General features: G+C 39.7%; 7 protein-coding genes, 2 long non-coding RNA genes and 1 other non-coding gene across 26 annotated transcripts; 5 read left to right on the plus strand and 5 right to left on the minus strand.

Moving 5' to 3' along the window:
• The first annotated feature begins 1,285 nt into the window (after positions 1–1,285).
• C11H1orf146 (chromosome 11 C1orf146 homolog) lies at positions 1,286–9,774 on the plus strand. Its single transcript, XM_056356496.1, has 6 exons — positions 1,286–1,418; positions 2,332–2,458; positions 4,400–4,494; positions 5,224–5,406; positions 8,224–8,302; positions 9,655–9,774. The coding sequence occupies exons 1-6, from the start codon at positions 1,297–1,299 to the stop codon at positions 9,772–9,774; spliced, it is 726 nt and encodes a 241-aa protein (XP_056212471.1). The 5' UTR covers positions 1,286–1,296.
• On the minus strand, positions 5,535–32,464 carry GLMN (glomulin, FKBP associated protein). Of its 4 annotated transcripts, none has more exons than XM_056356490.1 (19): positions 32,321–32,464; positions 30,716–30,787; positions 30,104–30,229; positions 28,532–28,651; positions 27,636–27,744; positions 26,152–26,398; positions 25,528–25,627; positions 21,863–22,050; positions 21,329–21,382; positions 20,505–20,535; positions 20,055–20,144; positions 19,466–19,507; positions 19,271–19,344; positions 18,867–18,951; positions 17,168–17,277; positions 16,002–16,065; positions 12,490–12,613; positions 11,069–11,151; positions 5,535–10,930 (listed from the first exon to the last, which is right to left on the minus strand). In XM_056356490.1, exons 2-19 carry the CDS (start codon positions 30,779–30,781, stop codon positions 10,823–10,825), a joined length of 1,821 nt encoding a protein of 606 aa, XP_056212465.1. In that variant the 5' UTR covers positions 30,782–30,787; positions 32,321–32,464; the 3' UTR covers positions 5,535–10,822. The 4 variants fall into 4 exon arrangements, with proteins under 4 accessions (XP_056212465.1, XP_056212463.1, XP_056212466.1 ...); XM_056356488.1 differs by lacking the exon at positions 32,321–32,464 and adding an exon at positions 32,213–32,236; XM_056356491.1 differs by lacking the exon at positions 32,321–32,464 and adding an exon at positions 32,036–32,179.
• Positions 32,465–32,468: 4 nt separating this feature from the next.
• On the plus strand, positions 32,469–83,986 carry RPAP2 (RNA polymerase II associated protein 2). Of its 7 annotated transcripts, XR_008824714.1 has the most exons (15): positions 32,469–32,565; positions 33,444–33,489; positions 34,484–34,598; positions 35,208–35,306; positions 36,334–36,399; positions 37,634–37,722; positions 39,995–40,030; positions 40,897–41,833; positions 42,156–42,250; positions 43,741–43,821; positions 50,877–50,945; positions 72,604–72,753; positions 73,350–73,551; positions 82,764–82,882; positions 83,413–83,986. XR_008824714.1 is itself a non-coding variant. In XM_056356493.1 (13 exons), the coding sequence occupies exons 1-13, from the start codon at positions 32,508–32,510 to the stop codon at positions 73,357–73,359; spliced, it is 1,851 nt and encodes a 616-aa protein (XP_056212468.1). In that variant the 5' UTR covers positions 32,469–32,507; the 3' UTR covers positions 73,360–74,026. The 7 variants fall into 7 exon arrangements, 2 of the variants coding, with proteins under 2 accessions (XP_056212468.1, XP_056212467.1); XR_008824712.1 differs by having other exon boundaries at positions 82,764–83,986; XR_008824713.1 differs by lacking the exons at positions 82,764–82,882; positions 83,413–83,986 and adding an exon at positions 80,481–80,762.
• On the minus strand, positions 56,962–72,591 carry LOC130157178 (uncharacterized). Its single transcript, XR_008824717.1, has 2 exons — positions 71,031–72,591; positions 56,962–57,354 (listed from the first exon to the last, which is right to left on the minus strand). It is a non-coding gene; the product is annotated as an uncharacterized LOC130157178 (long non-coding RNA).
• A 15,235-nt stretch (positions 83,987–99,221) lies between the features above and the next one.
• Positions 99,222–110,469, minus strand: GFI1 (growth factor independent 1 transcriptional repressor). The gene is made up of 6 exons (XM_056356495.1): positions 110,112–110,469; positions 109,672–109,878; positions 104,612–105,027; positions 104,385–104,522; positions 102,662–102,827; positions 99,222–100,581 (listed from the first exon to the last, which is right to left on the minus strand). The coding sequence occupies exons 1-6, from the start codon at positions 110,224–110,226 to the stop codon at positions 100,403–100,405; spliced, it is 1,221 nt and encodes a 406-aa protein (XP_056212470.1). The 5' UTR covers positions 110,227–110,469; the 3' UTR covers positions 99,222–100,402.
• A 775-nt stretch (positions 110,470–111,244) lies between these two features.
• On the plus strand, positions 111,245–114,006 carry LOC130157179 (uncharacterized). The gene is made up of 2 exons (XR_008824718.1): positions 111,245–111,342; positions 112,360–114,006. It is a non-coding gene; the product is annotated as an uncharacterized LOC130157179 (long non-coding RNA).
• A 5,617-nt stretch (positions 114,007–119,623) lies between these two features.
• Positions 119,624–202,568, minus strand: EVI5 (ecotropic viral integration site 5). 7 transcript variants are annotated; one of them, XM_056355214.1, is made up of 20 exons: positions 202,413–202,568; positions 189,918–190,147; positions 185,781–185,970; positions 182,504–182,728; positions 181,391–181,465; positions 180,541–180,666; positions 179,535–179,678; positions 178,434–178,523; positions 178,228–178,325; positions 176,738–176,798; positions 174,749–174,802; positions 172,302–172,334; positions 171,584–171,730; positions 165,662–165,796; positions 163,345–163,485; positions 162,682–162,840; positions 160,845–160,991; positions 155,769–155,864; positions 142,700–142,795; positions 119,624–120,909 (listed from the first exon to the last, which is right to left on the minus strand). In XM_056355214.1, exons 2-20 carry the CDS (start codon positions 190,064–190,066, stop codon positions 120,604–120,606), a joined length of 2,472 nt encoding a protein of 823 aa, XP_056211189.1. In that variant the 5' UTR covers positions 190,067–190,147; positions 202,413–202,568; the 3' UTR covers positions 119,624–120,603. The 7 variants fall into 7 exon arrangements, with proteins under 7 accessions (XP_056211189.1, XP_056211195.1, XP_056211196.1 ...); XM_056355219.1 differs by lacking the exon at positions 202,413–202,568 and adding an exon at positions 151,834–151,904 and having other exon boundaries at positions 120,871–120,909; XM_056355218.1 differs by lacking the exons at positions 119,624–120,909; positions 202,413–202,568 and adding exons at positions 141,861–142,009; positions 151,834–151,904.
• A 2,360-nt stretch (positions 202,569–204,928) lies between these two features.
• On the plus strand, positions 204,929–211,967 carry RPL5 (ribosomal protein L5). Its single transcript, XM_056355230.1, has 8 exons — positions 204,929–205,083; positions 205,781–205,850; positions 205,950–206,065; positions 207,491–207,625; positions 208,196–208,398; positions 209,345–209,522; positions 211,094–211,182; positions 211,804–211,967. The coding sequence occupies exons 1-8, from the start codon at positions 205,081–205,083 to the stop codon at positions 211,901–211,903; spliced, it is 894 nt and encodes a 297-aa protein (XP_056211205.1). The 5' UTR covers positions 204,929–205,080; the 3' UTR covers positions 211,904–211,967.
• Positions 209,076–209,172, plus strand: LOC130157290 (small nucleolar RNA SNORD21). Its single transcript, XR_008824771.1, has one exon. It is a non-coding gene; the product is annotated as a small nucleolar RNA SNORD21 (small nucleolar RNA).
• An 801-nt stretch (positions 211,968–212,768) lies between the features above and the next one.
• On the minus strand, positions 212,769–233,392 carry DIPK1A (divergent protein kinase domain 1A). Of its 2 annotated transcripts, none has more exons than XM_056355225.1 (5): positions 233,068–233,392; positions 218,434–218,568; positions 218,048–218,155; positions 216,956–217,132; positions 212,769–215,540 (listed from the first exon to the last, which is right to left on the minus strand). In XM_056355225.1, the coding sequence occupies exons 1-5, from the start codon at positions 233,119–233,121 to the stop codon at positions 214,728–214,730; spliced, it is 1,287 nt and encodes a 428-aa protein (XP_056211200.1). In that variant the 5' UTR covers positions 233,122–233,392; the 3' UTR covers positions 212,769–214,727. The 2 variants fall into 2 exon arrangements, with proteins under 2 accessions (XP_056211200.1, XP_056211201.1); XM_056355226.1 differs by lacking the exon at positions 233,068–233,392 and adding an exon at positions 219,112–219,908.
• Between the last annotated feature and the right edge of the window lie 13,915 nt (positions 233,393–247,307).

Raw genomic sequence — 247,307 nt, forward strand, 5'->3', positions numbered from 1 at the left:
CCGCTCCCTTGCAGTGAGGCTTAACTGTAACTTGGGTGGGCTTGACACAAGTAGGAAACCAGATGTGAATCCACTTCTTGTCTGAAACAGAGAGTAATATTTTAATCATTAAGATTTCTAATTATTTCTAAGCACACCAGACAATTTGCTATTTAAATGTATTATTTTTAATACAGAAAGGAGATTTTTTTTTCTATTTTAAAATGCTCTAAGAGTTTTAAAAGGAAAAGCTTTTACTACAGTATCAGATTTTCAGTAAAAATACTCGTTTCAGTAGATAGGGTTGAGTCTAGAGTCACATACTGGGTGAAGAGCAGAGCTATAAACCAATGCTCTTTTTCAGTACTTTTAATGATTCTGCACTCCAGCTCTTCTTTACCATGTAAAAGAAGTACTGTTTCCTTGTACGTGACAAAAAAAGAAGCTCCAACATTCTTAGTACTTTGCTTTCAGTAAAACTGGTGCTGTTTCTTGCTTTCACATTTTTGTACTGTGTAGCTTCTCTATTTAGGGTATCACAGAACATAATTTGGAATATTCTTCCCCAGAAATAGCTGCAGAATTAGCTGTCCATTAAAAACATTCCCTCAAGATCTTTTCCTATGCAAAAGCAGACTTATTACCACCATTGTTCATAACACCCACTTGTTCTGGCAGATGTCCTTCCACATGTTTGTCCCTTCAATCATCTAAAAATGTCACACAATCTATACTTCCGCAGCAGCAGCAGTCTCTCAGGCCAACACCAAGCTTCTGGAAGACTTTTATGGGGACGCTGAGGAGATGGCAGGGTTTTCAGCAGCAGAAGCCAGTCCCCACACGCTGCAGGGAAACGCAGAGCGGTGGACAGGAGTCAAGCAGGCCGGCAGAAAGGCAGCGGCCTCGGTGCTTCCTCACCTCCCACCGAAGCCTGAGTTGTTATAGTTTACCTGTCCAATTAAATGACAGAGACTGGCCAATTAGAAAATTTGATTTATTAAAGCAAGCGACAAGTAAGCAAAACAGCGCTGGGTAGCTGGGGAGTCTCCTGCTCCACCAACGGCGTGCAAATTCAAGCAAGCTGAGCAGCTCTTTTTATCTTCACCAAGGTCGCTTCTGACATCTTCAGGACGCCCCTCTGCTGCTTCTGTTACTGTGGTTTCTTGTCAGACAGGACGTTCCCACGTTTGGTGTAGCAAGATAACATTGTGGACGTGTCTCTTCTTGTTAAATAGGAAGGTTTTAAGACCACCACAATGGGTTCGTTCCTCTTGCTTAACTTGGTTGATCAGCAAATTACCTTTAGTTACTTATTACATGACTGACTTTCTTAGCAGTGAGGTATGCGCGCTTCGTTTGGCCGGTGGGAGCTTTTGCCTGCCATCTCTTCATTCTCAGACCTGTGAGGCGAAGCTGGTTTCAGCTGCTGCACGTCCCCGGTAAGGGGCAGCGGCGGCGGCCAGGGGACGGCCCCACCGTACGCGACCCGGTGCCGCCTGAGGGCTCCGCGCCCGGCGGCGGCGCTGAGGTGCCGCGGGGCCCGGAAGGCGGGAAACGCGGGGCGGGGAGTCCCCGCCCGCTGCCCAGCCTTACCAGGCGGCCTCGCAGGGATTTCATTTTCGTGCCTTACCAGGCTTTGAAAACGGGGAGAGGCCAGGTTAAAACTTACACTGGGAACCGACTGGCACAAAGGTTTTGTGGAAACGAGCCCGGCCGGCGTGGCACACAGTGCCACCATTCCACAGGCAGGCGCCTCAGGGCTGGGCTGTGAGGTGAGGGGCTGTGAGGTGAGGTGCGTCTCAGCCCCTAGGCTGCCACAGGCTCTTGCCGCGCAGCTTCAGTGTCCCCAACTGCACCACAAGAGCCCTGCTGAAATAGCAACGCCTGCCAAGGCAGATAGATATCCAAGAGTATTTTCAAAAGAGTAAAATACAAACACACATGGAAAGAGCTAGTGCTCAGGCCCACAGCATGGCAGGCTGCTCCGGGCCTGGCAGAAGGCCCAGAGCAGCCTTCCCAAAATTATCTTAGTGTAAAACATACACGGTGGCAAACATACCCTTTCAAAACAGGGTAGATGCTCTTTACTCGTTTAAAGTGCTTTTAGCAATGTTTTTCTGAAGTAATTTATTCTTCATGCTGCTCTCCCTGTTCTCAGATGCAGATTCTTTAAAGCCGTTTAGGTACCTAACTGCTATCTTAAATTAGTTCAGTGTTAGTGGGCATCTGTGTAAATTCTGGGGAATTGGACAGTGCCCTGGTTTTTAATCAGATCTTTAATGGATCTGCGTGCCTTAAATATTTCACCTCCTTAATTAGCAGGTAATATATTTTTAATCTTTCTTTTTCCAGGCTTTTCAGAAGGTGGCACCTGAGAGTTCACTGCAGAACCACTAAACCCTTGAAAAAAATGGCAGAAAGTGGTGGGCAGGAACAGCCAAGATGGGTAACAACAGTTATTATGAGTACAGCTCTGCAGGTACACCACCACTTACTAAGAGCAGCATCTGACTCGCTAAGAAACACTGAAAGAAGCATTTCTTATATTCTATACATGGAAATTTTTTATTCAATACCAATTAATATAGTTTTTTGAGGATAAAACAGTGATATTACTCTGAAGTTACTTCCACTATAGCACTGGTTCCTTTTTTTTTTTTGTGTGTGTGTGTGTGTGGCTTTTTTCCTAGCTGCTTCCATACCTATTTAGTATTCCTGCCACTTGCTGTTCTGGGTTATGTTGCTTTAGGATTGTCCTCCTGACTCATCATTTTTGTACTGCACTGATGCTGCTTTCTATTAGCACTATAAATAATTCCATCAGATTTTTTTTTTAATTTTCTGGATTTCTCCCTAAGCGCTTGATTTTCTACTATACAGTATCAACACTGGGGTAGACTATTACTAGTAAGTGTGCTGGTCAGTTTAAAATAGTGATTCTTACAGATATGGATTTATATCTCTTAATATCAGCAGCCTAGGCTGTTCCCCAGTAAAGTGAAAGGGTATGTCAAGGAGCTGGTAATTAGTTTCTGCAGCTGAGGCAAATTTCATGCCAGCTGGAGAGAATTTAGAGGCAAGAGGGCTTTGATTCACAAGCAAAAATATCTTACACTAGCTTGGCTGACAAGGTTATCACCCCATCTCTGCTGTATAAATGGGTGAATGGTATTGAAATAATTCCTGCATCACCTCAGTTTAAAGCCTATTTTTATTTGCATGCTTGTCTTGGCATGATGGCCTGTAAGCTGTTCCAGTTTGGGAACTGCTTCAAGAGCAACTTAATCCATAATATGGTGAGAGGTATTGGAGGGCAGTGATCTCATCAGCTCTACCAGCATAATTCATTCTTACTAATATGAGCCCCAGCTCTACTCAAAACTGCTGCTGTTAGTAAGGACTCTCAGTGAGCAACACCATGGAAACAGCTGAATACAAATCTTAAGATGGCTTTTCTTACAAAGGTAGTGCTTTGTATCAGTTTTGGTTATGAGTTTCTCTTCCCTGTACGGCTATTCTTTTCTCATAGCTGTTATTTTATATTTGTGCATTAAATAATTCACTGTCAGTAGTGGCTTTGAAGAAGAGAGTTTTTCCAAAATTGTAATTATACCTCATAAGCAGCTGTCATTGAGTGTTCCCTCTCCAGACCAATAAAACATAACATTTCTGGTTACTGTCTCCTTCAGGATTCACTTGCTAGCCTGACTTTATTTTGTACTCTTCCCTGTATAGGCAGGTTGGCTACATTTTAAATGTCTAGGTTAAAGAACACGTTATTAGCTAAAAAGGATTCCATGATTTAACCTTTAAAATATATTTGAGCAGCTTCTGTAGAACATACTGCAGAAATGCTTTTTGCAGGCTGAGAAATATATCCAAACCCGCTCCATTCTGTAGATGATTATATTGCATAGTGCAATGTTCTAGTTTTCCTGAGTGGATTGCATTCTGTCAAAAAGCTTTAAAGAAAATCATGTCCCATACAGATGTTCTGAACTATCTTCTAAATGAAATGCTGACATCTGTGAAAATAATGCAGTCTAATTAACTGGAATCATAGAAACACACTACCGTATGTTCCTCACTTCTGTAAATCCTCCTTTAGCACATCTTACAAAAATAGACTGTAAAATGTTTGCGCTTCTTTATGTATTATGCAAGAGTTTCCTGAGGCAAACTGAAATGGCTGCATACAAAATTGCCATTGTTTGATAACTTCCAATGCAAGTATTTCAAAATCTCATTAACTGAAAAAGTTTAATTAACATTTCAGTTTTTTATTGCAAGTGGAATAAAAAATATTTTTCTAAACAATGATGCTAAAGTTCTATCTGTAATCATTCAGACAATGCTTTAAATATTTCTAACTTGTTGGCTGAGATCATGTTTTAAAAATAACCCTTTAAAATTTATTTAGAATCATGAAATTTCTACAGTTCTACAGAGGCAACAACACAGAGTTCGGTATTCAGAATCAGTAGAAATCGGATCCGTGATTTTTTCCCTTTCTGGTACAGTACTTTGAAGTTTATGCTTTTAAACTCATAAACTCCCATGGGGTACAAGATTAGGCCCTGTTGTAGGCTACACTGAACTGAATAAAATCTGCCTTGTCAGAATGTCATGCAACAGTGGAAGGAGCTGTGCTGTGATTGTATGTAAATCAGAGGATTCAACAGAGAACTCTGGGGATGAAATGCGTTCATTGGTATTTACTTTATTTGGACATACTGTAGAACAGCTATACTAGATGTGGTGATCATCAGCTGAACTTAGTAAATTCTCATTATAACCGAGCAAACACATTGAGCACCATTAACATGTAAGACAGCCATCAGGATCTTTAGTATTCATGGCTGTAAACACAAGAGTGACCCAAGGCCCTTGGCTTTCATCTTCCAAGTTGAGTTTGCAGACCTGGTGGTAGCAAAGGAGTTAGGGAGAGGGTTCCTTGAGCAGCTTTGATCAGGAAATCACTGAAACTGCAAACATGAAAAATCTATCCTTCCTTTTTAGAGCAGAAAATGACTTAGACAGGTAGACAAGATCCTTTATCTTAAGTTTTCCTGAACTATAAGGACTAGGCCAAAGCTCATGATTGCAATTCATTGTCAAGATATGTAAATTCATTCATGTGTTTTGTTCATTGCCTTTTAAACTAATGGTGGAATAAGAATTCTACTTCCTGGTTTGTGGTGAGAACTTAAATCACATTACTGCCATGATGTGTACATTCACATCAATTTCTTCAATAGGTGTTGCATTTATACTGTCAGACATTCAAGACTTGCTTATGACAGGAGAAGAACAGTTTTCCAAAAGAATTCAGAATTTCATAAACATTCATCGGAACAGCTTTTTGGTTTTGTCAGCTGCTCTTCACGGCCCAGAAGAATGGAATGTCATGTTTAGGATTCAGAGAAGGTATGATTTCAACATCAACCCAAACTTTTTATTGCTAGGAAGAAATGAAGTAGCAGTCCTAGATCCAGGAATATTATTTTAGGAATTATTTTCAGGAATATGAATTTTATTTTACTAATGCACTGGAAAATTATTTAAAGCATATGTTTATTAATGGCAAAGAATACCAAGTGAATCAGTCTGATATGTCATAGGTAACAAAAGACGACTTTCTGCAAAAGAGAGCAAATAACATCCCTTTCAATCACTTTAGGGCTATGTAATGTAATTCTTTTTAAAGTTGTCTCTTGAACTGGAAAACCAGGCAATTTTCTTAGCTCTTGTCAGCACTTTTCAGCCATTTTCAAAACAAAACAAGCAAGTTTCCTTCATGAGAAAAGGCTATATTGTAAAGTACAGATTATTTATCAGCTTTTAAAATGTTTACTTGGAACAGTGTGTATTATACAGAACTACAACAATTGAAATAATATTATTTTATAGCAAAAGTGTAACACCGGACATCAAAGCTGTTTGTTTAAAACATTATCTGTGATTTCCAATGAAGCCTGAAAACTTGCATGTTTTAGTACATACCTGCTGACAACAGTTATCAGATTGTGCTCCAAACATGCAGTCAGAAGCATTTTCTGGTAGATACAGTAGTCCTAACTGCAGTTATTTTCACTCTTGACATCAAAGAAGTGACTATTCTATAGAAGTCTTTGATCTTTACCTCCTTGAAACTAGCACCAGTTCCGTTAAATCCTGGGCACACTGCCAAATGCTGATGACTACCAGAGTGTATGGGATGAAATGTAGGAAATCTATTACCCATTTGTGAAAATTCCATAAATTTTCATGAGAGGTCTTAAAAGCTCTGCCACCATTCAGCAAGAACATGTTATTCAGCTGATGGCAATGCCAATTCTCTATCTCCTTTGTGTTTATGTGCAATGGATGTTGTGCATGTGTTCATCACTAACAAATGTGATGGTTTAAAACTATATTCCATTTGGCAAGTCATCAACTTTATTAAAATAAAAATAATAGTTTTGTCATTGCAGGCCATACCAAATTCATGTTGATGAGGCACAATTATATTTTAGATGCACGTGCTTTTTTACTACCTTGCAGCTTGGAGTTCTGCTGTAGTATGGAAATTACTGACTGAGCTTTTGCATTGGTGGGGTTGAAATCTGTGCCATATGCTTTCAAACTACAAGTCACTTGTTAGATCTGTCAAAAAACCAAAGCCCCTTGGTATTTTCAGGTCTTCCTATATTACTGTTTCTTTCTGCTTATCTATGGTTTTGTTTCAGTTGGGGGAGGATTTTTATTATTATTAACAAGAACATTATCGGATTGTTGTTCAACAACATGAACGCTTTATGTAGGGTTGTATATATCATGGGGGAAGCAGAATAAAAGCAACCTTTATCATCAGTGCTCAAATGAGCATGACACTAATATCCTCAGTAAATCTGTATGTTAATTTTCAAAACACCTTGGAGCAAAGACCAGCCCTGTGTTCTAATGGCCACTATTCTGCCCATTGATCAAATTGATGAAACACAAACTAAATTTAGACCTGCTGTAATTGGAAGCAAAATTATTGATAGAAATGGGGTTTTCATGGATCTAGGTAAGTACATGTAATTATTTCTTTGTTGCACTTCATTCATTCATGCTTTGCTTAGCACATTGCTAGTATTAGCAAAGTCACAGCTATTTATTTCCCTAATCCCTAAATGTAAATCAAACCACAGTTTCTCCATCAGATTTTAGTAAAACTCAACAGTGACCTGAGTACCTACTCTTAGGGAAGGCCACAGCCTATAACACCTATTTTTGCTAATTAGAACGGGCAGCCAAGTTTAGATCAGGTATCTGACCAGCATGGGCCTTAATGCGAATGAGTCCAAGTCATCAAACAGATTGAGGGCAAGAACAGGTGGTAGTCACAAGGGGTGGTCACAGGGGAGTATACAGTTGAGCAGCTGGGCACTTCATTTGGATTAATCTTTTATTATTTAAAATTCCTCATTTGTTGTTGTTAATCCCCATCATGTTTTAGCTCTACAACAGAAAATGGCAGCAATGCTAACTGTTGTCATTGTTACAAACACTTAAGAGAGAAGTCTTAAGGAGAGGCTCTGTACTTGCCTAAGCTTTCATGTCTCTCTCTTCCATGACTGCCTTAAATGACAACTGATACTAATATGTCTTCACATTCCATTCTCGAGAATGAATGCAAATGAGTAACATTATTTATAGAAAAAGAATGAATTTTAGGTTAAATTATTTGAATTAACAAGTCTTTGCATGAAATCTGTAGCAGAATATCCTGCTATCTTAATCGCATCCGACCTACAGATTGCTATATTTAGATAGTACACTAAAAGATTTAGTTCAAATTCCAAAGTATTTTTAGCACAGTGTTTTTAGATACTTTCCTGTGTTCTTCCAAAGCCATTAAAAAAACCCAAACATTTTTTACTGGCACTGAGAACAGACAGTCTTCAACAATATAGCAGAAGAGAGTTTAATTATCCAAATGTACACATGCTTAAGAAGTGTTGATTGATTGGCAAATAGCCCTAGGAAAAGAAATGAGCCCCTTCCAAATCCCAACTAAACAACTGGTACAGAAACGGGACAGATGGCTATACAAACAGCATGAACTCTCCAGTTGCCTTTAAAGATAAAAGCAATCTTCTATGTACTTGTGCTGAGGCACAGTAGGAAGTTGTTTATATCATGTGGGAGTTTTATGGCATAACAAGTTAAATGTTCATTCTAAAAGTACTCTTACCCTTCATTTATTTTGATGTGCAGATTCCTGGGCAGTAATCTACGTATAATACCAGCTCATAATACTGCTGAAACTGTTAAGCTAATGCTAACTATAGCTAAGGTAAGTCTAGTTGCGTATACTTTAAAATATTAGCTCTTCAGAAGCATATTAGCCAGGAAAAGCCAGGAACTATAAAATATTTGGTTTTCCTTAATGGAACTTTTTGGGTCCTATTGACCGCAATCCATGTAATGCATTGAAATAGGGCTGTTACTCTGATTCTTTAGCAGAGACTTCATTGTTAAACTTAACTTCAAAAGATCTTAATAGCATCTATGAAGACAAATTAGATATTTAGGAGCTACTTTGGCTCTAATTTACCACTGTTAAGTCAGGATGGCTTCACTTCATTTACTAGTGCAGAACCAGCACAAGATCTAAATATGAGAGAACTTCAATGTAAATTAAAAATGCCAATCTGAAAGCTCTACTTGTGGATTTTTTAATGATGTGCACACTAGTATATTTCTACAAGTTGAGTGTATTTTATCTGTGTATCTACAACACATCTGGTATGCATCAACAAATTATTAATTAAATCTATTTACTGAACCTCGTTAAAGAACATTTTTCCATTAAAATTCTAACTTAGATACTAGCAGCCTGCCATGTACCAAAAATAAAAAGAGCAAGACGAATGACATGTTAGGAATCAAATACGGATTTACATTTTAGCCATTCCTGAAGTGAGAATCTCAAAATAATAAGCATTAACCTATTCAGAGTATTCATCATTTTAAGAGTGTGTAAGCTATCCCTCACTTATTATATGGCAAAAGTTGTCACTTACTCCAATGTTGAACATTGTACTTGAACTTTTTATGGAATCTACTGATGTCTGGCCCAGTCTCTTAATACCTCATTAACCTAAAAGCTTCTAAGATTATTGCTGATCCTATAAATTTGAATTTGCTTTTCTGCTTCTTCAGAATGACACCAAACATCAACAGGACAGGCCCATAAGAAGTAATAATAGTACATATCACAAATCTGTTGCTTGCCATTGCATTATTTCTTACCCTTTGCAGTGCAAAGCCAGTTTAATGAGCTCACCTTTTGCCAGAGAATTCCTAACTGGTATAGGGCTTACAAAATGAACTTTTTTGCCGCAGGTTAACAGGCATGGCCAAGGGAGAAATACTCTAATCCTGAGCTACCATACCCAAGTCCTGTTGAAATACTATCCAGATAATCAAATGCAGTGCTGATGGGACTGGTTATTTTAAGACTGGTCATGCACCTAAAGGCATACATCAAATGACATCTGTGTACATCATTCCTAAATATCTACTTCAGAAAACATGATTCAAATTTTACTGCTGAATAATCTTACATTTCTACTATTTGAAAAATAGATGTTCTATTACCTAGAGTTGCTGTGTCCTACTCATAATATTTTTCTTTCTTCTAAGGTAACTTCCAAGCCACGAGCAGATGATATTCGTTACAAAATGGCAATGACAAAAGCCCAAATAATAGAAAACAGTCCTGTTTGGAAGATGCTTCAGGAGTACCAGTTGCATTGTAATTAATTTAGTATTTGGGGGTTTTATTCATAAATAGAGTGGCTACATTTTATATAAAATATGGAATGTTCTTAAAAAGACAGTTACATTTCAAAAGATTATACATACAAATTATGCATTTGGAATGAAAATGTATATCAAAAACTATATAGGTAAAATAGAATACATTATACCAAATGTGCATTTGAAGGAAAATAAAAAGTGGTTTAACCGCACTATAGAAAAGGGATCCTTATTTTTAACTTGCTTCTGAATTTATGAGTTCATTTGTTTACAATAATTTCCCAATATCCCAAATATTTAATGTATCTTAAAACTTTATCAATAAAGATAATGAAGATCAAAATGATTCCAAAATACAGGTTTCCCATGCACGAACAGGTATATGTATGAAATCTTATACAGCATGTGGGGCTTTATGTTAATAAGTTTTAACATCTTATTTGGTTCAAAGTTGATTTGTTTTTCTTTAAACCTGGCTTCCTTTGCCATAGTGTTTCTACTATTATCTATCTATACCTTACAGTCCTGTTTGTAAATACAGAAGCTTGTTTGTCAACATTTAAAAGTGCTAACAAAAATACCTTGTGCTTAAACAGTGCTTTTTAGTTAATGGTTCTCCAGTAACTTCATAAAAATCTTTGTAACTCACAACAGCAGTCAGCAACTATTATCTAACAAATTTTGAAAATTAACAGAAAAAATAACACACAGCCATACCTCCTTGCCACAGCATAAGAACGAAAAAAACACCCAAAAAACCAAAACCCCAAACAATCCACCCTTGGTTTTAGTTTATAAACTTAAGGAAAAGCATCAAATTCTGAAGAGGAGTACTTTAGTAAATAGGCCATCTCTGTGAATCCCATACAACAACAGCAAAACAAAATAAAAAAATACCAGCAACAATACTTATAAAGAGCAGCATTTGCAATTCCTCTAGAGGCTACTCTAAATTGCTCTTCTTTAAAGGTTGGCAGCCTCCTTTCCAACTGAAGACTTATAGTCAAAATGATCTCGTAAGAAGTACGTTAATTTAAATACTCCAGCTGACCTAACTATTTTCATCCATTACAGCTTTTATTTTCACTTCAATGAGTTCTTCTACTCGAGCTAGAACACTTTCTATTAAATCAAACGTGAAGAGAGCTGAGTGTAAAACCTGAAATGACAAAAGGAGATTGTTATTTTTATTAGAAGAAATCTTTTTTTGTTTACCCACTATACATATACATTTGTCTCCAGATTAAAAAGAAAATTTCAGTACTTCTGAATAACTCTGAAAGAAATGCAAACTCACCTGAAGCTGCATTTCAGTAGTCATGGCAGGCATCTTTTCCCCACTAACAGTTAGAGAACAAACTGTGTTAGAACTGTGTGTCTCTGTAGAAGAAAATAACCAACAGAGATCAGGCTGCTGTTTCATGTAACTTTTATGTTATATATTCTTTTCATGCTATTAGTATTTCTAGACAGTAATTTTTAAAACCCACAAACCTAGGGATTGACCAAACACAGGACAGAAGGTGCTGAACCTTAAGGGGAAGACAGTGTGAGCTGGATGCTCTCTCTACACTTCCTGTAACACATGACTACATTACTAAACAGGCAATATCAGCAACTCAAAACCATTCTATATAGCTGAAATGCTCCTTAAAAAGAAAAAAAATTACTAAAGCTGGTAATTTTTTGATAAATATTTAACATTTCCACATCCAGGGAGACAGCAGGAGGTCCTTTAGCTTAATGAATCCAGACATTAAGAAAAGGCTGCAGGCTTCTCTGTTTCAAGCAGGTTCTTGCAGCAGGCAAAACTACAAGGGCAAGTCTGAAAAACTTCTCACATTCAGACCGCACATTTGAAATTCGACGTAATGCATACAATGTTTACGTTTGGGAGAAAGACTAAACCATTTAATGTTACAAGTTGGATGTTCTCTCCCAAATCTCTTTAAGCTTTGTCTAAGGCTAGTGAAATGTAAGAGACTTAAAGAAAAAAGCTTCCTGCTTTTAAAGGATTCCCTTTAGAATGATAGGGAATTTTTCTGAAAGCAACCTGTGGCTGTCTCTGCCTCATACTTACACAGTTTACAACAACAGAAGATAAGACTAGAGGCAAAAAGCTGTACTGGCATTTTTGGTACCAGAAGCAAGTTCCTTGGTCTGTCTTAATTATACTGAAGGCCACAAAGGAACAGAGGATCTGACATACACAGAGGTTGCCTAAAGCAGCTACAGCTCTTATACCCTGTGGAATGTGTCTGCTTAACCCAGAGCAGAATTTGATCCTGTGTGTAAGATTAAAAAAATTAAAAAAAAAAATCCAGAAGGTACTCCCCTCAGGCCTTAAGAGAGCACCTATTTGCCATGCAAATTATTTCTTCTCGTGTTAACCTCTCACACCTAGTATCAAACCTAAGGGCTATATATTCAGAGAGATTTAGACGCTGCAATCAACCTTAAAATCCAAAGTATAAATGCAGATCAAGGTTTGAAGGTCTTCATGTGACATTTCTATCAAGTTTCCGTAAGGTTTACAAATGTGTAAGATAAACATGTTCAGATTTTTCTGACCAATTATGAAAATTATTAATGTCAAATACAGCAACTACTGAATTACCATTTGGGACATCCATACAGCACTCACCGATTCCTTGTTTCCAAAGGATTTCTGAAGTTTCTAAATATGAACAAAGCTAAGAAAAAAAGAAAACAACTGACCTCTTCTATTTTCTTTCTTATTCTTTATTTCTGCTTCATAGTGGGCTTTTGACATATTGAGTCCTACATGCAGTGGTTTTAAAAAATTTTGCTCAATCTTCGGAAGTGCGGTCCATACACCAGTCTATTCAAACAGAACAGAGAAGGTCACAGATTAGTTTTAATAAAGCATATTGCAATCCTAAATTTTTGAGCATAAGTTTTTGGACTATCTTTTATAACAAACTTCTGTACTGTGAAGAAAAAAATAATTCAGATTCATGTATTTAAGCATGAGTAGCATCACAATGGATATTCAAGCTCCTCTCTCTCACATTATTTGCTGAAAATTGGAGGATGAAGCAGTCAAAAAAAATAATAAAAGGGGGGGCCAAACTTAGTACATAGACTGATACAGCAACAGAAATGCACATTTTCAACTTGTTCTTGTAAGCAAAGCTGAAATTATCTCAATACGTTGCAGAGGGTATCAGCCACATTCTCAGGCTAGAATCTCTACAGTAAGTAAAAAGCAGTTGTAGATTATTCTAAGATAATTCAGTAGCAAACCGCAACAAATATTTAAATTCACGCTCCTGAATTAACCTGTATCGCAATGCCAAATGAAAGCTCTGATGAACATCATGCTCCCCAAATATATAAGGGTCTTGTCTGTACTGTATTCAGTTTAAAAAGCACTCTGGGAGTGTTGCTGGATATGCTACTACCCCGTCCTTGGGCACAGCAGCTGGAGTGACCATGAACTTCTCCCCAGTCTGGCATGTGTAAGAGAAGGTTTTCAATAACGGCGCTCAGGAAGCAAGAGATACAAGGGAAAGACACTCAAAAAGCAAGACTGTTCGAGGCTACGCAGCACGACGAAAGCCTCTCTGCCTCGGCACCTTGTAAGGCTGTAGCTACAAACTACTGTGGAAGGAAACAAATACAAAGCAGTCTTTGTATCTTTAGATATAGGAGCCATTTATATGATTCCTTTCTTCAGGCAGTATCCTCAAAGAGCAGAGTGAGGATGATAAAAAGAATTCTCAGTGTTAAATAGTATTGTTGATTACAGTGGAAAATTCACCAAATTTTAATGCTAAATGGCACAAAGTTAACTGGTCAAATAAAACTGGTAATTACTTCCACCAGAATGGAGCTAAAAATGAAGAAATAACTTTCCAGAAAAATACTGATTTTAAACTTGATTAATGGAAGTGCTTGTTACACAGCAATCGAAACATCTGAACTGACATGAAAGGAGGCATTTTCTTTTTGCCCCACTTACACTGTATGAAGGGAGACAGGGATGAAGTCAGGAAGAACTGGCAGGGCTTAAATTGAAGGGAAAACTTCAGAAGAGGTGATGCTATTTTCTTCTCAAACTGTAGGTTCTTTAAGTCAGGTACTAGACAGCATTGTCACAGCAATTCTGTGCTACTACATTTAAGCTTTAGAGCTTGTACAGCGAAATTCTCTTTTTTCTTACAAAGCTATGCATTTACGTGAAACTGAGCAGACCCTAATGAGCATTTAAATAGTAATCACTCAAATCTGAGAAATGGATATAGTCTATCAATACTAATTACATAAACAGCAAATCAGAAATGCACCAACTGAAAGCCACTTTTGCTATTACTTTTCATTACAGTTTCAGTAATCAAAGCAAGCTATATTATTATTAGTATTAATCAGGCACTTAGAAAACTTGCATTCACAGATCTCAAAGTGCTCTAGAGGTAGATCAGAATTTTTTTCTGTATTTTAGAAAACAGAAAACGATATGCTGAAATCCATTACTCCAAATAATAAAGTCAAGGAACTGAGGGAGAACAACAAAATACCTTAGGATACTTATCTGCTGGTTAGAATATTCATCTGACCATGACATTGCTTATTCAAGACAAGAAAGATTTTACTGTACTTTAAAACTGAAAAGCAATTTTTCTTTAAACTGTCACTAATTTAAACACTAATTAAATATTTTAATGCAAAAATCAAAGCATTTAGTACTAAGGAGACAGGTGATACTTGTTTGCTACATGATAAAGTGGATAAGAAGCTTTTATTTATATTTTTGTATTTTATTTATATTTATGAATTGCATAAACTAGAGGAATGGTGGAACACAATGATTTGAGAGTCAACAAAGTTGCATTTACTGTTAGAATAAGTAGCCATCTGGTAGTAGAATGTAATCAGACAACTAAACCACAAATAATTCCATTGGCTCTTCAATGCTGTAGCAACATAATCCAAGTCAGAGCACTTATAAATCAGCTGCTAGAATATGGAATCCATACATTGACCCAGTTGTGAAATTCAACCAAGTTTCCCCTTGAGTATCCAGGAACACATTTCCATCAACTGCAGGTGGGCACAGCTGACTGTACACAAAACCAGCACATCCATCATAATATACCACATTGAATAGCCATACAGCAGTTGAATTACAAATACAGTCTGCACTGATCTACCAGTAAAAAATGTTGCTGACTGCTTCAGACAAAGAGCTAAACTAAACAGAGAACAAATAGGTGGGAATTACAACTAAAGGTACAAAATCCTGCTTTAAAATCAGGTAGCATAATATATGGGTAAAATACATAAGAGGAGTTTCAATTTTTTAAATGGACTGCAAAGCTTAAATATGCAGAGTGTTTCTGAAATATCTACATTCAAACATCCTCACACAGGAGACATGAAGGTAAAGAGCTATAACTATAATAAATACATAGGTGAACTGCAGTGGTGCGAGTTTAGGCTGGCATGTTACCTTTGTGCGTAACACATTCTAGGCTGTTTCTGGTAAAGGAATGTAGCAGAAAACTGGATGGGTCTGGGCATTCCCTTTGTTACCTTCAGCAGATGGATCTCACAGAAAAGTTTTTTGATGCTAATACCTAGAGAAGCTTCTAACTGTACCTACCATGTACCTTCTACATGTACCTACTGTGTACCTGCACAGCTGCTGTAAATATAGAATATTGTTTTGCACAGCTAAGAACTATTTAAATAATGATTATTACATACTTTCTGAGAAATCTTAATACTAACAACTTCCAGCATATTGCACAAAAAGTATTTTGTCTAAAGATAAATAAAATGGATCTCTTGGACCGCAAAGGTTTGTATTATTATTACAAAGAAATCCACTCACAGGCTTGAGGAATACCAGCAAATAAATAAAAAAGGGTAATAAATACTTTTTCTCATGGGAATACTTGCTAGAAATGTGATTTTATGGTGTTATACTCCAAAGTTATGGACATGGACCACAGTTCATCAGGCAGAGAAAAAGGATTAGCTTGTTTATAGTAACAGTTAAGTATGAATGCAATCAAATTTCACCAAAGGAACACATCACATATATCCTAATGTAGATTAAAAGCATCACTTCTGGATTACTGATCATTGCAAAGAAAACCGCAAAAACCAAGTTTTTTAATCAAGGATAACAGTATTCACATGAAACCAGCTCTCAGCCGTCAGCTAATCAATCATTTTCAAATAATTTTCAAAGAAGTACTTACTTGATTATCACTTTCACAATCCTTAATGACCAAGTATCTCAGTAGATTTAGTGACGCCATAATCCTGTGAATTAAAAACGTACTATTTATCATTTCGAGTACAGACTTACATTACATGGATAATAGTTTGTTGTCCATTAGCCAGACATCCTAAAAATACCCATTTGTACAAAATGCAGCCACTCATCTGTTGAGCAATATAGCATAGACTAGAGCACCAGTGTGCAGTAATGTCCATGTTGCAACAGCTGATGCTTCGCAAGTACAATTAAAACTGTGAGGACATTGGAGAAGGCTGGTGACTGTGAGGGACAGTTCTCTGAAGAGATAGAACCATATTACAGAATTTGTAATACGCATCACTGGTGATGCATCCATAGTTGATTTGAAACTAGTGTGAGTTTTCTTTATTAGTGTATTGCATTTTTATTTTTGAGTGCTTTTTAAAATATACTTTTTGCTTTTGTTTTACCATACTTTTTAGCGGAAACTGTTTATTGCTTTTTTCAGATAAACAGTAACAATTACAGATCATACATCTGGGTTATTAAGTAGTTATGTGTCCATCTGGACACTACCACCCTCTGATTTAAAAGCCCAACATTTACTCATATAGAGAAAGTCTTGTCCTACACATGAGATTTTCAAAGACATTTCAGTTATTTTTATATTACTTAATGCAAGTATTTGCTGTTCAGGTGGCTCTGTATTTCCACTCATGAGGTACTGGATTCCCAGCAGCAATCTGGGAAACAGCCTCAAAAAGACTGTGTGCTGGAAGCTGTATCTGATAATTGTTATTCCACTGTATCACATACGACGACATACCACACGTCTTCTGTTCCTCCAATAGCTTCTGCAGAAAGCTGACAAACCACACATTCCTGAAGAAACAATGCTTTACCAATTAGTTCTGTAACTTGACACCTGAGGCCTTATATTCTCAGAGAATGGAGGAGGAATTCCTTCCCTATCGTTAAAATCAATGTGATATTGATTGAGCATTATGACAGAGTTAGCTCAAAGGATGGTTGAAATAAGCAATCGTTTCCATTTCTAGTTCCAGAAATTTAAAATATGTTGACGTGGTCACCTCATTAATTAAATGACAGCATACCTCCCATTGTAGCACGGTAGTTTGAAGTCTTTTTAAACGAATAACTCACCTGTCTGAGTTTTGCAGAAGATCTGTCTCGGCACCTTCTGGAAGCAAAAGCACTAAATCTAGAAGGGAGACCAGGTGGTGTCCTGTAAACCAAGTGTTGCCACATGACTTCTGAAAAAACAATATAAAAAGTTCAGCTGAGTGTGAAAGCTAAATCTTAAAAGGTATCTTAAATAATTTAACAATAATTTTGGGAAAACAGAAAAGGGAAATAATAATAATAATAAAAAAAAATCAAACACTGGAAGTAGTATTTTCTAATTACTACATGTGAAGTATAGAAACTAGCTTTTTCATAATCCTCTGTACTCTGTCCATGCCAAGCTGTTCCTTCCGATTTCATCAGAGCAGTCTCCAATTCTCCACCTCTTTAACATACCACCATCAATATAGTTAATACTTGTTTACATGAACTTAGAAAATTGTAGTAGGCACACTTTTTTGTTTTTATATTGAGGTATGGAATAATAAGCTATCTTTATCAGAGACTCTATTCATTTCATAATAATAGTGTCACAATTTTTTTTGTTTTTTAAAGATGATCAGGTGGTTTATGTTTTCTTTGTGCATGTCTAAATGCAGAAATGGAATGGAAGGAAAACTGAGATTAGACAGGATGATGAGAAGGGTAACTGTCTAAAGTCAGATCAGATGAGGGACCTGGAAACATTAAGACTAGCTGGGCACAAAAACTAAGATGAAATAAATGGATAGCAATGTGAAATTGTTATCGTTGTATCTATGGCAGAATTCTTTGCAACAAACCTAGAACATTCAAATCCATATGATGAAATTTTAAAATTATTTATCTTTTTGACAGCCAGGGAACTACACAGAAGAAAAGTTTTTCAGAGAATTCTGAAGCTGCATAGTCAAAAATTAATTAGTAATGAAATTTCAGAATATACTTTTACCTATTCAATTTTAGTGCAAGCCCCTTTTGGAACAGTTTTCATATTATCATCTTCACCCCTGCTGATTCAATATACAGGACAGACTACGATCTCATAAGTAGTAATTCACTGTTTTTTAATATAATTATGCTAGCATAAAACATGCATAGATTTACTATATTGTCCTATTTGACAAAAGACAGTATCTTTGAGAATCAAATGTGGTTTAGAAAAAGCCCTACGCAATTTTTAGGGCGGGGGGGATAATTGAGTAATTAATTTTTAATTAATTTTTCCAACTTCCTGGTAAAAATGATTATAAAATGTGGGATTTAAATGGCTTTGATCTAGCTCAATGCTTTCTGATGAATTTAATGTTTATGAAGCACTTTAATATAATGCTGTCATCATAAAACCCAAGAAAAATCAAGATCTCTCTCTGGATTGTAGCACTTGAATTATACTCAAGAAATGAGGAACTGTGAGGATGAAACAAAATACCGAGTAGTTCCTCTGTAAGAAAGCAGCACATATATTTTCAAGCACAGAAAAGGTAATAGTAACTTCTTAAATAAATACAGTAAGATTGTGCAATTTAAAAATACAATTGTAGAATTATAATGTAAAAATACATATGCAGAAAAAAGCCAAAATAGTATTTTTAATTACATACTTTCCCAATTTTATGTATCTTTTCAAAAAGTATTTTTTTAATGCATCACTGAAAGCTTAAGCTGTACATATTTTCTCAATATAATGCCGACAGAATTTTGAGACAGCAACTTCCCTTTTAGTGGTAAGTCTCACCGTTAACACTAAGTGAATCTGATCTTTTATATTTTTAATAATGTATCCTTCCACACCAGCATGGTTACTTGTCTTCAGTAAACACCTTCAGACAAAAAAAAAATAAAAAATATTATCTCTTCAAAGCTGCCTATACAGTTAGCTTAAAACTTAGTGAATAAGACCATAATGTCATTTAAGTAGGACTTCACCACAGAAAAGTAAGATGACTATGTAACCTTAAACACTAACTTATATAAGGCAGCAGATTTTGTGAGGCAATTAAAATTCATTATTTATTGGAAAATTAACGTAGTAACATTAATGTGGTTTAGCAGATAGAAACTTTCAGAAATCATTGTATCTATGCAATTAAGTTGTAGTAAGGCTGACATTACACAATCTACAGTAATTTGAATGCACACCTGAATAATGTGTATTTTCCTTCTGCGTCAAACTTGTCTATGAACAACTGCAAAATATTTAAACTCTTCTTTCTCTAAATTAAAAAAAAAATGTTATCAGATTAATTCTTTTCTCTATTAATTCTGTGTTCTAATAATTCTCTATTAATTAAATAAATTCAGCACTTCACTGATTCTGTAGGTCAGATTACATACCAGATGCTCTATGGGACAAAGTGTCATAACTTTCACCAAATCCTGCAGTTGGACAAAGAAAACATAATTTCTAATTATATACAGATTATTACATTATACCATCTAACTAAAATCTACCCAAGACATTATAAAAAACAAACAACAAAATCCCAAACAACCAACAAAATCCCAAAACCACACCTATGAGAAGACTCTCATCAGTGAAATTCACGTTAGCTTCAGTGGTTGAAATCCCAGGGCTGCTATGTAAGAATACTGTTCTCATACTTTTGGGTGCAAGTAAGAATGTAGTCAAGTAGCAGATTTGCAAGAGACAAAATCAAGCAAGCACCAGCTTTCAGCTAAGTTCACTGCCCACCTGCCTCAGTGGCCTGTACATGTGCTAAATATATTTTAATTATCACTGAAACTTCATGCTGTAGCAGGTAGAAAAGACAATAAATTCCTTACAAAAAAAAGACACTGAGATTTTCAATTTAATGACAGAAGTGTATGAAGGTTCAGTAGTATGTCCTCTCAAACACCTGTAAGACAGCTAGATATCATTTATATCAAGCTTTACAGACTTCTATACATTGCTTCTTATTACCTGAGGTACGTCAATAAAATCTCTGAATTCTAAATACTTATGGAGAAGGCTATTATCTTCCATTCTCAATAAAGAGTTCTCAAACAGATCCTGTAGGTGGGGAAAAAAACAGCTGCCAACATTTTGCTCATATATAAGACATTAATCTACACGCTTAACATTTCATGGCTAAAACCGCCTTCACTATAAATGCTCATTCTGATATCCAAAGTTCCTAGGAACTACAAATGTAAATGATAATGGTAATTTAAACATTTATGCATGTGTGTAAAGCTCAAAAAATATAAGCATTTGTAAAACTGAAGAATACCTAATTAAGCCTCAAAATATTTCTAAAACTATTATTTGAACTATCGTTTGTACCTTTCTTAGAAGGGGAAACTGAAGTTTTACCATTACTTAGATTAGAAAAAATAAACATTCTAACACTGAAAATTGTATTAAACTTACAAGTCCTTTAGATAACATAGATTCTTCTGTTCTAGGAAAAAAAAAGAAACATTATCAAATTTAAGTTAAATGAAAAGACAGTGTTGATATTTCAGAAGAAATATTAGAACAGAGATCAGAAAAAACTTGTCCCTCAAAAACTTTCATTCTATTTTCTAAATATAGTATCTTCATTATTGTTCTCAAAGATTTTTAAAATAAACTGGCTGATGAAAATTAGACTCCTCTCTTCAGGGTCAAAAATTACTTTTCCCCTCAGTATTTATAAATGCTCAAAAGCAGCAACTCATATCTCACAGGTATCGAGACACTGATTAACAAAGAAAATGAAAATTTTCCCAGATGATTCCATTTGCATAGTTCTACAAGCCTAAGAAAAACGTAGCAGATCCTAAACTGAAGAGACCAGAAAGTTTTGCTTAAACTTTACCAGGAAATGGCAAGCAGTCATAAAGGGAAACTTCCCTTCTACAGCAGTGCTAGAAACTGATTGCATATCACACTAGAATACATTCAAATAAGTACTAAGTGTCACAGAAGTAAATACACGCTCCAATTATTCTGCATGTGTTTAGAAGACCTTAATTTTTAATTTTCAGACTTTCTAAGTTCCTAAAAACGGTATCATAATACAAGCTGAAAACAATAAATAAATGTTTTAGACCTCTTAGTGAAAGAATTCATCTTGTTGTGGAACTTGCCCTTTTAACTCTCAGGTTTAGAAACTTCCTCTGAATTTTTCTGGTACTTGCAAAATATGATTTTATGAAATACTATAAAAGGTCACATCTACTATCTAGAGCTCCAAATACCATAAACCCTACCTTTTCAGTAGCACTTCAACATGCATCATGTTACACTGCAGAAGGTATGATGGACTAAAACAGAAAAATCAGGTTTACATTAAACTACATAAGCCATATACATTTGAACATAATATATTTGACTGGATTAGTCTTTTTTGAAACATTGATTAAAATAAAAATTAATAGTTTTTAAATAGACACAAAATAGTAAGTCAAATTGCTGTTAGTAACTCTTACATGGAAACTGTCTGTAAATACACAATTGAAAATTTAATACATGGTAGATTTTCAGCATGTGACTAATCCTACCAGTTTCTTCAAAAGGACAGCTCACCTAGAATTAAACTGTAATAAAGCAGTCTGCAGGACTGGAGTATATTCTTATGTATATAATATAAGCTACATAAAATATAAATCCATAAAGATTAACACAAAATACATACTAGTGAAATACACAGTTTTCATTCATATCTATTCACAAAAAGTTTTCTTCTGCTCAGAATGAATATTCAACATACAGACTTACAGTAAGTGAGGAAATCTAGTTCTTACCTAAATACCATTGGAAAGCAATCAATACCAAAATGCTGAACAAACATCAGATATGACAGACATGCCAAAGAATCTGCAGAATTCTTTTGCTCTATGTCCGCAAACTCCTGATTCTCCCAGTGTGGACTTTTGCCTTTACGATGTAAAAACAGTAACGGTATCAATTCTCTTACATTCCACAAAATGTCCTAAAAAAGACAGACAGGTTGCTTACAGTTTCCTTTAAAAGAACTGTTTACCAATTAAGTTTCAAAGCTTTAACTGTTTTTACAGTAAATTCTCTTACATACCGTAAGTATAAATTACTATAAATATTTGTTGAGTATTTATGATATATACACATACACAAAAAAGACCCTGCAGGAAAAATAACTACTGTCAGAAGAACGTTACTAAGATAGCAAAGTCAAGCACTCAAAAGTTAGCAAGAGACAAATAAAATCACGCTGCAAACCCCTAATTCAGCTCCCCTTTCCACAATGCCATGAATAATGATGGCTTCATGATGACATTGTACTACAGGACCCCTGTGTTTTTCAGATCACAGAATACTCAGAATTTTGTTTTCTGCTTGCTAATCAATATGCAACGCAGTGTTTATCTGCTAATGGCAAGCCCTGCTTTGAAGTTAGAATCACCCTGTATGGCCTTTCTTTCCAGTGATGCACAGCACAGTGACAGCTGAGTACTCCACTAATACCAGCGTGCTTTCGCATCCACCCCTCCAACCTTCACGTGGATTAGGAGGTAGTGTAACTCCTATTGTATGTATTATGAAGAAGCAGCAAGATCAAGGTTAACTCATTATTCCAGGGTTGTCCAAACTGAATATCCGGGATTTCACATTTTGGAAAATTAGGATTACAGGAGATGTCATATAGTCAAAGCATGACCTTACTGACCTTAGCTGCAGCTCTCATTACCCAATTCCACAAACAGCAGAAGTGGATTTCTTGAGAAAATGAAGAAAAGTTAATTCATAATTAGCATAAAAACCCACAGGTTCAGACTCTTGCCAACAGGAGAGGCAGGATAAAAAGGCATTTTTTCAGAGCACCCTTCAACTATCTTAACCATGAGACCACCTTCTGGTAAACTCTGCCTCCTTCACTGCACACCCTGAAAGTCCTACACTAGATGAAGTAAAGGTCTCAAAGAAAAAATTCTCTTTCATTGCACAGTCCCTGGCTGATCCACACAGCAGTTCCATCCTATGCTGACACATGCTATGGAAAAAAATGGATGTGATCCTGATAGAAAACCTAATTATTGTTGAAAAACAACCAAAAGTTTTGCTAACTGCTTAATGTGCTTCACTTTGCAGTCTTAACATTTGGATACAGAATTTTGTGTGCAAAAATGCTTAGTTTTTAAACACAAATTTGAGAAGAAACAGTTGTATTGCATGGCAACTTCCAGACTTCCTCTGCATCCACGCACATTTGCACATATATTTATGTGTGCTTTCCGCATCCCAGCTGGCTCCCAGTCTTCCTTTTGAAACACCATTTTCATGTGCCATTCCCTACCCCAAAATGACAGCCAGGCCCAGTCTCTCTGTTCTTCTAGGACTAATTCCTCCACTATATCATATAAAAAGCTGTCTTTTAGTTCACAGTTCCCAGCCATTTCAGCCATGTTTCTCTGATAGCTGGATTTCCTTAGTCCCTCAGCCAGCTTCACCCGCTCCTCTACCTTCTCTGTAACCTCCATTTCCCTCTCACATAGCTCCATATATTCTTTGACTTCTGTATTTCTGTATTTGACTTGTGAATTTTTCTCCTCTAACCAGGGATAACAAGGTAGAACAAATTCCAAAGCTCAAACTTGACTCTATTCTTTCATACAGTTGACATTAACAGGAGAAAAAAGTGTATCTGTAGTTAAGAAAACAACTTGCAGAAAAGCATTGTAATAGCCAGTTATCAAAACCAGAACTGTATTTTTGTTAACAGTAAAAATATTAAGAATCATTTAATAATCATTTAATGCTCAGTTCTCCTACACTTCTAAAAAGGTCAGCTTGTTTTGTAAGAGTTGAAGTCAAATAGCTGCAATCTACATACAAATGAACTGTTACTGTGTGTTCAGCGTTACCCAACTAGTGGCGCATTGGCCATCCTGAGGGAAGACTCCATTTAGTACTGAGAATATTTTCCACTCTTACATCTCATTACAAGAACTACCAGCGTGCTTCTGAACAAACTGTTAAGAAATAACCCAAAAAATAATGGTTATCAAGAAGGTTCCTTGACTTTATCAGCCCAACAAAAATAACTGTGTAAGCACGCATTTGAAAATTAGAGATAATCGGTATTTGCAAATATTTTACATTTGGTGTACTGGGTCTGGCTGGCATGGAGTTTCTTCACAGCTGTCTGTATGGCACTGTGTTTTAGATTTGTGATCGAAAATGTTGACAACACCCAAGTGTTTCAGCTATTGCTGAACAGTGCTTGCACAGCATCAAGACCTTCTGCTTCTTACTCCGCCCCTCAGCAAGCAGGCAGAAGGTAGGTGAGAAGCTGGGAGGGGACACAGCTGGGACAGCTGACCCAGACTGAGGAAAGAGATATTCCATACCATATAACATCATGTTCAGCAACAAATGGAGGGGGGACAACACAGGCAGAGCTGGTATTTTTCAGATTAACTGCTGTTCAGAGACTGGCTGGGCATCAATCTGCTGACAGGAGGTGGTGAGTGACTGCTATTGCATCACTTGGGTTTTTTTGTCCTTCACTTTTTCAATTGCCTTTTTCTCAGCCCACGATGTTTTTCTTGTTTTTTCCTTTTCAGATTCTCTTCCTCATTCTGCTGGGAGGGGGCCTAAGTGAGTGACTAGGCTGGGGTTTAACTGCCAGCTGGGGTCATGCCACTACATTTGACTACGTGCAGGAGACGACAGACTCTTTACCACATTCAAAACATGAACAAAGCACAGCTCCACTTGCCCTAACTTTATTAATCACATCTAGTCCTATTACTGAAAACATACACATTCTGTGTTCCAACATATGCTTGGACCGTACCTGACTATCTCCTTGTAAGACTTGATTTTGCTGCAAATTTAAATAAAATTATCTATACCCACAAGAATCTTGCTTTAATAAAACATAGCTGTGATGTAAAACATTCAAAACCAGAGTAACTGCATTGGTAGCAGAGAATGGACATGTTCCCAATGAACTTCCAGCTACAGCAGCAGCAACAGTCAAGCATCAATTTATATTCTTTAATAATCAGCTGGTACTGCACTAAGCATATTAGAGATTTGTCTCTGTGCAACATCTGGATTAAAGGTAACGTGGATTTTACCTTGACATTAACACTGCAGCAAAGCCTATCCTTCAAATATTCTAATAAATTCATATAACATGAAGAAAAAGAAGTAGTTACAGCCAAGTAGCAGCTGCTGGTTCAGAGAACAGTCCCAAGTGGTTTATCAAAGGAGCAACACTGTGTCTGCAAGATTTGTAATATCCAGAGATGGGACCTGAAACTGTTTCAGACCTTTATCTACCTGCATTATCTTACAAGTAAGCCCAGTAAGTCATCCCACTAACCAATAACGGAAGCAAAATGAGCTCTAGAACTAATTATAGGTAATTCTGAACTAGACCACTGGTTTTGCAAACACTGTAATTAATTTTGACCGCGCTTACTATAATTTCAGTTGCAAAATGCCGCAAGGGGTGTTCTTCAATGCCTTCAAGTTGTTCAAGCTGAGCTGTCAATAATGGGTATTTCAGGCTTTTCATACAGCTGAAATAAAGAGGTGAAACTAAATCACCAATACAGTCACAAATACAGACTATAATAGTGTCATTGATAACCAAGAATGAAGTCTATACTCATATTAGGTGCTACCATTCATGATATTCCAAGGATATAAAAAACCCAAAACCAAAACCCCAACATCTGCTGTAAAAGCATTCTTTAGACTTCACTTCCAGAATTTGGTTATCCTCACTGTTGTAAATGCGAGAAGCAGAGGAATACCAAATCAGCTTCACAGCACAGATTAATATTTGTTCAACATTTCCCTGTACTAAAAAAACAAAAAAAAACCCCACAACAACATTATTTTTACCTTTCTTCTCTTACTTCATAAATATGTAAAGCATATTTAGGGTTTTTTTCCTTTTTCAAAATATCACATTAGTTAATATAAGTTGGCAGCATTATAAAACACTAGTAAGATGATTTATTTACTGCCTACGTAATAAATGCCTACTGTTCATTTTGTTAAGTTATAGGAATACATTACACAGACATAAAATGCTCACAATTTTAATAATTCTTCTTTCAGCTCCATGTCATTGTATTCCGATGACTCTTCCATGTTTTTAACAACTTCATTCACGAAAGGTTTTGCAAAGTGCACCACTGCATTACAACATTGACAGAGACCAAGTTTATCTTCTTGTATTTGTTGTTTTGTGTAAGGTACAGGTAAGGGAGTAAGCTGATTCATAATCATGGCCAAAGATAAACCCACTGAGTAGGCCTTCTTGTTCTGAAGTTTCAAAAGCACTGGGGAAAGAAGGAGGAAAAAAAGTCACCAGAAAATAAAAAAAGAGAGAGACTATTGAGATGTTCAGTTATTACTAAGTAGATGAAAAGGTGAAGAAAAACAGTATGAATATGTAAGAAAGCCTTTAGTTTCAGGGAAGGAGAGGGACTGATACCTGAAATCACATGAGCAAATCCAGCAAAACTAAACATCAACTAGTTTAATATGCTGTAGTTAAGATGACCTTATATTTGAGAAAGACAGATATTAAAGCAGTCATGCATTTCAACACATTCTTCCTTTCTCTGTAGCACCATGATGAGCACTGAAAAAAATAAATACATCTTTCTAGAAATAGCCTGAGTGAAATAATACTCGTTTACCTGACCTGGAAAACTCATTTATTGTTTGACTCCTGTGCTTGGCAAAACCAGAGACAACAGCCCAACCTTTCTGCTGATATTTGACTCTGCTTGAAGCAGCTCAGGACTGTTCTATATTCCATGGCAAAATCAACAGAGGGGTTCCCAAACTGAGGAAGCAGCCCAAGTGGCTCTCCACTTAAGCTGCACTCGGTGCAGGCTAACTGCAGATTCACTATCCAAAAAACCCACATGCTTCTAACTACCAAAATGCTTCACTTGTTAAATTAAAACATAATTCAATATCAAATCTCAGTGATTGCTATAATCAGACTTAAACTTGAAACACAACACTTTATTTCATCTCCCATACCAAAACAGAAACTACTACTTGTTACCTACTTAATGGGTGTCCAAACCCAACATTTTTAGTTTTTACATGTAAGCCAGAAGAATGCTTCCCTCTCACCAATCAAATATTTCAACCTGCTTCAATCTGCAATAAAAGCTTTTACACTATGAAAATATGAAAGTATATTTTATAAGTTAAATAATGAATATTTTCACAAATCCATGTAATTCTCTGTTTCTGTTAACAGTGTGAATGGTTTACACCTTTAAATATAAATGTCACAGGACAATATTATTGTAAATGATGAAAAATAGCTGAATATTGCTATTTCAACTGATGCTATGAATCCTATCTAAAATCTTTCTCTAACAGGCCAATATAAGTATGAAAGTTATACCCCATGTTATTTTGCAGAATATAACAGATTGTAAAGCCTGTCAGGACAGACATATCCTGAAACTATCCCAGCAAAGGCTAAACAAAATTGATAAATAAATGAGAAAATAGTTTAATTTAGAGATCACATTAAAAACTATATCTTACCTGTCTGCAAAGGCTGAAGCAGTAACATGACAGTCTGGCACACTTGTTCTCCAGATGTCTGTTCAATCTGCTCAAGTAAACCCAAAAAAAGCTCCTTCGGATTGCATAGCTGCAAAAGAGAAACAATGTATATTTTTTAATAACCACGGTCATAAGCTACAAATTCATCACAAGCAAGCTACAATACAGAAGTTCTTGAATGTCAGGAAAGCAGGTCTGAACATCCTAGATAATCTTTAAGAAAACAAATATGAAACAGTAAGTACTTCCCTACAAGTAATGTCTTCTGTAGTGTATACATTTTCATATAAGCTGAAAATATACAATAACAAATAGTGACACTAAACCGGATTTCTGTGGTCTATAAAAAGCCTCAGAGTACCTTAGCAAACTAATCCTTAGATGTAGAGAGAAAAGAAAAACTTCAGTGTGAAATTAACTCAAGCTATAGAGTTTGCTTTTAAATACATGAATGAAAGGGAACTAGTTTTCTACAGATTAAAACTTTTTTCCCCTACTACTCCATCAGAATTATCAGGTAATCATACTGTATCTGCAGTAGCCAAGAGATGGTATTGCTGTGGCTGCTCTGATTACAGCAGCTGGCTCTCAAAAACATCATCAGTTCTCTCTGCCTTTTTCTTCTGGGTAATGCTATGTCTCTGTTTTGCCCAATTACTATTTTCACAAGATTTGTAATAGGTTAATTACCTCTGAGAACACTAAGCCTACGTCTGCTTCAGATGAAACTGGTCTGTGCATTTAAAAGTTACAGGAAATGGACAGAAAAACCCAGAAGCAGTCATGCCTTGTTTTCTTTGGAAATCAGGGGGAAAATTAGGACCTCTCCCCTCCCTACAATTATTGTATTATAACCATGTATTTAAAAAACATACCTGTGCCAACTGATCTAGTATCTTCAGGCAGTGTTCTCGCTTATCATCTTCCTGTTTATACATGAAAATACATCTAACAAGAGGAGAGATGAGATTCCAACCCATATTCTTGATGATAACCTAAAACCCAGATTTTCAGAGAATAAACCAAAACTGGACATCTTCAAAATCCACAGAGATTGTACATATGAAGGTCAAAAAAGACAACATATCAATGTCCTGCTTGTAACCAACACCATAATAATGTCACTGAAATTTTAACAACTATTACCATGAAGTTCTATATTTGACATACATTGTATTCTCTACCATACCTATAAACAGTAGCATATTTTGTATAGTTTTCATCAGTGTATTAACTCTAACATTTCAATATATATTTCTAAGAATTTATATGACAATACACTTAAAACAGGACCAAGTAGGGGAGTTTTGCTGAAAGAAAGAATGCTTAGACAAATTATTTTTAACTTGAGGGGATCGAGATCTTCAGTTGTTACTCCAAACTCAAAAAATTCAAAACCAGACTGTGAATCCCATGTAACATTGCCAAAACATTCCATCCTTCACTTTCTTTCTGAACTTCCTATTTATCTGTGTATAATTTAGTATATTCTCCCAGCTCCCCTAAATGCCCACAGACATTAGCATCTCTTACATCAGTATCAGCTTAGTTGGCTCCTACACTTCTGGCCAACATTATAATATCCATCTGTGGCAGATATAATAGCAAGTAACTAACATTATTACATCCACTGTGGTGGATAAGACAGCAGCACCCACCAATTACTTGCTTGTTCTCCTCTCCCAGTGGGGTGGGGGAGAGGATCAGAAGAGCAGAACAGAGAATGATTCATGGATTGAGGTAAGGACAATTCAGTAAGTGAAGGACAAAGGAGAGCAGAGGGGTGGAAGAGGAGGGAATAATGCAAATCAACTCCCACCCAGCCATCTCCAAGCAACAGCTACTTTCGAATAGGTCCCCATGCCCATGTGTTTTTATTGCTAAGCATGATGTTTTATGGTATGGAATATCTCTTTCATCAGTTCAGGTCAGCTATTCCAGCTGTGTCCCCTCCCAACTTCCCTGCTTACTGAGGGAGCAGAGCGAGAAACAGAGAAGGCCTTAACACTGTACAAGCACTGATCAGCAATAGCTGAAACACTGGCGTGTCATCAACACTGTTTTGGTCACAAATCTAAACCGCAGCACCATACAGGCAGCCACGAAGAAAATCAGCTCCATGCCAGTCAGACCCAGCACACCATCTGAAATCCCATTCTGTTAAAGAGGGACATTGTCACCTTCTCTTAATTATGCTTTTGTCCTCTCTTTTCCTTTTGCTTAACTCACTGGAAAACAGTTATTAATGATTTTGTTAAGATTACCATGACTTGGTTTCTGTGACCTACCTAAGTTACACAAGAATGTGCACTTAACACAGAGCAACTTCATAACTATCCTTATGTACAGCCTTGCTCCACAGTGAAGTAGCTTTCCCTTGTTAATAAGCAGTTTTATCTATTTAATGGTGTCAGTGAACAACTTGTGTAGTGCAAACTTAAACTCACCTTATTTTTTTCATTTTGAATTATTTCTAATAACTGAGCTGCGTACCCATCTTCTAAACATTTCTGACCTGCTACTTGAAACAGATTAAAATCTTCTCCTTTGAAATCAATTTCTTCCAGAATTTGCTAGAAAGAAAATATGCCTGTTTAACTCCATAGTTACAAAAGGCAAATAAAAAATAAGAAAATCCAAGCTTTCATTTCAAAATTAAATGTAGCATCACTGTAGCTCATCTTTTTTTATATAGCTCTTTCACATATTAAAAAAGCTGCCAAGAGCTAACACAGAAAACAAAGCAGTATTTGAATAGCACCTTCTAACTACAATACGTTGTTTGAAAGAACTATTTTCTAAAATAACCTGCTAAGGTTTTGTTCCTTCAGACAGGCACTTTTAAGTACAAGAACATCTACTTCTCCAAGAAGCAGAAGTTATCAAGCATCTTGAGATACGCACCACAGACAGGTCAGTGAAACAAGCGGTCCAATGAGAAGTTCTGCTAACAACTGTCTGGTGTCTTGGCATCATTTTACTTTTAATTATAATATATGAAGCAAAATGCACACTGTCTACACTCATGACTTCTATGGAAAAAAACCAAAACTACTTACACATCTTTGTATTATGGCTTGAAGTTCATCGACTGCCATTATAGTTTGACTTTGTTCTTCTGGCATTGAAAACTATTATAAATTAAAGAGTGCAGTATTAAGTAAAAACAGAGACTGAAAAGTAATCACATTATCAAAAAAAAAATGTCCGTAAAGGAATGAGAACAACCTAAACAGACAGATATTATGAAGAGTACATGATAAAAAAAAAACAGGAAGAATGCATTCTTAAGGTGTACACTGTATTAGTCTATTTCCCATATTTGTAGAAAATGGTATTACTGGCAGAAAAAAACCCCTGTATTCTATGTACAGGGAAGCAATTTTTCAAGTAGTATCAGGTTGATCTTAAGAAGTCAGGAGGCCTCAGGTTATACATAGGCACATACATTGAAAACCGCAGCTAATACAGAGCAAGTGTGGGCTCACTGCATACCAAGTGCAGATGCCCATGATATAAATTTTCTGCGACTATTCCCAGCGGAGGAGGTCCTGCTCAGCCAAGACCAGAACACTCTTAACCTGACGCCTGGGATGTGCACAGCTGACCCAACCACCACACCAGTTTATACCAACAGTCCAGTCACAACCACACTGGCAGTATTATTTATTTCTTTCTAGTGTCTAGGCTGGGCTACTTCAGTGGCCTTTTACCTCTAGATAATATCATTTTACAACTTTGCTGCTAAACACAATTAAGTTAAACATTTGACTAATGTTAAGTACATAAAAAGTTTTACATAGTCAGGACCACGAATTACAAATGAAATCAAGCTTGGTTATCCCATGTGATATTTCAGAGCAGCAGTCACAATCTTTATAACCATGTACCTAAATCTAGTTATATGGCCACAATGAGCGTCAGTTACCTCTACAAATGGATAATTAGCTAACTGTTCATCACAACACCCAAGTTCCATACTTAGACATCTCAGTGTAATTTCCTCTTACATTAGATCTCAGCTACATCACACACCCAGATAACTAGGCTACCTGGATGTTTACAAAAAACAGGTAACTCGCAAAAGTTTAAAAAAAAAAATCTATGTGAGAATTTTATTATTCAAAGCACAAACAAATCACCTTCTGCTCTCAACGGCCTATTTTAACATTTTCATGTCCCTGCAACCTCTCAGCACATCTGACCTGTCCTTTTAATTTGATTATCACATACCTTATTACCACACGTTGTGCTATTTGAGCTCTTTATTTTACAGGACGTTAGCAATCCTTCCAGAACAATTCTAATATTCTTGCATTTGCAGCAGGCATTGACTTTACGATGTACTTACAGCCCTGCAACAAGCCCTGAGCGCTCACCGTGCTGATCCAGGGATTTACCAGCCAAGCTCACAGACGGTCTCAGGCCTTGATACTTAACCTGGTTTCTAAATAAATCTTTTCAGACGCTTCAGCGGCAAGCAGATAGCACCTGAACCGTAAGAAACTTTCTACTACTAACAGTCACCGAGCTCCCGCCCCTCTCACGAACCGCACCTCAGCCCCTTCGCTCGGCAGGATACGACCAGGCCGGCACACAGGTGCCGCCAACGCGCGCCTCGACCACTCGGCTGCGTTACGACACCCCACGGCCGCCCCCCTCACCTCAGCGGCGGCCGGCGGAGCCGCGCTGCAGCCCCTCCAGCGCCGCTCGGCTGCGCCCCACCGCGCCACAGGGCCGCGCCGCCGCCGCCCCCCCGCTCCTAGCCCGGGCCACGTCCCGCCGGCGGCGGCGGCTCTGGCTCCGCCTCCCGGGTGAGAGGTCAGAGGGCGGGAGCGGGCAGCCGCCGGCATGGCGGGCAGGAAGCCGCCGGGCGGCGCGCAGGGGAGGCTCGGCCGGCGGCACGCAGGTAGGCTTCAGCCTGTGCGTGCCGGCCCTCCCGCCCGGCGCGTTGGGCTCTCCCTGTGCCCGTAGGCCGGCGCGGCGGACTCGCCCAACTCGCGGTACCGGGGGGGGGGGAGCGGCGGGACGGCCGCGGTCGGCGGCGCGGGCACGCAGCCGCGATCTCGGTGGGCCGCGGCCGGGCTGGCTGCGTAGTCGGGGCTGGCGAGCGGCGGCTGCCGGCGGTGGGTCTGCCCAGGCGGGGCCCGGGCAGCGAGTGCCCCCACTGTCCCCTCAAGCCGGCGGCGGCTGCGCCCCTGGTTTCTGCAGCGCCGGCAGCCTCAGGGTCCGTTACTTTCCCTCCCTGTTGCCCTTGTCTGCAGGGGCCAGCTGCCCGGCCCCCCCCGTCGGTGGGCGGTAGGAGCGCTGGGGCAGCCCGCGGGGGCGGCGGCGGCGGTGGCGGCGGCGGGGGTGGCGGCGGCGGGCTGGGCCCTGGCCGGGGCAGGCCCCAGCGGTGGAGCTGAGGGAAGGGGCAGCGTGTGCCCGCGCTGGGTGCGGGGGTGAAGCCGGTGCAAAGCCAGGGTGAGTGCGGCGCGGCGCAGAATTGTTGCCGGAGTTACTTTTCCTTTAGCTTTCTGACCGTACAGAGCATGGTGGAGGAGGACATGGAGGGAGCTGGGCCTGTCTGTCCTCACACTTACAAAACGTGTGTCTGACTAGCTGCTGAATGTTGACTAGCTTACTGAAGTTGCGCTCTGCCACCAAAAGCAAGTTTCTAAGCAGATCTCTTGATTATGCTTACAGTTTAGTGGTTTTCATATTTTTCAGGTTCCAATATTTTGCCCTATTGAAGGAAGAAAGTACACTAATGTCTATATTTCTGCATTTGTATATTTTTATTTTTAGGGAATAAACTTTCAGCTGCTCTGAAGAATGAAGATGCTGCTCAAAGGTACAATTTCTGACGTAACAATATGTGGCATTCCTGTTGTTTGGCCTCACGTTGAAATCACATTCTCTGCCTTGTGTGGTTTTTTGCCTTCTCTAGCAACATCATACAGACTTGTCCGGCGTGATGCTATGTAACTTCTAACAGCGTGCACATATGTGCATTGTTTAGTACGCGGACAGTTTACAAATCTAACCTCCATAGTTGTATTTCCTTAGCTGTAGTGCTTGCTTTTTGCCATCTTAACTTCTTTGCATACCTGCCATTTTTCTTTATTCGCTTGAAAAACCAAACTTGAGAGGAAAAAACACTTTCTGCCATGGATGATTACCTGAATATTCATTTGATTCTGTAGTAGAGCCAGACTTCCAGGTGTATAGCATAGATCTCGGTTGGTTAAGACAGCAGAATGACTGTGCATTGACAACCTGTGGGAAGCACTGCTAAATGGAGATCGGAGACATCTGGATGGTTGCTCTTTGGGTGTTTGCTGACCATAGAATAAGTGGCAAGACTCAGGAAAACTACTGTAGTGGGATGTGTTTGGTTTATTGCTTCCTTTGTACCCTCACACTCATCTTGTCCCAGTCCTTTTCTTCAGGCTCTTCGTGTCTCACCCAGCTCCCATTCTCCTGGCAACAATCCGTAAATTGTTTGTCGCAGGCCCTTTGTCCAGCCGCTTCTGGGTTTCCCGCTCTTGCAAGTGGAGTTGCATAACCTTGTGTAGAAGTATTGCAATGCAATAAAAGTCAATACTTTTCCTGACTGGAGTGGAAATAATGCAAACCAAAGTTGGCAACTAGCTGTAATAAGCAATAGCCAATAATTTGGTTATTACAGAATTACTAGTCCAATTACTTGTTGCCTGATTTGGCCAGCACGGTGCAATGCAGAAAAATGTAAGCTACTACATTTCAGAAAAAGAAATAAAGGTATTATTGGAGAATTGTTTATGGAAATCTGCATTCTGTGTCATTCAGTGTCTATGCTGTTACAGGAAGGCAGCTCTGGCAGCTGCTATGAGAAAGAAGATTGAATCTGAGAAAAAAGCATTGTATATTGTTGAACAACTCCTGGAAGAGAATATTACTGAAGAGTTTCTTCTGAATTCTGTAAGTGTTTCAAGTTTTATACTGTTTTATATGTTAGTGTTCAATTTTTTTTTAAATACTCGGAGCAATTTGCTGCAGTTTAAAGGAGACAAACCATTTATTCCCTCTCTCGTCAGCTCTGATGATGATTGCGTTATTTTCAAGGATTCTGCTGTGAAAACATGCCCTAGTTTTGCAGGACTATACATTTATGAATCCTTACTTTATTACCACAGCCTTTGTTTATGTCTCTGTGGTTCTGGACTGATTGATGAAGTATAAAAATTTAGGTCTATATCATGTCATCTGTGAATTTAGATGAAGTCTCTCTAATGCACCACAGTTTATCTGGCAGCATGGTTTTGCTGGAATGGTATGACAATTAGTCCTGTAAATAGCCTGGTAAATAGGCTTACAAAACATGTAATTAGAGGAAAATTATGAAAATAGGTGCCACACTAGAGGCAAAATTACAAAGCTTTTGTATATGTAAAAAGAAGTGCGTATGTCTGTCTTCTTTCCCGGTTTACCCTTTTATCTTAAACATTTATTTTCTTATGAGATATTTTTAGTACAAAAAATGACAGATTTTCCGGTATTGGTTGTTGAACTATTTTCTTGTAATTTTAGGGAAAATTCATTACTCCATCTCACTATAAAGACATTGTTGATGAACGGTCTATCATCAAGCTATGTGGATATCCTCTATGTCAAAATAAACTGGAAAATGTAAGTAGCTTTTTATTAATGCTCTTATAAGAATCTTTTCACAATGTTTATTGCCTTGCATTTGCTTTATAATTTTACACTTAAAATATTAAACATAGATCAAAATACTGTCAATAATGGGCCAGGCATCATATAATTCCGTTTCAGTGTAATCCTTCTGCAATAAAAGGTAAACTTTGATCAGTTGACAGCATTACTGTATGACAGAATCAGTTAGCATCTACTTTGACAGTAATAAAGATGAACGAAGTATGGCTTCATGGCCTTCCTTTGTGCATACAGAAACTTTCTAATCTTGTTCCTTCTTCAGTGTAATGGCATATCTCTGTAAGAAGGATTGACGTGAAAAAATAATGTAATGCAGGGATATTACTATGTGAATGCATATACATCTGCCCTAAAAATATGTCAAAATCATAGTCACACTTACTTAGGTATGGTATGTCAGAGCGTAAGCAGAACTCACAGTTCAGTTACATAACCTGTGATGTAATACCAGTTGTGATACACCTGATTATGTGGAAAAAAAAGTACTCGAGTACAAAAAGTTTTACTGATTTGGACTTCATATGTCCCCACAGAAGTTCACTTTGAAACTGTATTATATTTTATGTAATTTCCTCTCTAGGTTTGTCTGAGTAGTGGTGGGCTCTCTGACAGTATAGTGTCACGTGCATATAAGTAGATATGGATTAAAGAAGGACCTGTGTGTAACAGCCCAATATTTATACATAAGTAAAATTTCTGCCATGTCAGCTCTGTTGTTTTATGTTTAGCACTGACTTTCTTGTTGATCCAAAGTTGTGTTCTATTGAGTGTGAAACGTAAGTGATTAAAGATTAAATTGCCATTCTTAAATCTGAGAAGGTACAATGTCAAAAGAATTGAGAGAAAAGATGGTTGTGTAGTATGCAATTTGGCTAAAACAGAGCATAGTACACATACTAAAATACATTAATTAAGAATTAATTTTCTCTAAAGTCATGATGGAAGTGACAGCCATGCTGACGAAAGCATATTGTTTTAGGTGCCAAAACAGAAGTACAGAATTTCAACAAAAACGAACAGAGTTTATGATATCACTGAAAGAAAGGTATGGTAACAAGTCTGTTTCTAAAATGTATCTAATACTGACTCAACCAGAAATACATTTTGTAGCAGCATTCATATAGTGGCTTGATTCAGAGCCAATATGTTTGATTCTTAGGAAATTTTTACAAACTGTTAGAATATAAAGGTTTTCATTCATTTCAGTTTCTAGATGCTTTCTTCAGAAAGACAAAACCCTACCTATTTTCTTTTGTGATTTTTAAACATAATATGGAAAGTTTTACTTGGGTAGCATTTGAATGTGGTACAGCTGATCTGTTAAAGACATTTGTGAAGGAGTGTTGTCTGTTTTGTTCCAGTATAGCAGTGAGCTTTAGTAGGGTCAAAGTGCACATCCTTTTCTTTAACTGAAGTTTGCCCTGGTGTAATACAAGTTACATATTATGTATTCCACATATTATGTATTCCTTCGTGTGTCTGCCTCTAGGGTTCTTCTTTGAGGACTTCTCAAATCTCTTCACAAAGTCTTTCTTTCTTGAAGCATATTCATGTGTGTGGCTGCGTAAAAGTCTTGCTTGCCTGCTCACAGGATATGCAATCATCTACAGTTGATGCTAAATTGTAGGATGAATGTTTCTAGTTTTGGAACAAATTTCTTCAGTGTTGCTAGTATACATTCCTTGCCTTTGGTTTCAAGTCTGGGATACACAAAATTCTGAGAACTGCTTTCTCAAGCTACCAGGCAAGACTCCAAGAAGTAGGATGTTTTGTCTTGTTCCCTAATGCAAGTGTGCAAGTTAGTTTTTCAAAGATGCTGTAAAATCTTAGGTTTTGTTCTGTGTACTGCAAAACATGCAAGTTCTTTTGCTATCCAAAATTTTCATTATTAAACACCTGCATTTTATTGCATGTCTTTTAAACTATGTGACCATCTTGTTGGGTTAGGGATTGCTCTTTGAACAGTTTCATGGGGTTTTTTTTTTCAAATTATTATTATGTTATATAGAATCCAACAGTGGCTTGCTTCTCAGTATGTAATAAAAGCCCAAAAAGCATAGAAGTGGGGAAAAAAGAAACTAAAGTGGCTTGTGGGGAGTGGGATGACCTATTTAACAGGTTTGGTTTCTCAGATGAATTAAAAACCTGGTCATGGGCTTAAAAAGAAATGTGAATTAGTACTTAATTTTACAGGCATAAAGAACAATGACTTTTGTACCTTTCTTTGAGTGTTAAAGTTGTCTTTAGTCATATTTTCTTGCTTTCTCTCTTGTTCACAGTGCTTTTGCAGCAACTTCTGCTATAGAGCATCTAAATATTTTGAAGCTCAAATTTCCAAAAGTCCGGTATGGATGAGAGAAGAAGAAAAGTAAGTATAATCTAATACATTTGTTGCTCCTTTTGAGAGTATTATTTTCTCTGTGCGAGCTGCAATGCTAATTAATTAGCTGCAGTGCATCAAAATGATTCAGCTGAAGCAGAGGTAACTCATGTTAACATGTTAGCTTAGCATGGTGTTTGTTTTAAAAGTATTGTTGCCCTATTGATCACAATAATTGACACGACAGTACTACTCATACTTAGTGGGCATGACCATATCAATTTAGAGGGCAGACTGATCATAAATAAGTCAACTTGTATTAACTTTAAAATGTACTTATTAGGATTGGATTTTTACAAACCATATAAAGTACAGGATATATTCCTCTTACTCTGTTACAAGAGATTTTCTAATTTGAGCACAGCAGTTGGCATTGCTCAAGGTTAGGCTGTGAGTGCTTGACCTGAAAGCAGGCTGTAACATGAAGAGGTTCTTTATCCTGTCTAAATTTCAGATTACCCATTTCCTGTTGTTACTGCAATACACATTCTGGAACACTGTGATGCAGCCCATGTTCCTACCTTAGGAAACATGGGCTTGCAAATAATTAATAGAGCCAATGGGTGTCACTGTTTAACAAAAAATACTTGCCTGGAGAACATTCAGCTGAATTTATTCAGCTTTCGTTCTCCAAGATGCTACTTTTCATGGTCTCCTGGTTTTCAGCAAAAGAAACTAGCTGAAATTATATGCGTGAGCTCATTTTCACAGTTCAGATCAGTCGTACAAAATACCTGATGAGTGAGAGAAGAGATTTAGAGCAGCCAGATCTGATCTGAGGGATTCTTAGCTGGTAAAACGTCTCTTCATAAAATGTTTAAGTAAGTTTACCAGTATTTCTGTGCTATTGTTTTGTCATCTTTAAAGTATTTCTAAAATTTCCCTTTATTCTTAACGTCAAAAGTCTGTAGTTCTGATACACTTGACATAGTTTATTATTTATGCTGTGTTGTGGGGAGGAGGCAGTATTTTCAAAAAACAAACAAAACCCCATAGTCCATGGTTAGGTGTATCTGTTTGCACAGTCACGTACATATGCACACACTGATAATCGTATATACATCTGAAATTCTTTCGACAAAAACCACTACAACCTCCAAGTAAAACTGAAGAAGAGTTATATGGTGTTAATAATGTTATTCATTGTATATTATCCCCCTTAGTTTCCAAACTCAGTTCATTCATATGAAAGGTGCAGCTTTCATCTTTTTAAATCTGGGGGGGGGGTTTATGTACTGTCTGAGAGGTGTTAGTGTATTGACTTGCATTCACTGCACGCCTAAAAGGTTTTCTTTCATTCATAGGACAGGTGGGTGAGGATTTCAGCATTTAGTGCTGGATAAAATGAATAGCATTGTGGTGATGCCTCGTAGCTGAATTGAAGCAGATTAACTGAAAATAGAGCTTTGGAAAGACACCTATCAGCACTTACTTAGTAATATTTCTCAGAGTTTCTGGAAACCTTTTGAACTCAGTTTTCTTAAAGCAGTATAACTTGATACCCTAATTTTTAACAAAGTAGTATTTTTAAAAAAGTAAAGATATCCTGAATATTCATATTTTTTGCATTAATACGGAGCATTTTCATATAAATGGTCCAGGTTTGTTACTGCAATAGGAACTTTATGAGCTATGAGGGTCTTGGTATGTTTACTTGGTTGAAGAGGAGACCAAAGACTGATCTGAAAGCAGCCTACAAGTATTTGAAAAAACGTTACAAAGATTACAGAGCCAAACTATTCTTGCTTGACAGCAGAAAACTTAATAAGGTATGGTGGCCATAAAGTATCACATGGATGGTTCCAGTTGGACATTGCGGGGGAAAAATTGCACTGAGGTTATGGCTGAATGAAACAGGATAGTCAGCAATGTTTTGAAATCTCCATTTTTGGAGGTTTTCAAGATTTAAACTTAATGAATTTGTGGCTGACCTAAACTAGTGCTAATGACAATTGCATTACAAGCAGGAAGGTCAGACTAGGGACTTCCAGAGGTCCTTTCTGACTAACATTTGTGTGACTTGCTGATTCTGTTAAATGTTGTTCAGTGTAACAGCATCATTCTGCAGGCAGATGATTCCTGTTCTGTCAACATGTATGTATAAACCTGTTCTTGCTAACCCTGCTTTGAACAGAGGGTGTTGGACTAGAAGATCCCCAGGTGTCCCTTCCAGCATCAACTATGTATTGTATGTATTAACGTGTATTTCAAGAGCATTGATTGAGCAGGAAAATCTTGATTCTGTGTCATCTTTTTGCAGACCACCAGACATAGAGCTGCTGAAGGAGGGACAGAGGTACACCGAACAATAATTTTTTTTGTTATATGCACTTACAGTTAGAAATATTAGTATCATATCAGGTGAAAGGAGAATCTTTGATTTCCTGTGTTACAGAAAAAACCTTATTAGAACCTACTCAAAGGTTTTTTTCCTTTGTGATCCTAAACCAGAATATTTGATCTGCACGATTTAGTGTACAGCTGCTGTTGGCCCATATATCTTAATTTGAGCCTGTTGAAATCTGAAACAAATACACTGTTTGTACATTGCATATTTTATAACAGCTATTCTTTATAAAGAAAATGGTACCAATTATGTGTGATGAAAGCTTCTGTATTTCTTAATCAAAAATCTGTATATCAACTGAAATGAAATCATGCTACTCTGTCATCTCTCTGCACCTTGCTGTGTATTGCAACTTTTTGTTTGTTTTCTTTTGCAACACCTGGCCATTAGGTGGCAAACTTAACATTTGCTGAAAACAGCTCTGCCATCCCCCTGATTTTTAGCATGCTATATTCCTTTTATGTTTTAGGATGACTATTTTCATTTTAAAATGGCACTATTTGTCATGCTAAGTCTTATATTATTCTGTTGTCTTTAATAAATACCTTGCTTACTATTCTTTTCTAATGGCCAATAAGCAACTGAGAACTCACTCCTTGGAATAGTGTCTGTACCTGTTATCTTGATTGCAGAACAGCTCTCTGAGTTCAAGAAGACTTGAAAGAGCAGCTATGATTCTTAAAGCAAAAAAAGTACACTTCTCCTACAAGGGAAAAATGCTTTCTTTATCTTCCTTACATGAGAATGAAAAGCTTATGTAATGTTTCAGGGAACACCCATTTTTTATTTCATAGATGGCTTGTGTTTTGTTATAGTGGACAGTCTGGAGAAGAGGTGACACTACGTGATGAAGTAATTAAAGCATCTGACATTGAAAATCCTAGGATATCTTCAAATCCATGTGAATCTGGTTCTCATGATGCAGCCAGTGACAGTAGTAGTGATACTGAACAAGAATTTGTTTCTTCTGTCGTACGAGGAAGTCAGTCAAGTTCAGCCAGTCTTGCACAGCAATTGCACAGAAACAGCATCCTCAAAAAGAAGCAGGCTCAGAAAGTCTGTTCCAGCCCTAAAACAGAAGAGTCAGATGTGGTAGAAGCCACTGAACTACTGTCTAATTGTAAATTAGATGCTCAAGAAGAAATAGGTGCTTGCTCTGTTCATGATAAAATAACTGCAATGCCTTCAAAAACTACTACTCTGGGGAAATCAAGTGCTTCAGAAAACTGTGAAGATATTTGTGGTTCACAGATAGTTTTTCTAGGTGTGAGCAAAAGAGGGGCAGAACATCTTAAAAGAACACTCGCTAACTCAGAAGACTGTAAAAAACCTGAGGTGAGGCATCCAGTTAATTCCAAAGGAAGTTTATTAGACGTGCTTAAGCAAACACTTAAGGAATGGAGAACTGAGGAAACTTTAAAATTTCTCTATGGCCCAAACTATACTTCTTTGTGTTCATCAGAGAGCATTTCAACTGCCAACCAGGAGAACGAAGAACTTGATGAGGATGACTTAGATACAGCTGATGATCTTAACACTGTTGCTGTAGGGGAGTCTGAAAACAGTTTGAACTGTTCTTTACCTTTCACAGGCCCAGGTGGAATAGTTAAGCCTGTGCCTAGTTACGAGAAGTTAAAAGAAGAAACAGAGTTTCTAGAACTCCGAGTAAAAGAGTTCTATAAAGGAAAGTACATCTTGGCTGAAGAGGCAGTAACACATGCACAGGCAGAGGAGCATCCAAGCAAAGAAAGAGTAAGTGTCCAGTGGAATAGTGTCAAGGCTGTATAAAGCCTGCCTTCAAACAACGATTGCAAGCTCTTTGTTTCTGTCATCCTAAGTAGATAAGTATCTAGCCCGGGGAAGGGGAAAAGTACGTTAGCTGTACACTGTATGTTGGGTCAGATTAAGCAAACTTTTCTGTCCGTTAAGAAATTACTGGTTGGGGTTTTTTTCTATTCAGAGATAAAGAGTTTTCTTATGTTTAAACATTTATTGGTAAGCTGTGACTATTTTGATGCATTGACTTTAATTCAAGACTAGGTTACAGCTGTTAAAAGTTTTTTATCTAATGCAGGATGATCAACAGGAAGATTTCACCTTCCCACTTGTTGATTCAAATGCACAAATGCAGATTAGAAAGCGAATTGTCCTTGACAAACTGAGAAAAGTGTAAGTATCCTTTACTTTGGTATATGTCAGGTTGAGGTTGGTGCACAATCATCATCATTTTAAGTAACAAACACACTATGCAAGGACATTCTGGCTTTTTCTTGGTGGCTTTAGTCATCATTTAAACTCATTACTGCCCTAAAGAACTTATTTATTTCTGAGACAGTCATCTGTGATATAGTTGCAGGTGTCAGTTTGCAGAGCCTGGTGAGGTAGATGTTAGAATCTCACCACTAAGTTGTTGTCTAGAAGAAACCTGTCCCTTCTTAGGTGTCAATCTCACGTAGATTCCAAGGATGACTACTGTATGGTAAAGCAGTTTGCTTATTCAGATGTTTCTACAAGTTTATTAGTCATTTGCAGCTTCTAGCAAAATTTCTGTTGAACTTAAAAATCTGGTATTCCATGAGTAGAGGATAAGAAAGACAGAATGTTTTGGGGTTTTTTTCCTTAGTTTCTTCAAAGGCTTTATTTTTTACTATCCACTTCTTTAGTTGATCATTTCAAATGTCATGAGATGATTCAGTAGTCCTGTCCCACTCAAGTAAGAGAGACAGTTTTCATTTTGGTAAAGCCATGATTTCTTGGTGTGTTCAGATGAAGTGGGAATATGAATATGCCCAGCATCATAGGAGTCCTGTGTTCAGTTCCCTAAAATATGTAGAGATGTAAACGAGAACAAAAGTCTTGATTCTTCCAGCAATATTGATGCACCATGCGCATATGTGCATATAAATGTAAATAACTGGATATTCAAATGCAAGACATTATTAACTATTAAACAAGTAAATAGAGGCAAAATTTTCATCCTAAATGTGAAAAGCAATGCATATTATTTCCAGCATTTGGGGATACTGACTACTAGTTAAGCAGTGTGAGCGGTTTGTTGTGGGCTGTGTCAATTTTTACACACAGTCAAGTAGGGAGGCAGTAGCTCTTTTTCTTTCTTTCGAAATTTTCTCAGTAGCCTGCTATCATCGTGATTCCAACTATCAGGTGTACAGTGGAATGTTATTTCTGTTGCATCTATGTTGAGTCTGAGATTAGCAGATACATTCTCTTTGCAAACCTCATTTAGACATGTAGTTTCCTTTTGTATTGTTACTTTTGAACCAAGTAAATAGAAATATTCAAAACATTGATGGGGCCTGGAATTCTAATCCTCATAATGTTAAACACTTTAATTTTTTTGTAAGAATGTCTTGTCAGAACTGAAATTCTGTGAAGTTAATAAGAGTATGCATGTAAAACCATAATTTCTTCTCCACGTTCATAGTGAACTAGAGCTTATTTATAAGAAGAAGCTGTTTTAAAGTGAAGGTGTTGCCCAAACACCACTCAGAGGAACCTGAATTGTAAACTACTGGCCTGATCTGCTGCATAGAAGTTGATCTCTTTTTATTAATTTTCATGAGCTTTGGTGGAAGTACTACTTGAAGAAATGAGGAAGAGAGGAAAATGTATATTGACCATTGTCTTTTGCCTTCTAGATTACCTACAGTTTTGGGCCCTCTTCAGATTTCCCCAGCTGATGTTTACACAGAGCTAAAAAATCTTGTCAAAACTTTCCGGTGAGTATTGATCTTTATTTAGATAATCTTCTTGATTGATTAATTAAACATGTTGTTGAATGATTTGTGATTTGGGCACAGAGAGGGCCCCATTGCAGATTTGCCCTTTTCTAGCTGTGTGTTAAATGTAGGTAATGTCACATTCCCTGTGGACTAACAAGTCAACCCTTTCCCTGCTCCTGACAGTGGCTAGGTCACCAGGAGTATTTGTAGATTTTTAAAAACTAGGCCAGTGGTCTCTGGAGGATGATGGTGAGTCTTTTAAAGGTTCTGCTACCTCGTCACCTCCTATTAGGCATGAGTTTCTGAGATCTGTCACTTTCTTTTGCTCTGGCTCACTACAGCCAGGCTAAATGGGTTTAATGTGATTAATAATTGTTACCACTAACTTCTAGAGCCAGGAAGAAGGTCCAGCTTGACCTATCGTATTCCTGATTTCAAGGGGAAGTAGACCTACCAGACATGCTGTCACCACAGATGAAGCTTCTGCTTCAGTCAGAAGCCCTAAAGACGGTATTTGGAGACACTAGGATAAAGAAGGGAAAACAGAATGTTGGTAACTTCTCCAAACATTTTTAGGTTTTCTTTGGGACAGAACTCTCATAACTTGGACCTCGATCATGTTCTGCATCTTGAAGTATTGTCAGGAAAGATAGCAACAACAGTTGCTAACTCTGTGGATGTTGTCACTCTTGAAACTTCTCCCCACATCCCCAGCCTGCACGAAGTTACACGGAAATTTTCCAAAACTCATTCATGGGGTGTTTGCCACAGGGCATCTAGGCTTTGGTGAATAGAAACCCAGCTCTGCCTGCCTTATTCCTTATGATTTATCTGATGTCTGGAAGGATGCCACTAAAACACAGGTCTTTATATGCAGGATTTCTTACTATGGAAGATCCTCTTTTCTGTTTTGGTGACTCTGCCTGATCTCTTTTATTAGAAAGAATTGTTAATGTTTGAACTTGATTCTGCAATTGCAGTCTTTTAAGTTGTGAGGAACCTTTTATTTTAACACCACCACTGAAACCAGGGAAGATATTTTTGGTTGTGTTTAGGCAGCATGAATATACTGCATATATACACTTATTATTGGAATAAGATCTTTAAGAGACAAAACTTAAAACAGTTTTGTTGCTCTGCAGTCTAAATGCTTACTAGTAGCTTTGGCTTATGGATGTATAGAACTGGAAAAACTACATTTGGTCTCTTTCAATCTATTTCTATATGGTTGATTATGTAATAAATCCTAGAGGTTTTCAAAAGCAGAACTTCTATTTTAAATAATTTTTGCTATTAAAAACAATGTGGCCTGAATATGAAGTTCTAGAAAAGGAACCTTGAAGCCAAAATGGACTTCTGAAAACACATAGTATGTGTGTATACATATATGTATATAAAATCTGTGGATTTACAGAATGGAACCAAATTGATTAATTTGGAGTTTGATCCCAATACCTGGCTCATGTAGCAGTAATTCATCATATTTTAACAGTCTCCCCTGAACTGTTTCTGATCCCTGAGGTAACACTTCTGAGTTTGTTTTTAAGTCTCTTCTGTTAGGAAGTAAGGTGAAGGTAGTTGTAGCAGGTTCATGGGGCTGTCTTACTGTGAAGACTCTTGATAAATTCCTTAGAAATTCAGCATTTTGGGCAGGAAATGGTTGATTACATTTGTAGGCACTACACAGGAATTTGTAAGTGCCTTTGAGATATATATATATATATGTAGAAATCAACATAAGTGGAGTTTTATTGTCACTGATAGTAAAATAATACAAAAATACAGGAAATAGGGAAGTAATACAAACCTTTAGGCCCTTTCTTCCATATCAGAGATGAAAGAAGGAGGGTCTGTTGATACACAAAAGCTAGCTCATGGATGTTAAGATGAAAGCATAGGTTTGAACTTCCAGTTCTGTATGTAGGTTTAAATTTACTTAATATGAGTGGTCTGTCTGATTTTAGGTTGAATGCTTTGACAGGGGGACCTGGGATAAAGTTTAAACAGTATTTATGTTTGCAGGGTATAGAAATTTAAAAGTTACTTTCTTTTTAGTGTGATTAAAATGCTTAATGATTATGTAGGGAGCACCGACAAATGCTAGTGCTCTTTCCTGCTTTTTGTACTGGAAATATTTCAGGCTGAAGAACTTGCCAAAGAGGGTAGGAGATAAAAAACATGGCTGTAGCAGAGCTTAGCTGAAGAAGGGTAAAAGAGCATGTGGAGAACTAAGCAACAACGATTTTCAGCTCCATTGGTTTTTAAAGGAACACTTGCAGTTCAGCCTCCTTTGGGCAGCATTTTATTCAATCACCACTGCTGGGAAACACACTAGAGGGATCTCAAGAGACATTTTAGAATGGTTAGAGCTCTTCCCAAACAAAGTCCCTCAGTGCCTGTAAGCTTTTGTTACGAAAACTGAGATGTCAAATAATTCTCCAGAGTGTGTAAGAGCACTTTGTTAAAAGATCAAGAGAAAATTAGCTATTTATATATAAATTGAGGCTAAACGATTATGTTTGTGAAAGTCTGGTGGGGTTTTTTTAAGCACAATATTTCATATTGAAAATAGAATTTCATCTCTATCTTACGGTTGCAAGTATTTTAATTCCTTTTATGGAGCTCGTCATTGACATTGAGCTCTCTCAATGAGTATGATACAGTTGTTTCCTAAAGATGTGTTCAAGACTTTTTATTACAGCTTTGTCTTACCTTGTTTCCAAGACAATCTTCTAGCTTTTAAGTATGTATCATGAGTGTATGTGATCTAGTGTATATGCTCACTAATAGGCTTTTACCTATTACCCTTACTAAGTGGAATTTTAAGTTCTGGCTTTCAAGTCAATTAGCAATACTTTGTGATAGACAATGTTCTGTATGGAAATGTGAAAGTACCAGAACATTAATCATCTTTTCTCAAGTAAATGGGCTTCTCTTGAAGAGAGCCTGAAGTTAGAATAGTAGCTTATTTGGGCTGGTTGTCATCAAACTAAATTATACTACAGTATGTAAATATGTTGCTGTCTTTTGGGGCATAGTGGAGCTGTCTTTTATGGTTAAATTGGTCTAGTTGAAGCTTGAAGAAAAACAGTCTGTGCTTTAGTATTTGCCTGTGCTGACCTGGATTAGTTAAACTTCGCTCATCTTGGTGCAAATACTGGAAAAATCGTAGATAGCTGAGGTCCCCTAAAGTCACAACTTTGTCCTAATCACATGAAGTCAGCTTGCTGCCTTACAGAATAGGCAAACAGCCAAACTAACAGGTCAGATTCTTGAAGTCAAATAAGCCTACACCTGAGAATCCGGATGTGTGAACACAGAGGCTGCTTCATTTGCAAACATGCTGATGACTTCACTTTGCAGCAAAGATAAATTGTAAATTGGAAGAAAGACAATCTTGTCCATTTGGGGCACATTTTTTTTCTTTTTCTCCCAGTGTAAGAACATGGACATACTGGGTAAAACAAAGACAGCAAGTATGGACCTGTTCAGCCGAATGTTTTTTCACGAGATGTACATTTGGTACCAATAACTTGATGCTACTAGCTATTAGTCAAATTCATAGCAACATGTTAAAAATTGAGCTCATAGATTCACAGATGACAAGTATTTTCTCATTGTAAGGATAACCAAACTTTAGAAGGAAATAACACTCAAGACTATAATTTATAAATAGGTATAAAGAAAAATATACTTTAAAAAGATGGTTTTATGTTAAGCAGTTACATTTTCTTGCATTTTATTCATAATACGTGATGCTGGGGGCCTGTTAGGGGATAACAATTCACCATAATGAACCTGGTGTCCATCTGCCATGCCCCGTTGGACAGTGTTCCTGTTACCAAATTGTTTCCTAGAAATCCCGGGAAATGCAATCCTGCTGAGGAAAGGGTGGTGAGCTCCTGCATTGCTGAGTTTCTTTCCTATAATTTCAAGTTCATTGTGGCCCCTGTCCCACGTTCTTGTACAGACACTTAGGGTTGTGCTTAGATCTGCTGCCGTTTAAAAATCAGGCCAGCATTTGCTAGTGGCGTTCTGGTAGCAAAACTTGCAGCTGATGGTAGTTAAATGGAAAGACATCTAAAAGAAAAGAAGTAGAATCAACTGTGTATGCTCTTTCTCTGTGGTTTTTGGGTTTACTTTTTTTATTTACTAGTTACCTTAACCTTGGACTCCCCTGTATTTCTACAACTCCTGTATCAGACTTCACTTTCTTTGCAGGCTGGGCACTGCAAATTGGGAGGTCATTTGGGATGGAATTTTTATGCATCTTACTCTTTACTCCTCTATCCTCTCAGCTTCTGCCACTTGGATCCCTTTGCTCAGTCTGAGCTCCTTCACAGAGTATTAAAACTACTGCATGGGTCCTGCTGCCTACTGGATGGTAGAAGCAGTCAAGTCCAGCTGCAGTGTGTCTTGTTGGGGTGAACCACAACACCCACAGACTAGCAGCTAAGCAACCCACACAACTGTTTGGGATCATCCCAACTTTCTTGGCTTACGTATCCTGCCCTGCAGAGGCCAAGAGGGTAGAGATATTCTGTTTTGAAAAGTTGTGTATTATTTGCTTTCTTTGGGTAGGTGAGGGAGCATTTAGCCAAGCTCCTTAACAGAAAAAAATTTAGTGCAAAACTGAACTAATGTACACAAAGTTTTGTACAGTTTTAACATTTCCACATTATGTGTTTCTGACAGAAATCCAGTGACCTCTGTTTCATGGATTTGGCTAGAGGCAAGACAAAGAATTAATGAACCATTTTTACAGAGGACTTGCACTTCCCTGTTTTCTGAAAGCTTGCTCTTCAGAGGCCTTGGTGTTGACACACAGCTTGTTCTGGAAAGTGATTGCCCTTCCACTGCTCCTTATTATTTAAGGCTTCACACCTGTAGGTTGCTAGCTTTAGTCTGATCTGCCTGAAATGTTTGGTTTTTTTCCAGCTGCACAAGTGTTTTAGGACAGGTGTTGTACTGAAAGGTTACTCATTGTGGAAGCCTGACTGTTCATCCAGTCCAGTGACAGTAGTACATCAGCAGATCCATATTGCCATATCCTGCTGGTTATCTGTGTCTTTTGACTACCTCCTTCATAACTAGCATATTGATGGCAATGACTAGTGTTCAGACCTTGCCAATCAATACTAACATTGAATAAGAGTTAATTGACACAAATAACTGCATCTCTCAGTTTGCGTACAAGAATGACACCTTCCTGTGCTCTAATCAATAGTAACTCCTTGTAGAGCATTGAAATAAAGCTGCTTTCTCTATTTGACAGAGTTTTCCCAGGTGGCTTGGAGCTGTCTCTTCCATTGTGTCTCATCATAGCCGATTAACTGGAATGTTACATATGAATTGCCTGTCAAGATGATTCCGTCAGGCATTTCTTGGTAGTGTTTATCACTGTCACCAGTATTGAGTCAGGATGTTCAGCCTTTGTTTTGTCTCTTTTTCTATAGCCAGAAAATGTAAGTTTACCAGGTACAAGCTTTGTTGCCAACTAACGCCATCAGCTATTTCAAATAGTAATTGGTGAACATGATTCTTTTAATAAGAAAAATAATGTGTTTCCGAGAACTATCGGTTCTAGTTTGATGTGACAATTCCTATACACGTAGTACAAAACACCGCACATGTAGTACAAAACATGGCTTTTCCTGTCATTACTTAACAAAACTCGGGCTGTTGAGAGACTACTTGAGTAATCATTGCTTCAAAATCTTACTTTTGTTCAAAGACTTGGAGATTTGAGGAGAAAAATAGGATAATACTGCTTTGATCATTACTATCCTTGATAAAAATTAATTTTATTAATATCTTCCTAAATTAGGGAAACACAGAATGATCCTATAAAACATGTTATTCATAGCTGCATTTTTAATGACCATTTTGAGTATAATTTGGGGGGATTAATTAACAGAATTTGAATTTTAACAATGACAAGTACAAATACTTTTATTTTTCCACCTTTTTAACACATTTATAGGGGGTAACTATATACTTGCCCAAAGAAACAAACAAACAAAAAATCTTACTGGGGAAGAAAACCCTGGGTTTGAATTTGTTGCCAGGTATTTAATTTTATGCAGCCACCCATCTTCACCAATGCTTGTAGAAGTGAGTATGAATGATAGGGTAGCTTCATTCTGGATCTGGATTTAAACAAGGCTGCATAGAAGGGAAGCTGAGAGCAAGGACACAAACATAAGGAGGTGCTTGACCCAGGATGGTGTGCTCTGTCTGAATAAAATTAACGCTGCTAGCCTTTTTGGGTACCCACAGAACCACAGCTTCAGTTGTAGCTGTGACTTTTCCATGAAACTGCTTGTCTTGAACACCATGGGCCATGCCTAAATTCAGCCATAGCAATTAACACATGAATTGTTTTAAGTCAGATTAACATTTAACTTAAAGCAGATCTGTCTTACGACAAATTTAAGCCAAACAGATCAGCAGGTATAAAAATGCAGCAGCACTTTTGTTGAGCACCCATGTGGTTCTTTATTTGCTCCTCATTTTCTTGCTCTTATATGCGCACTGGCTCCCATTGCGTAAGTTAGAATTCTGGGTTTCCCTTTTAAAAACAAGAATCATCAGAAGATTGTGCCTGGTACCTTATAAAATCCAGTCAGTTTCTGCAACATTAGCTTTTACAGCAAATCTGGATCTGAAGCCAACAGGGAGGAAACTAAGTGTAAGAAGGTCTGTCTTTTCAGAAACACATGTGCAATTCCTGAGAATTTCCCAGTGGTATGAGTGAGAGCAGAGCCCTCACAGTAGCCAGGACTATTTGTGACCTAATAATTAGCTTCTTCCCCATCCCACTTTGATGTAGAAAAAAAAGACACATTGGGAATTCTGGGACTCCTCAATTACAGGGTAAGATTAGAGAGAAGTCTGGAAGCTGGTGAATTACTCAGTACAGCTGTCATTGCTACATTGTAATTCAGTGTATTGAGTCTTTTATGGTAGCCTTAAATCAAAATTCAGCAGTTAAAATCTGTTTACTTTCACTCTGAGATGTTCTAATTATTTTTTTTTAAACTATTTTTCAGGTTAACAAACAGAAATATTATTCACAAAATGCCTGAATGGACTCTAATTGCTATTGTCTTGTTATCTGTGTAAGTACCCTTTAATGTCAAATATTCTCATGCACAACTGTCTAAACTAGCCTATCAAGACAATATTTAAATCAGAGAGAAAAGGCGGGAAAGATTGCTTTAACTGGGGAATCAAACAGAAATATTATTTTCATGCAAATAAACTAAATTCTCTTGACAAAACAGGATTGTCCCACTTGCAACAACATGTTAATAATGGACAAACTTAATGTTATGTTAAAAAAAGTTAAGCTTTAGGGAGTTTTAAAGAGGGCTGCTGGGGTGAAGGAGGAGTATACTTCACTTTCTTCCATTTGCAGCTGACAGACACTCTTCCCCTTTCTGACAGCAAGACAAAATTATGTGCATTGTATTATTTGGATTTGGCATAACTGTTACAGTTCTCATTTCTCATTTGACTTCTAATTTCTTAAAAATTTCACTTTCACGATTAAAGTTTAATTATTTCCATAAAGATAGGGTGTGCTTCTAAACATGTTTGCTTGAATAGTCTAGCAAACTTCTTTGAGAGGGGAAAGCCTTTTTAGCAACTCCCAAATTTCTGAAAGGAATACTGCGACAGAGTATTTTATTTTTTACGAGGATTAGCTTTATTGCTTAAGATTATGATACCTACAGTCCTCCTTAGCTTTGTTCTACTTACTGTAGAATTACTTTCTTTCCAAGGGTTTTTCTAAAGGAAAGTCTGATTTTATTATAGTGTCTTGCAGTAAACCTCTACACAGAGGCATGATCTATAAAAGCTGTAGTCATACGCATCAAGTAACTCCCTTAATTTATATTTTCCAAATTCATGTACATTTCTGAAGTTAAAGATGCAAACTTTGCAGTGTGTAAACCAGACAGTTCTCTCACAAATTCATATTAAACATTTAACATTAGTTCACCTTTTAAGAAATCACTGGTGGTTTCACACAGTGTCAGGCCCTGCCTTTCAGCAGGGTTAAACCATCAAGCAATCTTTGTACGTCTTTCAGCTTGAATTACAAGATTGCAAAAATCTTATTCCAGAGACTGTTTATTACCACACTGCTGCTGCTGCTTTTGGGTTTCCTGGGTCACTGGAGCCTGTAGGACAGAGAGGTACTTACAGACATTCACAGGTCAGGAAGTGTTGTGGGCCAGCCTCATAGCATCCCCAGTACTGCACTTACTTTTCTTGATATTACTTCAGTCTGACACATTGTTCTGGCTTTACTGTCCCAAGGAAGACTATACCAGCAGGCATTAGAGTAGGCTTCAGCGAGCCTTACATCTGTGTCACCCAGCCAGATACCGCTCAAATGATTCATTAAATCAGAACACAGAAAGTAACTTTACTTGAATGCCTTGGCATAAATTTTTTATAAACTATAAGAACAAATCTTTTGTCATTTTTACTATATATTCTTATGGTTGAATTGGTAATTTGTGAAACAGATCTTATGAATTTTTCAAGTAGTTTCTGTACATTTAAGGAAATGGTGACTCTTGTTCAGAAATTAAAATATGTTGCTGGTCTCTCTGCATATGATGAGCTCTAAGTGTTTACATAATGATTGATTGTTTTACAGTTGCTTTAAAATGTTATACAAGTAGCAGGCAGACTTGGTAGCAATTAGTATAAGCAGAACATAGTCCCTTTTTACTTTTGCTTTCTAAGGGTCCACCCGTAAACAAATGAATTATATTTGACCCTAAAATACAGTAGATTTTATTTCTAATATTATTCTAGTGAAATCATGAATAAAACTCCTGTTGACCTCAGCTTATTGTAAGGTTCTTGCAAGCTCATGATCTTCAGATTTTGAACAACTTCTCTTAGCTGCCTCTTAAGAGAGGATGTGGAAGAATGTAGATGGAGTAGAATGAGTATTAAGATTGCTCAAAGATGATGAGTGTTGCATCATTTCTGGAAAGATTAAACCAGAACATTTAATTATTTCGGAATTCTAATCAAACTTGAATGTTTAGTGGAAGCCAGAAGTGTGTAGGGAAAGGGTGCTGAGGCCCTGGGCAACCCCTTGCAGGCAGGTTCTCAGATTGTGGCCCTTTCTCATCTCCAGCAGTCTGCTAAGTAACATGTCGTATCTTATTAATATTGCTTATTAAAAAAATTGCACTCTATTAAGTCTTCTCTGGCTTCCCCTTAGATATACTGAGAGATGATGCATGTTGCAGAATGTGTAATGTCATTTAGATTGCAGAGTTGTATGGGACCAGAGTCGGAGTGGCTGGTTCCTAGCTTCTGTCACTGAAGGAGGAGGACATTTCCAGAATACGTATTCACAGGCGTTGACCTGGTCTCAGACACAGGACAGCCATTTTACTCCTAACACTAAACATTGAAGTAGCCTAAAGCAACACTCTGGAAGAGGATAGTAATTCCTTCCTCTTTCCAGGAGGATGAAGGAGTGTATTACAGGTACCCTGGGGTGCAGGCAGTGTGAGAACAGAGAGTACAGAAGACAGGGTGAGCATGGGATTTCAGGGTGTATCTCAAAAGAAACTACTAAGACCACGAGTATATTTTGGTTTTTGCTTTGTTAGGAAGGGGACAGGGTTGTTTTGTTTAAAGTAGCAACTGTTGGACTTCGCTTGCACACCCATTTCATGCATTGATACTGTTGTGCGCTGCTTCCTTCTCATGTATGGCTAGCCTGTACTGAGGACTCAAACAGTGCACTTAACTTCACAGTGCACTTTCAGAGTGCCCCAGCCCTTTTTGTGTATGCTACTGGGCAGAACAACTATTACCATTACTGTTGTATTGAATTCAAGTGTCATCACTGCTTAATGCTTTGTGTTAAGTTACTATAAAGCTATCCTCTCTTCATTGGAGTGTGCATATTAACTCTTTGTGGGATGTAGCATGTTGCATAGTCATTAACATCTAAGTTTGGTGCTTAAATTAGACCTAGGCTCCCTTTATAGTCTAATGGTACTTGAAAAGCTATTAAAAGTACTTATGTGCCCTTAAGTCTACTGACTATTAAAGAAACTGAGCTTCTAATTACTTGCTCTGAAACAAAGCACCTGAAACTAGACAGTGTGACTGTATTTCTTGAAGTATAAAATGCTGGTGATTACAACAGTGGAGCATTTCCTGTTCCTAGTGAACAGCTGGATTTATTCAATCAAATTATCGTATAAAATATGAACAGCCAGTCTCAGCCTTTATTGAAAATCTAGCCTGAGGCACTCCTGTATGACCAGCACATTCAGCAATGGTGTATCAACCTTCTTAGAGTACACTTTGACAGCCAGAGAATTATGTTCAAATAATTGCATTCATGCCTATCATGGGGTGGGTGACTCTTTAAAGTGATCTGTAGATCAAATTTCTTATTTATTTGTCATTTGTAATAATTTTGGCAGTGCTACATTTCTGTCTTCCTGTTCCAATGTTTAGTATGTTAAGCAGACTTTTTTGTTACAGTAATAGCTACTTCATAATGTACTGTAAACTAGAATACAGAAGTTGTATCTTTTTACCCCAAAGAACTTTGCAAGATACCAAATGAAGCAGATAAATAGATACAAATACAGTAGTTCAAGAAAGGATGGAGAAAGCAGTGGGAAGATGGGTTGCTACACAAGCATGGGCACTTGCTGTTTTTAGTGTATACCCCTGGTACAGTCTAATGGAAAGCTTTCAAGATATTTTCAGGAAATGTCTGCTTTCATCTTACTTATCTGAGCTGGCTGGTTCCAGTGAACTGTGGTCAGCTTCATCTACAAAGCCTATGCAAGAGGTTCCCCTGCTAAAAGCTTTGAAGCATTTCAAAATGTTCTGGGATTAGTTTATAAGCATTTGGCTGCAGTATTTAAAAAAACTCAAAATGACCATGATCACTAAACAAAAGCCATCATTATATGTGTGCAGCCACTTTAGATAAATGTGTCATGTGGAGATGGACTCTAGAGGTTTACTCTCTTGGAGATAACGAACTGGAGAATCTTGGGTTCAAGTATGTGTTTTTACCTCTTTGCACACGAGAGCACATCTATTGCTCAACACTGACATCTCTAAAATACTTTTAAGAGGAATTCAGATGTTTGTGATATCACTGCTGTGTTCTTGTCTGAAAGTGTCTGAATGAAATGTACAAATAAAAATTGGACAGTCAGCTGGGTGATCTTTTATTTAGCAAATCTGATGATAGAAGATTGGTTCCAGGTTTCAGCTGGATCATCTATCATTAAGCTAAAAATATAACTATTTCCCATTTTGAAACAGTTTGCAGGACCAAAAATCAAAAAATTCTTTCTTTTATAGAAGTGTTTGAATGTGGTCATAGTGTTGTCTCTAACTCTACAGATAGAGGCCAAGTGTAGATTATTTTGTGAAATAGAGAAAAGGCAAGTTTTTCTTAACACGTTAAAAAATGAAGAAGTATATTCTTCCCTTTTTCTCTCTTAATTTTAGGTTGTCATTTGGTGAGTGTGAGCTCAAATAGGTTTTCTGTTAAGCAGTTCTTACTTATCAGCACTTTCTAAGCAAACTCAAATCTGCTTATTTTGCATATGGTGGCGGAGATCAGTATAACTTTACTTCCTCTTAGCATGTTCCAGTATTACTTAAGAAACATATAGAATGGTGTTTTGAGGGATTTGCAGTGCTCTTAATTGGGACATTAATCAGTGCCAACTTTAAAATTCATTAAATATCTTCATAATTCATAAGGGAGAAAATAAAAGGAGAAACCTTAGCAGTTTCAAAGAAGGCGTTTCTCCTTATACAAAAAAGCCCCACTGTTGCTGTCGTGCTGTTAGGCAGGAAAGTGACACCATGGATTGCATTGCAGCATACACAGCTGCAGCCTTTTTCCATTCTAGTATTTCTCATGGGTAGCCTTCTGAATGGGAGATTTGGATGCGCTGTGTAACTTTCATGCGTGCCCAGCACAAACTCTATGAGGTGAGTCCAGGATAATTAGTTCTCCTTTGCAGTTTTGGTCCTTGACATCATCGGCAGGAGTGGAGCCTTAGCACACATGGTCTCCTGGGCTTCTGTTGTATGGAGTCAGGGGGGTTGGCTCAGAAAGCTGTCTTCTCTGCATCTGCCAGTTTTGCTGTCCAGTGCAAGGGAAGAGCAAGGTCATGGCTTTCTGCCAAGTGTCTTGGAAATCCCTCTAAGAGATAGAAATCTGCATGCTCCCAGCAGCTGTATGTGTGGGCATTCAGACTGAAGTCATGCCCAACTGTGCAGAGCTGATGGGCAAAGCGCATCACCAGTTACAAATTGTCCTTCATGGTGGTGTTCTTCTGACTAATCTTTTGTTAGAATCTAGAAATACTTTAATGCTGAACAACGTTTTGGATCTTCTGCTTTAGCTGCCTTTGGGAACTTTATATTCCAAATGTACTTGTGAGTTAAGAATCTGGTAGTAGGGAAAAGTACTTTGCCACTTCATTTTTGCCTTTTGTGTGAGTAAGCAGGAGATTTTTGTTGCATCTTCTGTTTCAGCCCTCTGAAACATAGCATACTAGATTTTGGAAGACAGTTTTGTCATGTTGACTCTTTGGGGAGCTAACTCAGTCAGTGGAGTTCACGTCCTATTGAACTCTATGCCACAACTACGATCAAGCTGATGGAAAACTGCCCAGCCCTATTAGAGAGAGAACTGTTTAAAATTTATGGCTCTGGAAAAGGTGTATATATTTAGAAGATTTATTTTGTAATGTCATGTTATTCTTCCTTCAGTAATTGCTGCATACAGCTTTGCTTATTGGAAGTCATGTCATAGTTCAGAGTAAGTTACACAGTAATATAGACAGTTCTGAACTAATGCTGCAAGACCTGCTTAGTCCATGCTGTTAACAGCTGCCCTAACTTAGTTTTAAACTAAATGTATTTTAACTTCATCTGCTGAGCAAACGGAACTGTGAATTTTGCAACTGAATCCTGACACTGTGGCCCTATGAAAATATACTTGCTTCCTTATTAATAATTAATCTTAATACATTCAATGCAAACATTTTTTTTTATCGTGAAACGTTGCCCATCTGTTAAAAGAAAAACATGACTTTGACATACATTTGCATCTTTTATTTTCAGAGTTTTAACTTTATCTTAGTAAACTTTCTGAAGAACGGCCTGTGTTCATAGGGACATGACACATAGGCAGTGGGAAACTACACTGTAAGATGAAAATCAGTGTTGATTTGGCTTGTTGTTTCTGAACTAAAAAAAAAAAAGTAGACACACACACCACTGGAAAGGTTACTACAGCTTCCTAGCACGTGATCCCCAGGTATTTTGTACCAGCAGAATTGTTAGCATGGGTTCTGGATTAATTTGTTTGGTTCTATGCAGAGTCGTAACAGTACCTCTGCCAGGGTAAGTGGTGTGTCCTGGTCGTCTTTGGCACTGAAGTAAATGGTGCACAAAGCAGAAGTGTAGTATTCCTCAACTCTTCTGGAACCACTATAACAGAAAAACTTGGATTGTAGAAAATCCCTGAAAGAGCAGTATCTTTTGAAGATGTAGTCATTCCTCTCCTTATGGTGCTTGATGCAGATTACAGAATGTAAAGCCTTGTAATGCTAAACAGTAAGACAGGCAGTCTAGAGAGACAATACTTCATTTTGGAGATTCTATTTCCCTTTGTCATATTGCTGTTGAAAGTTGTCAGACCTAACGCGGCAGATAGTATTTTTGCTGTGAAGTGTATAATTATTTTTTTTAAGGAGGAAGAATCCCAAAAGTGACTAAAAACATGAAGATCTTAAAAATCTTGCTTTATGAATGAATTATGTATTAAAAACCAAAGTCAATTGAATAACTGAGCTAAGTTATAATTTGCTTGGATCGTAACAGTGGTCCACAGACCTGCTGAAAGACCCATGCATCAAAGATCTATGTCGGTTAGGGGGGAAATAGACATGCATTTTAGTAGCTTTCATATTGATAATGTTATGTTGGAGAATGTTGTTTTTTCTGGAATATTCTACAGGGACCAGGGATAAACTACAAATTACTCAGAGGCATGAAAAATTTGGACAGGAGAGGATTACAACTGATTAATTCAGAAAGGAGGTAAATTATCTATTATGTGATAATTGATAGTGGGCAGTACACTGATAAAGTGGAGACTTTTTTGTGTTCTAATACCATAGGAATTGTTGGACTACATCTTAGTTTGTTACTTCTTGAGATATAAAAAAACTTTGACACCCAGTGGTCTCATCCAGTCTGGCAATTAACTTCTGATCGTGATGTAAGGTGTTAACAGTGAAGGCAAAAAATGTACAGTATTTTCTGAATCCTTTTTTATTTATGAAAACAAAAAATACAGGCTCTTTGGGTATTTGGGTATAAGAAAGGAAGGAAGCACATGTCACTGATAAGAAGATGATGTATAAAGTGTGTCGCTAGGCAGTGGGCTACGATGAAGCATCAGAATTTACAGACAATCTGAGCTAGTGGATTTAGCATCAGGGTGCAGGTGGCTGTTCTAACATGAAGTGTATAATTAAAATAAATACTTGGGGTAAGATGGCAAACATCAGTTAACCAGAATGTTGTATAAATAAACATGAAATAACCATGTATTCATAAAGTTTTGCATGGCATAGTACAAAGAAAGTAAAACAATCATGTCCATAAAAGTGCATGTTCTTCTTTTCCCATTCCTTTCCAAAAATTAAAGCGTGCTTTAATTGGCTGGTAGCAAACATAGTTCACCAGTATATGGGAGCTCAGTCCAGAACCTGCGAAGTGTATATGTATAATTACATGCTATTAGGTGTAAAACCAGCATCAGTGCAAAAACTGTACAGATGCTTGATTGTTTAGAGGCTTGGGGTCTCACTAAGTTTAATTTCATTTTGATGTATACCACATTTACACCCTCTATTCCACAGAAGTGTATATATCGCTATCTACTCTACCCTCTCTGTCCATCTCTCTTTACCCGTCTGATCATTTTAAGAAGACACGGAATAGATCTAACACATTTATCATAAAACTCAGTATTTCTGAGATTAGGTATTCAGTTTTTTAAAAGGTTAAAGAAGAGATGAGAATCATATGGCGCTTCATATTTGTTTCAAACCTCATCACACTCTGCTTCTTTTAGGTATACCTTAATGTCAGTGTACTTTCACAAATCAGTGTTAATAGTGTTCTTCTGTTACAGAGATGGTAAAATTGAGATTAAGGGTAGGAAAGTGATTTACTGGAGATCATCAAGTTAGTAATAGATCTGGAAATAAAAGAGTTAAGCAGGAAAAGTGTTTGGGGGTTTGTTTTGTGTTTTGGTTGGTGGTTGTTTTTTTTTTAAACCTACTGTGAGCTGCATGTCTGGGAAAAGGTGCTTAAGAATTCTTAGCTTTTGAGGACTTCTAAGAACCTCATTTTGAGAGGTCCAAAACTGCACTGGCATTTTTTTCAAAACTGGGAAAGGCAAGCAGAAAAATATTGAGGTCCTTATATTTAACCTCAGAAATAAAAAATTTGGACACAGAGGAAGCAAGTCTCTTTACTCAGCTGCATTATTCCAGGTGTTTGATCTGTGTATTGGACTGAAAGGCACATAATCAAGTTACAGTGTTAGAAGGTTGTGAAACTAAACTATGATCAAATTTATGATCATTGTTTCCATAGTGACTGAGTACAGGTGAGTACATTTTGTAAAGTCAAGTATTGACAAATTATTTACCTAAGCATATTGCATTGTAGCTGTTTTAACTGTAAGACAGTATATTTTATTCAATCCTTATTGAAATTGTTGGTTTTGCATATCACTGAGATAATGAATTGATAGGAATAGATTACCAGTATATGGCAGCAAAAAAGTCCAGCAATTGCGAAAATTATGTATATGAAGCAACATTTAATTCATAAAATGTACCAGGTTTGCATATAAAGGCATCTTTTAGATATTAAATTGCCCCACTTTAGGTGCACAATAATTTATACAACAGTGTATATTTTACTAAGTATTTAAAAGGTTCAGGCTTTCAAAAGCTTACATCCTAGCTTTTTTTAACCTTATAGAGACTTACACCTGTGCTTAATTTCATGTAGCTAAGTAGCCCAAAGATTTCAATGGTGTAGATTCCCGAATTTGAGAGGTGTCACAGGAAGACCTTGTGGAACATAAAAAATAATGAGTAGAAGATGAGAAGGATTTAAAGATCAATGTAAAAATAAATTTTAATTTTTTAAAATTTTGACTAAGTTGAGAAAGAGGGGGAAATAGGAACAAATGGTAGGACTGAGCAGTACCTTTGATTTGTCAGCTGGTTAGCAGGAAACAGACTTCAAATAAATTGAGGCTCTTTAAACAAGGCCTGTCCTTTAGATGTGTACCTAAGAAACTTAGATGTTTTAGAGAGAAACAGCTGATAGCAGTTTCTTCTGGGTTTATATTGTGAACTTTTTTTTGCCTTGGCTTTATGCAGATAAGTAAGCTAAATTGAAGCCTTTTGGAGCAAATGTAAGTGCTTTAAATGGCACACACATACAATTTCTGATGCTTCATGTCTGTGAACTAATGTTGTAGTAACAACTTGGAATATGGTAATATAGAGGTGGGTACCATACTCCATTTGTTTCTTAAAAAATCATCCTGCAGCCATATCTATTTATACAAAAAGGTGAAATACAGTCTCTGATCCAGCTAAACTTTGTATGAAGAGTACTCCCGATAAGAAACTGTAGATGTTGAGCTATTCTTGGTGCTTCCTTAGCCTTCTTGTCTGACTAAAGGTTTTTCTAATCTACTGTTAAAGAAATCTGGAAACTGTTTTGCATATGATTGCCCAAGTAATTATTTTTTGCCAGACCTGTATGATATTTGCGTTGATGGCAGTCATGGTAGTAATTTTTAAATAACTAAGCATTTGAAAATAGAGTTCTTAAATATCATTTTAAGAGGGGGCAAATAGGACCATTACGTATCATTACTGTAATGTTAAAGTAGTCACAGGTCCCTGAATTTGTTGCTGCATTGTAACATCAGGGTTTTTCCAGAGTGTTGGCTGACTTCTTTCTCATTAGACAGACCAAGCCTATGTTAAAAACAGTGATCCCCAAGTACTTCATGAAGCCAACTGCTTAGCATTACAGGATCAGCATAACACAAGCAAACGCTTGCAGGGAATGTGCTGTCATTTTCCACCTGCTGAATGTTCTGAAATGTGTAGTTCCTTTCCTGGACAGTTCCCTGAAGGGAACTGACTTTATTTTATAGAATCATTGAACTATTTAGGTTGGAAAAGACCTCTGAGGTCATCAGATCCGACCATTAGAACCTAGCACTGCCAAGTCCTGCTAAACCATGTCCCAAAGTGCCACATCTATGTGTCTTTTAAATACCTCTAGGGGGTGTGTGGGGGTGTGTGTATATATATATATATCAACCACTTCCCTGGGCAGCCTGTTCCAATGCTTGACCAGCCTTTCAGTGAAGAATTTTTCCAATATCCAATCTAAACCTTCCCAGGTGCAACTTGAGGCCATTTCCTCTTATCCTATCACCTGTTACTTAGGAGACAGACACCCACTTCACTGCAGCCTCCTCTCAGGTAGTTGTAGAGAGCAGCAATAAGGTCTCCCCTGAGCCTCCTTTTCTCCAGGCTTAACAACCCCATTTCCCTCAGACGTTCCTTGCAAGACTTGCTCTCTAGACCCTTCACCAGCTTTATTGCCCTTCCTTGGATGTTCTCCAGCACCTCAATATCTGTCTCATAGTCAGGGACCCAAAACTGAACACAGGACTCGAGGTGCAGCCTCACCAGTTCCGAGTACAGGGGGACAATCGCTGCCCTAGTCCCACTGGCCACACTGTATCTAATACAAGCCAGGATGCTGTTGGCCTTCTTGGCCACCTGAACACACTGCTGGCTGTCAACCTGCACACCCACACACATATGTGTGCATATATAAGGTCAGGAAACTTGCTGAGAAGGAGCATTACAGGAGCAATACTGTATGAGAAGAAACAGTGTTACTTGCATTGCAAGGGTTAAAATAATTGCACAAAGCAATAGACTTGTAAATTTTCTCTCAGCTGAATAAAAATTGTTGCTATCATGTTTATGTGCTACTGGTTGCTCACAGGGAACTGAAATATGGGAATAACGAGAAATGCAATTTTCTAGTTACTTGCTGAGAAGAATTGTATTCTGTATCATTTTACCACAACATAATTATGAGTTACAGAAATTGAGTTTCAGATGTTTGTCTAATTTTTGAGGCATTATTAATTTAATTTTTTCAGTTATTTGTATATACAGTGTACATTCTAAGGTATGTTTTCTTCAAGTACAGTGTACAGCACTGACACAGGTAACACTAAATGGCTATACTGAATTGTTACACCATTTGATGAAATGTCTCACGATAGTTTCTTTGAAGACATGTATTTTAACACGTATTTTGGGTGTGCCTTTGCGTTCCACTTTTACTTTGCCTGTAAAATTAATTGCTGACCTAAACAGAATTTTTTATATGTAAGAAAGTGTTTTATTTGTCCTTCATTAAAAGTCAAAGGTCATCTATCTTAAGAGAAGTTAATATTTTGAGGACAGTCTGAATTTACTCAAGTTTTTTCCTTTTCTGTGTCTTGTATCAGTGCAACATAATTATAAAATCTTTTCATTGCAGGGTCTTTGAAGTTATTCACCTGGCTGTTATAAATAACAGCTGGCAGCTGATGGAGTGATCTTTAACTTTCAGGGGGGAGGAAAAAATGGCATAAACAATAGTTTGTTCGTTAGGTTAAAAAAAATAAAAAGACCCAGTATATTTGTATTTTATTAAATCCATTTTAAACAGTTTCAGTACCTGATAAGGCAGCTATAAGCCTGTTGCCTCAATACATCTCCCCTGCATAGTACAGTTAAAACATAGGGAGCACCTTGCAAAAAATTTCCTTCTACAGCCTAACAGAAAAACAGAAACTGAACTCTTTTATATGGTATGTTAGAGTAGAACCAGCAAAGTACTTTGCAAATGTTCACTCAGCGTCCAAAGCCTGTGTGAGGAGAGCATGATATGACACGAGGGAACTCTGCTGTGCAGCCTGGTCCCAAGGGCATGACCCAACTCTCTAACCAGTTGTATAAAGAGTAGTGTTTGGGCTGGTACAGCTTTAGATGCGCCTTGGATTGTTTTCTGAATTGCCAGTTGCCTGTTTGACTACAAATAACTGATTGGTTAATAGTAAGAACTTTTACCAAATGGTTCGATAAACCTTTGTTATTGTAGGTATGCTTTCCTCTTACTGCTAGTTGTATCCACATGGCTGCACCATAAGTGAAATTTTGGCCCTTTTAAAAGGGAGCGGAAGTTCACTTAGGTTTGGACACAAACTATATGAAAAGTGTGTGAGGAAGGTGAACTTTAAAAGAAGAAAAATATGTTTTCTGTAAGTATATATAAACATCTATCAAAGAGAAAAATTGTTTGACCAGATTTGTGGAAGCTGCGTAGGAAAAAATTAAGATAGTAGAAATGAGTAACAGGGTTAACTTTTGAATGAACCTTAAGTTTTGCCCTATACTGGATTATGTAGGAATTCCAGTTGTTGATTTTACATCGGTGTTTGTAGCATTGATTGAAATGTAGTGGACAAAAATTTTAAACTATGAATAATTTAGTTTCTGTTGCCATCAGAGGATTAAAGTGTCTGTGCTGGATTCTGTGGACAAGTCAGTACACAATAATGAAAGGAAGTTAAATAATAAATAAAACATAAGTTGCACTTTAGCTACAAAATTCTTGTCTTTGTGATGAGAATAGGATCTTCAGGCTATATTTAAAACTAGACCAGAAGTAGCTTTTTTTTTTCCTTAGTAAGAAAATTGCCTCTTTATTTCTGTCAGTTGTTATCATTCAACGCTGTGGCCTTTAGGGTGGTTTATCTTGCATTAAGAAAATAGAATATAGGAATATATTTGGGGAGATCAAAGAAAACTGCCCCTGAATACCGACTTCCCTCTTTGACTGATAGGATATGCTAACAAAGGGCCCCAAATTACAGGTTGCTTTAACTTCAGAGTTGCAAATGATACTGATCACAATTACTTTTTTTTCAACACTAGTATTGTTTAATTTAAAAGACTTAATTCCAGAGATATATTTAAATATTTCTGCATCTTGTAAGTTAGATGCTTCTAGTTCAAGATTGTCTGTCAAATATTAATGTGTTCTAATGGAAAATGTTCACTCTAGAGACAGTCTTTCACTTTTAGGGTATTGGTATTTTTTTTAAGTGTTGAGCTTTTTAAATCATGCTCAGACTAAAGTTATAAGAAACAAGTGGGGTATTTTTAACCAAAGCTGTGAGCATAACAGCTAAATTGCATAAGTTGCAGCTGTAATGTTTTCTAATTTCTGAGTGTATGTTAAAACAGCGTGATTTTGTAACCACTTAATTATACCAAAGGTTATAATTTTTTTTTAAGTTCCCTGGTGTTGCATCTTTAACTTACAGCTACTCTCACATTGGGCTTCAGATCAGCTTTCTGTCTGATACTAACTTTTGCCTGATGAATGTGTTATACTTCAAGGTCTGTGGAAATCCCTGATGTGATTTAAGATCCTTTACTAACAAAATTGCTGTCCCTAGTGTACTGTATCCAGTGATACACTGGTAAGTGAGGGACTTTACCTCAAATTATGCAAGCAGTAAATATACTGTGAAGAACGTTCAGAATTACAGAGATGCTTTGACTTGTTCTGTTAAAATGAGCACCTTTCAGCAGGGGTTCATGAAACAGATAAACGCAGCACGTGTTTCAGTTCACCCCATGAACTGAATGAAGCACTATTATTAAGTGATTGATAGGCTGGCAACACTTCAGTTATACGTACAGACAGATGGTCTATGGGCTGTAATGCACACCTATTTCAATGAGTTTTATTGCTGATCTGTAACACTTGTTGAACTGACTCAATCTAGCCATTTGTCTTAAACAAAACAATTACTTCTGTTTAATCAGTTGTGTTGGAGACTTGATAGGAACATAAAATGGAATCTAAGACTGTATTCTATAAAACTGCTATATTAAAAGAATGGTATTTCTGACTAATCAGCATTTTTATTGCATTGCTAAGCCCATCAAATCTGTAACATAAAAGTAGTGCAAATATATTAGAAGTTTAAAAAAAAACAAAAACCAGCAAACAAAACCAACACAGAACCACAACACCCCAGTCCTTGTGTGTTGATGCAGTAGAACACATTATAATGGCATGGTTGTCCCCATCCATTCATTTAACATGACTTTGTGTATTTCTAGAGGATTTCTAACACTAAATGAGATGAACTGTTACTGAGAGTGATCTGCAGTACCATACTGATAATTAGTTTTTATGAATCTGCTCAAAAGTGTCTTTAAATCTCTGGATGAGGTTTTGTGCTCTCCTACTTACAATGCAAGGAGTAGGAAATTTACTGTGGACAGCTGCCAAGGGAGTCTTGGGCAGCTGGTGAAATTGAAGTACCTTGTATTACTGAAACAACTTTAGGGGCTTCTGTCTTAAGTAATGACATCCTCTTTGGTACCGTCCTATAACCTGCCTTTGGTCCAAGAAGTGGTACAACATGCTCAGCTTGGCTGTCAACCGCTCTAGTGCAGAAGGGTTTGTTCTGGGCTTCTCAGGAGAGCACCTTTTCACCAGTCTTCCACAGGGTCAGTTTGAAAAACAATACTTTTCCTACCACTTGCCAGCAGACATTGCTGCATACAGCTTGTTTCGATCCATGCAGTACCATTCCAATCCTTTATACCTTGCAGAAGCAATCAGAGATTATTTCCCTCATGATTCCAACTCAAAATTGTAGGCACAGAGCTGGAAAGAAGAGTATGTTAGTAGTCTTTCTAAATCTCAAAAGCAGTTGATATTTTGTAATACTGTCCCAGATGTTCACCAAAAAACATATGAAGTATGTGGAGGGGGGAAAGCTGGAAATCTTGTGGTTTTATGGCCTTGTAACTTAATTCTTCTAAGTACCAATTCATTATTCATAAAGATGGGCTGTCCTACATTCATGACTTTGTTTTTCCCAGTCTGGAATTGACTTGTTAGTAGTCTTGCAAGTGTGCATTTTGAAGGGAAATTTGACAGACTTCCAAATTAATTTCCATTATCTGTGACCCACGCAATGGTGGTATTCCCTGCTTTTGAATTAACGGCTTAGACTTCAGTAAGCTGCTCTGTTTTCAGAGCCATTTGATCACACACACAGAAAGAGCACTGGATCACTAACCAGTCCTTGCCAAATCCCAGCAACACGCTTCAGTGTAGAGTTTCCTTTAAAATATTTTTCATTTGTGGCTGAATATTGACAATGCCCTGGAAGATTGCTAGTGTAAAGGATTTTTCTATTCAGGTAGGGTTCTGTTTAATACTTTATTGTAGTAGTTGACAGGTAATGATGAAAAACTCCAGAGTGTGTCTCCTGCATGCTTATGTTGCTTTATGTTTTTTAGCATTGTTTCTCCTAAACTAGTCCTTGTTAACAATGTGACATGACTTTATGTCATATCAATGGAGCAAATAAGCTTGAGCATAGTGCTAGCGGCACATTGCTGGAATGGCTGCTTGATCTCGGGGAACCTTTAATAGCTATGTTAAATCACCCCAAACTGGTGTTAGAGGCTTGTAAGCGCTCTTACTCTTTTAAGTGTACCTAGTGCATGTTACCAAGACCTTCAGGTAAAGTGCTTGGTGGGATGAGAGGACTAGATTGCTCATAACCATGGTCCAATTTTTGACTGTCCACAGACAGTAAAAAATGCATTGGAATTCCTTGCAGGTAGAGACCCTTGGCAAGAGTCTATTGATGGCGCCTTGATCAGAGGCTTGTTGGCACGCTCCCTGTAGCACACATGCAGTAGTCTGTGGTTTTGGAGTCATAGAATCATTTAGGTTGGAAAAGACCTTTGAGATCATCACATCCAACTGTTAACCCAGGACTGTGCTTTTTAAACATCTCCAGGGATGGTGATTCCACCACCTCCCTGGGCAACCTGATCCAATGCTTGATCACCCTTTCAGCGAAGAAATCTTTCCTAATATTCAATCTGAACCTCCCCTGGTGTAACTTTGGGGCCATTGCAGAGAGAAATAAGGTCCCCCAAGTCCCTTTTGGGGAAGGAAAAAAAATTAAGAAGTACTGCCAGCTCTTGCTTCATTTCCATGTTCTGAAATTAGTGTTCAAGAAACTTTTGTCATCATTAGTGTAACTTTGTCACTCTGATAGAAAAATAGTTATCAATCGTGTTGGTTATAATGAACTTTGAAAATTAAGTCTTAAATGCCGAAAACAAAAGGTAGAAAGAAACTGAGAGACTTAAAAAGAAAGAAACTTTTATGTTGTAATGATTATGTTAAGAGACTTACTCACAGTGCTCAAATGCCTATAACTGGCAAAAATGTTTATTTCCTATTTTCCAAAGCTTTGTATGGAAGGACAGGTGGTGCTTGCCTGTTTGGTCATTCTGCTTTATAATTCTGTTCTTGCTCAGGTTCCAAATAAGGTAAGGGACTGAAATAATTGTGTTCAGATCCATGGCTTCTGCCACAATCACTTGGTTTTACTTTTTTAAGCTTCTGCCATTAGGAAAAGTTAGGAAGACAGGCTATACTTACCTTTTTCTAGGAGGAGCTTATTATTATTTTTATTGAGAACAAGCATATAGCTTTTCTTCATAAGTATACAAGTGCTTTGCATGATACTTTGTAAATTTATGTGCACTCATTCTCAACACTTTCTGAGTAATTTTAAGTGAGCAATTTTGTGTAACGGAAAGGAACAATCTTTTAAGTGGCTATGCTCTTAACCCTATTTTCAGACATCTGTCTCTGCCTGGCTGATATCACAGTGGTGGCTTTGAAAATTTAACTTTTTTCAAAGGGGATCACCTTAACTAAAAATCCAGAAGGGTATTCCTGAGGTCCAGTGTCTGAGGGGAGGATGGTGCTGTACAATGAGGGCTTTTTTTAGAAGGGATTATTCACACCTTTGGTAGGAAGTGCCAGTCAGTGCTTTAAACTACATAAAGATATCACTCCACCATCATATTTTCTGAATGTATTCAGCTGTCTTGATTAAGGTCTGCATAGATCTAAGAAAGAGTTGTGCGCATTACCATATCAATTAATTAAATTTACTCTATATAATGTGACTGACTTCTAAAAATATTTTAATTTAGATTAAACTCCTAAGTATACTTGTGAAATGTTTTTGTAAGGCAAGTAGCTCATAGAAAGCAAGGGTCTTGAGATGAAGCACTGAAACTATGTAAATGTTTTGCGGTAGCCAGATGTCATTTAATAGCTTAATAATAATAGCTTCGTCTTCACATGAATTTCTTTTTTTTTTTTTTTCTTGAACATGTAACATATGTGGAATAGCCAGCAAATACAAATTTTATCAATCAGATATGGTTTGACATTTTTAACACTTTTTAAACTTTACAAAGACCTGTTTACCATATGGTATAAGTGGGTGTGCAGGAAACGACACTGCTTCATGAAGTCTGATACATACTGTACTACTTTTCCATGAACTGAGCGTGAATGTTTCCTTTTAACGGGTGTGCTGAAGGCAAGCCTTTGAAGCATGGGTGTGTAACTTAGGCAGTAACATTTATGTTTGTGTACTTCTGGAGGTGATTGTTTTAAAATCACTTAATCCTTTAGCTTGTTTTATTTTTATTTGGCGTCATTCACAAAAAGTTCATTCCACATCCATGTGGCAGCATGTGAAAGAAGTAACAGAAAAGCATTATATTTTTCTTTCTTTTTCTTTTCTATTGCATTGTTGCAGTAGCCAGTTATTGTGGTCCCAAGTATCCTATTTCCTGTTTATATTCTACATCTTTTGAAGATGCTGCAGTTTCGAGGCAGTTCCATCATCCTTAAACTGAAATCCTGTATATTGTTAAATTGAATTAGTCATGATAGTTTCCTCAGAGAGAGGGTCATGGCAGCTTTCAGTGTCTTGAAATTGATTTCAAATACTGCTCTGGCTTATTTGCATACAATTATGGTTTTATTCATGCAAGGATGAGAGCACTGCCCTTAATGCTCTGTTGGGCAGTATGTTGACTATACATTGGACCAGTACATAGAGCATGGAACTTAGCACTCGGTGCAAACTAGCAGCTTGTGCTTGCTCCTTTTGTAGACAGAAGCTTCTGCTTCTGTTCCAACAGCCACTTAAAAGTAGAAAAGTATTTGACGATAACTGCTTTTCAAATGACAAGTTAAAGCATTATTTAAATGCCAAAACGACAGAGTTTTCCAAGATCAAAATGTTTGCACATACATTCGTGTTTAACATGTTGTTTCATCTAGATGCGATTTTTAACTAATTACTAGAAACTTACATATGCCTCTCTGAAGTTACTTTTTTATTTAGTCTCCGTCTTATCAGATAATTAGTAGCTTAATCAGCTTTTAAACAGTGGTCAGGTAAGGGAAAAAAAATTATCCACAGTTAAAATGTCTGGTTTTTTTAACTTTGTTTCTCGGTATTTAATGCCTGGCAGTTTCTCTGGCAGTAGCAATACCTTTTTCTTTCTGAGTGTGGGCTATAACAGCCACTCTTTAAACAGAGTGTGTTAAACAGGGTCTGATAGTTAGGACATGCTTGTAATTCATGGAACTTTCTAATATCACAGACTGCAGTTCAAAAAAAATCTATATAAATAAATATATTATTATATATATACACAAATATATAAAATATGCATATATTAAAAAAATAGACTGCTTAGTATGTGAGCCTCATGGTATAAAGGTTTCCGTTTTAGAATATTACTTAAAACTGCACAGGTTTTCTGCTCTTTTTGAAAAATAACATCCTTATTAACATCCTCTTAAGCCCAAGGCAGGGTGAAGAAAATTCAGCTAAAAATGCATGTAAATCTACAAAATTGCCAAGAATGTTTTGCAATGTTACAGCCACCTCGCAGCAGAGAAAGTCATGGCTGTTTATGCCACCAGTCTTTCTTCATACATAACCTACTTAATCCTGAGAAGGGCGAATGGAAGACTAGTAATACGACATCTCCAGGTCTTTCTCCCGCTGTCCTTGTCACCAGACTAACATTCTGAAATGGTCACTCAGGCACTTCCTCTGCTCCCCTGCTGATAAAGCATCATAAGACAAAAACCAACCTGCAGATTGCCAACCCTTGGCAGGGGCACTCTTTTACTAGTTTAAACAGTAACTGCTGTACTTCTCCCCAGGAAAGAAATAACTCAGTCCTGTCTGTCATGAAGGACATTACAAACCTAACGGCTTCAGTCCAGAAATCACAAATCCAACTGTGAATACTTTTCTTTTGTGGGAGAGTTTATGTAGCAGAGTTTGTGTATACATCTGTTTCTTTCCACACTGTGGCCTTACTTTGAGCATCTCTTAAAAGTCCTTCTTGCCAGGTGTTAGTGTTTGGTTGTTGAAATACTTAGTTAAATGTGTATGTACTGAAATGGAATCCAAAAAGAAATGGGAAATCATTCAACACATTAAAAGTCTATTTATTAATCAAAATCAAAAAAATTTATTTACTCTATTTACTATGTCTTGTAAGTTCCTTTGCGTTGTCACTGTTTTTGCTTAATTAAAAACAATCCTCTTTTATATGCAGCTTTCTTCAAGCAGAGATGGTTTTAATGCCAATGACTGCAGGGATATCGATCTCAGTTGTTACTCACATAAAGGCTTTCTGAGCTGGAAAGTTTTTAAGAAGCTGTAGACTACCTTAAGTTCCTTATTAAAGAACATAATTTCACAAATACACTCTAAAATAACTCTTTCCTATATAGTGTCAATGGCATTATTTTATCTAAATACAGTATTCAAGATGAATTAGCTATTGCTGGGATATGAGCTCTTGTTAAATGATCTTGTCAGTAACATTTGGTGTTGAAGTTACTTAACATTCGGCATAAGCTTTAATACTTGTTTTTGTTCTTTTTTTGTTGTTCTTTTTTTTTTTCTCCTTAATATTTGTCCTTAGGAAGTAGATCCAGCTATTACTACCTTTGCCATACTTTGCAGAGAACAGGAAAGGACTTTAGGATAAAGATAGATTTGGATAAAATTAAAGCACAAATGAAAATGGACAGCTCACCTTTTCACCTCATCTCCATACAGATATATGTATGTAGATGATCTGCTTGGTGATGGCTCCTTCCAAACTGATGAATAAGTTTTAGCAGCAGCAATATGCATGTTTGGTTGTGGATCCTTTGAAGATTATGCCTTCCCTTGCTGTTCTTGTTGATTCTGGAACTAAATGTGTGCTTTACGGTTTCCGTGATCTGAGATGACGAATAACACTCTCTTTAGGGATGCGCACCAATGCCGTCTTAATTTCCATTGTCTGTTCTTATGTATGTACTTTACTCTCCTAGCTGGCAACTACTTTCAACTTCCATTCATTGTAACTTTTAAATCAGTGGAAACTTGATGAACTCCATCTGCTTAGCAGTTCAGAAAATCAGGCCCAAATGGAAGATTTTCTTTAAAGTGTTTTTGCTGAATAGCAAATTTTGAAAGGCCAAATATTGTTTGAATTTTAAAGCTAAACTTCATGAGCTGAATTCAGAAATAGTTTCCTCCATCTCACACCTCCTGCTTGGATTCTGTTACTTTTCTTAAGGACTGTAAGACTGCAGGCACTTTAAGACTTTAAGCACTTAATTTTGTTACCAAAACAGAAGGTAGTTTCACTATAGCAAATCTTTGCTGTAGTATTAGCTTTAAAACTGAAGTTTAGCATCCCATATGAAAACTTCTCAAGATTAAGTTAGCTTTGTTTTAGTTTTGTCCAGCTTTCTTAAAGCTTATTTTTTAAATGGTTCAGGATGTAAGAAGTGTAATTTAAACTGCTTTAAGGTAGACTGTCAAAACTAAGAAATGAAACTGCTCCGATTACTCACACAATTCCTCCTCAGATTCAGAATTTAATTGAGGTCACGTGCATCAAGTAAAATTAATAATAATCCATAATGCCTCTATAAGAGCCTTCTAAGCGTTTAGAGAAGTCTTGGCTTAAAGCAAAATGCATTTGCTATTTTGACATACTCTGTGTTTTGTGGCGTATGGAGCAGGGAGACAACTGCCCGAGTAAGTGACCTTCTTGAATGTCTTTATGAAGTTTGACAGTGTGTGACTTACCAGTTCAGTACAACTTCTGTCAAAGAGCCCTGTTAATAATTTGTAGTTAAAACATTCTTGGTTACTTTAGGGTAAAAAGCTCTTTTATATTTTACTTATACAAAGAACTATACAGCTTTTACAGTATGAATGTTTAGGAAGTTTTTGGTAAAGAAGAAAATAATGACTGATATATTTCCCTTTTTTATGTGTAATTATATAACACTTTGCACTTTGTTTTGAATTTTGTTTGTCTACATTATATAGCATCAATATACAACTGATTGGAGGCATACAAACTACTAGCTCATTTTTTTCTAATTAGATTTTTTTGTTTGTTTCACTACATATTAATAAAAATTTGTATTTTGGTACAGTTATTTGGTATTATATATAGTACATACAGTCTTACATACTGTAATGATACAAATGTGATGTTATAAACTGCCTTTCTTCAATCTCACAAGCTTTGCTTTTTTACATCTGACACTGCAAAGTCACTTTTCTGTATTAAATGTTTGTTTTTGGGGTGTTTTTTTTGCCAGATTGTCACAAATTACTCCACTTTTCAAGAATACTAAGACAAGCCCGATGTACACACAGTTCCTAACTACATTGCTGGAAGAACTGCATTTCACAAATGAAGATCTGGAAAGTTTAACAAGAATATTTAGGAAGGACTGCCTACTTGAACAGTCAGTCAATTTTAAGCTATTTTGCGTGTCATAAAACTAATCCAGTTAGCAACGGTTTTAATTTTCAACATTTTGTAAGTAGGCATAGTAACTACAGATCATATCAGCCAGAGTAGAAAATGTGTAAAGTACATCTTAAAGAAATACATATATTATGGAAATGAGTGTCATCATTTTGTCACTTACAGTAAATGCCAGCTGCTTACTTATCACTTTAATCTTTTGAGATTATATAGTTGGTTTATGTATAGTAGGTTTACTGCAATTTTGGGAGGAATTTTTACTCAAGTTCTACTATGATTTATATTAAAAAAAAAAATCCCGTGTGGGTACAATGGCTAATTCTCAATGGGGTTTTTTTATTATTAAAATGAAATCGTTATGTCCAGTTTTTCTGACACAAAATTGAGCTAAAAGTCATGTATTTTTTGCATAATACTAAGATTGCATTTTGCATTCCTGGGTAGGCTGAAAAATTTAAGAGCAAATACCTTATTTATGCTGATCATATTCAACCAATTTGATTAATATAGTATTATGGTAGTTAAGTAATTGGTGTATTAATATTACTGATCTCAATCCTTTGTTCCCTACAGAATAAGGTGATCATCTTAACACCTGCTATCTGCAATAGTGGCACATAGAACAAAAGAACACCTTCAATCACTGGAACCTTTTTTAAATGAAAAATGAAATTTAGTATTAGTTGTACTCGCACTTCTGCTTTTTCCTTTTCTTCCTACGAATAAGAATTTTGAAGTCTTGTGGAGAAGATAATTATAACAGCAGTTGTTCAAGGTATGCATGAAGATGAGTTAAAATATGAATAATCTGAAAACCATCTAAAAGCTGTAGAAATGAATTTGGATTGGTTTGTTTTTTTCTTGCTTTGGAAATGTTCAGCCAAAATTTGTCTACAGGAACTGGGTGAAGAATGGGGGGGCAAAAAGCATATTAGCCTGTAGTGTTAAGAACACTGCTGCTGACATTTTTCTAGTTGACCCTATGCATGGAGCGATAGTCTTTTAAGAATGATGGTGACAGTAGACAAAAATTTCTGATATATAGCCTGTTTATCTTGTGGGGTGGTCTTTGAATTTGTGTAAAAGTTATTTGTAGACAGCCTCTAACTGTTAGTAATTTGGACTTTAAAATATATTTTGATAACTAAAACCAATTTTTGACTCTCAGTAGTCATTTAAGAGTTGTGTGTGTTAGACTGTTTAGACTTGCTTCTGTCACTAATTGACTATAAAATGCAATTTAAAACTAATTTACTAGTAATTCTTAATGATTCCATAAAATGGTTTATTGCATAGTTCTCAGTTCATAGGACACTGTCCTTGAGAAGAAAGTTGTAACTGACAGTGCTTAGTCTGCAGCAAATGTCAGCCCTAGTTAAGGCTGAAGCAAGAGTTTATGCCTCTGTTTTATTTCTATAATTGGACAGCAAAAGGAAACTCTGCACTTAATTAGTTCATTGCTGTGTAGTTCCTTCATGATAATCAGGATAAGCATGTTGATTGCCCCTGACACACAGAGGCCCATGCAGCTTTTCCCTGGAAAACTCATTGTGCAGTCGGGTTTCTTTAGGTGAAGCTTGACTTTTCCTAACTTACCTTGTAATAGGAAGTTATGTTCAGTATAACTTGTAAAAGCAACAATTTAGAATGAGGAAAACCTTTAATGCAGAGTTAAAGCTATGCATTTTTCTAAGTATGCAATAGGAAAAAAATACTGGTTGTGATCAGAGCATGTCTGATGTCAAATTCTTAAGAATGTGTGATGTAATCTGGATAGAAGGTAGATTGGTTTTGTACCATGATGGAAAACTTTATACTTGATACATATGCAAAGAAGGTCAAGACCTCGCCAAAAGATAAGCTTATAGAAGACTGAGTAATAGGTATGATACTCTAAGCAAAACTTAAACCTTGAATTTATATCTATCTGCTTCTGATTTTGGAAGTTACATATATTTCTATTTTTAGTTAGTACTTTACTGTAGATTCTGAGCAAGTCATCGTTCTGTTCCATGTGCGCTTACCTTGGGACATAAAGATTACAACTACCCCATGACAATGCTGCTGTGCTGAGTACACCTAGAAGGCATTAAAATGTACATCATACCAGGAATATGACTGTTTAATCAGGTTTGATGGCTCTCATTTGGAAACTTTTTACACTTCCTGTCAGTTTAGTGGTGTGATTTTTTTTGTTATTTATTTTTAGGCTTGGTCTTCAGAACTTACTGTGTAGGAAATGTGTGATCTGGTAATAAGAGTGAATAGATCACAGGCCGAAGGGCCTCTTTATCAGGGTTCACTGTGGCAGTTTTGACTGTCTGCCATAGCAGCTAAAAAAAGTAAGCTTCCAGGATTTTTGCATCTCCTCCTTGGCTGCTGTGTAGTGAGCTCACTCATTCTTTTTCTTGCCCTAAAATAACAGAATAACCTTTCTCCTTCCATGTCCTTCTGCACCGCTCCAGAAGAAAGACTTCTGTAGCATGCTGGAAATGCCCTGAAAGGATGTTTTTCACTTGCCTTTAATGATTTCATCACCCTTAGACTTGAGTAAAACATGTGTAAATAAATGCAGAAAGTATACATATACTTGTTATTTTCAAGTAGGATAAAGGCTGTAGACTCATCTGAAGAGGATCCATGAGCCTTGATTAGCTGTACAAAGAGCACAACTCAAGCACCAAAAATTTAGTTCATTTATGTAGTTTCTTTACAAGCATGTTTTGTCACAGCTTAACTGCTTAGAAGTGTTCAAATCTAGACCTCCTTTATGAGCTTAACGCTCATTTCTGCCACAGCTATCTGTCCTTTAACAGACTACTCTTTTTCAGCTCAGTTCCACCCCCACTTCTCATTTTGGTTGTGTTTGCAGGCAGATTGTTTCCTTGTGGCCGCCTGCTGTGCTTACTGTTTTTCCTCCCTGTGTTAGCTGAGCAGATGAGAACAGCTGACACTTCAGTGTCGGGTTTGAGCCTTATCTTGGATGTGCTAAATTTTAGTGACTGACTTGTGAGCTGCAGGCGTGTAGGGACATGGCGGATCTGAGGCTTAGGGTAGATGGGATGTTAGCCTCTGTTTCTAAACAACTCTAGGAACGGGGCGTGAGTTTGGTAAAGCCGTCAGCTGCTTATATCATAAGGACCATAAAGTCATAGAAGTCCATTGCTGTTACATTGTAAAGCATCCAAGCCTGTCTGGCAGTGGACCTCTAGCAGGGCAAGTATGGTATGATGTGTTTCTTACAATAGCAGGGGGGCAGCCAGGCTTCTGTGGTGATTATTTTTTTTTCTCCTGATTTGTATAATGGACATAGTAAAGAATAGAAGAACAGTTCAGTTTAAAGCTTAAAGCAAAGTTTGCTTCATGCTGTTGCAGCTTCTTAGCCTCAAAGGAGGAATGTGTGACATACCTGCATAGTGCAGATAGGGATTTCTTACAGAGTTTTCTATAGATGTAATGAGGTAATCTCAGGAAGAGAACAGTGTTAGTAAGACCACATAGAGAACGTCAGATTGTTCAGTTATTCAGGGCAGCCTTTGTGCTGACCAAAGAGCATGGATAAAAAGCTTTTGTGCCTTATTTTAACATCAAAGTTCAATTCACGGTCCTGTAAATACTGTCAGTGTAAGTACTGCACTCTGTAATCCTGAATTTCCTAACGCAGAGTCCTTCACTGTTGCTGCTCGATTCCTTGTGACCATTGACAAAGGTTGCTGATTTTTCTTTTGGAGGACAGAACAGTATTCAGAGTGGTTCACTTTATAGTCAGTCACTATTTCAGGAGAGTAGGCAAGTCACAATGTAACCTGTAAATTATCAGGTATTCAAAGAGATTATCGTGCATCTTAGTAAAGTTTGCAAATCATGTTATGCTTACAAATAGTAATGCAAAATTCTATGTTAAAAGAAACAGAAAATGGCTGATCTACTTCATTGAAGACCATCAAAACAAAAAGTGCCTTAATACATCTAGAGCAGCATAACTGATATGGCTGTGCTGCTGTCTAATGCAGGACTGGAAAGTTACATCTGCCCCATCTTTCAAGACCGATGCAGGGAGCAACTAAGAGCATGGTACATACATGAGATACATCTGGGGCCTCAGAGGCAGTATTCACACAACACATAGAAGATTCACCTGTATTTTCACTCTTCAGTCTCAGTGAGTAGTTGAAAAGTGAGGCATCTGTTGTGGTTTTATGGTGCAGACTAACAGTTCTGTGAATCTTTTTGTTGAATCTGCATGTCCTACCCTTCTCTCCATAGTCTGAGAGAGTCTGGACTGTACAAAATGCAAGAGGGGATGAGCAGCTCAGCTGGATGTTAAGTCTCAGCTAACCTTTAACTGGTGGAGAGAAAAGGGCTAACGCATCAGAGAGAAGAAAAAGGAAGAAAGAAGGGGAAAGCGGTATTCACACCTTCTAAATTTAGGCATCCAACCTTAGGTACTAGCCTGTCTCCATTTGCTTCACAGAGAAATGATGCTATTAAATTTTGGTTCCCCATATCATACCTTTGTGCAGTGTATGAAGTGGGGGGTGTTAATGCCTCTGCCCCTATTCCCTGGTGGCAGAAAGAAAGCAGAAAAAGTCAGCTGAGAACTTTGACCATAGTAGACTGGCTCTCCCTGGAGTAATTTAGTAATAGTGTGGCACAAATCTGAATGGGGACTAGCTCCTGCAAGCAATCTGATCGTATTGTTCAGTTATTTTCATGGCTACTACTTCCCACAGATTTTTTTTCTTAACCTGTAAGAGTTAAACCCGAAAGATTTAAAGTGAGTGGCAGTCTTTAGGAAAAAAAAATGCTAGTGTGTTGAAAGTATGTCCAGGAGGTTACGCTCTAGTTGTACAATTTGCCTCTCAGCTTTTCATACTTACTGTTTATTTCTGCAAACACTTACAAACACCCAGTACTGGGGGTGGGGTTTAGCTTGATCTCAGTGGAGTAGCAGGTAATGCTGAACTGTCATTTCCAATGAGCATTAAATATTGAAAACACGGAATCAGCCTCTCTTTGGCAAGTCTTAAGTTTCCATAAGCAGCAGGTGGTATACAAGGCAGGGCTAGGCACCTATAAAGACCTCTGTTTCTCAGCTGCGTATCTGTACCACCTGACAGCTAGTTGTCCTCTAGAGTCAGAGGAAGTAGGCGTGCCTTCCATTAGCAAAGACAGAAAGTAATATTGCTTAGAGACTTTTCCTCTTGTGAGCTTTCCTTTTTGTGACTCTTCATCTTAGAACGTTTTCTCTGCAGACAGTGCTTTGAGAGGTGGGCTGCCTGAAAGACACAGTAGAACATGAACTGTGGCATTTGTGGTGCTAAACAGGATTTGGTGAGGTGGGGGGAGAGAGCTGGAAACTTACGTCTTCAAGTAGCTCTCATTTGAGCACTCTCATTTCAAAAAGCAAGTGAAAGCATATGTTGCCTCAGTGGCTGATCTGGACAGGTATGAGAAACGTTAGTCAGTCCCCCTTGGTTTCTTGCAGCTCTAGAGCAAGGAGCAAGGCAACCTGGAGTTTTAAAAAAAACAGCCAGGACTAGCCAAAAAGAGTAATAATTAGCAAGAAGAAAGATGAGAAACAAGCACAACCCTTTTATTAAACTGTTCATGCCCTGGGAAATGGGCGATTCTGTGAGATACGTTTGGGCATCCTCCTCAAAATAGTCTTGTCAGTACAGCATCACATTTGAGGCAGCATTAAAAGTAGTGGCAGGGCTGGAAAGACCAGGAACAAAGGCCACCAACTTTCTGACCAGTGTTTTGGGGATCTGTGAGCCAGGTTTATCTTCCCAGTGACTTTGCTACCATAGTTGAATGTGCAGACTGAAGTCCTAGACTTAAGAAGGTGTGTCAATCAGAATAACGCAGTAAGTGTGGCCCAGATGTCTACCTGTTTGTTGGTTTTACTGTGCTAGCCTGCAGTTACCCCAAGACAACAGCTCCCTACAGAGTCCCTTCTCCCAGAACAGACTAGAGCTGACACATCGGTGATCATAAGGCAGTCACATCTCGCCACTATGAAAGCTTCCCCCTTAGAAGTCAGTCCCCAGAATGCTTTGGTAGCCTACACATAAAGGCAGTCTTTAGTACATTTTTGCGTGCTATGGTTGCCTGCAGGAGCTGCATGCAAAGATCAGAGAACAAAGCCAGTGGGGTTATTGACTGGTACATCATTGCAAGCCACATTGAATCAATGCCATTTCTGGCACTTTTTTAGCCTCTTAAATTTCATGGGATATGTAACTGAATGGAACACATTGTGGGGCAGCAGCAGCTTCCTGGACAGCCCTACAATTTGGTTAGAAGTAGTCATCACTACAGGGAGTTTGAAGGACTTTGGGTACAGCTTTATTAAGCTGTAAACACTCAGATCAGGATTTACATCATAAATCTTGCCTTTTGGTTCTACTAAAATGGGAGTGTCTACAAATCAGGTTAATATAATTTAACAGTGCAGTAAACTAACAAAAAAGATCATAATTGGTAGTGTTATCTAAGAAGCCAGAACAACCCTGCATACAGCTGCCAGCTAAGATCTGACTCATCTAAGGTATTTTATAGCAACCATATGTTAGGCATGTCTATCTTGCCTATTATGCAAAAAAAAAAAAACAAAAAAAAACAACCAAAAACATTTCAAAAACACTTCCTAATCAGGATTTGTCACTGAGCAGGATTTTCCCTAAACATCCCAGTAGTGCAAGTGCTACCTACAGTCAGGAGGAAGCTTTTTGTAGACAATTCCAACTTTTTAATGTAACAAATAGAAGAAATGGCTATAAATCTGGCTAGTACCAATTCAGCAAGGCTGGCTGTAGTTCAAAGTATAGGTATGTTACTTTAGCATTTGATGGGCATCACTCTGGATTCCTAACATCACTTAGAAGTTCTGTGTTAGACGGTAACTTCAGAATACCTGTGTTTGTTGTGATAAAAAACTTGGGTGTTTCAAATTAGGTAGAATAATCATTACATTTTAATAAAGGCAGGCACTGTTGTAAACCCCACTGGCTATTGATTTTTTGAGCAAGTTTTACATCCAGTTCACTTTCACACAGAAGCCTGCCAAAGCCTACAGCCCTCTGCAGTCTGACTTTAGTCCTTCTTGCACAAAGACTGGTTAAATGTTCATCAGCCTTAACTGTCCCTAGGCTTTTGCTGCAGTATCCCAGTAAGAAGTAAGAAAGATGGGGGATGAAGCCGCAGCCCTGACACTGCCTTCTGTTCCCCAAAGGGCAGTATTTTTACTGCTTAAAGCTCTGATGACAAAGCTCCTGTTGATGCAAATGAGAGCAAATGGTTGTTCTGGTAATTACATACCTTGTTTAGGAGTCACAATCTCATTTTTTTGAAGAGAAGCCCTTCACTTAAAAGCTTTTTTGAATACATTCTTTTTTTCTGAACAGTGGGCTCTCAAAAAAAAAAAAGGAGATTTTTTGCTGCTTAAGATCCTTGGCTTACTGTAAAATTTCACAACTAGAAATGTAGTTAAAAGTATTTCTTCCTTATTAAGATAATTTCTTTGGAAGGCCTTTGAAAACTTGGAAAATGAGTGATTTTAGAGATACTACATTAGCCCTCAACAGCTCTGGGTCAAACACGTGTCATCTCTGCTAACTATTCATTTCTAAGATCCTCCCAAGCTCTACCTTTTTGTACACTGAACATCTGATGCTTCTTGTTTTTCTTCTATAACCACAGATGTGCCCTCTTCAAAAAACTCACGATCTCAAAATACTAAACTGACAAGCTGAGTGTCAAACCACACACCCCAAGCAGCAAGCAGTGCTGAAGAAAAACAGAATCACACTTGAAAAAAACCCAGAAGAAATCACACAAATTGTTTCCTATGAATTAATCTGAAATGTTTTCAACTCATTGCAGGCATTGTTTCTTAAGAACGCAAATGCCATTTGATGCTTTTAGGTTTTACGTTTACTGTATAAATGGAGTCTGCTCTTGGAAAGATTACTTTGAACAACACTTTACGTTTTCTTGTTGAGTTTTATCTCTCTTTGAGCTAAACTGGAGCCTTGCTGTGGGACCAAGATGGGTCTCCTTGTTTGCCACAAAGCAGCACGGGTGCTCCTGTGCTAGTTGAGTTACACGCTAAGGTAAGTGAGTGAGGCCTCTTCACTAGGAACGTGTGGTTCTGAGCCTCCCTGGTTCAGAGCCCCCATGTGTTGCTCACCGAGAGTGCACCGGAGAGCTGGCCAGGAGCAGAGCAAAGCTCCCATCAGCAGCAGGCAGATCCACAGCTACCGGTTTGCTGTAGCAGGTCCCCATGTCACAGAGGGCTGTTTGGGCATAGGGGAGTCAAGTGATTTGTCCAGGTCTTCGTGGACGGGCTACAGCAGAACCCATGGCTCTTTCCGCTGTAGTGCCTATGTGCAAGCCATCGCTCCTCCCATCGCAGGGACTGATGTGGGACAAGATCTGGTTGACAACACTCTCTCTAGTACTAAGGTGCCAAATATTTATAACTTGCCTTAGCAGTAATGCCATGACTTACCTAAAAGGCTTCATGATACTGTCCCGCAAAGAATGGCACGTAGAAGTAGTAGAAGGGTCATTTTCATGCTGAAAAAATATGTAAGACCAGCTAGCTTGTTTCATAATCAAACTGTCAAGCACAGAATCATCAGGGTTGGAAGGCACTTCTGGAGATCGTCTAGTCCAGCCTGCTTCTAAAGCAGGTTCTTCTAGAGCAGGTTGCATAGAATTGCATCCAGGCAGGTTTTAAATGTCACCTTATCTCTGCAGTTCAAAATTTGTCATAGCATTAAAAGAAAAAAAAAAAAAAGGTTAAAATTTAAAAGCATAGCTACAAATATGTATTTAGCTGCCTTGAAGGCTCTCTGGCAATATGCATCTGTAAGATAACACTGTTGTACAGGTTTCACTGAAGAAACATCCTTTTTTTAATCTGGTGATTCAAAGGCAAAACATTGACCTCTGGTTTTGGTACTAGACTGCTGGCTGATCTTCTGTAAAGATCTGTGTAAGAGTAATGCTGGGTTCTGGGTTATGTTGTTTATATTTTAAGGGTTTGAGTCAAAAACTGGATTTATTTTTCCCTAGTTCATCTCTACCTCGCAACCTTGAATACAAGGGAGATGATACCTGAAGCAAAGCTGATAAAGTTACCAGTACTAAGAAGCATGTGTGCTGAGGGTGGGGAGAGGGAGGCACAGCAGCGTAGATATGTATCTTCACATCCTTATTTCCTTTACAAACGGAGGAAGGAAGTTCCCTGCAGGTTAGCCTAAGAGTATCCGCTCTTACAGTCTGAGAGCTAGCTAAGTACAATTTCCAAGAGCCACAGGCTTTTAAAAATAATGAACTTAATATTTCACATGTTTTCCTATACCTAGTGGTACTGAAAACCTTTTACTAAAAATTCGTAACTGGGTATTACAGCCATAAGAATTATAGACACCTCAGCTTGTTTCATATCTCTGCTCTGTTCCTGTCTCTTCCCTCTTCCAAATCTTTCCTATACTTCCTGTCCTAGGGCCTGGCCATTCCTTTCTACTTTACCTCTTCACTAATTCCACCAGCTGGCACTCATCATCCTGCCTGCTCTGTGTCTACCCCTGTAAAGATCCTACCGAACAGTCAGTTTCCATAGCAGGAGACCCCTGGGCTTCTCGCCCCTCATGCCAGCTCCCTGCACCCTGCATGGAGAAGAGGAAGGGATGGCACTGCCTGGCGAGGGCCACCTCACGCCTCCCATCCACACACCAAGCTCCTGCAGGGCTTATTTTTTCAGCACAGGATGGGAAATGGGCCATCTCTCCCCTCCCTCCTTGAAAGGGGCTCGCTCACACATGTTGGTTTGGTGCCCATTTACACAGGCGGCCTCTCCAAGGCTGGAGGGACACTAGCCCGAGGCCATACAACTGTTACCAGACAGACAGATACTCATATAATGATTCTTACAACAGCATCTATAGATTATTATGAAACTTGTCTCTAAAACAGATATGAATCACCCAACAGCTACAGCAGTGCTCCTGTGCAGAGACGATTAAGAATTTTTATGCAACTTCTTTAATCAGAAGAGGCCTACTTGGTTGAAAATGAAACCTCTGCAGGAAAAGGTTGGTTTTGATTAATTTCTCAACTTGAAAAAGTGTCTAAATTGTCAGTGTGTTTCACTTCAACATTTCTAAACACACAGAAAAGGGAGAGGGGGGGGAAAGGCAAGTTTAAAAGTCACTTTTTATTTTAAGAAATTTAAAATTTTTCATTGTAAGAAATCTAAATTATATCGAATGGTATCCAGCCATTTTAACACATTTTACAACATTATTTTTTTGTTTGCAAAAATTTACATTTTCATGTCTTCCCAAATTGTTTGTTGTAGATTGGACTGTGTGAACACTTTAATGTATTTTTCTTTAGTAGAAGTACAGTATTTTTAAAACTAATTGGATGAGGAGCTGTAACAGCTTTGTTCAAAATTTCTTGCTATACAGGAATCCCTGAATCTCTATACAGGAAGCCCTTGTATCTCTATAGGCTGTTACCTATCAAAAGCCATTATCTTTCATAATGCAACCTCAGGGAAGATTTTATTGCTGAAAGAGATATTCCTACTTTTAACTAATTGTTGTAAGAAATTGTCTAGTTTCAGAGCCTTCACCAAGATCACAAATTCAGCACTGAAGATGGATCAAACTGATCAGTCACAGATCACAGAAGCAGAACACAGGTTCATGCTTATTTTTAGTTGCTGATTTTTTGGACTGAGCTAATGATCTTCTCAACACACATTTATATGTATTGAGGTGGGATCTTTACCATTTGAGGACTCTTTCAAGAGGATTATTAATTAGCAGTTTCATCATCAATTTCAAAGTGTTTTCCAAAGATAGGTAATTCCTTTTCAGAGAAAAGGAAAGTGAAAGGGGAGTGAGAGTGACTCAACTAGGCACGTGGACCATGTCAGATGCAGAGCCAGAAATACACTCTGAGCTCCTGGTACCCACACTCATAGCCTGGGGACTAACATGGCTTTCACCAAAAGTGATAGCAGGCACCTTCACCATTTTGCAAAGGAACATCATTTTTTTGGTAGAAGATGTGTTTGAAATTAAAAACGTATTTGCTTTCTTCTTTGTGATACATGCTATAATACCTTCCTTACTCTTTTGCCTAACTCTACCCAAAGCTGAAAGAAAAATAAAAGTTCATTGGGCATATTTTTCTCCATCAGTTGCTTTGCCTTGATGCTGATACTATAACTTGGCTCCACACCAAACAAACATTACAGCTGAATTGGGTCAGATTTTCTTAAGTATTTACCACTAGATTTGGGTCATATCTGTGGATATACCCACTGCAACCTTTAGACTCAATTTTGAACATGGTTAAGTATGTTAAGGCCTGGCACTTTAAAAAGAGACTAAAAGCAGGCCATTTGCTCTGGCCTCAGTTGTGAATGCTGAGGTCTTTGAGGAATCTGGGCCACTTTGTCTGTCTTCTTGTCTATTTATAACCTTCCTGCCCATTGAAGAAGACAAGATGAGGCTACAGATGTAAGGGAGAGCCAAGGGTTGGGACAGAGCTACACAGGAGATGTTTGGAGAGTACAGGACAGGAGCACTGTGGGGACAGAGAGTTTGAGATCCTGTGGCTCTCCACTGCTTATTGCATCCACCTGACTAAACTCACTGGCTTAGCCCAGGGGCTTTAAACGGACCTCAGGAAGAAGATAACATGGCCACTTTGGTACAGTGGACTATTCTAGTCTATGTGAGAAAGAAACGAGGAGGATGTTGTCCTTTCCTACAACACTGTGGATGAACTAGACCAACTAACATTATTTTTTAGGAATCTTGCAAAACTGGAGTACATTTGAAAGCAGCAATGACCTTCAGTACGTTTCCAGTAGGTAAAAGATGAAAAAGGGTATGAGAGACAGTCCAAGGAAGCCTAAGCCCAGTGGTCCAACAGTTGTTCTGGGTTAATTTGGGGCCAAGAAGGAAGAAATAGATGCATGGGAGTTAGCCGTGGGTGGAAACTGTGCTTACAAACCAGTAAGATTGCAAGTCTTGAGTTTCTTCTACCAGGCGTACTTATTAAAAATAAACCTTTCTATTAGAAAAAAACCAGGAGGGACACACATTAAGTATATTGAAAACCAGCTTGCTAATGGATCTCAGAGCAGAATCCGGTAGTAAATGGGGCTGACTATAAGCAAAGATTGTAAGTATTGGTTCTTGGTGAAAATGCTTCTCGGGGGGGGTTGTCTTGGGGGGGGGTCATTGGGGTTTTATTTTTTTTAAATCCAGACCATCGGTGTGGAGGCATTTTTCATTTGGTGCGTTGCATCAGCACAACAGGCAAGGTACATGTAGTGTGTGACAGCAGACCAATAGCTTTTGCTGAACTTGTCAGCTTAGAGCCCCTGACTAGCACTTGTCTACTCGAGAGAGGGATAAGGAAGTGCCAGCACCAGGTGCTGTATGGAAACTTCAGCAGCATGAGCACAAGAGGAGAGAAACAGCAGCAGAGGTTTAGGGAAGAGGAGGAAGATGACAGAGGTTTGGTAGATAAGGAGGAAGCTGCAAAGTGAGGAGAAACGGGTGCAGGGAAGAAGCCATGATGTTAGGAATCTGTAACACTAGAATTGTCAGACAACGTTAGAGCATGTGGAGCTGCAGGGTCATAGGGAGGGTAGGTCTGTGCTACAGCATGATCTGAATCGCGCAGTCACAAAATGTGCTTTAACACAACCAGATGCAAGAAGACCCACCTGGGAGAAAAGAAGGCAAGCTGCTGTGGTAGGATGAGAATCTGCCTCTGAAAGCAACAACAGATACTAGGGTATGAAACCAGCCTGCAAAACTAAATGCTCAGCACAAAAGCATAATTGCATTTTTAGCATCTGCATCTATGTATCAATGTTACGTACTACTTAGTACAGATGTTTCTTTAAGTACAGTTGTAATTATAAATAGGAGAACCACCACAAAATCAGCACAAGCGTCACAGATCTGTGAAACCATTGCAGAGCCAAATCATGTTGCAGATGGTGAAACACGGTGTTGTGTGGGAGTTAACTATTTCCACATTAACGTTATTCAATCACAGTGGCCCATTTTCACATAGCTTGCTGAACTTCAGAAACTTTGCACAAAGGTTAAGGTTTGACATTTTGAGACAGAATAGCTTAGTCCTCGATCCTCTGTGAGAGCTACAATAAATAATCAATAATAGAAGAGAAACACAGATCCTTACTTCATCCCTTTCCAGGATGGAAGCACTGAAAACATGCTTTTTTGACACAAATGCTTATTCTGAGGCCTTCATTACCAGGATTTCCAGTAAAATAGCCATAGGCAAGAAAGCACTTAATCTGACTGTTAGATTAGGCTTCCTGAAACCACATGTAGGTGCAATTGTGAGCACAGGCATAAGAAAATGATCTCGTACTTGTAATGGACTAACAGAATGATATTTCTGTCAATATGTGAGGTTGTGATGAGGTCCTACATAAACAGCAGTCATTTAGTGTGTTAGGATTTATTTTTTAAATGGTATGACTTCTGTGTTAGTTTATGCAAAACATGCCTCTAAGAATGAAACGGATGAAGACAGAGCATAAAGCTTTGTTCACCAAAGCATAATTCATGACTGCACTCAGAAATCACGTCTCTCTTTAGATTTAGGTACTAGTTCAGAGATGCTTGCCTTAGAAAGCAGTATTCTTTCTGAAATACTCAGTTCTACAGATCTCTTATTATGTGTTTAGCTAATGTATTGATACTGCACATCTCTTCTTTCTGCAGTACATGGCAGATAACAGCACATCTTCAGTGTTACTGCCATCACAGTAATACCGTATCTGTAGGTGTTTGCACCAATTCTTTATTACAACTTTCCAGTTCTAACAGGACCGGTGCAGTAATTCGCTCCTAACACCTAAAATAGACATGCTTCAACTGGACAATTTTCCCACCAACAGATAGGCATCATCCATCATAATATCCTTAGGGGTGAGCTGTTGTCTTCTGAAATGGCTTACACCCCATTTCACTGTAAGTTTTTTTGTCCTTGCTTAATGCTCACAAATGGGTGTCATGTGTTTGGCTGTTAGAAACATTCTCAGTTTCACAGCTGGGGTCACAGAGCACACGTTGCCCGTGGTGGTGACACAGTCACTCTGACAGAGCAGAAGTCCAACCTAAGCATAACAAACCATGCAGCCCCTCCGACCCCAGAGTCAGACCAGGCTCTGCATCACACCAGCCGCTACGAAGCCTCTATGGTTTGGTGCTGCTCATTTGCAGCAGGACTGCTAGTGAAGCTTTCCACTGCATGCATGAAGGAAGCGGTACCCTGCAGTTTCCTGCCTTTCCTATTTACATACCTGTCAACTTTTGCAGCCAACAAGACAGGGATCATACAGAAACCCACCTTCTTCATTACCCAATCTTGAGTCCTCCAAAGCAGGGCAGCCCAGACTGTATCCTCTGGACAAAGAGCAGCCTGTTGGTCCTGTAGTCAGAGTTCATACAGTGACGGGTCTGTGCAAGCTGCACTGAGAATGCTGACATTGCCACAGCACCTGCCTTTGCGTTTATTAAAGTGTTGGCTAATTTTTGATGGGGGGGAAAAACCCCAAAAGCCATTAGTAGAAAAACTGTTGTGAGGCAGCAAGGCTCCTTTTACAGCCTTGATCCTGATGTCCCGGAGCAACGAACGAGCAGCAGAGGTACTCTTACCCATCACCAATATTGCAGCAGTCAAAAGACCTCTGGTCTGTGTGCCGGTGTCAAGTCAGTAGCTGTAACGAGTGGCACAGTGACTCCTGGGTACATAGCTGAGAGCGTTGCATTAGGAGAGGACTGCAGCAAACCCAGCAGTGTCATCCAGACACCACTCACAGGCATGCAGGCACAAGCTTGAACTAGAGGCAGTTGGCAGGGTCATTAAGAAAAGTCCATACTTCCTAGTCTCCCCAGGTATAGGTCCCATTTCCCTGTCACACATCTTGGGGTAAAGGAACAAAGTGCCCATCACAGAACAGCGGCTTCAGACGGATGAACTCTTTCAGGTGCATTTCCCCACCTCAGGACAAAGCAGTTCTGCAGGGACCCTCCAAACAGGAGTATGGAGAGAAGGGAAGACATCCCACCCAACATGCCACGAGAGGGAACTGCAGCTTCATAAAGAGAAGGGCACAGAGCCAGAGTGACATTTCCCCAAGACCTCGTTCTCAGAGATTGCTGAACCACAGTGACTGCCTGTAACCCAAGCAAACAGCAAGATAAAAGTTCAAGCACTGACCTAAGAGAGTTCAACCTATTTTGTAAGTCTCACAGTTACAGGCAAATGAGAACAGAGACCATAACACCATTAGGCAACTTTTAAAACACACAATGTTTCCTATAGTCCTAACGCACAGCAATCACCAGGAATAACTTTTCTTAGCATGTGATGACTGCTAAGTCACTCGCAAGAAAAAGAACCACAGCACTGAACAAATGAATGCAACAAAGAGATCAAAAAAAGGCATCTGAAATAAATACCTGCTACAAAAGAGGAGAGGACTTGTCAAACCCTGCTGTGTACGTTCTGCTAATTGGACTGACCTGCACCCCAAACCACAGAGCATTTAGGCGGTGTAGTCCCACTGCAGGGGGGCTTCTGTCAAACAGTAACGGTCAGTTACTGGCCAGGAATGGGTTCATCCTTCACCCTGGTTTCAGAGGATTAAGCTGTTCTGTGATAGCATTGGATATACCACTTCCAGTTTAATGCAGTGGATTTCAGGCTGACCACAATCTGGCGTGCAGCAACTGAGCGTCAGTTCTTTCTCCAGGAAGGTTTAAGAGTAGCCTTTAGTGTTATGTTAGTTCCCAGCCCTGAGGAAGAGTAGAGTGAAAAACAGATGCCACAATAAGCACAAACCCAAAATGTGCTGAGCCATGCAGAATTGCAGCAGAAGTACTGGAGAAAACAGTAACGCCCACTGACCTGGCATATACAATAATCAGCAGTGACCAGGAAACAACTGTTTTGCTGAGTTTAACCTGCAGAAACACCCCACCAGCACCAGTAAGACTCTTGCTATATGAGTTAGATGCAGTCCATGTATTATTGACAGGGTTATGGAGCTACAAACAGGTTCAGTTTAGAGCACAGACCACTCTGATTTACCCTAAATAGGACAGATTAGATGTAGGTCATCCTTCAGTCAGGTTCTTGCTCTTTGATTTCAGTTAAAGTAAGACAAATCTGTCACATGTGAGTCAGCTCCTAAATGCTCTTGGGGCAATGGGAGTTTGGCTATATACACAGCTATGTAAACACCGATAAAGAAACTAAAGATCTGACCTTTGTTTACTTAAGCGAGTCTCAGTTGACCAAAAGGCAAGTCAGATTTTAATACCATTTCTAGGATTGATTGAGCTCTGAATTAGACCAACTTCCACAACTCAACTGCAAGTACAGAACGTCTGTCAGCAGGAAGCCTATACAGAGACTGCAGCAGCACCAGAAACCCACAAGTCACACAAAATAAAGTTTGGTGCAAAAATCTGGAACAGGAACACAACCAGCAGGGCAGAAAGCACTGATTTATTCACCACCTTTGCTCCAGCAAGGAGCCCTCTGCTGCAAACATCTCCGCCACATCTAGCTGCTCCAGGGGGAATGCCCAGTGGGTCAGAGAAGGTGCAAGAGCAGTGCCAGAGCACAAGCAGTGCTAGTCCCCCAGTAGCACCAGTGATGAGTCAGGCCCTGTCTGCACAAGCACACAGGGCCAGTCATCCAGGGGATCATCTGAAACTATCGCTAGCACCAGCACTGCGGGACCAGTGGTGTCACGGATGCCCTGTCACAAAGCTCTGTGTCCCTTTGCTCACACGTAAGTCTGAGACCAGTCCTCAACGAGCGCACTTTTCCTTTTAGCCAGAACTTCATGACCGTCTGTAATACCTTAGGCAAATATTGACTCTGATCCAACAGACTGAAAGTAGTTGGTTTGCACCAGATGTGGTATATATACATGTATCTTTGAAACATTAGCTAAAGGAGTGATTTGGGAAAATAAAAATTCTAGGTGGATGTGTTTACTTTGCGAGGTTGTTCGCATTGTGCTCAGATCCCAGAAGTGGGCACGAAGGTTTTAACCACAGGAAGAAAGCCAGCTGTAAGTGCCGCGATGCACAGTAAAACGGTGTGCACACACGTGCATTCCTGCATCTGCAGCTCACCCACATGATAGTCGAAGGGCTGAAGATCACTGGTGAGTACGTTAACGAGTCCATACATTCCTGCCCTGAAGAGACTCAAAAAGGTCTGTCAGGTGAAGAAGAAATGACTGAGCTTATCGCTTCAGGACGCATCCTCCAAAGTACTTGGCATCTAATGCTGGGCCTGCTTTTTGCAAGAACCTGAGCACCGTTTCCCTGGCTCCCAGCTGAGGGCAGCTTTTGGAAATGCTGACCTTGTTCCAAGGGAAGGGAAGGTGACTGCCCCCACCTCTCCGATTTCTCTGGCCCCAGCTAATTAGAAAGACTTCTAGTAAAAAGCACATGTCTAAGCAGAGAAACAGCTTTTGTCATAAGGTTGAAAGCAACAGAGAGGTAGTTTGAGCAGTTCAAGTTGCTTCAGTTTTCAATTCTTAGGTCCCAACCCAAGTGTCAATTCCCTGCGTGTGTCTGCTCTCTCCTACTACAAATCATGAGTCGGGTGTGGCTTTGGCAGTTGCAGAGCTTGCATTATGGGAACTGGGGGAGGGAGGGAAAGCAACATGGGAAGCAGAGCAGAAACACTTCAGCACCACTCGAGTCACCTATGGGTGTTCCCTCTGTCCAATCATTTCATTTTGGGAGTTGATAAGCATTCCTATTAGGGGCCTTTCAGAAGGAACAGAAGTGTGAAAAGAGATTCTTTTTGATATTTACCAAATAAGCACAGAGAAAAAAAACATAGAATTATGTTCAGTATATTCACAGGAAGAATCCTAGTGAAATACTTGTTTTCTGGATAACTCGGGACCAAACTCGATGGGTAGAAGTTTGTACAGAACAGAATTTTATTCTTCATTGGGACTGTTGGACTGTAAATTCATAGCAATGCTCTTCGACTACCTCTCCCAAAAAAATCCTCTTTTAGTCTGCAACACATCCCAGGCAGCACTTGAGAAATGTATACAAGAGTAACAGTTTGCTGAGTCTTTTTCCACAAGTGAATCTCTTCATCAGATACACAACAACACCTGACACCTGGGGCTCTCGTGCCTTCTGAACAGTCAACAGATATTGCTCAGAGCAACAAAAATGAGCAAGCCACATGCTGATCCACACATATCTCCCTCTAATGGATTGCCTCACAACCCCACTGGAAATTCAGGGGTATCGGAGCTTTCCTGATCATGGAGGACCACCACAGCAGCCAACCCATCCCTCCAAACAGCTTACCTAGAGGCTCACTCTGAACCCCTGCAGGAAACTAACGCTGAAAACTTTACTTGGACACTAAGCTTGCATTGAAATAATCTGGTAACACTGGGGAGCTGCAGGAACATCACACCCCCCAAAAAGGGAGTTACAGATTGGTTTCAACATGATCCATTAAACCAGCACTAGAAAAGAGATTGAAACTTTGGCCATATGTTTCCTTGAAAATATTCCCTTGTGCCATAAGTTCACTACCAGAGGCCAAGACACTTCACAGTAACATACCATGAGTTCAGGAACTAAGGTTATTTTAGAGAACCCCCTAGAAGCACATTTTTCTGTACTCATGGTACAGTAGTTAAGTTCAGGCCACAGTGTCACAGCAGCACGCAGAGCCTCCTAACGCAGCTGTAAATCCACAAAGGCCACTTTGAGGTTTCCCCCTGCCAAGGAAACTCTAGATACGTTGCAGCCAATATGCCTCATACCTGGAGGTTTCTGATCCCCACCAGCAATGCTATGCACATCACCCTCCCCAGCTAATTACTGATGGCCCAGCATGCTCTTAGCTCTGTGTGTGTGAATGAGTTGAGCCTGAGGTTTTCCTTCCTCAGGACTGTGGTGTGTATTTGAGTACTCCATCCTCCAAGCCATATTCAGGTCATATTCCCCCTTCAAGGTGTTTGAGGCATTCCTGTGGAGTGATCGTATTGCTTCAGCACCACCTGACAGATCCTTAGCCTGACCTTTCTGGCTACAGCTGCCCTGGATGTGCCAGAGGCACTTGCGGCACACACATTTTCTCTCAAGTATTGTGGTGGAGTTTCCCCTACTTCTTTGTCAACCACTGTTACAACATACAACCAAGCACCACCATTAGCAAGATGTGCAATTAACGCTATTTGAAATTTCTCTCTCAAGTTTATAGGACTCTGAGTCGCTATAGCAGTCTGGGTATGTGTGGACAGGTGGAGTTAACACGGCTTTCTCACACTCATGGCATCTTCCCTACTCCCCCTGTTCCTCTCCCCGGCCCAGCCTTTAAACAAAGGGGCATTTTAGTTTGGTTTTGTCCTACAGAAGTGAATTTCAGTCCTCAGGGCATCATATAAATCTGTTAAGTCAGATTCTCAGTCACATGAAAACAGTTTTGTTTGGAGCTAACAGTAAAAAATATCTTTGAAAAGCACTTTTACTGCCGACTGAGGAATTAGGCCCATTTCCCACTTGTTTAAGTTGACGAAATACTTTGTTATGCTGTGAAGAACATGAAACCTCCCAGAAGCATAGTTGGAGCAGCTGTGATCTCAATGCCATCAGAGATTATGCCATGTCCCCTGGCTACTGTGAGCGATGCTGGAGGGGTACTGCAGCTCCTTTAGTCCATATCCCTGATTTCAGTCACCACCCTTTATTCTCAATAAACATAAGAGCACCCCTTTGGAGTAAGGGACTGAAATAACAGGAAACAGAGCACCCAAAACACAAGGCCAGATGTGTGGCAGGCCAGGAGCAGGGCTGTGCGGTTGCAGGCCTGTCCCTGCTACACACTGGCCTGGCTGGGAGCCCACATGTGGGAGCCAGCTTTTAGCAAGGGCATCTGCCACCAGCTCTCACATAGACATGACCCCCCTCTCTCTCCCAGCGGAGGGCGAGGGGGTCAGGGAAAACACACGGCACTGAATCACCCCACAGCAGCAACAAACAGGCACAGCAATATTTGCAGCCCAGCTAGGAGGAAGAAGCTGCTTTCTGGGTAGGAAGCAAGGCCTGATATTGGTTGGCTTCTACAGCATTCAGGGGGTAAAAAAGTGCCAGGAAACGAGATGGGGTTTGTTGTTGGAGTTTTTTTTATCTTTTATCCCCCTCTGCAAAACAAAGCCCACCAGACCTCCAGCACTACCAGGCCACTCTGGCCGAGGCAGTAGTACCACATTGGAGACCTGATTCACCCACCAGTACTTGTGTCCTCAGGGAGCTTTGCTGATTATTGGCTGAACTCCCACCACGCAGCTAACCAGGCGAGGGACTGGGCAGGGAGCAGTAACATTTACTGAGAAGACACTCACTGCCATCAGCCACAGGCATCCTTGCTGTAACACAAGCTACACATCTAGTCATGCTGCTTAATTGCAGCATTTCCCCTGATTTGGATGAACAGTGGCGGAACCCAACCCAGCTAGTGCAGTTGTCCTTTTGTGTTACTATTTACTGTATGGGATCTTTAGGATCCAATACACTTGCTGGTTTGAGAACCATGTCTCCCTATGCCTGCATTTTGCAGAAAGCTCTTTGGTTCTCCAGCCACTACTGAGATCTAAAACAGCAGCAAAGAGGATGAGGTCCTTAATCTTGCCAGAGCATCAGTACAAAGGCTGTGGCAGCCCTCTCCATCATACAGAGGCCCGCAGAAAAAATTGCTCAAACATGAGATTTCAGCAACTGAACATGCAGAGGAACAAAACGGACATCCAAATGGCAAGTGGAAAGAGCCACAGTTAAAACCAAACCACAGCAGTCTCAAAAGAGAGAAGTAACAGTCAAACATCTCCCCTCTGAAATTATTTCATGCCTAGCAGATTGAGGCACTTCACACTTTGGCAAGCATGTGCTCCTCCATGGCTCCACGTCTGACTGGAGTCCCACTATGAGCAGTGTGAAAGGTTTCAGACAGAGGCATTTAGAATTTAGGGAACAGTAAGAGGACAGAACTCACTCCACTTGCATAAAACCCCTTCCTCCCATAAATGCAACCGTTCTTTTCCATTCCTGCAAGGGTCTGTGACGCAACCTGAGCTGGGGAAACTGGGACGGAAGCGCCTGCTGGAACATCGCCCCCCTCACTCGGGATGAACGAAGAGGTGGCAAACGGCTTCACCACCTCAACTGGCCACAGAAATCAGTCCAGAGATTGCCAAATCCGTGTAGGAAACAATGGCAGCAAGCCCCACTGGAGCCAGGCCTGGCTTGACAAGCGGGCAGGAAGGGAGTGAGGCTACCCAGCTCCCAGGGCAGCAGAGCTCACAAACAAAACACCTCAGCCACGGTGGAAACATCACACAGGAAGGAGACTCTTCTCGATTGCCATTAATGTTAATTTAAGCTACTGAAAACAGAAATAATTCCAAAACTGACTGACAGCAGATACAGAGAATACACAGCAGGGCTCAGCAAAGGTCAGGCCCCTGCAGCACAAAGCCTGGCACAAGCACACAGGAAGAGCCAGCTCTTTGCTCTCAGAGCTCGAGGTGCCAGCGCCCTGACTAACACCCGCTATTACTCAGTGTGAGCAAGAGCATCCTGGTCCAGCAGGGCCAAGCTACCTGACTGCCAGGTTTGCAATAGAAGGCATGTCTACACACGCAACCATCGGTCCTGCAGCAGCCCAAAATGTTACACAGCTGTGTAAAAAAGAACAAGACCATTTTTCACCTAGTCCCTTTGTGGGAGCTGGTCTCACCCTCCCACCTGCCTATCCATGTTGCTGTGTTTCAGAGAGGCAAAAGGCAACAGCAGAGACAAAGCTGACTGTGAAACTGGGGATGTAGCAGGTTTAACAGGTAACATAAGATCCCTTGGCTTAAATCAGGGTAAATTAATCGCTAGAAGTGGCCACTGCAAGCAATTTAGACCAAATAAATGTCTAATCTCTTCTGGCTGATCACTTAACACAATACAATTAGTTTGTTGTGGCTCTTCACTGCAATATTTAAACTTTCCTATACGAAACACTGAAAACATTTACTTTGCCTCTCATCAGATGAGTGCACTCTTTCAAACTCTGGGAGTTCGGCTTCCTGCCTCTTGCACTGATATCTCTTTTTCCCCTTTGAACTCACCCTCTGAGTCTATCAGTGAGTTTTGGGCATGTATTATGCATAGGAAAAAGGAAGAAAAAATGTAAAACATAAATAGTATATCATACCGAACTGTCACCTCAAAGGATTAGAATTTCCCTTTAATGCCAGCTGGCTACGTTACAGTAACTAAATCAATGAAATATATTGGCCATTTTAAACACATGCTGTGCCTTGATCCTGCCAGTGCCCTTAGCTGACCAGCCACCACCGTCCTGCACACCAAGGAGAGAGCTGGCAGGACAAGCCAGCAGCTGAGGTGACTTCTGGGCTGCTGGAGTGGAGAAGTCCCGCATTGCCACAGCAACTGCTGCCAGTACCTTGGCAAGCTGGGCCTGGGTGAGCTGGGGGTGGATGTGCACATGCACAGTAGTATCCAGCTGGCTGGGAGATCACATGCGTCAGAAAGTTGGCTGGATGGTATCAAAAGAAAGAAATAATTTCATTATCTGTCACATTATTTTGTTTCTAGATTTGTCTTATTCAGTATTCTTTTGTCATGTCATCTCTACTACAAAAAAAAAAAAAACACAAAAAAACCCAAAAAAAACCCCACACACCAGACGAGAACAAGTACACGGAACAAGCACACAAAAGCACAAAAGTAGTTTGCTTGCATCTTATTTAAAAGATTTATCACATGCTCCAAGTTAATCCATTAGGCAATATTACTATAACAAGGTGTGGCCAGCATTTTTATAATGTATGAAACATTTTATTCCAGATTTATGCGTTCCCTCTATTTATAGTCCATATATTTGTAAATTACAGACTCGTGCGATAAAGACTTGGGAAAGTCTTTGAGTCTTGTGTGTTGGGTTGTTGGGTTTTTTTCTTCCCCCAGTAGGAAGTCAAAGACACAACTAGATACCCATACCCAATACATACTCAGACATGGCTGCCACTTGAGATGTGCAAATATTTTTTCAAATCTGCTTCCATCACTTTACATGCATTATAATGTATTAGAGATGTTTACATGCCTTAAATCTATCTAGACTGCTTTATTACTCAGAGGAAAAATACTAGAAACTACCACTACCCCACTGACAATTAAAAAAAAAACCAAACCAAACAACAAACAGATTACCCTTGGCATTCTCAGAAGCCACCTCCACTGCAGGTGAAAACAGACAGACAGGATGTGGCTTGGCAATGGAATGAGGTCTAGGATTCAGCAGGGAAAATCTCTGGAATTTTAACTCTGAGCAGGCATCTTATAAAGTCCTTGCTAGGGAAGCACTTCATTGACTTACATGCATATTTCAGTGCTTTTCTGAATCAGAATCCCCTCAAAGGGCTGTATGCTGAGCTGTATTTCACTATTAAGTTTAGAGTAAGACATGATGAAGGCAAAATCCTTTCCTGATGTGAACTGGGGTTACGCTGGAGATGAATTCGACACAACTGACCTGTTTGGGTTTTTTCTCTTAAGGAAGGAAAACACAGAGACTTGAGGAGCACTCCCTTGCCAACATGCAACAGCAGCACAGCTTGCAAATACAGTTGCACGAGTCTCGCAATCTTTCACCCAAAGCTTATTCTAGAAACCTCTTCCTCCCTTCTCCCCATCAACTGCAACAAGTTTTGCTTGAGGAAGGAGCAAGACCCAGAAGAGCTGCTCTCTCCCTTGTGTTGCAATATCCAATCTGAGTGTTACTATCAGCTTTTGGAAACTGACTGTATAGAAAGCACAGATGATGTTTGCATATTTTAATTTTAAATATCTCTGCTTGGCATAAGGATGGAACCTAATAAGTTGCTTTGTTTTTGCCTCATGAATTAATTCAGCCTGCTAACTGATTTGGATAAAGCATTTTGATTCCGACTAATAAATTTGGGGTTTGGGCAGGCAAGACAACTTTTGGAAGCAAAGTTACAAGTTTGTTAGCTTGCCAGGAAAAGTACTTTTCTAATATCTATAAGAAAGACTTTTTCTTTTTATAACCCACTTGTTCCACCCATGTCTTTTAAATCAATCAGATAAATTCACCTTGTTTTTCAAAGCCCTGAATCCTGATAGCTCTGCACACTTGATAGGTAATCTAATCATCGTTGGTGTGGATGAACACAAGCTCAAATTAGCTTCTGAAAGGCTTAGTCGTCCTGTAGATAGCTCTGCCTTTCCACTTTCATGCAGGAACTGAGCTTCACCAACTGGTTAGCTAGAGGTGTCATTAAAAATTTACAGAATGAAACAAAGGTGTGCTCCAGTGTCTCTCCTTACCCTTTCTACTGTTACTCTGGCAGACAAAAGGTATGGAACCTGCTTCATGAATAATGAGTCATGTAATATGCATAATGCATTTTTAATGGCATGCAATAATAACATTGAGAGAGATATTTCCAATCTTCAGACTTGCACCACAGCCTCTCAGTAGCCTGTTCTGATTCTCCCTAGAAAGATGCTCTTTTCCTCCTCTTCAGTTCGATTTCCCCACCTTAAAGCCACGACTTTTTCCCCAGAGGTAGCCATGTTTATCCCAAACCACCAGCTGAGCTGGCACTGGATGCAAGCAGGGCTGGCAAGGTGGGGAGCACCCTCCCCTGCAGCCACGCACAGCCCTTGCAAAGGGGTTCAGGTCCTCAGCAACAGTTCACCAGTACCCTGAGGCGTACCAGTAAGCTGTAAGATACTCCAGTGGAAAACGCAACTTAGACCAGTAAAAACAACCTTCCTAGTTTCTTGCCTTGGAGAACAGCCTTGCCACCACAGCGTGTGGGTGCTGCAGAGCCCTCTGCCCCCACCGGTAGCTGCCAGCCCCAATCAGCGGGTCACACTGGGCCCAAACCACACCAGTGTCCTGTGGGGAAGTGAGACGCTCTGGGGTGCAGGCACGGGTAACTGAGCCGGCTGGAGTAAGGCCAGCTGGCCTGCCAGGAGGGAGGGAGGCTGTGCTGGCAGGGACAGGCCCTCCTGATGGCCGAAGGGCTGGGGTCAGCTGCTGTGCCCCGGTCACCCCACACCTGGTACCCCGGGGTGGCCTGGTACCCCCTGCCAGCACTTGCTCCGGCCACAACTGCAGTTCCCTGTAAAATAAATACCGCGTGTGGCCCCGGGGCCGCCCCGAGCCTACCTGTGCCACAGGCCGAGCTGATCCTCAGAGCTTCCCCTGCTCTGGGCAGGGCCCAGGGCACCACCAGGCCTTCCCCGTTACCTCTTAGTCCCCTACACTCACTTGTGCATTGATTAATCCAGCATAATGGGCCTAACGAGGCCTTTAGAGCACCTGGCACCTCCTGTGGTGCCTGTGCTGCAGCCTCTGTCCCTAACAACTGTGATTGTTTCTGTTCAACAAAAGCCAGGACCGTAGAGCTGTGGCGTGGGCCCTGCCTGAATGGGGGCACGGCACAGCCTGCCAGGGCAGCCTGGTGAGGATGGAGCTGTGTCTGACCTTCTCAGAGGTGGCAGACAGCAGCGTGGAGGGACCTGGGTGGCACCATGGCAGGTTGCCATGGTCCTGGGGTGGGCAGGGTGCCCCAAGGGCTGGGCCAGCCCAGCAGGGCACAGGGAGCCCCTGCTTGCTGGTTTTATCCATAATGAAACCACAAAGCTGGAAATGAGTATATACCCACGTAGGCACACCAGGTTATGCATACATCTAAAAGCCCAGGCTGCCATGCTGTGTTCCACTGGGGAAAGAACAAGGGACCCCTCCGTCATCCTCCTGCTTCTCTTTTGTATGGGCTGCAACTGCCAGCTGGAGCAAGCCCTGCTGGAAAGGCAGGCAGGCAATGCTGTGAGTCCCAACAGGCTTAAGTATAAATGATGCACCTGCTGCTCAGGTGTCCCTGCAAACTCACAGGCACAGACATTTAATCTCGTAGGAGGACGTTCAAGTTCCTCCCCAGCTAAGCAGGGACTTCTGGCAGTCTACAGTTCCAAAGCAGACACTTAAAACTGCTGTCTCCCTTCCAAACCCTTTTACAGCAATAGTCTTAAGCACAGCACACCCCAGCCTTCAAAAGTGTGAAAACAGTGGGAGTTAGACAAATAAATATGGCAGTGGTGTTCTTCAATCACCTTCGTGCACCCTTGTGCAAATTCTGCTGTGCCTGCATTCCCTCCTCACATGCCATATCCCCAACCATTACTGTGGTGTAGCATTGTTATGGCTGACATTCACAAATGTGCTGAAGTTATGTATTAAATGAAAAGCACTCTGGACCATCCTCAATACTTTATTAACTTAAAACATTATTCCAATAAATATGTACCAATAAACATAAGACACTCCATAAAATCTAAATAAGGACATTTACAAATCTGTCAACAAAGTAAAAACAGCATTTTTTTAACTGAGGTACATGCAGGGTCATTTAAGGCAAATTCAGTCAATTATAATCTTTCATGATTCCTGCCCACCTCAGCTGAGTTTCCCTTTAAAAATTAAAAAAAAACCAACAAAAAAACAACAAAAACAAATATACAAATTATGCTATTGAGTAGCTATTTTCCAGTTACTACAACAAGCCCAGAGTGCCAGTAATGGTCTGGACAGGAAGGCCATGCCTCCCTGGTGCTCCTGCCCTCTGCAGCCAGGACCACTTGTTGGATGGGTTTCTAGGTATAAGGCATAAATCTGTGCTTTGGCTTTTCCACTTTTCACAAGCTTCCTTCTCCCTGGTTGATATAGCAAGAAGTAACCCCCCCATGCCTCAAACACCCACGCACACAGCCAGGCCTTGTGCAGAGATGGCTCCGGGAGGATAACAAGGGCCTCTCTATAACTGTTAATGCAGCTCCCTATGTGCACCAGAACAAGCGAGAGCAGGATCAGGCCCAAGCTGGTACTTTTGTCTAAAAACCAGCAAGATGTCAAACTGCACAGTTCAGTCCTGACCCTCCAGGTTTTCCCAAGAGGAAACCAAAAGTGAAGCCGTTCAGCACCGACACTCAACCAAGGCGAGCACTCCCTACACCACGTGCTGACAGCTGTCTGCCATTGCCATGTAAACACTGTTATGCCCATGTTTCCCTGCAAGGTAATTCAAGCGACTGACAACTTCAGGGGGTTCATCTTGGCCAAGGGAGAAATATTTTCCAGCTTACAGATTATTAGGTAGCTTATCTGTCTTTGGAGTATCAGGCTTCATATCTAAAAGGCTTACTGTCCAGTGTTATTTCAGAAACAGAGAGGGAAAGAGAAAGAGAGAAACCCCAGCCTTCGATTTCCTCTTTCACAGTCATTCAATGCATGGCCCTGTCCTCTTCTTTCCTCCTTGAGCTCCTGGTCAGAAAGGTAATGCCAGGGTCTGCGGTCAGGACAGGGCTTGGGTCCAGTGGGGAAGCCAAGGGAATCTGTTCTCCTAGTGTTGTAGGTGTGTTCCGTATTGCAGCTGGGACTCATTTCAGGCCATGCTGTGTCTCCCGGTGTCTCCGTAAATCCACCTTTCGCTGGAAGCCTTTGCCACAGAGGTCACAGCCAAAGGGCTTGAAGCCTGTGTGCTTCCGACTGTGGGTGATGAGGTTGGAGCTCTGACTAAAGGCTTTTCCACACACCTGGCACTTGTGAGGCTTCTCACCTGCAAGCAGAAGGCAGGAGAGAGGGTGTGAAAGAGGCAACACGCTGCTTACGCAGGACCAGAGCAAACAGAAAAGGCACACTGGCCCTTAGAGCTGATCCAAGGGATCCCTGTGCCACTACCGAAGAAGTCATTCTTATAAAAAACACACAACTGGGGGCCCCAAAGCACTGACAGAGCCTGCACGGCAGCTGAGCGGGCCTGAACTTGGCTGCACCTCCATCGGCCCAGTATAGTCCTGGGAGCAGCCCGAAGCACTGAGTGCTCTCAGGACACTGTAACTGGTAAATCACTTGGCTGCATGGGCTCTGTGCATTTTAAAACTGCCTTTGTGTCCTAGAAACAAGAGGAACTCTTGGAAAGACCCACAAGTCGTGCTGAATGCCTGATACCTATTATAGCATCAGCATGGGGGCAGGTGGAATAGATAGGTGGAGGTTGTTAAGCCAGACCCAGCGAGCCGGGGTGTCTCCCCAGGGAGGTATGAAGGCCCTTAAGTGAACCCTAAAAGGCAGGGTTCATCCAGAGATCTGCCCTTCTCCCCATTCCCCACACAGAAATGCTAGCAGTCACCTCAAGCCAGCCTGCAAGTTCTCCTGCAGGCAAATAACATAAATGGGAATAAATCCAGCCTCCAGAACTTCTCCTACAGAGGGGTCAGTGGCAAAACTCCACTGGCCTCCATGGGAGCAGGATCTCAGTGCATTTTCATAGTGTTTATTATCAAGTAACAGACAAAAGGGAACCCAACCACAAAACCAAGCTTGATTTTCAGAGTGGCTTCGCACCTGCAGAGCCCACTGACTTCAGCTGGAGCAACAAACTCTTTGCATGTTTGAAGATCAGATTCTTAGAAACATAAAATAATACAAAATGTGTTGGAGTCTCAGTTCACAAATGTATGCTGCATATGAAAGGGATCTCTGATTCAGTTAAGGACCTGTTTTTTTATTAGCAATTTAAAAGCTCAGGAACAGTTTCTGTTCTCACTACAAAATAATGGTTTTGACTGATTCAGAATTTGGCTGAAATTCTGCTTAATCAAGCCTCATTTGAAAAAGTAACTATGGAAATACTTTCTGTGTTTCTTCCTAAATAGTTCACTTTCATCCAGCAAACATCTGGTGGAAAAATCTTTACAAGTAACATTTATTGTTCGCTGCTTGTCATCTACAAAAGTCCCAACCAAGCAGCGCTACATATAAGGCCATCTTTCTATATATTTGCCATTTTTAGGCTTCACCCTTGATATCTGCTAGTGGTCACTATCAGGAAACAGGATTTTGGTCATCTGAATCTCAGGCTTGCAGCTGTTATTTCATGTCTCCAAATGCTTCTGTATCTCACATGTCGTCATTTCCCTCTACTTGAAGTGAATGGTGCAAGACTGAAAGGCAAGATTTTCTTTTAAAGGTTTCTGACAAACCTGCCTTCTCACTGAATGATATTTCCTTTGGTGATTCACCTGCACTTTATTAGTCTCCACGTTTATTACTAACAGTGAAACTTGAGAACTCTGCACCTCTCCTTCCATTCTCTATCAAACTGCAGACATTTCTCTGAAAGTCCGGGTGGAAGTGCAGGCAATCTCTAAACAAATATTTAGACTAAGAGTTGGACCCTAGGCCCTTCAGTTTAGTGTTTGATCTAGAGGAGGAGACTCCTGTTGTTTCTATTGTAAATTGATAGATCCTGAAAAAAAAAAAAAAAGCTGCAATCAAATTCACCTGTCATTTTCCAGGGACCTCCACTGTAAATCAAGGCTCCATGAATATAATACTCTACAAATCATCTTATACAAAAGCCCTTTGAATAAACATTGGTGGATGCTATTAAGGGAGCACCGATTGGATTGTGAGGATTTGGGTTATTTTGCAGCTGCTGTTCATGAAACCACATTCAAATCACTTTCCTTTGCACAAGTAGAGCTCAGACAGCATGAGGAACAGCAGCAAGGCAGTGAGAGGCATGGGAGATGCCTGTAGTGTCCCAGCTGAGAAGGAATGGACTGCTGCAGAGGGACCTCTTCTGAGACCTGCCCTCACAGTTGGGGCTGCACAACAGCAGCTGCAGGGCTGACCTGTGTGAATGAAGGTGTGTTTCTTCATATCAGATTTCTGGTGGAACCGCTTCCCACAGTACTGGCACGGATAAGGCCGGGTGTCCGAGTGGATGAGCAGGTGGGTGGACAGAGTAGAAGATCTCTTAAAACTCTTGCCACAAATCTTACAATCAAAGCTGCGTTCCTGCAGAGAAGAGCCCAAACACACACACGTTACACCACACCAATGATCCCACCAGAACATCAGTGTTGCCCCTTCTGCCTTAGCAAACACTTCCACTTCTCCAGAGGGCTGGCTGGCCTGCAGAGACGCTAACACTGGCATGATAGCACTACATGGTAAAAAAATAATGCATCCTCTCCCAGTGCTGTGCACCACTCCTCACAAAAATTCAATTGATCAGCTGTTCCTGCTATCAGGAATGGCTAAGTGGGAGGCAGCCCTGACCAACCAGCCAGAGTCTGCCTGCACATTTCAGCAGGGGCCCAGGACACGATCACTCCACTGGGAAGCCCAACAGCTGCAGCACTGTTCAGAAGCCAGCTCTCCACTGTACACAGGAAAGTGGGTGCTGAAATCTGCTTGGCTGTCCTGGGAAATCTCTGTGGCAGGCTGACTTCTGCTGGCAAGGTAACAACTAACTGCTTATGTGTAGTTCCATTAAAATTCAAATGAAAGGTACCTAGAGCACCAGGCGAAAACAGCTTTTTGGCTTACTACTTTAACATATCAAAAAAATGTATTAATACCTTGCTATCTCTCCTCTCCACCACTTTCTTCCACCATAAATCATCTCTTCTTTCCATCCCTTAACTACCATCACACCTTCGTCTTCCTCTATGCTTTCATACAATCACCTTTGTTTATTTGGCTTTTAATGTGCCCTCCCTGAAATGTCCCCTCCATGGACACCATATGCAGTGCTGCTCTTTTCACCATTATTTAATGGGTGATGAGCTATTTGCCCTCATTGTGTGCTCTGTCTGCTGTTGCACACTTCATGAAATTGTAAATAAAACAGCAAAAAAACATTGCTGTAATTCTATCCTCCAAAAGCCAATCTGAAGAAGGAAGATTTGCCAAGTCAAGTGGGTGGGTGAAGGGGAAATATGGCACAATATCAGCAGGTGGAAAATGTTACAAGTCCTCCTACCAAAATTAACTACCATATTCTTTTGGTGTGTGACTCAGAGTGTGTCGAGACGGGTGAAGTCTGTGCTCTATACCTGACTGGTCGTTGAGATGTTCCTGCACAGACACAATGACTACAAACAAGGGAAGATTCACTTCTCGGGGGGAGGGGAGGAGAAAGAATGAGGAGAGCTGCATCGAAAGAAAGCACAGTGGGTTGCTTTAGCTGTTAAAAAAAGTCCACAGGCACATTACAATTTCCAGCTCCAGGAGTGAAAATTTATTATCCGTTACTTCTGGAGTGCCAAAAGTGCCCATTGCTTAATACAGACGCACACAAGGTCTGGGGAATGGAAACAAAGCCTGTGCTTTTTAATTTGTTCATTTGCTCCTTTGCTCACTAGCTGCTCACCCTTTCCTCTGCCTGCCACTGTAATCCTCACCCACAGCTGCCCACTGCAGCCCTACCACATTCTCTTCCTCTGCTCCGTTTAGGTGCCCACCTACTGCCCTGTGACTGCCTTCATGGGCTCCCCAGCGCCAGCTGAAGCAAGCAGCTGGCCCTGGCCCTCATCAGACCTTCATCCTGGCAGCCCGCCCCGCTCTCACCTGCGAGTGCACAGCCTTGTGCTGCTCCAGGCTGACTGCATGGCCGAAGGTCTTGCCACACATGTCACAGGCAAAGGGCCTCGTGCCACTGTGTGAGCGGCGCACATGTACCTCAAGGCCATGAGGCGTGGAGAAGACCTGAGTGGAGAGAGCACACTGGGTCAGGCTTGCCCGGGAGAAGGGGCTGGAGAAGAGTCATAACCAGTGTGGGAGAAAGGGATCCTTACCTTGCTGCACTTGACACACTTGTAAGAGCCAGTGCTGATGAGCAATGGGCGACACAAGAGGTCCGACTCCACTTTGATGCCACCTGGCCCCTTCTCTTGCTGCAGCCCAGGCTGCGTCTCAGCAAAGAGTCCAGGCACTGCTGCTGGCGGCCGCTCAAACAGCCCTGGGCCCGGGGAGCCGAAGTCACCATAAAGTCCGAGGGAAGAGCTACACTCGGCACCGTAGAGGGCAGGCTCAGATCCTCGCTCGCAGAAGAGCCCCAGGGCTGAGGTTCGCTCCAGCGTCGGGCAGGGCCTGTAGCTTTGCACAAGGTGCCTCAGTTCGGAGCCACCCAGGCTGTTCCACGTGTACGGTTTGAAGGGCACCGAGAAGGGGGATGCTTCATCTAGGGATGGACACACAGATCGCTCCGAGGCTGTGGAAACACAAGGGCATCAGAATTAGTGTGCTTCAGAATCCAGCTGCTATCGTGGGGCAGAATCATCGCAGCACTCGGACTTGTGCCCAGAGCCAGACCCCTACGCTGCACATTAAGGCTGCCCTTTCATCTCCAATGGGAGGACATTTTGTATTGCACTGGAGTCTGTGCGTCCAGTACTACCTACTCACCTGCTGTCCCCACCAAAATACTTAAAGCATCCACCAATTTTATCTGTCTCCATCTCTGGGAGCCCAGGTGTGCACACGTTGATCTGACTGTTGAGATACTAAACAACTCAATCTGCAACTTCCTTTGGTTTTATCTGCAGCTCCTCAGAAAAGTATATCTATGGTGTCCCAAGATGGGCATCAAAGCTGACAGTCCACATGTTTAAGATCTGATGTAGATCCCACACACACATATAGCAAATACAACATTACAGAGGTGCCAGAAGAAGCAAGCGTGCTGAGATTTACCTGTTCAACAAAACTGAAAACTACTTGTTTCACAATTAAATGACCAAATCTAGGCTCTCAACTTCATGCCACAGCTGTTCATAACTATACTACAGCATAATTAAAATAAAAACCAGCTTCTGAGAGGCTTGAATGTCATGCATTGCTTTTTCAGAAAAAAATAAACTAAAATTTGTCCTCATCTGAAATAAAATCGTGATTGTTTCAGATTTCTCTGAGTTTCTCAAAGTATAGAAACTGTGTCCACCCAAAATAAAGAGCTTCACAAAACCATCGGTATAGACAGCATTAAAAACTGAAGACACAAAAAGATTTTCTTAGCAGTCATAATCAAAGCAATCTTCCACCAGAACAAGCTCAGATGGCTTCAGATGCCTCTAATAGGCTCACCTTTGGCAATGGCATCTGACCAAGGCAGTGAGCACCACAGGATGAATCACACTTGGGGGCCATAGCAGAGCCTGACGCAATGGCAGGAACACAGCCTTTGAGATCAGTGCCTAAAGGCACCAATGCTCAGGGAGCCTCGCATAGAGGAAAGCAAAGTTAGGCAGGGAACATGAGGTACCAGACCCCAACTGTGTCTGCCAGAGATGCTGATTAATGCCCAAGGTGCTCTGCTTTCACTCATCACAATAGGCAGCAGCACTGGGAGAGTCAAACATCTCCACTGGATAATTGTTTTAGTGAACCAAGGAAAAGATAAATCAATTAATTGCTGAATTCACAAAGATACAGGCAACTCTTACCACTTGGGCTTCCATAACAACCTCCCTTACCCAAAAACTTGTTCATCCACAATTTCTATCTTGCCTTTTTTCATTCCTGTCAACTTCACAGCTCCCATGGCTTTCTCAACCATTGGCAAACCAGGATAACTAGGGGTGAGCTAGGGAAGATGTGTTAGGCCGTCTATTTGGATAGGCAGGTGGTCACTGAGGGTTACAGAAGGGAAATGAAGACGAGGTGAAAACTGAGCTATGAATGACTTGACTGTATCTTATCTTTTACAAAAATCCAGATGTTAATAGTCTCAAATTCTTCCATTGAAATCAGCGTCTTTTGGTTGGAAGTATATGTGCACATACCAACTGGGACGTTTGAACAGAGCTATGAAATCACATTAGCTGACATGATGATGAGCATGATTTTTCCTGTTCTGCACTGACTGCAAAAGTTGTGGTCAGCGTCACATCATCTATCTTGTGTCTTTGCAACCAGTTTCAGCATTGCCATCTCTCACGATTTTATCACAAGATTCAAAACTATCTTAAAGCCCCAGCTTTTGAAACTGCATGATTTCATCAGGCTCTCAGCTTTCCTTTTGTTTGCTTGTTCTTGTTTTAACTTTATTTCGCTCTTAAAGACAACTTGCAGCCCAGACTGTAAAGAAAAGCATCAAAATGTAAACCCTCAATATTTCAACACTAGAACTGAATATCCATAAGGTATTACTTACAATCTTGATTTCCAAGCCAGTCTGTTGAGTGAGAGCAGAGGGAAGGCTGACCTGATTTTTGAGCCCTTGGAATTGGCAACATGGGACACAGTAAACATTGCACCACAGATCAGTTTGCGTGCAATGTTCCTTCCATCACCTCACATGCTTTGGAGACTTCTCAAGCACAAGCACAGAGGAGCCACTCACGCTATACTTTTCAGGGGCAAGCTCAAGCCATCCAAGCCCTGTACCCAGTGTCAAGGCAACCTGCAAACCCTGCTCTGCCACACTGCTGGACACTTCTGTGTCTGCCTCTCCTCTGCTACACAGCACCTAGGCCCCCAAGGGGTGCACAGGGAGGGACAGACAGATTCTCCCTACTCTTCCTAGCAATTCTGTGCATTCTTTGTATAGACCACTTCTGTGAGAAAAGACATCAATGCCCTTTTTTGAAGGCAAGGTAAACTCAGCCTGAAATCGCTGGGAACAAATTGATATGCATAGCAAAGAAAGATTCAGGTGTCCTCCTCCGCAGACCACAGAACACCATGCTCTCTGCACAACACCATTATACCCAGTAAAAGCCTCCCCCAAGACCGCAGCATGATCAGGCTCATCAGGAGATACTAATATACTGTTGCACTGAGCTACCAGGCACCTTCTGTATATGCAAACGCATGTGATTACAGACACACGTAGAAAGTGAGGTTAAATAACAGTGATTTGCACTGATGGAGTCAACAACGTATTAGAGTGTTAACAGGTATTGTGTCTGTGCGCACCCGCCTAGATCAGCAGCACAGCACTCAAAGACAAATCTGAAATCTGGCTTTCACTGTGTATTGAAGTGCAACCTGCACCTACGTTCACTTCTAGGGATAAGGGGGTGACAGTACTACTCACTGCACCTGCCCTGAGCATGATTTAGAACCATCATTTCTCATCTGACCTGCCTGTCAAAGAATAGAAACTGTGCCCCACCCAGACAAAGACAATCATAAAAATCCAGTCTCTCACCAGTGCATCTTGCAGAGGTGATCTAGGCACGAATTCCAGCTTCACACTGAATCTGAAGCAGCTTCAAGGCAGAGGGGTTGGGGGGCAGCTGTGGGAGGAAGCCCGACTATCTAAGCCTGCTGCCACTGCCTTCATCATTAACGTTAACAGCATCTCTCTCAGTGCACTGAGGTTCATTTAATAAAGCTCTTTCCTTACAGTACTTGTTACCTTCCCTTACCAGAGGAGTCCCTTACCTTCCTGTTCTTCCTGTGAATGGAATCAGAAAGTCCCAGGACTGCCCTCCCCTACCTCCACCAAAAAAATCTTGATCTGGGGATGTCACCCTCATTTTGCAAAGACACCTTCCCTGGGTAGCTGGGTGGTTGGCTGGGAGCTAATGAACCCCACAGTGGGGGAAGAAACGAGTGGGGAGAGGGAAAAAGCAGAGCAACCCTGGTAAATACCTGCTCCATTTTACATCTGTCTAATTTTAGACACCTCATGAAAACGGCCTGTTTCCAATGCACAAATTGTAATTGTTTGGGGAAGGAAGAGGAGGACAAATTTGTTAGATCAAAAATTATGCACTTGGTACACTTTGTGCAGAAATATTAGGAAAAGAAAGACTGCTGCATTTGGTCAGGTCTGTCATTTGTAGACTGAAACTGTCCCGTGGCCGGCTTTGATGATACTGGGCAGCATTTTGAATATCCCCTCAAAGGGCTTTAGGGCTCTTAAAATAGAGGGAGGCTTTCAAAATGCAAACCCTGTTCATCACAATCAGCCGTTGATATGCAAGGACGTTGTAAAAGACGAAGTGGGAAAGTGGTGGGGAAACCGGACTAAGCATTCGTTTGCTGGCGTCTGCTGTCGGTAAAGCTGAGACAATTTTTCCTTCGCTAAGACAGAAATTGTTCTTTTTTCCAGCTGTCACTTTTTAACCGAGGCAATAAAAAGTGGGGGTTATATAAAAATAATTTTGTTATAAAATAACACCATTGTTTTTTTAAACGAGATAAGTATTCGCGCCAGGCTGGGGACAGCATCTCCCACTGCTCCAACCACATCAAAGGCAGGACGAGGGAGCTAGAGACAGGCGCTGCAGCCATAAGTGTGAGTTTCCTGGATTTGGGGTATTTAAATCTGACCGTCATTATTTTCTGCTGTTTTTTCACGAATGCGTTTTTAGAAAAGAAAAAAAAAACAAACAACAACAAAAAAAAACAGATAGAGAGAAGAGGGGGAGGGAGGGAGGGATCTTTTTTATAGGCAAGAAGCAAGAAATAACCTGAAAAGGAGTTAGGGAAAACGTCTAGCATATAGTACGAAATACAAAGTGAACGCTGTTTACTACGGGTATACAGATCGCCTAGTAGAAATTTTTACTGTCTTAAAACACATCTGACTCGGGGTAGCAGGACCCAGTGTAGGAAAATGCCGGGACCTTTAAAACATAACCGGCTTGCGTCTAGAAATTAATCAGAAACCAAAAAATCAACGCCCGACGGCACCACAGCTTTCCTACAGCCTGTCAGCCGCCGCTTCCCCACCACCGGCAGACAGGCTGGAAAAGCAACCCGAGAAAGATAACCCGAAAACGAGTGGAAGTGCGTGGGAAAAGGCAAATCTGTCCCTTCCACTTGTTTCGGCCTGCGGCACGCAGCCGTGAGCCGCTGCCCCGCCGCACCGACCCGGGCCCGGCGCCGCTCGCCCCGGTCCTACCTGGCGAGACGGAGGGCGAGGGAGGTCTCCAGAAATCCTCGAACTCGGACACCCTGTCACAGACGCTGCCCTCGCAGCTGGGCGCTGACTCGGAGGTGCCATCGGCAGCCTCGGTCAGGTGGGATTCCGGGGAGAAGCGCCCCTGGGAAGGCTCCGGATCGGGCAGGACGGTGCGGCACAGCCCCGCGTCCTCGGGGATCTTGCTGTCTGCGGGACAAAGGGGGCGAGGGGGCTCCTCAGTGCGGGCCCGGCCACCTCCCGCGGCGGCCCCGCTCCCGCCGAGGTTTGCCGCCGGGGTCCCTCCAGCCCTGCATCAGCCCCGCCAGCCTCCCGCGGCGGCTGCGGTGCCGGGGGCTGCAGGGCCACCGGCCGGTGCTGGCGCCGCCGGTAGCGGGCTGACGCGGGGCGGGCGGGCGAGGCTGCGGCCGGGGGGCTCCTACCTGCACAGATCTGGGCTAGCACCGTCTCCAGCCGCAGGCTGTAGTCCTCGTCGGCGGAGCGGGGCTGGTGGTAGCTGTGCGCTTTCTTGCTCTTTACTAGGAAGGACCTCGGCATGGTGGGGTGCTGCCACGGCCGGCGCGGCCGCGCTCCCTCTCCAAGCGCCGGGCACGGCGGCGGCTGCGAGCGTCACCCCCGAGTCTCCCGCGGGGCGGCGGCGGAGAGGCGACCTGCGGGGAGGCGCCGAGCCCGCCGGTGAGGGCCGGGGGCGCCGGCCGGGAGGGGCCGCTCGCCGGGGGCGGCGCGCCAGGTGGCGGCGTGCAGGTGGCTCAGGCCACCGCCCCCGGCCCCGCTCGCCTCGCCCCCCCCTTCCCAGAGCGCAGCTACTGAGCCTCCCGCCGGCCCCGGCCAGCGCTGTCGTCCCCCCCCCCCGGTGCCGCCCCGGCCACGCTCGACGGCCGCTGCCGGATTGCGGGGAACAGGCAACAGCAGCGACCGGGCACCGTCCGTCGGACGAGGGGGGCTGAGCGAGCTGCGGAGGCGGGGGCGGGAGGGGAGGGGACCGGTCATGTGCAGCCCCGTCCCTCCGGGGCAGCGTGGCCGCGCTCGGCGGGGTGGGCGCACCGCGCCTCCATGTTTGCGTCCGCGCCGGCAGCCGCCGCAAAAGCGGCGCCAGCAAAAGGCACCCCCGAAGCGGCTTATCAGTGCCCGCCACCCAGAGCGGGCCGGAGGGCGCAGGGCTGCTGCCGGGACGGGTGGGAGAGTCGTTACAAACCCGGCAGCCTAACCCGACGCCTGAGAGGCTGTTGCTGTCGGAGGGACTGATTCACCCCTCCAGCGCGAACAACGATAACGCGAAAACGAACAAAACGGAATCTGCTGCGGTCCGCAGCTGCAAGGTGCCGCGGCGCCAACAGCTGCGGGCACCGAAAGCCGGGGCGGGGAGAGAAACGAGGTGGGAAACCTTCAGGGGGCCCTGGGGGACAGGGACCGGGCTAACCAGAGCTGCCCCCCGCCTGCTCCTTGAGGAAGGCGGGAGACGTTCACTGGGACCCGTCTAGCACCGGCCCGCCCCTGCGGTTACGCTGCACACTTTGCAGAAAGCGAGCTTAAGCTGCGTTTGGTTCTTTTGGGGGACTTCGGGAGGCTGCTGATGCTTTTCTTTCTTTCTTCCCCTTCCACCCGCACACACCCCCCCGTCAGTGGCCTCAGGTTTGCGGACGGGAGAAGGAGGTAAGGGGCGCGGGAGCTGCCCCGCAGGTGGCGACCCGGGCTGCGCGGCGAAGCACCGGCCCGTCCGCGCCCGGCGGGGGGCAGGGCCGCGAGGCGCCGCCCCCGGGCACAGCGCCGGGCGAGCGGGTGGGAGCGTTGCTGCCCGGGCCCACCTGCGCCTCGGTTCATCCTTGAGCGGGGGCCGGCAGCGAGTGGGGCACCGAGTGGGGGGCGAGAATCAAAGCGGCCCGGTACCGCGCCGCCCTCCCCGACAGCAACCGCCGCCGCAGCCGTTGGGGAGCTCCGGGCGCCGGCGCCGCTTCTGCCGCGTGTTTTCGCCCCGGCGCGGTGCTTTTCCCTCCAAAAGCCACGCCGCGGAGGCGCCGCCGGCCTCCACCGCCCAAGGCCGCCTGCGAGGCCGGGGCCGTGCCCGTGGGAAGGCGAGCCCCGCAGCCCACCTGGCCGCAGCCGGCACCCGCCCCCTCCCACCCCCCCCACCCCCCGCTGGCACGCGGGCCGCGCGCGAGGCCGGCGTCTCCCCGAGCCGCCACCACTGAGGCAGAGCCGGAGCGGCGCGGGGGGCGGCGGGGAGGGGAGGAGGGGGGAGGGGAGGGGAGGGGAGGAGGGCTGAGGAGAGGAGAAGGGTCGCTGCCACCCCGGCCCGCCCGCAGCTGCCCACGCGAGGCGAGCAAGGCAAAAGCGCTTACCCATTTGGAGGGGTGAAGGAAGCTGGGCTGCAGCCGGGGTTTGCGCCGCAGCCTGCTAGTTTGGGTGATTTTAAATTTAGCCTCCCTTTAAGGAGCAATGGTGCTTGAGTTGGCTGCTTTTTTTTTTTTTTTTTTTTTTTCTGTCTCTCTCAACTCCTTCAGAGCTCGGCCCCCTAAACCACAAATTCCACTTCCTGAGCGTTAGGAGCTTCTGCAAAAAAAAAAAAAAAAAAAAAAAAAAAAAAAGTGCCTCACAAATCAGCACTGTTCCCCCTCCTTTCTTTCTCGTTTTTCCTTAAATGAAAATGTCTTACCGTATTCCACCTCACAGGGCTCGCTGAAGTGACATCAAAGTGTCATTCTGGACTCAGGCGTTTCATTTCTCTCGGGGTTCTGCTCTAGAAATTACACGCATCTATCTGAACTATTCTTGGATCCCCTTCAACTTCCGCAACGAGAACAAGTCACAGATTCAAAACACAGATTGACTCAAGGCGGGCAGCGGCTGAGGGCAGGGGACGGAGGAGCCGGCGCCCGCCCTGCGCCCGGCCCGGCAGCGGGGGGACGCGCCTCCGCCGCCATCCAGCCCTGCGGGCCGGTACAATCGGGGCTAAGGCAGGGCCCTGGGCGTCGGAGACCTCCCCTAGACTAGAAATAACTTGTTGTGGAAAACTTTTGGGATAAATACGCCCAACGGCGCTGAAAATACCTTAAGACCCAAGCCTAGAGGTTTGCTCATTTCCCTTCGGATTTAGGTAATGGTTAAATATGGAAAGGGTAGGCGAGATCCCCCACCGCCACCCCTCCCCGGCGCACGGTGGGTACTGTAGCTTAAGGGCGATTCAAACACGAAGGCGAAAGAGGAGCGGAGCCAGGCGAGAGGGGAGCGATTGCCTCCTCCGCCTGCGTGCCGGTGCTCGGGCCGCTGGCTCGGGAAGGGTCCGTGGGGCAGGCACCGGCGGCGGGCACGGTGGCGGGGGTCCACGGCAGGCAGCGCCTCACACCGCCCGCGCCTGCGGAGACCCCCGAAGAAAAAAAGGCTCGCCTTGCTTTACACAGACACCCCGACCCCAAAACACAGTTTTCTGGGTCTAGCTTCGGATTCCCAGGATGCAGCCAGGAAATCCGACACAGTTCTTCCGTGTCTTTCTGAGGTGATTGTGGGCTTCGCTCTCAGACATCTCGGGCCATCAGCAACGTCGTTTCGGTGACTATAGGGCCGCCCGAAGTACGGCTCCGCAGTCGGCGAATCGAGGTTTAACACCATCTCCCGTTCAGAAATGACCGAGACTGAAGTCGGACAAGGCAGGAGCAAACTTCAGCCTCTCTCACGCCCGGGGAGCATGCTGGCTTTGCCAACAGGTGCTTTTCTTCACCACTACCCCACCCCCGAAGTATTCACAGAAAAATTAGTCACTGTGTGCCTGTGAGCCCGTGTGGAACGTAGGATTAACCTGACTTCCCAAAATCTAACTAAGCAAACAAACACCACCACGAGAAAAACCGTCCAACCTTTTGCGTGATGCTTTAGTAGTGACACAAAAGGAAGCTGAAGAACACGACTGACACATCGACCTTAACACCTTCATTACTGCCGGAAAGTTCCTGGTGCTGGGCACAGCAGTTTTACTTACGGCATCCGTGTACCGCGGTCTCCTTGCTGCGCCTTTGGTTGATTACTCTGAAAATCATTCGCTCCGTCAGCTTCAAAAATAAATGCTGGAATCAGTAGAAATAACCAGATTGGAACAACTCGGTGTAATTTCGTGTATGCGTCTTCGTTGACTCACTGTTTATGACTTTTTGCAAAACAGCCTTTCTCGTTTGCCTCTGAAATGGGATGAGAAACTAATAGCCTTTCGATTACCTTGCCAAACAGCGCTTTGACTGTAATGAAAGCAGCAGAAAACATGACTGTAAATCACTATTAGCTCTCGTAAGCCATCCTGACCCGGTTGTAATAAAATACATATCCATCTTTATGCATCTATGGTCAAAATGTATGCGCAGGTGCTTCGGCGTGGTTTGAAGCCCGGCGGTGCCGTGCGGCAGGTGCTCGCTGCCTGCCGGGAGCCGAGTGCGCTGCCGGGCCCCAGCGGCCCCGCTCGGGGCTCTCCGGCGGGAGCCACCGCGCCAAGCCCCCCGTACTGAGCCCACCTGCACCTCCTCACCTACTGCTTCCCAAACTGCTTAAAAGCCTTCCGCAAGGATAAGGAAATCAAACGAGTGGATCGGGTTAATGCTTAATTCAGCATGTAAGGGTGGATGCTGCACGGGCAGCGGCAACAGACCCCCGGCCCCTGGGGCGTCAGCTTTCTCAGATAACTAGAAGAGAAAGCGCACGAGAACGGGTTTGTTTTGCGATTTGCAAAACCTATTCGTGCCTGGAACGCGCCCCCGCCTTCCCGGGATTTCCTCGGGACGGACCGTTAGCATTACGCCGCCGGTGAGGACGGAAGGAAGCGGAACACGGGCGCTGTCCACCGTGCCGTGCCGAGGACGAGCCGAGGCTCCCGCAGGAGCCGTGTACCGGCTCGGCCCTGTCCCCCGTAGGTGGGCGGCAGGCTCCGCGCTGGCGCAGCCGGGTCCGGACCTCCCCCCCACGCCGCTCCGCCAGAGCCGGGCGCGGGACCCCGCCGGGCGCGAGCGGGCGCTGCGGCGCCACGTGCCCGCGGGCGGCAGCGCGAGGCCGGGCGAGGCGGGAAGCGGCTCCTCCTCCCGCAGCCCCGCTGAGGAGAGCCGCCCGGGGAGGCCCAGCCGCGCACCCCGCCGGGAGCGGCCGGCCGACCGGAGCCTTTCTCATCTCGTGGGCTTCCAGCCCTTTTTGCCTGGAACTCGCCCCTCACGCGTTTTATCTTGCAACCCAGCAGCTGCGTTGCTATCTCTATGGAACAACGGACTGAAAGAACAGTGCTGCAGCTGCTGCTATCGGTAGGCAGGGCCTGAAGGCAATTTCCACTCCTTAGCCTCCAACCGTCGTTGTCCCAGGGCTCTTTCCACCCCCGAGAGGAGCTTGCTATCTTTAATAACAGCACGCTGAACAAAAGTGTTGGGGCTAAGCTCTTATTCTTGGTTTATGATGTGACCTATGTGCCACAGTTCAGTAACCTTAAAGATGATCTTGTGTATGCAGTGGTCATCATGTGACACTGCAAGAGCTGTGTGACAATACCAAATATTATGTATACCAGTATGAAAAAGCCAAAACCCAGTGGTTCATGAGTTGGTGGAGAGATGTAATTCACGTGAAGTGTAGATGATAGGGACTGGGGCTGGGTTTTAACAGAGCTCCTCTAATGCCTCCCCCAAAGGGAGTGTGATATTCAAAGTTAAATACAAAAACTTGGCAAAATACAGTTTAATGCAATGGTAAATACATGATCATTACCCCTTAGAGACAAAAGAGCAGAAGAAATAAATAAAAGAAGGGGTTTACACTCAGGTGGGATTACATTATAGTGGTGCTTAAGACTGAAGAGGTACTCAGTGTAATTTACTGCACTGTTCACAGCAGCTGCCTGATGTCACCATTAGAGCTTAAGAAGACATCAGATAAGGCACCAAAGGTGATGGAATGCAAATGAGATCTTCATCTTCAGAAGCGATGAGACGCATTGTAACAGGAGGAAGGATTTGAAGAACAGGATTTGACAGGTTAGCTGCTTGGTATATAGGGGAGGAGAAGCAATTTCTTGTCTGTCAAAGTCAGGACTGGGAGAAGGCAGCGAAGAGGGTGATTCTGTGGGGAACTTATAACATACACACTTTAAAGTGATAAAACCTGAGATCACAGTTATCCAGAACACTTTCACTATAAGAAGCTGCTAGAACTTGTAGCACTGTGCATTCGGTTGGGAAGTCTTGATATTTTTATAACTTTTTTGTAATTGTTTAATTAACATATCCTACTTATTGTTTATTTTTCCCCCAGCATCTTGTCCCTACCTTGTTTATGTTTCTCCTTGTGGCATAAGCATATGCTGTAACTATGTAAGACATTAATTAGTGATTTAGATAGCATTTTTTTTTTTTTTTTGGATCGCTGGGGACACCAAAGTAACTTCTGCTGCTGCCAGAACAGATTAGAAAAGTAATGATCACTGTGAGCATGGACTGGGGAGGGAAAATGATAGTAGGCTGTGGTGTTAAAGGCTGGGATAGAAAGAGCATTTCAGCTTTGGGAAGGAATGGACCCAGAACTTACCTCCATTATGAACAGAAAAAAGTGGGATCAATGCATTACAGAATGTAGACTATGCAAAATGGTCTCTGGAATTTTGGTTCTCATAGTGGAACATAGAAATTTCAGTCACACAACAGTATACAATTCTATGAGTATGCCACATTGCTTTTGTTTTTTGTAATTGTGAAATAAGTTATTAATTCCTGGAAAGGGAGTGTGTTAAGCTGTTGCATCTTGGATCCAGCAGTTGTGTCAGTGTCCATGTATGCACAGACATGCATATGTTAGCATGTTTTCTCCACTCTGAAGCTGAAACTTAATGCTATATAGAGGTTACGTTGAAAGTCAATTTACCATGTGCTTTTCATTCCATCGTTCAGAATCTCTGGTTCTATGGGCTACTGTATAAATGTATTTCACTGATATATCTTATGTCTTGAGCTAGTTCATAAAACAAACAAACCAACCCCTCAGAGAATTAAAAAAAAATGTTGGTACAATTATACTGATAAAAGTATTTCACACAACAAAAATTAAGTTAATTAAATTCAGAAATTCATTAGTTGGTACCTAGCTTTCCTCTTCCCTCTCAATACACATAGGGTCAGTAGCTGGTGCATAATTAAACATAACACTGTAGTTTTCACTTAGCTTGTACTAACCTCTATTTTATAAGTTGATTTTTTTGTTTAAATCTTCAGGACAAGCCTAATGGCTTTCCTAGGGGATTTTCATTATCCTCTACCTTCCCGCAAAATGAGTTACATTATTTGGAGCCTCTACAGGTAAGGGAATTAGCACATTCAGTCTAAAATGTGGGTATTTTTGTGCTAACCTATCTTTAGGTCATTCTAGCTTAAAACATGAATGTTGTATGAGCATCAAGTTTCACTAAGTCACTAGCATAGTCTCTGATATAGAACAGTGATTACATTAAAAACCCCAGAGAAACATGCAATTCCTTCTGTGTTGCAGTTTCACAAAAGGGCTGAGTACCAATTAAGTTCAATAGTACAAGATTTACAAAGTGGTTTTGCTAAATTTATGCAAACCCCTGTGTGGATACCTCTTTAAATAACTTTCATAGCAATTTATTTTAGTTAAAATAATACAGGAAATTGCACATACAGTTGAAAATTGAATGTAGTAGAAAAACTACTATGTGAATGTGTCTGAAGACGAGGCCCGCATTTTGCCAAAATCATGACCAACACCAATAAATAGCTGTTCGGCTGTGAGTGTAATACATGCTGTGTAACTTTACAGATGTACTTTGTCCCAGCTAGTCATGTTCCTAATTTTTTACAAATGTCACAGACTTCTAATATAGGAAATAAAATTACTTAAGTAAGAAAAGGTCCAATCATAAAGGCTATTAGGACCCAAAATATTTACTCCCTTGGCCTGGAGAAATAAAAAAAATGTAAAAATTCAGGCTTCTTTAGCTACTGTATACATTTGATTATCAGACTGAGAAAGCAGAACCATTTTCACTAACAAACACAAACACAATTTACATGGAAACTCTGTATGTCGTAGGACATCCCCCTTCCCTACTTCACCTGTCTTCTCAGCTGCCATGCTTGCATATTCAAGAATCTTAAAGGCTGTATGTTTACGTGCTTTTTTTATCTTATGCTTTTAGCATTCACATTGAGCTCTTACAGCCTGCATGTAAGAGGAAATCTAAGACAACGGCAATGTTTGTTAGGTCATGCGAGCAAGGGGTCATGGTGTGTAGTGTAATTAGTGTGCTTTATTGACATGTTAGTAAAAATATTATCTATGCTGTTGATGATTTGACATAATTCTGATGCATATTCAAATTATAATACACACTGGCAAAGAGATTAGTGTCATTTTTTGGCAGAATGGTTGCAGAAAAAGCAGGACGATTCTGACCAGCCTCTCCTGGGCAGTCTTCCTAGGGTATTCTGTAACTAAAGCTTCTGAAACTGCAGCATGTCCAGGGATTCACCTTCATCACTAGAAGAGATGCAGTTAGTTAGATAAGGACTTTTGCTTTTCCCTTGATATTTTTATTTATGCTGTTTTTTCCAGTATCAGTATTCATTCTACTAGTACATTCTACTAGTATACTTTAAAACCACAAAAGTTCAGGAAATAACCCTTGCCAACTAATCTCATTTGCTATCACTTGAACAAGTAAGGCAGTTATTGCAAAATCATAACACTTCACTATTCAAACAGATAGGATTTTTATGGCTCTCCAACTGAATCGTGCTTCTGCCACTTACTACAGAACATTACCTTTAAGAGAAACTTGCAGCTGGTATTGATGACAGGCAACAAGACATTTGTCACCTATCCTCTTGGGCAACAATTATCCAGGTGCAAACATAACTTACCAGATGCTCACTGGAAGGAAAAAAAGGCAATCGTTACTTGCTAGTGAACAAAAGTGCCCCCTATTTGGTTTTACATACATGAAATTTCCAACAGGGATCAGAATCAGTGATTCGAATCAGTGATTCACTTCAGAGATGGTGATTTCCACAAGCTATGCTGGGTACTACATATTCACTGATGGGATGTGGGGAAATTTTGCAGAAATACTGAAGCAAGTTAGGAACTGCAGAAATCAGCAACTGAGTTTGTTACCCACCTGCTTTAAGACTTAAATTAGATTGCACCTGGGCAGATAATACTGTCCAGAGGCCCAGAACATGCTTCTTCCACGCAGCCTTCTCTATCATTCTTTGAACATTTTTCTCCTCAGTTGTGCTGTCTCCTTCTGAGGACACATCAAAATAAAAACAAAGGAAATGCCTAACAGGACTAGCAGATGCGTTCAGCAGTATGCTTCTACACTTCTGCAATTTTAACAATTACCCTGCTTCTTGGGAGTAGCAAGATGGTTAACAGTGTGCGGACTATCATCAGTACTAGCTTATGCATGGCTTTTTTTAATTAACAGAACAGTTGCAAACATTGCTAGAAAAGAAGACTTAAGGACTGTTTAATTACACAAGAAGGCAGTAATCACTGCTACTAATATTCTTGACCAGAATGTGCCTGAGGACAAATGAGTGTTCATATGACAATAATAGAATATCTTGTTCTGTTCAAGAAGCTAGGGCCACTAGTGGATCTTAATTTTCAGGAGAGGGTGAAAGCAGAATGCTCAGCTCAGCTCTTGCTGCTTTGGTGAATCACAGCCATTTGGTGACAGGACCAACAGCTTATTTTCTAGATATCTCTGCAATATAAAACTGTAAGAAGACTGAACTTACATATTTTTACTGCACTGACCATGCCTTTATTAGAACTAACTGTTAAGACATGAATAATTTTTCACCTTATTTGAACTACCACTCTAATCTAGATCCAGCAAGTAACTGTGCAGTAACCAAGGGCTGTAGCTTAGAAGTGACTAAACAGGAAATGCTGCAACCTTGTTAAATCATGAAAAATTTATTTTCATTACATATACATGAAGGTAAAAGATTTCAGTCAATAGTGTTTTGAACAAGCATTTCCAACATGAACCTGTTAGTGTAGCTAGGCTGAAACTTAATGTAAAGCTAGTGTTTTCCCTTTATTTAGTAATTCATTTCTAGTGTGTATATACAGAATTCATTTTCCTGTTAGAATACCAGAGACAGTAATATTGCAACATTTACATTCCTCATATAAAATGGTGTAATGTACATTTTCAGCTTGCTGTAGATATATAAATATGTACAAAATAAACATTATTGTAATTAATATATTCAGACAAAGTATTTAGCAACATCAAAAGCAGATGCACATAGATTTAAGTGAAAATGGTGAAAAACATCTTTATGACATTAGTGACCATTATTTGCATATATAAAGTAGTACAGATAAAGGCTCCTCTTTTCAAGCCTTCTGTGGGCATCCAGTAACTTTAGTAAAAACAAACATAATTGAGAAGCGTAAGATAATTATATATATATATATATCATGTGTGTCATGATCAGATGGTTTACTAGGGTCCATCTTGATCACAAATGGATAACAACATAAAACATACACATTTGTTCAGAGCACAGAATATTGCACAAGAGCAAGTTCTTTTGAGGAAAATAATTCCTGTGTTTGTGAACAGCAAAAATGGTTCTTATGCATTAAAGAAATTATATACTTGCAGTTTCTAAACCAAGGAACATTCAGTAATACTGTCAGAACTGTCATCCATCAACTTCTTCCCAGCCTGTTTTATGGCAATGGTGTATCATTAGCAAGATTTGGCAAAGAGAGAAGGCAGATAGACAGTATGTATACATATTTATCACAAGCCAGACCAGATCCAATAGTTACCTAAACCAACCACTGGATAGTTTCCGTTATCTGACAATTTCACCCTTAAAGAAATATGAGTGTCTTCAATGCTAGTCACAGTGATAATCACACAGTAGTAGAGTAAGATTCCATTCTCCTCTGCTTGGAAACCAACTTGCCTGAACTTCCAGTCTGAAGGGCACTTTCTTCAGTATCACTGTCACTGCTGTCTACAACTGTGTGATCCAACGCCATCTGACCAGTCCTCCTGTGTAGATGAAAGCTCACCCCACTCTCCTGTATGGAGTTAGTTATAAAATCTTCATCAGAAGAATGAAATGATTCATCATCTCCTGTGAAATGGTTGACAATGTGAATCCCATCAAAAGTGGGTTGGTCTGAGAAGTCTCTCTGGCCTTTTAGACATTTGATCTGTTACAAAAAGCAGAAGGTAACAGTTAATCAGAGCTGAAGAGTCCAGCTGTAAAAAACCACCACATTTCCAAGACACATCTCATTGCACTCTTACTGGATTAAATTACATGCTAGATCTAGAAGTAACATATTTAATGATCACTTTGAAACTCAGCTGTAATCAGAACAAAGTGACTTCTCAGTTCTGGCTGCTCAGAGACCTTGAAAGAATGTCTTAAATAGTACCTGGAATTTTCCAAAATTCTCCTTCCACCCCCAGAGTATTTCAGTTTTAAGACTTAATAATCAAGGTACCTAGAATCACTAATGACAGACTACTCTAGGCTTATTTACTGCATCTTTAATATCCCCACAAGGTTTCTAGAGTGGCCCATTTGTTTTGACAGCACTTTTGGCTTTCACATCTTACTTTCACATGTCCATTCTTTCCTTTACCCCCTAACTTTCCACTTGAGAAAAGCCCTCCCACAATCCCAAAGAGCAGGGTCCCAAATGAATATCACCAGCTTCACACAGCCACAGAAAAAACCCCCAGATAATATGCTTACTTCTATCTACACTGCAAGATCAAGTGTCTTTTCATTACCTAGTTCAGACCCAGTAAGATTTCAGATCAAGAAGTACGAGAGAAACTTCTCTTTGTACGGCACAAATAGATTGTAGTTTCAATTTTAAGAAGTCATCAAACAAGACAGAAATGATTGTCAGGCCATGGACAGGTACAGAAATATTTTAATTCAAAATTCACTATGAAGTGATAAACTATTACAACCATGCATTCCAGTTATTCAAAAGTAAAATCTAAAGCTCTGAAGTTTGGCAAGTCCCCTGTTAAATTAGTGAAAATTAATTGCAACTCATGGAAGACATTTCTGAGGTTATTTTATCTGGAATTTCACTTTTGCTAGCTTTTTAGTAGCAACTACGTCAGGGTCAGTTTCACAGTCCATGAGTATTAAGATAAAAAATCCTAAAGATGCAGGAAAACATTAAAAATGCATTACAGAAGCTTCCTAATGTCACTCTGAAAGCTTAAAAAGGAAGATGTAACGATTGCTATTTTGTAAGCAACTTTTCACAGTAACAGAGACCTGGAAAACAGAAAGAAGTAGTCATCTGAGGAGCTTCTTTACACAAATGTATTTGACATTTCAGAAATCTGAAGCAGTATTCACTTTGATAAATAAAGAGGGCATGTAGGTCCTTGCTACTGACAGCACCAAAAGATTTTACCTATCCATTTGGGGAAAAAGGAATCTCTGTACTTACCATGGGCTTGTGCAAAAGATAAGAATAAAAAAGGGGTTGAAAAAAGATCACAAGAGTCAAAATCATGCTAGAAGTCATTAAATCAGATGTTAATAGTATGTGAAGGCTCCACCTTTTAAAGCATATTGAAACATCCCTTTTAGGAATACGGGTACATGCTGCAGATCTAAACCTTCACTGTAACTACACATACTAATACTAGTTTTTTGCACTTTCTTCACATGTACACAGGCTGTAGTTGTTTCATAAGGAACTTGCATGTAAAGGCAAGCAAAACAAAAAGTTCCACACTTGCACAGCATAATTCATGTTACAAGCAAAATCAGCTCATTCCAAATACTAGATACTGGAGAGTAACATGTATCTGGACTATATTTTTACTAGCTTATATACTTAAGATACAGAAAGCCTGATACAGAGATTCTTGTGTTATTTAGAAACAGAAAGCCTGACACAGAGATTCTTTTGTTATTTAGAAATATTATCCCTAAAAAAATCCTGCAATATGATCAGATTAGCTGCCACATGAAGTTTCCAAAACAGCTATCAATTTTAGTCACTAAGAAAACAGAAAAACAAAACCCAACAATTTCTCTCCACCCTCACCACAGAAAAAAAGCTCTGCTGCACAAGTGACTACAAATTTCCTATTAGAGTAAGAAATTACATGCTTTCAGGTCTGCACAGTTAACCCATTGGTTCACCTGAAATTATGAAGCCAATACTCAATGTTAGTTGTTTTGAACATTCAGAAAGCCAAGCCGATGACCTCAACTGTTTTCCTGAAGACTTCAACACATGACACCTTTAGACAAATGTATTTAGGTAACATGACAAAACCATGGCTTCATGGTTTTAGGCAGTAGCCTTTCCAAACACCAAATGAGAGTCTTTGGAAAATGCTGTTGGTGGGAAAAAAAAATAATCATTAATATACACAGCCTTTGCCAATTCCTAAAGTGAGTCTGGGAAAACAGTGTGTTGTTATGTTTTGTATTTCTAATGAAAGGATGCACAATCTGTGACCTTCCAGAAATGCTTCTTTTGACCTGCAGCTTTACATTTGCCTGCCCTTTTTCTCAAGTACTCCTCACATCCAAGGGGAACCAGACTGCTAGGAAGAAAAATGAACGTAGCGTAGAGAATATATGCAGCAAGTCTATTCATTATCATACAATTTCATTACTTCTCTGTCTGCATGAAAAAGCCAGAAGCACAGACAAACACTATGGCATCAAATTTGTTTGTATTATGGGGATCAACAAGCTGGATAGCAACACTGCTGGAGAGGACACAGGGGTCCTGACACACTGGAGGTTAAGCATAAATCGGCAGTGTCCCTGAGCAGCGACGAAGGCTAACACCATACTAGGCTGCATTGACAAAGGCATAGCCAGTACACCACGGGAACCTATTCTTATCTGGCATGTGTTAGACTGCATCTGTCCTGTTCTGCACTTGCTGTCTCACTCCTTCCTCAGTACAAGATACTAGTGAGTAGATTCAGTGGAGAGGCACCAAGACAGTTAAGGGGCAGGAGCTTATGTCTTAAGATAACAGAGAACTGGATCTTTACTGAAATGTGTGGTGGGAGAAGAGACGTTGATCATAACACAAAACACAAGGTTGTGTTTGAATATGAAGGGAAAATAATTGCTACAAGGCCAGTTAAGAACTAGAACAGGTTGTTCAGCGACTGTGGACTCTTCCCTCCACAGCAGGTTTCAACAGCCAACAGGCAAAGCCCTACAGAACCTGCTATGAATTTAGTGTTGATCCTGTTTTGAGCAGGCAGTTGGACTAAAGGCCTCCCAGTGTCCCTTCCAACCTGAAAGACAGATTACAATGCAGTGAGATGTGCAAAATGCATGGGCAGCAGGATGCATATTACTGTTCTTTTGGCAGCCATTTTGAGTTTGAGAAATTGAAATACTTTGTACCTGCTAAAATTACTGTTCCTCTTAATGTAAATGCTGTCATTTGAATCCAAATGCCTTTCCACTCAACGTTGGCACATTAAATTATCACAAAACCTAGTCTTCCAACAGGATGTTAATTTTATTTTACTATTAGGAATCTGTTATGTTAATCTTGCAAATACTTGTTTTTCAACTGAAGGTAGAATCTGATTTGCATCTTATTTTAAACATGAACCTTGATAAAAGTAACTAATCTTCAAGAAGTTAAAAGTATCCAACTGAATAGGTTGTGAACAGCTGTGCATTATTTTCAGTTTTGCGTAGTTTCAGAGTTGAAGGTACTTCAGAGGAACCTCAATCTAATATTTGTTCAGAAGCATTTCTGAGGGAGCCCGATTATCTGCATTTTCTGTTGCATCAGAAAAGCTTTGTAAGGCTTCTCAAGGCATTTGGAACAACTTATAGACAGCATGTGCTCCAATGCAATTAGTACCAGTGGCTAACGCCAACTTAAGGCTCTAAAATAGAGGTTTCTCAAAAGGAAAAGTTTTTTATTCTCACATAACTTTACAGTCTAGCAAGCAAGGCTCTGCACTTCTGACAGAAAAAGCAATATCTTTTTTCAAGATGGGAAGGCAAGAAGTGTCCTACTGGTTCAGGGCAGTTCTACCTCCAACAGTGACAACAGGACTTTCATGTTGTTTTGTTTTTAAAGGAACACATACAAATATGACCATTTTTTTGCAATCAATTCCCTTCATATTCCCAAGCCCCCACTCACTTGTCCAGCAACTGCTGTGGCAGATATCACAGTACATCTCTTCCTGGCTGCTTCAGCACACATTTATAGACCAGCTGTCCATCGCTAAGGATTCTTTTATTTGCTGTCTACCTCCACAACTTCCTGTGGTAGTTCCAGAAATTCCTTTATTTGGTTTAAACTAACCTCCTACTTGTTTCAGGATTTTCCCCCAAATTCTAGTAATGCAGGAACAAGCAATAAAAAGCAGTTCTGCCATTGTGATTCTGAAACTTACATTGTAACGTCTCCCCCAGCCTTCTCTCTAAAACAGAAGTGTCCCAACACTTTTTAGCCTCTTAGGAACAAGCAGTGCTCATGACCACCGATCATTTTAGCCCTTTAACTTCCCTACAGACTTTCTTTAAACTCTACACCCATCTTTAGGCGTAGAGACCAGCCCTGCACTAAGGTTTTCCAGTGACAATACAAACTTCTTTGTTCTGTTTTTAATATACTTCCTATTGATGCTGAACCTTGTTTCATCTGTTTTGGCTGCTGCTGCACACTAAGCCAATGGTGCCACAGGACTCACAGTGACAACTCAAACATATCTTTCCTGATTTGTAACTACCAGTTCTGTGTCTGCCATCAGGTAGGTGTGGCTTAGATTTTGCAGCTGATGCACTACCTTATTCACGTTGAAGCTCATCTCTCACCTTTTTAAGAGAGGCTTCTTGAGATTCTTGCCATCAGTGTTTTATTTGAACACGGAAAAAGAGCTTAAAGTAGGAAGTAAAGCATTATGCCAAACCCTGCTCCCCACCCCCACTCGCTGTTCTACTCTATCCTTATCATTCCACCTGAAAGAAAAAGAACAGCCTTTTTTCTTGCAGCCATATTAAGCATGAACTACACTCAGGGTCTGTCACTTTTTTTTTTCTTTTTACTAAGAGATAATATTGGTTAAAGCCTTTCAGTTTTGTGTCTGGCCCTCCTTCATGTGAAGGGAGCTTGACCTCTGCCACCTCAACAAGTGACATTCAAATGAACCACGGCTCTTTCTTACTGCTTCAGTTTTGCAAGAATCTGAGGACATCTCGGGAAAAAAAAACTAGGTCTCGTAAACCCCCATGTTTTGCTTTTAATAGTCAAATCCAGGTCGTACTGTCTAGATGACTGCAGCTTCAACCCAGTTTGCACTACAGCACATTCACATGATCTTTAGGACATTACAACAGGTTAATAATATTATGCGCCCAAAATGTATGTCATTGTTATCCTTTCAGAAGCCGGCTGAGTCAGGACACAGTATCTTAATAGTAAAGTTTGCATTCATACACCTTCTTATGCCTAAAGAATTCAGCATTTTAAAGACAAACTGTACATCCTACTGGTCAACATATTAAAAGACATTAATTGTATCGTAACTCTTTAACAGGTAAGAGTGTATTTTCACAAATTTAAGAGAGCTAAAAAAGGCTAACAATTAGATCCTTGAACCTCAGAATAAACTTTCTTACCTGACGCAGACTGCCTCATCAAGCCAAGCATGAAGGAGAGACAGTAAAGAGAAATTTAGAAGTTTTAGTACAATTCAGAAGTTTTTTCACGTTAAATCAGAGAATCATAGAATAGTTTGAAGGGTGCTAGTCAGTTGCAAGCAATTTATAATTCTAAGCCCCTTTCTTTTTAAAATGAGAACATAGGTCAAATCTTCAAATGGGACTTCGTGAAAGAGCTACTTAAGCTCTGGGAGACATTTTTATGTTGTAACCTGTGAGGTTTTTTTTAAAGCTAGGAATTCAGTGGTGGAAAGAAGTAAAATTAAAACGTTACCTTCTGCTTCCTTTAAAAGGCTTCAGTAACTACTTCCTGAGATTTACTCAATTCTGAAGTAGTAAAGAAAGTTTTAACAAAGCTTGCTGATAAATATCCCATCTACTCACAAAAGGATAAGTAATACACAAGTGAGATCAAAATATGATAAAAATATGACTACTGCTTTGGGTGAATGAAATTGGTTTTGGCAGAAGGCAGTATGTTACACTTCTATTTAAAGAATAAAGATTCTGAATTCTCAGTGCTTTTACTTATAGCAAGAGGTATCTAAAAATCAGAGTTCCCTCTTTGGATGTCTCTACCTTAGTAACAGTAGGAAGTCTTAGTAAGATTTCCTGCTTAAAAACCAAACATTATTCAAAAGAAAACTAGAGTGTTGCTGAAAGTATGATCTAACCATGTTTAGCTGAAGAGAAAGAAGTCATAAGCGTTTTCAAATACCTGTCCTATAATTCAAAAGAACATTATCAACCAGGAAACATGAAAAAGAGACTTATTAGTCAAAATCTAATTGCAAGCTAATTAAAAATGTCAGGTTTGATCTATTAAATTATAATAATATTTAACATTAATAAAACCAATTTAATTGGAGTTCTTAAAAATTCCTGAGACTCAGGGTCCACAGCATCTATTGGGATCCCTTATCATACTTAGAAGTTGACTGCTACTTACTGCTGACCCTCTCGCATTGTGATGAGATCACTTCAGTTAAGGCACACACTAGTACACTATCACTTCTTTAGAAAAGCTCCCAGTAACTCCTTTTGGAAAAAAGCTTGTGTCAGAAAATGAAGTAGTCACAGCATCTCAGACTGAATTAGTAGAAAATATGTTGTCATTTGGGAGACAAATATCAGCCCAGACATATATTATGCCCAGTAGGTACTACAATGCAGAAGCATTTCTGCACATGCACACAAAAAAAGAATGAACAGCATTAGGGTTGCAGGCCTTTTCATGCTACTTTTTCACTTCCATGAACACAAGCAACTCCTTAGATATCTTAAGCTCTCTGAAGCTCATTTTAAAATCTATCGTTGTACTTCCACAATGAGCCACATTCATACTGAAACAACTGCGACATGAACACTGCACAAATGGAGACATCATGAGCTAAACAACTAGTTGCAGAAACCAACATTTGCAATCCATCATCTAAAACAATTCTTAGCAAGTTTAATGGCTGTACAGCTAAAATGCTGATGGGGTTTCCAAAGCTCCCCAACAGAATCAGCTTCCTTATATGAAAGGAACTGCTAGGCATGCATTGTGACAGAACTGTATCAGAGCACTTTACTGAAAGCCAATGCTTATTGATTTTTGAAAAGTCTGAGATTAAAAAAACCCTAAACTTTAATATGATTTACTATATCCTGCAATAAAGAAAGTTTGATGCAAAAATAAATCAACTTTAAAGACTTTCTTCATTTTCCTCAAGCATGAAACAATTTTTACCCAAACGTGGATCATATGCAAAAGACAGAGGACAGTCTTTTGACAGCTTCCTGACAACTTGTATAGCTACCAAGATTACGTATAAAGAAAGATTATGTGTAAAATAAGTCAACAACATATATTGCATATAATATGGCAATCATTCTTTGTTGAGATATGGTAACACATTCTCTAACAAATTTAAAAATAAATTTGAAAAAGGCATGTTAAATTAGAAATGTTATCATTGCAACTGTATTAGGACAGAGCTCAAAGTTGTGGCTTTTATTTCAGTGTCAGTGAATTTCCTGTTTCACTTAAGTGTTTTTTTTTCTAAAGCCATAGCTATAAATGCAGCCATAACTAGGAATATTAACTTGTAAATAAAAGCCATGAGCAATGCCAGACAATGGTCATTCTTGAAACTACTGATGATTCTAGAAGCCCAAACCAACCAGACCGAACAGATACTGAATCCAGGAATCCCCATTTACTCTGCTTGCTTCTGTTACCTGATCACTGTTGTCCCTCCTAAAGAAGGGGCCCTAATAACATGGACTCACTGAAAGGTAACAGCTGAGAGGGACCGTATGGGCTTCTTTTCCCTGAAATCCATATGAAAAGCTGCAGAGATGGCCACACCTACATCTCTTATTGAAACCATTTTTGATTCTCCAATGGCATGCAGGAATATGTTAAAAAAAAATATATGCAAGGGGGAGACAATGAACCACATTTTCTTCTCACTGTGAGGCAGACACGAAGAGATCTGCAACAATCAGAGATATCCCTACTACAGAAATTCAGGAAATGGGTTACATCCTAATTTATTGTGTTCACACAGTTGGGGTTTTTTTCTAGTTTAAAATATTAAGATTAAAACACTTCCAGAACAACTCTGAGTCTTCTCAGATTTCCTAAATATGTTTTGCTTCAGCCTAAGATTGACTAAATAATTTTGAAATTGATAAAATAGACAGTTATATTCTCAACTAGAAGCGTTTCTATGTTATTCCATTACTGCCCCTTTTCTCCAGGATTTATTTTTGTGTCAAAATTCAAAAAACACCAACAAATTAGCTAGATCTTGTTGAAATCAAGTTGTTCAACACATTCTAATGGGTCGCTGAAGAGTCATGGACATAAGGAAGAAAGCAAATACATTTAAACATGCATTTAAGAAACTCTGGAGAACTATTTCAGGGGAGTTTTATGACCACACCAACACGAACAAAAATACTTTTTCCCCCTTGTAGTTCACTTACATATTCACAAATATTAAAGTTAGCCTGCATGTTCGAGGTGGGAGTTTGACATAAATCTGGGGTTTAGCAGATTGGAATTACCATTACACAGCTTTACGATTTGTCTTAGCTTTTACCTTCCCCCTACTCACAAGTTATGTTTGTAAGGCAGTAGTCAAGATTCTAATTGTTAAGCAAAATCAAGCAAACAAAAATTGCTGTTTGAAAAGAAAAAAACAGTGCATTAGGTACTGTGACTTAAGCAAGCAGGAAATGTCTTGATCATGCTTACAAAAAACATACGGTGAGAGCATTTCAAAATCTGTTTGCAAAATTGCTTCCTTTGCTTAGCAGTTAATAAATCACTATTAAACATTTATCATGGAGGCTTATATATTCTATTTTAAGACATAATTTTGTCTTTGATATCCTTTAGATGTGGAAATCAATCTCCTCGTCTAAAAGTTTTCACCCACCAGAAGTTTCAGTCAGATAAACAAAATGCCAATTTTTAGGGAGCCTAGCAATGGCCTTTGAAATGAAGTTGGTAGCCAGTCCCTGCAGGATTCCTGTAGGAAGAGCCAAGCTGCACTCCAGCATACTCAAGACAGTCTGAGATCCACCTTAGCACATCTGGCCATGTATTTAGAACTGAGTTTAGCATAACTAAAATGGGAAACCTGCACAATCAACAACAAACCTTGTAAGAATTAATGATTCTAGAATAGTGCAAGTTTAGTGGTTTCTATAAAATAGTATTTCTAAATACTAAATAAAATAGTTTCCTAAAGAAAATTAACTCTGCTTTGTATGGATGAGTTCAGAGCTGTATTTGCTTCCTGCTAGCCTTACCTCATCTGCCCCTCAGACAATTTTATAATACTCATACCAAGATAAAAATCAGCTGACAAATTCTTAAGAGGACTTGGCAGAGTATTTGGCTCCTTATTTTTGAAGTGTAATAAAATGAATCTTGGAGAAAAGGTCATTTGATTTGTTAGAGGTTTTAGGACAAGCAGAAAGAAGCTTTACTTTCAGTATAGCAAAAGGGTTCAAAGAAGGCTGATTTGCAGCATAACTTAATGGTAGGACGACTGCATCTGTCCATATAGCGTTATCTCCAGGGTCTCACATGCATCTGAACTTCTTGATCTGCACTATCTTGAAACAGTACAACTGTTTCTGAAGTTCATAAACTGAATTTGATCTAATAGAGTTGCAGTATGGTCTATCCACTTGTTACAGCAATTGCAGCAAAGCACCTTGAAACTGGCAACAACAGAAGCTGATCAGAAGTCAGAACAAGTATTAAACTCCAGGTTTGATAAGCCTGTTGTGGGCTCAAACCAGAACAGCAGTGAATGACAATATTATACTTACAGACCTAGGCTGCTTTTTCAGTTGCACAAGTATGGATGCTATTCTTAAAAGATAAAAACCCAAGAAGTCTCTGGACTGAGATTATTGTTTTTTTCGTGTCCTCTATAGTGGGATGAAAATCAACAGTCATGAGGTACTACATTAGACAAATCTGCCCCAATCGTCATTAACTCTTTGGAATCCAAGATCATGTACATGATTAACTACTAAATTCTCCTGTTTAAGGAAACAATTACCTTCGTTTTTGAAACTTGTACTTTTAAAAGGATAAGCCAGAGTAACCCAGAGTAACAAACTGGTATGCAACCTGAAACATCTATCTCAAATGAACTTTGCTGACTGTATCACTAGAGAGAGTTCAAACCATTGCAGTGTGTCATGAGTAAAAAGCAAAAGAGCAGAAAGAAATTTCCAAGACTGACTAATTTCAGGCTTTTGGGTTTTTTAATAGCACTTAAATATTTGGCTTCTTTTAAATTGCCAGCTTCTGTAAGTCACATTCAGTCTCTCAGTAACACAAAATGCTTTACAAATCCCTATAGATGTCAGGAAGTTTAAATAAAATCTATGAAATAGTTTTAATGCATCAAAAGAAACCTCATCTCTAGCTGTCCTGCTATTTATTTCATATCGCTCTGAAGGTACTCTTACATTTCCTGAATTCATTTTTTATAAAAAGTGTTTTTTCAATATCATCAGTTAAAAAGCACTTGAGCCAAAAGAAAATGTGTGTTGTATATCAGTTTTACCATAGACGAGTCTGCTGTCTTGTAAACGTGACAAAGATTAAAACTAGCCACAAGTGTTCAGACCAGAAAGCTTCCAGTGAATCAGAACAGGAAACCAATAAAGCGATCAATGGGAGGTCATGACTTTTTGATCACTGCACTACATGGTTAAAGAATTTGGTTTTGATCTAGTGCCATGTAATAAAATTAAACTTTGAAGTTCTGTATCAAATATGCAACTGAAATAGCAACAGTGCTAAAAAAGTGCCCAGCTTTTAAACTTTTTCAAAAGAAAACAGTCTTTGGTAACTGTATGTCAGATTTTATCTGTTGAGGGATTTTTTCTAAGATCTGACAAGTTTGTTGTAGTGAGACCATATGCAATTCCAAAAAAAGTTCTAAGCTGACTTAGCCCTGGGAAGTTTCTATAAATAGCTAGTTGGTAGGTGGAAGGAAAGTTCCCAGAAACTCTTCCTACAAGAAGTTCTAATGAAAGTGTTTATTTGGAGTGAGGACTTGGCAACAAAAATATTGTAAAACAGCAGCATGATCACACTGAATGTACTGCAATTATTATATTCAAAGAACTACCTAAATCTCAATGCACCTTCTCCCTAGAGTAAGAAATCTATAAATACAAAAGTTACTGAAACCTCAAGCATTAACTAGAATGTACTGGCTGATACAGAGACTGAAAACGTAACCATTTTGGGCAACAGTTACAGGAAATGATCACTTTGCACTTTTACTCTGTCCTTTTAAAGCAGGAGTTAAACTCAGCATTTTTAAATGGACTAAGTAACATTTATTTTTGCCTTCGATTGCAGAAATTACTTCCATCTGTGCTGGCTGCCATTCTGAGAGTGGTAAAATTTTAGGAGGGATTTCCACCACATTTCCACTGTTTGCCCCACTTCACATAAATTTGCAGACATATTACAAGCTAATACATAGCATTCCTCTCCTTTGTTTCTCACATAGATGGCACCTGTGTATGGTTGCCAACACAATTTTTTTCCCAAGAAACAGCTACTCAGATAAAGTCAAACCAGTAGAATTTCAATCTCGCCACTTTCCAATCCCCAAAACCCAATTTATAGGCAGAAACACGGGAGAGACCCTACAACAGCTCCAATTAGTACAGCAGATAGGTCATGCAGCTTCAGCACTCAAAAGAGCAGTGTTATTGCCATGATAATGAAATAACTTTATGATCAGTTTACTTGTTTTGCCAAACCAGACAAACTCTAAACAGGGATTTAGTATAGTTAAGTATAGCTAGCTATATTATTCTCTAATGCTGCAATCAAGAATTAGTATATAGCTCAGTAAGACAGATCTGGAACTTTGACACAGTAGGATACAGTCAGACAAAAAGAAGCGGGAAGGGGAAATGTTTCTAAAGAGAACAGTCACCGATTTTCATTTATTTTATCACTGAATCTAAACTGTCAGTAGTGACAATGGAACAGTTACAATTCATAGGTAAAAACTGTTGTCCTCAAAGCGAACAATGTCATACCTATGCTGTTTGAGGAAGGACTACATCACTGTCCTGGTTACACTGTTACATTTAGGGGTTTCCTTCATTCTCATGAGAGATGGAAGATACTTTGGTGGTGGTGGTGTTACTGGGGGGAAGGGAGAGGAATCAACCTCACCTGATGCAAAGAGGAAGATTGAGCTTGTGGCCAAAGATTTATGGAATGGAGTGCCATTATTATGGAATCAATCCTACATTTTTTGGCAAGTGTAACATGTCTGTGTTAATTACATCATGAACATGCATTCAAAATTAATTGAATTAAACAACCAATGTTCATAAAATATACAGGGATTCCATTGTGCAGTAACAGTTCTGCCTGTTGAACGCTTTGTTAAGCCAGACAGTTTCTAAAGCTAGTTGTTTTATTGAGGGCAGGGTAACTAAACTGGAGAAAGTTATTGGAGCATTAAGACTCTCAATCTGTTCAGTCTCACACTTCTGCAGCAATCTTGGTATTATCAAGCCAGTATAACATCTCTGACTCTCAGGGACAAGCTGAATTAAAGGAATAAAGCAATTCATTTTTCAAAAGCATACAGTATATATTTAACTATCCTGTGTAGACAAAGCTGTTGCATTAGATTGGGTGTTTGCAAACCACATGACCTCACAAACGCTATCTTATCACATCACAGGTTCCTCAGACTGACCACAACCACTTAAATCAGACTCTGCCAGCACAGAGGCTCTGTAACTTTGACACGTACTAGTAAAGCAACTACATTTTTAGCTGTCCAGCAGCTTTGCAAAAACTTTACTTGTGGGGAGGGAAAAATCTGATGGTCTCTTGTCCAACTGTGCTTGCAAGATACGGTAAAAGAAAAGCACATGATTTATTGTGCTATAAACTTCCACCACAAGTTGTAATGCTTACTTTGTAAATCTCAGGGCTAACATATTTCCTTTCAGGGACAACATTTCTTATCAAGTAAGAAAACATTTATAGAGCACCACATATTTTGAAAGCATTTGTCTAGTAAAACAAACTATTAGAAGATGTTAATATGATTCTAGTGAGTATTAAGAAACAAGTGCTTTGCAAGAGTTAATACAGTGCTTCTAACAAACATTACAGTTCTAGTGAGAACTATGAAGTGAGAACAATGTAAATATTGACTGAAATAAATTCCACAAAGATTAGCTGGCTTTATGAAAGCAAGTAAAATGACAACTGCCTTGAGACAAATATACATCTGCCTGTACTACAGGGAAAGGAAACAGTACACTCCTTCCAGAAGAAAAGGGGGGAAAAAACAAGTTTGCAAGAGACTGAGTGGAAGAGCATTACATCAAATTATAAATTTTACAGGAATAGTACTAGGCCTTTGCGTGTTTGCACTTGCTGTTCTCTCCATAGTTCTGATGAAATTAATGTCTCCAAGATACCTAAATGCTGATAGATCTGATAGTCTCTCATTCTCATTTGCCTATATGATCTGATCCACTGCTAGGCATCACCCTATCAGTATGTCTTCAGAGAACTTGAAGAAAAAAAATTCTAGTAGGTTGAACTTGAACTAGAGATGTTCTAGTTGATGCCACATGGCAGTCATGACTGCAACTCAGCATAGGCACATCCAAACCAAGTAGCTGGATAGCAGCAGCCCAAGTACAGCAGGATGAAGCTCAGAGTTCTTCATCCTGCTTCTGAATGCAGTCTAGTGGTGCTTCAGAAAAGAACATTTGCTTTGGTAAGAGCTGCATTTGATTCAAAGGAAGAACTAATAAAGAAAGTAAAAAAATTAACAGAGGCAAGGAATAATGCTTCCTGCTGGTATCCCATCATCAAGCCCAGATGCTATTACTGTCAGAGAAACAGAAGCTAGGAATGCTGCTACAAGTGGTCAACCCATCTCTTGTGTATTCCAGCGGACACAAGCAGTGTCAAAATTTTGTACTCATCTATGGCCAATGCAGGAGTCATCACTTAGCTCTTGTAAAGATATTCCCCTCATCTCCTCAGGGAACAACCTGGACTAACTGTGCTGGGGACCAGAACCACTACCATACTGATTTAACATCATTAGCTAATAATAATAAAAAATCACCAACAAGGAGGAATCAATTTGGCAGCTTTTTAAACACAGCTTACCTGTAAGTTTATGGTATTTAAGGCCAAAGGAACTGTTAATGTGGTTTAAAGTTTCTTCCTGAGTACTACAGTGCACTGAATTTTATTTAAGCGTTGTATTATGTGGCCTATATAGGTTGGGGGTTTTCAATCCTTCACACTGATGACTATGGTTTACTTTCCCTTCTCCATTTTAGTTTCAGCAGTGAAAGCCTAGAAAGCTAACCCAAGCTGCAAAATGTACCCTTAATTCAGCCATATTACCAATTACTCCTTTGGTCATAACTCATGCATTATTTATTCTCAAAGTAATTACTTAAAGTGTCTTGAATTTTATTTACACAAGCAAAATCTTTTAAAAGCATAGAATTTAATCTCCAACTTTTATATCTCTTTTCATTAAGCCAATCTTAAAATGTTAGCTCACAAGGAGCAAGATCAGACCATGAGATAACACCTATATCGGAATCTTACTGACTGAATTAGGTTCTTAAAACATAATATCAGATCCATTCCTAGGATAAACTATATGTATGTGGGAAAGGAAGAGTAGTAAACTAGTGGTCACTACTCTGAACAGCCATCAAGTTTGCAGATACTGAAAAAAGGGAAATACTTTCTAAAAAACTCCCTTTTGTTCATTGTCAATACGCAAGAACTTAAATAACTAGAATTTCACTTGAAGTTACTATTATAAAACCTTTCAAAAGCCTCAAAAAATACATTTGTGGAATAATAATGCTCCAGTCGTCTGTCACCTTGTCCTTTACCATCAGCCATGCTAAAAAAGTTAACATGGGCAGTTTGTAGAGGGTTTTCTAACTGTTGGAACAGTGTACCACAATAACACCAGGATTTTCTTTTTAGTTTAAATACCAAAAACACACGCATAAGACTTGCACATTAGAAAACAATCTCATCCTTGCCTCCTCTCAAAATATACTCTTAACAAATAATTACTTGAAATACCTCATTACAGAGCAACACCTAGAAGCAAACGAGCTCTCTGTTCTGTCTCTGACATTGGTTAATAGCAGAGGCTTGGGAGAGAATGTAACAATAGGCAAACATGTAGTGGTACTTTCCCAGAATGTTCTTTCCAAACTCCAGCAAGCAGCCCGTTTTTCAATTATACATGTGACACCTGTATATCTCCAGGGAATTCCTCTCCATTCCCCGATCTGAGGCAGTTATTTTTTTCCAATCTGTATTAATATGGATTTTAGTATGTGGAACAATTCTGGATCTAAAGGAATTTAATCTTTTAAATTTGCAAAAATCATATTCCCTAATATTTTTTCAACACACCTCCAGTTTCATTTGAAGATCCTAATCCTTGCACTGGAAGAGAAGTGACCAAATGCTCCCCACCCACCTTCATACAGTTTGAATTTCAAAACATAATTTTAGGACTTGATTGAACTAATGCTAATTCAGTCAGTTTTGGGGAACAGCAAGACATACAGGAAGGAAACATGCCAGTATCTTTTGAAAGCTCTACTCAAATCTAAGACAAAGATTGCAGATAAATTCCCAGAAACCACCTTCTCTCCTCCAAGTCTTCTTGACTCTATAGAGATCTAAAACCTTTTATCTGGAAATCATACTTCTAACCTAAGAATATACATCAAGAGCAAAAGTTGCCAGGATTATAAAGAATATCTTGTATGTCAAAAATATCAAATAATTTTGTCAAAAAGAAAAAAAGCACCACTAAGCTCTAAGTATTCCTCAGCTGCTTTCAAGCTAAAAACAACTACTGGATCCCTCAAGTATAAGAAAATGTTGTTAAAAATGGATTTTAAAGAGCTATCTTCAACATCCATATTCCTGCTTTCTAAGGAAAAAAATGCATGCTAAGTGAGGGAAGCACTAAGTTTCCGTATGTTGCTGGTCCCCTTCATAAAGCTGTCCCCTAATGCAGATGGCCGATACACAGTAGAATCATGGCCTCATGAAATAATGCTCTGCAGTCCCAAATTGCAGAAGCTACTTGCTTTTGTGGACTTGAATACATATTAGTCAGAATTTAGCTTTTAATATGAGAACTGTCAAAAGTTAAGACAAACCTACATTTGAAATACTGTAGTAATATAAATAAGAAACTGAAATTTAACAGCAAAACAAACTCATTAAAGCATTTCAAGAGATACAAAAAAGACAAACTTTACAAGTTTCACTTGAAATAGATTTTCAACTTCAGCACTTCAGTCCTAAATCACGAAGTCTGTAAGACTGGAAACCACTTGCTTTTGTCTCCAAAGGTGTCTTGTGGTCTGCCAGTGTAGTTTGTGGGTAAGCACGTCAATTCTAATCTTTTGTACCACTCCTGTAATCTAGGTAACACATACAAACCTTGCAACATCCAACAGGAAGCAGAGACAGCTGCTGTGTAATATATATAAAGTGACTGCATGTGCAGAGGGGTAGTGCATGAAATGCAGAACTTCAGCAGTTTATAAATCATTTAATTCCATTCAGTTTGAATTAAAAGTAAAAAGTGGTAAACTGCAAAGAACCTCCTCCTTTTTCCCCCCAGTATGTGATTTATGTTGAAATGAGTAACCAGTTCAAGATCTATCTTAGCCAGTTTTTCTTAAACCTTGACCTTTACTTAATGAAACTTGTAACAGTTCAAACTTTCTACACATTCGTTTCCACATATAACAACCACTTTACTTCAGTACTACCTACTGGAGTGGGATTCTCTCTTGAATAGTAGAAACGTTTCAGAACAATTGCTTTCACTTAGCATTTCAGTGTCCAATCAAAGGCAGCTTTTATGAAGTACTAGCACTCACTCCTTGTGCAGCCTGAGAGTACATAACCCATGGTACAAATCCTGCAGTGCTTGTTACTCATGCCATTTATGTTACAACAGTTAAAGCACATTACCTGTAAGGTCAAGAGTACAGCACTCACCAGATATTATTTCTCTTGTGCCAAAGATAGGGCAATGAAGCTTGTGTACTTACTGACGAGAATAATGAAGCTGCTTCACAGAAGCTGCAGCCTGTTGGGGCTGCACAGTGGAAAAGCATTTTAGGTTAAAATCCTACTAAGCTAGAAGTCGTCAAGAACGCTGTAGAGATAGCTTTAAGAATGGAAGGAAAATAGAGGAAGAAAGAAAATGCTAGGTGGAAATACTTCAATTAGCGAAGAGAACAAATGGCAATGGGACATGGATTTCTGAAAAGGCAAGCAGAGCATCTAAGTCTAGTGCGTATTAAAAGCTCTGAAAGAAGTCTGCATCATGACTTCCTGTTTGTGACAGTCCTCAACATTTCAGATTTTCACACTAGTTTCAGCCTTCAACAATAAAGCTGTAAGGCAATAAGCATCTAACAACTTTGTGTCAAATAAAGCGACTCAGCTAATAAGGAGGAAAAGTGCAGCACTAACCTGACACTAAATTACACACAGCTTTTCACAGGATTAGTTATCAGCTAACTAGCAATACTGCAGTATGCACATCCTTTCATTATGCAGCAGCTGTTCTTCGAATGTTGATAGGTTGTGTAAAAGATTAAAGGATAGTGTCTGCAACTTTGCAGTGAATGAACACAAACCCAACATGGATTTACTAAAGTTAAAATTGCAAGTTAATAATAATTGATCTACATGTATGTGAACTGAGTGAAGTTATGGCTGCACTGAGGAATTTAAGTATGAATTCAGCATTTCACACAGTAATAGAAATTATGTTCAATATTTTGATCCTAACCCATATTTGCTTACTCGAATCAGTGCAAAGGAAGGGCTGCATGTAAATAGATCCAAGATGGTGTACACAGAGCAGGAGTCTACAAAACCTCTTGTTACAATCTTCTCAAATCTCCAAGTTTTGTCTGTTTGCTCTTCTGAAGTGTTCATCAAGTACATATTTAAGACCTACTGTGAAGCAGTCAATACACAATTTGGCTTACCATGCTACAGAAATCCAGTGGTTAGGTATAAAAGGAGTTAAGCAGGTATCTTGTTACAACAAACCAAAGTCCAATATAGTAGTTCTATACTTATAGTTATTTTACCTTATTTGAAAGGTATGAAAAAAGACATCTTTTTCTATTTAATTTAACTTGCACATTTAATAGCAAAGTGCCTCATTGGTTTGGTTTTGGATGCCAAACTACCAGCTTCCAGTATGTGCAGTTTTACTTGGTAACAGGAACACAACTTGGATTTACTACAAGTATGATCTGAAGACTGACTATAGCATTACTATTCCTAGATGAGTAATAAAAGCAGCTGAAATTTATCCTTTAGGCTGTAAAGCTGCATCATATTTAAGACATGCAAAATTTTGAGCTCAAAAAAGAAAGACCAAAATTAATCAATGGACTCAGATTATAATAAAGGGCAATTGGTAGAAGTTTTAAAAAGTACAAACAAAACATTTTAAAATTAATCATCTGAAATTATATGCAGAGTTCTGATATGTAGCTGATTCAGATTACGACACTGGAAAAAGGTTAGAGAAATATCTGAAATCTGAGGGTCAAACTTTGCTGCACTACAAAGTCAAGAAGTGTCACAGCAGCAGCCTGTTGCACCTGTGCAGCAGTGTCCCCAACCCCACCCCCCCTCCACTCCCCTTTTAGCAGAAAGTATTCTGCTTTAGACCCTGGCAGTAATAGTGACCCTTTCTTTCCTGTTTTCTGGTGTTCCTTATTGGTGTTTAGGTTTGCCCCGTCCCTGGCTACTAGCCTGGCTTGCAAACACCGACAGAAAAGTAGACCTTTCACTGAAACTCTGCAATTCAGATGCATCATGCTGTTGCCACATCTTGGTACCATCACCATTCTGATGGGTCATACTGCAGGACAGAATTAAAGTATCTAGCTCCTCCAGGTTCCACTGATACAGGAACACATGCTTACAGATTGCTGGCCAAAGACATGAAATAGTGTTTATCAGAAGGCCAGAATATGGACTTTGCTTGCGGTTACTTATATTTGACGTAGGATTTGTTCATTATTTTGTTCCATCCTTCAGATGGAGAACTTGAAATTCTTCTGATGTAAACATCTGTAAAAATGCAGTACTGCAGAGGAAAAAAAAGTTCAATAAGCAGAATCAACACTGACGGCCATGCCATGGCATTTAATCTTGTTGCACGCACACATTCATCCCACCCCTACCTTAAACTGTAACTTTTGCATTAATTTATGTCAGTTTAAAGTTCCACGATTACAATATATTAGATGGTAACCATGCAGTCACTAAGAACTCTGTTCCTTTACCAGTGCCTTTTACATGTTAACCAGTTGGGAGGTTGTGGTCAGCATGTCACATACGCCATCATCCTATCTTCAGGAAGATGAATTTGCAAATTTGTAACGTTTCTTTTAGCTTTTGCAGAAGCAGTATCGAAAAGCAGCTAGCCAAAAAGCAAAGAACATGGTCATTAATGGATCTATACATGAAGACACTTCAGTGCAGATCTAAAAAAGCTGGTTTAATTGGTATTGACTGAATTATACTAATCCTAACATTTAGCAATTGAGGGCAAACATTTTTACCTCTTTCTATTGCCATTTCATTCAGGTTTTGCTGTTTCAGGAAACACTGCAAAGTTCTTTACTTAGCGGATATGTTAATCCAAGAATTAATTAATATTTATTTGCACCAACTTATCTATAAATACTACATACATTTCAGACTTAACCTTACATTATCTCAAAATCAGCCCAGTGGGCTACGGTCAAAAGAAAGGACTGTGCGTGAAATATTCTTTTTCGTCCAAAGTTTTTATTTTAAAATTAGACAAACAGATATGTAACAGGAAAGGGGGTGGGGGGTCAGATTCATTAGTAAACAAGAACTTCCAGACTTTTAAGAAATTCTGTGTAAGGAAGTATTCAGAAACACTGCCAAGGTAGAGTATGTCTACTACATACAGAGTTTCTTTCTCCTGTTTCTATCTATCCCAGAATGAGATACTTTGTTCCTATAGTGTTTACCTAGTTTGGAAATTAAAAGTTAAGTCACAACAAAGCACACATCTGGAAGAGGAGTGTTCTTCTACGCGGAATTCCTTAAACTCTGCTATTGCTGAAATTCACTCTCCCTAGCTGGTATTTTCTTTCAATCAAATTGAAACGCTAATAAAGATTTGTCCAGACTTAATTGTTTAGGAATCACTAGTATTACTCAGAATTAACATTGTTCTGTGAGCTAACAAACCTCACCTTCATTCCAACCTGTTTGCTTTGATTTATACACATTAAACACATACACAATTCTATGCCTTCATGACAATTGAGTTGCTCAGCCATGCGTATGACAAATGCTTGTATAGAGAAAAGTATGCAACAGCATTCCAACAGTAATTCTACCTTTTCTCCAAAACAGTGGTTTCTTACCTTTTAAACCTACACTGAGCAGAGGAAAAAGTCAGTAGAGTGCCTTATTTACTCTAATGCAAAATACCTGGCTTTCTGGGAATTATACAAGCAACTTTCTCATAAGGAACAAAGCAAGTCAGTTATAGTCCTTTAATGGAAAAAGCTGGGTTATTGATTTTTAGATTTGTTTTTAAGTGAACTTAATGATTGGTAAAGGTGCTGGACTGATGGCCCTAGAGACTATCCTCAATCTATAGCGTAGACAGCATTCCAAGGTCCTCCACTATGTTATAACTCTCAAGGGATTGATCCTAAAAGGTTGAATCCACTAAGATTGTTATGTAAACACTACCTACACTGAAATAAAGAAAGGATGTCTTTATTTGACAAAAGCAAAAAGGTGAAACCCAAGTTAATTAGGCTGTATTGCTCTATGATACTATGGTTTTAAGCAACACTATCAGAGATGTGTATTAGAAGGCATATAGAAACAGAAGCAAAGTATAACACAAAGATGACTGGGCATTTTCACACAGCGTAGTGTTAGGTAAAGGCATTTCTTCACAACGCAGGATGAACTGAAATGAGACAGTGAGCACAGCAGTTACATAAGCCATTTTGGTTTCGGGAGCTTCTGATCTTTAACTAACAGAAAGTTACTACAACTATTAGAGCAAGGAAGTTTGAGGACAGAAATTTCATAGGTTGAAGGTTTTGGCAGTTTAAAACTTAAAAATCTGTTAACTGATATTAAGCAAGCATCCTTTTTCTTTTTGAGCAATCTCAGTATACTACCTCATAGAATTCCTACTCACAACAGCAAGAACCAAAAAGACTTACACATGGACTCTTCTACCTGCACAAGTGCAGTTTAGTTTCTAACTATATTAGCCTTAATAGTTGTATCAAATAAAGACATAAAGGGGCTTAATTTCATGCACACAACTTCAAATGCAGTAAATGCACCACAGTGAAATATGATCAACTCATGAAATTAAGGAAAAAATCAAGACGGAATTTAAATGCTTATCTAATTTATTGTCAAATCATGTAACTAAGCAATTTTTTCTTCTCTTACATCTCAGGATAAGGACAAGATTCATGTGTATGAGTTAGTTTTATTGCATTCATTTAAAATAATGTATGTTGGCAAAACAGGTACTGAAAGGTACTGAAGCTATAATAACTACTAGATAAGCAAAACCTGCTACAAATGAGACAGGACAAAAGGGGCAAGTGACCAGAGACAGCAGTATTTTATCACTTACCTCATGATGCAGCTCAGCTATCTGATCTTTCAGTTCTCTGATGTACTGGTTAGAATCAGATTTATTAAGCTGCCCTTGAATTTTTCCTTCTTCTTTCTGTTTTGATTAAAAAAAAAGATTCAAATTATTCATGGTTATACTATATTAAAGTCTTTTAACCGTCTGCATATTTTTGTCACGAACAGGAGCTATCTGCAGACACCGTGCAGCACTTTTCATCTGGTTGAAGTTACATCAGGTTTCTAGGGGTATCAGTAGCTCAGATCAAGTTGACATTCTCAATACTGACCATAGTACAGGCAGGATTCTGTGGAGGAGCACAAAGAACTAACAAAGCTTCACAGATGGAATTCACATCCAATGTACATGAAGGCTGCATGTGCAATTTAGTAAAGCATCCCTACAGAACACTATAAATATACTTATCTTAGTGTACATTACTTTCACTAACGTAAAGCTTTCCACTAGTAACAAGGAATTTCCCTTTGTCTTCAAGTGACAAGTAAACAACATGTTCTTTCCTTGCATTGTAGGACATGCACTGGGAAATGTTACATGTGACAAGCTTTTTTCTCCCCTTAAAAAAAAAAAACAAAAAGAACTGTAACATAGAAAATGTTACAGTATTTATTGTATAGGAATTCAAGAGTGCACAGGTAAAGAGGTATGTCCCCTAGCACCAGTGCTGCAAGAGGTACAGAGAAAAATTAGCAAGTAAAAAAAGCCAGAGATGAAGAGGAATGAGAGATTTCCCTCATTTGTCAACCAAACACAGCTCCTAAGTTTCAAGATGCTCAAGGCTTCATCTGCACTTGAATGCCTACAACACTAACTTTCAGCTTGTCCCTAAAGGGAATCCTGATGTGACTGAATCAAACTTGGCAGATCTGAGATAAATAACGACCCTTGGATGGAGAAGGCAGCCTGGTCTTCCGGTTTGCTACTAGTAAGTCAGGAGTAGCATTGGTTTGGGTTTTTTTCTGGCTGAGTAATTTCTGAAGCAGCCAGCAGCTTTAGAGGACAGAAGCACCTTGATTTTACATAAATCTTCATCTTGACTGTAAATCACATACAACCAATATATTACAGAAATACAAATATAATGGGAATATCTGGGTTTTCCACTTGTAGCTCATTTAGTTGAAATTTTATTTATACTTGGAGAAAGCAAACAATTTCAAGAACAGGCAAGTTCAAACAGAATTCAAATACCATTTAGAATGAAAGTTGTCAACTGTTCCTCAAAATACAAGACAAAAAGCTCTAATGGAGATGTTCTTTTAAAACGTCCCTCAAGTATCAACACCAGGAAAGAACATGTACCAGGATATTACGGGGAGGGACAATACACCACCTTCCAAACCCTTTTGCTGCATGAAGAGGACAACCTTGAGCACTTCCAGTGCTGACAATCTCAAAGCAATTTCTCGTATTTCAGACTTTGTTTTTCTTGCAGCAAAGTATGCATTATAATATTACTTGAAGAACAACTTTGTCATTCACTATTAATTCACAGAATCTGCAACATGGGGGCACAAGATCCTTAATGCATAACTCCATATTGAACGTAGTTTCCAAGGCAACCTATGGCTCAAATCCACAAAAAAATGATTAATATTAACAACATTACTAACTATTTTTGTCTTAAACAGGTTAAAAGAACCAACCCACAAACCCATCACCTCTTCACAAGGATAACTATTGGTATTGGAGAAATCAAGACAGAAGCAACAGAACGTGCAGGCTAAAAATAATGCTGTTTACTTCTATGTTTAGGAAAAGCTTTATTGTTATCAGAAACTAAGATTCCAGACAATGAGAGGGACTGATCTCTTGTGGTAGCAGGAATATATGGGAGAAATGCTTAAGTCCTTTCCCTCTGCTTGAAACTCTGACTTCTCTATTTAAGCTTCTTCTACAGATGCCATATGTAACCATCCACTATAGCATCAAAAAGCAAGAACAAAGCGAGGTTTTACCACAAACAGAAGATAGGTGCACAGCCCTTCTAAAATGAAAGTGTAGTAAATAGCTGAGCTTACATTCAAACTGGGTGCACAAGAGAACACGGAACAGGCATTCCCAAATTAAGTCAGTATAAACTAACAGCTGAAGCAATAAAATTTACTAGCTTAATTTTGGCACTGCACAAGTACCTGAAAGCTGTTAGTGTATACCATATTGGGAGTTACATATTGTCATTAAAGTGTTTTATTGTTACTTTTTATTCCCTAAATAACACTGAAAATTTAATGCAGATATCACATAATGATTTGACATGTATATTTGCTCATGGAAGAACTGATGCTAGCTCCAATCAGCTGGAGATTAATGTAGGACATAAGCCTGGCTTACAAGATCCTCATTATTAGTGAAGAGCAAATAAGTTTCAGTTTTCCTTTCAGAACTACAGATTTTATAGAGCTGACAATTCACAAAAATGCATTTAGCACAAAAAAAGGATTGCTGCAATATCATTTTCTACAAACACACTTTTAGGAAAAAAAAAAAAAAAAGTCATGCTGTAACTTCCTCTTGCAACACTCAAAACACTAAAGGTCAGAAGCTGATCCTTTTAACTGGCCCCAACAGAAATCAGATTATTTCTAGCTAATTAAATAAGCCCATGTTCTATAAGCTACAAAGTCTGTCTACAGTGGGTAAATTGGAAAGATGGCATATGAGAAATTTTAGATATAGAATCATAGACTCATTTAGTTTGGAGAAGACCTTTGAGATCAAGTCTGACCATTACCTGTTCAAGAGTCTTCTTCACAGCTGCTGTTCATGTCTCTGAGCAACAGCAAAGACACATTCTACTTTTTTTTTCTTTACCCCCCCCCCCCTTCCTTTTTTTATATAAGCTAAGTTGACCATGCCAATTTAGATAGTTAAAAGACACACAAATGCAGTAGCAAACCACTGGAAAACATGCAGAGGCAGATACTGCAGCATTAAAACATTTTTTATTTCTTACCAACATCAACTCATTTAGAGAATGAATAAGTAGACAGCTGAAAGTTTACATATTTCAAATGAACCAAAACATTTATTTTTTTATAAAAAGTAGTTTTATCTGTTAGATTGTGATCTTTAAGTTACCCAACATTCTTTGAAACTGTGAGAAGAGACTGGTATGTCTCATCAATACATATATTTATTTTCACACAAGTACAAAATATTACTATGATCTGCAAAATTGTTTCACTCTCCAGTCACGTCATGTTTGCATTAAGTTCAGATTACTTTCCAGCAGTTTCCAGTTTCTGATGAGTATTTGTTAACCAAGGGCAAATGTTAACGTAAGCAACCTAAATTTCATAGTAATATTCTTCAACTCTAGTTTTCCATTAGAGCAGCTTCACGGAAGTCAAAAAGAAAAAATTGTTGGCAGGAGGAACTTCAATATGGCCATTCCTTTTGACATGACAGAATGTAGTATTAACCAGGTTTCCCTACTATCTTTTGGTATCTGTCATAAAGACGTAATACTTTCACCCCAAAATTCTGTATTTCTAGATTTGATTCTCAACCTACTCTAGATCATACAACACATTATCTATTACTTCCTGATTATCATAAACCCCTCTTTTTACTGTTTTTATCCAGTGATCTTAATATCATCCTAGAGTCCCTTTTAAGGAGTATTGTCAATGTGTGTGCATCTTCAGATAGTGAAAAGCTCTACCACTGCAAAACAAACCCTGTACTCTGCCCCCGTGCAGGTTGGATTCCTACTTGTACATCCTAATTCCAGATGACACTAGATTAGTGCCAAAGCACAGATATATGCCACTGTGACTGGTGAAAGCCCCAGAGACAGCAAGCACACTCAGGCCGCAAACATTTATCAACACACATGGAACACTGCACAGATAATTTTATGTTCATATTTCATTTAGTAGCTTATTTAAGAAAGCTTCAGCAGCTTCAGCTTGGATTTTTCTGTTCAAATACAATAGTATATTATATAGATATAATTTCTAACTCTTGAGACTGATCTAGTCATGAGGCACATGAGATTGATATCAGTCACCATTTGTTCTTAGTTCAGAATTTGAATTAAACTTGGCCAAGAAATAGAGGGACAGGGAATTAGCTAGGTTGCAAGTGACATGAAAGCAGGACACAAACTGAAAAGTGAAGATAAAACAGGTACTGAATGGAAGTGAACAAAAGTAAGGACCTTAGACTGTAACCCTGACAGATTCTTGCAGATTTCATCTCCAGCCCACTATCTGCAGGATATGGCTGTTGCATTTAGTTAGTTGACGTACTGCAGGGCAACTGAAGATAATAATCTTCCAGGAATAACTACTAGCCCTCTATTATTCATTTGCTTCTCTGGTGTGATGGCTTAACCCCAGCCAACAATTAAGCACCACGCAGTGGCTCGCTCACTCTCCTCACCCCCCAACCCCACAGGATGGGGAGAAGGAATTAGAAAAAGGTAAAACCCATGGGTTTAATAATGAAAATAAATTAAATAAACTTATTGTTAATATTAATAAATTAAATATAACAACAACAGTAATGAAGAGGAGAGGGAGAGAGAAGAATAAGATTCAGGGGTGTGCGTGTGGAAAGAGTGATGCATGAAACAATTCTTCACCACCCACTGACCGATGCCCAGCCAGTCCCCAAGCAGCAATTGGCAGCTCCTGGCCAACTCCCCCCAGTTTATACACTGATCATGATGTTCTATGGGATGGTGTATCCCTTTGGCTAATTTGGGTCTCCTTTCCTGGCTGTGCTCCCTCCCAGCTTCTTGTGTACCTCCTTCACTGGCTGAGCACGGGGAACTTGAAAAGCCCTTGATTTAGAGTAAACACTACTTAGCAACAGCTAAAACAGTGTACTGCCAACGTCATTCTCATACTCAATCCAAAACACAGCACTGTACCAGCTACTAAGAGGAAAATTAACTCCATCCCAGCCGAAACCAGGACATCTGAAGATGCATGTTTTCCATTCTTCCTGTTCCACTGCTGCTGTGCAGATTAATGAAGATTTTGCTTCCAGGCATCATAACCCTCTACAAAACAGATCAATTAATTTCTACTCCTAAGGGTCCACCAGTGTATGCTGAAAAGGTTCCTAGGCTCAGGCAGGAAGAAATAAGTCTTGTCTGGACTCAGTCTTGTCTGGCCTCAGCCACCTCAGCCTAAGAACTAGCTATGGCAGATGGAAGCTTAACTACTGAGATCAAAGGATAACCTGAGTCGGGGAACAGAGGGCTACTTCCCAAAGGGCAGAAGCCTGTACTCCCTGTGGTCCAATCCCAGCAGCCAGGGAGGTCGGAGTCCACGTTCAGGACATTCTTGATATCCTTCTTTCTTGTCAATACTATTATTATTGTTGCTAGCTTCTTGCTTCAAGTGTTGAGCCATACAGATGTGCTGGAAAACACATGCTGTTAGAATGGATTCATTTGGCAAGTCTTTCATAGCTAAAACAAATCCATCTCAACTCTCTTAAATGGTAAGGGTGCACAAGGGCAAAGGATATAAAAACGGTCTTCTGTAAAACCACCAAGGATAAAAGGGAGATGATTGCTCTGCTCAAGGCCCTTCCATATTCTGCATCTGACTAATTTCCAAATTTTTTTAAAACCCTAAAATTTGAGGGTCTCTGTTTCTATCAAATTAGATTTTCACATGCTGTGGCTGCAAACTGATCTGACTTCCTCAGAGCAGAATAGAGTATTTCAGTTGGAAGTGACCTACAATGATGATCTAGTCCAACTGCCTGACCAGTTCAGGGCTGATCAAGTTAAAGCATGGTGCCAAGGACACTGTCCAAACGCCTCAAACGCAGACAGGCTCAGGGCATCGACCACATCTCTAGAAAGTCTGTTCCAGTGTTTGACCACTTTCTCAGTAATGTCCTGATGTCCAGTCTAAACCTCCCCTAGTGCGCTATGAACCATTCCCACGTGTCCTATCACTGGATACCAGGGAGAAGACATCAGCACCTCCCTCTCTATCCTGCCTCCTCAGGAAGCCGCAGAGAGCAATGAGGTTGCCCCTCAGCCTCCTTTTCTCCAAACTAAACAAGCTCAAAGTCCTTAGCCACTCTTCGCAGGACATGCCTTCCAGCCCTTTCACCAGCCTTGTTGCCCTCCTCTGGACACATTCAAGGCCAATCGCATCCTTCTTAAACTGGGGGGCCCAGAACTGCACATAGAATTAAAGGTTAGGTCACACTAAGTTACTAGACAGCTCTACTGACGTAAGAAAAATGTACCTTAGCTTGAGTTAAATTGAATGCTCCCTATTGCAGCATTTTCTTCAGTAGGAACCAGGCATTTCACTCTGCATTGGTTTTATACTGTGCTTGAATAGTTTTGTACTACTGCGCTTGAGTAGTTTTGTACTTCTGAAGAAAACACCCAGATCAACTGTACTGGTTCAAAAGTGAATGTTAAGACTCCACTTACAATTCAAAAGTCTTTAAGGTATGAACATCACACCTTTTAAAAGGAAATAGCACAAGCAAGTAGTAATCTCTCTTCATGGGGGTTTTAAAAAATCTAAGATTATACACATAGGATGTGGGTTGTTGGTTTGCTTTTTTTGAGGGGGAGCACTGTTACAGAAAATCTGTGGTATTTGGGGAGGTCATGACACAATGAACAGTTGGTCTCTGGACAAATAATAGCTATTTTAAAATTAATATACAGTGAAAAACTAGATGACATATCTTATTAAGCAAAGTATTATCAGAATAGCAAAATAATGAAAGCCAGCCAACTCTTGAATCTACAGATTTTGTTTAAAAGCAATCCTCAGTCATATCTGAATGAACCTCTACATCCATTTCCCTGGAATACTCCTGCTGCATATTGGCACCACTGCAGGGCTACCTTCTCTTCCCAGAAGGGTTTTTAGAAAAGTAATGCCAGCTGGTGTCACATTGTAATTAAAGATCCATCATCTCAATTTCACTGTTTTTGAAGATTAGTAACTCCCCCCAGTCTTATGGTCTCTTCCAACAGACCAGCACCACCAGCACTAACAGGGTTAGAAAACCCCCTATGAGGGAAACAAACATCCTCATTGCCAGGTGTCACCTCTGCTCAAGGAAAAGGTACTTTAACAGTGTACACTGCCAACACACAATCTGACCTTCTGCCTCAGGTGTGTATAGAGAGGGAGTAGCATGGCAGCAAAGCAGGAAGTGAGTCCTACAGATCAAAAAAAAAAATCAGCTGCTAAAACAAAACTCACTTAGGCCCCTTGAGTTTTGGAAGCTTTCACCTCTCTCATCCTGCTTTGAAGTACTAGAGTGACTGTATTTGTGTGCATACTAAGAGTTACATGGATAGCTCCTGAGAAGAAAAATCTGTTCCCCAAAAATTTGCTGCTTCGAATGCAGAAAAATTCTGCCCTCCAAATTTTATCAGTTGAGATTCATGTCATAGTATCACACTTAAATCCTCCTTTGTCTGGATTTCTAATAGAAAAACAGCTTTTCTGTACCTTCAAAAGAAGCAGCAGCTAGTCTCAAGAAACACACCTGATGCCTACTGAGAACTATTGAGCATGTGGAGACCTTCCAAAGTCAATCAGCATAGGACCAGGATGCACAGTTGGTAACACAAGAAGAGTGCAGTGACAGACTGCTTCAAAGAACACTAATCTTAAATACCTGAAACTATTAATGTATAGTAACCCCCCAAAATCAAATACAGTAGTCACGATACAACAAAGTTTAAATAACAAATAAATAAAACAATCACTGGAAACTACCTGGAACACACTGGAGGCCTTAGGCCTGCTTTTGCTGCACAACCAAGAAAAAAATCTAAGTAAAAATCTAAGTATCAGATACAGAGGATCAACATTACTAAATTTCAGTTGCAAATGTTTCATCCCAAGAGGACGACAAGCACAAAGTTTTCTAAAACACTCTTGATCGCAGTAGGAAAAGAAATACACATCAACAAGAAATTAGGTAATTTAAAATAATAGGAAGGCATCTAGGATTGTTTTCACTTTAATAAACACAAACTTAAAAAAAACAGAAAAACAAACCCAATGTTTTTATAGGCAGCCAAAATCCAAGCACACCAGACAGTTGCTGTTCCTTAGATAACAGTGTATATCATCTTTAGTAAAAATGCCTGGAGGGTAGGACATTTCCCTAACACCCTTGGTTAGATCTTTTCTGACTTAGAGATATTTATTTGGTAACAATCTGCCTCAGCCTCTTTTCAGGGGAGGCTTTTAAATTCTTACTCTATGGCAAAAGACACTGCATTAAAAATGTAAATTAAGTTTATTCAGAAGGGTAAATGTGGTAACTAGTGTCCTTTCAGTGACTTTACAGTGACTCATTCTAGACTTTCAAAAAACACATCACTAACATCACACACCACTATTGATAAGAGTAAAAAAAGTTTCCTGTAATTTGAAAGGATGGAAACAATTTCTTTACTCAACAGTCAGTACTAGGAAAAGTTATTAAACAGAGGTCATAGAAAGGCTTCATTCTAACGAAATAGTGCTAAAAGTTTAAAATGTGGGGGAGAGAACTAGCACAATCATGGATTTCCTTTACAGTTGTTCTCAAAGCAACTTTGACATGGTTAGAGATAGGGTAAATGTGACAAAATTCTCTGAATCTGCCAGGAAACAGATCAGGAGGAAGTGATGTTACCCCCTGTCCAGATCAACCTAATGAAGAGAAGAATGAATTCTTAACAGATAGTTTTTGCTTTGAGATTACTCAGACTCAAAACCAGCTTTCTATAACACAAGTGTGCTCTGTACCTCCCCCAACCCAAGCCAGTCATGGATAATCTTAAGAGGATGCTACAAGTCGCCAGCCTGAACAGAAATGGAGGGAGAGGGATTAAGCTGCAGAGCAGAGATGCAGCTGCCCCAGCTCTGCTTCCTCAGTCTGCTTACACTTTCACTGGCCTGGTGCTCCTTACTCTAGCCAGCTGATTGATTTGAGCTTGTAACTGATTTAACCTTGCCCAAATTTCTCTAAAGCCTCTTTTATTCTCATTTAGTTTGTCCTTCCTTCGACTACTGCAGAGAAAGCTTTTTTTCCCCCCCTTAAAAATAAATAAATAAATAAATCGCCAAACACCAACAGGATTGCTCATATGTGATCAGAAGAAATACCTGCTATTAGGCCAGAAGTGTAACTCAGCTTGGTAGGCTTTTCTTGGCAGGTTTAGGAAAGCACACACAACCTAAAAGCAATAGGGTTTTAAAGGCTGATATTAAGAAGTTAAAAGTATTTGCTTGTTTCAGTTTGAAGCTATCAGATCAGTGCAGCTGAAAACAAGAAAGACCAATTCCCCAAGGAAACAAACCTGAGGTTTTGCCAATTGACTATAGACACAGGGAGACACTACCCATTTCTTAGCCCCAATTCTCTAAATCTTAAAAAAGGACAGGACAAAAACAATCACAGAGCGCATGTAGATTGGCCAAAACAAGTAATTTAGTTATAGAATGTGAACCTCTAACCTTTGTGAGAAAGTACAGCCTAACACATTAAAGAGAACAGCTTCTCCCCATTGTGGGGGTACAAAAAATAGCCCAGCCATCCAAAAATCCATCCTTCATTTGTTAATAATTTGCTCAAATGTCCTGCTCAAAGCCCAGAAGCCTGCTAAATACTTTCAAGTCATGTTTGCTTCTCAAGGCAAGTGAGAAAAAAATGAGGAGAGGATAGAAGGGAAAACAAAGACTGACAAAATAAGCCTTTGTTTATATACAAACTTCAGGGGTTTAATTTGTCACTTCTGGGGCTTAGGTATATGTAACATAAGTTAAACTTCAGTTACACTTCAATTTTGTGTTATTTTTGCTAAGGAATGACTCCTAGAATATCCACCATGTATTGGACTTCAAAACAAAAGTTTAAAAGCTTAGAATCAGGAAATGAATGCTTGACCAAGGTAAGAAGACATTCAGAGTATGTAAAAAAATAACTTCCTAACATCACAATAAACTGAGATCTAGCTGCCAGATTACATCTAGTATTAAATGATAGAGTTCTATCTCCTTCTTCCTCTGTCATTATTACTAACCTAAACTAAGAGTGACCCAGAAACTGTGATTTAAATCTAGCATTTGTGCGTAACGTCAGATCAGTTCTTATGTGGGAGTAGTGATACTCTGCATTACAAATTTAACGCCAGTGTCTTGCGCCTACACCTACATGAACATTTAAATGAAAACTGCACGATTTAGGTTAAACATTGCTATGGACCATGTGGACCTGGCACTGAATCCCTACAGCTTCTTAGAAAAACACCACCCCCCTTCAAAAAAAAGAAAAAAAAAAGAAAAGAAGGTGGTTATGTGGTAAGTTAACTTCCTCCCTTCATCTTTATCAGCTTTGAAACAATATGACAAGCAGACCTATTTGTGATGCTCCATGTTAAAAGCAAAATTACTTTGAGACTGACACCTATGCTCCAAGATTGGCTAAATGTATTTATGGTATTAAATACTGCATTTCAAGTCATTAGGGCAAGTCCAGCTTAAAAGGCCCTCTGCTTCCCACATCAGGTCCCAGCAAATCCAGTGGCAAGCTGAACGGAAGACATGGGATGCAGCTCTTTCTCCAATGAGGAAGAAGCTACCCAGGTTTGCAATTTCCTTAAAAAGTGGCTTTTGTTTAAGCTCTGTTATCAGTTGCATGTTTTATAGTTTACAAGCTTTGGGAGTTAAGGCTTTCCAACTCCATTACTACTTTTTTTTGGTGCAGGTGTTTTGAAGGCCTTTGAGCATGGGTACCCAAAAGGAAGTTTTGATCGCAAGTTTTGTATTTGCTGGCAAAACACGCTGGTCAAAAATATCTGTTCGCTTACAGAATCTTACAAAAGAGTATCTGTCACAGCCCAATAAAAACATTTCAAGTCACATCTAGAGTGTCAAAAAGAAGTAAATTGACAGTAGAGGAACTTATTTCTACTAAATAATTTGTTTTAAATGTCTTTACACAGTTAACACTCAAAACCTGTGTTTCACAACTGAAGATGTTGTATTTCAGACTAGTGTAAGTTTGAGATCAATAGTTCACCAAAGGAGTAACAGGGCAAACCCATTAAATTAGAAACATGAGCCACAGCTACAGAATAACTTCATACTCCAGGCTGCGTACAAAGAAAACACAGCCATTTTCATTTGTGCAGAAAATCAAGAATCTTACTAAGACACTACAGATCAAGAAATCATTAACAGGTGATCATCTAAGACCACCAAAAAGATTAAAACTTGAAATGTACTGTAGTAGGAAATAAAACCCAAGGCCATCTAGAAGATGAGAAAAACGGAAAAACATAACTAAAGATTGCATCATGCAAAGCAGCAATTGTGAAAAGGAAGGAGAGCTGATGTAGATAAACAACCAAACATGGAGACAGTGCAATATCATGGCAAAACAGGGCTAACGTAATCTTTGGATATATTAGCCAGGGTCATGAAATAAGATTACATTCCTGCACTTAACTTCTTTACCTCTCTCATGACAAGATTTTATAACCATCTGCATGCAATTCTGGCACCTGTAGCTTAAGCAGAAATATGGAAAGGGAAATAGCAGAGAGCGCTATAAAACGATCTGAACACTGATGATCTGATCAGTCAAACAACGAAAGCCAAATCAGATGTATTTACATTAAAAATGAACACAATTCTAATTGGGTGACCACTGTCAGAAAAAAACCCCAAACACCTAACTGATCATTATGGGATTCACCATTTCTTCACTGCATAAAATGAAGACTAGAGTACTTTTTGGGAAACCCCTATCAAACAATGTTAGTAGGATGGCATTTAAAGTCTGTGCTAAATCAAAATAATGCAAAATGAGTACTGGCTTCTCACAAAAATCACCATGTTTGAAGTAACCTTTAAACTGTCTTTTTTTTTTTTTTTCCTTTTTTTTTTAAGTAAAATGCTAACACATGAATAGACTGACCTAAACTCAGCTGCTCTCATTGTCTTACTAGATGATAAATGATTCATATGCAAAGCTTACTGTACTTATCTGAGTATTTCTAATGTACTGATCACAACATTATCTAAGCATTACGTGATTAAAAGAAATGATTGCTTTATCTTTTAATAAACGTAGTGCCTGCTGCACTAGTGGAAAAATATTCAAAGTGAAAATTCTTTATGCAAGCTCCATTAAATTTGTTTGTACATTCCATATATGAAGAGATGAAAGAGATGCAAGTAGTTGAGATATCCTAGGGAAAAAGCGACTTTGACACAATACAGAAAATCACCAACCTGAAGGAAAAATTTCAGAGGGAAGACAGCCATTGGCCATACCAGTTTAAAAAAAACGTGAACCAGAGAGTAACTAGATTGTAACTTACGAATAATAACCAAGAAAAGCTTTGCAAATAGCCACAGCAGAATTTAGACAGGAGTAAGTATGTAAGTATAGCAACGACAGATGACAGTAAGACATAGTGATTTCTCAGGGCCAGGAAAACATAAAAAATTCATTTCTGGTTTTCTCATCAAGGGAGCAGTGAGTTCATGGGACAGTGAAAGTTCCAAAAGGAACTGAAACCATAAGGAACAGTACAGAGGCCAAAGGATGCATCTTCAGATCCTACAGTGACATGGTAGCAGTGAAAAACATATCTGATTTAAGACTTACATAAACGGAGTAAGAGTTTTACAACAAATCCTCCAATACTGGTCACAGCAGAAGACTAAGCACAGAAAAGAATTGTTGTTGGAATCAAGATGTGTGCATTTTTTTTGGACAGAGGATGTTTTCAATCTATTAATTTGTAAGAATTACCTATTACAAGACAAAACAAATACAGGAGTTGGAGCTTAAGTGTTGCCTGTGGCTGGTACTTGTACACAAGTAATTATTAATGGCTCACAAGTACGTCTGTAAGATTTATTTAAGGCCTTGGCTTATAAAGGAGGCGCATATAGCAATATAGTATTATCCCACTCTGCAAAGCAGTAGGTTAATAAGGAAAGAAAGTAGAAGGTAGAGGAAGGAAAAACCCACAAAGTCCAAAAAGTAATCAGTGTCAAGTTACACATCTAGTGTCATCACTTGTTACCTGGATTTCTAATTCAGCAATATGCTGTTGGAGTTCGGCCACAGCTGCGATGCGGTCTGCCTCACGGAGCCGTACTGCCATCACTTCTTCTTTACTCTGAAAGAAGCACTAGATTGAAGCTAATACTATCAGTTTCAGTTGATTAAAGACTCTGCACTACTTTTACCCAAAATCATTAAGTAAAGAAAACTTAATACACTGCTGTGTGAACTACCATACCTATTGAGATAAGGTGTATTCTGAAGAACAAAATTTAATTTTAACCCATAGAACTGTGTAATCATTTAATATCAATTCTAAACTACAATAATTAAAAAAAATAATAATCTGTGTAGTTTTGAAAATGTGCTGTTATCAATTTCCAGGTCCAGGAAACAGTTCTCTTGCATCCAGAAATGTTATATTGTAAATTAAGAAAAAATATCAACATCAGGAAACAGCTCATGCTTCAACTTTTGACTTTATATATAAAGAAACAAAGCTACACAACAACTAGTTCTCATTCTGTTTGTCTAAAACCAAAAAATAATTAAAAAAAACAAACACAAAAGCACAGATATTCCCAACTTCATTTAAGTCCAGCTATCTTAGTCACAGTATACAACAGAGATTTGCAAGACAGTTTAGAAAAAAATTCTAATGCTTTTAACCTACGATCAGACTCCTGGTGTAAGTTTAACCTGTAAGTTTGCCTATAAATGGTAGACAATTTCCTTATTTCTGTTTTATGAGGCAAGTCCTCACAACTTCAGAGACAAAACAATTTTATATTGTCAGCAGCTTGATACAACCACAGTGAGAAAACAGCAATAGATACTAAGTGAGCAATACTTTCAGCAGGAGTGCAAATAATTCTGTAGAAGAGCCACGCTAGGCATCGGTACACCTACTTCTACAGCAGACTGGTGTAACTCTGCAAACTGCAGTTACTGCAAATCAGTTCCAGTATTTCAGTTATTTTAAGGCGTGCTTCAGACTGTCAGTACTTAACCATGCTTCATTAGACAGTTTGGTTGAGACTGAATTGAACATGCCAAAGCTTATCTATAATAGCTACTTGAAAACATGCTGTTTGTTTTAAAAAAAAAGATTCCTGTAACGAAGATATATCTACAGGATCCAATTAACAGCATCTGTAATCAGCGGAGTCCATTTCAGAGGAATCCATCATGTGCTAGCCAAAGTTTAGCCATTATTGCTAAATTCTGCTGCAAGATTGCTTGAATGAAGCTGAACCCACAAGTCCACAGGATTGCATGTATTTAACTGAAAGCTAAAGGACAGGCTGGCTTAGCTTGGTGTCTGAGATGAGTCAATAGTGCTGCTTTAGATGGCACTGGTGCTTTACCTCTGAAACAGAGCATGTTCTCAATAATTACTGCAGAAGTTGATATAGTAGGAAAGAAAGTGGTGGGGGACATAAATCTTATGTTATAAATTCTTTAGCAAAACCGATTAGGAAGATCAGTGCTGTGTTTCAAGAAACAATCTGAAATTCAGTCCTTGCTGTACAAGTAGTAGTCCTATAAAAAGGGAAACATGTAACAGTACACACCAGTGACAGAAAACAGTTGCTGTATAGGTGGTATGAGATGCAACTTGCTACAAAAAATTTAATTTCTGCTTATGTATTTTAAGCTATTCTTTAAAGGAAAATACAAGCACCAGAAAGAATGTACCAATTCTTTCCACATTGAAAAAACAATTGGGGAGCTGAAAAACTAAATTTTTTTTATACACCTCTTCAAGTAGAAATACTGCTACTTAGCCAAGATGTAGTGACAGAAACAAAACCACAGCATGATTTCAGATGACTGGAAACAATAGGAAGAAAAAACCAAAACACACCAGTTTCTAGGAAACAGGAATAACAAACTTGCTAGATTTAAGAAGATACAAACTATAACCTTTAAAAATATTTAAAGCTACAAAAACTTTACATTTGTCTGTATTGCTCTGTGTCATTACCTGAAAGTTACTGAAGCTTTCTTCATCGGTTTTGAATACAAAGATGTTGCATCAGTAACATATGAAATAGCTTTATTTCAGTATTTTACACAGCAGTACTGTCTTAATTCAACCTAACCTCCTATTATCTGCATTTCAAGCCAAATGCAAGTTAGTAGCAACACTATTTAGTAAAGTTACAGGCACTGAAACTACTGGAAGAAATGCAGGCATGACAAGCCTGCTGTTACTGCTGGAGGCTAGCCCTTCACACTTGCAACATATGCCTGACATAGTAACACAGGACACCCTGGTTTCTCGTACACCTAGTTAGTACAAAAAAAAACAACAACCCAAAACCCAAACCACTATGTTGCAAGCTTTTGGCTTGGCAAGTATAACAATGTTTCTCTTTCTACTTTAAGCTTCAGCTTTTTTTTTTTTTTTTTTTTTTTTCCTTCTTTCAATTCACCTCAGCATTACAATCTCATTTTCCTCACACAGTGAAATAACCTTAAAACAATCCCAAGCCAGGAATTCCTTTCATTTATTGAGGTACAGAGGTGGGGAGACAGGAACCTAAAATGGTCAGTTCTATAACAAGAGAAAGTGAAAGCATTTGACATGAACCCTTGATTAAGGCAAACCCCATGCTTCCAGTAGTTTGGAGAGCAAGGGACAGGAAACAGAATGACAGTCCTTACAAATCAACTGTCAAAGGACAATGGCTTTTTATATCCTCTCATTTTTCACTTAACTGTATATATTATTATATAGTTACAGTTTGAAATTTAAAAGGTTTTCATAAGTTTGAAACAGCAATAGGAAGTTACGCCTCAATACCAAGTTATGCCCCATTTAAGGGGTGGGAGAACACTTAAAACTTGCACATATTGTTTAATATGGCTTAACTTTTTTAATGACATGACATTCTTATTAAATCTGTAAAACATTGCTGAATTGCTTGTGTAAATTATTAGAAAAATAAAGTCACAATGACAGCTCATGACAAATATCAGAGGTAGAGGGAAAAGGGAATATGAGGGGAAACTACACTGAATAAAGGTCATTTCCATTAAGTTAAATTTGAGCATCTTTCAATACATTTAGCAAAAACCCTTGTGTATTCAAACAGCACAGGAGGTCTATATGGTATTGTACTAAGCTTCATGACAAGAAGTCGCAGTCTAGCTCACAGTCAAACAGTACAACTCCAGGTAATGTGCATCAAATCGGTAACGCTTCATTTTATATCATAAACATCAACTTGGAAGACATGTTACAATGTAAACTGTAATATTTTTCCTACCAATGACTGCAAAACAAGTTTCAGAATCTAATGTTAGTGTATGTCTGCACCGCTAACTTCACTGGCTATTGACTACTGCTACTTTTTGAGAATCTCTAAAAAAATGACTGGTGCTCTGTCTATTACTGTGACACTTTTCTCTAACCCATGTTAGAGTTTAACTTTCTAAGCAAATTATGCCAGTGAGAAGAGTCATGTGTATTAACTCATTAGTCAGGTTAAAGACACATTATTCTTTTTATAGTCAACATAACTTCTGAATATTGACTACACGCTCTCAATCTCTTAAGGATTAACAAGGACCTTTAGTATCAAAAAAACCCAATCAAACAAAAAAGTTATGGGTTATGTGAAAAAATATATCACCAAGACTGTGAATTTAAAAAAATTAGTAAGAATAATGTCAGCATTTAAAAAACAGCACTTGGGAAACCAGTGATTACAGTAAACAAAAACCAATTGGTAGAATTTATGCATTAGCTTAGAGAAAAGAAATAAGAAGAAGAAATGAAAAGCTATAAAAACAGAGAAGTGTGATATTATAGCAAAACTATGCATATTAATAAGGATGTCATTTCATTTCCAGGTTAAGTGCCAATGATAAACCACTCCAACTACACTGTTGATTCATACAGACCACAGAAGCCTTTGATGGAATTGCAGCTAATGCAGTCTTTTGGGTATGTATGGTGTTACGAGCAAAATGCATGCATATTGGATAAAACCAAAAAACACACACACCACCAGTAACAGTGTTCTACATGAATGAGAACAGAAACAAGTTGTGCCAATAAAAAAGGTTCAGTTACATTAAAGGCAAAAGATGTGATCATGAACAACAGACTATGTAACAGCATGCGCTCTCAAGCTGCCAATTCACAACCAGTTTAATAGCTATTCTGATTATACATCTTGTATTACAGTATTATTCTTAACATACTAATAAGTATCCTATTTAGAAATTACTGACTGTTCAGCACTACCTGATTTCATAACAGACTATTCATACATCTTTTGGAAACAAAATTTAAGTTAAAAGTTGTTTTCATGTCTCTACTAAATAATATCTTAACTATAGTGATTTGTCAACTAATACTGCCCTTTTTTGAAGTAAATATCGTTAGCAATTTCAAGAAAATTTTCTTTCAAATTAAGAGAAAGAAGTTTGTAAGACGTATGCTTTATTTCTTGTCCATATTATGCATGCACAAATTAAAGACATAATTTATTAGTAACTGGTTTTGAGTTTAGTCACAAAATTAACTAACTATGAGATTCAAACATCACATTGGGTTGTCTTTTGTGCATTGACAGTAATAAATGACTCTTTTGCCCAGTGTTTTTAGGCTGTCCCTTTAAAGTCTAGTTACTATTAGGCAATGATGACTGTAACACTGCCTTCAGTAGACCTCTCCATTCAAATACTACTTTTACTCCCTTTTTTTGAACCTAAACTGATTCTACTTGTGTAGTTATGCATTTTGAACCTAAAAGTAATAGTGTTGAACTAATGAACCTCATCTGGCACTAAAGACAGAGTACATAGTGATCAGAATTTGTTGCGTGTCTGTATGTATATTATCCACAAGACTTTTCTGAGTAGAACTGCACTTTAAAGCTTATCTTTGTGGGAGCACAAAGAAGCAGCTCTGTCAAAACCCGACACAATTTTTGTGAGATGGCATTGTCAAATTAGTAAAAGAAAGCTTTGGTTTTGTGATTTCTACTCTCGATTAAGACAATTTATCTAACAACAGCAGACAAGACTAAAAAGTACATATATATCAGCACACAAATAGTCTATTCACCATATTGTTTACCTTGCACTCAATCTCTGCTTGTCTGCGTTTTGCTTCATTCAGCTGAGCAAGAAGTCCTTTGTTCTGTGCAGAAAGATACTGTACCTTCCCCTGTAGGTTGGTAACCTCTTGTTCTGCCCTTCGTAAATGGTTACTATTAATCTGATTCTGAATTTTACAACAACAAAAAAAGGAAAGAAAATGCATGTTAAGGAAAGATCTTTGACATTAATTTAACTCCCCAAAGTCTAACAAGAGATTTGTAGATCATCTATTATAAAAAAAACTTTTGACGAAAAAGCATTCAGAATTTTCTAAGTGTAATCATAAAAGTTTGCATGACATTTGGTCTATGACCAGGATATTCAAATTGTTCTTAAACAGATGACTCATTGTAAGAACATTATTGCAAAGCTCTTGTACATCTTTTTCCCCATCTCTTGTTTAGGTAAGGCAAAGATTTTGTGCACTTGTATCCCACTACAGCAACAAGCTGATACATTTAAGAAACATCAGGTATGTCAGAAATATTATGTGCACATTTCTGTCCATGAATTCTTGAAAGTAAGATGGCACCTTATTAAGATCAGTGCGTTAGTACAAGTCACACCAGTTTTATATGAAGCTGAGCACAGACCAGTACCTAACGCTGGGACTAACCCATTTCTGTCAAATGATTGCTAAACAGCATAAGCATATACAAAGCCTCAACGCACAACACTGAAGTGAGAAGTACCCAAAGGTCTTGCGACTTTAGTCCATGTAATCCAGACAGCAGGACACTTATGCCCCCTACCGACGGAAATAAATACACAGATGGGGGAAAAGCAACAGAAGGAAAGCACACGATAAATGTAGTTAACAGTATTAACGCTTCAACGAAAAACTTAGAAAGTTAAGGCAAGAGGCAACTTTTATTCAGTTGGTACAGAAAAAGTGGTGCCTCTGGTCACAAATAAACCACCTTGTGCCTTGCAATTAGCTTATTTCTCGCCACTAGCACATCCTTACATGCTCTCCTGGTTTCTGGGATTGCTGGAGTTTATCTAGTAAAGGTTTTGGTTTTTAGTTCAGCCTTTTGGATGCACAGGCCTCCTTCAAGTAACAATTACATTTAGCAGGTATTTCATGGGAAGATTTCTCAAAAGCCTGTTACAAATCCTTTTCAATCAATAGCACATTGTGCTTATTGATTCAGTTGGAAGTTCCATACTTCAGCACATTTGCATTTCAGATTTGTTTGCTTAATAACAACTTCTTCCCTAGTTACACAAAAGAGATCTGGGCAGACAAGTTATTTTTGTCTTTTCTGCACAAATCTCAGCCATGGCAAACTATCTTTTGCTTTTCTGACACACGGAAGGTAAAGAAAGCTTCTGCTAAAAAACACCTGACAAACATGCAGCTGTTTCGCTGAGAGTCCACAGTTCAGTAACCAGATTCATGACCTCACTAGATAACCTAGTATAGGCAGTTTCACCAGAAGAAAGCAGTGCCATTTAAAGAATCAGAATTACTACTAGAATCATCAATTAGGTTTGTGAAGTTTAAAACACCTTAAACATACTCTTGTTACACCAGTTACAATTCAATGAATTAAGATTCACAGACATTCACAGAGTCTGCCAATTAGTCCAAATGGGAAATTCAGAAACCTTAATCCTGGAAAAGACTGACAAAGAGACATTTAAGTTAGACACACTAGATTCTCCCATCTAGTCTAACAACATTTCAAAAGTGCATTTTGGAACTAAAGTCACACCTGTAGATCATAAAGTTCATCATCAGATAGCTACCCTTTGACACCAATTTGCCAGCACTCTGCGCGATTCACACATGCTAGTGTTCAATAACATACCTGTGTTTCCATCTCCATCATTCTCTGTTTGGTTTCTTTCAGTTCAGCCTGAGTTTCAGCTTCTCTCAGTCGGACTGTCATCAGCTCATCCTGCAGCTCATTCACTGTGTTTTTTCTGGGAGGATCTTTCCATCTTCCAGTAGTACGAGCTAGATGACGCTAAACAAAATAGCATGCCATGGCTGATAATGCCTGATCTTTCCTGGTGTTGCCTTATTTCATTTAAGGTTTCAGAGTTATATGAGGACAAGTTGCTATAGTGCTCCTGTTTATCCTAAAAACTAGAAACCCACGGAAACGTACTAGTTTTAAGAACAGACAATGAAAAGGCTCAAGACAGTCAGTGAATTGCAAGTATATTCTGAGACTTTTGCCTATTTCTAGTCCTTACCATCTGGTGAAGTAGGTACTGATCAGGTACTTCCCTTCTACCAGAATGGTTAGCACAGGCTCTCTGCCATCTACAACAACTAGGGATCAGCTTCTAACACTTTTGAAGTAAAGTTTCTTGTGGCAGCTGCATTTAAAGATTTTCTCACCTAGGCAGCTTGAGCCACAATCGCTAGTTTCTACTTGATCTCTTCATCTCAAAATTTCATAGACTTTTGCTTTATCATCATTCACTGAAAATAAAAATTGTTAGAAGTGTATTGCTACCCATACCTGCCAGTGTTCCTCCAAATCTTTGACTTGCTGCCTTAGTTCTTTGAGACCCATCAGAGCTTCTGCTTCTCTTAATTTTACTGCAATCAGTTCTTCCTGTAGTCTAGCAACATTTTCCTCATCAGGGAGAGCGCTGTTCCTCTGCAACAAGGACCATTCTCTTAAATACGTATTTGAATAAAACTGCTTAGTGAGACCCACTCCAAGAATATAGACATGGAATGATAACTCTTCCCACTAACCGAACTTACTTAATGACAAGAATTAATTCAAAATAAAAATCTATTGCAAAATAAAATCCCTCAAAAAATCTAAGCTCCTGGATATAGCGAGCATGTATAAATATCTTCCAACTGCAAACTACAGAAAAAAATTTGGCAAGGTATTTTTTAGTATTCTGACTTCCAGATTTCCCTAGATGACATCCCTAATGAAGCATTATTTACATTATTTTACACATAGTCAAAAATATGGACAGAAACCTGTAACATTTAGAGCTAGCTGATAAGAGTAAAGCAAATGAGGAACTGAAATTACACCTTTACAGTTACAGTTTTTATTTAGACTTACAGAAAAAATAATAAATGCAAAAATTTTTTTGGGAAGTAGGTCATCTGTCTTTAAAAAGGAGAACAGAAATGTTAACAAAGGAACCATTCATTAGTATTTATAAACAGCAACCAGTCAAGAAAAGGTCTTGTAGATGAAAGTACATGGATGTTTATAGAAACACATCAGGAAAACGTAGAGAGACTAGAGAAAGCTAAACAGAAAACAGGAAAACACATGGCAGGAGTGACCGGGCCAAAGTAAAACTCTGATGAAAGCATAATAATGGAAGTCTGGGAAAAAAGTGAGGGGAAGAAAAAGGACATAGTCTGCCTAATTACGATACCCCTACATCAAATCATTGGTCACCAAATACTCAGTTGAACTGTGCTTCAACACTTTCTACTGTGTTTCTCAGTAGTGACTTCCAGCAACATTAAGTATTTTTGTAGATATGTTACACTTTCACAGTTGCTGGGTTTTCTTGAGAGTTGAGAGTAAAGTACATTATTAAGATTAAGGGAAAACAGCACAACCGCCATTTATTAGCATCTCTATGTTTCAAAATCATGGGATCCAAGTACTGGCAAGTATAAGAAGTGATAGGGTGTGTTTCCGAATGTTTACATCGCTGTCAGTACAGCCATACAGATCTTGGGTTACTGAGCAGAATTTTCCCAGATTACATGACACATCACTAACAGCAGTAAAAAGCTGTATTTGTAGACATTTGAGGGAGTTGATTTCAGTCGCTCTCTCATGCATCTAAGTTTATCATGACAGACTGAAACACTACTGTACATCCCAGTGTCTGGCACACCAGAATTTCCCCTACTGCTCCAGGGTTTTTTTTCCACACTGAAGTTTTCAGCATATGCTATCTTGACGCTGATGAAGGCTAAATAAAAATAGTCTTTTTGACCTTTGAGAAATACATTAGATCCCGAATTCTTTCCAGTGTTCACTACAATGAAAACTACCACACTACTAGCCTGTTAGACTCCCACCAGGGCCCTCAGATACTTAAAAAAGTAAGAACTTGACTCCAGTGGGTCTGGCCACATTCCTGAGTATAAAACTCTTCAAAATTTCCACGAGGAAACAATTTCCAAAGCCAATACAACAGGATCTGAAAAGTGTGCTTTGTTAGGTCACTTAGTGGAGATTTTTTCTTTCCTTTTTTTCTATTTTATTTTGCAGTTAAGTTTTTCTTCAAAGAAATGTCAATGTTTGACAGTTGGTTTGAGCATTGCTTGAACTCTGGGATCAGTAAGTTACAAGCTGGGATGGCACTCAAAAAGCAGTAGAGATTTGGCACTAAACGGTGGAGATATTTCCCTGTCCATCATGGAACAAAGCAGAAGACACACAAGAACTCAAGAGCTGGGAACGGTAGTGTTGAACTCTTTCCTCCTCCCTTCCCAAACTACTTAGTTTCACATCACCTCAATGCTCAGCCTAAGCATCCTGCTCTTGTTGGAGGATGCAACTTTGAAACAATCTATGTTTACTGTAAAGGCTCCACCAGAATCCAAGTTTTCCACTGCAGTGGGCTTCAGGAATATGAGAAAAGCGATCTGTTCTTCACAAACCTTTCCCAGCGTGAAGAGACCTTAGTTTTTTCCTCATTAACTTCAAGTTTGGAAAGCATCTTGCAATTGTGAAAACACAGAAGAGAAGATTCTAAAGCAGAGTTATGCAAAGAATTACAGGGATCTGTATTCTGTTTCTAGTGCTATTTTATACAGAGGGTCCTGGTTTGATTTACCTTTTCCATCTCTAGAACTTTATCTTGCATCTCCTTCAGGGCACAATGGGATTCTGCTTCACTCAGCCTGGCTTGGACCAGCTCTTTTTCCAGTTGTAGCACAAAGTCTTCACTGTACCGTGAACTGCATTTATGCTACAAAGTTTGCAGAAATATATTTAGTATGAAGCACAGATGGTTTGAAAGGGGTTTTATATGCCAGATTTGGAGTGAAAAGTACATTCAAATGTGTAACATTAGGAATACTAGCTTAAGACCAACAGAAGCGCTTACCTTATACAAGTCTATTAATGTGTCCATCCAAACTGCTAATAAGAACCCTAACGCTATGCCCCTCAAACAGCTGCACCTCCACACAGCCAAATGTTTAAGACCAAACTGAGACCCCATCAGTATGATGAGCAACAACTCACAGTCTTCCCTCATTGTTACCCAAACTGAAAAATTCTCAAAGGATCTGTGATTATTTTGTAATAGGCAGAAAAAGATGCTTAGGAAAGACTAGCTAAATTACAAGGTTAATACAAGTATCTCTCTTGATCCCTACTCACTTAAATGCAGATGCAAAACAAGGCTTCCATAATCCTGGATTTAAAAGAAAGCCATATATGCTTCAATGGATGATCACTTTGGTTTCCACTCCAGCCTTTGGCTCTCATTTGCTCACACTATACATATTCCTCCCGAGATCCTCTTCCAGGGCAAACCCTGTGGATTTATGAGAAAAATCCAGGCACAAGCAGCAGTACAGCCCCTTGACAGACAGCACAGGCCCGAGCTACAAAGAAATTTGGTTCTTTCCATAAAGGATTTCAAGACTACCACCAGTCAACTTTGCACACCCAAACACATTCCCTCAGTAATAAAACAGCAGTTCAGAACTTAAGGTAACACAAAGTCATAGTAAAAACAACGTTTGAAAATTACTTTAAGAACAACTTCTTCAGCAAAACATCTTTTATGTATTTGCCTTAAGCTCTAGAGTTTGTGACAAGAACCACAATGTGAATGTAGATTTCCAGACACCAGCCAAAGGTTTTATCTACACTAACACTGTTTTGCTTGGCTGTGTTGAAAAGATTTCTGTAATATAAAGCACTAAAAACGTAGTTCTACAGCCATTCACTTTCGAAAGAAACAAGCCTTTGCTTGGCTTCACACAACTGGATTCGTTTTCCTGCAACTTTTCTTAAAATCTCAGAAATAGTAAAATCTCAGACTGACACAACCATTCCTAATGTTATTTTGGCCAATGACAGATTATTACATGTAATTACAGAATGCTTTTCCAGGACTCTATACTGAAGGGCAACTAACAGATTGCCCAGCAGCTGCCTAGTTAACTTTGTTTATGCATTTAAGCACTAACTGTAGCGCTAAAAAGACATATTTTTATTTTCTACATTTTGGTTGCAAATTGAAAAGTAGTATAAATAAAGTGTATTGTAAAATAAAGTGAAGCCTTCCATAAGGTTCCAACACCCAGTTAAAAGCATATATTCTATCAATTATCATCAGTCATTTTAGCATGAGTTCCTGAAAAGAAACTATGCATTATGGAGTTGCTGTAACAATAACCAAATACGTGACTAAATATTACCTTGCAAAATGCACATACTTCCATCTGAATGTTTAGACAATTAAAATCGTCTTCCCCTAATACACTTGAAGAGCCTATTTAAAAAGCAATTTTACCTTGAACTCTCATTTCTCAGATTCAGTTTTCAAGCATTCAGACTGGTGAACTGAGTAATCGTTGAAAATTAGAGTATCACTGGGAAAGACTGAGATTTGTGCTCCAGAGGTGTATTTCACTGGCAAAAATCGTTAAGACTATTCATTTTTGTACATCCAGCAGAAACTAGCTTTTTCATTTAGAGAGAATAATTTTTCATTTAGGAGAAAAAAACAGAGAAAAAAATCCCTTCAGCATGTAATTATTAGGAACTAGTTAGAACAGGCTGATTATCCTCACCCTTAACTCCTCAAATACATCACTTTTAGCATGCTTCAAAAGAAAACCTTCTGTATTCTGTTGAAGTCAGGCACAACTTCCTCTATGCAGTTCTTCATTTACTAGCAGTATGAGGAAGAAACCACCTTCCTCTTAATCTTTTGGTTATCCACCACACCTAGAAGCCTTTGGTGAGATTAGATGTGCCAAAGCCAGATGAGTACCATTCTCTTCAAACCCATTCAGGCAAATATTTAGGTAGCTGAAGCACTGAACTCCACCAGCACTTCAGAACATTGTCAGCTTTACAATTATTTTTTTCCTAGTTATCACTATAAAAATTTGTACAGGTTATGTACTGTTTTTAAAAACCTTTCACTGACAGAATTGCTTTCTACTAAGATGTAAAAGTTAGCATCCAAAGTAAAATTAAGTGTGAAGTCTCCATCTCAAACCTTATTATTTTCTGCTTCCTTTCCCCCTTCCAAATGACTTAAAATGTATTCAGAAATACGTGGAATACATTTGATCACACTTAATATGTGATTTATCATATGATCACTAGTACTATTTTCAGGTCATCTGGGAGAAGTACTATAGCAGAACTTCCCTTTCTTTCACTACGGAACAATGGTAAGAAGAACCTCTCTAAGAAGACTCAACACCTTGCAATAAAAGGCTTTCTGGTTCAACTACAAACTCCCTATAATTTTTCCTGTGAAGTATTTAAAGTTGCATGTAATTTGGGCTTCTGGTGTTGGACTTCAGTCAGAAGAATACTCCTCTACCCATCTTTGCATTCAGCCTTACAAAGAAGTGCTGCAATGGAGAATTTCTTCATAAACACAGACACGCATCCTGTAAGCACTTCCAATACTTACCTTTAAACCATCCAGTTTGTGCTATCAAACCTCACAGAACAGATAGAATAAACCCTAGATAATATTTAAACACAAATGCATAACCTTTTTACAAAGTATGTTCGTCATCTTAGAAATACTATGGTTTAGATAATACTTTTGCTTACCAACAACAACAAAAAAAGAACCTACAACCCTACTCTTATTTCTCCTGCCTCTTAATTTACAAGTAAAAGTGAACTGCGTTTTGGTTTTGGCATTTTTTTTATAAGTTCATTGTACAATCATTTTTGCTATTCATAAACAAAACTGAAATAATTGGAGAAAAAAATTAAAGCAAATATTCTTAAGACAATACTGAAGAGGAATACTGCCGAGAGCAAAGCTACTGGCACTAGGAAGCAGCAAAAAGATTTCCAGCATACTCAAAAGTGAAATGCCAAAATTCAAAAGAAATTAATGAATTTCCACAAGGCGGTGCCCTAGGTGCTCACAGCTGTTTACATTTGTTGCTCCTATTGCCATGCTTAGCAAAGTCAAAAGCCTGTTCAGTTACAAACCTTACTAATGCAGCAGAATCTAGGGAACTAACAACTGAAACCATCTTAACACTTTCACCACATTGTCCAAGTTAATTCACACAGCCCTCAAAACCACAGTATGATTCCTTACACTGCAAAATTAGTCAGCTACCAGGCACAAATCCCTCTATAGCCACATGGATTTACAGCCTCAGTTCCACTCATATTCACATTTAAGTGGAGGAAGACAAGGCTGCAAGCATGCAGGGTAGGAAGTGTAGCTCTTAACTGCCCATTCTCGCATTTTACACGCTCTCCACTCCCGCAGTACCTGTCCAGCTGCCTGCCCCCACAGCTTCAATCCAGCCAATTCTGCAATCCACAGTTATCTGACAGTTTTGCTCATGACCAGTTCCCATGCCTAGCCAGCCTGCCAGGCTTCCCCAACATTGTACTTCATAAAGTCCCCAGCATAATTAAAAGCACTAAAAAGTCGTATTACCCATCAACTTATAGATAAATATAGCATTTTAATCTGTTTTAATAACTTTTAATTGAGTACAGGTAAGTAACAGGGATGCCTCCAAAAACACATTGCAAAAGTGTGTGCACTATTGTAATCAGACAGTAAACAACTGGGTACCCAGGTCTATAAACACTTCTTATTTTATTTTACCTGAAAGATTACAGCATATCGAATTTTTGGAAAGCATCACTAGAACATCCTGATCTTCTTAATCATAATTTCTGCATTTTTTTCCCCCCTGTAAATGTCATGGTTTAACCCCAGCCAGCAACTAAGTACCATATAGCTGCTCGCTCACTCCTTCCCACACTCCAGAGGGGCAGGGAGGAGATTCAGGAAAAAGATAAAACTTGAGGGCTGAGATAGGAACAGTTTAATAATTAAAATACAGTAATAATAATAATAATGATAATAATTGCAATGAGAGGAGAGAGAGACGGAGAGAGGAATAAAATCCAAAAAAGGGACAAAACCCCAAGTAATGCACAATACAATTGCTCACCATCCACTGACTGACGCCTGGCCAGTCCCTGGCCACCTCCCCCAGCTGTATATACTGAGCACAACCTATGGTATGGAATGTCCCTTTGGCTAGTTCGGGTCAGCTGTCCTGGCTGTGTCCCTTCCCAGCTTCTTGTGCCCCTCCAGCCCTCTCGCTGGCAGGGCCTGAGAAACTGAGAAGTCCTTGACTTAGTGTAAACATTACCTAGCAACAACTTCAAACATCAGCTGGTTATCAACACTATTCTCATGCTAAATCCAAAATACAGCACCACAAGCTACTAGGAAGAAAAAACAACTCTATTCCAGCATTAAAAATTAACTCTATTCCAGCTGGAAGCAGGGCACTACAGAAATTGCGAAGATTAAATAAAAAACAGCATTACACATTACAGAGTAACAGCTCATTAATAACTCCTTGCAACTATTCTAAATGAGGTATCTTCTTTACACAGAAATGCATTAAACAGGCATCGTAAATATTTCTATAATGTTCTATTTAAGTTATGATTTCTTTTCAGTCTAACAGTAAATCTCATCTCCACCTTCCAAGACAAGATACAAGTATTTCCTATTTCCAGAGTTTTGGTGGAAGATGTGTAAAACAAACTGCTATATTGCCTGTAAGGGACCTCATAAGCAGCTGCAGCATGTTACACTTCTAAAAAGTTTTATTTCATACACCAGAAATGCCCAGGGCTTCAGACAAGTCCTTGGACACCACTTAATATGAGCACGTTCACATCAACACTGCTAGTGCACAGTTCATTCAGCAAGCGAAGACTGCTGAAACCGCTTCCCTCACTCTCTCCAGAGAAGATACTGAGGACTTAGTAAGTGGCTTAGAGAACGTAACTTCAGTCTCACAGTAATGGTCTGAACTCTTGCACATTGTTCTACCTAAGCCACACAGTACCTACAAACACAGTACTACCTACAGCTGCTAAGAGTTATTTTTCTTCTCTATATGCACATAAACTCATGCTATTTAATCAAGTCCTGTAGTTCCAAACTCAGAGGGACAATAACTTTTTATTTTTCAAGCAGCAAGTTTAAGCGTGCTAGGGGGGGGAAAAAAAAAAAAAAAAAAAGGTATGCAGAAGAAACATTAACATGGAAGAGACCAACTTAAATGAGAAGCTAGGTAAAGGCATTACGAATCAACTCTCAGATCCGAGTATTCAGAGTGACACAATTTGCAATGGCTAGAATCTTGGCATTAGGAGCTACCAAAGGTTTTGCATGCGTTTTTTTGTTAGTATTTCTTTGGTGGCAGTGGGGTTTTGGGGTGGGTATTTTTGTTGTGGAGTTTTTGGCTTGGTGTGATTTGTTGTGGGTTGGGTTTTTTCTTAAACAAATAACATGTGTCTATGCAGGGTTATTAATCTCATCTATCAGTATGAACAGACCAAAACATCACTTAGTTCAATCTGTAACTCTCAGAACGCAAATCACAATGAACAAGCATTTACAAGGACAGCACGGAGACCATGTCATGATGAGGAAAAATAAACACAAGTGAGTGAAAAAGATGAGATGATGTGCTGCCAGGCTCCTTACCCATTGCTGCTGCTGTTGGAGCTCCCTGATGGTATTCTCAGCTTGCTCCAGTTTAGTAATGGCCTCATCACTCTGCTGTTTGATGGTGGCCAGCTCCCGTTTTATGAGGTAGTTTTCCTCAGCCTCCTGGGCCCTTGTCACTTGTCCCTTAGGACATAATTTATTTTTTTTAAGCAATTGAGGACAAATCCAAGGAAGATTGCCTTTGTGATGCTTAGCTGCTTATTTCATAAGATTGGTTTTGCAAACAGCACAGAGTACAATTGGTAGAAATTTTAGGACAAGGTAGTACTAAACAGCTGCTCTAGTACTTTATCACAAAATTCAGCATTTGTTTAGCAAGCACAATTGCGTACTTGCATACAATAAATTTCCTTTCATGCAACATTACTCAGTTGTACATGCACAGATTTAAGTTTGCAATGTTCAATTTCAGTGTTAATACAGTGTCACAGAATCCATTTGTCATAGGAATTTACCAAAATATTACATTAGGTTAGGAAAATTATTGTAACGTGCAGGTATAGGGTTTATATATATTTTTAGTAAACAAAACTAAATAAGTTTCTAGCGAGAGATTAGCTCTATATTTATTCCAAATCAGCAAAGCAGGGATAGAGTACAGCATGCAAATACGCATGCATTAAAGCAGTTCGGGGGTTTTTGAGAGTAGGAAGAGAGGAAGAGAGTCATACAGTAAAAGACTAAAAGACTATACCTGTATCAATCTATCTGCCAAGGAAGCACTTTCCTACAAAGGAAAAATTCAGATAGGAATAAGGAAAAGAAAAACCCAAAAAAACAAAGGGATGATAATAGTGACAAAAAGACAAGAACTGAGAGAAAGAAAATGCCCAAATTCTACCCATTTTCTACACAAATTCTTTTTGCAAACTTAACAACTTTTCACATAGAATTAAGGCAACTCAGCCTGAAAGTCCCAGGAAGCAGCCTTTCCTGCAACAGATTTAACACGGTCCATCTTTGATACAAGAAGGTCTCAAAGCCAGGTTTTTGTAACACTTAAGTCACCTACTGGAGATAGGTGTTTTTATCTGAATGGCTTGGTTCCCTAATCAACACAAGTTACTGGAAGGAACATTACCTAATACAATCTAGTAGGCAGATGCAAGACAGAGTATGATCCATCCACAACATGAAAGGCAGGCATAATTTGAGCACAAAGGAAACTCCACTAAGCACTTAGGCATTCATGCAGACTAAAGCTTCCAAAAAGATGAAGCAAGAGAGTTAAATGGTGCAAACTGACAGACACAAATAGAAAATTTCAACTATGACAACTATTATTTTGTTTTACTGAACTCTTGCAGCAACTCAACTGAGCAGTTCATAGATTCTCTTTTCCTGCCAAAGTTTTGCAAGAAAGAAAACTTCATTTATGCACACTGACAAGCACTACACTTCCCCTGCCCTATCCCCCACCCCCCACCCCAGTCACACAATTCATTTCTACTCTATCACTCAATCTTTGCAGATTCTAAAACAGAGAACACATCGATTCACAGACCATCTTTGTCCTTGGAACTTTTATTAAAATTGAAGCCCAGACTGGTTGATAAGAGCTATTACTTAAAAGTTAAAGTGTTACAGTACAGCAGTTAAGTTCATTAAGGTACGCTAAAAGTAATGACAAGTAAATCATATAGGTTAGGATGAGGAAAAAACCTGAAGCTTCCAACAGAAGACTGAACACGTTTGTTCATACTTCATTATCTATATTTCATATGTTGTGATGATAAGGATCTTCAGAAATTCTTATTAACAGATAATATCGTCCCATTTTGAAATGTTCTAATTCCAGTCCGAACAGGATACTCAAAATTAATTCTGAAATTTTAAGTACAGAGTTTGCAAAAGCACTAGCGTCTGGCAGTTCATCATGGACTTACTAATTAAAAAAAAAAAAAATCTGATTTCAAACCTCTGCAAGTTTGGTATAAAACAGACATATTTACTATTATAAGTTTGCCAACAGCACTGAAGTGATTCACTACAGCTCCAAACTTCTTCAAAAAAGTCTGCTCTTTTCAGTTACTTTCATCAGCACTTAAACATTAGAAACAATGGTGTTTATAAAATTGTATTTTTGGTCACAACTGTCACAATATGTCCTCCTTGTGTGCATTTTTCCAAACTAAATTCAGAAATCAATTAATTATAATCTGACAGAGATTAACTGTTTTTTCAAGAAGCTGCAACGGATTTAACATCTGAAGTGTGACATCTTTCAGTTACGTCACTAAATTCACTCCACCATCTTCTTCCCTGTGAAACATCAACTGTTCGCAACTCGCAACCGCGTTCAAATTAATCTGTTGAAGGATAGCTGCTGTTCATGGTTAAGACAGACAAGAATGTTCTCGCTCCGGAGCAGACAAGCTCAGCTGCAATGTCACAAGCATGATCCCAGAATATAGGAGAGGCCACTGGAGAACACCACCTGCCTGTTGGCAATGTATCGACAACAGTTATCATGCGTAGTTTTAAAGTTATATCCAGTTACAAAGAAGCCTAAAAAAACCCTATTTCAGACTAAATCTGTGAGAAATAAGTCTTAAAAAGATATTCTCTGCCTCCGTGTGCCCAAAATTGCTACGAAAATTCAAAACTACGTAAAAAAATTAATGGCAGCAGGCTTCCTGTACTGAACGAGAATGCTGCAACAACCTGCCCTCTACTGCTGCATTCACTAGTGATTAAGTAACCTGCTTGCAGCTCCATCACTCTCCAGTCATTGGTAGGTCATTTCACTCCTACATAAAAACACCCAGCAACTTCCAATTTTCAAAACTGCGGACTGTCTCACAATAACCTGTTTTCCACCCAAGCAGTCCACTATTTTACGTAGTCTTCTGGACTTTGAACAGATCCTTCTAATACAGAAAGAAAACAGTACAACAGTTGGGTATGTCAAAATGTTTAGTTTCATATTTACTACAAGCCAGACATAAAAATCTTAAAACATTTGTGAGCACTGACCCTAATTGCTTTGTTACTGCCATGCTCTTTGGCTAAGAACTGTTAGTAAACACCAGAGTAGCAGAAAAACCAGTAAGCTGTAATTCTGAGATTTCCATTTCATATAATAAAATTGCCACCAGGTATAAATTAGCACAGATTAAATCTAATCACCAACATACTTACTTTTTCTAATGTTTCAATGCGCTGTTTTAGGAGTCTATTTTCAGTTCGTAACCTCTGGAAGGCAAACAGTTCAGAGTTGTATTTCTCAAGTCTGAATTGGAAGTCTGATAAAAACCAAGCAAGCTAACAACATTTTTACCTCATCACATCTACAAAAATCAATACAATCTCAGAAGTAATTAACGACCTTTTAAACATCCTTTTATATGATGTACTAATTCAAAAGATGAGTTTAAACAGCTTGATACAACAAAGATGGTAAGTTTTGTGTTACACAAAAGCATCTGTGTTGCATTAGCAGATAGCAGTATGTCTGCAGGTGAGCCCCGGGGCTTAACCGCGCATTAGACTTGAGAGCCCCCTGTACATGAACACAGCTGGACAGTCTTCATGGTTAAGGGACATGAAAGCGCACTCCCTGCACTAGGACAAGCTAATGACATAGCTGCAAGGTATACTTCCTTTTCCTCCCAATAATTTATGTTAAATTATAGCATAATGTTTATTCAATCTGTTAACATTATACTGAGAATTATTTACCTCAAATGCCCCAGAAGTGAGAAAGAATTGTACTGAATTGCGTATTTTACCAGTGCATTTCCTGTAAATTTCAGCATCAGATAGAAGAGATCTGTATCCCTAAGCAGAGAGCCATGGATATCAGTTCATTAATGCTTTATTCTGCCGGAGTAAGAGGCAGACTCAATGTGCTTGTTTTTCCATCTCCCAAAAATAGCAGAGCTTCTTAGCTGGAGAGAGCAAGACAGAAATGGTTTCTATGAGGTCCCAAAGGAGGGCCTACAAACGGTTTGGGTTGCTGGGTTTTGTTGGTTGTTTGGGGGTTTTTTTTGGTGGGGTGAGGCGGAAGGTAGGAGGTGGGGGATGTGTTTTAATATGTTTTTGTTGAGGTGGAATTTTTTTGTGGAGTGGGAGTGCGTGTGGGGGGAAGCAGAGAAGGATTTGAAATGTTAAAATACCAGAATCTGGAGTTACAGTTGTCTTTCGAATGATTTTATTCTGTCTTGTTCTGCAGTGAGCTGTCTTTTAAGTCCTGCAAATCTGATTTCAGATGCCACTACAACAGGTCCTAATGCTGCTACTAACTGCCTCGCTGCCTGTAACAAACTGCCTGAAAAAGCTTGGAACACCTTTGCGCTCCCAGGTGCATGTCACTGAATTTTCCTGAAGAACCAATGCCTTAAACTGATATTGAAAGGCAAAAGGAAGAAGGAAGGCTGTACCTCGCTCCCCCTACTGAGCTTTATACACAACACTTGCCCATCACTTCTCTCACTGTCTTTTCTCACGGAACTAGCTGAAAACATGACACAAGGAGGGAAATCCAGATGAAAAACCACGCTGTGAAAAAAAAGTGAAAAAGGAAAAAAGAGCAACACAAGTCTATTTATGTCACAAAAGCAAAAAGATGCAGTGATTAAGTACATACAGGAAGTAGTTCAGTTAGTAAAAGGGAAACAAACTGCACTCTCTGGTAGAGGGTTTTCCACATCATGTATCAATTGCAAAAGCTCCCAAAAGTGACTGCAGACAGAAGGCACTCCATCTTGGGCTCAATGCATAAGAACAATCAGTACCTCAAAATCAATGATAAACCCCTCAAGTACATTCTCATAAACTCTGTCTTAACATGTGTCTTACAAACCTCCTACGTGGGACATCTACATCTAAACCAGCATATCTGGAACCTCTGATAAATGAGGCCATCTATAATCAAGCTTTAGTCAGCAGAAAATAATAAAAACTAAGTACAGCAGCTGCCCATCAAAGACTTTTCTTTAACCCTCCACCAGAAGTCTCAATAATTTCACTGTAAGTGTCCTTTATGAACAGACATCCCAAATACAAATGCTGAAAGAAAAGAATTCGGGGACCTGAGTTACACGTCTTGCTACATGTACAGATCAAATAAGTAACCTCACATCTAGGAATTCAACTGATCCGTAAATAAATTTGTTCAGGCTCTCTTACCTTAATTTCAACTTGTTCTTCCATCTCTTTTGTCTTTATTGTAGTGTATTCCTTTTCTAACCTAAAAATTAGAAACAGTAAATTATCATTAGAAAAATTATGGATAACTTGCTTGTTGGTGTAATACCTAACAAACAACAGCAGGACAGAGATACTGTTAAAGCGGCCACTTGAAATGCGCTCCTCTAAGCGTTGAGACTGGACATTAAATTTAAACACAAAGACTTCTGCAGGTATGAGCGGACCCTGAACCAGCACTCTGAAGCAAGGTGCTTGCTTGTATACATTTACAGTGGCAATGATTTGGAGCTACTCTGTAATCACCGCTCAATGTACTTTTACAACAATCAATTTAATAGATACAGCCAAAAGAAAACAGAGCTTGGAAAGCCTGGAAGACAGAAAGATGCAAAGAGATTTGAGACAAATATCTTAAGCACATAAAACCATTTTGGCCCCTCTCCAGCAAACCACAAAATTGTCCCAATTGAAAAGGGTGGCAACAAGAACAAAAAAAGTTGAGACAAACAATGTCTTTATAGAAGGCATCCAAGGAAGTTTAGCCTCGAAATGGTAGGATTTTAAACTACATCCACTTATATTAGCTTTCAGAGAAAATTTTTTTCCTGAAAGCTTTGTTACTACTGTTTTAAAGACGACTGCTCACTCTACAGCACTGATCATAGGCTGCTGACAGAAGGACTGGAAAATTCAACTGGAAAGACCCTAGCACAATCTACAGTGCAAGGACAGGGAATATAAAATACATTACAACCAACTGCAGAATCACCAAACTTAACCCTGGAAAAAGCACAATATGTGCTGCTTGGCTTATCAAAACATAATTTACCAAATGCAGAAGAGACAAGACACACAACTAACCATAAAAAACCCCAACATATCACGCTCAGTATTTCAAACTCCACATGAAAGTTATTTTACAATTACCAATGTTATTACAAAGTTTCATCAATTTCTATTTTAAACAACACTGATCTTGACCATACATGCACTCTTCAGCACTGTTAATATTTCTCCAGTTCCTGAGAACTAAAGTCTTAAGAATTTAGGCCAAATCATGAAGCTTAACCTTTCCCCACTTCACCCTCAAAAAGCCAAACACCCAACACCTACCCCACCCCCCAAAAAACCCCAACAAACAAAAAACAAACCACACCAGACCCCCGCTTCTTTTTCGAATCAGATCTTGTTTACAGTCATGCTGTAATTCCCCATAAGTTGCAGCTTTCTTCAAAAGCTTTTCAGGTTATTTTAAAAAATGAAATATGGCTTTATTATGTTTTAGAAAAATAGCAAATACTGCTTTAGAAAAATTTTCTGGCAGACAGAACTTCAGTTTAGAGTATAAAACACCAAAAAATTTGATGATGGAAAATTCAAAATGAAATACCAAGTAACTAGTTTTAAAGATAAACAAACAGTAGCTCTTAGCAACAGCATAATCTATTTTCTCAAAATGTTATACCTACTTTTTCATCTTTTTTGCATTGTATTTGACTTGGTAAGATGCTTGGATTAATTTGTCTGGACCACTGTCAAACTGATGTGGAATGACCTTTTGAAAGTGCTAAAAGCAATCAGAGCACAAGATTACATGTAATTAATAGCTGCAAGGAAATACACACACCATTACATGTTTCAGACATCTCTTACAATTATTATAACCTTAATTTACCTGTAACATTCCTTCCATGTCAAGTTGTAGTAATTCTGCTTGGTTCATCTGAAGTACTGCTAAACCTACTCGAAATACTATCTCTAAACCCTGAAATCAGAAGTTAAGAAGTATCCAACAATTATTCATGGCATTGTCAACAGTACAGAACGATTCTATTTACTAATGGTGGACATGTCACCCAGTTTCTCAAACAAGCAAAAGGGCTACTGAAAAACCTCTGAATTTCTTATTTTGTCCCAGGGAGAAGTAGTCTGGCTATTTGTCCTGATGTCAGACCCCCTCTCAGAGAGGCTAGTGCTAAGGTAAAACATCGAGTAACAGGTCTTCTGTCAGCTTTATCAAACATTTTAAATACATCTAGTACAATCCCCCAGGTCCTTCTCAAAAAAGCCTCCCCTCGCACCCCCCCAAAAAAAAAAAAAAAAAAAGCCACAGTATAACTGAGTTAAGCTATTTAAACTGATACAAGGGAACGTCTCACTGATATATGCTGTCTTGGACATTCTTGAGCACAAGCTCAAAGGATCCACCTTTGTCTTACTATTTTCTAGAAGATGATTGCATAGAAAGAGCATAAATGACCTAGACGCTGTGGTTTGTTACCAGTTACAACCATGCAAAACTAATTTAGGTGTCTTTGTGACAGTGACACAATAATTGCATAGATTTCTTTGGCTACTGTTTGTCATCTGGACAACAAAAGATGCCAAGACTCCCTGCTCTTGGCCTGCTAATCCCCATGGAGCTTTAACTTTGGCCTGAAAGCAGCATTACTTTCCACCCCAAACTTACTATAATACTGAGAAACTGATGTCCCTGTTCTATGCAACGCTCTTGCTGCACCCAGAACTGACAGGTTTGCTACCTCTTCAAAAGCCTTGGAGTGCAAATATGCACGCAGCATCTACATTCAAAGATACAGCTGCTCTTCCTTGACAAACTACATACACACCTTCCCCTACAAAATAACCCGATGAGCATAACGACTAAAAAGCAAGACTACGAGATTTGCCCTCATAATGAGGTTTATACCACTACCTAAATAACTACTTTTAACAGCTGCTCTTGAAATAGAACACATGAGTATTGAGTAGTTACCTCAGACATAAAGATATCAAATATTCTTGTTGCAATTGGTAGTGGAAAAGTTGTAAGGAATATAGTTAAAAACCATGACGACGCATACATAGAAGTGTGGAAACTCTGAGACTGAAAGTGCACATAAAGCTCTGGAAGATGCTCCTGAAAGAGAAAACGATGAAAAAAAATACACGTTAAACTTCTGCTGGTAGTTTTAGTGTATCCATGCTTTTGTCAAGTTTTGAATAAAAGAAGAAAATAATTGATATCTAGTACAGACAGCAGCTTCATAACACAAGACTAGGAACAATATTACTCATCAAGAACCATGCTACACAAGTCCCAGCACAGACAGCCCTACAGCACTTCCACCCTGCAAAGCAGAGATTATGGGAACACTTCCCGATCCTAACAGGAAGTCCCAAGCTTGTAAATCCCCAAGACACATGTAGAGTGGGCTACCAAAAGAGCTGAAAAGACCTAGGGTACAGCCAGAGACCTGTGTCTCATTTGCTACATAACATCCCACCCTGACCATCACATTCGGAACTGGATCACAACACACAAACCTGTTTGTCTCCACCAGCCCAACCAGGAAGAAAAAAGAAAAAAGTGTTCTGTGTCCCAAATCTGAACACCATTTTTAGTTCCACATATGAGGGTATCTCCCAGTTTCCATCTTTTAAGATATTTATATATATTTTTATATATATATAAGATAATTTATAATTGACTATGAAGACATTGACTTTCAGAATCTTCAATCCAAACAGAATTAGACATTCATGTCCTTAAACTGTAGCAATACAAATCCTCATGCTTCAGTGTTTAAAAGCCAGTCGCTGCCTGCCAAAGGTTAAAGAAAGTAGGGCCACACAGCCACATGCATTTACTTTTCAAGTTCTGAAACTAGCTACTGTCAAGAGAACAGCCTATTAGCCAACAGACATGCCTGCTCTTGAACTGTAATTCCCAAGTTCCTTTGTTAATAGTTACTGAAGAGAAAGTTTGATTTTGTATGTACCTGTATCATGCATTCAAACTGGTACATACAAAGGCCCAGCTCAGCCATGCTTGGTTTAAAGAGTTCTCGTAGTCTGTAATCTTGCATTAATTTAACAAACACACAGAATGCCTCTTCTTCTGGCATCTATATTAAAAATAGAAAAGCACAGTAAAAACTCTAGACAAGTGTAAGGATATATCAGAGTAAGTGCTTGGGAGGGTTTGGTGGTTTTTTGTGTGTGCGCGCACAATGGGATTTTCTTGTGTTTGTGGTGTTTTTTTGGGGGGTGGGGGGTGGTTTGAGGGCAGGGGGGATTGGTTGGTTTTGTGTTTGGTTTTGAGTTTGTGTTTGGTTTGGTTTTTTTTAATAAATTTATAATCAATTACTGTAATGAAATTTTGTATATTTGAATTCTATCAAGTGGTTTCTAAACTGAAATGGAGGTCTGCAAGTTCCTTATACCCTACTTTGTCATAAAACAAAAGGCAGTAATACACAGGCAGCTTTAAGATTATCAAATCAACGGTGAAGTTCCATTTGAACTCTGAGGCGATTCAGTGTAATAGAACTGAAATGAAGTTTGTTAATGGTTGAAACAACATTAACCAAAACAGCTTGCAAGTCTGCAAACCTACCTTAGCTCTGAGAAATAAACGTATTCTCCCACTCAAAGACAGTGTCTTCTTGGCAAACCGAACCACAGAGAATAAATCTTATTTGATTTGCAGAGTAAACAGCTGCCCTTGACAATTCCATTGTAGCAAAATGACGAAGGAAAACTATTATAAAAATGCCCAATAAGCCACCATGATATATTAGGCATTCTAGCAGGGATTGTAAAGGTTCGCATTTTTAATATCATGTTTACCTGCATAAGCAGCAATCCAACGATAAAAGCACTTCCTTGACAGTATCCAACCTCACGATCCACCAAAGAGTAAGCCTGGGAAATAAAGTTTCAAGACGCTCAACAATAAAACATCATTACCAATAAAAAGTAATCATTGTTCATGCTAATTTAGCATGTTATGTTACAAATAACTTACTCTTCCTCTCTCAAATCCAGTGAGGACAGACATTCTATTGAGAAGTTTTACTTAGCTATGCTAGCTGCTACCTGCTGCTACAAAGGCTATGAACTCTGCTCTCTGATAGCCTACAAAGCTGAACCTAAGGCAGGCAATACCTGAAAAAAAACATGCAGTTTTCAGCTACAGGAATTTGCCAAAAAATAACAGAGACAGCTGGCATACAAACTGTGCAACGTTAGGTTACTACTTTTATAGGAGACAGATCAGACAAACGAACAACTGTTCTTTTCAAAAAGAATTGTGCACTGCAGGTTTTTTTACAAGCAGAGGAAATAAAGTGATCCCCATGCACGTTGCAGCTTCATTTTAGAGTTTTGGAAGTTACGATGATTTGGAAACCTGCCAACTTTTCTGTTGAAACTATGTCGTACAGAAAAGCCTGTCTTTCAAAATGTAAACTCCAGTACAATTAAGACAAAATAATGCAAACTTCATTTTACGGTGGCATTCTCATTTTGTGCCTGGGCACTGTAACGACTGCACATTAGCTTGTACCTGCCATCTGCTGCTACCACTTGCAGGATCTGAGACACTTAAAAAGTGCAGACCAGTTCTGATGTACAGTGTTCTTGTCTTGGGCAACGTTGTTCACTTCACAGCACACTTTATTCCATTACACTATCAGCAGTTAGCCTGTGACTTCATTTTAATGAAAACTTATGAAGCTTTTTAAATTTCTTATGAAGTCAACTGTAGGAATACCGCATCTGAAAGCTATCTTTGAAACTGGAATGCCATTTGTTAAACCATCCGGTGTCAACTAGAGTAAATTTCAGAAACTTAAAACACATGAAACTGATGCAAGTTCACTATATACAAGGCAAATTATTTTCCAGACTTCTGTGTATGTTCTTGCTAATGTATTTTCAAGGGCTGAAATACTGACTTACCTTCATTACATTGAACAAGACCTCCTGTCCGAGGCTATCCTTTTCCTTAAAAAAATCATGTTCAGGGTATGTTCTAGCTATGTCCCTTCTTATTAATTTCTCGCAAGGAGATGTCATTTTCAAAAGCTCTGAATACTGATCCTTAATTGGCATGCTTTGAGCACTGCATAGAAGTTGCCACACAATTGCTCTGAAATGATGAGGTATCCCTTTGCGAACAAGCTCCTAAAGCGCACACACAAACACACAAAAATGACACAAATTCATTTATACTTCCTGCCAATATAAACATAAGTCTAAAGAACAAAACAGCAACAAATTAAGTTCCTCACAATATCATGTCACAAACCAATCATACAGTTTATAATGTGTAACCTCAATTTTAGTGTGACAGATTGTTAACAAAAGTAAGGAGACTGAGTAACTTTTAGTGGCTAAATTAGCTAATGAAAGTAGTCCCCCATTCATAGTAAGCTACTTAAAAACCGAATAGTCAAGCAATTTTAAACAAGAACTCCCATTAGCCAGAATTCAATACAGTTACTTTTGTATTTCACAAGAGATGACTGAAGGTAACACCCTTTATTGCATTTGCAGTGATTGAGATAAATCACCAACTGAAAACTATTTCCTAGACAGGTAAATGATAAAAAGTAGAACTAATTGTAGCACAGCTGACTGCAACAAAAAACCCTGCATGTTACTACCATCAAAAGTCATTTGACAAACTTGACAAGTTGTGTCCAATCTCTCTGGTGGGCCAATATTTCCAAGTTCTCTTTTAAGAAAGTATTTAAATGTAGTTTCCCACACTGGACCCCAAAAACATTAAGTTTACATCTACTGAATTAACTAAATTTACTTTATCATCCCTGAAAAAAAAAAAAAAATCTGCTAAATATTATACAATTCAAACCTTCCCCATATCAACAGACCTAAGAACCCAATACCTGTCTTTTCAGAAATCACAAGCAGAAAGTAGTCTTATTGCTTGATCTGAAAACTGAGAAAAAAAAAGGATGATTCAGGAAGTTTACACACTTAGTGGTACTTTCTGCAACTAGGATCAGGCTCACCCAGAAGATTGTCTCTTCAAGCCAAGACAGTTCCTTTAACAATTTTTTGTACCTCAAGAACTGTTACGAAGTCCTCTGCCTCCTAAAGGATAGCTTCTTTCACTGCAGTTTATTCTGAAAACAGAGTAATCCCCTATTCTACAAAGCTTCTGCTTTTCCTTGTTTGTTCCTAATATTTCTCTTACTTCTTCAAACATTAAGATTGATTAATGCAACAGTGACAACTTTTAAAGAGACTCTTGCTTTCAAGTTTTTTGCTAAGCTCGAACTCTACTGCAGTTTTGCATCACTGACCTCAATTTTCTCATATCCCTAAGATCTCCAGCCTTCTTCAGAGCCATCCTCATAATGCCACTCCAACTATCTGTCCCATATATGACAACTACAACAGCCTGTGTTATTTCCTAAAAAATTTCCAAATCAAAGACAACAGCCCTAACACATCAGCTGTCCACATCTGTCTCTAGCTAACATCTGTTAACAACGGACTACCAAATTGTGTATCAGCCATCTAAAGCCTCGAGGGCTACTATAACAAAGCACTAGCAAGTGGTTTCTTGCTTTAAGTTACCACACACCTGCTTGACAGAATAACAGAGTTAATTCCTCCAACATTCCCAAAGGAAGAGCAGGAAAAGGCACCTACTAAGAGGCACTAAAATGATGCTATTCTACACACGATGATGCAGACTGAAAAGCAGGACTCAGGTCACCCTTCAGAATCCCTCTATGAATAGGAAGCGAGTTCTGAAGTGGATCAGGAGACATAAAGGATGGAACACGTCACCTATGCAGGAAGGTATATACACCTATATCTAAAACTGAAAAAACTTACCTGGTATCTAATAACTTAAGACCAGCTTTTGCAGCCAAGACAAAAAGATACCTACGCTGCTAGAGTTGTAACTACTGGCAGAGTCAGGAAATGGGTATGGATGTTCTGGTATTCCATCATAAATGCAGAATGACACAGTTTAGGCTGACTTTCAACAAACAAAACAAAAAAATAATTGAGATTTATTTAAACAGCACAGGAAAACTCACTAGCAATATAATTAAATACTTACTGAAAGTTAGTCAAATACTCCCCAAATTATACTTGGCCATCTGTAAAAACATGTGATACTTGTGACACTTTAAAATGTTCAAATGCAGGCAGTTCAAATGAATTCTATCCAACCAGATCTCCTTATTATCATCTAACTTCCTTCTCTTGCCAGGTTCATGTGGCCTTCTTTTCATGGCCTTTTGGGAACACCTTTCCAGAAACTGTTTTCCCTATGTAAGCAAGAAGTCTTGAATTAATTTTCTTCCGTTGCTTCCTTTCTCAAGTCATGTTCTCCCTTCACAACTGCTTCACATAAAAGATACTTTACTTCAGCCCATTGTTCTGCCTTCCCACAACCTATTCATAGACACACATTTCAAACCGCTCAAAAGACCTTGAAATTTGTATTCTGCACATAAAACTACAGACTAGAGCCAATAAAGAACCAAAGCAGAACAGACTTGCCTACAAACAAAAAATCCCACGCTGCTGTACTCGCCGCTTCTGAAATGTGGATATGTTCAAATGCCCTACATCCTTTTTAGTTTGAATTTAAAGTGTAATTGAATGCCACCTCTGTACACGGCCACAACTAACCCAGACTGGCCACACTCTAGTCAAAGTTTGTCCAGTTCACTACGTGTTCTTCTGCTTAAGGTCATCCCTGGGGTCAACACACTTGGCACACACAAAAACCCTAAACTCACCAGAGTCTCAGTAGAATTATCAGCTCTTCCAATAAGAACAATTTAAAAAGACGGCTGCTCAGTGGGAAAATAATCACAGCATCCAGCTATCAGATGCCCTTAAGTGGGTCTGCAGTAATTCCATTTTGGAAACATGAAGCAAATCTTCAGTGAAGAGATTCAAGAAAATCTCTTATTAGAGGTAGACTGAAAGCTTTAGTATTCAAGATATACAGTAAATGAGTTTAATTTTCAGTAAGAGACATCTGCTGGGCAAAACTGTTACCAAAGTCTGGTAACAGTTACATTGGAAGCACTAAGGCTTAGAGACAGAACTAGATTCATTGAACTGGAAGCTTCTATTACATGTTTACTCAAAAAAAAAAAAAAAACCAACAGTAAGATAAAATAGTATTGCTTATATCACATTACAAATCCATCCTAAAAATATACTGTCCAACTGCTACCTTAACTTGCTTTTCTTTCTTTTTCCGCACATCTTCCCATTCATTCACAATCCTCCCCCACAGGATCCATGAGTCTTCTTCAAGATGGCTGAGATTGCTAGAGGCTGATGAACTAGATACAAGAGAAGATCCACTATTTCTTCTTGACCCATTTACTGATCGCAAGGATTTGCTATCTGTTTCCAAAAGTCTGCAAAGAAAGCACACAAGAACCAAATTCAAGCTCTTCTCGCCACAGTACCACACTATTGTTCATTTAGAAGTCAGTGCTTCCAACCTCTTTACAAAGAATGCACCCAAAGGTTCAGCAGAACAGTTTTCCCAACGTCCATTTCGATTAAGCTTGAAAACACGAACTGATCAATATTACTGTTTCTTCTTGAGCTCAAGTAATTCTGCAGACAGAACAACAGCTCGCATTGCAGCATTTTAAAAAATGGATAAATATGTCGTATCATGCATCAACCACACTGGGAGAAGTGAGGTTTTAATGCAAGCATTTTGTGGTCTCATGAACTAGATCTTAATACATAAAGACAACAAGTTAAAGAAAGTACAGAAGCATTGCAAGTCCAGCTCTCTTACGCACTCATCAACTGGAGATTAACAGCACAAGTTCCATTTTGAGGCAAAAGTACCAGCAAGAGGGCTTTGATTTCACTAGTAAGAAAACACCCACAGCTCTCGTGCATCAGACTGACAACTGAGACCATACGGAAGTTAAATACCCTCAGTGATGGTGTCAAACGTCAGTAGTGCATGAGAGCCAGTAATTTTAGTGAAAAGACAAAAAGTTAGCTTCCTAAAAGTCTACCTGATTACACCTTTGGTTTTTTGAGAGTATAAATACAGACAGAATAATTCAAGCCTGGAGCAATTTTATAACAAGCGTTCACAAATCAACACACTGTTTTAGAAATGCATGGGGAAAATCTCAGACCTAAAGAAAGAGGAGCAGGCAACAAAAGTGGTTAGTATAGCTAATGAATGTGTAATTAAAGCATGGAGTTCAGACAGAAGAACTGGGGTTATCAGGCAGCAAGGTATACATAAAGATGTGCCAAGTGCTGGATAAGCTGCCTGAAGAGACTCCCCTGTTAGCTGTCAGATGGCCATCAATTTTGCAAGCAGCTGGGGATTCTGGGCAAAGAGGCATGCTTTGTTTATCCTCAACTAATATTGAGCCCCCAACAAGGGGAATTTCTTTAGACTACATGTTAGGTAAGAGTAAGATTTCAGACTAACTTGAGAAGGTGTTTTGCTGTATGGTTTCATTTGTGCTTTTAACTTCCAACAACCCCAATGTCTGTAAATCCAAGTGATGTGGTTGCACAATTTCTTAATGCAGCTGCATTAAGAAGGTACACCACCACGACCACCCCCCAGCATTTCAGCAGGGTCAGATTAGGTTATATATATTTAACAAATTATAACCTGACTTATATTGTAATATTTATACTAGCCTTCCCGGTTGCCAGCTTTCACCTACTGGTATTTATGGAAGTTATGGAAAAAAGAAATTTAATTCACGAGGACCACAAGTACAGTCTCTGCAGTAACATTTTGTTTGGAAAAGGGTTAAACAGTACTGCCGGGGGGTGGGGGGACACAGGACACAAGTTTGTTTCAAGACTAATTTTAATTTAGTCCATACTAATAGAATGCAGAAAACCTTGTTTTGAGGGAGGAAAACACATTTTTTTTTTTATGTTTAGAAATCTGGCCTATACTGATCTATAAGGAAAATTTACAGTATGGAACTCCTCTCAATCTAAGACAGTGGCTAAAGATCAAACTCAAAGTAATCACAAAGGAAAAACAACCACAGAATAAACATTACAATTATAAAAACAAGGTTCTAACTAGTCACTTTCAGGTTTCACAGCTTTCTATAGAAGTTATACTAAGTTTCTGTAAGTTGACCTTACCTGGATAAATTCATTGTCCTTAGATTTGAAAAAGGGAAGTTCTTTTTACAGTAAGCATCAAGTTCTGTGGTATTTAGTCACTGTTTTCTTTCACCTAAAACTTTATAAATGATTTACCAATGGCAAACAGATCTACAAGGACTCTGGACCGAGCTACCTCATTATTCTGAGGGGATGTTCAGTATAATTGGATTACAGAATGCTACAAGACACCTCTTGAAATAATTTGAGTTTTTTCCATTTCTAGCTGTTTAATTCATGCTCTCCTTATTGACATAAAAGCCAACAATAAAGGAAACCTTTAAAAATATCCATCACCAGCAATTCTTCCAGCAAGCAGACACAAGAATAGTTCCCTGTGTTCAGAGAACATTTCCTCGTCAACAAAGTCCCACTGTGCTAAAATGCAGATTCAAACTGTTCTGAAACAGCAGCGCACGCAGCATAAGAGTATCAACTTGCTGTATTAAAGTGCAGTATCTCATGAGAAAAGGTACACTTGATAGGACAGCCTCTAATTAGAATTTACACACAAGACTAATGCAGGATTGAGCAAGGCTGCCTAAAATTAAGTAAAACCAGACAAGATTTGCTAGCTTATTTACTAAATGAAGAAAGCTGACTAGAACGCCTAGCAAGCCCAAGCTCACGTTCTTCCTTCGACAAGTAAGCTAGTCCAACTGCAGGGCTTCATGAGGTGACTGTAGATGTAAAGACATTACACTCCAACACAGATAAGCAGTCCAAAGAACAGATATTACTGCTTGTCACACAAGTTAGTCACTCAGTTGTGAACTGAGCAGAACGCCTCAGATTAAATGCAGATCAGCTTTCTTAAAAGCACTTTAACTAGGTTTTAAAAAAAATTCATTTGCATAATAAAAATTATGTAAAGTTCATCTTTGAAGGAGAGACAATCTCATAAACCAGAAGAGGAGGATGGGGTGGGTCTAGAAGCTGCCTTCCATTCTCAGTCAAGAACTGGACACGTACAACAAATTCCCTGTAAGTTGTATTGCTGTTAGAACACAAGAGAGGACACGCCAGGTGACACAATGGCATTAGCCCCTCCTCCTCCCAGCTACTTTTTCCTCTACTGAACGTTACTACCCTCATGACTACATCCGCGGAGTTAAAAAAGAAAAAAGAAAAAAAAGGAGTACCTCAACTGCCTCAGCGCAAAGTCCAGCACAACTAGCAGAAGCTGGAACAGAATCTAGTATGAGCTAAACTATCAAACTTCACAACAGCACAAGGGATAATCTTCAGAGGTAGCAAAGCCCTGCAGTTATCCACTACATTTACCACCTATGTGGAGCTTAAGTTCTCCTTCACAGCCAGACTCTCCTGAACTACTGAAACATACTTGTCAAATATAATCAAGTTTTTCAAGAGGTCAGATTACTTAAGTCCTGCCTCACAAATACAAATAAGTACAGATTCTGGCAGTTCAGCATTAAGAAATCACACAGCTCAATTTTATTTCTTAGTGAGACTGCCAGTTTGCAATCACTGTGCACATCAAGAGCAACTGATCCAACTGAAAGTTGCATCTTGAACTGTAGATGGTGCAGATAAATACACACTCATTGAAAGGCTGCCAAGAAAACGGTTGCTTAATACACAGAAGAAAAGCCTGGATGAGAAGAAAGGACTGATGAGGAATTTACTTTTCATGAAATTAAGAAATGCATCTGCCACCATTAGTGTAACAGCAGGAAGACAGCTGAACACTGTTCTATCTCTAAACATAATGGGTTATACAGTGGAAAGCAAGAACTGGGTTAAAATGGAAAAAACAGAGAAAACAGAACACAGATATCTTTAAGATTTGAAAAAGCTAACAAATTATAGGTTTGATCTCAGCTGGTAAAGTGGTTACATGAAAGTCTCATTCCTGAGATACTCTTTAAATTGGATACTGAAAACCACATGGCTCCAGTGTCATTTCTTAGGATCAGAGGCAGCTATAAACACTCCCGTAAAACCAGGAGAGAACACCACCTTTTAGAGCTCCACAAAAACAGAGCTCATAAAAACACAGCACAAGAACAAAAGTTCTTAAACCTTGGGGCCTTGAAATTGCAATGTTGTGCCACAAATTTTTACCCAACCCACCTTTAACAGCCTCTAAGGTGAAACTGCAATAACCCAATTTTAGTCTCATTACAGTAAGAGGACAAAAAAAAAAAAAAAGTTATCCATTCACCTGTTCTGTTCCTCAAGTTTAGCGAGTAATTCTAAGTCGTCTGGACTCAGCTGTGTTGGTGAGGATGGTGACAATGCAGGTGTAGACAGAGTGGTAGAGGAGGATGTAGTGTGTAATGAGGCCGATGGACTTGCCACCTGACTGGCCATTTGACTGACGGTGTGCGATACAGTGTTCTTCACCCATGAGAGAGTAGAGCTCAGCTTTCCTGCAACCTTGTCTGTCGCCACCTACGATGACAAAAAGCAGAGGATGCAACAGTTGTCTTTTTTTTAACACCTTATTTTCAGTTAACCTGCTGTACTGAACAAAGGGGAAAAAAAGATACAATATGCATGAAGTGACATTGAGATTTTTTCTCCAGAACACATGAGACTGCCAGAAGCAGTACAAGCATCAACAGCATTATAATATTATAGAACAAGTAACATGTATGCATGCTGCAAATCCACAAAGAAAGACTTTGAGGAATTCCTGACGTATACTCACAAAGCTCATTTCTGCAGTACAGGAATATCACAGGATCACCTCAGACTTCCCATTACAAAAATAAATAGAAATTATTGAGATGTTTTATATAATAATGGCACAGAAACTGTAGAAAATAGATACAGTCAACTACTTCACCAACGGACACCGGAGCAGTACGAGTATACCAGGGTAAACACTCCGGACCTCCCACTGCTCACCTTTATTAATCCCTACAGTGGCAGGATAGAGGAGCAGGGGCACCACGCTTCTACTCTACACCAAAGCAAAAGGTCCTCTGGCATCTGTCCACGTGCAGAAAACAGTCACAAAGAACTTATGTCTAGGAATCTCTAACAGCTCATTAAGGTCTCATGCTGCCAGCTCTTTTCCTTCCTCACTTTCTTTTCAGGTCACCCCTACACCAAGTGTCCTCGAACCCTGATCCCACTGCCAGCACCTGGCCAAGCCTGGGGTTCGAGGGGTCCCGGAAGAAAAGTGAGAGGTGTAACAAGAGCAGAAGGGAGCTCTGAGCAGGCAGGCAGTGAAACTGCAGGTTCAGGAATGAGGAGGTTGACTGCAGCTGATCATAATCTGCTACTTCTTTTGACCAGTCATGCAGCCCCACGAATTCATTGATCAGTAGGCGAAGAATGAACAGCAGCCCCTGGAGGTATTTTCTAATGAACCCCTCACTAAAGCTTCCTTCAGCCACTGAAAATCTAAGAGGCTCTGACCTACAGTGATTCAGAGAATTCTGTTCTTCCACCACCCAACTCACAGAAAATCTAGCTGCACCTTCCAGGAAGCACCAGCTGCCTAGCCAAAGGTTAAAACTTTTCAAAACCAGCATCGAAGAGGAACTTTCTTTGAAGGGGTGCTGTTGGCAACTATTTATTTTGACTTTTGCTGACTTCCTCAAAACACTGCATTGCTCAATGGTTGTCAGAAACAATTCTGCAGTACAACCTATACAGTAACTGCTAAGATACTGACGACATTGAGCTACAGGAAAACTCTTCCAAGATCCTCTAGTAGAATCAAATTAAATCAGTTTCAACTGGAAAAGGTAACCCCACCTCAGCACACCCTGCATTTATCTGAAGCACGGTACAGAGACTGAGTGACTGGCTGCTAAAGCAGATTTTATTTAGATACACTACTACAATGAACTTTTGTGTGAATCAAATCCATCAGGATTCTATTTTCACGCCGTATCGAAAGGAAGGCCTTCAGAAAACAAGAGGAACACTACAGGCCAAACCCCACTCCTCTACACCAGCAACATGACACTCAAGACCTCTCCTAGAGGACTCTGAAGAAGTTTCCAATTTCCATATGCTTAACATTCATTCTGGAAACAGTAACAGATTTTGCAATCTTTGGATCCAGGGATACAAAGCACAGGTGGGAAAAGTAAGGTCCTAACATCAGAAAGGCTCCAGTTGGTTCTTACGTCACTGTTGGACAGGAAAACTCAGGTATAGCAATGTGGAGTTTTTTTAAAAAAACACAACAAAAACCCCCAAACCAACACACAGTCTTTTAAAGATAATCTGAAAAATCACTTCCAATGCTAGCACTGGACACCATTCCTTATACAAGAAAGGAATAAAAATTGCTAGAGGTTTCAAAATCTCAAATCTAACACATGCATTAATATTTCACTCAATCAATATCCTTTATTGTCTATTGCTATGGAAGGATAAATTACTGCTGTTTCACTTTGAATAAAACAGTGTTATAATAAAGGTAACTCATACATCTCCCTTCAGACTGATCATCTTCTCAAAGGCTTAAAACTGCTTAAAATATAACAAGCGATACAGCTATTCCAAAAATAAATGCTGGCAGAAACAAGGCCAATCTTAACAATACAGCAAAAATGACTGTCCTACACAGCAGGTTTTAAGAGACGCCCATTCTAAGAATCTGATATATAAATATTAGAAAAGCAATAACTTTGAGTAATAGCCTGTGTGACAGAAACAGGAAGAGAAAGTATACACTTTTTACCTCTTTACAAAGTAAAACAACTAGAAACACTTAAAGTAAAGAAGTAAATCCAAGCTGAGTCTGGCTTACGCGTTATGGGGCTCATACTCCACATGAAGATAGACAAAGCAGGGGGTGGGGTGGACAATGGAAGTCAAGAATCTTACTAGTATTTGTTTAATAACACATCATTAGGCATTAAAAAATTCATGCAGAGGTTTGTGGAAGCCAATTATGTGAAGATTACTAAGAAAAAGCATGGTCAAGAAAGGTACTAAGAAAAACCATGCAAGACAGCAGCTAAAGCTGATGCAACGACGTGTCTAACAATACTACTGTTTCTAAAAGCAGCTCAGAGTTTCATTAGAAGGTATTCAGAGAATTAGTACCCAAAAAATATTCCTAGTCAATTGTCTGAAAGCATTAGCACATACAGCAAGCAAAATGCACACCTGCAGAAAGCAAATGTTTGAAGATCAAAAGGCTCACAGTGAAGTTTGTATCAAAAACACATGAAGAATTTGTTTGATGGAAAAACAGCTATGGCAGTCTTCCAGGGCCAAGCTAAATAGGAAAAAAATAATCTTATCTAATAGCAAACGAATCCAGCCTACACACCCTTTGCCAGGCTTTTCTAGAGTTTCCTAAAAAATCTCAAGCCAGCTCTCTTAAACTGTCACCATCAGTGAAGACTCCTGGACCTAGACATGAAGGCATTTCACCACCAGCTCATTATCAGTTTCCCAAAGTAGAATAGAGTAACAGCATCTTCATATTTCATCATTTCACCTAGGTTAATTTCAAAATTTATGTTCAGTGACAGATTTCATAGAGTTATTCTTTGACAAGTGACTTAAGGCCTTCCAGAAAACAGGTCACTGGAATCTGAAAATGAGAAAACCTTTCTAGAAGCAACACATCCATACTCCTAACAACTACACACACAGCACTCCTACTTGCCCTTCCAACTCTTTACCCTTCTCTTAATAAACAACCAAAATCCCCACTGCGCATCATAAGTTTTTCAACTCCACGTACACTGTTCCAGCTAACAGGGTAGTTGTACTCAGCTGTCACTAAACCACAGACCACTGCTACTTCCCACTCTCCGCTGACAACCCCCGCAACAAGAAATCTGTGTCCCACTGCTAAGACAACAGACATAATCCAGAAGTGAATCCCCCCTACTGACTCCCACTGCTATGACAGCACACACATGTAGTACAGAAATGAACCCTACTGACTCCCAAGAGATACGTATCTCTCTCCCTCTTCCTCTTAGGAAGCAGCTAATGGCTTCACTCCAGCCCTTTCAGAGAAACTGTGGCTCCCCCAGTTAAAAATCACAGAGCTATCAAGTTGTTGAAATTAGTCCTTCTGCCTTTAGTTATATCAGTGAGAATAAATTCAGTATGAGCAATGGCAGATGCTTTCACTGGGTATCACCAACTCCAGGAAACAGGAAAACCTGTATGAGCGTTTGGTTTAACACCTCCCCGCTTTAGAGACGCGATTTTGCTTTACACAGCATTCTGGAAAGACTTGAGAAAGCCAGTATCATTAAACCTTTAAACTTTTCTTTGTATTTTTGGACAGAACGTCCTCGAGGCTTTCCTACACAAATGTTTCTTTTAAAAACTGGTTATTATTTAACCAGTGTTATTTCTGCAGGCCTACAGCAGTGTCTCCCTTTTGGCTACAACAACGATGCTCCACGCTTTAGTTAGGAAGCATCCTTCCCTTTGCTACTCTTCATTACTGCAGAAGAGATCACAGTCATGTACTCAGCTGTTTGTAGCACTGACAAGGACAGCCAGATACACCACAGTGCCTGTCCCAAAAATCTTAGCTAGGTCACAGCAACAAATCTAACTACACGAGAGAGGACTTTTGCCTTTGCCATCGTCCTCTCGCTAAGCACATACACATACACTACTTCCATTCTGTTCTGCCTTGCCTTACCTTACCGCTGAAGTGCTCCCACTTGTAAAACTGCTCTACCTGGCACCTTTCTGTGCTACACTGCGTACCGCAGGCGGCAGCTACGCAGACAGCTTGAGCCCAGGCTCTGCTGACTCCCAGTACATCCCAGATGTACACAAGCTCTCCATCCCTTCAGCTAACCAGCCCAGGCTGGAATCCCCAGCTAACAGTATTCTTTGCTCAGCTCAGCTCACCTCAGCCATTTTTTTTAAATACTCAAAGAGAATCGATTGCCTTAACTCCAGCATTCTTCAGATGCTGAAATTCAAGCTACATTTGAAGAGTATAAAACTGCCTGCGAAGCATGCCAAATCAAGAGCATCATCAGGATTATCAAGCCATTATTAATTATTATTAATGTATGATCAAAACCAGAATCAATCAATTTTAAAAATGTGCTTGTTCCCCTGAGGGGTCTCACTCAAGAACCTGTCAGTTGTTCAGACACTGAACACGAATGCTGCTCCTGGTCTACTCCCAGGGCCACCAACACTTACCGCTGAGGATGGCCAGGTCTGGAGGCAAGCAGGTACAGGGGTATGCTGCCTTTTCCCTTTGCAGGAGGACACAGAGGACCGAGCAGGCATCATCCAGCTCCTAACCAGGTACATTCATTGGGGCTCCAAGCCATATGAACACCTACACCGCTCTCAGTTTGCCCACAGACCAAGAGCACAAGAAGCATTCATTTGCATCTGCCTGCCTAAGACCATGTAGACTCCTCCTAAATAAATGTGTGATAATGAGTTTGAAAATATTTATCTTTAATAAATATTAAAGAGGGGGACAAGATGTAACTATTACAGACTTTCTGCTCTGCTGCAGTTGCCCGTGAGCAAAAGAGAACTACCAGCAATTCTCACCCAGCTGGTCAGCCATCAGGCAAGGCACAGACTTGTTTGCTATGTACTTTAAGCTACTGCAAAGATGATAGATTTTATATTGATATTAAACAGACACATATAATGTGCAGTTTATATATGCCAATCAAAATGCATGAAATTCAGTATCTCAACTTTATGCTTAGTATCTTAAATTAGCTGCTGATTACAGCACTTTGTTACCAAGAAGTACAATAGTGTATTTAGATTTTTGAGTTACTCAAAGGAATGCTGCAGTGGAGCAGCATACGAAATACTTTAAGTAAGGCTAGCTGAAGGTAGACCGAAGCAGCCCACCTTACATACAATTATATAAATCCCTTTCCCTGAGAATCCCAACGTAGTGTGCAGCACCTTACAGTAAGCCCAAAAAGCACTACCACGTCTTTTTGCCTTCGCCAGACAGACAGTGTTTGTTTTTCTTTAAAAAGTACATTTAGATTTCTTTTAAAAGATATTTCACTGTACATGTTGAATTAGCTTAATACCTATATTCTACATTTCCCTGAGGAAAATCTGTAATAAGGTTAAGTTACCTGGATTAGCCAAAATACTGTCTCAACTATTCTTACCATATGACAAAGTAAAAGTAACTGCAAGCCTTACACAAGCACTACTGCGTATGCTATATACTCTCTACTACTTCTTCTCCTCCTGAAAAGAAAAAAAAATGGGAACTTCCAGAACACAGGAAGTAACTCTCATACTATTCTACGTATAAAAAGAAGTCTCACATAATTGGAGCTGAAATTGTGTATGTGGTTTTCAAGCCAGTTATATAGCATTCCAGCGACCCAGTCTCCTGCTTGCTTCAAAAAAGCTACTAGCATTTTAACATCTGAAGAATAAATGAAACTGACTCAGTCAATGACAAATGCAGGAGAGGTAGCTGGTGAACCAGCCTGTTATCATGCTTCCTGACAAACTAAAAATCCTAATTTAGGGCTCAACCATGGTTTCACTATAAGCATCATTTATATCTTTTAAACTACAAATTCATATAACTGATTTCTGCTGAAGTCCGAGGAAAAAGTCCGAGGAAAAAGTCCAGATTTACTCCTATATTGTTGTTTTTTCTTGTAGTATCACCTTAAAATAATCAGGAATATGATCATGGCTAGCATCCAACAGCTTCCATTTCGCTTGATATTCACTAGCTCTCCAAGTCTTTCTGAATACAAAGAATAAAGCAGTATAACATTTTACATTGTGTTAATCTTCAGCTATCAGCAAGCTTTCTGTAGTATCATGTAGTAAATACACACTGTTTAGAAGTCATCTTCAGACTCTTAACATGTTGGGGTTTTGATGGTCCCAAAACATCCGAAACAAGAAACCTGAAGCTGCAAGTTCACTTACAGAACATCACAACCTAATAGATAAGATGCTTTAAGAAGGTACTTCATTAGAAACATTGCAGTGATCCAATAAAGGTTAAAACCATTGCTCAAAGTCACATGAATAACCTTTCAATCACTGACCAAATTGTATTGATTTCTATTTATTTCCAAGAACAATTCCAGGTTTTCATTTACCTCTGAAGCCCAGCATGGTTTACCGCCTGGCAGCCAATGTCCCGGTACACCAGCTGAGAAGACAAACCACAGTGCTTTTGCAGACACTATCTTCCACCCATTTAAAGATCACGTTTTATCAAAAAAATTTCAAATCTAACATAGGAATGTCACAACCTTCTGGAACTCATAGAGACCTTCCTCCCAGGGCACATGAATTAGATATAGTACTTTTGTACAAAAGATGGCCGAGTGCTCCTCAGAGTCGCAAGAGAAAATACTGGACAGCAAAAAACTTCAACGGGGATCTTCCTTTGTTCTCTTAGACCTCGGTTTGGAAAACATCTTTATATTTGAGGTTCAGCATGCCAAGTGACACACACATATACTTGATGGACCACCCCTTGGCTAACAAAACAGAGGGAAGAATCAAATTAATCAGCTAAAATAAAAAACAACTCCTGCAGTCAGTTTGTTTATGCACTAGATGGGAATATTTCTTCTTTTTTTTTTTCTTTTCTTTTTAATAAAATGCAACTTAATAATTTCTTTGCAGTTCAAGTATCATCAGGCATTTACAAAAAAAGTAACATACATTGATGGATACATATGTTTATCATTAAAACCCCTTTCTAAAAATTTTACTTTCCTACTCATTCCCTGAAGCCTAGCTTCCTTAGTGCTGCTTTTAGCCAGCTTCCTCCTGGAAAGGAGCCAGGACTAGCATCTAAACTACATTTTGGCAAAAATAAACAAACAAAAGGATATAAATGCAGCTACATTTACTAAAGTCTTAGGTCCATATTTTGGATGTGAGAAACAACTAAGTCATATTTTTAAGTGTTCACTGAGACTTAATTAAAATCACCCTTTTTAACGCAACTCTTCATTTTAAAAAGTATACAAAATTTGCAAGGACTTAAATCGGTAAGTTTAAAAGAATCCAATACCTGGCAACATGAAAACACACTGTTCCAGGCAACATATTTTTTTTTTTAATGTACTGGCAGCCCAAGTGTTTTCTAGGTGTAATTCTCCTTATTTACACAGATAAACTCATGCCACAATCTACAGGCTAGAACCAAAATGCTCATCTCCCATTTACCAAGCTGTACCCTTTCCAATGGAACATATGAAATAAAACTTGATGGAGAAACTGAAGAACATAGGCATGGCCTTACAAAATATAGTAACACTTGAAACTTCTTTAATTACTTAGTAGAATTTTACACAAATAAGGTGACAGAGGTTGGTGAGACCCCACCTTCAGGGTATTACTCTTCTTTCCTTTAAATGATCAACTAAAAGGTCAACTTTCTATCAGTTACACTCAAACTCAGAAGAGTAAACCAGTTTCTAAAATTACTGACTGGTATACCAGCTTTACTTGTGAGCCAAAAATTTATTGCAACCTGCAGCTGCTGACAGAACAAGAAACAAAAGAGTTTTAAAAGTGAGAAGTGTAACCAATTTAGTAATTTCCACATAGGAAAGTTGTATTAACTATTCAGTAAGCAATGCAGATTCAAACACAGGTGCACACATCAATAGTCAATTCTTTTAACACAACCCGTGCCAACATCTGTGATAACATTTAAATTTGCCCACCAATTTACTTAGTATATCCACAACTTGCCTTCACAAGCACTTACAGTGTAACCTGAAGCAAATATCTTTTTATAGCTACAGAAGGGTCTTCCTCCACACTACTGATGTCTGTAACAGTGCTCCTGCAGCCTTTTCTGAGCACACCACTCAAAGAAAACTAATTTTCCTCAGTTATTAAATAAAGAAAAGGGAGATGGATTTTCAGAGAAATGGTATGTCTACTCATCATCAAATTAAGTCAGCTGTTTTCTGATTAGTTGACCACTGACTTTTACAGTTTCCTTTGGAAAAAAGAGCCTATTTACTTCTTTCAAAAAGGCCTACTAGTGGAAAAATGCAAGGAAGATCAATGAAACACGGATAATTTTTAGTGCCAGTTTTGTGACACCAAAAAGATTATGTAAAAATCCCAAACCCATTCTATCATGGTCTGTAATTGTCTTATTATCGACTTTCAATTTGCCTTTGTCATTTTTTCTTTAGAAAGACTGATCACGATTCTTCTTCCAAAGGGCTAAGAAATACTTGCTAAAGCTTCAGCCAAACCAATAAAATTCCACCAATGCATTCTGGGGTGGGGGGGAAATTAAATTACTTTTCTTAATGAATATTGGGGTTTAGCTCTGCTGTTTCAGAGAGCATGGAAGTTGGAATTTCTTTTTACTATGCCTGAAAGTAGTTTGGTTTTTGAACTATGTATAATCAAGAAGAATACCTGAAAAATTAGAGATGTAAAACTAACTTCTATACAAAGTCACTCTATATAGCAATGTGGACAGTACACGTTCAAAATGGTAGGTACTAGTTTTTGACACCCATTTTAAGCAACATTCAATAGTTCTACCCTTCTATAACAAAAATAACAGTAAACTCTTCTAACATCCTCTTAGTTAGATGTGCATGGTAAACTTCGGCAACAACAATCCACTACTGAAAAACTTGCCCCATCTGCCAAGCTGATGAAACCAAAGAAAAATACATAGTTAATACAGTATAAGATACTGGTGAGTCTGAATTCTGTATCATCACAATATAATTATACTTTTTAACCATTTTTTTAAAAAGGATCAAGAACACATTATGATGTCATCAAGCAGGTATTTAATGCTATGCTAAGAATCACTGAGACTTAGTCATGACAATAGGGCACAAGAAAACTCAGGAGTTTGAGACTTTCAATAGCTTACAAAACAATACAGATCAGACAAGATGACAGATTTTGATAAAAAAACCCATCCGAGAAAGTAAAGCCCAACCCTAGTACAGTACTTCATGCCCAAATATACAATAACTGCCTCGCTGGGACTCGGAAGGATCACTTGTACAGACAATTAGCAAACGAAGCTGACAGCTACACAGCCCTAAACAACATGAAGACCAAAGCACGATCTCTGTCACCATGACCCAAAGGAGATCCTGCTCTTCATTGCCTGAATCCTACAGCAGGCACAACCCTTCCCAGGCTCTCCCCGAAACGCCACTTCACAGCTAACTGAATAGTTTCCAGAGTTCACAGGAAGATAAACAACATTAAGAGTAATTAAGGAAAAGCTATGATTCACTAAATCACTTCTGCTGCTACCTTGTGAGACTACAGTTTCTGCACACACGCACACAACAAAAGCGCATCACAACTGCACAAAACATGAGCAAAGCAATACAGGAGCTCCGGCACTCTTGCTAACCCACCACCCATTTATCCCCATCACCACTTGCTGGTGAAGAAAAGGACACACTGCAACTACAGACACTTGAGCAAATGACTACCACAAAAGCAAGGCAGTATTCCCAATTTAAAGGAATCAAAATCTTACCGACAGATGATGTCAGCTGTTACAAACACGTACAACACAAAGCTTTAATTCATCACACTATCTACAAACTTAAGTGACATATATTCAAGAGTTTCAGAGGAGATAACTCAAAATTATTTACTCCTATAATATGTATTATTTGTGCTTTAAAAAAAAAAACCACCAGTAACTATTTTAATTGGGTCTTAGGGAAAAAAGTGAAATAATAGTACGCAATCAAGGGAAGTATAAGTTGTTCAGGAAAACAGCATTCAAAGTCAGGCTTTCTTCCTCTTCTCAGACCACCAGAAAAGATTTTTCTTTTAAACCATGCACTTGACACTTCAAGTGACACCTAAAATATTAAATTCTACTATGTCTCTTCCTTAAGCATTAATTTTTTTTTTCCTCCAAGTTAAGAGAAAACCCAGGAAGAGTAAGAAAACGTAAGCATGATACTAAGTATGCATACCCCAACTTAGCTGTTTTCCCCCTTCTAAATCATGGTATTAGAACCTTCAATTAGCAAGGTAAACAATTTTGTTTTCCAAAATCCACTGACAGGACTTCCCTTATAATTTTTATTACTTCTCCATTTATTATTAACCTTACCCAGAAAGCAAACTGACAGTAAGTGTGCACACACATCACTTCCCCCCAACCCCTTCTCTTCTGGGAAATTTGTAAAGGCTTTCCTCCCACCCCTTCCTTTCCATGAACTCCATTTCTACCATTCCACTCTCCAACCATCTCCTGCTTACTTGTTCAAAAGCAATCAAACAAGTCCACAGGAGACAATATATGGAGAGCAATTAAAATAAAACCAAAACCAACCCCAACCAAAACAGCAAAAAAAGAATAAAAATCCAAGCCACCAAGCTGCAGCTCAGGAAGTCCCTAAGCCTCAGTCTGCAGGAGAGTAGGAAGAGATCTGGGGAGGAAGCAGGGCTGTTTTGTTGGAGCTTCTCCAAACATCTGCTCCCCTCAGAGGTGCTGTCCGGCTGGGCAGACACTCAGTGGCAATCACCACAGCTGCTCTCATCCCCCTTTATCAGATTCAGTCAACACAGATTCATAACACCGCATGCTTTCCTCCTCCTCAGGCCCCTCTTTTTCACCGGCGAAGTGAAATTCCTCTCCTTTAATTCCTCTCCTAATCCTTACCTGAAAAGGAATTCATATCTATGCACTTCAAAATAAACCTTGAATCTTTCCAAGTCTAAATATAGAGCTGCGCAATCACGATCAAAGCAGAAATTGCACATCGAAAGAAGGGAAGAGGCGCATTTACACAGAACACTTTTAAAGACTATCCGCCAGGAAAACAACCGAGATCCAGTTACCTCCTCCTTCAGGCACATGAAGTAATGGGAATTAAAAAAATACAGGAAACAAATTTTAAATTTTTTCACAGATACTTTTGGTGATAAGTAAAGTACAACGAATATTGTCAGTTCTCCACAGGAATTTGCCTCCTTCCTGCATTTTTTGTGTGTCATCTTCGGAAAAAAAGAAAAAACTGCCCCAGGCTGATGTGAAGCACCGCTTTGACACGGCCAGTGCTACCTCCAGCTCGGGCTGGACGTTCGGAGTGGCACGGCAGCTCCACGTTAGATACACAGGTGCTCTGACGAGCAACGATGAAAGCCTGCAGGAATTACACGGAACTCCGGAAAAGCGACACTAGGAATTACAGCTGGACCACCGCACCGCTGGCAGCCAGTGCCACCCGCGCTGCCTAACGGCGCCGGGCGCTGCCCAGCGAGCCCCGGGCGGCCCGTGAAGGGCCTCTCGGGAGGGGAAGGCCCCAGCCCCGGCCCCGGCCCGGCGCAACCCCCGCCAGGCGGCGGAAGCAGCCGCCCTCCGCGGAGGGACCCCCTCGAGCCTCCCGCGGACCGCTCCCCGCCGCCGGCACCTCAGGGCGCTGCCAGCACGGAGCTGCCGACACCCCGCCCCGGCGCCGCCGCAGCCCGAGGCACGAAGGGCCGGGGCACGCCGGCCCGGAGCCCCCTGGGCCGGCCGCAGGGCCGCGCAGCGCGGCCTCCCGTCACCCCGCCCGCGGGTGGCTGAGGGGAGCGGGCTTCCCCTGCTCGCCCGCGGCGGGAGGGCCCCGGACCGCCGGCGGGGGCCGCAGGGCGAGGACAGCCCGGCGGGAGAGGACGGAGCAGCGCGGCCGGGGTCGCCGCGCCCCGCCTAGGCCCGGCCGCCCCCGACCCCCGGGGCGGCGGGAGCGCGGGCCCGGCCGCGCCTCACCTTGGAAGCGCTGCCCGCGGCAGGGAGCTGCGAGCATCGGCGTCCCGCGCAGCCGCCCGCCGCCGGCCCACGGAGCTGCCCCTCCCCCGCCGGCCCGCGCGCTCCGCCGGCCCCGGCAGCCGGGCCACGTCCCTGCCCGCGCCGCGCGCAGGCGCACTCCGCGCGCAGCCGCCGCCACCGCCAGGGGCGGCCCCGGGCCCGCCGGCTGCGGACGCGCTCGGGGCGGGCGGCGGCGGGGCACGGCGGCGGGAAGGCGCCGGCGCTGCCCTCGGCTGCGGCCACGGCTCGCGGAGGGCGCCGGGCTCGGTGCCGTTGCTCACGCGTGGGCCGAGAGCCGGGTCGCGAGCTGCCCCGGTAGCCGCGCGGGTCCCCGCTGCACGCCGTCCCCGCTGCACCGGCGACACACCCCTCCCGGGAGCCAGCCCCCCGCCCGGCCCCAGCTGCGGTCGCCGCTGCCCCGTTACCAGCCGGCTTGTGGGCGCGCACCGAGCGCCGGCCCCGGGCTCGCCTTCGGGAGCGCCTGCGGCCACGCGTGCTCCGGGAGCACCGGGCGGGCTCGGGTCGGACGGGCCCTGCCCGGCAGGAGCGGCTCAGGCCCGGCCCGGTGCCGTCAGCTTACACGGGCAGCGGCGGGCCTGTCTGCCCCTGAGCAGCTCCCGGCCCAGCGGCGAGCCCGGTCCCCTTGTCCTGAAGGACAGCGACTGCTGGACAAAGCCACGCAGAAATTGTCAGCTGTAAGGATCCTAATAGCAGCTTAATTAAAAATAAACAAATGATTCCAACGCTACTGGAACACCTGGTACTCTACACGCTGCTTTATAGCCGGACACGTAGGAACACGCCCTTGGAACAGGAGCGAGCCCCAGGGGCAGGCCTGCAGCACAGCTGCTGCTCCTGCGGGAGGGCTGCGGGGGGACCGGGGAGGCCAGCGCAGCCTCTGCCGGCCTTGCCCGCGGCTCTGCGGCCAGAGGGGGGGACCCTGCTCGCAGCAGGTGCTGCTGAAGTACCGCTTTCATCAGCCCAAGAGACTTCCAAATACCAGCCACTGCTCCAAGCCCCACGTGCTGCCTCGCTCTCCGGACCATACCCATGTAAAGCCACCACATGCAAGATAACACAAGAAATCAACAAGTGGCATCAGAGAAAAAAATTCAAATAAGCTTTTTTTCCTCCTGTCACTGTCATCAGTAAAATATATTTTATTAAAGCACAGAAAATACTACCTTTTACCTCGACACGTCTAGAGCCTGCAGGAACAGCAGCCACCCCTTCAAGCAGCACTGTCACTGGAAGCCAAGGCGCTCTGCCCTGCGTGTGTAGGGACTGGCGGTGCGGCTGCGCAGCTCAGCTGGGGGCATCCCTGTTCCACAGGGTGACAATGAGCAAGAAAGCGTGCAGAAGTGCGGTGGGGTAACAGGCTGATTTTGGTGATGGTGAGCTATTTTAGGAGCAAAAAAGCCTTCTTACAGAGGAAAACAAGAAATGGTTGGGGTTTTTTTGCTTTTTTAACAACAAGACTCATGGAAGTCTTGATTACGATACCATGACCATGAGATGTTTCTCATGAAAGTGACGGCCCAGCAGCTGCCTGCAGACCCTTCCTGGAGAGCAGGCATTTATACACCAGCAAGTAGCCAAGACAGTGTGCTCCCCTGGAGTTACTTTATGTAAAAATTGAAAAGCATGCAGAATTCTGAGCTATGTAAAATTCAGACTCTAGATAGCTAAAAAATTTCTGAAACTTGCAGGTACCTACCTACCTGGTAGGAACTGCCCTGGTACTTACCTAATGTTGGAAACATTTATTTCTTTAATTCTCTGGTGATTATTTATATCAAATTAATAACTTTTTGAACTACCAGTCTATGCATAACAATTAGTGTAGGTTGTTGTGGTTTTTTAGTAAAGTGACTAAGGATAATCAGAGAAACGCATCACGCGCAAAGATGCTGGCTTTGTGCACTTTACTCTGACAAAGTCAAGAAAAACCGATGCCAGCTGGCCTGTTTGTCCCAGTACAGGTATGCATGCATATGCAAGTACACGTTCTTGCTTTAATTAATCAAATATCAATTATCCCAAGTATCTGTAATTTCTTTTAGGAGCACCATTTGTGGCTTTTGGTTGGTTTAATGTTTTGATCATTTACTGTTTGATCAACCGTGAGAGTTTTTCCCTGGAAAAAGAAGGGAATCCAAATCCCGTACTATTTCCACAATGGGCGATGTGTAAGATGGGAGCTGTTGGTTTCTCTGGGGCAAGAATCCCTTGGCTGTGACACATCCCTCGCTAACGACTGCTAGCCAAGGAAGCCCTGGGAGCCCTGACACTTTCCGCGCAGCCATTAGACGACAGCCACGCTGTTTTCTCGCTGGAGCGGCGCTCCTGCCCCGTTCCCCGCGGGCAGGCGGGGGGAACCCGTCCCTCTGCGGCCACCGGCCCCGGGGCGGGAGCCGGGCCGGCAGCCGCACTGCAAGCGCTCCCCCGGGCCAGCAGGGGGCAGCACGGCGGGCTCCGGGGACAGGCCGGCCGGCGGCGCCCCGCCTCGCCGGCCAGGCTAGGAGCTGCGGCTGCGCAGCGGGCGCGGCCTTTTCCCCCCTGCTGCGGAGCGCAGTCGTTGTGCGGAGCGGGCCCCGGCCTAGGCCTAGACCGGACAGTACCTGGCACGATGGTCAGTACCGGCACCCGTGCGGCGGGGGGGGCTCTGCCCGCCGCCCTGCGCCCGCCGCGGGGCCCCGCTCGCCCGGATGGAGCCCGATTGGCTCGGGGGCCCGGGGCCGGCTGCGGCGGCTCCGGCGTGGCAATGGCTGCCGTGGGCGCCCAGCCTGTGCCGCGGGGCCCGGCCCGGCGCCGCACCGCAGCCCAGGGCCCGGGCGGCGGGGCCGGGGGTGACAGGGCCTCCCGTGCCGCGGCGGCCGGCGCCTGGCCCGGCGGGTGGTCGGTGCGGGTGCCCGGCGGGCCGCCCGCCCTCCCGCCGCGGGGTTGCGCGGCGGCAGGTGCCGGGGCCGCTGTGCCGCGGCGGGTCGGCGGGTCCGGTGGCCGGGCCGGGGCTGGCGGCGGGAGCGCCCGGGAGGCGGCGGGGGTGCCGCGGTACCGCAGCCCCCGTGCGGGCAGCCGCCCCCCTAACGCGCACAGCCGCGGGCTGTCTCCTTAGCCTGTGCCCGTGGGCAGGGCAGGGTCCCCGGGGTGTTAAGTGGTGGGGTCTTTTTCCATTGCATCTTCCTGATGCTTTTTTATCCAGACGTATAAGCAAACCTGGTATCTTATTGCTGGCTTCACCGCGGTTTTATTTGTAGCCTATTTAGTTAGAATGGCCCTCGTTTACATGGTTATATGTGAATAACGCCTAGTTATATTTCTTGTTCAAGGGGTTTGTGAAAGTTGTCAAGAATAAGGCGTACTTCAAGAGATACCAAGTGAAATTCAGGAGAAGGAGAGGTATTGTTAAATCCCCTGTAACATAAGATGAAATGCCATTGATGGATCATCCTGCTCTTTTCTCACACGTTTTCCACACTATTAACTGTTGTTTTTCAGAGGGAAAAACTGATTACTATGCCCGGAAGCGTTTGGTAATTCAAGATAAAAACAAGTACAATACCCCTAAATATAGGATGATTGTGCGTGTTACCAACAGAGATATCATTTGCCAGGTAAAGTCTATGGTGCTTGCTACTTGCTTGCCAGCCTTCCCAGAGTGGAATAAACAGAAAGGGGGGGGGGGGGGGGCGGCGGCTGATGTGTTTTAGGCTTGATCTGAGCAGTTTTTATATTGTGGAATAATCTTGCATGTTGACACAATCAGCAATAGACTGTATTCGTGATACAAAATGTTTTACTACTGTCAACATTTTTCACCAACGTTATCTGTAATATAAGATGGTACTGTTTTAATGATGCTAAGTAGAAGATTATGGGGAAAGAGAAGATTTTTTTTTTTTTTATCCCCCTGCTGTATTTAAAGTGCTTTGAAAAGAGAGACTTCTAGCTTGACTGAAGACAACAGACTTGACTTTGTGACCTGTCAACCTGCATTGACTGTTGCACTGAATCTAAAGGTGTCTTCTCTGTTTGAGAGTTGTTTTTTCTATGATATTATGTGGATCGTGTGAAGCAGCTAGGCCTTTTGGCTTTCCTGTGAGATGAAAGGAGACTGATAAATAGGAATAGTAGGCATTTTTTCATGCTTGTTAAGTATGCAGTTGTGTGTTGCATCATAAGCAGTTCCTCACTGTGGTTCACTTGTTTCTTTTTCAGAATGTTTTGATTAATTTTGAAGTTAAAACTTTGACATGTTTGTTCTATCATGAATACATCTTGTTAAGCTCAGAAAAGAAGCTGCTAGAAAAGTTTGTCGTTTCTTCATAGAAGAAACTGCTGAGAAGAGTAGAGAGTGCTGTTTTTACAGTCAGTTCAGACTTTGACAAGATTATTTTATCTTTGAAATTCAAAATGATAATCAGTGGTGGCAGGTGCTTACATCTGACTGATAGTGCCTTTCCAGTATGTAGGAATCCTGCAAAAAGGGGACAACTTTTGGATGTAGAAAGGAGGTGTGAGAGTCAAAAGGAGAAGGTTCTGTATCTGAAAGGAACAGTAGAAATATACCTGATAATACTGCTGTCTCACAGGAGACCCCTGAGATGATGAAAATCTCAGACCCAGTAATAAAATCGTTCCATAAGGTTAGTAACAATGTAATCACAAACTCTGTATCAGATGCTTTTTGCATTTTTCTGAAGTGTGTGATATGACACCAAGATGCACAATGTGGGACAGAATCCATCCGTACCCTTAATGATTCTTTGAAAGGTTGCATTTGTAGGCAGTTTTCTGGCCTCTTGATGTATGTGGAGAGGTAAATAAAAGTTGTTGACATAGCTTTCTCTGGCCTAATACAGATTTGAATTCTTTACATATGCCTTTAAAAGAAAAATGCAACCCCTTGAACCTGCAAGCAAATGTTGGCAGTTTGGACCTTCCTATACAGTATTTCTGTCAGCTTAAGTAGATGTCTAAGAAACAGTAAGTTGAACTCAGAATTATTGTGAGAACACTAACAGTTGTTTTGTTTTCAGATTGCCTATGCTAGAATCGAAGGCGACATGATTGTCTGTGCTGCTTATGCCCACGAGCTGCCAAAATACGGTGTGAAGGTTGGCCTGACCAATTATGCAGCAGCATACTGTACAGGTCTGCTATTGGCACGCAGGGTGAGTATCTGTCACATTGTCTGGAAGTCGCTGCTCAGGTTTTTTTACAGAGGGGAAAGCTCACTTTCGTAGGTGGTGTGTTGGTATAGATACCTGAAGCTGTGGGCTTCTCTAAATAATGACTTTTGCTCTTTACTGTATAGATTTGTGACTGTCAGATCACAAGAGAGAAGTATGACAGCACAGTTTTCAACTCCAGCAGCCCACTTCTAAGTCTCAGTACTTAAGTTTGATGGAGGGAGGGAGTCAGGATAAAAATGTAAGAAATGTACCTTTAAGAGTTTGAAAACATGTAAACAGCATCCATCCGTTTCCATATGAGCACATGAGTAAGTCTGAAGTTCACTGGTGTACCTGTTGGAACAAAAGGTTGAAACTTAACAGGCATGCTTACAGTGGTGGTTGTTAGAAGCTTTGTTATTAGTATGGGGTGCCTAATTTTTGTAAACAAATTTGTTAAAAGCATGAAGATTCTACTGCAGATCTGTGTCTTAAGGTGGTGATTCTTCATTTTGTCAGTAAATGGAAAGAGTTCAGAAGTGGTTGGTGTTTCTTTTTCCTTCCCCACAGCTTCTGAATAAATTTGGCCTTGATAAAATCTATGAAGGCCAAGTTGAAGTGACTGGTGATGAATACAATGTGGAAAGTGTGGATGGAAAGCCTGGTGCTTTCACATGCTACCTGGATGCAGGTCTTGCCAGAACTACCACTGGAAACAAAGTCTTCGGTGCTCTGAAGGGTGCAGTGGATGGTGGTTTGTCCATCCCTCACAGGTAATCTAGTCTGTTTGGATGTTTGGAAGAATTCCTTCAGAAATAACTGAGGTGCTTCTGTATGTGACAGTCAACTTAGGCTGTCACTTTACGTTGAAATAATTTTGTTACGACCTGATAAAGATCATATAGCCTAGGTTCTGGGGTGGAATGTTTATGGTTGGTTCGTTGGTTGTTTTCAATCTGCAAATGCAGTTCTGATAGTGCTGTGGGAATCTTGCAACTATCAAAGCTGTTAAACTTTTGGAAACTAAAGAACCATCTTGTTGCTTTTAGTTAAAATCGTTGAGTGATAGAGTACATTTAAGTAAATATCCTTTGGTATTCTGTTTCAAGCCTTTAGCTAATGTTGTGTATGTATTAATTTCACTGTGAAGAACTGTACATATCAGCTACAAACCCACTGACATTAGCTACTGTTGTCAGTACAATAGTAGGTCTGAGCAGTTCACCTGCACTTATAATTTCCGCATGCAAGTTTTGACAGTTCCTGTCACAGGCTGTGAATGTCTGAATCAAGATCTTTGGCAGTGTTATTTAACACTGATATTAGTTGACTGCTTCTTTCCACTAGCAGCAGTGGGGGGAAAAAATCTTGATCTCTGTTGTGTATTTTCCTACCCTCTGCCATGTTGTGTATTAATTCTTGACAAATTGTCCAGTTTTCTGACTTGGCTGCTACATGATGATACTCCCAATGACTGAACACTCTGTAGTTGGTCCATGGTGTGTGTATGATGTACTGCACTGTTTCAAGACGGGACTGATGGCAGCCGAGATGAATCTAAAATTTCTATTTCTTAATTTTCTTTATCTCTTAATTTTTAATAAGAGAACCTATCCCGCAGTTACCTGTAGGAGAATCTGTTACATCACTCATTTCTGTATGGAACCTAGCCTCTGAATTAGAGCGTTTGGCAATTTGTCTGTAACTGCTGTTTCACAGTACCAAACGCTTCCCTGGTTATGACTCGGAAAGCAAAGAATTCAATGCAGAGGTTCACCGCAAGCATATCATGGGCCAAAATGTCGCAGATTATATGCGTTACCTGATGGAGGAGGATGAAGATGCTTACAAAAAACAGTTCTCCCAGTACATAAAGAACAATGTAACACCTGATGGGGTAAGATTTATCTGGCTGGCTCTTGTACACTAATAGAGATGATGATAAGTCTTGAGGAGGAACTTCTAGTAATGATAAGCTTGATACATAAAACAGGATGATTCATGTTGTATGTTATCCAAAGAAAATATTTTTTCCTTCGTTAATGGCTGTGTAGTATATCGCAGATCTTTTGAAAGTGGAATCTCTTTTCTTGCTGTGAAACGTAACGTCCTGCCTGTAAGTCTAAGCTTACAGGACTGCACTCTTAAGCTGGACCTCTTTTTTTCCCCCTTGATATAGAAATTATACACCTACCCACTCATTCCTAGTTCTGCACCAGAGCCTGTCATTTCTGCAGCTGCGAGGATATACTACATGTCAAACCTCGTTTACAATTTCTGCATATGTAGAGGTACCTCTAGGTCCCAGGTGAATGTAGAATAGCCCAATAGAGTATTTTGTATAAAACACTAGTAGATACGTAAGGTTACCACAGTGCTCCTTTCGTATGTTAAACTCCTTTGAGATGACTTGTCTTTGCTGCCTGCAATATTCTTGCTTGGTTTCCCCAGTTAGTGGTGCTGAAGCTTGAAACAAACATTCTCACATCCCCCTTTTTAGGCTATGGAAAACTTAACCTTGTTCTTTATCTCTTTATTGCCATGGGGGTTTGTGTTTTTTTGTGAACTTAACTAATTGCCAGTTTTTTGTAACTTAGTCTTTACTAAAAAATAAGTAATGTTATACTGTAAATGCCAACTTCATCTATTTTACTAAACAAATGATACTTATAGGTTATATTGCAATGAAGCAAGTCCAGGGCTTATAGCTAGACACTTGCTCTTCATACAGCTAGAAAATCTTTCACAGCATTAACCAACCACCAGCAAAAGTATTCTTAGAATTGGTGCTATTATGGAGCCTTAGTTGTCTTTGTGACAGAGCAGCATTATTGCATCCTTTGGGGCGATGCAGGGACTGTTGTCGTTCTTGCAAAACTTGCAAAAGTAGCTACAGATTGACAACATTACTTTTTCCCTCTTACGAAGCAGCTTTGTAGTGTGTACTACGGTAGGGTCTGAAAAGTGGTAAGATTTACATGTCTGATGACAGAGTTTGCGTGGAATAATTTTTGTTTAATAAGTAAACATACTCTAGGTAGAAGTAGAATAACTTTCTAGACTGCCTCCTTAATTTAAATGTAAGGAAGCTGCAGCACTGAAAGTCGGTTTCAGAGGTTAAGTAGTGTTGCAACTGCAATATGCCAACCTGTATGTGAGACTTGCAAGTAGTCTGTAGTTACTCTATGGCCTTAGTTCCCTAACTAAAATAAGGATAAAATTACTTTTTCTCTTTTGTGTGTAAGTTGTGGGTTTGGCTGTTTAAATAGTATTATAGTAGGAATTTCAGTATGCTGCGGTGGTCATGTTATGTATGAAGAAAGTATTCTAAAGGCAATCATACAGAATTACAGGCTCTGTTATGATGAAACCTGTGTCTGGAGCATGCACTGGTGAGGGTATCTTGGATTTTTATGTATAATCCTACTGCTACAGAATATGAAGGATTTTTTTTTTTTTTTTTTTAAGATGGAAGAAATGTATAAAAAAGCCCATGCTGCTATACGGGATAATCCAGTCCATGAAAAGAAACCCAAGAGAGAGGTCAAGAAAAAGAGGTAAGATTGTCATCATCTTTAACGTAAATGCAACTTCTCTGCTGAAGATACTTTAGTTAGAGTAAAATAAGTAATGTAATTGACATCACAGTTGCCTCAAAACTTGTGTTATAGATCAGATGAAGATTCAGGCACTTCTGTGTAATTTTGAGGGGAGTTAACTTCAGCAGTTGGGGCTCTCAACTATATTCAAAAAAATGTGTTTATAGTAGAGCATGCTTGTGGCCTGAATAGCTTGAACTCCTTAAAGTTGTATCTTAGGTCTTGGTGTTTTCAGTGGTAAAGCTGCTTCTTTTCTGATGAGGACAGGCTGACTAATTTGTCAATACATAACTACTTTGATTTTCCAGGGGTCTAGGAGAAAAGCAATCAAGGCACAGCTATTGCACTGGGCTTGATACCATCGGTACTCTAGTCACAACAGTACTGAGCTTGTGTCTTGAGGAATTAAGCTGCTGCAGTCTAGCCCTGCCTTTTTCTGGTGCCCTAACTACAGCCTTAAATCATTGTGAGGGAAAAAAGCGTGTTACAGAAGTGGAGATATGTTCTAGCACAGCACTTTTAACACTGGTTTTGCTTATTTCAGCTCTGGATATATCAAATACTGTCCTTACATTGCAGATGGAACTGTCCCAAGATGTCCCTCGCCCAGAAGAAAGATCGTGTTGCTCAGAAGAAGGCTAGCTTTCTCAGGGCCCAGGAGCGTGCAGCTGATAGTTAAGACAACTTCCACAGTTTTCTATGAAGCTTTGGAAAAAGTGGCAATAAATTTATTGAGTAAGCAACTGTCTAAGACTGGCTTATTAATATCTTACAAATACGCAGAATATTTTTTTACAAGCAGATGTCCTTTAACCTTAAGGGGTTTCCCCTCACACTTTCAAAGTACTGTATGAACAGAGCTCCTTCAAAAAGAGGGGTGACAGACTAAAACCATAAGATTAATCAAATTGATTTCCCCTTCTTACAGTAATTTTTGACTAGTATTAATAGACAGATGTAAGAACTTGCTGCTTCAAAGTACAGAAAGATTGAGTTTGTAAACCTGTCCTGTACTCTTTCTTTCAGCATGTTTACAGTTTTGGAAGAAGCTGTATTTTATCTTTTATTTTAAGAAAAAAGCAGTAATCTTCACAGTAGGTTTTAAAGCCTCTGTCCAGAGGCAGACTTAAGCTTTTGGGAACACAAAGGGCAACACTTTCCCTACTGTGACTTAACTGTACCTGATACTTCAATTAGACAGACATGTATTCCTGTATTTAAGCTTCTTCCAGTAACTGAAGTTAAGCACTTCCAGAGCTGCAGGCTGTGGCTGCTGTTGAAATAGGAACTATTTCACACTGTCTCATCAGTGAATAAAGTGAATTCACTGTAATGGAACATATATATGCTTTATTACAGAAGCCATAACTTACCCCATCCCTTATTTTCTCTTACAGCTCAATTTCATCGGCATTTGTTATTTATTTCCCCTTAGACTGAGTTGCTGGCACAGTTAAAACATGAGTCAAGTAGGCTACAGGGAATGTATTGCTTTAAAATACTGATATATGATAAGTACGGCTACTGAAAGACAAAAGGAGGCCTTTGATTGTAAACAAAAGTATATTTTTTTTCCTCCAATGAAAGGTTCAACTTTATGCAACAGCAATAGAAATGAAGATTCTGTACAACAAACTGCACTATTAAACATGTTTTCCAGTTGTTTAAAATACCCAACATCATTTTGTGTTCCATAATCTTCTCTGCCCAAAAACCTATTGGCAACTACAGTCAGATTTTTCCCACCACGAACATGACCACTTTACACTTGAGTGTATTCCTGGCTACAGATACTTACTAGCTTGTGGTTGGAGGACATCATCAAGTTAAGAGACGATAATTCACATTAGCACAGTAATTCTTAAATGAAAAAGCCAGTGTTTACAAAACAATAACACTTTTAACCCAAGCTGCGTACTACGGTATGGAAAAATGAGTTTGTTGGTCTTCTACTTAAATTGTTTAAGGAAAGCATTTAATACAGGATAGCTAAAGGAATTAAGAACCTTCAAATATTTAAATAAAGCTTGTCCTTAACTATGATGAAAATGAATTAAAGGGCGAGGATGACTGCTACTAAAACCACTTCCTACCTAATTGTTAACGTTTATTTTAAAAATGCTTTTAAGTATTGAGGACAATGTTAAGGTGTTTTATGGATATCCAGTTCTGAGTAATTGGAAACAGATGTAAATCTGAGAAAAAACAGGTGCAGATTAAAGGCAGTACATTGGTCATGCCATATGGAATGCCAGGATCAGATGGTTTTATTTACTCAAGACTTAACAGTGACTCATAGATGCTACTATAAAAAAAATGTAGTAACACTACAGCTCACTTAAATTCCACCTCAATGCTAGCTGTTACTGTCTCACAGGCTCATTTAAGCAGTGTTCCATGATCCTGAGCAATCTAGCTTGTGTCCCGCAGTTCAGGTCTAGCTCTGGCTTATATACATCCCACAAGAGTTCAAGAGAATTTAAGGACAAGTCTGTACCCAAATCTGGAGGGACAGTAAAGAGTCAAAACTTTATCCACAGCTATCACTCGTTTCACATCTAGAGCAGATTCCTGTGCTATGCAAGTTTCCTTTTTTAACTGCTTGGTTATTTCTGCTATCAGTATTATTAAAAATTAAGTTCCCATGCAATAGCTCACTCCACAAACTCCTTACTTTTCCATGTTTGCTACAGTTTAATTTGAGTTAAATGCTTCAACTGAAGTACGATAATCTACAGTTTTTGAAATGGATGCTGATACTGCTTCTAGACCATGTACATGATTGTAAAAAATAACATCCTAATATTCTTGGCTCCCAACATGGTTTGCTGTGTGAGGATTTAAAAAGTGTTGAACTACTTAAACATTCAGGATGTAAGCATGAGGTAACAAGGTGTAAACAGAATCTGATTTAAGTCTCATATTACAACCTGTCAGTTCTAGAGTAAAATCCTAATTTTCCACAGCTTTAAAATTATTAATGTGCAAATTCTGCCGTGCCAAGGTATTAGTAAACTTCAATCTCAACAGTTCAGTTTATTCACAACAGCAGCTTGGACTTGGACACATTATTTGCAGTAGTGGTGTTTCTTCATAAAACTACTTAAGATTAAAGTCTTATGCAGGTATTTCACAAGTGAGCAATGATTTGCACAGAATTAGAAGATGTTCCATCACTTGATGTAGTGGCACAGTAAATACTTTTCATCCTGTTAAAGATCTGACAAAGTGCACAGAACAGTCAAGCATGCAAGGGTTTTGTTTCCGTAACATAGCAGTGGAACACCAGAAGTGCTTCTGGCCTCTGCCCGATCATTCAGTGGCACGTTCGTTCTTTGAGAAGCCCTATCTTAAAGGTACTGACTGAAGGGCAAGAGTTATAAGAGCAATTAATGAAATCTTGAGTAAAGAAACCTTTAAAAAATGCTGCAGATCATTTTTATCAAATGTGATAGGCCACCTCTAGTGGCAGGCATCAATGTTATCTTCTGCTGGTGGAGAAGCTAAGAGTCATTTGTATGGGAAATTTTCTTCCACAGTAAAGTTTTTAAGTTATTCAGTATTAAAGAATGCTCCATTTCCATCTGATTTGCTGTGACTTTAAGAGCAATACACAAGTACAGTTGTTTTTCTAGTTCTTCATGGATATCAGAAGGAGCACCACGAAGCAGATAGTCTTTAAGCAGCTGACAGGCTTTTGCCAAATTTGGCTGAATTACTTCTGTGGTACATCTCATTTTGTTTTGGTCACACAGAGTTCTACAGTCTGCACCATAAATACAGTCCAAATCTGATTCACACTGACGATCTTTAATCATTTCCTTCAAATGCATTTCTGGCACAATTTTTCTCATGTCCATCATTTTCAAATCATATTTATCATTATATCCCAAATTTTTGGCACTTGTATCACACATAAGAAAGTTTCCATAAGGTCCATGGAAAATATCTTCCACAAATTCTAAAAGCCCTATAGCTATTTTTGCCTTTCTTGGCCATGATGGAGTAAACCATTGGTCCATGCTTCTTCTGAAGCCAGAGGGAATGAAAAGTTCTATAATCCATGGAAGGTTGATTCCATAGAGAGAGGTATATTCAACTCTTTCAGTCACATAGAGATTCCCACAAAAACCCAGCAGCTTGGGAGTATGTTCTTTATCCTGCAACATCACCATTAACAGAAACTCATCTAGCTGCAGAAGTGCCCATGCAGATTTTGCTTCTGGCAAAGAAACTCTACCATCTTTGTTTCCATCAGCAAAAGATAGGATGAGATTAACCAGTTCTGAAAGATTTCCTTGTTCACCCAATTTTGCCTAAAAGCAACAAATGAAAAAGATTAAGTATGATTTCATCAACTGCCACCAATCCACCTGTCATTCTACCTCTTCTTACTCTCTTTCTGTGGATAGTAAGGTAGGCTATGTTATGTTACATTCTAGTTTTCATTGATTATAAACGTCATAGGACTTGCTATCAGATGCCTGAAGAGCTTGTTTTCTGTTCTGTTTTCAAAGGCACCAAGTATATGATCTTAGAGTACTAGCGTTCTTTGCATTTCAAAATGCAAACATTTAAAATTCAAATACTGTTCTTGGTCATATCAGTCTAGAAAAAATCATAGCAAGTAGCGTGTTAAATGTTCTCACAGAAAAATGTAGAATTTAAACATCTAGATCAGGTTTAGTTTTCAGATGACTAAACCTTACAAGTGTAGAGAAATTACAGTAGTGTCAAATATATTTTGGACAACTATAAAACGTACCAAGGCACACTGGGTACAAATCCCATACAATAAGTGTACTGTAAAACTTTGTTATTTGATGTAACCACCTCCATCGTATCAATACAGAGAAAGATACCATTGCTGGAATCAGAACTGTTGCATTTTCAACTACCACAAATACACACAAAGTCATATGAACTTTTCCCAGATTCTCCTGAAAACTACTCAAAACACCTGCTGCTCACCCTTTCTTAGGGAAAAAGCTACTGTAATGCATGACAACTGTCATCAGTTTTACGTAATTATGTTACATGTGTGTGCATGTGTACACATTTGCTCACTCAGTTAGAACAGCATTATTTCCATCACTGGAGACATAGGAACTGTGACAACAGCAAGAGAATTTTAAGAAATAAAACCCAAAACAGTATTGACACAGCATCAGAGTGATTACTCCATTTTATGAGAATTGTGGGGTAGCATTAAGGCAATAGAAATAAGTATCACATTAATACAACACCAAGAGAAGTGTGAGAAGCGTGGCTGGTTATTCCCATTGAGAGTCCTGCTGCTCAGTTAACATAGTAACTCTTCCAAGCATGAAACAGTTTTCAAATTGCGTTTCAGTCTTTGTACTCAGCTACAATAATCCCACAAGGAGAAAAAAAAACCCCAGAACACTAAAACTACTCAACTCCCCTGCCTCTCCCCCCAAGTATTTTTACCATATTTTCTATACAAATACAAGTGAAATCTGTAGATATGCAAGACTCATACCAGCTTCCATCTGTTGAAAAGTAAAGAAAAGTAGTAAAAAAAAAGATTTAAAATTAAGAAAATTAGTTACTTCAAGATAAGTGCCTCTGGGAAAAAAAAAAATTTGTGCTGGTTATTTTTCTAACATGCACTTGAACAAGGTTCATAGAATAGGGCATTCTCGCCAGCTGCAGGAAAATAAGCCTTTCTGTTAAAATAGAATAAATATATATAAATAAGTATACTTACTTTGAAAAGACTATATACCATTTCTTTGAATTTCTCAACAGTGGTTCCTCTTGTTGGTTTATCAAACAGGACTATTTCCTTCCTTGGTTCTGGGTCAGTACCAAAATCCAGTCTAGCAGCTTCTTCCATATGGCATTTTATAACACCTTGCAGATTTCCCCAGATTCCTAAATACATCTATGCAGGAAAAGAGGGAAAAAGGTAAAATACACTGTAGAAGTCCATCACCTAAAGACCACCTGTACTCCAACCACTGTTTCAGGTGTCAAGCAACAACACAGATTAGAAAATGGAGTCCTGTGCAGAGCACATTCAAACAACGGCAACTTCAAATGCACTACTGCAGCTGCTCAGGAGACACTAGTTTGTCAAAATACAACAGACAGCTTGATAAATATTATATTGACATTACTGCTGCCTTTGCACAGGTTGTTAAGAGCTGCTGCTTCTATTTGAGAAGGAGGACAGCAGAGCAGTGTGCTATACAAAACTATAGTTATTCTACCAAACCATGGAAGGATCCAGTGTAATTATGTATTTTTTATATATAAATGTTTCCAAAATATATGTATTCTAAAATAACAATATACTCCCTACATCCAGGAATAATATATATAAATAAACCTGTATGTAATATTATATAGGTATCTATTGTATATAGTATACTATTAAAGATATATACAATACCTATGTATTTTATATATAGATACATTATATACACACACATAAACATGCTCTGTATGTCACAGCAAACAGAGTTTGAAATAATCTGTATTAAATAGATACAGTTTGCTGACACTAAGGTCTACTTGATGTTCCAGACCAGGGGTCCTCAAACTTTTTAAACAGGGGGCCGGGCACGGATGCAGTGGCAGGCAGTCATCTGCGGCTGCTTGGTTTCCCCCCCAGCCCCCGGCGGGGAGAGGGGGGGGATGGGGGGGGGCAGGGGGGGTCTGTAAATACCGGGGGCCAGATTGAGGACCCTGGGGGGCCATATCCGGCCCACAGGCTGTAGTTTGAGGACCCCTGTTCCAGGCAATGAATTTCAGTGGGAAATACAAAACCAGAAAGTTTGGATGAGTAAAGCCATACCTGGCTGTTGGGCTTTGTTGACAAACATTTTCCAAAATACAATGTTTCCTTAGCACAAAGACTGCTACATGCTGACCCATCAATAATTCCAGTCTTGTATTTATCACACTGAAACAAACAGGGAGAAAAATATTTAACAAATTGCCCAAGAAAGAATGAAATAACTATAGCTCTCCCAACACCTGACTGTTAAGAAAACAATTTTAATAACCCTACACCAAAACAATGTTAAGAAACATAACTGGTTTTATCTGTAATTAAAAATATAATCTTACTTCAATGTGATGGAATATCAGAATCTGATTAATTTACATGTGGTGCTGACTGAATTGGCTGTGGAATTAGTCAAGACAAACACTTAAGAAAGCTATGCTATATATACTTACTATTATTTTCCTACAGTCATGTCCTCTGCATAGTTCTGTGTAGGTGGAATACTGAACATAGGTAACCCAGCTGCCAATAAATACTACTAACCAAGAGATGAAGAGATACTTCATCCGCATATATGAGAAACGTACCTAGAGGACACAAAGAGAAAATATTCTTTGTAATTCATGCAGCAGTAATCAGAATGATAGAAACAAACATGATTTACTATTTAACTTTTAAGAATTTGACTTCCATAGTGATAAAACAAGCAGACTGCATTACAAGGAACCTTCACTTCCTTCAGTGAGAAAAACCGATAGGGGAGGTCAGTTTGACTTATGTAGGTGGAAGGAAAATTAAGATATAAATAAACAGAAGAAATGGTGACAGAACCTCATAGGGCAAGCTAGACTGCAAGAATCAATTTGATCAAAATCATAAACTGCCAGAGCTCAACTGCTTGCATTTTTCTCTAAGACCGGTTATTTGTGTTCCACTCCCAGTAAACCAAATCCAACAGACCAGGCATCTGGTCAAAAAAATAATCTGTGTTAACGTATAAATATGCAAGATAGATACACAGTGAGCTGGGAGGGTATCAGGGACAGGTTCCATGTGCTTGAGTCTCCCTCTTCTTCCTTGAAATGACATCATTTAATGAGGCAAGTAAAATTCCTCTGCACCAGCCTCACCTTCAGTGGCATTTCCATAACTGTATACAAGACTTCCCTGTTGTTTATGTGGCCTCAAATTTACATTTTTCACTAGGAAGAGAAGAAAAAAGTATCTATAAATCAAGAACTGAGGGAGAGTTAAGCGCCTTATAAGGGAGGAGGCACGTTTTTATCTTTTTCTTCCCAATCCCTGCCCCCAGAGTCTGGTGTGCTAATGGTTTGATTTTGATACTTACATCAGTATTAGAAAAAAAATTAGAAAGTCATTATCAGCTTAGCAACAGGATATAAGGAAAGTGCATGAGACCAGCTATATTGGGTCAGTATGAGATCCTAGATGCCATCAAAGGGTGAAAACCAATAATATATATCCCAAATGTGTTCCCATTTTCCTCTAGAAGAACTTGCTAAGCCAGATGTGATTTTCTATATTTGGTAAATCATAAATCATTTAACTTCCATGAACTTAACCAAACTACCACATAAACTTCTAGCATCCACAACACCCTTTAGCAATTAATTTCACAGGTCTACTATCCACTGTACCGAGGTCAGGGACTGGACTTCCTTTTGCTTAAATCTGGTTCATATTAGCTCTGTTTGAGATCCCCTAGTTCACATATTGGAAGAGATGAGTTACCGGTTTCTGTCCACTCTCTCCCAATCTGTCATGATTTTGTAAGCCTCCATCACATGTCTCCCTGCCACATCATCTCTTTTCCAGATTGACAGGTCCTAACTTAGCTGTTCCTCATAAAGCAACCATTCCCTATATTTGGAAAAGGTTCCAAGTAAGGTAGCAACAATGAGCAGTTTTGCTGCCACATACATACATACCAGGTTAACCCACCTCACACATACTAATTTCAGATGGCTTCATCTGCATGGGAGAAAAAGCACTGGAATAGTTCCAAATTACTACAATTTGATAGTAATTTGTAAATGTGGCTTCAGCTTTTAAGTACTTTATGTTTTAGAAAGAAATAATATTACTAAAGAAAACAATCTCCAACAGATATAGGAAGATCATTAAAGATGCATTTCCCTTTCTAAATACATAATTCATTTTTAAGGAAAGTAAGATCAAAGAAACAGTTTAAATCAGTTGAATGGTAGCTTGGTTTATCACCTCTTACAAGAGCTGACTATTTGAAATATTAACAGAAGTAGTATAAACCCTAGGTATAGGAGTCCTACTCCTATAGAATCCAGAGTTCTGACTCTTCCATCTTAACTCATCTAGTGATTCAGGGTGTAGTTTCGCACAGGCACTCACTCCATCCAAAGACAAAAGAGGGAGTGTATCTTGACCCCATACAATTCTGTAGGGAACATCAAATGCCAAAGAGAAGCAGGAATGCGAGAAACAGCACAGAAAAACTGCTAGGAAAGATGATGCTATATGGCTCAGCCCTTGATTTTATATCCTATTACCATTCCACCTTATAACCTAACAATTTTCAAAAATCAATAGGTAATCGTGAATCAAGGAGAAGGTGCATGCAAGGTGTTTTAACACTTGCAAATGTAAAAAAGCAATCCCAAAGTCCACGTAGCTCATTCTAAGAGAAAGATTGAGAGCCTTTTGGCTGTATTTTGAGAGAAGTGGGTAGACACCCCTTATGCCCAAATGACCCTACAATACAATGCTGCCAAAGTCAAAGGCCTCAGTCCAAGGAAATCTTAATCCTTGACCCCTCACATACCCCCCATCACACACTCCTCCCAACAAAAGCACCAAAAAGCCCAAACTGAATAATGCAGGAAGGTAACCCAACAAGTTCCACAGAAAAGCAGAAGCATGTTGGCATGGCCTTTGAACAGTTCTAGCATAAATATTTCTCATGATGCTCTACATCCTTTCAAAACATGCAAGTACCATGAAATTCCACATCAAAGTAAGTGTTTGTGGTTCCAAGATGCTAATGAATACATTTCCACAATATCTGCACCAATTCAAATTTAAATACAAAATAGGTGAACACTTGTCCTTAGGACAAGTGGAAGCAGACCAGCTCTCCCAAGGCCTCACAGGTAATGACTCATACCTAAATCTAGATCTCAAAAGTCACAGTCCACTGCTCTAACCACAATTTCTCTCTTTCTACAGTAGAACAAGGGTTTTAATATTGTCTTTATGCGATCTACTGAAGCTTGTTCAAATCTGCACACTCTTCACCTTGCTTGGAACAAGAATTCAAAGCTTCACTGAAAAATTAGGAACATCACTAAAACATATTTGGGAACAATCTTAAACTTCAGACATCTTATGGAAGTAAATTACATTTGCAACATGCTTGTATACAAGTCTAACACAAGAGGTCTGACTTGTAAGTGGATGTTTTCTTTCCATAGGATCATATACACACACTTGCCTACTTTATCATCTCAAACCTTTCCTTGTGTCAAGACCAGTTACTCTGCCTTTGAGTAAATATTGTAGTTACAGCCCAGCATTTGGAGATTCAAGAAAGTAATTTCTATTTTCTTTAATATACTAAGCCATAATTTTCTGTATTTCAGCTGAAATAACACAAGATTATATGGTCATACAGCCAGAGGAACTTTACTGATAAGTAAATATTTACAGACCAGCCCTCATTAGTGTTACATTCTGAATTTTTCTGCTTTTGAAAAATCAGAACTGAAACAGACCAATTGCATCTTTGGACTTGCTTACACTGCAATTTCACCATACAAATTGTTCAGTACAGTACAAATTGCCTGGCCCTTGCTTCTTTGCATCTCTATATTGAAGCCCATTTTTATTGTAATGACACTCAAAGAACAGTTTGTGAGATGAAATCAGGAAGTTGACCTGATTCACAGCACAAGTCTGCAAACAGTTGTGTCAGCACAACTGCAAGATAGCACACCTTGGCAAAACCACAAGAAATATTCTAAAGTAATTTTGCCAACAACATTTTAAACCTATTTGCCTTATTTTTAAGTTTTGTTCCTCCACTGTCGGTGCTGCAAGTGAAAACAGTTTAAAGATGACCACATACTGCAAGCAATTATTTTTTTAACCATTCATGTTTTAAATGGCTGAAGAGAGCAAAATGAATATTCCTTTCCATAACATATATAGCATATTCATGTACCAAAAAGTCACTTGAAAACTAAATCATTGTACCCACCCACAGTAAATGATGCCAATAGAATCCCTGGTCTTCTCTAAACATCCATAAACAAGACTAAATACAAAAAATTTATCATTAAATAATGCAAAAGATTTGTTTATGCTGTCTAAGAAGTACTATCAGAATTCTGAAAGGCTGCTTGTGGTAGTGTAGACGTCTAATACTTTAATGAAACTACACATCTTCAATATAAATACAGGTTAAGAGGAACATGGAATACAAATATCCAAACCCACACTTTCTGGGGAAAAAACCAATCCAAAAAACAACTTTCAAAGATTTGAGCCACTTCAACAAATGAAGTTCTTGAGTACCCTCTTACTTATATGTGATTAGAGAAGGAAAGGTAGGAGTGCTGTACAGGAACATAGATTGTCATGCTAGACTACAACAATGGTCCATCAATAAAGATGCTTTGAAGAAAATCGTAAAAAAAAAAAAAAAGGCATCCTATAAAGCAATTACCAATGCAAATTTAGAAACCAAACAATCAAATATTTCCTCACAAGTTGTTGTTTCAGATCATGTTTTCTTCAAAATAAAAAACTTACTTGGCTTCTTGTGACTGAAAGCCCATCATATGCTGCATCACTATTTCACTGCTAGAAGCCTCTGACAGACACACCTAGGACAAGTGAACTTTCTGTAACCCATAGCTTGAAATGCTTCATACCTTTGGTTGCTCCAAATGAGGGCTGAGGTTAACAAGGGCCATGTTAAACAGAAAAAAAATCTATTTCTTTAACTGATCTATGTTTAAGCAGAGGATTTCTGTCTCCAGGACAGCTAGCTCCTCAACTGATTAAAAATTTCAAACTGTTTTTCAGTTTTTATGAAACTAAGCAAAGGTTTTATTGTGAACAATCAAGAACTGAGCTGAGAAAAATTAAATGGAGAACCTGATACTGCTTCAGAGTGAACTCTCAGCCACGACCTGTAAGCTTTGAAAGCTTATGTAGGGAGACCTGGGAGGGGAGGAAGTGGTTCCAAAAAAATGGCAACAGGATGAACAATATTACCTAGCTTCAAAATGGAGGGAAAACACAGAACTGTAGCAGATGTAAATAAATCAGCTTTTTTAACAAGAAAACCTACAATAATTTATGAATACTTATAAAAATATTACAAACAACCAGCATGCATTACAGCCTTTCCTCTTGGAAGAAATAATCCAAGAAAGGTTAGTTTCAAAACACCCAAAGGTGATTCCAATCCATGCAGCTGCAGTCCTGCCATGTGTTTCAGCTATGCATCCCTAATCCTTCACTCCTTCAAACACACTCATTTGACTTGATCTTCAAACTACCTAGTTAAAAAAAAACAAAACCAAAACAGACAGATACTACCAACTGCTTTTTTTTTTTCTGCTGATAAATCTTGACCAAATAGTTCCTTCAATCAGTTCCTCTTTCATGATATTTTATTGAGAGTGTTGTAAGGCAGAAGTAATCTCTGCTATTTTCCTCAGAAGCACAAAGACCTTAGCTGGAGTAACATGTAATTTCCTCTAAAGTATGGTATCCACAATATGGATATAAACTGGATGGAGTACAAAAGGAGACCAACAATAACACTGTGTGGTTTGCAGCACATTTAGAAACAGCTTAGAAAAACGTATGAGTAAGCTGTGGGTAGGGAGGACAGAACAACCAAAAAACCCAAACTGACAGCAAGGGGCTGGGTAGCATAAAAAAAAAAAAAAAAAAAAACCAAAACACAACCAACCACACACACCATACATAAACCTTTCCCACTGAAAGAACACTACTAAAAAAAAATTACAGAATTGCAAGACTTTTAGTGTAATTTCTTGGCTTAAAAAAAAAAAAAGAGACAAAATATAACATCTACATGCTTACAATATGAAGAATCACAAACTTTCTTGCAAACTACACTACTTAGACTGATGGAAAGCAGTAGAAGTCATCCTACATGTGAACCAGCAATAAGTGAGAACTGATACTTCACCATTGGTTCAGAAATACTTCCCCCGACCCCCTCCAGAAGAGAACTGAAATCTTAGTTCAAGCTCAGGTGGACTCAGTCTCATCTATTCTTTCTTCCAGACCGTTTTCTGCCTTTAGTGATTTACAATTTTCACTTACTAGTTTCTTCTTTCCAGTACGCATCTCAAACTCTTTGCATAGGCAGTCTTAGTATCCCCCTCTTGAATCACTCATTACCTGCTATCCTTGTTCTTCCAGTTATTTCCAGTCTATTTCCATCTGATTCTGCAACACTGGCCTCAGTTTCAATCTTCTACCACTGTCTGTCTTCCATTCTCAAGTAAGTTTCCAGCACTACTCAGTGTCTCATCTACTTCAGTTTCCCCAGCACCACTTCCCTGCTTCAGAATCCTTGTCCTGAACACACAAAATGCACTTATCACCCACAAGCATCCTTCTTTCACAACTCTGGGAAGTCAGCAGAGGTGGTATAGCAAAGCAGTAGGAGAACGTCTCTCTCCCTGTTCTCACTTCCAGAACCAAAGGAAAGCTGTAAGCAGAGCAGACTGATTCTTTGCATAGTTTAGTTCTTACACCCACACTACACAAAACAAAACGAGATTTACTCTTCCCCAGCAGATCTGTCCCAGGAAGACCAGGTTACCAGCCCTGAGACAGCCCTCCAGCAGAGGTCTCCTGAAACACAGTTTTGAACTGAGAGGTGACCCAAACCAGTAGATAAAAACATTCTACAGGACTGAGGGATCACCTGATCTGCATCAGTTGTGAGCATACAACCATATTTTTCTCAGTCCATCTAGAGAACACAATGGGCTTTTTCTTTGTTCTGTTCATGCTTTCTGCTAGTTGAAGAACAGATGATACCTACTACTTTTAGCACTTAAAAATAAGAGCTACTATAGTACAGTCATGCAGGTTCTATGTCTTCTGTAATAATTTACTTATTTGTTCTTATACTACCTAAAAACTCACCGTTTCATAACTTAATTTTTTTTTTTGCTGATTTCAACATAGTAATAATGCCAATAAGTGCTCTATAGTATAGTTCCTGAGATTATCTAACTAGGTGAGTCATTCATCTATTTTTACTTTGACCAAACATTTCTGTAACTAGATACAGCATCAAACAGAAAGAATGACCTTCTTTGCCTGTGCAAGCACAATGAAAGACAGCAGCATCTGAAAAGAGGTACAAAAATATTTTTATTTAAAATATGGTACTTCAAGAAAATCAGATCATATTCAATTATTATGACTATGCAATGAAGACATGTTCATTAGGTTTTTGTACTCATCTTTTTGTCAGGAATGACTTCCCATCAACCGAGCAAATGTTATTGCCACTCCCTTGCCCAAATCCTGTCAAAGGTTACCACCACATAGCAGAGTCTGCAGAACCAAAACCAGTTAAATATACTCTGAGAATCATCTTCATGAAAAAACATTTTCACTGGAAGCTTTCTGTAGTCAAACAAATAAAGGGCTGGAGTAACTAAGGTATAGGCGCATGCTCGCTCTGCCACTCCAGCTGTATGTATAGCATGGGGTCAGAGGAGCATCTTGGACTTTGCCAGCAAAACTCCACAGAGCTCAGCTTTCAGGCCTCTTGCTGACTAAGTACAATTAAGATGTGCCAGGCTGAAATGCAAATGGCTGCATCGGCAAGGACTGACTGAAACCATCCTTAACTTCTTGCATGCACAGCCACAGAGCCAACATGAAATTTAATTTTCCGTCTAACTAAATGCCACCAGTGTAGCGTTGTGAACTTAATCTCAGACAAAGTTTCACCATGCATTTCATAAAATATATGAATCCCAAACACAACCATCACACTCACATAATCCTCCAGCAACAAAACTCTCAAGCATCCAGTCTGAAAAGGATGTGTTTTTAAACAGCTTACGGTATTCTACCTAAATTTGCTGCCAGAAAAAAAAAAAAAAAAAAAGGGGGAGGGGGGATATTTTGGAGTTTCAGGTAAGTGCTCTTCCTTCCCACCCAACCTCCCACATTCCTTACTCATCCTAGAGCTACTGAGATGCTCTATATAGAGCAAGAAAGAATGGTAGTCTGCTATCCTCCATCCAGCACTTGACCTACAGCAGCTGGAAAAGCTGACAGATGACATTCCTACATATAAAAGCTTTCTCCAGAAATGTGTTGAGGTTTTGTTTTTTTAAGTAAACAGCACTGTAGTACAAGCACCACAATTTAAGAATTCGGTAGCAAAGCTGGGTGCTTTATCATCTCATGTACTTTAATTTTCAAGTGTCTTTCATTTATGAAGTTTAATTATGTTTCTTCAAAATTAGCTTTTTTGAATCCTACCAGAAGCCTTCTCGTATCTTGACATACGCCCTGCATATTCTTGAAGGAAACACTTTCTCTGTAAGTCTCATTCTTCGGGTAAGTTTAGGTACTATTTCTTTCAGAAAGTAAGTAACAGTACCAGTTAAAAATAAGCTAAAGAAAGTTTCCTATGTTAGCAGCATAATTTATCTAAAACATTTAAGTTCATGGCTTTCTCCTTTAAGCCACAAAAGGGCAGGCTACAGCACAAGGGCAGGATCAACGATGCAAATCTTGGCAGGGGGGTGAGTTGGTGAGGACCAAGTTAACACAAAGTGTATTCAGTTACAGCATTTCCTACTTTTTTCCCTCTTCAAGGCTGCTAACTATAAACTAACCGCATCCACAATACCTATTCTTGCAATGTAAAAGAACCGACCTTACATCTCAACAATACTAAAATCCTCTGCCAAATGCGTGCGTGAACGTCAATACTTACAATCATACTCATAAAGGTTCAATGTTAGATTTACTTAGCTTCTTTGGGGCAGGGTATAGGGGATGTATTCATATGGTCCGAGCCCCAGTTTACCCCATATTGCACTCTGCGTAGCATTCCAAGTATTTCCTTTACGTTCTATTATACAAGTGTGGAGACAAGGAACGTAAGGGGAAATAATTTTTTTTGCTATAAAATGGATACTGCCCCCCCAAAAGTAATCAAATCAACACAGGAGCTATAGCAAGACACCTCCTTTCTTCTGATAAGCACCAAGCCTTCTGGCAAGTTCAAGTGCTTTCTCTTACATGCAATTTTCAGTTTTATTTCTCCAAAGAGAAGTACCATTTGCCAGAAACGATCATAATTTGAAATACATGCCACATTTGGATACCAAACACAATGCATAAAAACAATCCATGACAAAATTTGCATCAGTACAGTTTCTCAGTATGTTTACTTCAACATACTAGCATGTCTTCCAGGGCTTTCTAGCTCACAGAAGCCAAATCTGGATCTATAACTCCATCACACACACTTTCAGAGATTTAAATTAACGCAAGAACTTCTTTTATTATACGAAATTCTACCCACAAACAAGGAAGGATACCAAATATAATGACAGGGAATTTTCAGTGATTCAAGCAACAACTATGTGATACAGGAGCTCATAAAACTTAAAAAAAAGACCCACAGGTTGCAGATTATTATGAGCAAGCAACCACAAAGAGGACACAAACGTCATTTACAGATACTAAGTGCAAATACATGAAGGATCATTGTTCCACAGCTGCAGCCAGTCTGGAAAAAATAACTGCAGAGAACAGGATGCTTGGGGCAGAGTTTGAATAAGAAAGGTAAAAAGAGTATTTACTTTTTTTTCCATTTGATTTTTGGTTTTAGAAGTGACTCCTTCATAACTATTTAATTACCTAGTCATTAGTAAAATATTGCAGAACACCTAGAAAGACAACTAAAAATTATTTCGTCACATCCTCATTTCTACAGACCATTCTGACAATGATCTTCCTAAAGCCTGCCACAAGACTTCCTCTACAAAATGTCTTCTATTAATACGATTACTGAACTTATTTCTAATAAATTAACTTTCTTCAGTATTTCCCCCCACTTACACAAGAGGAAGCTCCTATGAATCAGGAATTATAGCAAATAAGTGCTAATGATTACTTTTCATCAATTTGAAAGATAAGATACAATGATTTCCTTTAGAGACAGGCTGGGGGTTGGATGGTTGTGTGCTTTTTTGTTGGCTTTGGGTTTTTGGTTTATTTTTTTGTTTTAAATATTTTTAATAACCCTAATATTGTAGAACATAAATAATAGCACACAATACTACTGGTAGAATCTGAGAAAGATCAATAGAAATAAATCTGACAATTTTAGACAAAGCTGTTTCATGTGTAAAAACTGCTTGGGAACCCAAGCTTCTGGTATGACAAACCTTAATTCCTCAAAGTTTCTTGCTGACTCCTTCCATGAACCTTTAAAATACTAAACTCTAAACCAAAGTTCTATTTAATGCAAGTTTGCACTAAACTCATGCCGTCTGATATAATCTCAGATACTAGCAGTGGTCTGCAGGCCTCAGGACCACTGCAGAGTATTGACCATATTCATAGTACAGGATAGAATACTGTATATATGGATTTATCCAAATTTGTCCTCCTTCTCAGGCAGAAAGAGGATATGTTTTGGACAGAAAATCCTCCCTAAATGCCATCTGACTACATCATATACTTGGCAGGAAGTCCCGGAGAAGCTAGATTTATTTTGGGCTCAGCACTGTGCCAAAGCAGTCGCGTAGCTTTTGACTTGCAAAAGACTTAGGTCCTGCCAGTTCAGAACACTGACATGAACATACATCTCCTTATACAAGACCACAAGGTTCAACTCTTTTTGTTTCACAGGGAATTACTTTTCTAATAAGGACTTCCTTATCACATTTAACAAAAGGCCCAATCATTATTCTGTTTCTTCCCATATATTCCCCCTCTCAGATTTCTGTTTCCTCCCCAGAATCAGTCTGGGAGCACGGAGACACTTGGTCCACTTCATCTGGAAGTGCCAGAACTGGTGTGCACATGCTGTACCAACATAGCTGGGACATGGATCTACTGAGCCTGGTTAGGTCACATGTGCTCAAGCACCCTGCATACAGCAGACTTATTGCACATATGCTATGCAGATCATTTGAACACATTTCTGTGCAAGAAGTCCAAGACAGAGATTAGGGAGCAATACATACAGAAAGACTTCATTTAGAGTAGTGACAAACTGCTAGAAAACTATTAACAACAACATATTCAGGACAACAGAAGGACTGAAAGTTCCAAAATTATCAAAAAACGAAGAAAGTGTTCAAAACCAGGAAACACATTTCTCATTTCCGCTCCACTCTCCCATCAAGACTTTTAAGTATAAGCCAGGGAATGCAAGAATGAAGGAAAGCACTTGTAATGCTTAAAATGATATTGCAGTTGACTTCTTCCATCACTTGTATATTCTACTAAGCCATGTGCATTGAATAATAATTAGATATTCATCCCCCTGAAACAGAACTGGAAAACCACTTCTGGCAAAACCTAAGCCTGGATGCACTCCAAAGCATATGGAGAGTAATGGATCAAAATGCAACATAACTTGCCAGTTTTTTAAGTGTACTTTTTACTTAAAACATTTTTACAGTTAAAGAGTATGAAAGCATTTCTTTGTTTAATAGTACAGAGAGCTTAATTCCACAAAGTATTCCACATAACCATAGCACATTAATCTTCTCCAAATCAGAGTTGCTAACTCCATTTGTTTTACATAACAGCAATAGGACAGAACAGATTAAAAATTGTAGGCTGATCACATTAGAAATCCTATTTTGTTCTCTGTTCAGGCTGGTTCACAGATCATAAAATGCATTTCAGGTAGGCTGACATGATGTCTGAGAACATTAGCCCACGCTGTCTGGATGTCATGTACTGGACACATTCACATCTTTAAGAGCAGACAGTGCATGCTTAAGACTATGCTAGTGCCTTTAATTATTTATATCCTGAGTAAACAGAATTGGAGATATCTTTCAAAATAAAGATAACTACCAACACTGTGGACAGCACGTTTCTTTTAAGGAAAGGTTAAGCATAAAAAGGATTAAAATCTTAGAGGAAAGAGATGACATAGGAAATTTCTTTCTGTAGGGCTTTGAAATCTGTTTATTCTTTGGCCCTTCAAATGCAGTCTCTTGTATATTACCAAAGTAATTTCCAAGGGGTCTGTAAACTTGGTCCAGAATTTCTAGAGGCCAGAAAACTTTCAAGCATGCAAGTGTTCTTTACATTATTATTATAATGAGCAATCCTGCTGGGTCACCCTCACGATACAATTGCTATACTCCAAGAACAATGTCTGCCACATTTGGGACACTAACTGTTCCTTGTAAAACATAAAATCCCAACAGTGTTAGTCACCCAACTGTAAAATCCTATAAGTACAATTAGATTTTTTGTGTGTGTGTGCTTTTAGTAGCATTTAAAAGTTTGTCAGGTTTGATTTTTTTTTTCTTGTTTTACTATTATTACATGATTTGCAGTCTAAACAATGGGAAAATTTTGTATTTCAGAGTTAATGTTTTGTGGCAAAACTTTAATGTTGACTCTGTGGGTCCCTAACCACTGGTTTTTGGGCTGAGGTAAGACACCCAAGTGTTCATCCTGCTCCTTTTACATGAGCTCATACTTGATAGCACATCCTTCTTAGCCAGAAAGTTTATATTGATTACCTACAGATCTAGCATTCTGCATAAAAGCTAAAGAACATGTGAAATAATAATAGAACATTTGCCATAGAGTATAAGTTGCAAACCAACTCATAGCATCCTGCTCCTATTACAGAAGGAAAACTAGAGCAGGTATTAAGTTCTGTCTTGCAGAACCCGATGTTCTATCAGCTCACTTCACAACACAGTTTTCAAAAGTCTAACACCTGCCAACAAAATTTGGAAGTCACTCAGCAACACCTTCCATTGTACAACCATCTTCCCTGATGTGCTACTTTAAATACTGTTGATAATACTACACAGATCTTTCCATCTTGCTTGTAGCTACATCTCAGTGAGTTGAAGTCTAGCATTTACTTAGAGAGCATTGGCTTCTTTGGAAACACATCTCAATAAAGCCCTCAGCGATTAGTATAGTTAAACCATGACTACATTTGTCATGTACCAACAGCAGCATACACTGACAAGAAGAGCCAATATATTGACAGCTTGCTGCCATTCTATGGCTGCATCAAATATCAACATACATCCACTGTCTAACACTGAAAAATATGCTCACAGAGCCACTATCAGATCTCCTAAAACAAATCTGTAAAATATTCAAACACAGCTTCCAGTTTAAGAAAGCACAACCAAAAATAGCACAATAAAAAAAAAAATTTAAAATCTGCAATAAAAAAAATTATTTGGTTTTTCTAATAAAATATTTTGCTGTCTTGCTGTTTCTCATAAGATTTTAAAATGACATATTTTGCTTGAAAGGCCTTGAAGTAAATTTTGAGAAGAAGAATGAAGAAAAATGTTATCAGGCATCACATATAATGATCAGAGAGACACTTGATTATCAAGGCAAAGGAGGCAAACAATCTGGAAAATCCTAATTTGAAAGGCAGCATGTAGATTATGAATTCATTTTTATTTGTATCACAGGCTTTCTCCTATGGGATTCCAAATACTGTACAAGCATCTGCTTGAGTAAATAGATCAAAAGTAATCCTTTCTAGATTAAAAGTCAAGTGATACCGACCCAGATTTGCAGATACTAGAACACCCACCTCCAAAACTAAAAAGGGTAAGATTATATCCATATATGTACACTTCTCCTTAGATTTTACATCTCATTTCAGGCACTTCTAAAAAGAGAATAAGATTGGGAAAGTTCCAAACGATGAGGAATTAAAACAGTTGAGACTTCAAAATGCACGAGGACAAAGTTTACATGTTTTAATCCAGTGATCACAAAGCATTTTATAAGATAGCAACAGATGATGAACATGTAAGTAGCATATGTAAGAACAGTAAATATATTTATCCCCTCCACCTCAACAAATGCTCGTTTTAGTTAAAATATCATGTAACACATTAAAAGGAATCCCAGAGAATAACCCTCAATGTACCATAAGGTTGCAACTGAGTAACATTTCATAGTCGAACTTCCTGCTACGTTAGCTACAGCACTTGCAACCAAAACGTTCTCACACTGATAGCTTAAGTAATACAAACGCATACCTGTATATGTAAATACAAAGTGTGTCTATGAGCGCATACATAAATGCATAGGGCAGCTAACTATTGGACAGGAAAAGAAAAGTGCCAGACAAAAATTCTTTTAGGACACGTGAAAAAATGAGTCTACTCGTGCAAGCTGTAGTCCATCCTCTGATGGGATCGACGTCTACAGCACCGGCGACAGGTGTAAAGGAGGGACACGGGGAGGAAAACATGAGGGATCCTCCGGGCCCTGGCAAAGCCGCGGGAGTAACTGCCCAGCTGGAAATTCCCAGGGAGCCCGAGGGAGGCGAGGGAGCCGGCGGCCGGGCTGCTCCCGCCTAACAGGTCCCGCCAGCGGGCAACGCCGGCCGCTCGGGGAGGGCGCCCCGCGGAGCTCGCTGCACCCCGCAGGCGGCAAGAGGCCCGGTCCGGCCGGCGGGAGGAGCCGCAACAGGCACCGCGGCCCCCCCAGGCCGCCCGCCACCTGCTCCCGTGCCCCGACGCCAAGGGGCCCGCCGGCCGCGGCCAGCGCCTCAGACCCGGCGCCGCGACCTCCCGCCGGCCGAGCCGCCGAGCGGCAGCGCGGCGCAGCCGAGCCCCGTCCGCCACCAGGCGCCGGCGGGAAGGAACGACGGCCGCGCCCGCGCCGGGCCGGGGGAAGCGGCGAGCCCTGCGGGGGGCGCCCGCTCCAGAGGTAACTTTGCAGCAGGGGAGAGCGCGGAGGGCAGGGTGTGTTGGCACCGGCCTGCCCGGGCCGACCCGCCCGCCGCGGGGGACGGCTCGCTGCCGGCCTACCTGCGCGTAGTGGGGTTTCCTGAGCCAGGCCCCCGGGAAGAGCCGCCTCGCCATGGCAATCACACATCCCCGCAGCGGGCGGCGATCGGAGGCGGAGCGGCGAGGAGCGCTTCCCCGCCTGCCGCTGCCGCCGGCTCGGCTCGGCGCGGCACACGCACGGCGGCGACGGCGGCGAGGGGAGAGGGAGCGAGCGCGGCAGGCGCCCTCTCTCAAGCACCGGCGGCCGCCGAGCGACAGCAGCTGTCAGCGGGCATAAAGAGCGGGCAGCACCGCCGCCACAGGAGCCCGCCCGCGCCGCCACCCGCTGCCTACAGGGGCGGCCGGCAGCAGCTGTGAGGGGGCGGGGCGAGCAGAGGCACCGCCCCTCTCCCCTCGGCCGCGTCCCGCCGGCGGGGCTGGCCCCGGCCCTGCCGCCGCCGTGAGGGGCGGGAGCGGGGCTCGTCCACCCGGGAGCCACCTACGGGTCCCCCCTCGGTGCTTATGTCCGCTAGAGAGTGCTCGGGCCCTGTCTGGGGACAATTATGAAGAAGTCGGTTCATAAATAACGTGTCTCAGTGATTGCAAACAGGTTCCTATCGTTTACTGGACAGGGTATTAAAACCAGCTGTGGGCCTGTTATAGTCTAAACAAAAAAACAACAGTATTTTCTCCGAAATAAGGAGGGAGCATTTGCATGGGCCCATATTAACACAGATTAGGGGCATCTGTCGCATAAAGCGGGGGAAAGTGGCCAGTTGCTCCTTCACCAGGGGATCTCTCAATGCTTCGCACGCAGTGAGAAGTTCCAGTCCAACTGCAATTAGTGGGAACACTTCAAGTATAATCACCCTTCCTTACGTAAAGTTTGGGTTTTGTTCTGCTTTCCTGTGTTTATGACTTGATCGTGACTTCTTTTAAGGCAATGTGTTCAGCAGAGCCAGTCTGCCCTGGTTTCGGCTGGGAGACTCATGTTCGTGGGATTTTGGGCTGTGAGACTGGGCAAAAGGATCATGCCATGGTGTGGGGATAAAAATAATGAGGAGATAAATGTAGCATGTTATGGCTTTTGGTGTTCAGTATGCTTACCAAAGAAGGCTGCTTTGATGAAAAGACAGGTCACAAAAATACTGCTGTAAGAAAAAGTTACCTTTTTTTGGCAGGGCTTGCTCCTAAGGAAAGAGTGGATCTGGAAACCAAATGTTAGGAGGTCACAAAGTATTAAAACTCTGCAGAATTTAGAGAGGCTTGTGCTTCTAGATTCAAGAACAGTCTGTGACTGCTTTTTGAATAATATAATCACTGCTAGAGTCCCTCTGAAGTATAAATCTGAAAATTAATTAGTAAGATTTGGCACTCCTGTGAAAGCAATCCTGGCTTTAATAACAGCCAGCGACTCTCGCAGTGAGGGTGTTTTCTTCTCTTCCTATTCAGGCAGACCCAGATGGCCGTGCTTTCTGCATCACCTCCCTCTACAATTCAGTGCTTTGCACAAGTTTAGCTCAATTACGGGCATGCAACAGAAAGGCAACACAAGAGGAGACCACAGAGCAAACATTTAAATGTTTTGCTGAATAATCTCAAACCATTACTTCACCCAGTGCTCTATGCCAGCCCTTGGAATGACAGGCTGGGAGTCATCATGAAATGCAGGTCTTCCATATGGCTGGCAAGGATCTAAGTGTTTCATTCCTGTTATGTCTGGATCCAAACAGTTCCTGGCGTGTGTTCATTAGAGGATATATTTTTCACTCAGTACATGAGATCTTCGTCATCTGTGAGAGCAGGTGCTTTATTCCAGCACCAAAGTGTTTAGTTCTTCTTCAAGTACTCTTTGTGCCCAGGCTTTGCTAAATGCTAAAAAGTAAGACCATTTCAGCCTTTTTCAGCTACCTGTTAAACAGAATTCCCAGTTAAGCCTCAGTAGCGGCAACTCCCATAAAAGGCTGGGCCATGCAAGCTAGAACAGTAATAGAAAAGGTGTAACGTGCTGATCTGGCATTCAGTGGGTGTGCAAACCCAAAGGAATATTCTAAAGGCCAGGGGGCAGATGCTGAAAAGCAACAGAGGTAGAACATAAATCATACTGATACATCATTTACTGTGCAGCTTTTCCATTCACACATGCCTTTCCATTCTGGAGTTCATGCATTACCCACTTTCGTATGCCAGTGCCAAAACTCTGATATATCTTAATGCCCAAGCAGTAAAAGTTATGCTGATTTATCGCTACCTTTTAATTTTTCAGTTTCTTATCCAGCTATATCAACACTGAGTGTTATTATCTAGTGGTGCAGGGTTTGTGTATAAGATAGAAATCAACTGTTCATTATACAAGTGCAGTGTTTGTCACTCACATTGTCAAAAGGTAAATGTGATTTTATAATACCTTCTTACCTTCACCATCAGTTCTATGACAACCTGGAGCTTATTGCATACTAAAAGTAACCCAGAAAAACCTGAGTGGTTACATGTGCTGAAGCATTCAGGAATTCTGGACATATAATAAATGAAAATATGAGACTAATAAGTAGAATAGAAAACTACAGAGAAGAAACGGAATTCTTCAAGATACTCAGTATAATGTGCAACTTTTAAAATGTAATAAGGAATTCTATCAAATTTCTTTTCAAAGAAAGTCTGTGTTACTTGAGCAAGTAATACACGTTTTAACGTTAAACAAAAGCTAAACATTAACTTACTGCAATGATGCTTAGACTTGCATCTTACACAGTTATTTGAAGCAGCTGCACCCACATACTCATTTAACTTGGATGCTGTTATAAGAGAATCTATGGGAAATCCTCAGGCTTCACACACTCTCCTCACCATCATATTATATGCAGGGAGCCTCTGGCTAATGTTAATAAGCGCAAGACTTCTAATGTCAACAATCACAAGACTTTTCTTTCTCACAACTTCCACTCTGCCTAGCATGGCTTCCTGGATTAGCGCTCTTATTCTTTGGATACGTTTAAGAGACATTCTGTGATCCTGGACAGGACCGCTATTTTAAAGTATTACAGCACCAGTAGGAATGTAATTCCTTAGTATTTGTCTTGGTTTGTAATTACCTCTAAAAAATGTATCTACACTATATACAACACGACAATGACTTAAAATAAGCCCACCTGCACTTCCTAGAATAAAGTCTACAAAAATTTAGAGGTTTCTCTTCATATTACCCAGCTATCAATTGTGGTTGCTCAAAGATCTGTCTGGGAGTCTGATTTTACACAGACTCTACTTCCTTAGGCCTGCCTTTGTGGAAGAGAATGAAGATCTGGGGATGCATCCAACCTTTAGACCTAAACTTTCCCTGATGTTCCCTTCAGAATGAGATTCTACTTCCTTCTCCTCCTGCAAATTCCTGTGAACTCTGACTTAATCAGTGTGTTAATTTTAATTTTATCATAATAAATTATTTCCTATCACATTCAAATTCTTACAAATGCTAATGCTTCCAGTGCATTAATAGGTGGAGCCATCTCTTACCCAGAAAGCAGACAAAGCCTGTTAACAATTTCCTCAAGACTTAATTTGTTATGAACAAATCATTAATATATTCAAGGAAACAGACTCTTCCAGCCTGCAGGTTTCATTTCTAAGGCTATATTCACATGGTCACTTTAATCTTGCATAAATCCACCCTGCTGCAGAAGCAGATGGAGTCACCTTCTTCTCTTACTCTTGCTGTTGGTGCCTACCTTCTCCCTTCATTTAGCACAACCATTTCTGTTGTGTAAAGATCTAGATCAATGATCTGAAGTAAAAACTAATTTTAATTCTTTCTTCCTCTGAGTTAGGTTAGAGGCAGTCCAGTTCCTTTCATCAGTGGCTTGGATTTATGTCAAAGTAAAGTGGCTGTTTGTAACCACTGAAACTTTTATCTTACTTGAACATATCTATCTCAAAAATCATGTTTTAATACAGTCAGATAAATTACATAAATGCATGTGACTCATTTGTAGCTCTTGACTGAAATGAGACCCAACTATTATTAAACATTCAGAGATGCTGATTAATTTGAGGTGCAAGTCTTTGCTTTGAGACACACAACATCTACTGTTTTTTCTGGTATATTGTTTACAATTCAAAATGTACTAGAAAACATTACAGCTAAAAAGTCTTAATAACATAACATGTTTAGAGTAAATAGATCTTCATAAATTCAGAATAGGAAACTTTATATATTACATTCCTTTATATATTAAAGGACTGAGGAAACTCCAGAAATACTCTGCTCAGAGGAAAAAATTTGAAGGTAGACATTACCTCATTAATGGTCAATTGTAAGCAAACACTAAACAGCAGTTTGCATTTCTGCTCTCATTGTTTCAAAGTCTACAAAGACAACACAGTTCAGATTCAATCAAGCAATAAAATTGTTTCCTCTGGAGGTATTTGTCCTTTCAAGTCTATTACCTCTAATAACTGCTGGAGTTTTAAAGTTCAAGAATTTTACTCAAGATTATTTGAGGTTATATGTTAAAATGCATGGTCAGAGTACATTTGTTAGCATTACTCTATTTCTGGTTTGGAAATAATTTCATCATTTTCAGACAACTTATTTTTGCATAATGATTTTTAAAATGTACGCAGCTTTCAGCATGGTTATTTTGCTTAATTATTGAGGCTGCTTCCTTCTTTGAATTAGTGGCTAAATAAAGTTATAATCTATTATGAACTTGAAGTAAAATACTTGTATGTTCTGTCTATCTTATGCTCATAGTGGTCGTCTGTTAATAAACCCATTTTAATAATTGGAATGTTAGAGTCTTCATTCCTATTTGTGGACTTTCCTATAAAGATAAATAGTCTAGCTGGCATTTTCTTAATGCCCTACTGCCATTTCCCAAAACTTCTTACCCTGAATTAGCACTTTCGTCTTCCTCCTTACTTTATAAGGTAGCTCAGAGAGCTAGGAAACATCCAAGTTCTAGACCACACTCTTTCCAAAATGCTACTTAGGTTCTAAACACTGGATTCCAGTACTGAAATTAGTACATGATGACATAAGGTCAATGGTGAGAAGATGTCAGCAGAAATCAATTCAGAAAGGAGATGTTAATTTTTAACCTCTAAGGAAGTTTAGTATCAGAACAAATTACCTAGCAGGGTAGTACATTTTTCAACACGTGGTGTTCTTAATTAAGAGCTCTGACTTAAGTGCAATGAAGAAAACAGCTGCAATGGTTTAATACACTGCTACCCCCAGCTGCCCTGCCATCCCCTCTGCCGGAGGACATTTCCACAACAGAACTGTTTCAGTTCACAGTCCAGCATATTTGCTTTAATTGCCTGTGAAAATCAGTTCACACTAAAATGCTAGACTGTGAGCCTCAGCTAGTGAGGGACAGATATGCCCTGCCTTCTGCCGGCTATGGTACAGAAGGGAAAAATGGGCAGAAGAGCAACTACTGATAACAGACCTGCTATGTGAAACCCTTTCCTCTTGTCCTCTATTACTTACACCTACTCCCATGCTGTTCTCTCACTCCTGCCATACAACTGTTTTTCTAGCTGAATGGTGAACTGTTTGACAAATCCAAATTAAAAATAACCCAGAAAAATAAAAAAGCCACACCAGTTCTCTGGTTTGATTCCACATGCCACTGTGGACTGTCATATTCAGAAATACAGGAATAGCTTGGCATTTGGAAGAAGCAGCAGAAACAGGAACTGCTTAAAATGGGATAAGAAGAAAAGCTCTTCAAATCTGCCCTTCAACTGATGTCTTCTTAAAATACATACTCCAGCCCAGTGATTTGTTGGGCAGCGTGAATGAATCATTGTGTTATGTAGGAATTTGAACTGAACTAGTCATTCGTTCAGGCTTTAAATCATACATAAGTAAATCGGCTTCAGTTTGCAGGCTTTAATGAAGCTGAGAATTTGGCCCTGTATGCAAGAATTAGTACAATGTACGGGCATGCCTTACCAAACAGTCTTAGTGACACTGGCAAAAATTACTCAGAACGTAACACTTTGTCTTACTTCTTTTGCTATATTCATAACATCTGTATGTGAAATACAGAAATTTTGTGCTGAATTGTTAGGGGATTCTGACAGCACCCTGGAAAAGCACTAACAGTTAGCAGAAAATTTTAGGAAATAAATATTTCCTTTTAGGAAAAAAAAAATACATACATATATATACACTTGCAAGGATTATAAATTTGTTAAGTCTAGATTTTTTTGCTTGGTATTATTTTATTAAAGTTGGTAATTCTGAGGTGATTTGTAATACATGAACTTCCTTACAAAACTTCTCACCCTTTATGAAGGAAGCAGCAATTCGTTGCTTAAATTCCAAGCTGTTAACTAGCTATATGTACAGTTGATCAACCTAAGTATTCACCATTGTTTTTTCTAGATAAAACAGTTTTCACTTCCCTTTAAATAAACAACAAAACAAAGAGCCAGACAGTCAACTATATTCCTGGCAGAGAGTAGATGCCTTTTTTGATCCCTAGAGTAGGCAGTGTATTGATTGTATATTAATTAATTCCTGTAGCCTACTTTCTGTAAAGTTCTGTGGGATTGTTCATAGAAAACATCCCGGTAGGCAAAAGGTATTAATTGGATTATTTTAAATTTGTCAACATCTAAATTTCTACAGTACTTAGCAGCTATTCCTATTGTTAACATAATTACCAGAATAAAATAAAACCATTTTATACTTAGAATGTTTTCTTTTAGAAGAAAAATGCTGTTGTAAAGGAAGTATGGAACTTCAATTCACATACCAGTTTTCTTACATCATTAAAAATACTCAAACAAAATAAATTCAGTAATCTAAAATGTATTCTTTGAGTTCTTTGCTATGTAGTAGTACACATTGCTGAAGAACAGATGTTTTTGACCTATCTATACAAAATAATAAATGACAACAGAGTAACTACTAAGTTACAGCATTTCTAAAGGTGTTTTTTTTCTCTAATAGAACGCCAAAAGGCAAGCTGGAGCAGTAACAGTTTAAAATTCTTTAAGTAAATGAGCAAGCTTATGCTAATATAGTATACAGTATTACATATATCTATATGCTTCGTTTAACTTTGGGGAGGTATCACTGCAGTCATAGACTGACTGTATCATATCAATATATTCTAAAAGTATCTTGTCAAATTAGGCTTATGCACAGTTCCTGCAAGGCTCCGCAAGCCTGGCTCTGCGCAGCACCGCAGTTCTCACTGACCAGTTCTGCCACATGCTTTTTTAGCAACACCAAAATTCACAACAGAAATAATTTTTCCCCTGTCCTCTCCCAGCTTATTTTATTTCTGTCACAGTCATCCCTGTTCCCACCCCCGACCCCCAATCTGGATAAAACTGGTTTGAGACAGTCTTATAACCTAGACCACCAATATTATTTTATTATTTTTAATCAGAGATTATTTTTTAGCCCAGTTTCTGTGATGGTATTTGCAGCACAGCTTTTGCCTTCATTAAGGATGTGTGGAGAGCACCTGAGGAGGTTGTGGTGGGAACTTCGTAAAGCAGCCCAACTGCTAAAGAGAATGCATTGTGGAATTGCAACTGAAGTAATTTTGTTATTTGAAGGTACAGTATCTGTAAGAACACAGGCCTCAAAGATGTATTTTAAGATTGCTCTGTATGAATCGACATCAGAAATCATGCTATTTGATTCCTTGCCTTAGGTTTAAAAGAAACAAAGGCTGCATTTTATACACAATTAATTCTATTAAAATAGCTATAATTTCTCTGAGTGTACAAAGAATAAACTATTGCAGTTAATTAAAGCATTTATTAGCTCAAAAGAAACACATTGAAAATATATCCTTTGTGATAAACCAAATATATTCAGTGCTGTTACGATGAACGTGCATGCCCCGAGTTCTCATTGTATGTAGGTTCAGAGCCCTCTCTCCAAACAGAGCATTCAAATGACAACAGCATCACACCCAGACAGAAGCTGTAGCAGATAAAGCATTTTTTTTTGACCGAGCAGGTCATCAGATCCTTTCTAGATCTTTTATATTACAAAGTAGCTGCACAAGAGGAGATTTAATCCACAAACCTGCATTTTCAACCCACAAAACCAATCTAAGCTTGGGATTTGGGAGTATACCTGCAAAAAAAATTAGTAGTGGGTGAAGTAAACTGAACAGTTCTCTAATTATGTAGAGTCTTTGTTAGACTCTTACACCTCTAATAAGGGTTAACTGGTAGCTGGTCAATGCAGTCGTATTTGACAGAGGTAGTACGATTTCTCTAAAAATATTTCAGATGACTAGAGATAGTTATTTTCTATTTTGTCTAGATATGTATTAAATAACTTCTTATAGTTTAGGTCAGCTTTGATGTGAGATTTGCAGAGTTTTCAATCAACTTATTTTATGACTGCCTCTATATACACCAACAAACAGACTTACTGTGTGCTGACATACAAGCCGACCTCCTTTTACCTATGTTTTATCCCAGCTTCTTCTTCAGATCCTGCAACTAACTGTCCATATTAAAACCCTTCTGCACAGTATTGTTTGAACCTGGACTCATTTACACAACTGAGGAAATAGATTTATGTCTAGTTTTACTTCAAGTCAAACTCTAACCACAACTATTATTCCCTATCAGAAACTGAGTTACAATTTATTTTAAATAAAAATGAGAACAAAGTGGAAACCATACAACTTTTCCATCTCTTTTTTTTTTCCGTCCCTCTTCCCAGCCATCATGTCTAATTCAAAGTGCATTCTAAATGGAAGAAAACAACATATTCAGCCAGTGATTAATTCCTACAGTTTGCTGTTTCTGATTAAAAATGTTTTTAAATAAGACCTGGATTTACAGGTCTAGCAAGTAAGAATGCCCTTTTTGCCACAGGCTATCCACTGGTAATTAAATCACACCAGTAATCTGATACAACATTATATATTTACTAGCATGATAGCACTGTCACAGACATTTTACATCCTAAAACCTGCAGTAAATTAAAAAGTCCTTGGAGGCCATCACTACTTGGCCTCTTGGTCTGCTGAATTCCAGGCAGGGCAAAAGAAAATCAGTTCTACTTTTAGGAATCACCTGCATGCTAGCACAGTGTCTTGTTAATGCTTGCCTGCATTTTCTCCTGTGCTTGGAAAGTACAGCTCTAGAATCATTCCTACCTGAGAAATTTGAGAGAGTTGGTAAAGGTCCTGGGAGAGGCAAACTGGCAAAACACTGTTGTAATTTGAAGGAGTATTAAACTGTAGCAACCTGACTTCTTAATTAGATAATCCTCACACATACTTAGTACACTTCCCCTTTCGTGCCTTGTCTTCATAAGTTTGTCTTAGCTTTTTGGGGTGTTTTCATATAGGCAAGCCCCTTGAATGTGGTCTTTCTCATCCTGAAATTGTCTTCATATCTGCTTATGGCAGGTCTGGGTATTCCCCTTTGCATTCCTTATGGGCAGGAGGACGGACTTTGATTTGCTGTAACGGAGCACAGCAGAGCCACCAGGACCCCTGTACGGCCACCAGTGCTGCCTGGGTTCCGAAAGCATGTGGTCCTCAATTCCAGCCAGGCTGAAGGCATCACATAATGCTTTTTAGTTATCAGTGAATTCACAGGGCCAGCATGTTTACTTGTCAGTCCTGCTTGGCAAACTTCTGTTTTCCTGACCCAAGAAGCAGCTCATACGTTACATAAGCAGAAATTTGAGTTGTCGCTTTGTAAGCTGCCCATGACCATGGAACATGCATTTGATCATCTGAAAGAGAGATGGCAGTCCATGGGATCAAACTGAAGGTCAGTTTATGTTTCCCTGTTGGCTTGTTGTAGACGTTTTGTTCTATAACTGAATGCAGATAAGCAACGCTGTATGAGAACAGAATCTGGGCTTTCAGGCTGAGATAACATGGCATCAGTGTGGAAAGATCAAAGTACATGTTGGACAAGAGCTAGTACATTTGGATTAGCCAAAACAATGATACTTAGGTTGCTCCTTTTACTTAAGCACATCAAAGTTAACTGTAGTAGTATCACTATTTCATAAGCAATGGAAAAATGAAGTTGATGGCTTGGCTAGTGCATTGGCCTGGGACCACTTACAATTCTTTCCACGCAGCTCTCTTGGACTGGCAGCAGCTACAGAGAGGGCTACTGCCTTACGTCCAGCCCCTGCACCTGAATTTACAAGACTGCAAACGGCTCTAAATGTTAGCAGGATCCTGTCATGCTGCACTGTCCCAAAGTATTTTGTCTCCATCATCATCAGATAAAGAGATGCTATTAGGAAAAATAAAAGAAAATAAGAGGAGCAAGGGACTTTCCATCTGAGTGGGACTTGGCAGGCCTGCTGAAAGCTTGTGAGAAGGCCCATACTGCATTCCAGGTGGTGGGAGAGCAGAAGGAATGCTGTACTAATTCTCCCTCTGGCTAGACTGATGTCCAGAACAGATTTTTCACTGCGGATGAAATGGCAATATTCTGCCATGTAACTGTGTCCTGAGGGGCTGTTAAACATTTTTTTAATTCAGTTTAGAGTTAAGGGGTAAGTCTGGCCTGTACTGCTACAAAATTTAACCACACAAGAGCTGGAAATTCTGCTCTAGCAGGCATTTTTACAGTCCACAAAGGAGCATAGATGCTGACAGACAAAACCTTGCCATAAAACTATGATCCACAGTCTTCATGAAGCTATGATACAACCCATCACGATGTAAAATATTTGAGACTGAAGTTAGTTTTGCAAATTTGCAGAACATAGCTAAAGTGTATGACTAAAACGCTTGCTTAGGCTTTAACTCTGAAATGCTGACTATGTGTTTTAGCTTTAGTCACAAGAGCTTCAGAAACTGTTTTCAGATCTGTGCTTGGAGAGTAGGGGAAGGAATGCATCACACCGGTGCATGACTGAATTCCCAGGGAGTTTGGGAACCGGAATCTCTTTCTGATCCAGGCAATTAACCAAAATTTCAAGTCTTGGCAGCTGTGTGTTTTCTGAAAGAAGGTGATTATATGACCATGGCAGCAGAATGACAGTGCACAGAGAGTAGTAAACCTCTCTTAAATTCCAACTCTGAGTAACGAGCTCATATTTTTATGCACTGGTCTCACAAGAAAAAGCCAGGAAGAAAGATTACTCAGGACTATGCTTGCATACCTTCACAAAATTTGCGCTAGCTAGAATAGTAATAAGCTGCAGTTCTCTCGCAGCTATTTTCTGGAGCTAAAATAATGCCACATATGCTCGTAAGTCTTCAGCACAGAAGAGACAGTATTACCAGTAAGAGCACAGTAACTCATACATAAGCACCCTCAGCAAGGCCAAACCTAGTCAAGCACTTATTTTTTTCTCCTTTGGTCCTCACTCACTGTCTTTTGGCACAAAAAAATGTTAGTGTAACTAAGATGCAAGACATAGTCTCTCACAACAACAGCCCTTCTCATTCTTTTGCTAGCATGCTCAAAGATGTTGTAAATAATGTAGAAACACTGTGTCTCAAGCTCTATTTCAGTCCTTGAGTATCTGATATTATTACAAGTTTCATTTTTTCCACTGTTACACATACGTGAACTGAGGGATTGCTTCTTGTTCAGCCACTTCCAGCAAACAGAGATTTCAGCCATCGTGGGGTATGAAATACGAACTACACATTAGGAATAACTAAGGTCTTCTCTTAGAATTATGTGAACATTTAATAGCTTATAAGTGCTTTGAATTGTGAACTATAGAGCACGTGAACTATCTATCCACCTACCAAAGACCACTCAGGCATACAAAATCCTGACTTATGTTTTACAAGTCATTTCAGAAAGGTTACACATCTGGAATAAATTTCTAAGTGAATCAAGTATTAAGGACTTCTTAAGCTGCAACTTGACATTTTTTCAAGCATCTGAAATCTCTGTTACTAGATGCAGAGCTCATAGTTGGGTTTGTTAAGGCTTTGGTGTTTTGAGTAACAGTGTCAGGATTTAAAGAACAGATTGCTAAATGTTACTTTTTAGAAGGTAAACAACCTTCTAATGGTTTTCAAGTTTAAATGTGGCTTAGTTCAAAGGCTAATAAAGATTGCGATACAAACAGACCATATACTTACCCACACAGTAATTGCTGTTTAATGCATGTGTTGCAGAAGTGCTTTAGAAACTTACATTCAAAAACAGGACTGCAATACTCTCACAATATTCTATCTTCGAAAGTTATGAGCAGTAGGTTGATAAATATTAAGGAGATAAGAATGAAGAAATAATTGCTTAGAATTAGTGGGGCAAATATGTTGGTTTTCTATACATTTAATTTAACAGGAAAAAATAGTATTTGACTGGCTAAACTGGGTCAACCAATGATCATGACAGTGAACACTGGAAATAAAGATATATTTACAGTTCAAGATAGCAAGCAAGAGCTGGACATTTGCAAGAAGATGATGGAGTACAGGGCAGGTTTTTTCAGGATTCCCTGATCCCTGAGAAGATAAAGAAGATGGGAAAGGCAATGGTGAAGACCAATATCAGGGTACTTTACAGCCAGTAATACTATTTTCCTCTGTATTGTTAATATATTATTATTGATATTGAGGATGAAAAATTATTAGCAGTCTTGTCTATCTGGAAAAATATTCAAAGATGTCTATTTTAAAATGTTTTCAGTGCTATTTTTATAACTTTGGTATAAAGATAGAATAATTACTGTGTTTTATGATAACAATTGTTAGCTAGTTGTAAGGCAATTAATATAAAATTCTTTATAATATTGCTTGCCTGCTTTTAGATTTTGAAATTGAGGATTGTTTTCTGAGGTGAGCCATAATAAATGCAGCATATGAGCATTGTCACACTAATTATTATGTTTATGTAAAAATAGATGTACCATACTTATCTTGATTTAAGATAGAAAGATCCCAGGTGAGCTTCCTCACTGTTCCCATGTTTTAACAATGCAGAGAAAATGGCCTGGGATCTAATTTTCCCTCCTTACTGAATTGTGGTCATGACAACCATCTGTACAAGGATAAGCTTTACAGTATTGTCTTGTTCAAGGGTATCATTTTGACATTATGTTCTGTGATACAATAAGGTAATGGAAAATAATACTGTGCAGCAGTTGGTGCTTTCATCTACATACACTGCTGACGTACACTTTTGGAGTTTGTACATTTTGGTTTCCTTGTTTAATATTTATGTGACCACTGTGGCCAGGAAAGTATATAAAAATAACACCAGCCTTTAAAAAAATATGTTAACATTTGAGAGAAGGGCCACCAGTTGAGGGAAATACCACTGTTTCTGACTCTTCAAATTTATCCACCTCTGCTGGGTACCAGTGAATTTACATTTTGGATATGAAATTTAATTTTTCTCTGCTGTGTGAGCAAGGGAAGATAAAATTTTTAAAAGCCAAGACACTGATTTTGCATGTCTTTATGGCAAGAGCTTGCCTACCAGTATGTGGACAAATATAAACAGAGGTGAAGACAGTGCCAGGTTGTTATTATTCAGCTCCTTCCTGAAATACAGCTATTTATGAGATGACATGGAATAAAGTTAAACATACCTATTATTAAGTAGAATCTGATAGATAATCAAAGACTATTTTTTTCCTGAAACTTCTACAGAAGAAAGCACTTACTGACATTGGACAGAAAGTAATTTAATTTGGCTTTGGACACTCTGTACCTCAAAGTACACACACAATATGTCTGGAATTGAAACACAACAGGAGAGATTGCTTAAACTGTTTGTTCAAATACTTTTGAGGTGTTAGTGGAAGACAAAAAAGAAAGTAAGGCAGGGAAGTTCATTCTAAAATCATACAGTCTTGCCATACGTTAACAGAAGAAATAACTGATTGTTTTACTACTAGCACTGAATAGAAAGCAAAGATTCTAGCTTGCTCCTAATCAGATGAATCGTATGTGGTTCACAGTATAGTAATGGGAATTGTGGAGAATTTTTGAACTAGGTTTTTTACTATTGCTGTTGATTTCTTTGCCCTGCATATACCAGTAATTAACAAGGATCCTCCTGCTGCTGCAAATACTGGTTTTCTGATTTGAGTGTTTGAACTTGAAAATCATTTGTAAAGGGTCATTTGCACATTTCCAGTAAGATCCCCAACTCTGTAATAATCTGGTCAGGTTGGGTAAAGGAACAATGAAGATGACTCTTCCAGTGCAAATTTCTGAAGTCCTGTGTGTCTACGTATACCTCAGCCATTTACTTGTAATACTTGTAAATACTCAGTATTTACTCGGTCTAGCAGAGGGATCGGATGGGTAGGAGCAACACTGTCACTGCTCTAGAAAGGG

Source organism: Falco biarmicus, chromosome 11 (genome assembly GCF_023638135.1).
Source record: "Falco biarmicus isolate bFalBia1 chromosome 11, bFalBia1.pri, whole genome shotgun sequence".
Lineage (NCBI taxonomy): Eukaryota > Metazoa > Chordata > Aves > Falconiformes > Falconidae > Falco > Falco biarmicus.

Excerpts from the sequence above, each read along its gene's own strand:
- GLMN (XM_056356490.1), bottom strand. The coding sequence starts at position 30,781 with ATGCCAGAAGAACAAAGTCAAACTATAATGGCAGTCGATGAACTTCAA. Across the intron at positions 19,345-19,465 it reads TTTGTCCCATAGAGCATCTG|AGAAAGAAGAGTTTAAATAT; the intron begins GTATGTAATCTG and ends TTTTTAATTTAG. Across the intron at positions 10,931-11,068 it reads CTACTGAAATGCAGCTTCAG|GTTTTACACTCAGCTCTCTT; the intron begins GTGAGTTTGCAT and ends TTGTCATTTCAG.
- DIPK1A (XM_056355225.1), bottom strand. The coding sequence starts at position 233,121 with ATGGCGAGGCGGCTCTTCCCGGGGGCCTGGCTCAGGAAACCCCACTAC. Across the intron at positions 218,156-218,433 it reads ATGACTGTAGGAAAATAATA|TGTGATAAATACAAGACTGG; the intron begins GTAAGTATATAT and ends TGTTTGTTTCAG. Across the intron at positions 217,133-218,047 it reads CAACAAAGCCCAACAGCCAG|ATGTATTTAGGAATCTGGGG; the intron begins GTATGGCTTTAC and ends TTTCCTGCATAG.
- RPL5 (XM_056355230.1), top strand. Across the intron at positions 207,626-208,195 it reads GTCTGCTATTGGCACGCAGG|CTTCTGAATAAATTTGGCCT; the intron begins GTGAGTATCTGT and ends CCTTCCCCACAG. Across the intron at positions 211,183-211,803 it reads AGAGAGGTCAAGAAAAAGAG|ATGGAACTGTCCCAAGATGT; the intron begins GTAAGATTGTCA and ends CTTACATTGCAG.
- RPAP2 (XM_056356492.1), top strand. The coding sequence starts at position 32,508 with ATGGCGGGCAGGAAGCCGCCGGGCGGCGCGCAGGGGAGGCTCGGCCGG. Across the intron at positions 35,307-36,333 it reads GTCAAAATAAACTGGAAAAT|GTGCCAAAACAGAAGTACAG; the intron begins GTAAGTAGCTTT and ends ATATTGTTTTAG. Across the intron at positions 50,946-72,603 it reads GCTATTGTCTTGTTATCTGT|ATTGTCACAAATTACTCCAC; the intron begins GTAAGTACCCTT and ends TTTTTTTGCCAG.
- C11H1orf146 (XM_056356496.1), top strand. The coding sequence starts at position 1,297 with ATGACTGACTTTCTTAGCAGTGAGGTATGCGCGCTTCGTTTGGCCGGT. Across the intron at positions 1,419-2,331 it reads TCAGCTGCTGCACGTCCCCG|GCTTTTCAGAAGGTGGCACC; the intron begins GTAAGGGGCAGC and ends TTCTTTTTCCAG. Across the intron at positions 4,495-5,223 it reads GTGATTTTTTCCCTTTCTGG|AATTTCTTCAATAGGTGTTG; the intron begins TACAGTACTTTG and ends TACATTCACATC.
- GFI1 (XM_056356495.1), bottom strand. The coding sequence starts at position 110,226 with ATGCCGAGGTCCTTCCTAGTAAAGAGCAAGAAAGCGCACAGCTACCAC. Across the intron at positions 104,523-104,611 it reads AGTGTGTCAAGTGCAGCAAG|GTCTTCTCCACGCCTCATGG; the intron begins GTAAGGATCCCT and ends CTCTCCACTCAG. Across the intron at positions 102,828-104,384 it reads ACAAGGCTGTGCACTCGCAG|GAACGCAGCTTTGATTGTAA; the intron begins GTGAGAGCGGGG and ends TCTTCTCTGCAG.
- EVI5 (XM_056355214.1), bottom strand. The coding sequence starts at position 190,066 with ATGGCCAGTCAGGTGGCAAGTCCATCGGCCTCATTACACACTACATCC. Across the intron at positions 180,667-181,390 it reads TTGGATTGCTGCTTATGCAG|ATGCCAGAAGAAGAGGCATT; the intron begins GTAAACATGATA and ends TTTTTAATATAG. Across the intron at positions 174,803-176,737 it reads AAGAACAAGTTGAAATTAAG|AGGTTACGAACTGAAAATAG; the intron begins GTAAGAGAGCCT and ends TTTGCCTTCCAG.